At 32.7% G+C, this 285,792-nt stretch overlaps 27 protein-coding genes, 2 long non-coding RNA genes, 2 other non-coding genes and 2 pseudogenes across 54 annotated transcripts; 15 read left to right on the top strand and 18 right to left on the bottom strand.

Moving 5' to 3' along the window:
- Positions 1-2,755: 2,755 nt before the first annotated feature.
- Positions 2,756-7,384, bottom strand: LOC123924548 (E3 ubiquitin-protein ligase SINAT5-like). The gene is made up of 3 exons (XM_045977492.1): positions 6,648-7,384; positions 3,618-4,004; positions 2,756-3,313 (listed from the first exon to the last, which is right to left on the bottom strand). Exons 1-3 carry the CDS (start codon positions 6,894-6,896, stop codon positions 2,951-2,953), a joined length of 999 nt encoding a protein of 332 aa, XP_045833448.1. The 5' UTR covers positions 6,897-7,384; the 3' UTR covers positions 2,756-2,950.
- A 6,382-nt stretch (positions 7,385-13,766) lies between these two features.
- Positions 13,767-23,701, bottom strand: LOC123906430. 2 transcript variants are annotated; one of them, XM_045956338.1, is made up of 13 exons: positions 20,938-23,701; positions 20,709-20,839; positions 20,387-20,486; positions 20,165-20,297; positions 20,017-20,083; positions 18,239-18,896; positions 17,699-18,025; positions 16,392-17,114; positions 16,226-16,298; positions 16,067-16,152; positions 15,669-15,788; positions 15,116-15,188; positions 13,767-14,354 (listed from the first exon to the last, which is right to left on the bottom strand). In XM_045956338.1, exons 1-12 carry the CDS (start codon positions 23,446-23,448, stop codon positions 15,117-15,119), a joined length of 5,001 nt encoding a protein of 1,666 aa, XP_045812294.1. In that variant the 5' UTR covers positions 23,449-23,701; the 3' UTR covers positions 13,767-14,354; position 15,116. The 2 variants fall into 2 exon arrangements, with proteins under 2 accessions (XP_045812294.1, XP_045812290.1); XM_045956334.1 differs by having other exon boundaries at positions 13,767-14,341.
- A 7,950-nt stretch (positions 23,702-31,651) lies between these two features.
- On the bottom strand, positions 31,652-47,462 carry LOC123902938 (structural maintenance of chromosomes flexible hinge domain-containing protein GMI1). Of its 2 annotated transcripts, none has more exons than XM_045952776.1 (36): positions 47,327-47,462; positions 46,555-46,913; positions 46,408-46,440; positions 45,940-46,026; positions 45,796-45,851; positions 45,409-45,492; positions 44,425-44,497; positions 44,031-44,086; positions 43,815-43,920; positions 43,667-43,732; positions 43,338-43,424; positions 43,096-43,146; positions 42,295-42,412; positions 42,073-42,134; positions 41,860-41,988; positions 41,459-41,552; positions 41,337-41,371; positions 40,736-40,811; positions 40,450-40,641; positions 40,053-40,211; positions 39,432-39,453; positions 39,228-39,345; positions 39,033-39,143; positions 37,880-37,989; positions 37,493-37,673; positions 37,298-37,406; positions 37,111-37,205; positions 36,041-36,139; positions 35,798-35,864; positions 35,270-35,355; positions 34,902-35,183; positions 34,689-34,829; positions 34,025-34,332; positions 33,520-33,711; positions 33,025-33,348; positions 31,652-32,175 (listed from the first exon to the last, which is right to left on the bottom strand). In XM_045952776.1, exons 2-36 carry the CDS (start codon positions 46,909-46,911, stop codon positions 31,899-31,901), a joined length of 4,443 nt encoding a protein of 1,480 aa, XP_045808732.1. In that variant the 5' UTR covers positions 46,912-46,913; positions 47,327-47,462; the 3' UTR covers positions 31,652-31,898. The 2 variants fall into 2 exon arrangements, with proteins under 2 accessions (XP_045808732.1, XP_045808734.1); XM_045952778.1 differs by having other exon boundaries at positions 31,702-32,175; positions 40,450-40,638.
- An 11,851-nt stretch (positions 47,463-59,313) lies between these two features.
- LOC123902937 (protein IQ-DOMAIN 21) lies at positions 59,314-64,865 on the top strand. The gene is made up of 5 exons (XM_045952775.1): positions 59,314-59,570; positions 59,726-59,857; positions 60,873-61,166; positions 63,045-63,425; positions 64,065-64,865. Exons 2-5 carry the CDS (start codon positions 59,741-59,743, stop codon positions 64,713-64,715), a joined length of 1,443 nt encoding a protein of 480 aa, XP_045808731.1. The 5' UTR covers positions 59,314-59,570; positions 59,726-59,740; the 3' UTR covers positions 64,716-64,865.
- Positions 64,866-68,300: 3,435 nt separating this feature from the next.
- LOC123902936 (uncharacterized protein At4g00950-like) lies at positions 68,301-71,018 on the top strand. The gene is made up of 2 exons (XM_045952774.1): positions 68,301-69,042; positions 70,785-71,018. The coding sequence occupies exons 1-2, from the start codon at positions 68,446-68,448 to the stop codon at positions 70,872-70,874; spliced, it is 687 nt and encodes a 228-aa protein (XP_045808730.1). The 5' UTR covers positions 68,301-68,445; the 3' UTR covers positions 70,875-71,018.
- Positions 71,019-71,724: 706 nt separating this feature from the next.
- On the bottom strand, positions 71,725-71,798 carry TRNAV-AAC. Its single transcript has one exon. It is a non-coding gene; the product is annotated as a tRNA-Val (tRNA).
- Positions 71,799-76,628: 4,830 nt separating this feature from the next.
- LOC123902934 (cytochrome P450 89A2-like) lies at positions 76,629-78,302 on the top strand. Its single transcript, XM_045952773.1, has one exon. The coding sequence runs from the start codon at positions 76,772-76,774 to the stop codon at positions 78,299-78,301; it is 1,530 nt and encodes a 509-aa protein (XP_045808729.1). The 5' UTR covers positions 76,629-76,771; the 3' UTR covers position 78,302.
- Positions 78,303-80,613: 2,311 nt separating this feature from the next.
- LOC123902933 lies at positions 80,614-87,258 on the bottom strand. Of its 3 annotated transcripts, none has more exons than XM_045952770.1 (5): positions 87,104-87,258; positions 86,013-86,085; positions 85,719-85,774; positions 84,967-85,077; positions 80,614-80,881 (listed from the first exon to the last, which is right to left on the bottom strand). In XM_045952770.1, the coding sequence occupies exons 1-5, from the start codon at positions 87,163-87,165 to the stop codon at positions 80,776-80,778; spliced, it is 408 nt and encodes a 135-aa protein (XP_045808726.1). In that variant the 5' UTR covers positions 87,166-87,258; the 3' UTR covers positions 80,614-80,775. The 3 variants fall into 3 exon arrangements, with proteins under 3 accessions (XP_045808726.1, XP_045808727.1, XP_045808728.1); XM_045952771.1 differs by lacking the exon at positions 80,614-80,881 and adding an exon at positions 83,201-83,348 and having other exon boundaries at positions 87,104-87,254; XM_045952772.1 differs by lacking the exon at positions 80,614-80,881 and having other exon boundaries at positions 84,827-85,077; positions 87,104-87,247.
- LOC123902932 (protein ABIL2-like) lies at positions 80,768-84,550 on the top strand. 2 transcript variants are annotated; one of them, XM_045952768.1, is made up of 10 exons: positions 80,768-80,899; positions 82,032-82,106; positions 82,206-82,288; positions 82,393-82,543; positions 82,805-82,904; positions 83,160-83,252; positions 83,340-83,382; positions 83,480-83,568; positions 83,692-83,834; positions 84,015-84,550. In XM_045952768.1, the coding sequence occupies exons 2-10, from the start codon at positions 82,044-82,046 to the stop codon at positions 84,183-84,185; spliced, it is 936 nt and encodes a 311-aa protein (XP_045808724.1). In that variant the 5' UTR covers positions 80,768-80,899; positions 82,032-82,043; the 3' UTR covers positions 84,186-84,550. The 2 variants fall into 2 exon arrangements, with proteins under 2 accessions (XP_045808724.1, XP_045808725.1); XM_045952769.1 differs by having other exon boundaries at positions 80,871-81,072.
- An 852-nt stretch (positions 87,259-88,110) lies between the features above and the next one.
- Positions 88,111-90,001, top strand: LOC123902931. The gene is made up of 2 exons (XR_006807783.1): positions 88,111-88,284; positions 88,347-90,001. It is a non-coding gene; the product is annotated as an uncharacterized LOC123902931 (long non-coding RNA).
- Positions 89,699-95,526, bottom strand: LOC123902930 (putative aminoacrylate hydrolase RutD). Of its 3 annotated transcripts, none has more exons than XM_045952766.1 (11): positions 95,046-95,526; positions 94,726-94,915; positions 94,079-94,161; positions 93,866-93,966; positions 92,905-93,000; positions 92,531-92,584; positions 92,079-92,227; positions 91,782-91,899; positions 91,554-91,641; positions 90,132-90,359; positions 89,699-89,999 (listed from the first exon to the last, which is right to left on the bottom strand). In XM_045952766.1, the coding sequence occupies exons 1-10, from the start codon at positions 95,191-95,193 to the stop codon at positions 90,151-90,153; spliced, it is 1,236 nt and encodes a 411-aa protein (XP_045808722.1). In that variant the 5' UTR covers positions 95,194-95,526; the 3' UTR covers positions 89,699-89,999; positions 90,132-90,150. The 3 variants fall into 3 exon arrangements, 2 of the variants coding, with proteins under 2 accessions (XP_045808722.1, XP_045808723.1); XM_045952767.1 differs by having other exon boundaries at positions 89,699-90,009; positions 95,046-95,520; XR_006807782.1 differs by lacking the exon at positions 89,699-89,999 and adding an exon at positions 91,050-91,457 and having other exon boundaries at positions 90,232-90,359; positions 95,046-95,521.
- A 3,274-nt stretch (positions 95,527-98,800) lies between these two features.
- Positions 98,801-104,934, top strand: LOC123902929. Its single transcript, XR_006807781.1, has 2 exons — positions 98,801-99,149; positions 100,599-104,934. It is a non-coding gene; the product is annotated as an uncharacterized LOC123902929 (long non-coding RNA).
- A 1,077-nt stretch (positions 104,935-106,011) lies between these two features.
- LOC123902928 lies at positions 106,012-109,116 on the bottom strand. Of its 2 annotated transcripts, XM_045952764.1 has the most exons (4): positions 108,953-109,116; positions 108,770-108,816; positions 107,089-107,885; positions 106,012-106,664 (listed from the first exon to the last, which is right to left on the bottom strand). In XM_045952764.1, the coding sequence occupies exons 3-4, from the start codon at positions 107,841-107,843 to the stop codon at positions 106,211-106,213; spliced, it is 1,209 nt and encodes a 402-aa protein (XP_045808720.1). In that variant the 5' UTR covers positions 107,844-107,885; positions 108,770-108,816; positions 108,953-109,116; the 3' UTR covers positions 106,012-106,210. The 2 variants fall into 2 exon arrangements, with proteins under 2 accessions (XP_045808720.1, XP_045808721.1); XM_045952765.1 differs by having other exon boundaries at positions 107,089-108,816; positions 108,953-109,095.
- Positions 109,117-111,451: 2,335 nt separating this feature from the next.
- On the bottom strand, positions 111,452-114,479 carry LOC123902926 (calumenin-A). Its single transcript, XM_045952763.1, has 6 exons — positions 113,652-114,479; positions 112,739-112,841; positions 112,588-112,653; positions 112,323-112,481; positions 112,145-112,241; positions 111,452-111,839 (listed from the first exon to the last, which is right to left on the bottom strand). Exons 1-6 carry the CDS (start codon positions 114,178-114,180, stop codon positions 111,711-111,713), a joined length of 1,083 nt encoding a protein of 360 aa, XP_045808719.1. The 5' UTR covers positions 114,181-114,479; the 3' UTR covers positions 111,452-111,710.
- Positions 114,480-116,783: 2,304 nt separating this feature from the next.
- Positions 116,784-118,195, bottom strand: LOC123893453 (glucan endo-1,3-beta-glucosidase). Its single transcript, XM_045943247.1, has 2 exons — positions 118,087-118,195; positions 116,784-117,871 (listed from the first exon to the last, which is right to left on the bottom strand). Exons 1-2 carry the CDS (start codon positions 118,163-118,165, stop codon positions 116,784-116,786), a joined length of 1,167 nt encoding a protein of 388 aa, XP_045799203.1. The 5' UTR covers positions 118,166-118,195.
- Positions 118,196-128,872: 10,677 nt separating this feature from the next.
- Positions 128,873-133,557, top strand: LOC123902925 (3-oxoacyl-[acyl-carrier-protein] reductase FabG). Its single transcript, XM_045952762.1, has 4 exons — positions 128,873-129,284; positions 129,370-129,569; positions 130,678-130,907; positions 132,906-133,557. The coding sequence occupies exons 1-4, from the start codon at positions 129,193-129,195 to the stop codon at positions 133,182-133,184; spliced, it is 801 nt and encodes a 266-aa protein (XP_045808718.1). The 5' UTR covers positions 128,873-129,192; the 3' UTR covers positions 133,185-133,557.
- A 13,698-nt stretch (positions 133,558-147,255) lies between these two features.
- Positions 147,256-152,201, bottom strand: LOC123902924 (WD repeat-containing protein 44-like). Its single transcript, XM_045952761.1, has 8 exons — positions 152,000-152,201; positions 150,269-151,532; positions 150,059-150,149; positions 149,776-149,933; positions 149,643-149,694; positions 149,188-149,270; positions 148,995-149,088; positions 147,256-148,873 (listed from the first exon to the last, which is right to left on the bottom strand). The coding sequence occupies exons 2-8, from the start codon at positions 151,433-151,435 to the stop codon at positions 148,347-148,349; spliced, it is 2,172 nt and encodes a 723-aa protein (XP_045808717.1). The 5' UTR covers positions 151,436-151,532; positions 152,000-152,201; the 3' UTR covers positions 147,256-148,346.
- Positions 152,202-166,146: 13,945 nt separating this feature from the next.
- On the bottom strand, positions 166,147-266,685 carry LOC123902918 (annotated as a pseudogene).
- On the bottom strand, positions 172,239-175,427 carry LOC123902920 (histone-lysine N-methyltransferase ATXR6). Its single transcript, XM_045952755.1, has 6 exons — positions 175,154-175,427; positions 174,947-175,027; positions 174,132-174,361; positions 173,403-173,503; positions 173,107-173,319; positions 172,239-172,655 (listed from the first exon to the last, which is right to left on the bottom strand). Exons 1-6 carry the CDS (start codon positions 175,389-175,391, stop codon positions 172,496-172,498), a joined length of 1,023 nt encoding a protein of 340 aa, XP_045808711.1. The 5' UTR covers positions 175,392-175,427; the 3' UTR covers positions 172,239-172,495.
- On the top strand, positions 177,292-182,514 carry LOC123902916 (exonuclease mut-7 homolog). Its single transcript, XM_045952751.1, has 8 exons — positions 177,292-177,695; positions 177,775-177,906; positions 178,773-178,896; positions 179,952-180,397; positions 180,726-180,802; positions 180,936-181,059; positions 181,600-181,803; positions 182,129-182,514. The coding sequence occupies exons 1-8, from the start codon at positions 177,324-177,326 to the stop codon at positions 182,186-182,188; spliced, it is 1,539 nt and encodes a 512-aa protein (XP_045808707.1). The 5' UTR covers positions 177,292-177,323; the 3' UTR covers positions 182,189-182,514.
- On the bottom strand, positions 185,071-188,615 carry LOC123902921 (macro domain-containing protein VPA0103). Its single transcript, XM_045952757.1, has 7 exons — positions 188,333-188,615; positions 188,173-188,221; positions 187,587-187,689; positions 187,017-187,112; positions 186,797-186,871; positions 186,039-186,108; positions 185,071-185,423 (listed from the first exon to the last, which is right to left on the bottom strand). Exons 1-7 carry the CDS (start codon positions 188,570-188,572, stop codon positions 185,349-185,351), a joined length of 708 nt encoding a protein of 235 aa, XP_045808713.1. The 5' UTR covers positions 188,573-188,615; the 3' UTR covers positions 185,071-185,348.
- LOC123902917 lies at positions 188,705-197,164 on the top strand. Its single transcript, XM_045952752.1, has 13 exons — positions 188,705-188,892; positions 188,985-189,149; positions 190,166-190,264; positions 190,374-190,496; positions 190,602-190,670; positions 190,744-190,840; positions 190,918-191,020; positions 191,783-191,996; positions 192,843-192,956; positions 193,444-193,575; positions 195,802-195,882; positions 196,385-196,501; positions 196,769-197,164. Exons 1-13 carry the CDS (start codon positions 188,728-188,730, stop codon positions 196,844-196,846), a joined length of 1,557 nt encoding a protein of 518 aa, XP_045808708.1. The 5' UTR covers positions 188,705-188,727; the 3' UTR covers positions 196,847-197,164.
- LOC123902912 (pentatricopeptide repeat-containing protein At3g24000, mitochondrial) lies at positions 198,501-200,997 on the bottom strand. Its single transcript, XM_045952742.1, has one exon. It carries the CDS (start codon positions 200,900-200,902, stop codon positions 198,923-198,925), a length of 1,980 nt encoding a protein of 659 aa, XP_045808698.1. The 5' UTR covers positions 200,903-200,997; the 3' UTR covers positions 198,501-198,922.
- On the top strand, positions 202,081-205,140 carry LOC123902910 (pentatricopeptide repeat-containing protein At2g13600-like). Its single transcript, XM_045952740.1, has one exon. It carries the CDS (start codon positions 202,505-202,507, stop codon positions 205,010-205,012), a length of 2,508 nt encoding a protein of 835 aa, XP_045808696.1. The 5' UTR covers positions 202,081-202,504; the 3' UTR covers positions 205,013-205,140.
- Positions 205,918-210,152, top strand: LOC123902915 (rab GTPase-activating protein 22-like). Of its 6 annotated transcripts, none has more exons than XM_045952747.1 (6): positions 206,270-206,402; positions 207,377-207,527; positions 208,008-208,101; positions 208,204-208,253; positions 208,473-208,526; positions 208,677-210,152. In XM_045952747.1, the coding sequence occupies exons 2-6, from the start codon at positions 207,511-207,513 to the stop codon at positions 209,977-209,979; spliced, it is 1,518 nt and encodes a 505-aa protein (XP_045808703.1). In that variant the 5' UTR covers positions 206,270-206,402; positions 207,377-207,510; the 3' UTR covers positions 209,980-210,152. The 6 variants fall into 6 exon arrangements, with proteins under 6 accessions (XP_045808700.1, XP_045808701.1, XP_045808703.1 ...); XM_045952746.1 differs by having other exon boundaries at positions 208,008-208,113; XM_045952744.1 differs by lacking the exon at positions 207,377-207,527 and having other exon boundaries at positions 205,918-206,402; positions 208,008-208,113.
- Positions 223,191-228,276, top strand: LOC123902911 (metal-nicotianamine transporter YSL3-like). The gene is made up of 8 exons (XM_045952741.1): positions 223,191-223,479; positions 224,386-224,784; positions 225,088-225,260; positions 225,428-225,525; positions 225,622-225,756; positions 226,126-226,315; positions 226,425-226,539; positions 227,252-228,276. The coding sequence occupies exons 2-8, from the start codon at positions 224,412-224,414 to the stop codon at positions 228,187-228,189; spliced, it is 2,022 nt and encodes a 673-aa protein (XP_045808697.1). The 5' UTR covers positions 223,191-223,479; positions 224,386-224,411; the 3' UTR covers positions 228,190-228,276.
- LOC123902919 (protein PEP-RELATED DEVELOPMENT ARRESTED 1, chloroplastic) lies at positions 229,006-234,558 on the bottom strand. Its single transcript, XM_045952754.1, has 9 exons — positions 234,122-234,558; positions 231,770-231,928; positions 231,418-231,486; positions 231,158-231,328; positions 230,836-230,979; positions 230,517-230,663; positions 230,347-230,412; positions 230,059-230,118; positions 229,006-229,303 (listed from the first exon to the last, which is right to left on the bottom strand). Exons 1-9 carry the CDS (start codon positions 234,443-234,445, stop codon positions 229,256-229,258), a joined length of 1,188 nt encoding a protein of 395 aa, XP_045808710.1. The 5' UTR covers positions 234,446-234,558; the 3' UTR covers positions 229,006-229,255.
- On the top strand, positions 234,646-234,718 carry TRNAK-UUU. Its single transcript has one exon. It is a non-coding gene; the product is annotated as a tRNA-Lys (tRNA).
- LOC123902922 (54S ribosomal protein L24, mitochondrial) lies at positions 235,942-239,720 on the bottom strand. 2 transcript variants are annotated; one of them, XM_045952758.1, is made up of 3 exons: positions 239,421-239,720; positions 239,081-239,288; positions 235,942-236,739 (listed from the first exon to the last, which is right to left on the bottom strand). In XM_045952758.1, exons 2-3 carry the CDS (start codon positions 239,275-239,277, stop codon positions 236,253-236,255), a joined length of 684 nt encoding a protein of 227 aa, XP_045808714.1. In that variant the 5' UTR covers positions 239,278-239,288; positions 239,421-239,720; the 3' UTR covers positions 235,942-236,252. The 2 variants fall into 2 exon arrangements, with proteins under 2 accessions (XP_045808714.1, XP_045808715.1); XM_045952759.1 differs by having other exon boundaries at positions 239,081-239,282; positions 239,421-239,577.
- LOC123902913 lies at positions 242,784-248,663 on the top strand. The gene is made up of 7 exons (XM_045952743.1): positions 242,784-243,061; positions 243,146-243,248; positions 243,708-244,784; positions 245,071-245,133; positions 245,220-245,437; positions 246,113-246,231; positions 248,039-248,663. The coding sequence occupies exons 1-7, from the start codon at positions 243,002-243,004 to the stop codon at positions 248,142-248,144; spliced, it is 1,746 nt and encodes a 581-aa protein (XP_045808699.1). The 5' UTR covers positions 242,784-243,001; the 3' UTR covers positions 248,145-248,663.
- On the top strand, positions 250,834-262,226 carry LOC123902923. Of its 2 annotated transcripts, XR_006807780.1 has the most exons (4): positions 250,834-255,759; positions 256,050-258,112; positions 258,686-258,804; positions 261,200-262,226. XR_006807780.1 is itself a non-coding variant. In XM_045952760.1 (3 exons), the coding sequence occupies exons 1-3, from the start codon at positions 258,077-258,079 to the stop codon at positions 261,360-261,362; spliced, it is 318 nt and encodes a 105-aa protein (XP_045808716.1). In that variant the 5' UTR covers positions 257,911-258,076; the 3' UTR covers positions 261,363-262,226. The 2 variants fall into 2 exon arrangements, 1 of the variants encoding a protein (XP_045808716.1); XM_045952760.1 differs by lacking the exon at positions 250,834-255,759 and having other exon boundaries at positions 257,911-258,112.
- A 721-nt stretch (positions 266,686-267,406) lies between the features above and the next one.
- LOC123902909 (protein FAM135A-like) lies at positions 267,407-278,108 on the bottom strand. 9 transcript variants are annotated; one of them, XM_045952735.1, is made up of 16 exons: positions 277,990-278,108; positions 276,814-277,191; positions 276,641-276,726; positions 273,925-274,079; positions 272,142-272,206; positions 271,825-272,019; positions 271,618-271,672; positions 271,029-271,274; positions 270,791-270,924; positions 270,339-270,528; positions 270,155-270,214; positions 269,823-270,077; positions 268,814-269,072; positions 268,535-268,740; positions 268,201-268,248; positions 267,407-267,989 (listed from the first exon to the last, which is right to left on the bottom strand). In XM_045952735.1, exons 2-16 carry the CDS (start codon positions 276,915-276,917, stop codon positions 267,699-267,701), a joined length of 2,349 nt encoding a protein of 782 aa, XP_045808691.1. In that variant the 5' UTR covers positions 276,918-277,191; positions 277,990-278,108; the 3' UTR covers positions 267,407-267,698. The 9 variants fall into 9 exon arrangements, with proteins under 9 accessions (XP_045808691.1, XP_045808686.1, XP_045808689.1 ...); XM_045952730.1 differs by having other exon boundaries at positions 268,201-268,251; positions 277,990-278,107; XM_045952733.1 differs by having other exon boundaries at positions 268,201-268,251; positions 276,814-277,185; positions 277,990-278,100.
- Positions 278,109-278,953: 845 nt separating this feature from the next.
- On the bottom strand, positions 278,954-280,167 carry LOC123893437 (annotated as a pseudogene).
- Positions 280,168-285,792: the final 5,625 nt, after the last annotated feature.

Below are 285,792 nucleotides of genomic sequence, written 5' to 3'. Positions count from 1 at the left end.
ACCAGAGCTCTTGATACCACTGTAAGTAAATAACGTGGAAACTCCAAAACAAGAGGAAAAAAAATCACAATTGTTGACTAATCGACAACCAACGAATTATTACTATGTGAAAAATTTTACAACACATAATTAACCTTCTTTCACTCTCACCCCAGTACAATTATACTCTCACAAAGCAAATATTTAAACCAAGTCAAATACACGCTCAAAGTGTTAGTGACTGTGCATCTAAAAACAAAGCAATGTGGAAGTTCAATATATAGTTTTGGTCTTCTCCTGCTTCACCATACTAAGCAGTGTGGAAGTTCTCAAATAGCTAATTTTTTAACTTCATTCTTTATTTAAGAGATTGAACAATATGAGATTTAACAATTAACTCCAACAGAACCATCAACTTAAATATCACTGTCGGATTATATGGAGAGTTCAGGGGAATCATCCACATTTGGTCAAAAGCAACGATATAAGCAAACTTAGACACCACTTATCCAAAACTTTAATGTATTGAGTTTATAAAGGATCTAAATTGCATGCAGTCAGGACATGTCTGGTCGTCTAATCATGATTAGACGTTTCAGATTGAAAAAAGATTTTATCGAACTAAATGATTGCTTTAAATCTAGACCGTCTGATCATAATCGGATGGTCAGATCCATCATATCTACACATAGTTTTAACTGCATGCAATCTAAATCCGTTTATAGATACTATATGTTGTTCAACTTTCACTTTTTCAAATAATACATCTCACGATTACACAACACCTTACTTCTACTCTTTGTTGTAGAGCACGATTGTGCAATTGATCTTACTATTTTTGATGCCAAAACGCATAAATTTTGATTGCATTCAATGATTTTTTTAGTGAGTCATATTAGGAAGCATTAGATTGGTACATCTCTTGAAGTTGCTTGTATATTTTGTGCTTGCTCATCAGGAGGAATATACATGCGTTGCAAAAAATGTTAATTGTTAAGTGATGCTAAGTCAATCATAGATTTCAATGACACAATGACACACCATGTATGTGTTTCTAGACATGGCAATAAAACTCATATTCGTGGGTACCCGCCCAAACCCTACCCGCTTTAACGGGGAAAACCCGAGTTGACTGGGTTTGGGTTCGGGTTTGGATTTTCCCCGATTTCAAAAGATGGGTTTGGGGTGGATAATGGGTACATTGATACCCACCCCGAACACGTCCCCGTAGGGATGACAACGGGCGCCCATGAGTGCGGGTTTAACACTTACCAAACTCATACCCGAAATCATCACCCAAACCCAAACTCAAAGGTTGTTCGAGTGGCAAAACAACACCCACACCTATTGGGTTCGGGTTTTTTCCCCCCAAACCCGCAGCGCATTTGAAAATAATTTGCAAATTTAAGAAATTAAATTCCAACATAGACTTTGAATTAAATTACAACTAAAATTACAGTCTTCCAAGGAAATTCAAACATAGACTTTCAAGAAATTACATCATAGACTTTCAGAAATTAAATTACAAATAAAATTAAAGTCTTTCAAGGAAATTGAGGGAGACTATGAGGGTAATTAGGTAATTATAAAATATTTCGGGTGGGTGTATGAGTTTCGGGTGTGGGTTTGACTGATACCAAACTCACACCCATATTATCGGGTGTCACCCGAACCCAAACCCAAACTCAGTCAACTCGGGTTTCGCCCGTTGTCTTTGGTTTGAGTTCGAGTGAATCTCTCGGATTTAGATTTTTCTGTCATCTCTAATCTCTCAACATCATATTTAAAGCATCATAGATGAAAGAGAGAGATTGGTGTAGACACTTTGCGGATTTCTCTGTCGATCACTTTTGTATGATTTCCAAATATCTGTTACAATAAGATATTTGTATCTTATTTGATAGTATTTCTTTTGTCTCACAATGAATTATTTACGACAACAAAAATAATATGATATTTCTTTCAATTTTTATCGTGAAACTGGATTTGAATCGCTTAAGTAAGTTTATGAAACGATGCTGAAGTCGTAATACTTGGTGGTATTTAGATGTTAAATTGGTGGATAATGTATTTTGGTTGAAGTTAGTTTGAATCTATATGATGTTGATGTTTTTTTTTTCCTTGAAATTTATGATGTTGATGTTACTTAAAAGAGATGTGTTTCATTGTTGTGTTTTTTATGGTCTTATCTTTGCATAAAATATGGGCGATGTCATGTACTGAAAATATTCTTTGGGATTTTGATGGTAAAATACTCTAATTTTCTTATAAAAATGTTTATGCATACTATTATATTATAACTATAGAGCACGTTTAACATAATTTGGATTTCTCACTAAAGATCTTACTTAGAATATGTGTATCAACATTTTGATAGGTAAAATTGGATTTAAATGTTGCATTGTGATGTAGAATGCTTTATTGGATAGTTTATTTACTGCATTTTTAGGTGTTTTATACTTGTGTAAAATAAACTTGGAAGGATGTACTAGTAGTTAAAATTAGCTTAATCAACTCTTAAACTTAGGTAGCATAAATTGAAAGTTAATTGAATTTGACGGTGAACTATAGCTGTAAATTTTAACTAAGTGATTGGACTCAAATTGTTCGGGAGAACTTGTTCAATTTTTGTTAGGAATAATTTTTAGTTAAATTTTATTCATCTCACAGCCGAACTCTAGGTCTCTTCTCCTAGGAATTGGAGGGATAAAAAAATGTCTTGCTTAACATTATTATTTCATGCACCATGTTTTAATTACTAAAATAACCTTCTCTATAGGAGAAACCTCTTTAATCTCATAAAATTAAGACAAATCCCAGTTCCAAATCATGATTATTACACAACTTGAAAAAAGACTGAAAAATCCAAAGCCATCACATTAGTACCTTACTCTATTACAAGTTTACAACATACACAAAGTTGGTGTAGTAGTGTAGAGATATACATCACACACATGCAATAAAAACCACATCAGTTGCAAAGATTTGGTATGCACACTCCACCATCTGGATTCTGTTGTTCTTTCCATATTCTTCCTGTGACTCTTAGTTTCAGTTCCTTCCTATCACCACCAGAGAAAAAGAGGGCCATATTTCGTTGAATTATCAGACCATCGTGGCTATCTCGTACTTTACGGTGGCTATCACGGATACTCCGTGGTGTGCCCTCCCAAGTGAGTTTTCTTCCATTTGCTCCAACCTCGAGGCTATAAGTATAGTTCCGAGCTTCGTTCTCGTCTCCCATGAAACGAAGGAATGCCATGTAAACTGGAGCCATGCCTAGCTGGAAAGCTTCAAAGTGAAGGCAAAAGTATTGGCCAAAACAATGAAATACCTATCATAGAAATGCCAAAGAGAAGAATCAGGTAGTGATGACATAATCACGATTCACATAATCACGTATTTGACACAGTCATGCGATCTTCACTGTCGGATCAAGATTAAACGGCTCATGTTCAAACTTTAGTAAATTGAGTCCAAAATACAAAGTCTCACATTAGTAGTCCGGTTTTGATCTGGCAATTGTGTGATTGCGTGAATATAAGAAATACAAAATTCGTAGTAGCAGAATATTCCACTTCAAATATTTGAGGGAGGGTACAAATAATGTATAAAAATTATATTGCAAGATCACTTACAGTGAGCATCCAAGTAGCATTCTCTACTTCACGCGGATTTGACTTCACATACCGATGATTGAATGTGCATCCTGTGTGCATGTCCACCTTATGGTCATCCCTTAAATGTGCAACGAGGTAGGAAATATCGCCAACAGCAGAGCACTCTGATCCAGCATAAGGACAAGTGTATGGTCTAAAATTGCATATCAGCTCATGCTTAAGCTTGCTGTAGTAAGGAAAGATTTCTGGACATCCAAGAGAATAGTACTTGCATGGTAACTCAAGTGATTCGGCAACCTTCTCTAGTGCCAGACACCTAATATCTCCAAGCTCTTGTCTGCAAGTCGGACATCGATTGTGCACCCTTGTTTTACATGTGGAACATAATGTGTGACCATTGTGGCACTGCAAGAAAGCTATTTGTTACTTTTTATTTTTGCCGTTTTAGTTTTTCCAGCATGTATCAAGTTCCAACTAATATGCTTCAATCATGATATAATATCAACTTTGGAAGGTATCAAATGAGGAAGTAAATAGAGAATAGAAATGCGCAAGTAAATATCAAGTAACATTCAAATTTATTGGGGAAATTCATAAATCATAAGATAGGTTCCCAACCTAACCGACAAAAAGAGTAAAACAAGTTCAAAACTGATAGAAAAGTCAACATATCACAAGGTCCAAAATTACTAAAGAGTGAAGGATGGTGGGCCTGGGTTTCAACTCATCAGAATTGCGTTCATTGTAAAGTTGCAATGGGTTTGTTTTCTGGTTTGTGACTTCAGTTAGGTTGGTTTGTGACTCGATACAACACTGTTTGTCTCCTTTGCAAATGAGTTCACTTTGGAATGTCAGATGCATCTATAGAGTTGAGTTTACAACTGCTGAAGTTAATGGTTTGTGCACTATGGAGTCTTAATTGTGGTCCATCTCTAGCTGCCTTAATTTGGACTGTTAAGCTTCATGCTCATAAGGTTCTTCAGTATGTCATTGTTGATTCTCACTTGCTGATTCTCACAAACAACAGATAAACCAAAAGTAGCAGAAGCTTGAACCGGAAGTAGTCGCAACTTCAAACAAAACCAAAAATTATATTGGTCCAGCACTTACTGCAGCTGAAGTCCTAAATGAAGATGTAAAACCTCCAAACCAAATTAAAACAATATTGAGCAGAGCTAACCACCACAACTGAAGCCCCAACTAGGTGTAACATCTTCAAACTGAACTAAAACAATAGTGGACCAGAACTAACCGTGTGTGAAATCCTAGCAAAAAATTAAAACTGAGATCTGGAAATAATTCCAGCATAGCCGGACAGTTCAAAATCCTTGATTCATTGTTGGGTTGACCACATCTTCCACACTCTAGGCCCTTGGGCCTTAGCGTAAAGAGGGTGTGTTGGAAATTCCGGCTTAATTGCAGTCCTACCCTAGCCACCCCAATTGTGGCAAATTTGGGCTGCCTTCATGTGCGGGGTGGGTTTAGTCCCACATTGCTTAGAGGAAGCACAAAATTGACTTCAAAATCTCTAACAAGCCTACTCATGCAAGGCCCTTTGGAATTGAATAATGGAATATGGATAATGCACAGCCTCTTTTTACCACCATTTGCTATAAATTAAACTTTCAGTTAGAAGAAACGGATGAGATGACACTGATGGAACTACCGGAAACTTGGTGATGGAGACTTTGATATCATGTCAATAAATAATTGCCCTAAAAGCTTAAACCGTAGGTAAAGGCACTCAAAAATGATTTTGTATCTAGCATGTCCTCTCCTTTTGGCTACAAACAATGCACAGAATCACAGCCCAACAGAACATGTGAAATCAACTTCATTAATGAAACATTGAGAGCAACAAGGATTGTACTCCAAACCGTTTTGTCAAAAAGGCTTTAATACCATGCCAATAACCAACACTATTAAAATCATAAGTTGTTAGGTTAGGGTTCTAATGGTTTTATATCTTAAAGTTTTCAACCCAACCAAAACAATAGATCTAAAATGGCGCTGACGTGACATATGCTTAGTACATATGTCACAATTCACCGTATTAAAGACATGCTACAACCCTAAAGCATTTTAACAAGCTATACGGAACCGAGATTCACTACAACTTATGCACTTCATCTCAAGAGACCAGACAATATTTGTTAACTACTTGCCAAAATTTTAACACATGGTTCATTGCTTTAGAAGAAGAATGCATAAATAATCATACAACCTAAATATCAACTTATATATCTCGAATGTGCAATCTTTATGGAACTCGAAAGTAATAGCACTAAGCCAACCAATCGATTTTCAATTATTAAGCACAAAAGAAAACATTAAGCTGCAACAAGAATCTTTCCTTTGCCCAAATACTTCTTTATAAAACAAACACGAGATTAAACTTTGACACCAATGCAAATTTCTTGACTCCAATCCAAACCTAACCTTACTAGTAACTACCATTGCAAGCATTTTGGTAAGGCAGATTTTAACCAATACTTGGAAATAGATAATTTCAAAATTTAACTCATTAACCAAAACTCTAAGACCAGTAGTTAGCATATCAGAACCCTTTCTCTACTTCTATATACATCAAATCAGTTCCTTTAATTATGGCCAAACAAACTTAATCGATTACACAAAGGTGAACTCTCCGGTGCACATCTTATGTGCATATGTACCAGGACACCGTTAAGGTGGATAATTATGATAGGTCCAAAAATTAATAAACACTGTTTGTGAAACGATCAGAATTATCCAGAATTATCCACCTCAGCAGTAAAGTATATATCCAAATAAGATGTGTACCAAAGAATTCACCTTACACAAAATGCTTTTCGCAATGAAATGAAAACAAAATCTCCAAAACCAAATTTAAGACAACCACATCCTCATAAGCCCCAAAAGAACAAATCAACTAAATAACACTAAAAAGCAATAAAATTAACCAAACAAGTCACAATAAGCATAAAAATCAAAACCTAACATGCAATTACATATAACAAAAAACACAAACAAACTGAAAACTGAGTAAAAAAAAAGAAAGAAACAAACCTGATGAATTGGAGGATACATTGAATTAGTACAAACAGGACATTCCAACAACTCATGAACACTAGTTGCAGGAGCAATAGCTGTAGAACCAACAACATGATTATTATTATTTCCATTACGAGGTTTCAAGGAAGAAAACTCAGTGTGATGATGATGATGTGGATGAGGATGAAGAATTCGATGTTGGATCTCATCTTCATCCATTCCATCAGAAGATGAAACACACTCAATGCTATCCAAATCCATCATACATAAAATTAAACCAAATCAAAAAGAAATAAATACCCAGTTATCAAAATCCAAAATTTCACCGTTTTAATTATCTGGGTATCTCTCTCTCTCTCTCTAACCCTCTCTCTCTCTCTAAACCTTTCTCTCTGTCTTTTTTTCCCGGGAAAATTTTTATGAAGAAGAAAAGGAAAATAAGAGAAGGAAAATGGGGATGGTGATCATGGATCGATGATGAAAAGAGTGGATTTTGAAGAAGCAAACAGCATGATGAGGAAGAACAAGAACAGGTTCTTTTCTTCGTGTTCTTTCTCTTTCTCTCTCTTAGGTTGTCTCGTCGTGTGAAGTGGGAGAGAGAGAGAGAGAGGGTGAATGAGGGCCGTTGGATTGTAATGTTGAATGGGTGATTTAGTGATCTGACGGTGGATGGATTTAGTTGTAATAAAGAGTAATAATGAAAGTAAAAAGATGGAAAGTGACAAAAGTAAGTGTAGAGAAAATGAATTTGTAACGATTCTGGTATCATTTCAACTATAAGTGTACACGTGTTCATTATCATCATGATTTGATCAGAACAATAAATTTCATTTTAGTTACTGTAACTGCAGTTTACTTTTTTGGTTACCACTGTAGTAACAGTAATAATAACTATGCACTCCATTCGATCCTCAATATTAAAAAATAAATAAAAAATTGTTTTTTTTATGAATAATAATATGTAATGAATGTCCATTATTGTGTAGGTTTTCTTGTCCCTAAATGTGTCTTATAAATAGGATCATTTGTTACTATGTAATGCACATCTTGAATAGAATAATATAATACTCTATTCCTTTCTCCCCTTCATCTATTTTCTTCTATATTCTTTCATATTATTGTTCATGCTTAGAAATAGTTCATAACACGTTATCAGCATGATATAATTATAATTATAAATTAGGCAAATGCTAAATAGTGCCCCAGTGGCACTTGTTAAGGATTCAAATTTAGAAAGTTTTACTTGGAAATAGTGTAGTCAATACAACAAAAGTCTATATTTTGATGTTTTCCATGCACAACTTTTATTTTATTTCTTCTTTTGGTTCCTTAACTAGTGCCCCGGGGACACCGGTTAGCAAGACCCTTATAATTATAATTCGGTTAAAGTTTGCAAATATAAACTTATTTTAATTATTCAGCTACTTATTTAAATCAATTTATTGATTTAAATTCTAAATGCTACTATGGTTTCAAATAAAAATAAATAAAATTAAATGCAACTATTTTCTTATTCCGCTGAAATCAATATAAATATTTCTTCTAATTCTCATGCAAGTAAATTATTGCTATTCATGACAAATTAAAGATTATATTTTTTTTTTTGGAAGGAATTAAATTTTTATATTTGGTAGTACAAAAAAAAAATTATTGAAGGCTCCAGAAGAAACAATACATTTCTTATATATAAAAAAGGAACCAATATATTGTTATATCGAGAAACAAAGTTACACGTTGCCAAAAAAGGAACCAATATATTGTTATATCGGAGTATTGTATATTTTTATGTCTTTAAAGAAATTTTTTATGTTTGAAGGATGTTCGCATAAATGAATATCATATTATCAACCTTTGCCTCTAGTTTGGGGTATACTTATATATATTGGAGAATGTTAACTTGTGTTGTATTCAATTCTCTAAGCATTAAATTCTTTGTATCATTAAATGCTATATATTTCTATTTTTAGCTAGCATAACATGTGCCCTTAGGGCACAAGTTAACATGACCCATATATATTTGTGCAATTGAAACACATGTTCTTGTAAACCAGAAGTTTACAAATCATAATAAGTTTGTAATTGGCAAGATCAGTTAGGTCATCTCTGATCAATTATGATGCGAAAATTTCCTATGGATATGTATTGAATGACCAGAAGTTCATTCAATCTAATATTTTTTGTGTATTACTAGTTCCCAAAGAAAATTGATAAATTAAGTAAATGAGCATCTTTTGTTTTAGAATATACGAAAGGTGATATTTGTAAATCGATACATCGATCATGATCATGTGGACCAATTAGATTTTAATAATTTTAATTTATGCATCAACGAAATGGTCACATGTGTGTTTGTTGTCAACTCACAACCAGAAGTTTGTGAGATTATTTTATTTACTAATTTGGTTAAGAGCTCATTTAATATTTAATTTTCTAGAAAGTATTTGATAAGTATTGAATGTCAATTGAAATTGATATAGAATATCTTGTAGAATATTTTCATACAAACAAAAAATAATAATGGACTTGAAGATTCATTCTTTAAACGTCTAAAGTTAATTACATGATCGATACTTATGAGATCAATACTTCTAAGTTTTATTTTATCTTTTGGGAACATTTAAATATATATGTTGAGATATTGATTCGCTCAAACCAATACATTATTATACGAAAGTTTTCCCCTTAACTTCAATTAAGTTTAGTTTTATAATCTAATATTTTTCATATAAGCATTTTTGGATGTGTTGGTATGTTCTAATTGCTCCAATATAATGCAATACGATGAATTATTAAAGAATATTGGGAAAATATATTTGATACGACTTCTTCATCCCTTATAAATTATATTGAGCCAATAATTTGGGACTTGTTCCCAGAAGGATAATTTTCAAGTGATAATGAATTAGTTTTCCCAATATTAGGGGGAGGGAATAAGCAGCTGAAAAATATGAACCAGAAGATCAAATGAATCACTTGAAATAAATAGTTATTATATTTCTACCAAAAAAAATAGTTATTATTATCTCATCTTGATCCTCATATAAAATAGTTTGAACCAGATGTTCAAAAGATATATCATTTGCAAAGTTTATGAAATCAACTATCAGCTGCAAATGCTCCAATCAAAATGGATGTCCTTGTTGGACAATCTTATATTGCAAATGAATTTTAACCACCCTGTAACGTGGTAGGTAAGTCGGTTCCAAAGATAAAAATCCTCAAATAAGAAAATGAGCTAAAAAGAAAGATGACCCAAGTGAGGATATGAAACGATTATTTGACATAATTAATTTTCTAGTTCCATAAGAACTTATCAGGTACCTGAAATTTATGAAAATAAAGAGATTTCGACGAATTATGTCATGAATGGAATACGATGGAACTGAAAGAAAATCAACGTTGACGATGTTTATTTATATAATATAGCGCTATATATGATAAGAAATAATGAGGATCATAAATCAAAGTCTATTAAGGATTATAGACAATGAAATGATTGACTAAATAGATAGACGCAATTGATACAAAATTAAACTAGCTTTGCAAAGCGGAATGTTTTTGGACCAGTAGTCCATTCCATCTGCAGATGGAAATAATTCGATATGAATAAATTTTCAAGAGAAAAATAATGAAAATCAAATATTTAGAGTTTGAATTGTTATTCAAGTATATTGATAAATGTCTATCATTTATTTTCAAGAAGCATATTCACCTAAAGTGAATTCCAAAACTTATTTGTAATTAATTAAGTTGAGTAGCATATGAAATACTCAATTTATGTGAAATATGTGTTTTAACGTATTTGACTGGCTCACTTGATAATGATGATTATATGAAAATCCCAGAAGGATTTAATTTTCGTAAGACACATATATATTGAAGAGATGACTTAATAAACATGAATAAGTCTCCTTATATACTCGAGCAACATCTATATGCATGTTGTATAATATTCTTGTTGAATATTTCCAAGTGAGAAATATGAAAATGACAATTTGTTCATTTTAAGAAAATATTTGGCAATAAATTTGATATATTTAATATTTATGTCGATGATAAAAATATGATCAAGAGACTCCTGAAGAGCTTGAGATATTGCCATTTCTTACAAAATAAGTATTTGAAGAATGTTTCGTGAATCATGAACCTTATATAAAACATGATTCTATATGAAATTGTTGTAAGTTCATCAATAGTGAATTACTAATTGGTCCTGAAGTACCATATATCAAATGCTAATATATTTGTTGAGAAATATCATTTGCTATAGATATTATCAGAACTCCCGAAGAGATTTTGAAATTTGTAGATTAAAGAAATATGTTGGATGCGCAAAGTTTATTTGGAATCGCAAATTTATAATAAAATTATATAGCAAAAGTATTAAAACAGTTTGACATGGACAAATCTGTTGTGTACTAAAATGGTTGCGATGTCATTTGATCTGAGCAAAGATCGTGTAATGCCTCAAAAAAATGATGAACAATTTGAATTGGTCCTGAAGTATCATATCTTAATTCAATTGAGGACACTAATATATTTTACTCGTTATACATGTAGTATTTTATTTTAGTCTTTTCAGCCAACACAAATAGTGGAACAAAGTCAAGCATATTATTTACCTTAAAGAAACAACAATATCATCCAATCATATGAAGATTTTAGCACCACATCAAGCAAGTTGAGAATGCACTTTTGTCGAGGCCTGAGGCCTGTAATTCAACGCATACAAGAAACTTGTTGTTTTTATTACAAAAGGATGGTTCCCGCAACAATTCAATATGAAGATAACATAAGAATCACTGATAACTTAGAGAAGAGTATAATAAAGAAAATATGTCAAATCTTTCTACAAAATCAACTTCAAGCAAATCTTTTGAGGAACTAGCACCGAAAATTATTTGGTTTTGTCCCACTGGGTTTTCATGGTAAGGTTTTTAACGAGGCAGTTCACATATAAAGGATGATATGTACTCTTTTTCCTTCACTAGGATTTTTTTTCTAATGATTTTTTTTCTAGTAATTAAGGTTTTAACGAGGCATATCCTTAATGGACATTCAAGGGGAAGTGTTATGAATAATAATATGTAATGAATATCCATTATTGTGTAGGTTTTCTTGTCCCCTAAATGTGTCCTATAAATAGGATCCCTTTGTTACAATGTAATGAACAACTTGAATAGAATAATACAATACTCTATTCCTTTCTCCCCTTCATCTATTTTCTTCTCTATTCTTCCATATTGTTCATGCTTAGAAATAGTTCATAACATTTTTTAAATTTATTGAGTTTATAATGTATTTGGTCTATATTTAGGATGAGAAGGAGTATAAGATAGGATTATCTTTTCCATTTGATTAATAAATTTGACTATTTAATCAATATGTCACATTAGATCTCATTTGATTCAACAATAATAGAATTATTATAGTTTTACTACATGTTAAAAGAAGGCTTAACTATACATTTGGTCCCTTACGTTTATTTTAGGTTTCAATTTGGTCCCTTACGTTTAAAAAGTATCAATTTGGTCCCTTACGTTTATTTTAGGTTTCAAGTTAGTCCTTTCCGTCAATTTTGTCACATGTGGCAGTTAATTTGCATATGTGGACTGACACGTGGCACTTGGACACGCTGACACGTGTACTGTTCAAACGGTGTTAGTGACAAAACTAACGGAAAGGACTAACTTGAAACATAAAATAAACGTAAGGGACCAAATTGATACTTTTTAAACGTAAGGGACCAAATTGAAACCTAAAATAAACGTAAGGGACCAAATGTGTAGTTAAACCTTAAAAGAATTATATTACTTGTATCATAGTCTTGATCCGCCTAAAATTAATGTCTTAAATAGTTACTAGACTACTTGACAAAAAAAAATCAATATCTTAATTTTTTTGGCACAAAATGTGACATTACTCTACGTATACGTATGTACAAATGACAATGTCAATGTGACGTATCAATATCATGTGTAGACACAAAATGTGACGTATTTATCATTATATGTACAAATGAGTATCAATGTCGGTTTCAAAAAGAGAGGAAAAAAATGAAGAGAGAAAAGATAATATAAAAGTTAGAAATGGTATCGATATATTAAGGTGTTGGTGTAATTATATATGAGTAATGTTAATATGTACACCTTTTTATTTGGACAAAACAACTCAATTTCCCTTTATCATGTGATGCCTATGCACGCTAATGTTTTATAAAAAAAAAAAGAAGAGTAACTTTGTAATTTGAGATTTAATTTTATTTTTTAGCGTTACTTTTAATCCAACTCTTCTCCAAAAACATGATATTGCTTTTCATGTGTAGTTGAAGTGGGAGTGTTGTTTTACTTTTATTTTGAATTTGAATGAAGAGAAATGAGTTACTATGTTTTATCCAAAAACATGATAATACTTTTCATTTGATTCAAAGGATTAAATTGTGAAGAGAGGTGAAAATAGAAGAAGCAGATCTGATTTTTTTTTTACTTCCAGGTCAATGTTATTTTTTTTGGTAGAGCAATGTACATTTTTTATCCCAAATTACAAAGTTACCCTTTATCTTGCCTTGTTTTAGAAAAGGAGAAATTGGATTGTTTTGTCCAAACAAAAAGGTGTACAATGCTAACCCACACTTTCATAAAAGTTGGTGGGTGTGTATTATATATATGACGATATGTTACCAACTTTTGTAATTATATACTCTGTACATACTAAGTATAAGAGATACTTGAATCAACAAAAATGTATCTTGTTCAAAATTTGAACCAAATACATCAACTGTTATTAACTTGTTAAAAAAAATTATTAACTTAACTATCGCTTATATAATTAGAGGTAGTATTGAAGTTTTCCTTTTTCTCAGTTGATAAAATTGGCAGTAATTATCTTATAAAGTTTTATTATTAGTTTTCACCTGCTTATAAGTTGAATAATTTATATAAGCATACCTCACCGACAAATTTATGCTACAAGTAGATCATCTTGTCCATAAGATCTTCGGTAGTTTGTGATGCAAGTTAATTCGTACCTAGATAGCCATATCCTTCTTGACAATATACCAGATACTTTGGATAGTGTAGTATCTTCATTCGAAATCCGAATCAAAATCCCTATAACCGAAGATCAACTATTGGATGATGACCAGACGACTTTGTAAATCTTACTTCACCAGATCGAAAATACATGTCAAGACATAAACCGTCTAATTTTCATTGAACAACCGAGGTCTATGACCTTGCGATTGGGAAGAATCCAAATCCCCTAGAACGGCCTACATGGATTCAAAATCAGGGATTAGGATTTACAAAATGAAAGAAAAACGTCGAACAAGGTAAATCAGTCGGTCATACAAGAATCTAGCTAAAAATATTCAAACTGGCTAGAACTATTTTCCAACAACATCTTGAAACATTCAACTGGCTAGTTAGTACTTGGATTTGAAAGTTGATGCACACTGTTCTTCAAAAAATTCATGAGTACTTGGCATTACTCTACACATCTTGCCGGTCTCTAGTTGAACTTTGATGTAAAATTCAGCAGCAACCAACATTCAACTTGAACTTTGATGGAATTTCGAATGAGTTAAATGATACAGGCACATTTACAGGCTCTTTGCGAATGGTTAAAATCAAAATAAATAAAACCAACAGCAACAGCAAAATATTTGTCAAAAAGTTGTTGATGGGCGCGACTTCAGCTTCATCTGAAAACTGCAAGATTGCCCTAAATTAAAATAAATCAACTAAATATATAATTTATGCTATTGATTAATATAATAAAAAGATCATATCACAGTAACATACAATTTGACCTTTTTTAAAAATATGTGAATATAGGATCCATAAGGTAAGTTTACCTAAATCATTGGAAGAGTCAGAGGAGTATAGAACTGTTAGAAGCTAACTTGTATTCGGATCTAACGGTTCTACAGTCCGCTGCACCATGCAACGGTCACATACTCTGAAATTATCTTTCGAAAAAGTTTTTTTACCTCAAGTTTAGTATAGTGAGGCCTTTTTAGTTTTTGGGCCTGTTTGTTTCACCTTTAAAAAAATAGATTTTTTCTTTGTATTTTTGAAAATAGATTTTCTAAAACCATTTTTCAAAATATTACAAGTTTTTTTATATTCGTTTTTTCTAAATTGAAACACTAATTTTGACATCATATAACATAAACACACATTATTGAAGATCAAAACATAGTCAAAATCACAAGGGTTTGAAAAAGTTGTATTCAAAAATGATTTTTATGAAAATCTATTTGAAATAGCTTCAAAATTAAATGATTTTTCGAAATTTTGATATCCAAAAAAAGTTTCAACAAAATGATCAAATACCTAAAATAACATTTTAAGAATAACTATTCAAACCAAATTCTCATTTGAAACTTTTATAAAAAATTTCTTTGTAAATTTTTTTTACTCAAAATTATCTAACACTACAAGAATCTATTTTGAAAAAATCTATAACAAACAGGCCCAAACCTCATTTAGCTCCCAGGAGTTCAGTGGCTTCAGCAATAGCAACATCAGCAGCATAGAGTGCCATCTTCTTTATCTATGAACAAATAATATATGGAGTATAAGAAATACCTCTAGACTAGATACAGTGCATAAATAATGAATGCATCTTCACTATAATATTAAAAATTAAAAAAAGTAACTAACTAATGTATAGTAGATGGTATAAAAAAACTAACACAGCATGCAAATTATAACATCCTGTACTATCCTTGAAGCTACATAGAAAGAATGAAATATTTAACAAATTTGTGAAATGTGCGGCCAACAAATATATATATTTTTTTTTGGAGAAGCTAAATTAGCCCACTCAAATTGGCAACAGAGAGAATCGAACCTGAGACCTTAAAGAGGAGCACACTTCCAGGTCCCAAACCAATACCACCAGACCAACCCAAGTGGGTTGACCAACAAATATAAATAACCATTTCCATTTGTATTATTCATAAACAACAAATTGTCATATGAGTATTTCAAAATTTTAGGCCATAATGTGCTCCAGAATGATGTTATGTACCTCTAATTTATCTTCCTTAGATTTGTGGGTTTTTGGAAGTAAGCGAAATTCCTCTGTCAATCGAACACATTCCTGAACATTCTCAGGTGAAACGAAGTCCATAGCCACTTTTATGCAAGACTGGGAAAGAGAATAACTCAGTCAAATTATATAACACAAAATTAAAGATAAAAAAAGGTCTCGTCAGGGTGGAAATAGGCCTGAGCTAGGCCTGCAAACATTACACGATTATGAGATTAGTTTAGGCTATCTTGAAAAAACTATTTAGAGACCTAATTTGATGAGGTTTCTGTATATAAAATAAGTATTACCTCTTTTATTTGGTGCTAAAGATCAAGTACGAGATTGCAGGTAAAATGTTCTTTTAAGTTTTTCTTTGATTTTATTTCCTTATTTACCTTTCTATTTCTCACTTGATGTGGACATCCTGCAGGTATGAAAACAGCTTCTCCAAGATATTGCTCAAACGTCCACGGTTCAACACCTGGTATGAAAAAAAAGTTAATGGCTACAAAATCCACGTAAAAGGAATCACTGATTAAAGCATAATTTCATACCATATTCTAGCTTGAGTTGCTTTTTGTGCTTCTCATTTAAATAAAGGTGCTGGTCATGAATAGGATGAATCACCTGAAGCCAAAGATGAGAAAAGCATATCAATTTAGAAAGCAAAATAATCCAAATACAACAATAATCCAATGAAGGTAAGGCAACTGTACTTACATAACTCACTGGAAGACTAGTTACGTGGCGAAACTCTCTAAAGTGTTTATTTAGGTACTCCGTTAGTTTTGGTACGTCCTGCCTACGGAATATGTCCCACAATGCACTCCCATATTGAGTCTCCAAATGAACATCATTACCCGATATGTCATTTTCAACTGACTCTATTTTGTCAGTCTCAATATCCGAACTGGACTCATCTGAAGAATCTAATCCATTGACAGTTTCACAACAAGGTTGATTATCAATACCTGATGAAATTCCTTTACAAGATCCATCACCTGGTGGTGAACACCGTTGTTCCACATTATCACAATCATTTCCAGGAACCAGGAAACTGGAATCGTGACTATTGAGATCAAATTGCTGAAACCTTGGTGAATCAATGATTTCCTGTTCACTCACATTTAAATCTAATTTATTTTTGTTGGGTTCAGAGAATTCTTGAACACAAGCTTCTGCATCAAGTTTCTCTTCTTTTCCATGACTTCCAAGTAAGGTTGAGTCTCTACCCCTAATGTCTTCTTTTTCAGGGATTTTAGGATCCACGGCATTATCTACGCGACAATTTTTGCGTTTTCGTCCACGTGAACCAGCTGCCTTAATGTCTTGACCATAGAGCTCGCGCATATCTTCAGCTTCATACTTCTTCTTTAACTTTTTTATGATTCTGGATTGCCATGTTGGTACATTTACATCAGCTGTGTGTGTCAGAATATTGACCTGATCAATGCATAACGTAACTGCATTAGTGGAATTAGCACCCGGCGCATAACATGAGAAATGAAAAAACCTGTATGTTGACATGCGACACAAATCGTCACTAAATATTTAATTATTCTGATGAATCAGTGTAGTTTCCAATTTTACATGCAACTATTTATTTCTTGTCTAACAATCCAGCTCAAGTACTTTGGGATCCTTTGGAGAATTTATAAGCTGATCATTTAAACCGATAAAACTAGTTTCGGCTTTCAATGCCAGTAAATCTCAACATACTTGATCTTTTCACGAAATACAAGATATATATTTGATAAGCAGTGTTGTTTGGTTATTATTTTATATTCCAAGTGTAAACTACCACGACTTGGGTCATACCATTGGCAAAACACGAATTTGAGCAATATTGTTACCGGTTTTGTTAACTTAAAAAATCAGTTAGCTGATTTACGTGTTCCAACTTTAGAGTGTTTGAATAGGGGTGTATAAGTTAAGTAGAAATAGAACAACTTTACATAATAATGGTTGGCACTATTATTTGTGTATGATAAATTCAAGCAGAAGAAATCTCTAATTTAAGAACTTACTGCATCTGAAATGTCACAATGTAGTTTTGTCACAGAATCACCTCTACTCAACTCTTCTAAAGCTCCATAAGCAATGTATGTTTTAGGACCCAAATCTGGCTTCAAAAGGGCAGGGAGCTTTGTGGCAAGGTTTAAAACACCGGATTTGGGATGTGTATAATCACTAAAAGGAAGCATCGCTGTAAACTCAGCACCATGCCTTGGCAAACACTCTTCAAAAAAATTTGATGGTGGCCAATCCTTTAGCTTCAGCATCTCCGGCCATCCATCGGTGTAGCTACGCCCTGTCAAGTAGCCTTTGAAGAACTGAAAGGCGTTAACTTGTACCTGCATCACCATAAAGAACACATAATATTAAAAATTTCAAACCAAAAGGTGAAAAATAAGTGAGTTGATTATTGTTTGATGATCCAAATTGTTAAGAGACTTCTCAAGATAGTTTTTGTGTGACAACATATACAACTTTAGACAATTAATATGATTTTTTGCACGACTAATTTCATGTATAGGCAAATTCAATCTAGAAATCCAAACACAAACCTCGCACCAATCCAAGCAGTCGATGGCTTTAAAAGTAACTGCCTCCTCTTTTAATATTTTCTTTGCCCCCCTAAAAGCTCTCCACATCACCATTGGGTCCCAGCTAAGGCCAGTAGCCTTTTTATAAGCATTCCTTACAATAACAGGTTCGCCTCTCATCCAGTGTCTTTGGAAATGCTCAAATTCTGCGTCTCCAATTTCAACGGCATCTGGACAGTACAAAAAGTTGTCATGACCGGTTTCTCTGGAAGCTGCCTTCCTTGCAGAATCATGTGCTGCATCTTCCTCAAAAATATGGCATTCTGAACATCCTAGAGAAAGATCAACAATGGGTGGGTTATATTTGATTGTAAGTTCCTCTGCGCCTCTAGTCAGTTTGTCAATCCAATTATCTTTGAATAGGCGCCTCAGCGAAAGAATACCGGTACCACAACCTCCCCTAGCTTTTGGAGGGCAAGGAATGCTACCATTTGTCTCTGCTCTCCAAGCAATAGTTTCAGGTGGTGTATCAACCATTTCCTCATTACCACTAGCAGGAATATCTTCGCAATGAACTCCATTTCTCAGTTCCGTGCAACAAGTGAGACACAGATCGTACCGACAATAAGGATTGGTACAACTTCTGTGGAAATTGACAATGGATGTATTGCAGTTGTCACTGTGAAACAAGAAAATCAACAAATCTGAATCAGAAAATTAGTTAATCAAAGTATGTAAAATAAGATGAGTCAAATTTTGCAACATATTCCTTCAGTTTATAAAATGAGATATATGAGATAATTGGAGTTAAAGCTGAAATTAATTCAGATGAGTACCTATCTATGGTAATAAAATAAATTCCACAAATACCAGTGCCAAATAAGGAAAAGGAGAATCAACATTTTTCTGATCAACAATTTACTTACTCAAATATTAACTTCTCTTGTAGTAAGTTTTAACATAATATGACAAAAAGGAAAAACAAACAGGTTCAAGACAATCCTACTTAATAGAAACTGAGAGTGAGAGAAACTAAGGGAAATTCAATTATCAATATTATTGTATTGAATCATATGAATTGTTAACTTGCAATTACACTTCACTTTGGCATTTATACCGGAAATGTCTAACTGACACAAGTTTAGTTAGATAGTTAGTTAGTTAGTTAGTTACAAGGCTGTTAGTCTAGGTGCTGAGTCAGCACTTTCTGTTTCTGTAATTCTGTTACAGTTAGAAGCCTTCCAGGGCATAGCTTGCGCTACACGCTACAGTACTCTATTACTACTCATGTTTGTCCTTTTCAGGTCCAACAATGTTAGACTGATTCCAATCTAGCACCTAAGCCTTCACTTATAGTATTTTTGTCGGGGACGAGGCTCCTGCGAACTCTCCTCAAACTCCAACTCTACTATCTGTTATGGCCCGACCTTTTGAACTTGGTATTCCCATTTATCAAATCCACTCCTAACCCTTCTCCGTGTTATGTTATTTTGAGCTATCATCGCTTACCGCCTACATATTAGGTTGTCTTTATTCCTTGTCTTTTGTGCCTATTTTGTAAGATTACAGGGGAGGCATTGTCCAATCCTAGTAAGCAACAAGCTATGATTAATGAAATGTGTGCAGTTGGACATGAGTTCCTCTTCCATCAGGGAAGTTAGTTATCAGATGCAATGCAAGTGAATCTTTAAGCTTGCTAAAGGTTATATATACTTCAGAGCATACTAGAGCATAATCATAATGCAGTTAAGTAAAACGAATACTTAAACAAAAACATGCGAGAGTCCGTGATATAATACCAATAAACTCGATCATCATCATCAACTGTTGCCTGCAGAATATCCTCCTCTTCCACCATCAAGGAACCTGAGGAAACAGCACAATATTGTACATTTGAAATCATCGGTCCATCTACTTGATAACACTAACCAAATCAAATAAGAGTACCGTGTATGCTTGCTTCTACTTCCAATTCTGATTTCTGCTCCCGTTGGATATATTGGAGTAAGGGCAAAATATTTTTAAGCAAGAAAAGCAATTTTTGTAATTTAGCATCTCTATCTGCTTCACCATTTTCATCCTGTGGACAAATAATTCATTTCACACGAATTGCGAAGGCACAAAAATAATTCAAAGCATTATAGAATGCAAAAGAATGAAAGCACATACCATTGTGGATATAGTTTTCTTTAAGCACAGTCGGCAATTGCAATATTCAAGACAAAAGGGACACGCGGTCTCTATCTCCTCTCTAGTCTTATCTTGGTACCTATATTTTTCAAATTTAAATATCATAACAACATCAGAACTTATCTACAATCAGTAACTATAACATAATTTGAGTTATACAATATTAACTAATTTCTATAACGCTATAATATTTCAAAGTTAATAGAACTATATTTCTCCCATGAAACATTCTCATTGGATTAACCAAAGTGAAATTCATTGGAAAGTAGAACCCTGAGGAAAAAATTGCACTTAACATTACCATTTTGCTATGCACCCATAACAATATTTCTTTCTTTTGCACTTGGTACAAACGACGAGACCAGTCCTACTTTTCTTCCAGCACTGATGGCACCTTGAATTTCTACGCTCCTTTTTTATCTCTGAGTCACCCTACAAAGAGAATCAAATTCAATGTCAAAAGAGAAACAATCAATGCTAAGGTACTAATAAAAACTCTAAAGAATGTAACTTTAAAGCGCAACTTTCACCATCAAATCTGAAGATTCCAATTCATCATGGTTTATAGTTTCTTCCACCTCCATTTCAGAAAAATCTTCTTCCACTTCAACTTCTTGATAATTCTTGTGGTCAGTTGGCAATGTTCTTAGTCTTTCACTGCACCTCTTATGGACATTGCTGGATTCACTCATCAATCCTTTTGTCCTCTTTTCAATTCCGGGATACTTTGAACACTCTGAGACAAAATCTGACTTTTCTTCCTTATTTACTTGACCATCCGGCGGTGAAATGGACTCCTCATTCATATGCTTCTGTGGCATCATCGTACTCAAAAGACCATAAACACGAGTACTCTTCTGACTTTCAATCTGTGAAGCAAATCGAGACGCAGCCCGCTTTTGCTTTTTGCCTGAACCCTTTGGCCTACCACGCCTTTCAATCTTCGATTCCAATCGAACAACAATCTCCTTTTGCTTATTTCCAGAACCCTTTGGCCTACCACGCCCTTTCTTCTTATGTAACTCGTTTTGAGCTTCGCCAGCAATATTTTTCTTCCTATTTTTAGACCCCTTTGGTCGACCCATCTTTGGTTTAATATTTTGAACCTCATCTTGACCAAGGGTTTGGACAGACAATTCCTGGTCTTCTAGTTTTTTCTCCTTGTTCGCTGATCCCTTCGGTCGACCACGCTTAACAATTGGCTGTGCAATTATGTTTTCAATATGTTTGGTGGCTTCAGAAGGAATCCCTTCTTCCTGCTCATCACATAAAGGAGCCAATTTAGTAATCTCTAAACCACTTGGCAAAACATTTGTGGTTCCATCATCATCTTCAAGACAAACATCACTAGACCTTCCTGGATGCTCATGACCCTCAAATCCAATGCTTCTCAATTTATTCCTTGTACGCAATGCAGGACCAAGTTTATTAGTTAGGCTTGCAACCTCGTCTGCACCTTTTTGACATGGAACGCTCATCATTTTGGTTTCTAAACCTTTTGTTGCAATCTCATCTGCTCCTTCGTTTATCACATTCTTTGATCGACAAGGCTTCATAGCTACTGCAATCTCACCTTTAACAATAACTTTATTACTAACCTCAATGACAATCTTCTTTCGACAGTTATAACCCTTTGGTCGACCGCGCTTCTTCGGTCTCGCAATCTCACCATCACCGACATCCTCGTTACTAACGTCCATGACAATCTCCTTACGTTTCCGATTTTTTGGCCGACCACGCTTCTTTGGCCTAGCTATCTCAGCAGCAGTTTCACTACTAACCTCCACGACATTCTTCTCTTTGTTTACCGAATCCTTTGATCTTCTACGACGCTTTCTTGGTTCGTTAATGTCACCAACCCCAGCAACTTCATAACCAACCGCCAAAATAACCTCCCTTCCACGCTTCCAATCTTCCCATTGACCACACTTCTTTGTCCTTGCAATCTCATCCACAGCCACACCTTCCTGATCAGCCTTACCACAAAACACCAATTCTTCATTCTCTAAAGCTTCAACAGCGCTCGTCCCAATCGTTCCGGCATTACCACTTCCACAAACAGTTTCTCCATCCAAGGCTAAGTTATCCCTTTTCAAAACTTCACCTTTTGCCTCTTCATTGATAGAAACTCCACCACTTAATAACTCCTCCGTTCTCTCTTCCACGCCAATAGCTCCCATCTTGTTACTTGACTCGGTCCCCTCTAATATACTACCAACATTTTTTTCGCCTTCACATTTACCGCCACACTGAACTACATTTCCAACACCCCCACCAACCTCACCTCTAAAATCATTAGCACTTTCACCACCCAACCCTTGAAAACCAGTTCCATCAACAACTAAATTCACATCTTCATCACAAACCCTACCTTGACTAACAAAAGCTTGAAAACTACGATCATATAAATCCCCAAGACCAGTTTCACCACTAACCAACCCTCCAACTCTTTCAGAATGAAAACCAAGTGAATCATTTCCACAAACACCATCAACCCCATTTCCATGATCATCTTTACCAACACCAGAAACACCACCAGCATTTCCAAATACACCAACACCACTCCATGGCTGACCTAAACCACCATTAACCCTATTCCCATCCTCAACAAACCCACCTATAAACTCAACTCCATCACCAAGAAATTGACCTAATTTTCCACTCCCTTGTTCAAAAACCCCAACTTGTTGACCATCTTGTTGCCAAAGATTAAAACTTTCACAACCAACACTACCATTCACTTCATCACCTCCACCAAAAATCTCTCCAAAACCACCATCACCACCACCACCACCACCAAACAACCCATTACCACCATCATCAACACCAGCCCCATTTTGTAAACTCTCTTCACCTTTTCTTTTTGTACCTTTCTTTTCACCAGAACTACTTTCCTTCATCGTTTTGCTTCTCTCAATACTATACAAATGGTGCTTCTCACATTGGTTTTTTTCAGGTAAAGCTTTCTCTTTACACCTCCATCCATTAGACCCTTTTCTAATACACCTCTTAAACTCATCTTCAACACCAGTTTCATCCATTTAGAAACTAAAAATGAAATTATTTTTTTTGTTTCACTCTTTTGAACTATGATGATGAATTATGAATATTGAAATTTGGACAACAGAGTCATGATGATGAAGTTTAAAGACAGAGAAGGGTAAGTGTAAAAACACAGTGTTCAATGCAGAGAGAGAGAGAGAGAGAGTAACAATAACAACAGAGAGAGGAGAGAGAAAGTGTGTGTTTGGGACTCTCTTGGGAATCTAACGACGACAAAGTTTGGAAAAGTCGATGGTGCTGTGATAAGGACAAGTATCATTGTATTAATTTTCCAATTCCAACAAATAAATAAATAAAAAATACTATAGTTGGAGATGCATGAACGGTGTAAAATTTATCGTTTCCGTCAAATTACTTCGCTACAATCTATTCTAATGATATGAGGTAGAGAAATAATTAATTCATATTAAACATTTGTGTAAAAACTGCACTATGTTCAATTGTTGATTAAACTTTAATTAGAGTATTATTAATATTAATATTAGTATTATTGTGACAAGAATTAAGCATTTGATTGGGAAATGATCATTATTTACTTACTCTCTCTAGATATAACATTTCCTATTAAGTGTATTTTATATTTGCGATAATTTATTGAGATTAATTTGAATTTGAATGCTAAGAAAAATTAACCGTTATAAGAATGTGATGAATCATGATTAATTGACAGTAATTAAATTTTAATGCTATCAATTTGGTTAAACTAATATTCCCTCCTGTTTTTTTATAAGAAATATTTTGAAAAAATCACACAAAAAAATATATTGTAAATAGTTATTTTCATTTAATACTCTTATAAATTTAAATTTATTTCATGTATATATTTATTTAATTACTCTTAATTCAACTAATTTATTTAATATTTTTTTCATAATAAATAAGGGCATAAGTGAAATCAAACATTTAAATGATTTAAAAATTGGTAAAAGTTTTTTATAAAAATGATCAATTTTTTTCTCAAAGTATTCCTTATAAAAAGGACCGGAAGTAATAGTTACTTTTTTTTATTTTGTTTTACACAAGTTATTTTTTTAATTAAAAATTATCTATTTTTATCAACTGAGTCAAATTAGGTTGATGATAATTATTATTTTTAAGTCAAATTTCTATATATAAATTGAATCATAATTGATTTTCTTTATTGAAAATAATTAATTTTTACTAATTGAGTTAATGTACGAATACCACAATAGTAACCAAAAAAAATGTTCATTCACAATAAATAATTTTTTTATTATTATAAAAAGAGAAAATAATATTTTTATTTATTTATTTCTGTTTGAAACATTAGAAATTATATTTACTCAATAATAACATTTCCTTTTACGTTAAAAAAAACTTTTCTTTTTATTATACACCGTTCAATGTTTTTTTGAAAAAATACCACCTAAAATTTCATTAGTCGTCCCTATATGTACTATAACTTGAATTCTAAAAATTAAAGTATTATAATTTTTTGTTTTTTATTGAAGGAATTATATATATATTTTTTATAATCATGAGGGCCTAAGCTCAGAAGGAATTATAATTTTTGTTGACGCATAAAATATCGTATTCTTTTTTTGACAGAAAGTAGCATAACATTTTTTTTATACAATTTTGTACATCGATCAACATCTGAAAACTATTTGATAATGTCTCCGCACAAACTCTACATTAGAGTTTCTATAATAACTAAAGAAAATTAATTTATAATGATCAATAATAGCACCGAATTCGGTAAAATCTCTACTTGAAGAATGAAATCTATCAACCACTCTCTTTCAATCCAACTTCAAAATCTATTGGTCCTAAGTTGAGCTCGTGCACCCACTTGAGCGCAGACAACAGCCAAAGTGCTTCACAAACATGAACTTCATTTTTAGGAGCAAATCAGTCATATTTTGCTAAAATAAAAGTTCAATGTTCATCTGTGGTACATATACCAATACCAACTTTGTTAGAATTTTTCTGAAAGGAAACATCTACATTGCATTTTACCTGCCCAACCATCGATTTTCGCTAAATTATTGGCACCTTCAGCATGCGCTGCTAGACTTGATGTACATACAATAACACACACTGCTCTCCAGTCCCGTAGCATAGAAGCAGCACCAGAAATGACAAAGCTCTAAGCATCGATTACATTATTATTTTGTAGCACATTTATATTTTTATCTTGTACTTATTATATACGTCAATAATTTTTTTATTAAGTATCAATCGTTAGTTGATTCAATGATGATAGACGCTAAACGTGATAGGAGGACCTCAATTTAATCTCGCACAACTGCGATCAAAAGGGACTGAAACTACTTGATATCAGAATTGACTACCGAACCAAGTTAACCTAATGGTGAAAATAAAAAATAACAAATCTTATTAAGTACTACATCGATCAAATATTTGAGCGGTATTAAAAAAAAATGAGAACATTTAAGCGGTGAACAAGAAGGATTATTCTAATTTCTAACAAGTAACAAGTATTATGACGGTATTTTTAAAGAATTTATAAAATACAAATTCTAACTAGTGGTCTAAATATAGAAAAATATTTTAAAATTTGTGTAGTGACTTTTTTTTAACAAGTGTAGTGACTTTTAAAAAACTTAAAAATTAACTTCTTAATATAACATTTTTTTTGTTTTTTTAGTTAGTGCTTCAGTAATACTTAGTTAACATGTCCCTGAAAAAAAAAATGTCCCTAAAAAATAATTACATCATTTTTTATAAAAGTTACATTTTTTGTTTTTTTTATAGATCTTTTACTTTCTTGAATAATGTCTTAAGTATTTGTAAAAAAAAATGTATTAAGTACATGACGGTGGTTCTGCAAGTGCAGAGAATCGTTACCAAGTAATAAAATGATAAGTTTATCGTTCTCCACAGCGATTGTGCTAAAGTTACTAGTTTCGCTTAGGAATGATTTTGCATTCGCTTTGGTGTTTGAAAGGTATCTTTGCGGGTAATAGTAAATGACAGGAAATTAAAATGCAGAAAGTAAATGACATAAAAATAAATAGTGTGTGTGTGACCATACGGGGTGGTTAAGTGTGGTCGGATCCCTCTCTTACTCCTGCTTGGTGGTTATTTCTTGTTTCCCTTTATCAGGAATTAGACTATTAAAAATAGGTTCGAAAACAATTGTTTCCTATTTATATTACAAACTGTTCAGAGCCTACTTAGTGGTTACTCTTACTCTCTTTAAGTATCATCGCCCCAGATTCCACTTTTTTGTTAAAAACGTTGGTATCATTACCTTAGTGACTCCATGTGTCATAAGCCGTCACGTGTGCCTCTAACTAGTCTTAACTCTGCCTCAGGTAGAAATTATCGTGTTTTTTAATTTTATACTAAGACCTCATATACTAAATTTAATGGACTCATTTTGGCCATATCATATCGTCATTCGTTTGGGATTACTAGTTTCGTTTCCTATGTGATATCCACTAGGTCCTTAGATTTTATTCTAATGTGATCAATATTAAAATAAATATAAAACCGGACAATAAAAGAGTTTGCAATCATAAACAATTGAATTGATACCCAAATTGTACAAAATACAAAATCAAACATTCGTAAGGGAGTTCATCGACTCCACCTAATCTAGGAAAAATAAATTACAAAGACAGAAAGAAAAGAACCTTATTGGCCCTGGAGTTCCTTGGCCTCCTTGCCTCCTCCTTAGAGTTATCCTAACTCTATAGTGAATATTGAATATTCTCAATATTTTTTGGAATGAATAATAGTGAACGAGGAAATCTCCATTTATAGTTTTTCAGCTGGGTTTTGGGCTTTTCTATTCGTCCATCACACCATCGTGGCCACGATGGCGTGTATTTTCGCCTCATCATGGCCACGATGGATCATATCGTGGTACGATGGAAGATCTTCTCAAGATTTTCTGCGTTCTTTTCAAGTCATCATCGTGCCACGATGACAAGTCATCGTGGTACGATGAAAAAGATTTGTTGCAGATTTTCTTCAATTTAACCGCATTCTGATCGCGCCACGCTGGGATTCGTCGTGGGTATGATGGTTGCGCTGCTTTATTACATTTTTGCCCTTTTTTGCTGTTTTTTCCACTTTTCTTGTTTCTGGGCCAAGTAACTTCACTTTTTCGGGTATTTGCTTGCTTTTGAGCTTCAATTGCTATTAAAACTACCTAAATTACTACTAAAAACAACATATAATTGACTGTCATCAGTACGTTTGTTAATATTTTATAAGTTATTATAATACATGTCAACAACAGCGAAAAGTATTTTTTTGTCCTTCTTAATCTATTATAGAGGGGTGATTTAAAAAAAAAAGAAAAAAAAAGAGGTGATTCAAGGTCAATTTTGATCTGAAATCACTCCTCCAAATATTTTTTCTCTTTTTTATTATAATAAATAAGTGTAATTTTCATATATTTATTTGTTTTGATTTTTTGTCTTCGTACAGTGTATTTTGTTGTTTCGTCTTTGTGCAGTGTTTATTTGTTCCAGGTTTAAGTTTCGATCTAGTGAAAATTCAATCAATGTTGATTTTGGTGTCATCAACGCTACAAATCCGGAGAAATAAATATTCTAGACACTTCAATATAGTCATATTTAAATTTGTAGCCTTATGCAATTTGTCATTTTATGCTAACATGGATGTTGTGAGGTTGTTCGCATATTTATCAATTTTGTTTTTAGCGACTTTGAATTTGTTTTTATGCTATTAAGAATCATACAAAAAACCAATCGGTACTGGTTCATTGGTAATTGACGCTGAACTTGATAGAGAGGACCACGGTTCAATCCTCCGCAACTACGACCGGGAGGGGGCTGGAACCACTTGATGCCATAACTGACCCCCGAACCAGATTAAACTAGTGGTGAAAACAAAAAAATCATACAAAAAGTACCTAAAGAAATACACATAAGTTTTGTCCTAAATAAATATTAGGGTCTTACTAACGAGTGCCCCAGAGCACTCTTTTAAACATTCAATTTAAAAAAAATAATTTATTCAAAAAGTGAAACAGTTCAATTTTCAATGTGTTGACTTTACATATTTTCATAACATTTTTACAAAAACTGACTATTTATAAGTATAAGTATAAGTAGTACTCTCTCGGTCCCAAAATATAAGGAAAAATAAAAAACACACTTATTAAAAAAAACCCAAAACATAATATTTTTGAAATATGTTTTTTGGTATTTTTCTTGAAAATACTTGCTTTGAAAGATGTAAAAACAATTTCTTATTAGTTATTGATTATGAAAAAGATAAGAGAGAGTAAATTAAATGTAATTTGCATTTAATTTAATGAGAATAAACAAAAAATATTAAAAAAAGATAAATATTTGTGTTTTTCCTTTATAAATTTTGGGAAAAAAAGAGAGTTTTTTTTTTTAATCATACAAAAAAAAGAGTGTTTATCCCTTGTATTTTAGGAAGGAGGGAATATATTAATTAAATATAATAATGTAAACAACAAGAGGTGCTGAAAACAGAAAATACGTTGCCGGCTTGCTGCTTATAAATAAAGGGTCGTGCAAAAATAAGTCTTTGAACTTCTAAAATCATACATTAAACAAGTTTTCATATAAAATTCCTTCAAATTGTATACTAACAAATGGCATAAAATTATATGTTTTTTTTTTATATGAAGAGGGCAAAGCCCAAAAAAAAGAAGAAAAGCTACGGTGCTATGCGCACAATTCTAGGCATGCAAGCTCCCGAAATATAATCAAAGAGTATGCTTTGGAGCTCTCTAGGAGGAGTCTCCAACATCATTACATCAAAAGAGTTATGAGTAAAACTATGATTAGCTAACCAATCTGCGCTTAAATTTCCTTCTCGTCGTGTGTGCTTGAATTGAATTTGCAAATTCCTGCTAATGAGATCCTAAATACGACGAATCAAAATAGGTGTCGCCCCATTGAGATTGCAATTCCCTGTAACCATATCAATGAGTACCTTGGAATCACTTTCTACAATGAGTCGAGTGACTCCTTGTCTTTCCGCCAACTCCATTCCTACGTACATATACCCCACATTTCAGCATGTAAGGCGTCACAACTTCCAATCTTTTTGAGTATATCCTTGTATCCAACAACCAAATGAGTTTCGAAGTAAGCCGCCACACCCAACAACATCTTGAGCCTTTTTATAAGCTTCGTCACAATTAAGTTTGATCCATCTTCTGGTGGACTCTTCCAGCCTATATATATGGTGTCCCTCCTTCGCTAACCAATAGTAAGGTGCTCGTGTTCATACTTGTCAATATCTTTCGCCATCTTGAGGATCATATGAATAGGGTTTTCATATGGTCTTCCACCCATCTGTTTGCACTCCATACTCCTTGTTGCTGAGGTTCTTGAAGAACCAATCTCTGCCATTTAAAGAAAAGAATTTAGTAATATGATTGGAAGCTACTAACGTGATCCATATTTGGGTCGCATAAATGCAATCCCTCATGGTATGTATGATTGTTTCGTATCCATACCATTCCCACAAATGTGACAAACTGGTGAGATCCCCACCCCCATCTGCTCCTACGATAGTTAGTAAGAAGACGAACATGCGCCGCTAACCACGTAAAAGTTTGAATTTTGTGCGGGCTCTTCCAACTCCATATACTAGCCCAATCCCCTTATATTCGATTAACATTCTCCTGTTGCAAATTGTAGGCGCTCTGGACTATAAAATGACGAGTATTTGTGCCTCTCCATCCTACTAAATCCGGACCATCTATCTCTTTAGGAGCCGGGAGCGCCACCACTTGGTGCACGATACTTTGAGGTAAATTATTGTATAGGAAATTAAGGTCACATTTCCCCTCATGTGTAACCACGTCTTTCACTATAAGAGTTGGATCAATTAATTGATTGGTAGCTATCGGCATGAGGAGAGAACCATTAGGCACCCATCTATCCATCCAAAAGTTTGTACAATGGCCATCCCCTACTTGCCAAACCATATGCTGATGAAATTGATCCCAAATACCCATAAGAGCCTTCCATAAAAATATATGTTAACTTTTACTATAAATAAATGAGTGCCACCACTACTGCCACATGTATGAAAATGTTAGAAAGGGAGGGTGTCTCTTCTACGTACTGTACATCTTAATCCTATAATTTTTTTTATGCATCTTAATCCTATATGGTTAGTTAGGTTTTTAAAAAATCCCAACCATGCACAACCCTAGTGGGAGATGTTTTTGCATGGACATAAACCTAAATGTTTTATATTTAAATATATACACAAAAAGTTTAAAAAATTAATAGAAGTGACAGTGAAGTGATGTTTAATAAGATGATTAAATTATTCTATATTTAATTTTCTTAATTTATGTATATGTGCTTAAGTACTTTTTATTTGAATTTATGTCTATGTTATAATTTTTCTATCTACGGTTAAATTAGTTTAAATAAAGATAGGCAAATTAAAAATTAATATACCAACCATGCTAACAAAGTTTTATAAGCACAATGGTTAAAGTATTTATAGAAAATGTAACCAAAAATAAAAAGTATTTATAGAAAAAATAAGTAATTTGACTTAAGTATTTTATGAACTATTTTTTAGAATAAAATATTTGAAAAAATTTAAGTCTACTTCTAGATGGAAACAACTTTCATGTAGATTTGGTGTGGAGATGGAAGGAGGGAGGAAGTAGAAGGGAGGATTTGGAGGAGTGGTCTATGCTTTTTATTTTTATTTTTTAAATGTTAAATTTCACATCAACAAACACATAGAGATGCCACGTTATCAAAAATCAAAATTTACCACGTCACTATTTTTTGGTCAAATTTGGTCAAAATGTCCATGAGGGCTAGTAAGTGCAAAAAGAGATAGATTTGAAGAGTAAAAATCACACATTTTAAAAGTTAAAAGTGTATAATTGTGAAATTTTGAGGCAAAGAACACAATAAGCCTTTTTATTTTACTTTCACCATCAGTTTAAACTAATTCGGGAGTCAATTCTGTCATCAAGCGGTTCCAACCTTCTCCCAATCATAATTGCGAGGATCGAACCGCGATTCTCTCTACCAAGTTCAACGTCAATCACCACTGAACCAACTAACGATTGATACATTTTTTTTATAATAAAAATTGTTTGAGTGATAAATTTATCTAAAATATGTGTAATTATTATTAAATTATTGTATTCGTTAAATCTGATCAGTTCAATGTTAATTTTTCATATTGCAATTCAAATTAATAATATTAATAAATGATATATTAAAAAAAGGCAAACTTTTTAAAGAGTCTTATATATAACCAGAACAGAAAGAGAGATAGTGCATAAATTAATCCATGACAGTAACCAAAACCTATCGGTACCTCAAAAAGAAGCCTATTCAATTCCTTTGAAGTCATTGAACGCCAGCCACCGATAACAACACATGAAAAAACACTATCCAAAGCTCCAAGTTTAATGAACAAAATCATAGAAAACAAAAACACATCAATCACCTAAGTTTACCAAGGTTTCCCAATCAAACTCTGGTTTTGGTACTGGTACCTCGGACAAAGGCTGAACTGTTGTAGCAACAAGAATTTTATATTCCTTGTCCTTTTTCTGATATTTTTTTTTATTCTTCTGGATACACTTATTTGACTTTTTAAGGTATTCTTCAATATCCCGCAGCTCTTCTTTCTTTACTTTAATCTGACTCAAGATTTCCTTAGTTTGTGGAGAATTGTCCAACTCGTTAGCACAAGGAAAGTATATGGAAGGATTCCTACAATACAACAAAACAGAGTTAGATGAGTAATTTCTAATAAAAAACTTATACATAATACACATAAATCATCATAATAAAAGAAATGCGGATCTATCAAAATATGTCAAAAGTCAGACATTTAAAGGCAGATTTCGTAATGAATCTAAACTAATTTCTCTTTCAAATGCTTACATATTGTGTCTATGTCATGAGATAATGAGTTCCTACTAAGACCCCTAATTTCAATGAAATCCATACAAAATTGAGACTAAAGGCCCTTATGCAAAATAATTTCTACAAATAAATAAGTTTTTATGTATTATTTATAAGTATTTTAAGGTATTTTATGAAATAGTCTGAATTTCAATAGTCTGAATACATAACTACATTTTTTGAATTTTTATAAAAATTTGCGAAGTTGATCTACTCAATAAGATCTTTGAATTCAACGGTTGGATTGAATAAATATAATGCTGATATCGAGTTATTAAGCGGAGTAAGTCAATGGAGACTTAGTCCTGGAGTCAACGGATCCCTCCTCTATTTTAATAGCATATAACTTATTATTTTTTCTTCCAATTTTACCCCTATCATTTTACTTAACAAAATTAAATATTAATTAAACATATCTTTTTTATGTCATTTCATATTTATAAGCTAGTTCAACCACTAATTTTACTAAACACTACAAATTCAATCAGATAGCTTATTCGCTATAAGCTAGATTATAATCTATCCACTACAAGCTCATCCACAAACTAGCTTATCAGTTATCCACTATTTTTTACCGAACAAAGCCTCAATATGCACAAGCTAGAAGTCATCATTTGCTGACAGACAGAAAAAGAGAAAAAGATAGATAGATACCCATGACCAAGAGAAAGAGTTCCCATTTCTCTTATAATTCCACCATCTACGGATACCGCACCATCCTCCTCTATACATTGAAGAGCAGCCACCATACTATCTCTTGTTTCGTAAACTTGGAGCTTCTTGAACAGCCTAAATAGCACGGTCTGGCGAAGCCCGTAACCATATTTTGTGCTTGTCTGCAGGTGACGGGTATCCAGATCAATCATATTAACTGCATAACCCATAAAGCCGGCTGGCGTTCTCCCATTTTGTAACTTGGGATCAGGCAATGCTAGCTTCCTCTGAGAGTCATTTTTTTGTGGCAAATATTCGCATGGCCTGTCAAAAAATGAAGCACTATCTGCATTATATCTTCTCTATAGGAAACAAATTAAAAGCACCTAGCCATAAAGGTTTAGCCTATAATTTTCTCTTTAGAAAATATCCATAAAACTAATCATATTCATATATCAAAATTACGGCCATGGTGGCCCCGAAAGTACAAATTACCTTATATTTTCAAAGCACATAGTAAGAAAACGCTTGCTTATCGCTTTACCAAGATCAGCTGCTTCAGCATGCAAAGCACACACATAATCGATTTCTCCATTTTGTTTATATTTTTCAAGAGCAATTGCAGTCTCAACAGATCGACAAATAACACCCAGCATTTTATCTTCACCAAGAAATTCAGCTAACATTCTGTAAGATTCATTGTTTTATTGTTAGTGAACAAGTTGTACAGGGAATAAATCATTTGTTGAGGGGCATGTGGGATTTTGGAGGTAACGAGATGGAATATTATGTTCAGTTTCAAACATCAACAACGCTTATTAAAAAAAAACTGCATTGCAACCGCCACAATCATCATATAATTACATTGCCTACAATTACTATCACACTTTAAAATCAATAATTTTATTCTTTATCAATGAAACTGAAATGCGAGATTATTCTGAGTATTAGTTTGTACTTTTGGTGGGTAGGGATGGGAAAGGAGAAAAATATGACACACCTGCTAAGCTCAAGACTCTGAACGGAACCAAGGAGGGCAACAACCCCAATTATATCTTTCAAGAGAGGAGTCTGTTGATTAGAAAGACTACATAGGACAGAAGCTGCTGTGTTTTCCATGCTTTTGATTTTTGTAGTCATTTCCTCTTTGGTGTCGGTGAATAAGGAATCAATGTTGCCTAGATGAGAGAGAGAACCTTGCAGACTCAATATCTGTTTCTCGGTCTCAGTCTTTAGATTAAGATAACAATTATGATTTTCTTCTAAGCTTTTAATTTTCTCACCAAGTTGAAAAATATCTTGAAGTTTCTGCATAGAAGCACATCAAGAAAAAGTCAAAATGAGGCAAAAATATGAATTTATTGAAAAGACATTAGACATTAATAAACCACCGACAATTAGTTTGCTGTTAATCAAAATCAATTTCAATGCCACACGAATCGAAGAAATCACTTGAGCAATCACCTAACAAAGTTTCAACGTTCACAATCTCTTAAGTAAGAAGGCCTTTTAGAAAAACATTAATGTTAATCTCATTCTATCACCTAACAAGATCATGAATTTTAAAGCATAACGAAGACGAAACACAGCTGTACCTTATTCACTTCAAAACCATTTTTATTTGAGAACAATAAAAAAAATATAACATAATTCATGTCTGATACCTTGTTAGTACTATTTATGACAGACATCATTAAGTCATTTCCACAATTAAGTGGTGATAGTTCCTGCATTGGAAAAATATTCTTTTCCGGGGATAGAAATTGTGCATCATCTTTTGCATTTGGCATTTTGATGACTTGAACCTGCAGAAAAATCCAACCAATTATGATTCATAACTTGGCCAAACTTTGTTAAAGATAAAAGTAAAATATAACCTTTACAGCCAGACATAGATCTGTATATTTTGAATGTGAAGCTTCAAAGCAAAAAGTCCCCTCAATGTCTGGAACACGGATGTATGGAATTGTACAGCGTCCATGCTTGAAAGTGTACCGCATAGAGTTCTCTGCATTGAGAAGGTCTGACTTAATTGTGAGCATATGAAACTGGCCATATTGATCGTCCTGGTGAATCTTTGTATCTACTTCTCCATCAATATTTACAATTTCAAATTCAACGTTTTCTAGCTGACTACCAGCAGCACAACAACCAGGCACCTGAAATTGTACACAACACAGCAGTTAAATTATAAGAAAATACACTACAGTTCTACAATCTTTTTTTTTTTTGGACTAAAAATAACCTCTGATGCAATTCTCAAGCTTCTTTGCGCAATTGAAAACTCCTGCTTGAAAATTGTTATATTCTGAAAAATGACAGATATGGATGCTGCACCATGAAGCAAACAAATAAGGTGATATGGAAAGACGATATACGAATGTTGCAATCTGAAACCGCAAAGTAAATTTAAATAATGAGCTAGCCATGGTATTGGCTTGTTATGATTGTGTAGTTTTGGTTCTGAAAATCAACTTCACATGCTGCACAATTTCAAAAGTTGTTTTCCTTCAATTATTGGCATAACCGAAAACTACAAAAGAAGTTTGGTATTGAAAAAATGAAAATGAATATATATTTTTTTGCTGTGTAATTTTTTTATTTGACATGTTATTAACTTATTATTGATATATTATAAATGACACATGAGTAGTACATCAATATAGAACATTTTCAATTTATTCTATAATGGCAACTAACATGCAGAAAATATAGAGCAGTAGTCAAATTTAAAGTATAATGGTAACTAACATCATACTTAACAGCAACATACCATTTTCTCCATAACCTGCAGTTAACTTTAGCAGACCACTAAGATTAATTTTTCCTTTATCATCAACCTGCAGATCAAAATTTTCATTTAACAACATACGACGAAAACAAAACAGTGAAATAAAAGCTCATGCATATATTGATATGAGGATATACACATATACCTACCTATATGTTTGTCCTAGTACAACCATAAATGCAAAACATTTATCCCAATATACTAGAGTTTGTAAAAAACCATTACCTTGTATAAAGTACTGCAACGATTTAGTATTTCGAATCCAGCCAAAACAATATCAACCTCAATGCCTTCAGACACATGGTTTCCATATTTATCAAACATCTGGATTATAGAAATACAAGCAAATATGTCAACTAGAAATATATAGTTATGCAAATGCTATAGAAACCTAATTAGATAATGTTAGAAACACTAATATGTGGCTGTGAGTGTGTTCGTAATTTTAAATAGATATTGTCTTGTAAATGGCCATTCAAAGGGTTAAAAAAAACTATATGAACAATTTTATTAAGATCATCCAGATTGTTTTGCATGAATACATAATGATTAAAGAATGAATGCAAGTGAAAATGGAATAATTAACAATCAAATCTAAAATTATAACAGGAAATCTGTACTTACAAAATAGTAGTTTGTAATAAGGTTGGTGTTAATAAGTATTATAGATTAAAAAATTCCATAAATGGTGTACGTGTACCTAGACAACTTCAGATTTTTCTTATGTATATTAAGAACAACAAGTGAAAATTTGTGTAATCAACAACCGTAAATATTTCTACTCTAGAAGAGGCAAAAATAAACCCACAATAAATTAACAGTCATAAAACTTCAACCTACAAGATCGGCATTGCAGCATATATTGACAAAAACCATTGATCAATTTAAAAGCACAAATGTTCAATAACACCATTTAACCCATATACCACTATATAATTTAGTCTAGTTTTCACCATCTACCCATTTGATTAGATCCTTCCCAGAATTTCCACGATCCAATCTAGCATATAAAACTTGAAATATTTGGCTTTCCCATGTCCAATCACTTCTTTGTATCTTGGAACATTTGCAGAATTTTTGGTCAAAAAATACAAACATTTGCAGAATTCAGCAGCTGTATCATTGATCAATCATTTTAAACTTCTTTAAACTTTTTTATTTTGAAACTTACTTACCAAACACAACTCTCCCATATAATGTTGCTTTTTAGGTCACAGTACACATATAAGAATGAACTAAAGCAAATGAATCAGATAAAGACAAAATGTACATCAGCATATGCAATTTTGAGATACCTCCAACATTAACTCCTTGAAAATGAATCCTGGAAGTAGTTGGTCTTCTCTTATCTCAGGCTTTAGGTCAACATGTTTGAGAGAACTAGGAAAAACTGAAAAAATAAAATAGCAAGCATAAGAATAAACAACACTGGAAACTAATTTATTTCCAAATGAATAAAAGATAAACATCAATCAAAATCACCTCGACACGGAAAAGATAGTGACATTGGAACACTTTCTGAAGTAATCATCAAAGTAGTTCTATAGGTAGGACTTATCTTATCTAATTCATTACTTTTAACCATTGCATCCTGCGTCAATCATTCCAAGACATTGCAATAGTTATTAATTAATTTTTTTGAATCAATAAGACCGAAGAAGTACACAATATGCATACCATGATTTTTAAAGACATTTTGTCAACTGAAAGAGCAAAATTTCTTCCTCGCACATTGAAGTACAAGTCCTTTGCCGCCTGAAGTCGAATGGTCAGATCCTTCGGAATTTCTTGAAAAGGTGCTTGATTACCATGGATGTCATAACATGCAATGGCTAAGGTTGGAAAGGTAGAACCAACCCTGTACAATAAATCATTTGTTCAATGACATACCAAAGTACACATACTTGACCAGAAGTAGAAATACAAGTTAAGATTACATAATTTTCTAATAATTAAAACAGATATGTCTGAGCAATAAGCAAAGTAAACAATTAATAAAAGCGTTGGCAAGGAAATATATGTTAGTCTTACAGATTCATAAACAAATATCTATAGCAAGCATACCTCACATCAAGCTCTTGACATTGGTCATCAGTTAGAAGTTTGTACGCCACAGCACAATGAGAAGGTTTCGCTGTCACCCTTTTGTCAAAACTTCTACTGATTGAGTCCACCTAACAGAAAAAATCATCAAGGCACGATATTGCATTGCATGATGCTCAAAGAGACGAAACAATAATTTACAAAGGAAAACTACAACTTACAATATATAATAATTGAATCAAAAACTATAAACATGTAGCTCAGTTAGTAGCTACAGGGACATTATTAAATTGCCGTAACTACAACTTAAATTGCCGTAACTGTAGCTCAGTTAGTAGCTACAGGGACATTATTAAGGTGGCCGGGGTTTGAACCCCAAATTTCTCACTTCTCCACACTTAAAGTGTGAGTTTAGCCACTAAGCTATTAGACCAAAAAAAAAAGAGTAGAATTAAATTAAACAATACAGACTTGACTAGTGATAATAAGTTCAGGCAATTTATAGATTAATGAAGATTTTGAAAAGGTCCTTAAAAATTTAGTTGTTCAGTTTCTCATATTTTTTCCTTGGTTGAGTAAAAGTAGATGAAATCTTCAATGACTGTTGGGTCACGAGGGAGCAGCCGGGGGATCATCCACATTGGGTTAAGAGCAACAATACAAGTGAATTGGACACCACACTTTTACCCAAAACCTTACTTAAGACATTAGGTTTATAGATCCTCTCACTTATAAACCATTCAACCTCCACTTTTCTAAGCAATGTGGATCTTAACTCACCTCACACTTGCCACAACAATCTCCCCCTCAATTGTGAGTCATTCAATTCTCGTCGTTGCAACACACTAGACACCACACTTTTACCCAAAATCTTAAGACGTTAGGTTTATGGATCCTCTCACTTATAAACCACCCAACCTCCACTTTTCTAAGCAATGTGGGACTTAACTCACCTCACACTTACCACAACAACGACATGTACCACAGAAAAAAGAAATTCCCTTTTGATGCTCTTAAATTGAGATGTTTCAACTCTTCAGAAGACCCTTATTTGTAAGAGAAGAACGCTTTCATTCATGAATTTAACATAATTAATTATTCACGATACTGATACCAACATGCTAATTATAGATACTAAACCGGCTAAGTTACTATTTACAAATAATATACTTACCACATCAGCCTGCTTCCCTTTATAATGGTGTGGACTCGGAGTACAAGCAGGAGATTTCTGTTTTAACTTTTTAAGTCGATTTTCCCATTCAATAGTTTCAACAGGTACAAGCTGTTACATATTGCTTAGAAGTTAGAAATCATATAGCTTTTCCACGGTATAGAACAAATATACAACAAAATTTAATCACCAAACCTTTTCGTCGTAGATCACGGTCATAGGTAAAGACAAAGAGCTACCAATATCTAATACGGGATCTTCTTCATTACTCACATCAAGGGAGCATCCATTTTCTTCCGGGATACCGATTGGCCTTTAAAATCAAGCAAAGGAAAGTGAATATAGACAATTTAAAATGATTTTAGTAGGCAGAGCTTTGCAATAATATGTACAACGAACCTGCATAGGACCCGAGCATCTCCTATTAACAACAAAATATTTAAAGTAGTCAGCTTTAATTAAGTTTCTGATTAAAGCTTGTTTTTTTGTACTGTATTAAATTCTTGTTGACAGCATAATTTTCCCAAGCAACAAAAAGATGCATTGACTTCTTGTAAAGAAAAATACTAACATGTTGACTTTACCATTAAACTTAAAATCATTATTCCCAAAAAAAAAAAAAAAACTTAAAATCATTAAAATTTAAAGCAACTAACAAGAAACAAACCGCAGACCACAGATGAAGAAACTGCAAGTGAGTTCAAAATTCTATAAGCCATTATTAATAATGTAAAAACAAAGTCATTATTAATAAAAAAGGGTATAAAACTTTTGAGTATCATATAAAATCATTTTTATATAACAACCTTATAAGATTCAAAGCATATATAATGCTTAAAGATGTATAATCCTTCATGTTTTAATAACATGGATTTAATTTATATGGAAATCCATATTGAACGATATGATATGATAATAAATTCTACAATGTGGACTGTTTAAATATATTTCATTGCATTTCGTTCAATACTATACTTTTAATTTCCCTCTAGGCTAATGCTTTACAATCAGAAATCTTACCACCCGTCTCTCCTTCAAATTTTTCAATCAAAAAGTACTCTATGGTTGCATAAACATTGTTACTGTGACACCCTGAACATGCTCCCCTTAACACTTTAATTCTCTGTTCACGACTCCATGTCTTGTCCTTTCTCTTCAGAACCCGATGAACTCTGATGACTGCATATTAGTAAGAAAAATAGAATCACAAAAAGAAAGATTCAATTTAGTCCACTAGCAGCAAATATGTACATTTTAACTACAAAAGGACTAGTCTAGTGTAACTGTTTTAATATACATATAATAAATAATAAATTCACATATACATGGACATTTTCTTCAAAATGCTATGGATTGAATTTCCACTAGTAAAACATAAATAGAGAAGCAATTGCCATCAAAATTTTGATAGTCATACCATCATGAAAAAGGCCAAGTGCTTTCTTGTTCGGTGGATTGAGAAGTATAACCGGTTTATCCATACAGTCACCGGCATAAGCTCCTTCATCATAATCATTGTGCATACGTAATATCCAATCCTGGTACTCCTTTTCTAGCTGTAAAGGAGTTAACACTTTTGTATCCCTGGTAATCTCAACAGAAACATCTGCTGATTTAAAATAAAAGATAAGTTGAGTATTTTAATATATAATAAAGACAATAAACTTGAAACAGTGTCAAGAAAATTTATAAGCAGAAAATACCGGACTCTTTGTCTGAAATTTTACTGCCCAAGTTCTTTAAAGCAATGGTAAAAGGATTTTGGTGAGCTAAATCCGTCTGAAAAAAGAGAACAGACCCATTAGTTTCATATCCAACTTACTCTCCTATGGTTTCGTACTTCATAGTAGTATACATGTATCTATACATGTTGTGAGATTTTATATTGGGCTTAACTCATCCTTACAAAACCAGCTTGTATGGTGAGGGTTGCCCGCCATATCTCTAAGCAATGTGGGACTAAATCCACCCCTTCACACCCAACACAATGAAGGTGTTGGAGGCTGCAATGAAAGCAACCTAAATGCCACAATTAGGCAGGCTGGGGGAGGACCGCAATGATGGCAGAATTTCCAACTGTATACACAAATATGAAAAAAGCACAAATACTTGTATTTTCTTGGGAGGAACAATGGAACATACATGATGCATGATGCATCTTTTTATATGTACACCGTATAATATGTCACCAGTATGGCAACGTGATATTGTTAAGCTTGCAAATAATTACAAAACTATTCAACAGAAAAGGACACACATGTAGCACATTTATTTACAAATATTTTAAACATTTGCAAGCCTAACCTTTGACTGAGTAGGCTTAAAACCAGCATCAGTTTCTGCAAATTAGAAAGTCGGACTCAGATGATCAAGCAAATAAACATAATAAATATGAAAGTGCATGCTAACAAACGGTTACTACATACCAACATAGCATTTAACCCTCATGGAACATCTCTTCAATATCGCTGCCTTATAAGTCTCCCTTTTGTTCCTATAGTCCATAAAAGGAAGTAAAGTCTGGTCCAAAAGAATTGCTACTCATTAGTAATCTCTAAAAAATTGTTTTTGCTTGGTTAGGCGAAAAATATGTCAAAAAATATAAATAATAATTAGTTAATTGATTTAAAAAAACAATAGTTAATCGAATGAAACTTAGTTGAAAGTTTTAGCATTCATGACTGATATTGATGTTGATAAGAATAAAACTACATTAAAGAACATGTTAGTGAGATTTTTCTATAAAAATATATTTTATATTATTTATTTAAAAATAATATCTCTATAGAAATTTTAATGAAGTTCAGGGAAAAGGTTGGAAGTTTACCCAGCGAGCATCTGGAAGGAGACGACCAAGCCGCCTAACAGAAACGCGACTAAAGGTTTCAAAGCTTTCCCTTATCATATAACCGTCAGCAGTTAAATTTTCCAAAATCCTGTCAATACTCTCTTTTCCCTGTAATTATATACATATTCATTTGATTGGTCTTGATAATGAGATTCAATATAGACAAAGTCCAATACTGTAGACTTCTTTTACCTCTGTGAAAGGGAAATATACAAATCTAAGTCGTGCATTTGCTTCTTGGAATTCCCTTGAACCTAAAAATAGTTATTCAAATAGAACTGAACACTCACATTTCTTTACAGATAATCAGATGAAATGGATAAGCAGTAATATTAGAAACACTGATTAAAAAAATATCATTTATCATATCTCAAACTATATATTGCTTGAAAGAATTATAATTCATCAACATACCGTGGTCCTGTAAACGTTTCATATGAAGCTGCAGAACAAATTCAGGACCATTGCAAGAATGCAAATTGGTAGTTGCAATCTCCCCGCCTTGAACCTCTGTCAGATCAACACAGTTGACCTGAAAAGAACCAAATTTGTTACCATCTTATATATGCTGTTTCATGACATAAAGTAACCCTTTCATGGAACAAAAATTACAATTTTTCTTTAAAATATTGAATGAATGTGATATACTGATACATGATTCTTCAGCAAATCTTAGTTGGAACAGAGAAAATATGCTTTAATTTGAAAGCTTCTTCACTCATAAAATAATATTAATTAAAATATAAATTGAGAAAACGAAAAAGAATGATGAAAAAAAATTTGTTCATTGTGTGTATTAAATAATATTCATGCTGCCATTTTTCTCATTAAGGTTTGACACAGTAAAACTCAAGGAGTCTGCAGGCAGCCACCGAAAGAATAAAAGAATCCTCTGTCAAGATTCATAAATTAGATTACATACATGTCTTATTTTTTTCTCAGTATAGTCTGTTAAGCAACAAATCAAATCAAAATGTACAAAGCAATGATACTTGTAAAGAACAAGTTTCCGCAATACTTAACACTAATGCCAACTCTGCAATAACTAAACTAACTGAACACAAGTATAACCGAATTACATTATACAGCTAACATCAAAGAGTTGGCTGTAGTTCCGAGTTCTAATATTTATTGAGTACTTGAGATAAATATGCTACCAGATTAATCCGTAATAGTATCAATGAGCTAGTAAAGGTGTAGTAATAGAGAAAGAACCTGGAACTGAATTGGTGTAATAGTTTTCCCTTTGGCAGACAAGTCGTCATTCTGCATGAATGAAACAAATAAAAACACGTATGTTCAAGGCCGTGAAAACAATATTTTGCCAAGGAACAATAATGATTAATATTGATTTTTATGTTAAAATAAAAATGAACATATGAAGTAACAATCATACAAAAATTGACAAGATATAATTGAATCGGTTGCATTGATTGAATTCACTAGCATGTTCAAACCTGAATATAGGGGAAATATATATCTTTGAGGTGGCACCGGAGTTTGTTAATATCAACATCTTTTAGTTTTGGCTCAAAAATTTCAACCTGCAACAGTATCAAATCATGTGTTTAGTTTCATCCTTACATGTTATTCTAGTGTGTTACAAAACTACTTCATGAATTTCTTATGTTTCCTTTCCTTCCCCTCCACTTCAACCATAACATTTATGATTTTTATTTTCACTCCCCTAGCTTTCCTTCCCTCTATTAAATTCCTTCCTCTCCTATTCCACAATGCTGAAAACAGACGAGAAAAATAATAGGCCAAAGACAAGAAATGTATATACCTTTGTAAAGCTGCCTTGAGAATTATCGATTTCATTCCTTGAAGGTTCCCTTATGCCACCCGTCGCCTAAATTTGAAAAAAAAAAAGACATAAATAAGACAAAAACAAATGCATTAAAGTCATTGCATTGTTAAGGAAACATGAATACCTTCCATGTGGCTTCAGGGTTAGATTGTTTTATTAAATCCTCTCTGTCAAGATATAACTGGTAGACTTTCTTTACTTTTTTTGTTTTGGACGAAACACAAGTACGACTGTAATGTGAGAATAGCAAAAATAAGAGAGAGGGAGTGATAAAGAGATAAATTTTGGGATGCACTTAAACAGAAGAAGACAGAAGGAGATTTATCTTAAGAAAACATACTTCCCTAGATGCATAGATGCTACAGGTCCACCATATCCGAACATCCCAAAATAAGGCTGCATAGTACAAACAATATATAAACAAACAAAAAAAATTAAAACATGCAAAGGAGTTGTAAATCCCAATGTTTAACATTTTGATATTTCTTTAGGCATAAGTATCACATATAGCATATCTTCAAATATGATTTATGTAGGTAGGTATGTTCTGTTAACTTAAAATGCTTGTAATATTTGAGCATTTTACAATAAAGAATTGAAGATCTTCAGCAAAAATAAAAAATTGTTTAATGAAGAAATGCTATTCTAGCTTAAAGATACTTCTATTAGAGCATGTTAAAACAAGCATGTTCAACAAAGATTTAAGGGTGAAAGAGTGAAATTGTGAAGAATACCATTAAGTACGGGGGTTGTCCACCAATAGCATCTGATTTTGATAATCTGTGAAGTGAGGCACCCATCTTTCCCCTGAACAATAGATAAGAAGTCCATAATCAAGAGATGACGGTGAACATGAAAACAGATAAATCATAAAATGCATGGTACAATTAGATTGAAAGTCACTGAAAGTGTGAGTGTGATTTATTATTTTAAAATTTAAAAGTCTCTTGTGTTAAAGACAAATACTCATTTATTCAGAACAAAAGCTAGCAATGTTTGAAAACTGGGTGTAATTTAGAAAGAAAAAAAGTACTAGAATATTTTAGGACTTGTTTTTCTTTTGGAGAAAATGTTCATTTGGATTTGCTGATACTTATAAAGCAAAAATGGTTAAATTGAGAACACGGCAAAAAATATGAAAACAAAATGAACATAAGGTGGCATTCTTATAATTATATTGACAAAGCAGGAAAAAAAAAGTTTTCTAAAACCAACCAAAGTAGTACTTAGCACAAATAATAACCAAAATTTGCAAAACATAGTTAGACCGTTCCAGCTGAAAATTGCATCACCTATTGCTATCTATGAGCAGTACAATCAATTAATATCCCTCCTTCCATAATTTTTGAGGTACTAAGCTTGGTTAAATTGAAAAACCTAAAATGTTTTACTGAAACTTTATTCATGACACCTAACTTTGAATCTCTTAGCACATCAACATAGAAAGAGTTTAAATTGATCAGCTGTCAGAGATCATTAAGTAAGAAAGTTACATATTGTGATAGCAACTAAGGATGCACATGCAATGAAATTGAGTGAGAAAGAGAAAAAGTTGAATTCAGCTGACCAACAAATCTATAGCAAGTATCAAAGTTATAAATAATAAAAAGTTCAAAAGGCCTCAGAAAGTAAGTTTATTTTAACTCAAATAACATGTTATTAGAATGTGCCTCGCAACTTCAAAACGTTCATGAAATAAACTGCAATCAGATAGCTACCATTTTAATATGGAATTCTCATTGGAGTCATCCATTCCAGGACCATTGTCGAAAATTATAATCTTATTCTTGGTAACCTGTACACTGCAAAACAAAAAAAGTCAATGAACAAGTGATAATTGATTACACCGGTATAAGAAACCAAGGAAGCAGACGCAATAGACAGTAAAAATCAACTATGTATTTTTCAATACTTTTATAACAATCAGAAAAAGATGACAACAGTGTCAATATGTGCCAATTAATCATTAAAACATCAACAATTTAATTTCCATGAAAATTGGACACATTGAATATAAATAGTGTTTCCAACAATATATGGACTCTTTTGTCAAATAAAGGATAAAAATGAAATATCATTATCACATTGATGTCATGTGACCATACCAAACGAGCTTCCTATTATTTGTCTCATTTTGCCACACAGCCTGCAAAGCATTATCCTGATAAATGAATAACAGTGTTAGTGTTGATATGTGCAAAGTCTTTATAAGAAATTGAGTTTATAGTCTGTTTTGTTAATGAGCTCACAATCAAGTCAGCAATAGCCGCTTCAAAAGTATATTCTTCAGGAAGCTCCAGTAGCAACTGTGTATCCGGCGTCAAGTCCCACATATTCTGCATTTCAGGCATATGCACAATAATAGTATCAAAATCACAACATTCAATTGTTAAGAGAAAATTCCAATTTCATTTTCCCTCTCTTATTTAAGAATTCATTTTACCTGATAAATTTCTAAAATAATAAATACTAAATGTGCAATGTAAAATCACAATTTTTTAAGTTCATTCTTACATAAATTTTATCCAACTTCATTCCCTATTTCAAAAACATTTTACTAGTGTTTTTAGTCCCTCTATAAAACTGCAGGGACAGAGGCAGCGAAACTCGCACACACTAAGTGCTAAGAAGTGTGTGAATTTCGCCGTTAGGCCCTTTAGAACACAAAAGAAATTACATATAGCTGACAGAGGCAGAGAAACAATAGAAATTCTAACCTCAAAAGTTTCAACAACATTGGCACTCCCATCCTGATTGTGAAAAAATACAACAATAAAAACAAATATCAAACACAAAATTAGAGTAAAGAAACAGAAATAAAATAACACAAACAAAAGAAAGCAGAATCGGTATTTTATACTAACATTAAGGCGTAAAATGTGACGCTTGTAAGGCGTGAAATTATTTAAATCAATAACATTCCTAATCTTATTATCATTACGATCTTCAAGATACAAACCACTACTCTTCCAATTGATATCCCTTTTTTTCCTCATAGATTCACTTTTCTTCCAAACTTCCAAATACTTCTTTTGAACCAAATTAATAAAATCCCCAACAGACAATTTATTTTCATCATTAGGTACTGTCAAATCTACACTAGTTTCATTCGGCAACAAAATCTTAAACATTCTCCTTTTCCGAACTCCAGCATCATCATCGTCTCCGTCCCTTTCCCCCATTTTCCGCTTTTTAGGGTTGCCATTAACCCCCCTTTCCATGTCTGCAAAACAGAATAAAAAACACCATAGTTTCAATTTCAATACTACTTTTTCTTCAAACTAAGCAAATCAACAAACAGAAAACAAAAAATAAACTAAATACCTAAAAAAAATTATTAAAAAAATCAAAAAAATAATTTCAAAATCAGATATATCATCATATAACAAAGAAGAACCATAAATAAACTTAGTACATTTCAGAGCTTCAATGAAAGCTAAAGCTACTTCAGTTATTCAAATCTAAGCTTAAAAATACGAAAACTAATTGTGAAATACGCATTTATTAAACAAATGATACGAAACAGAAGTGGATTTACTCAAGAACACAAAAAAAAAACGAGTATGATTTTGGTGAGAATCTTAATGTTCCGTGCAGAGCAAGGAAATGAAATGAAAGTATGAAATAAGCTTATACCTTAAAAAAGTGATTATGAAACGCGGTTTCTGAAGAAATTGAAGCTTATGAGAAACGGAAGGAAAAGGAAAGGGTTTTGAATGGGTTTTTGGAAGTGAAAGAGATTGAAGAGAGTTTTTGCTACTTATAGTGAAAGAAGAAAAGAAGACCAAAAAGTACTTATGAGTAAAAATAGTGTGACTCTTGAGGAGAGAGATAATAAAGACAAATGATTAATTGATAAATTAATAAAGTGTCAGGATATCATAAATTCTATTGTAAAAAAAAAATAAAAAAAATCATAAATTCAGGAAATATATAAATTTAAGGAACAAATACGTTTTAGTAAAAAAATAAAATAAAGAGCATTTTACCAATTTTACCAAAAATATAAAGTAAATAAATACCTATTATAGGCCTAAAATGTATTTTTTAAATTTAAGTCGCTAGTTGTTTTCGTAATTTAATTTGGTCGCCGTTGACATTTAATTTAGTCGCTGATTTTTTAATTGTAATTTAATTCGGTCGTAGCTGCAATTAATTTAATCGTTGAATTTTTGCTGACAAAAATTATTACATTTCTTGTTTAACTTTTTCTTAAAGCGACTAATTTTGTCTTTGACTCGAATGTAATACAGACTAATCTATTTTAGTATTGTTTTTTTTGTCAATGATAAAACTGAATCGTAAAAAGATTGTGAGACCAAAATTATAAACTTTTTAATGTCTGAGTAGTTTGGTGATTAGATTCACATTATAAGTGTGGAGAAGTAGAAATCATCTGTCACTTTAATAATAGTTTTAGTGGCTAACAACTGAGTTACTTACGTTAAAAAAACTGAGTTACTTAGTACCAAGATATTGTGGCATAAATGATAGATACTTGAATCTCTTAGACTCTTAACCATTTGGTCCTGAGTTCAATCTTTGGTAAGTGCCTATGAAAATTAATCTTTGCAGTTGCGCGTGAATGATACATTTAATTTACCAAATAAAATTACTAATTTTTTTTTTGTTTACATAAAATTACTAATTTTAGTACAAAAGTAAATAAAGAAATTCTGCATAAAAAACAAACAAATACCCTCCTGTATAAGGAAAAAGTTGAGTAAAATAAGTAAAATGAATAAAGGATAAGCCTGTCTAAAATTTAATGTTAGAACATAGAACTTCTATTTTAACTATCCTAATTACTATAAGTTGAATGTTTCCTTTTCTTCTTCTTCTTCTTCTTTTTATTTTTATCTTTTAGTGCAGATGCAGAACTTATATTTTTACAAAAATGAGACTCTAATAATTTTAAATTCGGTCACCAATAAGTAAGTAAAATCTGTATAAATTATTCAATTTAAAAATTAATCTTGAGGAGTGTTTTTTTATTTTCTTTTATAAAATAAAAATTGTAAGAGGTGGAAAAAAAAAAGTTGTTGGAAATGAAACGTTTTGGGAGCATTGTACGGCCAGTAAACACGGAACACGTGGAATTGTGGAGAAGGGGGGGTGCATGATACTGTACGCAAAGTACAGTGCGGTTTCTGTGGCAATTTTTTTTGCGTGTGCTTTGTTGAAACTGGTAAAGGATGGTTGGACTACCGGTTCGTCATAAAATTCATACTGTATATTGATACGTTTAAAATATGAGAGCTTCTATGTACCAAAAAAATTTAAAAAATATGAGAGTTTCTACGATATATTCGAATAATTTGAATGTACCGGTACATTAGAGTGATAAATTGATAAATTAGTAATTATTTTTATAAATTAACCGATTATTTTATTTTAGAGATAATAATATCACAAGAAAAAACACAATTTTATTATTTATAGACATTACACTAAATTTTTAACATTTTTCATTAAAAAAATTCAATAATGATGATTATTAGGAATAAAATTAAAAAAATGTCAAATTTTATATTTTTAACAGTTTTGATAAATAATATTTAGTTATTATAATGTTTTTAATGATATAAAACATGATTTCTTTTAAAAAATATCCATTTATCTACTTATTTAAATATCTGATATACCGATACATTAGAAAGTATCAAATGTACCATAGAATTTCCCTTAAAATATTGACGATAATAAGAGCTCGTTTGTCCCAATTTTTTTTAGAGCTTATGTAAACAGTTTATGCGATTTATATATATTATTATAAGTTTGTCAAGATAGTTTATGATAAAATAATTTATAAAATTACAATTTTCACTAGTGTGAACTTATAAAATAACATAAAACTTAATTTATATTGTATAAACTGTTTGCATAAGCTCTAAAAAAAACTGGGTCAAACGGATCCTGAATATTATTTTTTAAATTTAGAGGCTGGGAGTTTTCATAATTTTTATAATTGAAAAAATAATTTAAATGACAACAGTGTGATTAAGACAACGAGAAATAAACATGCATTTGGTATTAAACAGTCACTATTAATCGGGTCATCGTAAGTTTTTATTTCATGAGAGTATCGCTGACAATTATTATTATAATTTATGATAATTTATCAAAATTAATCCACTTGGTTCATGTTAGCACTTTGTCCGATTTGTCTCAGTGAAGAGAATCCATTTGATTGTGAATAAGTTCCATACATACTAGTATTTGAGATTATAAATTAATGTGAGTGTGACGGACTGACGGTGGTTCAACAAATTGTAAAAAATTCTAATCATTATCGACGGTATTTTTTAAAAGTAAAAATTACAACTGTTTTTATCTTTACGGCTAAAATAGTAACAAGATTAACACCCTTTCAAAAAAAAAAAGTAACAAGATTGATACCAGTTTAATACGACATATATTTTTATTTTTTATTGTTTTCATCAAATCGGTATACTTTTTTTATTGATACAAAAAGAGGCCGAGCCCAAAAAAATAAGGAAATTAAATCGCTAAGCAAACACTTAAAGGCATGTAAGCTCCTAAAATGTCCTAAAAAAGAAGTTTTCAAAATATACAAATCAAGAGAAGTTTTCAAAATATACAAATCAAGAGATTCAAGGTTAGACTAAAATTAGCTAACCAATGACTTGATCTTTTCTCTCATGCCAAGTACGAGTTATTTTAACTTGTCAATCCATGTTCTTAAGAGTATGTATGAATGCGTTTAACCAAAGTATTCTTTCGTTTCAAAATATAAGCAAAATTTGGTCAACAAAAGTGACTATATTTGGTTTAAATTTTGAACTAAAAACATCAAGTTTGTTTGACTCATTTTTATCTTATATTTTGGGACGGAAAGAGTAGATATGTCTCCATTAATATTATAATTTCCGGTAACAATGTCAACTAGAGCCTTCAAGTCACTCTCGACATAGAGATGGGTGATCCCATTTCTTCGAGCCATGTTCATCCCCATATCTCAGCATAGAGTGTGTCACAAGAACCATTCTTACGAGCATAATATTCAAACAAATGACATTGCTATCCCAAAGTAGACCGCCATATCCCGAACTATTATTTTAGCTCTTACGTGCACCGTCACAATCAAGCTTTGCTCAACCCTTTGTCGACCTTTTCCAACTATTAAAAACAATGTCAATCTTATGTGGTCATCCAGTCAGGTGAGTCTTCTCACAATTATCAATCTCCATTGTCATATTCAGAATTACATGGGTAAGATTGTTGGGGCCATGAAACCCTTCTTCGAAATTACTCTTGTTCCTTGACGGATTTGGATCCTCCAATTTTTCCTCATGTTTTCTCTCATATTTCTTAATCTAAGGGTTGGTAAAAGAAGAGAAAACATCAAAGAGAGATCAACCATTGAATTAAACAAAATGAGAGAAAACATGAGAGAAAATTGGAGAGGATCCAAATCCTTCCTTGACATGCACAAGTGCCAATATGTAACCAAGAAAATTGTCCGCCACTTATATTGGTGAACTCTTGTCCTCTTGTTGGTTAGATTCTGAAAAATATAATCTCTGCGATTCAAAGAAAATAAATTATTAATTTAATTTGAATCTACTAACCTGACCCATATTTGAGTTGTTGGGCTACAATCCCTTAACGACAAAGATTCACCGTTGTTGGGACTTGGGATAACTAAAATCAGTTAAATTTTAAAAAAACATGTTTAATGACAAAAAATATATAAAAAGCAAATTCTCCTCTTTTTCACCCCAAATACCGGCTAATGCAGTAAGTTGAGTAAGAGAGTTATTACCGGAAGCAATAAAAAGAGTAAGTCGGAAAAGGAGATCAATCGGAGCAGCAGTCGTAAAGTGAGAAGTTGAGCAAAGTCCAACTCGCAGGAGAACATTAGTGAATGAAGTAAAGGACATTGTTGGATCAATTCAGTCATCAAAATCGAATGTAGCAATGAGGAGTGAACGGAGTGACAAACGCGTCATGATGAGGGAACTAGTAATATGAGACAACCGTAAGTGATAAGAATTAACGTGTCGCGGACCGGTAAGATTGTGGTAAAGTGTTAAATATGCAGTGATGTGCATGATGTCACGAAGTGATCAAGTTTACCTCGTGATGTCATACGGAAGCAGTAATAACAATTGGAGTAAACCCCGGATAAGGTGAAACGATGTGTGATAGTGTCCGGGAATTTGTAGACCTACGCTATAATGATGTAGTCAGGAGAATGACAGTAAGTAGTCGAAATCAGAGTGCGCAACAAGTGTTAGTTGAGTATGTAGCCAGCAGTTTGGTTTTTAGGCCAACATCCCTTTGAGAGAGGAGAGTTTTGTTCCGAGGGACTGGATGCAATTGTCCGTAAAATGATTGACGAAATGTGACGAGTAAGTTACGCATACGCCGACACTTAAACCTTGGATTATTAGTAACTAAGTACCCTTGAGAGAAGATATTGCGTTGGAAAACGGTTCAACTGAGAAGTTTAACGCGGCGAACTAGTAAGAACAACTATGCTCCAGTGATGATTTAGAAAGTACAAAAAGGGACTTTTGTGCCATGAACAATTGAATTAAGGAAAGATAACATAAAGGACTAATATAACATGAGGGGCACCTGAGAGTTGTAATATTGAACTAAAGTTGAGAGTTCAATAACATGAAAAGGAAGAGTGGAATTTTCGATGGTAACCTTAAACCTGCTAACGCAGTGAAAATGATGGATAGTAACCCTTTGAGAGACAAACCGTGATCGGTAAACAAGGGAAATTGAGGAAATTATACAGGAACGTGGGTGGTTTACCCTGGTGTTAAACGAAGAAGTTTTGGATTTCGAGGACGAAATTATTTTAAGGAGGGTAGAGTGTAACGACCCAACTCTAGTTAATAATAACATTATTATTTAGAGAACCCAATTATGAAGTTTTAGTGGCAAATTAAGTATTTACAACTAGTAAAGGGCACAAATTATAATATTGAAGCATGAGGGGCAATGTAGACTTTTGACCATTTAAAAAAATGAGTAATAAAAGAGACAAGTTATAGTGAAGAAATCACAATCTTCTTCATTCTTTCTCTGTCAAACCGAACCACTCCCTCCACCACCATAAAACTCCATTATTCAATTCCTCTAAATCCTTCAACAATCAAGCCTTGCATATACCTTTTTCTCTCCACCCATAATCACTTAGTACTACTTGATAAGAAAAAAAATCAAAATAGAAGAAGAAAATTGTTAAGGCCTACGAGTCCCATCCTTGCAACACCCTTGACACATTGATATGCATTGTTTAACTACGACTTTTCAGTAACCTTCAAGCTAAAACTTAACCTAACATTAAGTAATCACAGCAATTAGTAGCTTTAGTATTAGTCGCCTCTTTTACCGACTATATATAAATCAAATACATTAATTATACAATAAATTTTAAAAAAAATAAATTTTATTTGTATAATATCACAGGGGGAGTATATTTAAAAAAATCCATGGTACACTCATTTGAAGTTATTTGATGAAGTATAAAAATGTTTTAATATTTTGTTGAAAGTTTGAAAAATTGAGCAACTCAATAAGATTTTTTAATTTGACGGTTGAATCAGTGAAATTTAATGTTTATAATGAAGGTATCTATCCTTGCAAAGTCGGTGAGTGTTTCTGATGAACCTATGCAAAATTTCGAACCATGTACGAGAACCCGAGCGTGAGGCGGAGTTAGATGAACATCTGATTGTCCGAGATCCTAAACAAGTTTTAGAGTCTGGAGTGCTTTTGAACCTATACTATAGTTAGTTGCAGAAGCAAGAAAACATTTTTTATTTCCACAGCTGAATTAATAAAATTTAATGTTTATAAAGAATTATTAAGCGGAATAAAATTTTTTTAATTTTTTTCTCAAGAGAATAAATCATAAAAACTCAAATGATCAATACTCGTAGAAATATCATAACAAATATGAATCCAAATGAGGGTAACAAAAAGTTGACGTAAAAGAACTACTAATGGATGAGGATATCCACTTTATTGAAAATTTATTTTAAATATATATCTAAAATATGGGAGCTTCTATGGTGGATCTGAAAACTTTCAATGTACCGGTATATTAGATCAATTAATTAATATATTAACGATTATTTTTATAATTAAAAATCTATTTGTCGATTATTATTTTTCAGATATGATGATTTCATAAGAAAAAACACAAGTTCAATGTTTTATAAGCATTATACTAACTTTTTTACATTTTTTCATTAAAAAATCCAATAATGACTATTAATGATAAAAAATTCCAAAAAAAAAAAAAATTTTTTTTTTTACAATTTTGATAAATAGCATTTAGTTATTATAATATTTTGGCTTAACTACATATTTGGTCCCTTACGTTTATTTTAGGTTTCAATTTGGTCCCTTACGTTTAAAAAGTATCAATTTGGTCCCTTACGTTTATTTTAGGTTTCAAGTTAGTCTTTTCCGTTAGTTTTGTCACTTTCAACGTTTGAACAGTACATGTGTCACTGTGTCCAAGTGCCACGTGTCAGTCCACATATGCAAATTGACTGCCACATGTGACAAAATTGACGGAAAGGACTAACTTGAAACCTAAAATAAACGTAAGGGACCAAATTGATACTTTTTAAACGTAAGGGACCAAATTGAAACCTAAAATAAACGTAAGGGACCAAATGTGTAGTTAAGCCTAATATTTTAAATGATAGAAAAAATCTCTTCTTTCAAAAAAATATTCATTTACTTAATAATTTAATTTAATGATCTGATGTACAGGTACATTGAAATTTTTCTGATGTACCATAGAATTTTCCCTAAAAGATATACTTTTTTGATAAAAATATTTAATTTTTTTTTTTACAACAGAAAACTTAATTCATTTCATTTAACAAAAGGTTATCAATACAATGAGGAATCGACTCAAAAATACGGCGACGCGACTAGTCATATAGAATAGGTCGCTCTAGTTAGGGAGTGAGCAATCATATTCGCTTGTCGCTTTACAAACTTTACCTCAAAGTTAGGATTCAACACTAAAAGCGACTTAATATATGAAATCAGCATACTAAATTCAGAAATTCCTACTTGCCTAAAAGATATAGCATCAACTACAATTTTGGAGTCACTTTCAAATATGACATGAGAGAAGCCTCTTTATATCATTTCACTCATTGCTTCCTTGATGGCCATGGCTTCTCCCTCCAATGTATTGAGTTTTGCTTGCATGATATTGGTTCCCGCTAGTAAGAATCACCCTCTTTGGTCTCGAGCACATCATCCCCAACCTGTTGCCGCTTGTGTCTTGAAGAAGCTTGTGTCAACGTTACATTTCACATTGCCCAAAGGTGGTTGCTGCCACTGCTGTTCCGCTGATCTCTCATTCCTCCAAATATAAAAAATTAAAGCACTTATATATTATGGAAACCGTTCACTCGTGGTTGTATGACATGATTCAGCCCTATATGGTTCCAAGCTTCCATGCTTCCTACACAATCAAAAATATATTGAAATATAAAATTGTAACGTTATTGTTATTTTTATTTCTTTCTAAAAATAACAACGATATTCATATTCATTCCAACATCGCTAAAAATAAAAAGGATGAATCTGCGAACAAACTCACAACATCCAAGTTAATAACATTCAAGTTATAATATAGACCGGATACATTAAATATGCAATGAAACTAGAAAAATAATTTTTGCTTATATATTGTCACGGAGGGTGTATGTTAGAATAGAAAATATTATATTATTATTTGTTGAGAAAATATCTCTATAATTAGGTTTCTTTATTCTTAGCCCTATAATTACGAGATTTGATTTAGATTTAATTATATTCAATTGGTTACCAAGGTAGTCGTACTATTTTATTATGTAAAATATTGTAATTAGGTCATTGACATCTATCAATAATATTTTATGTTTCTTCTTGTTTTCTCCTATTATTTCACCTAAATACCAATATTTCAACATAGTATCAGAGCCATGATATCCGCCTTGAAACATAATTCCGCTGCAACTTCTTCTGAGAAAAATTAACTCTCGCTTATTCTTTGCTTTAGCTTTGTTTTCATATAAACCATTTTTTCATATAAACCCTAGCCGTCGTTAATATTTCTTTTTATTTTGTTCCAATGTGGTTCTTGTTTACTTGCTTTTTATTCTAACCTTTTTCATTTGTTACCCTGACACATGCAGCCACATGCCACTTTTCATGAATCCTTTATCTTTAACCACCGTTTTTTTCAAGATTGATCGTCAGTCTCTCTTGATCTTGTTTTGGTGGTCTAATTTCCCGTTTGTGATCCCTTAATCCGCGAGCATTCCCGTTTATGATACCTTAATCTGCGGGCTTCCCATTAGTGATACCTTAATCTGCGGGCATTCCCGTTTGTGATACCTTAATTTGCGGACTTCCCGTTTGTGATACATTAATCCGCGGGCATTCCCGTTTGTGATCCCTTAATCTGCGGACATCCCCGTTTGTGATACTTTAATCCACGGATATTTTTACTTAATTTGATATGAATTCATCTCTTGGGCCGTTGCTCTACTACTTCTTTGGTTGCTGCTCTTCGTTGACTTGCTATCAATGAATTTAATTTACTTTCAGGGTTAATTTTGTAACAAGCTTAAAGCTTAGTAAGCTTTAACTTGAGGTGAAGTGTTAGAAATTAGAATAGAAAATATTATATTATTATTTGTTGAGAAAATATCTCTATAATTAGGTTTCTTTATTCTTAGCCCTCTAATTACGGGATTTTGTTTAGATTTAATTATATTCACTTGGTTATAAATACCGAGGTAGTCGTACTATTTTATTATGTAAAATATTGTAATTATCAATAATATTTTATGTTTTTTCTTGTTTTCTCGTATTATTTCACCTAAATACCACAATTTCAACAACATACGATGACAAACTGCCTACAAATAACATGATAAATTTAAAGTCATCGGAATGTCCATGCTTCCAGATCTGCAACGATGATGCTCGATCAATGATTGAATCTGCAATTGATTGAAGTTGATCTTTCTATACGAACTAAACGAACATCGCAACAAGACGAGAAATCAAACGCCGTACCAATGACAACTAACAACACAACGCCGCACTCAGACGACGATATCACAACAAAAGAAAGAAAAACTAAAAGACTTAAGACTTAATCCATGTGAAAATCACTTATTTAGATTGAAAGCAAGAAAAAAAAGATATCGAGGGGGTGATTTTAGGCCAAAAATAACCTAAAATCACCCCTCACCGATGAAGAAAGAATAAAACTCAAAGAAAAGAGATTAGGGCCAGCAGTGTTTGAGCGAGCGTGTGCCTGTGTATAATTTGGGTTTTGTAACGTTATTGTTGTTATTTTTTGTTGGAAAATGAACTTTGATGAGTTCATTGTGATTGGGAATGAAAATGGGTGCACACATTGGATCTTTTAGGACTTTGAACTAAGAGGGGTGAATTGAGAAAAGTGGGAAAAAATCTCACATTGGTTAGAACACATTCTTTAGTAGTGTATATATATATATATCCCATTGTGACTAATATGGGCGTGCTCCAAGGATATCCAATTTTATAAATGATGGACTTCGCACACAATGTCGACTATCACACGCGCGTCGCCGCCGTTTGGCCAGCTCGGATCAGACTTGTGCTTAGGCACGAAATTAATTAATTTTTTATTAGTTAATTTAAAAGGAAAGCATGGTTAATGTTTTCAATGACTGCAGACAGCTATTTCCAATCAGCTCTGATTCTAAAACGATTCTCACTTATTCCAATTAAACCACCAATTCATTCTGTCCCCTACAGTAACAATTTCATTGTCTGTTCCGTTTTTGACTATATGAAAGTTTTTGGATATATGAAGAAAGTTGTCTTCTTCATTGTATACTTCAATACACAATTCTGAGATAAAAAAAATTCCACTAAATTCTTTTCCTCTCGTTTTTTCTTCATCGAACGAAAAAAAATATTTCTGCGTGTTTCGTTGGTTTTTTTGGCTGATATTGTAGTATCAGTTTTTCAATTGATATTGTTGTATCAATTCGAACTCGAACGATATTATTATATCATTCAAGAAGGTGTTTTCTTTCCCGATCGTTACAACGCAGTAGTTGATTGGTGCAGTTGAATTGGGCTGTTTCATCCTGGGGAGGACGCCTTGTATTATCTACTTTGCACGTCTTAAAGAGAGCGACCTAGTGATTACTGTATTATTTTCCATTCAAACTTCAACTTCTTTCTCAATTCTCATAAAAATTGAAGAGTTTAAACTAAAACGTTTATTGAGTTTAAAGAAATATGAATTGACTGTAAAAAGGTTTTATGTAATCTTTTTGTTGTTTTGTGTATTATCGTATCATAGTATGAAGTTTTAATGAAGACTTATCTCCTTCAGACTCACACGCGGGGTCGGGACAAGGGCAGCACGTCACATAAGTTCTCAGCTTAATCTTACTCACAGGCGGGGTCGGGGCAAAGGGCAGCACGTCACAGAAGTTCTCAACTTAATCTTACCAGCGCTATATCTTGGGTGCGCGATATGGTGGGATTGTCTAGTACAAAGACCCTCATCCCTGAGTTACATCAGCTAGCGGAGGCTACGCAAATCGGGGAACCGACAAGTTCTTCCGTAGAAGTCAGGCAGACCCGGCCCCAAGGGGGTTGCAAGGTGAGCAACGGCATCGGGCCTCCAAATTTTGGAGGTCTCAACTCAAAATTTTGAGGTCATATAATAATAGTGATATATTGTTAGTATTTATAAAATAGTAGTAGATATAGTCAATAGATTAATTTTAAGACCCTATAATAATAGTTATATATATTACCAATGTTAATATTTAGACCCTATAATACTTACAAGATTCTTGATTAGGAATTTTCTCACCTCCCAACCGAATTTTCTTCATAAGCATGAGCCATGGAATCGAATCCATGACCACGTGTTTAAGGGGAAAACTCTTACTATTTGAACCAATTCATTGTTGGATGTTTCTTATGTTACTTATAATTTAAATAAAGGATAATTCTTTTTAATTTTTTAACATTTTTTCATATAAGGTCCAGTTTTAATTTTAAACCGGGCCTCCAAATAGTCGGGACCCGCCCTGATCTCCATTGATGAATTTGTGGTATCAAATCCCTAACCAGGTTTTGTTAGTGAGTTAATTTTTGGAGAAGTAAGGGAGAACTTATTTTGTTTTTTTAAATTAAGAACACTATAAAATATATTTTTTAAATGTTCTACTTGTGATTGAAGTATTATGTGATCATTTATCATATTCTTCTTTAAATTATTTTAATAAGGAAAAACTAACATGTGCACTTTAAAGTATATTTGATCACTTAGACCAATTCATTATTGTTAATGTTTTATGGGATCTATATATTAATCATAATATATAGAAATTTATGGAGAAAATTTAGGAGTAACATTTCAAAGTAACACATAATGAAATGTGATTGGATGACTCTATAAGAACAAGTCCACACTAGTACATGCATAACATAAAACTGTAATTAATAATGATAAAAACTAGGTGAAATTGAAGGAAAAAAAAATCTTAAAACTCTTGATGAAAAATAAGCAATAAAAGTATTCAAGTGAAAAAGTAAAAATTAGTTATATGTATTTATTGATCCCAATACTATTACTACTCTATAAGGTCTAACATCCGTGAGTTAGATAAATAATACCAACAACACTTGCGCGGCTTGCACTAACTCTTCTCACACTCTTTTCTTTTCTCTCTCTCTCTCTCTCTAAATTCATCATCATCACATAATCACCAAACATATATCTTTCCTATGAATCTCAAAAACCATGCACAATATGTGAAGTTATATCCAAATTAAGCAGCTAACATTTCTTTACAAGGTTTGTGTTATGTCATTGTAACATGTTTATGTCATAGTTTTAATTAAATTGTTATTAATTATAAGGTTTTTGATATGGCTGAATATTGTTATTAATATACATGATTTGGTGATGATGGTGTTTGTGTTTGTGTTTGTGATGGCAATGAGAAACAGATCCTTCAATTGGTGATGGGAAGAAAAGGAGGAAGCTGGTTCTCTTCTGTTAAAAAAGTTTTTAAGTCATCATCGTCGTCTTCTAAAGACACGTCAGTGCCTGTCTCCACGCCCGTGCAGCCGGACAAAAAGGTCATCAATTCTCGATATAATCTAAATTTGTTCAATTCATCTATTTCTTGTATTCATTATATTACATTGTCGAGGAGTCTCTTGAGAGCACCATAACGTTTTGGTGAATAGTTAGTGGTGTTCTGATCTTTTGATAGTCTGACCGATTAGTTCGTTGTAGTTTTTGGTGCAATGTTCGCCGGATCCTCCATCATGAATTTTCATGTTTTATAGAACTTATGAAAAAACCTTAATCATGGATCAAGTCATTACTAATCACTAATTTAAGTCAAATTTCTTGAATCAGTCATGGACTTTCCTTCATCCTCAAACTCTAAAAGGAAAAGGAAATTGTATATCTATCTGAAGCATATATAGTCATAATTCATAAGCTATTTCTGCTCTTTGCATTAAAGGCTAAAACCAAATTTTTAAGGTAACTTAACAGCATATTAGTTGCATGCTGTAATGTTTGTCTTTTATATGTTGCAAGACTCTTTCTCTGTTCTTACATAGGACCATTGAACCATATACAGCATGTAATTATGTTGTATTGTACATGGTCCCCTATCATATTCAACACATGAATCAAACAAATTTTCTTGTTCATGTTTATGTGTCACATAGTTTTCATCCAGCCACACCTAACTCATCACATCGATCATTGAGCATGAATTCACTATGTTAGATCATCATCATAAAGCTCTTTAGTCGCAGTCGGATTTACAAAAAAATTTTATTCAAAATGTGTTTGATATAGTCTCATCGTGATTGCGTTGCAGAGACGCCAAAAAAATGTTACGTTGCAGTACAAATTACAGTCACATATAAAATTGATATATAATAATCTATTTTCTTTTATGGTTTTCGACCATCAGATTAAGATTAGACGATCCAAATTTCAGTGAAAATTTACATATTTATTTTAAAATCGAGATCGTCTGACTATATGTGATCCACTACCCCGTGACTGCACACAGCCAACGATCTATGCACTTAGATGTTGGAATTTGAATGATTTTGATTATTTTTTCAGAAGGAAAACAGAGAGAAATTGGGGCATGAAGCGGCAGAGGAGGTGTCGTTCGAGCATTTTCCTGCAGAAAGTTCACCTGATGATGTAACCAATGAAGAGAGTACGACATCAACACCTGCGAGGGACGATAGAAATCATGCCATTGCCGTTGCAGAAGCTACTGCAGCAGCTGCTGAAGCTGCTGTGGTAGCGGCTCAAGCAGCTGCAAGAGTTGTGAGATTGGCCGGTTATGGACGCCAATCTAAAGAAGATAGAGCAGCAACATTCATTCAATCATACTATAGAGGATACCTAGTAAGTCCTCATCTATCTTCTAGAATCCGTTTGTTTGGATTGAATTATTTGAATTTGTGTATCGGCATAAACATTTTTGACTTCTGAGACTATTTGAGCGAGTTTATGAAAATAACTTATGATATGTCCATATAAGTTGATTTCAGTTTATTTCCATAAACTCTCCCAAATAATTTATAACTTACATGAAAATGATTTGATTTGATTCTATTTTATATTATGTTATAGAAATATCTGATACATAAACACTTAATAAATATTATGCTATAAATGCTAAAGTCAAGTTTCCATATTAGTCTAACCTTGCATGATATCTTTACTAGTTTGTATAATACAAGATTCACAATTGTTTTTGTTTTGATTTTGCTTTTGGGTGGTTGAAATATCGTTTATCGCTTAAGATCATAAGTTAATATCTGAAGTCACTAGCTTATTATGGCTCTTTAATTTAGCACCAACTACCAAACTTGTACATTATGTCATGGTAATAGTGGAACGTACTTGTTAAGCAATATTGTGCCTTAATGTGGCCAATAAACTTGCAGCACTATTGGTACCTAATCCATATTTTAGACTTTGTGTTGATTATGTTTGAAGTTCAATCATCTACCCAACCACTTATTTTCTCCATAAAAAGTTCCACAATGGATAAAAAATAATTTGAATATGAGTTCATAAGTGATTGTGGTTTGAATATGGATTAAAAAGGAAAACAAATTATAGGCAATTATTGCGTTAACATAGTAATCATTTTTGACCGTCCGATCAGAAATGAACGGCTAAGATCGAAACTGTGTAAAACTGTAATGAATGAATCATAATCGTTTGATCACTTTTCAATACGGCCAAGATTAGCTACCGTGAAACTGTGTGTTGTTTTTACAACAAATTGTTATACATTTATAAGTGAGTGCAATATAGATCACCATACAAGGCAGTTTTGTAGTATTGAAATAGATTAAATCTGAAAATCTAAGATGATATAAGTTTGTGTGAAAAGTTTTATTTTTCAATTCCTAGTCAATGAATTGCTCAAAAATACAAAGCAGTTTTGTAGTGTTGAAATAGATCAAATCTGAAAATTTAAGATGATATAAGTTTGTGTGAAAAGTTTTATTTTTCAATTCCTAGATAATGAATTGCTCAAAAATAGAGCCTAAATAGGTGTATGGGCTAATAAAAGGAAATGTGTCCTATTTAGTACAGCTCCATGAAAGCTAACTATTGTTCATTGAATACTCACAATTTGTGTTTACCTGTCAATTGGTTACATTGACTTAACTCTATGCATATCCTTTATGGACTGATGATGATACAAATAAGTACTGTACTGTTCTTTATGGTATCCTTTATTTACTTTTATTAGGTTCTCTTGAGAAAATTATGACTCACATGTACTAGTTTATAAAAATAGCTTACTTTGCTCAAAAGAAAAAGAAACAAAAAAGCATACTAGCTTAAATGAATAATAGATTAACTATTTTACCTCTTTGATACTAAAAATAACTGAGAATTAACATTTACATCTTTTTACGGAAAGTTAAGCGGGTTGCGCTACTTGTGTTGGCTAGGGATTTTGGAGTATGCTCTTTTTTAAGGTTTCAGGCTCAATTTTTTCTGATGCCAATTTCGGTGGATTAGTCTGCACAAAGCAACAAAAGAAACTCTACCTTTAAATGGGCCTCTGCAAGTGGACCGTGAGATTGGACCATTGAGCAACAAAAGAATTTCTTTTTTTTTTTTTAAAGAAAAAGTTGCTTATCAAAATACAAGTAGTGTAATAAAATACTTTTTCTTTACACCAAATTTGAAGAGTGTAATTAACTTTTCTACACCATGATAGTTAATTTTATTTGTTGTTGTGTGATTTATAAATAGGCTCGACGTGCACTGCGCGCATTGAAAGGATTAGTGAGGCTACAAGCATTGGTGCGAGGACACAATGTGCGCAAGCAAGCGCAAATGACAATGCGATGTATGCAAGCATTAGTACGGGTGCAGGCACGAGTGCGAGCACGCCGGATTCAGTTGAGTCATGAGAATCTTGAGAAAGCAATGGAGGAAGAGCAAGAATTTTTGAGACAACAAGAGACTGTTACTAAGCCTATGAGTCCTATGAGGAGATCATCAGCCATTAATAATAATGGTTGGGATAACAAGAATCAAAGTGTGAATAAAGCTAAAGAAAATGATTTGAGAAAACATGAAGCTGCAATGAAGAGGGAAAGAGCTCTTGCATATGCTTTCAATTATCAGCAGGTAAGGTTACTCAAATCTACTATTATCTTCTTGTTTCAAAATTATTTATTTATTTTATCATTTTAAATACATGTCATTTTTATAAATTAGATTTATTATGCATACTTTCAACTTAATTTTAACAACTATTAATTTTTTTTACCTTGTCAAATAAAAACATAACTAATTTTTTTAATCCGTATAAGTAACTGATAGCTTAACTGACAATACTAAAATTATCAGGTCGAATATTTTTTCTAGTGTCCTGCCTGGATTGCCCAACTATTAATTTTATCATTTCTTTATTTTATCAAACAAGCCTATAAGCTAGTATAATAATTTCCAAGAAATTATACACTCAAACTTAACAAAAAAAATTAACAACTAATTTAGAAGAATATGAATTCCATGTAGTCAAAAAATGATGCAGTCATACAACATTATACACTCTTTGATTTTTATTTTTGTTACTTTTATACACTCTTGATTGAAATCAAATGATATAAATTTAACAATACAAAATATATTGGTCTGATCCAATGGTTAAGATTCAACTGAGTCATTAACCTTTGTTTAATTAATTCTTACACACAAATAGCAACATTAATAATAATAATCAATTAATCACATCATAAAAAAGAGTGAACATTTTGTTTGCAGCAACATCAAAAACAACATTTACATAGAAATTCAAATGGTGATGATGTTGACATGGGAACCTATTATCATCCAAATGATCAAGAAAAAGCTCAATGGGGTTGGAACTGGTTGGAGCATTGGATGTCATCACAACCCTACAATGTAAGACCCTTAGGCCCACGTGAGAGTTCTTACATGACACTTCCTTCAACAACATCAAACACAACAGACAACATGTCTGAAAAAACCGTTGAAATGGACATGGTTGCAACACCAAGTAGAAGCAACTACAATTTGGGCCTAATGGGCCAAGAGTTTCATGAAGCAAGCCCAAGATTCAGTAGGCAGTCTCAAAGACCACCTAGCCCAGGTAGGCCCAGTTATATGGCTCCAACTCAATCTGCAAAGGCTAAGGTTAGGGCTGAAGGTCCATTTAAGCAGAGGTTTCCATCTGGGGCTAACTGGCACTCGTCTACTAAGGGAGGATCGGTTATTGGATCGGGCTGTGATTCGTCTAGCTCGGGTGGTGGAACAGCGTCTGTTTACCAGTTTCCAAAAAGCCCAGGCCCAAATGTCAATGGTGTTCGTTCGGAGTCTAGACGGATTGTGGGTGGTAGTCAAGACTACACTGAGGATTGGGCCATTCCACTTGGAGCCCATGGTTGGGCTTAATTTGATTCTTTTGTTTTTTGAAAAATAATAAACAAAATGTTAATATCCTCTATGATTGGTCTTTGGTATGAATTTGGTATTTATGAACAGTTCAATAATGTTGTTGATGTGATGAAGTTTTTGATTGTAATTTAAGGATATTTAATATTATGTTTTGTGTGTAAGGTGGTATTTGCTTTCGTGTTTTTTTTTTCTAATGAAAAGATTGAAATAGTGTTTGATTTGATGGACAAATTTTATTGAATAAAAGCACCCGAACATTACGATAATAAGTCGTTTAGTTTATAAAGTCATATATTTAGAAAGAGAGATGCTATTCGCGTATCTTGAGAATGGAAAATAAAATAAAATTGTATGGTCATACTGTATTTATATATAGTCTAGTTGTGCAAAACGATTGTTTATATATCATTTCTCATTTAGAAAAAAAAAAAAACACACATATATATATATATATATATATATATATATATATATATATATATATATATATATATATGAATAGATACATGCATTAATATTTTTTTTTATTGTTAAATATTTTTTTAAAAAAAAATAATGTTACGAATCTATGATAGTTTATGTATTTGTGAACCAACATTACCTCATCATGTGGGGCCTACAGACTACAACCACCTTATAAGAATCCCTTCCTCTAAGAACCATACGATTAACACTAACAACATAAATTAGGAGCAAATATTCTTTACCACCAATACACACAAGTGGATGTGTGGTGTGTCAAAAGGATGAATCCACCATTGAATTGCATGTAGAATACACACAAAGTTTTCAACGTTCAATTCCTTGATTGACAATAAATATAACAATCAAACATGGGCTTCACCTGTGTGACGCAAGAAGGATGAGATTGGTGCCCAAACATAACACACATAAACTGCTTTAGGATAGCCTGCTTGTTCAACTTTTCCTTGGTGGCTACAAAAAGGTATATCAAACGTATATGCTACCTCTATACTAAAACATGAAAAAAGTAAAACAACATTGAAAAAAAGATAGAATTTAAACAAATCATGTTGAACAATGAGTCATTATATTGGTTCTTTTTTATATTTTAAAGATTTAATGTATATATCTACTCAAAAAGTTTGTTTTAGCATAATCGTGTACTACTAAATAACAAAGGGAGAAAAGGGATTTAAGAAATTGCGGCTTAATTGTTTTTCTTTTTCTTATCTTTTTACTTTTTTTTTTTTTTTCTATGTTCAAATTTTGTGAGGTGGATCATGGACTAACTTTCTATATTGTGTTGAGATAATGACTATATTGTGCATGTTCTTTATTTGTTGTTTGGAATATCATTTATAATGCTCAACTTTTTCATTGACTAGATTCATAATGCTGGTTTAATTTATTTAGTGATAATAAATTAAACAAATCTAAAAAATTTGCAATGGACTACAATAAGAATTTCAAAAATCATAAAGAGTTGGGCCGAGTCCTTGTATCGAAAGTCTTTCTTGAAAAGAAAGCTTCTACTTGAAGGCGAGCACGATAAATTGAATGACGAGAATTTGTTGTGACAAATGTGGGGTGAGTTAAGTCGCACATTACTTAGAAAAATGAAAGTTGAACATTTTATAAGTGAGATGACACATAAACCTAACGTCTTAAGGTTTTAGATTAAGATATGGTGTCTAACTCAGTTATATATTGTTATAAATTATAAACAAAATTTGGTTAAAGATAATTGACTTATTTTGTCCAAATTTAAACTCCAAATATATCAACTTTTTAATTCATTTTTGCTTATAAGATGGGGTATCTTATTAAAATTGCTCACCCTTTGTGCTTCCAACTCCATTATTAGTTCCCTCTCCCCTCAACATCACGTATAAGACAATCAGGTTTATAGTTGTGCTCTCCACCATCAATCACCGTCTGCTAATTAGTGTCATGACACGCAGTTAATTAAAAAATGAAATATGGTAAAAAAATTCTTGCAACTTAAGTATTCTATTTTTAAAAAAAAAAATTAAAAATAATATTTTCAATGCAAAACTTATTTTTTTGGTTTGCTTAACTAAGTGTCTCGGATCGAACACTAGTTATCATGATTTTTTATAATTATCATTTTGTTGTTTTTTATTGACAAGTAATTTTTTATTTTTTTTATTTTTACGGAGGTATAATTATTTTGTTCTATATGTAATTTAATAATTATTATTTGAGCTGATAACATAACATGGACTTCATCTTGATTATTAGTAAAATATACAAACATACATAAATTACCTATAGATCTATACCCTAACTGTTTAATCGGTTTTGACTTAATTTCAGTGACAATGCAATGTGTTATGTCCCTGCCTGACAACAATATTTACACATAAACTCATACTCTAAATTGGATAAATATTGTCTCAAGTGGCAAAAAAAACTTGAAAAATGTGAAGATTTAGAAGATTGAAATGTAAAGAGAGAATATTATTTGAAATTGAAAATAAAGGAGAAAAAGTAGGTTAAGAGTTGAAATGTGAAATTAAGAAAATATGAGAGAAATATTTTGAAAAGGATCTATTGTCATAAAAAAAGTCTTTAATATTTATGCATACATTGTGTATGGTCTTTCTCAAAGAACATAATTTAACTTTTATACACTTCAATATTTTTTTATTTGTCGACCTAATATAATTGTCTACTTCAACAATGTATTTTACATATTCAAATAAGATATGTACCACATGTTCACATTTTTTTTTTGGAGTAAATCATTGGATTTCTTTACGATAAGTTATAGTAATAGTCTAATAGATATCATATCACTTAAATAATTATTAGTAATATTTTTTTTTTGGTACAAATTATTAGTAATATTTTAAAGTGCAACATATTTTAATATTGTATATAGGGTTAAAAATGACACAAGGCAACTCGCGCATTGTTTCAGGCTCGATTCGATAATTAACTCGTTGAGCTTGGATCATGAACCAAATGAGTTAAACTTTAATTAAAAATTAAGTTCATTATCCATTTATGTCGGTCTAAATTCTGTGTTTATACATTATACACTAGGGATTTTTTTTTTTGATAAGCCATTATACACTAGGGATGATTTTTATCTTTTAAAAACAATACTAGTTTAAAAGGTTACATATTCAATTTTAAAAATTCGACCAACTCTACCAAAAAAAAGAATTTCAACCAAAATTTCAACTTTAAAATCATGTGATCACTTAACGAGATGAACATAACGAACCGAGCCGAATTATTCATAAACTTAAAACGAATCGAACTTCAACTAAAAAATAATTCGTAATAAACACAAATCGAGTTTCATACCAAATCAATTCTTAACAAGTTGAGTTCAGCTGATACGAATTCGACTCAATTCAACCTATCTACTGTATCTAAAATATGAAACCGTAGACGTAACATGTAATAGTACTCCGTAGTTTATTTATAACCCATTAATTACTCTTAAGACTCTTTAGTCATCATTACACAGTGACCGTTGATTGTCCTTATCTCCAATTTAGAAATAGTCAATGTGGGTCCCAATTCAAGGACTAATCCGTCAATCCATCATTTATTAATAATAAACGCGCATGTTCTCTCTTTCTCGTGAATCATAGGAGCCTCTCAAAATCCCACACTCTTCACTCTGTCCCTTTAAATACCCCCACAAACCCTCTATAAAATAAAAAACCACATCTCAAAACTCACATCCAAAATTCTGCTTTTATCGCTTCGATTTGTTTAAAACATTATGGGTTCAAAAATTAACAAAAAATTGGATTATGGTTACAATGATGAAATAATTAACCACTACAACACACCACACAAACTTTCTCTACCAACAACCAAACGGCCATGTTTTTCATCGGAGGCTCCAACACCGCCGCCACGATCGGCAGCTATATCGATACCGTTTAAGTGGGAGGAAGCACCAGGTAAGCCTAGACCTTGCCATAGAGAATTATCAGAGGCAAAAGAAAGAGAAGAAGTAGTTAACAACAACAACGTTGTTAGAGCTTTGGAACTTCCTCCGAGGTTGTTGTTGTCTTTGGAGAGTAATAATGGTAATAACAATAATGCGCCGTCGCCAACAACTGTTTTGGAAGGTCCTTACGTTGGAAGAGCCGTGTCTTTTACGACGTCGTATAGGGATAGTAATAAGGAGATTAGTAGTGGTGTGAATTTCGGGTCCAGTAGATGGGGTGGATTGAATTTGAAGGAAGATAATAGAATTGATCGTCAGGGTAGTTTTGACTTTTCAAGTTGGAGTGTTGATGGTGTTGATAAGGTCAAGATTACAAGAGTTAGGAGAAGGGGAAGTTTCTCACGTGGAACTTCACATTTTTGGGTATGTCTCCTTTCCTTTTTTATTTCATTTGAGATTTCCTCCTCTTATTTGATCAAATATACTCCCTTTACTATATAATTACGGTTCATTGAAAATGTGATGTATTTGACCATTCTTCCATATAATAATAGTGATCGAAAGAGTATAAGTTATTTAATAAAATTAAAAAATTACTTATAATGATTATCGAATGAGTATCTTATCTATTCATGTCTCACTATTTATGGGGATTGTTGTTGCATATGCTTTGGGATGGTTCTTTGAGAATTTTAGGTTGTGAGTTAAGTAGTTTTAGTTTTTTTTTTCGTCTAAATTAGTTTTGGGATGATTTTGCCCATTTTTATAATGTCTCATGCAATTTTGTGTGTGGGCATATATATCACTTAATTTAGTTCATGAAACATTAGTTTAATTCAATTTTGATTTATGAATTTTTTTATTAACAATGGAGTTGATACGTTGAATATTCCATTTATACTAGTTTTTTTTTTTTTTTGAAGGCTCTATTTATACTAGTTGTGACATAAAATTTTAGAATTTAGTTCTATGTAGTAAGGAATTTTTTGCATTCACATTAGTAAAATATTGATGGTTGTTGGATCAATATTAAAGGATTCAAACTAAAATTTGGTATTTCAAATTATAAAATCAAATTTGAAAATATGCAATTTTTGAACAATTTGATCTTTATTGAACGACCACAAATGGTTTAAGTATTTATTCTCGTAGTGCAAAGTTTATGGAATCCAATTTTTTTTTTGACAAAATATGGAATTCAAATTTAAAATTTTGTTGTGATGGTCATTTTTTTTTTCTAACTTTGTATAGGGTATGGCATGTACTAATCAAAATATGTAGTTATGGAAAATAAATGGCAAAATAAATTGCTTACATTAGTTTTCAAACTTGTCTTCTTTGTTAACTACTCTTTGGTAGAGTGGTAGTAATATTTTCAGAATCAAGTATAATGCTTAGCAAAGAAGGTATTTGGTAGATAAAGGTAACGTTCAACTGGAAATAAATGGGTCTTCCTATGAAATTTCACTAACATGTGGTCCATGTTTATTTTTGGTAAATCCAAAGGTATCATCCCCGCGCGACTGCAGAGTCTAATCCTCTCGAGTGACTGAGATTCATTTAAGGGGTTAGTAAAAAGATAAACTTTGATCTAGTAATAACTACTAGTAAAAAGATATTATTTGAACCAGAAGATTTTGGGTTTCAGTTAATGTCTTTAGAAACAAATGTAATTTTCTTTGTATTTTTAGAACTTTAAAGTTTTCCTATCTTAAACCGAAGTAGTAGTATTATTTTGAGACGGATTTGACCCTATATTCCCTTTATTAAAAAAATAAATAAATACCCCGCATGAAAATTTGCTTAGGAGGAGTTTTAGGAAAATATATTTTTCAACAAACTTTTTTTCTTGCTACACATATTTATGACTTTAAAGAGAATATTAGTAGCATTATTCATATTTTAGAGAGTCAAATTAAAAATTAACCACAAAGTTAAGGAATGCATAGATGAATGCAAAACTTTATGTTTTGATGATGTTTGGTAACACCAGCAAAAATGAACTTTCACTGGAATAGATAGATATAGATAACAAGAAAGTAATGCATTTTCTTTGCTATGACTTTTGGAGTTTGTTGCGTATTAAAATTATCATTTTAATTTTAAATTGGTTTGGTTATTGTATTAATACAGTATCTTATTAAGAAACAATTTTAAAATTTCAGGCAAGCATTTATGGAAGCTTTAAACAAGTGGTCCCATGGAAGCGCAAACAAGAAAAGCAACAAGGATCCAACAAAATTGACAACGTTTGATGATGTTTAACTAATGAAATGTTACAACCGTCTCTCTTACCCTTTTCTACTAAAAATAACACTACCACTTCTACCTGCAAATTGACGGTGAAATTGATCTCTTCAGATTAATCGGTTTTTAGGTTGGATATTAATTTTATTTTAATTTTATAAAAAAAAACATTACCACTTCTATTTGTATATTAGCAACAATATAAAGACATCAATGGTGTAGGTAATAATTTATCCACGGTTTTATAAACTGTGTCTTCATGATGAAGTACTATAGTATATCATAGTCTAAGATATTATATTTGAAATTCATTCCTATAGTTTTTATGAATGAATTTTAAATATCAGATTATAGTTATTTTTTTTTTTTTTTGAAAACAGATCATGGTTATGTTATGTGTTAACAAGACAAAAAAAAATGGGTCATGCTAACTAGTGCCCCCGGGACACTAGTTAAGGATACAAAAAAAGTAATTTTTGCATTAGAAATGACACTTTTTATACTTTACAAACATTGACTACACAAGTTTCAATGTAATTTTACTATAATTAGTATCCTTAACTAGTGTTCCGGGGGCACTAGTTAGTATTTTCCAAAAAAAATATTACGAGAGGAGCTTAATTACTGATTATTATATTGTGTTTATATGAAATAACTTGCTGATATTGCTCCTTTTAAAGCTTCACTACTTCAATTTTGTTTATGCCTTTTTAGTTTGTTATATGACACTTGTATTTTCTTTGATTGTGTCTAATACATTTATATAATTAACTTAATTTTAATGGCTTTTTTTTTTTGTTTAAAACTATAAATTAGAAGCGATAAAAGAAAATTTGGCACAAAAAGAAAGCAAAACTATGGCTTCGCCCGGACTCGAACCGGAGACCTTCAGTGTGTTAGACTGACGTGATAACCAACTACACTACGAAACCTTGATGAATGGACAAATTTGTATTTTGTATAAATTAATAAAATGGAACCACCAATCTCAATGTACAATTTCCATATATATTAAAAAAAGAACACAAGTCGATCTTAAATGAATTTATAGTAAATTACTATATATATATATATATATATATATATATATATATATATATATATATATATATATATATATATATATATATATATATATATATGAGTCAGGATCCGTTGACACCAACTAGTTTGACACCAAATGTTACACCTCTCAATAACGTTTTAACCGATATAAATTTTATAAAATCCACCGTTGGATTGAAAGTTTACATCATATAGATCATTTGTGTAAACTTTCAAATAAATCCAAAATCATTTGATATGTTATTGAGATACATCAAAATTAACGGTTTTTGTATTTTTTTAAATGCCGTTAATCTTTATGTGTCTCAATAGCATATCAAATGATTTTGGATTTGTCTGAAATTTTACACAAATGATCTATATGATGTAAACTTTCAATCCAACGGTGGATTTTATAAAATTTATATCGGTTAAAACGTTATTGAGAGGTGTAACATTTGGTGTCAAACTAGTTGGTGTCAACGGATCCTGACTCTATATATATATATATATATATATATATATATATATATATATATATATATATATAGGTCAAATAGTGTAGTGGCTTGAAAATCCACCTTAAAAGTGAATAAATGGAGTGTCCCAGATTCTTGCACATATAGTGCGATGTTCCTAACAATTGAGTTAAGTTTATTGGGACACTCGATCCTTTATATTATTAGAGCATATTTTTATTTTTTTACAACTTTTTTTTTTATAATGACAACATATTTTTTATTTATTTTTATATGATAAACGAATATAATTGTGTCAAGAAAATGATAATAAATATAATAAAGAGGATGATGTTTTCTCTCCCCACCCCCCGTGATTCTTTTATACCCCCTGAATTTCCAATTTTACCCTTGCAAAAAACTTCGGTTTATAGAAACCGAAGTTTTTTTTGCCTTGAAAACCGAAATTTACTTTGAATTAGTACTAGAAAAAATTCGGTTTCTGCGAACCGAAGTTTTTTGCAAGGGCAAAATCGGAATATTGGGGGTATAAAAGAATCACGGGGGGTGGGGAGAGAAAACATCAAAGAGGATACACTACTCATCTATGAGAATGAGAACTTTTTGTTTGGGTCAAAAAGAGCCCAAAGAGCACAACAGACAATGCAAGAGACAAAAAGGCCAACCTGCCCAAACTAGTGAACAAGAACGATGGAACAAGAACGATGTTTTCTCACCCGACCCCATGATTCTTTTATACCCTCCAATATTCCAATTTTGTCTCAGAAAAATTTGGTTTCTAGTGCAAATTTAGAGTAAATTTCGGTTTTTAGAAATCGAAATTTGTTTTCAAAACAAAAAAAAACTTCGGTTTCTACAAACCGAAGTTTTTTCAAGGGTTGAAATTGGAAATTCATGAGGTATAAAAGAAACACGGGGGGTTGGGAGAGAAAACATCAACAAGAACACTAGATTTATTTATTTTTTTAGTTTTTTTGGTTTACAAAAACACTAGACTTAAGAATAACTCCCACAAAAAAAAGAGATTACATTCATTCATAACACTTAAGATATTTATATTGATCAATCATAGAATTCATAGAATTCCACTTATCTATCAGTCTAATTAAGCTTCCTTCCTTTAAATTTGAAAGTCAAAGAAATGATTCAGTTCTAGAGAGAAAGATCGTAGTTTTCAAAACCGTTTACCTTCCGGTACACAATATCTATGCTAAAGTCACCAACCACCAAAGATAGAAACTTTTCTTCCATTTAAGTGGAAAATAGATTCTCTATCTTTGATGAAACAATAGATTAGTTCAAGTGGTAATAGATTTGGATCACTTAAAAAAGTAATTATGAGTTTGATCAATGACTCTTGCATTTGGAAACAAAAAAATTAGTTGAGAGAAGAACTTACTTTATGTGTTTCACAATTTTCCCGACATAAATTAGTCACGATAAACGATGGTAAAACTTTTGTACTTATATCATAATAACTTGAAAAAGAAAAACTCTCAACCTTTGTAGTTAGTAAGTAGTAACTTTGATAACTATAGTGTATTTAGAAGAGAGATCGATGGTTAAAATCAATTATTTGGATGAAAATGATTAATTAAGAGAGATAGAGTTAATTACCAAAGTAGAGGATTGAAAGGTAGACAATCTTGATCCCACTTATATGAGTTCACTCACTGTGTGTTTGAATTGATGGTTAATTTTGCAAAATAATAGTGATTAAAGCCCCAAAATATAGTTTTTGTCAAAATAGTGGTGGTTATTTGTGATTTTATTAATTTAATTATCAATTTTCAAATAGATTTGGATTCTCTCCAATTTTTTTCTCATGTTTTCTCTCCTTTTACTAATCTAATGATTGACAAATGATAAAGAAAAAAATAATATCTCTCATTTATCAACCATTAAATTAGGAAAAAGAGAGAAAATATAAAAGAAAAATTGAAAAGATCCAAATCCAATTCAAATATGTATTAAGTTGACAGGATTCTAGGGTGAGGGCTCAATTAAGTCTCTCACCTTAAAATTAAAATAAACATAGTACAAAGAAGTTGAGGGGACAAAAAATCTGACCCAACCAAACCACACAAAATTACAAAAGTGTAGTAACAACCCAGAAGGGAATAAAACAATACAATCCAACCAACTACAATGGTTAAAAGCGACCTTAAAAGGTATGAAACAAGAACCGACGCAAAAACACACCCACCACACACTACCTAGCGAATCCGCGCACGAACTCGAAACCAGAATAGCAAAAAAAGATGCTGAATGAGATTTTGCGTCTGTAAGATATGGACAATGAACGGATCTCCAGCACGAACACATCCAAGTACCAACAACCTTTGTGACAACAACAGGCGTCAAGACCCTTTCGAGCCATACAGTCTGAATTCAATCACGAAGCATTGAAACAGAAATAAAACCATCCCAAAATCCTCTAATGCGGAAGATATAAACCTGGAAGCACTGAGACCTGCAGATCTCAACAGATCTGGAAAAGAGCCAGGAAACAAAACCATCTAGATACACCAAACGAACACCAGAGAGATATATATGTGACTAACAAAACCTAGGCTGCAGTACCACGAGAGCCACTTCGGCAGTAACCACACACACAGTCACAACCACAGAAACAACCCGAAGGGTTAAAGGAGAACCAGATCCAGATCACAAAATCCAGATTTTAAAACAGAGCCATAGATCCCAAGTTGAGTCCATCAACGACCAACCCAAACCGAAACAAAAAAGCTCTGCCGAGGCTGAAGGCGAGGGAAAGGCAGTACATAAACAACGATAGCAGATCCACGACCAAAAGCTTGCTAACCCGGAGAGGAGAAAGCTACGACCATACGCCGGCAGAAAAGAACACGACGGCGCAACGTTAGTGACGACCCCAGAACGGCGGAAACGATTGCGCGGGGTTTGGAAAAGTGGTGATGCCTCAGATCGGCACACCACTTTTTAGAGATGCAAAAACATCTTTAAACGTAGTAAATATAAAAAACTTAAAATATATCGAATATGATAGAAACCAAAAGAGCAAATATATCTTTTGTAAATTTTTGTTTATAAAAAAATCCTTTATATATTTTATTTTACCTTTTTTTTTCGGCCAACACTTCAAATTGATTTTTTTTATCAACCAAAAGAACATGATGATAAATTTATGTACCAAAATCACCAGCAAATAGTCATGGCAATCTACCAACACTCTATATGCACTAACATCAGACAAATGATTATCAGCAAAATAATAAAAAATTAAAAATACTAAAATGAACAGAATATGTTTTATACTTAAGTTTCATTGTGTTGAGATGTATTTGCGCTTTTGAATAAGCATTAGGGATCAATAGACCTTTCAATATTTGTTTTGCAAGACTAATTTGCACAAAATATGGATCTATTTCAATTACCGAATGTAAAACACACAAAGGATTGGATAGGAAGTAGAAAGGGAATAAAATATAAATCACTTATAGAATGATAGATGATAAATAAATCTAAGTCATACTTATGGTATGTGAATACAAATGAGAAAAAGAGACATATGGAAGGATAAATGTGAATTCAATTAGCCTTATCTATGAGTAGGCATGTGAATGACTTTAACTAGGAGCTTAATTGAGTTTTGGTGAGAAATTGAAAGTGATGTTGCATGATAATGTCATATAATTGACTGATGTGTTTACGTGATAGTTTATGATTGGTTAATTAAGCTAATTAGAGTTAACTAAACGATTGCTTAACTTTCAAGAATTTATAATATATATACAAGGTGTATATAAATATAGATAAATCAAATATGTGATTTTTAGAAATCACGTGTTCTGTAAAAAGAAAAGTGATATGGGCACTTAGATTTATGATAGTAAACAAACAAAAAAGTAACTATTATTTTTTTAAAAAAAATCTCTAATTTTTTTTTAAACAAAACAATATATTTTAAGTTTAATAATAATAATAAAAAATTTAGATAGTATAGTAGTGGTCTTGGCTTCATTCCTAATGCTAACTCCGTAATTGATCATGAAACTCAAGTTGGGCAATGAAAAGCGACATATATTTATGCATTATAAATTAGGTTTTATGTTATTTTATAAGTTCACACTAGTGAAAATTGTAATTTTATAAGGTATTTTATCATAAAATACCTTGACAAACTTATAATAATATATAAAAATTGTATAAGTTATTTCCATAAGCTTTAAAAAAAATTGTGCAAAACAGCCCTTAATTGATTGCCAAACTCTTGTCTTGGTAATAAAGAGAAAGCTTGGTTGATAATCATTTGAATTAGAATTACCAAACTCTATCTCAATATATAAATATGACATGGGATCACCATTTGAATTAGAACTATAGTATAATAATTAAACACAATGGAGACATCTTGGTTGATAATTCTTCTATGTCTTTCAATGCTTATTATCATTATCATCACAAGAACAAGAATAAGATCCTCCATTAACCTCCCTCCCGGACCTCTCTACATTCCTTACATTACCGACATCCTCTTGCTACCAAAAATATCATTCTCACAACTCAAACCAATTCTTCACGACCTTCATGCCAAACACGGCCCTATAATCTCGTTCCACTTTTGGTCTACTCCTCATATTTTCATATTCGATCGTTTCCTTGCACACAAAGCCTTAATCCAAAATGCTTCGGTTTTTGCCAACCGTCCAAAATTCATAAACAATAATATCCAACTTAATATCTCATCCTCTTGCTACGGCTCCACATGGCGCGTTCTTCGCAATAACCTTGCATCCACCATGTTTCACCCATCACGATTCAAATTATTTTCCAATACTCGCAGGCGAGTATTGGAAAAACTTCTAAACGAATTAAAGTTTGAAGCGAAAGTGGTGAACAATTATGTTAAGCTCATCAACCACATTCAACACGCCATATTTTGCTTACTAGTTTTCATGTGTTTCGGTGAAAATGTTGACAATAAAAAAATTGAAAAAATAAAAAACATTCAGAAATGTTTGATTATGAGCTCCGGAAAATTTAGTGCACTAAATTTCTACCCAAAAATTGTATCTCGCATTTTATTCCGAAAACGTTGGCAAGAATTGTCGCAACTTCGGAAATTCCAAAATGATTTGTTGGTTGAACTAATACAGTCCAGAAAGAAAGTTATGGAAAATAATAACAATGATGATGGATGTTTTGTTTGTTACGTGGATACTTTGTTGAACTTGGAATTGCCTGAGGAGAAACGAAAGCTTGATGAGGGTGAACTTGTTGCGCTTTGTTCGGAGTTTCTCACTGCGGGAACAGATACAACTTCAACTACAATTGAATGGGTTATGGCAAATTTGGTGAAATACAAACACATGCAACAGAGGCTAGTAGACGAAATTGAAGATGTAGTTGGCGGCGATAGAAAGGAAAAAGAAGTAAGAGAGGAAGACTTAGAAAAATTACCATATTTGAAGGCTTTGATTTTGGAAGTGTTAAGGCGTCATCCTCCTTCTCACTATGCAATTCCACATGCAGTGACTGAGGATGTTATTTTGAATGGTTATTTTATACCTAAAAATGGGAGTGTGAATTTTATGGTGGCAGATATAGGATTAGATCCAACGGTTTGGAAGGATCCTATGGTGTTTAAGCCAGAGCGATTTTTAAGAGACAAAACAAATAGTAATGTATTAGAAGCATATGATATTAGTGGTAAAAAAGAGATAAAGATGATGCCATTTGGAGTTGGGAGGAGGATTTGCCCTGCTTATAAATTAGCAATGCTCCATTTAGAATACTTTGTTGCTAATTTGGTTTTGAACTTTGAGTGGAAGACGTTACTATCCATAAAAAATGTTGATTTGTCTGAAAAACAAGAATTCACTATGGTGATGAAACATCCACTACAAGCTCAAATTTCTCAAAGGAACTAGACTCATCAATATATAATTAATGGGTCTAGTATATATATTTAGATTTAAAATAAAATATTTTTGCTTAAATGAGGTGTTAAATCTCACTAATGTGAGACTTCATTATGCAATTTATTTATTTATTTTCGGTTACAATATATGTGTTACATATATGTGCTAAGTCTTTTGGGATAAAAGTTAGTTTTATAAAAAAAAAAAAAAAAATTAAAAAGGTTTGTGTGGCTGTTCACTGTGGGCAAGATTTTTCCTCACTAATTCATTGCCGAACCTGCTATGGTGTTTTGGTCGTCATCATCATGCTTGTTTTGCTTGTAGGCAATTCACTAACAATGAGGTTAGTTACTTATTTAGATTATTTTACTTTAGGATTTAAAATAAAACAAGCCCTTTTCGCAAAATTCCACCGCAAAGACTGATCAAGGTACATGTTAGTTTATCACATTAATTAATTAATGAATTAAGAAGCAGCAACCAAACATGGTTTATTTCTACTTAAAAACTATAAAGTTAAATTAAATATATATATTTACATGCTTTGTTCTTGTTTACTATAGAACTACATGCTTTTAGTCCTATAGAAATATAGATGGCTACCACGACGACTTTTTTTTGGTGAATAAAAGGGCTAAACGGTCGAAGCAGGAACACTAAAATCCACTAGGAAAATAGGTTAAGGCAACATTTGCTCTAATAGACAAAGATAAAAAGTAATGAACAACATCAAAACTACAGCCAACAACTATGTACACTCAGAAGATTTGTGGTCGTTGATTAAGATAAACGGTCCAGATTTCAAGATCAATTTAAAAAATATATTCTTAAAATTGGACCGTCTTATGTGGATTGGACAACCACAAATTTGCAGAACAACATGCGGTCAATCTTGACCCTACAACTACTTAGAAACAAAACATGATTAGAAGACAACTCCTTGATTAACCTCCCTATAAAAATGAGTACAAGAAAAATATGTATACACCTTCCGTCCCTAATTATAATTCTCTTTTGCAAAAAAAAAAAAAAAGTGTCCTAAATATAAGACCTTCTACAAATTTTCAGATGCATTTATTACTCTTTTTCGAAACATACCCCTTCATAATACTATCAATTTGTCTTGAAATATGAAAAGTTAACAATAAATATATTCATACACCAAATGTGATTTAGTCATGACTTCACAACTTTTTTAAAATACATTCATTCAAACTCCATATGCTTAGCTTATGAAATTTCTAACAAATAAATTATTTGACAAAAAAATTGAATTGCTCAGTAAAAGAAAAATATAGTACTAGTAATAATATAAAAAGAATAAAACATAAATATTTTAAGAGATGCAAAGACATCTTTAAAGAAGTCTATGATTCTGGTCGCTTGACTCCCCATACTAATGATTGAAAGGAAGTTCAAAACACCATATTTAAAGGTTAAAAGCAAACACTACTCATTCCCTTTTTCATAAATCAAAGCAGCCACTCACGGAATTGAGGAAGAAATAATTTAGAAAATGACAAGGATAAGATAAGAAAAAAAATCCACAAGAAGAAAATGATGACAAGTGACCACGAGGGCCTCCTTGTTATTATGGATTATAATCATAATCACCTTAATTTTTTGTGGTAAATAACCCTAACAAAGCAAATCCTCTTCATTAAATTGAAAGACAATGCATTAAAGAGGTTATTTTATCTCTAATAAAGAAGATTTTCTGACACGTCGTGGTTATTTACCATGTGTGTATTGTCACATTAATGTTTTATGTGAGCAAAAATATTTGATTTTTAAACGGGGGCAAAATATCATGGAACATGCAAAATAGGGAAATTGTAACAAAAAAAAATGCAAAATAGGGAAACTTAAAGAGCAATTAAATCAAAAACTTATAAGGAGCGGGTTATGGGTTCAATAATCACTAATTTTATAAAAAATTAGTTCAATAATAAATTCGTTAAAAATCAATTTTAAAAGTAAAAGTCTTGATTCTAGCTTCAAGCCTCAAGTTATAACTAACTCCAAATGCAAAATCAATTCTATTTCTAATACCAAATATTTCGAGTAGAAATCCTCTTAATTTCCTATAAAAAATGGACATTATAAATACTATAGTTTTAGTATATAAATATTCAAATGATGCTACTAATTCAAAAAAGACGTACATTTATATCATTTATTTACTTCAAAACTATCATAAATTCATAATTTATATCTCCATTTCTTTTGAATGGAGAGGATCCCTACTCAAATATTTCGAAATCAATTATACAATTTTCTTATCAATTTTTAAGTTCATTTAAAAGTAGAACCAATCATACACTAAGAAAAGAAAGCCAACATGCTTCAAACATAACTCACCAAATCTTCATCACTTTCTCAACTCTACACCTTTAGTTGTTGCCTTGTCACAAACAATTCCTTGGTGAGTGTGTGACTTTCCTCAAACGCAGTACCAAATCGTTGTAGTGCATTGATGGAGTCTAAAGTATGGTCCACAACAACGTGCTTTCTTTGACATTTTCTCCCACATTTGGTTTCAAAATGGACTTGTCTCTCTCATTGTGAAAAACAAGACCAAGAAACTCTCTGAAAAAATAGTCCAAGGTGTGTGTTACTATTTTTTCATTTTCCTTGCATGCCATGTTTGTTTGTTACATTCTATGTTCTTAAGTAAACAAATGGGTCACTAGTAATTTGGTTTTTGGAAGCTACTAGAATCAGAAGAAGGAAAAGTTACAATCTTTACATACTACTCCTTTTAAGTTGTTTGAATTGGGGTGAGTGAGAGTGTTGTTGAGCTTAATTTAGTAACAACATTATACAGCAGAAATTAATCTATCACTGTCTCCTTTAAAGATTCCTCATTGTTTTGTTTTAATGCTTGTTGAAACTTTTGCTATTTTTGATGTTATTAATGAAACTCTAGTACAATATGTGTGTGTTGGTGAAGTTTAGTTTTACACAAAATCTTTGGATTCTATTTTGTTTGATTTCTTGTCTAGCATGGATAGAGAACTCAAAAGTGTGTGTAAGTAAAAGTAAAGTTTTTTTTTTCTTTCTTAAATTGCGGTTTTTCAGTTACGGAGCTTGATATTGCAGCAAAATACGGGCATTGATGTAGGTGCAATTGTAGTGGTATATAAAATCTATATATTGCTGCAATTGCAGTTGCAGACTGTCGACTTTTTGTGTTTTATTTTTATTTTTATGATAGTAGTGTATGTTAGTTTGATGTTGTCTCATTTCCTTTAAATGACCTCTAAACTACAATGGTTACTAGTTGTTGTCATTAAATAGGGCTTATAGTAGCTTTTAATTTTGAACTATTTATGTCTAAGAAGTTTTTTATTTAAATTTTGAAATGTGATAATATGTCTCTCTTTGGGTCATGATTGTTTGCTGTGAAAAAAACATGTTGTTTTAAATCTTGATCGTTCCATTCTAATTAGATGGCTCAGATTACATATTAATAAAATTATTTCTAAGCAATCTCATACCTCGATTTTATATCATTTAGTTAGAAACAATAACCGTGTGATGCAGTTACTGCGTCTAATCCAGATCCGTTTCTCTTTTTCTTCATCAACTTTATCTTGTGTAGTGTTTACTTTTGTGTCTCTTCTAACTTGAATTTTCATGTACTTGGTCAATTTTATAGATATAACTTATAAGTAGTTGGTATTAGTAAAAACCTTCCATTTTACTTTTTTCATTCGTGGAAAATATTGCAACACAGCCTCTATCTCAAATGCCTTCCAATTATGATGAGGTTTTCATGCATCAAAGCTTGCTCTTTGATGATAGTCTACAGGTAACTTTGATCCAATAATTCATCCATTAAATTTATAATAAAGTTTTTAAGCGTCATTTATTAACTTTTTATTCTTTTTTTTGTCATCTATATTTCAAGGATTTGAAAAATCTTAGAACACAATTATACTCAGCAGCTGAATATTTTGAACTCTCATATACAAATGATGACCAAAAACAAATGTGAGTTAATTTTCTTAAGTTGGTTTGCATTAATGATGATACTATTGTATCCTTTATACTCTTCTTTAGTTTTCATTATCTCTTTTTTTCATAATTACTTGTAGATTGGTTGAAACATTGAAGGATTATGCCATCAAAGCTCTTATAAATACTGTGGATCATTTAGGTTCTGTGGCCTATAAGGTGAGTGACCTATTAGATGAGAAGGTCGGTGAAGTTTGTGGCGAAGAGCTGCGTTTATCGTGTATGGAACAGGTATATATGCTTAGACTTTGTTTAGATAAACCACTTAATTAAACGCCGCATATTATGTATAAACTATTTTTAGAACAAAAGTAAAATAAAGTCAAACTGTATAAGCTATAAGTTATACTGGCTGAAAAGTTTATGAAAATAAGCTGAAAACAACTTATGTCATAAGGTGTTTTCATAATCTCTGCGCTCAAACTTTCCTTTAAAAAACTCTTACATTTTGCTAAGATCATAAGATAATTTTTCCATAATGTTGTACATCAGAGAATAAGGACATGCCATGCTTTTATGGATCATGAGGGGCATACACAACAGTCTCTAGTGATCAGTACTCCAAAACATCACAAACGTTACATTTTGCCAGGTAAGTTTAGAAGACATTATTACTCTATCCGTGACAAAATATAAGTAAAATTCATCTATTTAAGTTCATTGCATAATTAATGTATCTGATCTATGATATAGGCTATATACATTAATTATGCATGAAATCTAAAAAGATGATTTTGCTTATATTTTGTCGAGGGAGTATTTTTTATATAACTGAGAACCTAAATTGGAGAAAGAGTGATACTTCTGTGATTTTTAATTATAACATTTCTCAAATTCACAAATTCAGTTGGAGAAACTTTGCATGGTACCAACATAACAAAATCAAAATATATAGGATGTCACCTAGATGATGAAGATGATTGGCATCACTTCAGAAATGGTATGGTATCTCATTTCATTCCACTTTTCTAGGACACAACCTTAGACACAAGATTATATATCCTCATTCCTGATTTGTATCTTGAAGCTGTTCGCGCTACAATAAGAGAAACGCCAACGTCTACTTCAAGGTACGTACAAATTCATCATACTTTTTAAGCACATCAGATTCTCAATTAAACTGCACAATTATTTTGATAAAAATTATCTTAAATCATGTTATTACAGTAAAGGAAATTCTCCATCACCTTCTTTGCAACCTCAGAAATCTGGAGATTTTTCATTCACTTCAACCAACATGACCAAAAAAGATTTAGGTACTATATACATAATACACATCCAATAATATGCTATATTTTAGTTCATTAACTTTACATTGGTCATTCATATTTACTAAAGATTAGATTCTGAATTGAAATCTTATGATGTATGTACAACAGAGAAAAGGACGGTTTCGCCACATAGATTTCCGCTTTCGCGTACCGGATCAATGTCAAGTAGAGATAGAACACCAAAGACTAATAGATCAACTACTCCAAATTCAAGCAACAGAACCACAAGTCCTTCCAATGCAAGAATAAGGGTAAGCAGAAAGATTATTATTTTTTTTTTTAATGTTGCGATGTGATGACATGAATCATGATTGTATTCTTTTTTATTTTTTGGTCAAGAATCATGATTGTATTCTAATCACATTGAAATATAAATATTTTGTTTTCTCTGACTGTGTTTCTACTTTCTGTTATGTTTTCCTTTCTTGTAGTATCCTTCGGAGCCGCGCAAATCAGCTTCAATGAGATTATCTTCTGATATAAACAACATCAAAGATATAGATCAACACCCTAGTAAAAGTAAACGTCTCCTTAAGGCCTTACTTAGCAGACACAAGTCTAAGAAGGATGACACGTTATACACTTACTTGGATGAATATTGATGATAGTTTAATACAATTTCCTATTGAATGCAACAGAGTGGTTATATTCTATCACTTCTGTTTTCTTCGATTATTACCGATATCTATATGTCAATGTTGTTGTGTCTGATGTCCGTGTTTGTGTTGATGTTTTATAGGTTTTGCTTTCCTGTTTTACCCATTTGATTGAATAGTTTGCACCTCTTTGTTTCTTCCTTCTTATTCTCTTCTTTTAATGTTCATTTCTTTATGATTTGAAATGAACATTTATGTGGTAATTTTGTTTTTGTTCTGGTTTTGCTTTTATACGATTTTATTTTGAGCTTACAATATTTATTGTGTGATGTCTTAATAAAGTTGTTCATCAACTTCATTTTATTTATTTTGAAAACTCAGTATTTGGCTCCAGGACTGACTAATTCGAGGGACTAATCCCACCACCGTCTACTAGCAGGGGCCCACTCGAAGTCAGAGCTGCCAGAGCAAAGCTCAACATGGACTGACCCAACACAGAAACTTACGCTAGGAGGATTCGAACCTGAGACCTAGAGAGGAGCACACTCTGAGGTCTCAAGCCTACACCACTAGGCCAACCCATGCGAGTTTATTTATTTATTTATTAGTCAGGATTAAATTAAATACTCCATAAATCTGACATACACTACAGCTTAAATCCTCCATCATATAAAAAGTGTCTCCCTTAAATATTCATACAAAAAGTAATAGTTTGTAGCACTAGTTATACACTTAAAGTACACTTAATAAACCAACAACTAATAGAGAAGCAGAACTCACAAGTCACAACTCCATTTCTTGACCAAACTCTTCAATTGTTTTTGTTGCTAGAGTAAGGACATCTACAAAAGCACTGAATGATGCTCTAAGAAATCTGGCTTCTGTTGCCTCAAAGTGCCTGAATGAAAAGGATTTCAATGAGAGAAGAAAAATTAAGCAAGACAAGACTACACATTCAACACTGCAACAATGTCCTTAAACCCAAATTAACTAATAAGAACAATATATTAATGACTAACAACATATTTCAGATTTTAGCCATTATCCTAACATCGATCAGGCTAGTCTATGGTGCACAAGTGAGATAAGTCTTACATCATACACAAGTTGATTTCTACTATTAGATTATAAGTTTCACTATTCGATCAAATGAGATATGATGAGACTTATTGATCCAATGGTGGAAAACAAATTTATGCAGGGTGCAAAACTATCTTAATTGTGCACTATAGAATAACCGTTAAACAAAACATGATGCAAGCTTCGCTTGGTACTGCGGCGTGTTTTGTAAAATTGCGGTAGAAATCCACGTTGAAGTGAAAGCTGCATATTATAGCTTCTTTGTTTTCACGTTGATAATGCTTTGGAACGTGGGAATTCCAACACAAACGCAGGTCCAAACATGCTAGCAGCACTTATATATTCAACTTAGCACCTCATACATAAAATTGATTACAAGGCAAACTCGTATAAAACATTGTATTTTAAAACTTAACCTTACGAACATACTCATTCGCAAAAAAAATCACCAATACTCACACTAATAGTTTTCCATCAGACACGGTCATGATTCGTTTTACTTTGTCAGGTTGCAACTGCAGAAGACATAAACATAAAGAAAAACTAGTTGAGATTGAGACTCTACTGCTAAAAGATTCATAGCCTATGTTTGGTATCACGGTGGATGTATCAGAATTACGATGACTCACCGTGATTTTGGAGAAGCCACACTTTATAGCTTTGAAAAATCATGATGAGTCACCGTGATTATGACATACTCACTGTGATACCAAACATACACTAATCATAAAGCTCATTATGTAAAGACTTCACCTCCTTATCAACTGCTAAAGTAGCATATACAATAGATGCATTCACTTCAGAACCAAAATCCACTTCAAGGTCACTGCAATTGTCATTCAATTATTGTTAATAACAATTTTCATTTGTCAATACTAATTTCAGTATACAATGCAAGCTTTTCTACTGTATTGAGTCTTTATAGTATTGCAAATCTTCACACAATTGTTGTACTCGCCAAATGAGGTAATTATTTTTGAGGTGTTGTTGGACACTAAATGTCAGCACCTCTCGTAGCGCCTGGATTCGAACCTTGGTTCCGCTAGACCAAACCTTGTTGGTATGTATTGTTACCATTTATTTACTAGAATATAATTCTTATGAAAATAATAAAAATGGTATTACTTTAGACTCAAATATTGAACTGGTTAATTAAAAACTTAATCATTTAATTTTCTTTATTTACCATAAAAAAATAATTAAGTCCTAAATTCTGTAATTTTCATTTGAAAGTCAAAGAACTAGTGGCCTTAGGTTAAAAAAATACCAACAATAATAAACCACCAAATTAGTCCCCGACTCTTTAGGACACCCTGAAATAGGTACATGTCTTTATGAATACTTCAAAAAGGTCCCTAACTCCTATTGAATTGTCAAGTTGATCTTGATACCTGTATTTAACCACTTACTATCAATTTGGCGTCTAAGTCTAAGTTTATCCATTTATTCTCAATTTAGTCCCTAAAATATTCTTTGGATAACAGAGTTAGGGATCTTTTGAAATATTCATAAAGTCAAGGATCAATTTGAGAGTGTCTTACAAAGTCAGGGACTGGTTTGGTGGTTTAAGCAACAATAATATGGGACAAAGACAAACACAAACCAAATTCAAATGTTTTACAAAACATCATTAGTTTTTCCGAAGGACATCATTGAGTGCTGTGTAAAAGTTACAGTAGTTGGATTTTTAATACTAAAAAGGAAAGAACATTATTCATACTGTATTAAACAATTAATCACTCTATGCAATGCTACATCAGAATTTAAAACTAAAAAAACAAGAAATATATAAAGAAAAATGAAAACTTAGTTGGATGATTATAGAAAAGAATAGAGAGAGTGACCTGGTAAAATCCCATTGAGATTGGGATTGGGATTGGGATTGTTGTTGTGGTGTGGCAGCCATGTGTGACTCACTCACTCTGCAACAACTTCAAGCGCCAAGGTCAAAAAAATGAGAAGAAAACGACCCGGTTGAGTTGAAACAGAAATAGGACGGATACCCGAACCGGTCCAGTTCTTGTGGATTGAGCTGGTTGACCCGCTTCATTTTAAGATAGTCCAAAAAGTTTAGCAAACAAACAAGTCCAATATTATGAGATCAACAAATTTCTATTAGAATTTATAATACTGTTTTTTCCATGAGCTATAATATATATGAAATAGTATTATAAAAAAATGAAATAGTAAATACATTATTTTTTAAACTAATAAATATTCTATAAAAATAAAACTATAAAATGTTAATATAAAATTATCATACTAAATATAACTATATAAGTATTAAAATTTTAATTTGATTTTTTTAAAGTGTTTTAACCCTTCTATTCTTAAAGAAAGAGGAACCCAAGATAATTTGTAATTTGACTAAGAGAAAAGTAAAATTTGGTATAAAAATTGTTTCTTCCAATTTTTTTTTATTTGATTACAAACAAATATTTTAAAATTGTTTATAAAACACGATATTCCTACTGGAGGTAAAATCATGGGAACAAAAATATAACATGTTCCCAAAAATATAAATGGGTTAACATGTCCCCACTGATAAGAAGAGTCTCTCTTTGTCCCGTGAGTTTAACTCAGTTGGTAGGAACATTACATTACATTATATATGTAGGAGCCGGAGTTTCAATCCCTGTCATCTTATTTATTAAATGGGAAATATATCGTGGCTTTGATACTTGACAAAAAAAATAAAAAAATGAGAGTCTCTTTTGTTTACCACAAGTGCCTAGGCCCGCCCCATGAGCATATTCCATCGGAATATTTTGTTTCCAAGTCGAAAAAGGTATATTATGTAGGATAACAAATATTCTTTCTGTCTCTTGCTTTCTTTCCTTCATATTAATTGTGTTGTGTCTTCTGAACTTGCATTTTTCCAAAGCTCTCCAACCCAACATGCATGAGTATTCTCATCAACCATGAAACCAAACCAAGTACCAGGTAGCCAGGTACGTTTACTTGCACTCTTTCGGATGAATGAATGAATAAAATCTTTGAAATACATGTATGTATAATTACAAAGGTATAGCTTCATAATTATTTTTTTCATCCATCTTTGAAATACATGTATGTATAATTACAAAGGCATAGCTTCATAATTATTTTTTTCATCCATCTTTGAAATACATGTATGTATAATTACAAAGGTATAGGAAATGAGAAACTATAGTTAGGACTTTGTCACACAAGTAAAATATATATAACTTTGATTCTTCATTGTTTCTGCTTTTATTTACCTTGTTCATTCTTTGTTGCTATGGATATATGTTGTTGCCTTTTCATCATTTACATGCTCAAGCTTTTAATTTATGTTTCCCTTTCACGTTTTAGGTGTTTATATCAATTAATGTCATTACTCATTAGTACACGTTAAGATCCATGTTTTATTCCATTAAGATTTGTAGTAATTTTGAGACATGCAAATGAAAAAACAAGCAAGTGAAGTCCATAATGATTTTCAGCAATTTTTGTTTGCTACTATGTTTTTGTTAACGTGAAATGGAGGTCCCAATTTTTACTTTCAGCTAACATTTTGTGATCCCAATTTGACATCCCAAAACCAAATCTGAAAATTAAGATCTTGCATGGTTTGTTTTTCAGTTTTAAGGTTGTTGTAATTGTAATATCATACCGTTACCAACAAATAAAATTGTATATCATACATTTCTTTATTGTTTTTTATATTATTTCTTTGTCACTATTAGAAATTGTATATCATAAATTTCTTTGATTACAAAAATTGTATATCATAAATTTTTATATTATTTTTTTATCTTACATAAATTTTACAATTTAGTTTGATAGCACATCACTATTATTTGGAAACATTTTTCACATTATTTTTTTATTTTTTTTATATTATTTCCTTGTCACTATCTAATCCATCTCAAACATAGCATAGAAATAATAAAACCATGTACGTCATTTGTATTCAACTGTCTTTGATTATCTAAAAAAAAAAAAAAATTCAACTGTCTTTTTTTTAGGCTATATTCAACTGTCTTGCAGCATTTGCCAAAAATACATTGCTAACATATCTGGTGTATATTATTGATTAATTGTTAAGTCATTGTATTTTAATTTTTGGTATAAGTTAAGTCATTCTATTGCCAAAATGTTGGTGTTTCAATGGTAGTTTTCATCAACATATTTCATGAAAATTAAAACGAGGGTTTTACTAAGGTGCCCAAGAATGTTTTCAGTTCTGTAATTCGGTAACATTGTGGTGTCTTTTTACTCTCCATCCCCACATTTAGGAATTTATGTAGTATCATCAGTTAAAGTGTTTTTTCAAGTGATTTGATTGACAATTTTTTATAAATTAATATTTAAAAACTAGAGTGAATCTATATGCTCAAATATGTTAAAAACAAGGTACACATATTCTATTTCTGTGGTCATGAATCATGACATTCATCATGTGGTATGGAGCAGAATTTGTATAAGTTTAAAATAATCTGACTAATGTACAACATTATATTATTACATAGTGTATCAAAGAAAAGTGGACCATTCACCCTCTTCTCTATCCCTTTGATGTATTGGCTATACATTCATCATGTCAATAAGGGTTATGTTGGATTCATAACTCATCCCTTTGGGAGAAATCTTGGTTTCCTATGAGAAAAAAATTGCCTTATACACGAGCCTCTTCTAGCTTAACCCCAAGCTTAACGCCATGAGAAAACAGAGTCAAAATCTTCCACTTGAGGGTTTGCTAAATTATATATTACCCACCTGCAATAAGCTAAATGATTAAAATAAATTATATATTATCAAGAGTGAAATATGATTGAATATTTGTATGAAAAAACTTACTCTGTTTAGTACAGAGTAATTAACTTCATAAAAAATATACTCATAGTTTACCTATTAAAAAAGAAGGGGTTTATGGACTTTCAATGTATGTGGCGGAAGTTCCAATTCGAACTGGCTTAAAGCTCCATACAAGCTTTCTTCCAAATTCAAGTATCATAATAAGGAGGCTAAAGAAGTATAGTATGCAGAGATGCAGTTTGTCTGTCAAGTAGCATTTCATGGAAACGTTGCTTCCATTCTGATTGGTTTTGATCAATGCCATCCTTTTTTCATTCCACCCTGCACAAGTATATAGAAAGACCTTATCATAAAAAAAGTCCGAATATTCAAACTAATATCTGTCTTCAATAATCCCTGTACGCTCATATACATTGCAACATGTTGCAGATATGATTAGTTAATTGATTACATTTCAACAAGGGATTCATGAAAACACAAGAGTTTTTGTAACTATGAGTCTATTACTCTATAAATCTAGGACTGGATTCATTAGAACATATTGCAGTTAGAATTAGTGTCTGTTTGGATTTAATTATTTGAGTTTATCTACTGACATATGCACTTGTGAGACTGTTTGGGAGAGCATATGGAAATAGTTTATGATATGTCATAAGTTTTAGCTTACTTTCATAAGCTCTCCATGATAGTTTATAGAAACAGCTTATATCTTATAAGAAAACAGTGAATTTATTTTATCTTTTGTTAAAGAAATAGCTTTTACATGCACTTATATGATAAACGTTTAAATAATGATGTAGTAATATTAGAGCTTTTGTTTGAGCTTATTGGGAGCCACTGACAGACCCAAAAACATTGGTTGGTAGTTAATACCCCAGTAGGGGAAAACCTTTTGGCCAATTTGCTCGGTAAATTAATTTCTAAAGTCAATTTTGCATGCAAGCAATCTTGATCTGACTATATTTTTCTTCTGGGTGTGCACTAGAGCTAGTTCATCATATAGGAATTCACCTGTAAGTCTACCTTGGAGCGGGTATGCACCGATGAAACAAAGCTCTGTGATGCGTGTCTATGGAGATTAAGGCTGTTGGGTGCTAATTAAATAATCTAACCAAGTAGGAAACCAACTAAAAGTTTAACAATCCGCAAAAGAATATTGGGTTTGCTGCCAAGAAGAGAGGAACTGGGTGAAGTTTTTATTTTTCGGTTACAAATTTGGGTGAAGTCTGAAAGAGAGGAAATGGCTATAGTTCTTAAAATTAGGATTCTAACCAAATCAAACTTGTATTAGGGGAAGACCTTCTTAGGTTAGTAGAATATTTTTGACCGCATACATGTGCCATTGTGCCCTAACCCACCAACCAGGTCAGTCTCCACTTGGAGGTCAAACATTACTCCACAGTTTGACAACCAACCAAGCTACAGAAAACAGTCGTGGCAAGTGTCATGTGTGAGCTCATGTCGGATTGAAAAGCGCAAGAAACATTATTTCCTGTAAAAGAATGTAATACTTACAAGATTGTGTATTTGACAAGTTAGTCCAATCATGTGGGATCATCTTCACTTCTGATGCCTTGATCAAGTCAAACAGTGCTTGATTAACCTGAATTTTGAAATGTTTTGGTTCATTTTTAATGTATCTTTAGAGACAAAGTACAATGTGCAAATTCTGCAATAAGTGTGCTATAACTTAATAGTTAAATTTATTAGGTACATACTTATTACATTACATGCAAATTATACCTCTTCAGGCCGCTCATGACTCACTAAATGACCTCCATGAAGATCTACCAGCCGAGCCATTGGATGAAACCTCTCAGCAAGTCTTCTTGCATAATATAGCTGAGCAATTATATCATCCCTGAATATGCAGCAATTTCAAGTTAAAACTATGAAGTAGACACTAATGTGTCTGTGATTCACGTGTGCAATATTTTCATACATAATTTGCCTAATGCGTGTGTGAATAATCTGTGCATGATTGAGTGTCAAGTTTCATTTATAAAGCACCACATTAATGTCTCCATACACAGTACACACCTGCCATGAATGACCGAAACAAGAAAACCTGCAGATTTGATCGCTTCGATCTCTGTTTGGGTCATTTTATGTTTCCAACATGCACTGAGTTGACCATCAAAGCCGTGGTTAGACTGCATTCCACTGTTTGATATGCCTTTAACATATTGCTGAAAAAGAAAGTGGCAATGAATTAGAAAAACTTTAAGCAAATAAAATAAAATACTACAACTCTAGCACAATGTGGAGTTTTAGTCATATGTTGCACCTTTGGGATTTGGATACTTTGATTGCGGCAAAAGTAGCAACTATCCGCATAAGTTTCAGTTTACTTTATAAATAAGTACTTTTTGTACATTGCTATTAGACTATAGAAACAAACACACCCAACGGTAGCACCAAAGTAATAAACTTCCAAGCATTTGAAACATCAGCAAAACTTAACCAAGATTATGCTCATTTAATATCTGTACCTGATACAATATCGCTCTCCTCTTCACGGTTCCAACATATTCCTCAAGATATTCCTGCACCATTATAGATAAAATTCGTTTTTGTTATTCATCCTAAAGACAAGTTAACATTTCTAGGCTGTTAGTAACTATAGTTCAAATTTCAGAGTTGACCCAAGACTAGAAGAACAAGATAACCTCCTTCAACTTAATGTTAATATTGATTACAAAATCCAGACTCTGATATATGATATATGAATACACCCTGAGTGATTCAATTTTTTAAAATCACTACTTTTATAGTAGAACTAGTTTTATATAGCTGGGGAGAGGGGTTAGGGAGACAACTTTTTATATGTTAGTAGATAATCAACAAAACCAAGAACGAGCTTTACTTGTGAATAGTGGGTGTCCAAGTCAACTTCAGCTCTTTGTTCAGGACTCTTTGCCTTCAAGAAACGGTAAGCAACCGAGAAGGTTCGTCGTTCAAACTGTAAAAATAAAACAAGAATCTCTTATAAGGACCCGAGGCAAATTTCAAACCAGTATAAAGGCATAGAATAGTTTATAGGAAACCATGTACACGTATCAGACAGATATAATTCCCACATTATTATATATCTAATTACAAATACATTCCTGTTAAATTTGTATTAAGCATCTGAGAAACTACAAACGGCTGAATCTATAGTTAAAGAATTACAATTACATGTTTTTCACTCCCAATGAATCCTTTCATTTTTTCTCTACTATTAAGTTTGAAGAAACTTTTCACGGTTAATCAACTCTTTTCCTTCAATTGTTATCGATGACAACTGATTAATGGTAGATGTGTTACATAAATGTAGCATACCATTAACAACACATCCAGCCAGAGATTAGGGGAAATTTCCCAATATGGATGATCCTAACTGCCAGAAAGTAATTCAAACAAGCTCAAAATTGTCTGACGTAGCATATGTCTGTTTGTTTTTTTTTTAAACGGTCGATCATGTGTTTTTAACCTTACTACCTAGCAAGTTATCTAACCAAACTAATTTGAAAGCAGACTAATGCATCAGGTTCCAAACTAAACATTATTTACACATCTAAACACTCAACGTTTAAATTTCAGCACCACAACATTCTCAACTAAATTCTCACTCAAAACCATAAAAAAGTAAATTCTCAACTAAACTCTAGATGTATACAAATCCACTCATCCTGAACTAGGTTTGTAATTAAAAAGTGTGTCCAGCAATCAATGTAGTTTAGATAACTAACACTAAATTGCACCATCAAGCTCTAATCACATAATGCCATAAAAACAAACGAAAACATTTCATAAATTTATAAAAGAGACACATAATACAATACCTTTGGAAGACATTGAAAACCCCCACCTGTTGCATTTAACAACGCCAATGAGAGAACTCTATCAGGAACCATTGCTGCTAATTTACAAGCTATCATGGATCCTATAATGAAACATAATTAAAATTAATCACAAATAAATAAACTAAACCTCACCAAATCCAATCCAATAGTAGTAATAAACCATTGAATTTTGACCAAATAGAAAATACTCACCCATTGAGTGCCCAAAAACATGTGCCTTTTTCCAACCTAAATGATCCAACAAAGTAATTGCATCCTTTGCCATGATCGTTGTTCTGCACCCAAACAATCATTCACATCATTCACCAATACTAAAAATTTCATTTTACTTTTCATAAATTAATTCACCGAAACTTCAAATTAAAGACATGTTTGGTATTCAATACATAGATCATCCTTGTTGGATACTGATATAACACCAACAAAGGGGCCAAAATTATTTCAGATGTGTATAATTGATTTTGATATATTTGGTTTCTCCAAAATAGAATTTATTTTTGGCCAGACATTACTTATCTCAAGGCAAAACTCTGAATTATTGGGGTCCCATTCCTTTGAGAAAAAATATAATTTATTTTGCCTCCACAATTGGATTCTAGAATTGATTTGTAAGCTAATTATTCAACTCACTTTTACAAACATAATTCACTCTCAATTTTTCAATTTTTTCATCGCAGAGCCAAGTAACTATAGTCCATGGCTTCCATTTTTCAAATTATTAGTATTAAATTAAGCAAAGATGAAGCCAAACAATAAATCACTCAAGTAAATAAGAAATTAAGAAGAAAAATTGGTGAACTATGTTATGAATGAAATGAAAAAGGTGTAATGTAACGTACGAATAATCGGATTTTCTAATTGGAATGGAGCTTCGACCGACGCCCCGATTATCAAAAGCGCAGACTTCAATACCACCGCCGGCCTCATTATCACCACCACTCCAAACGGCGTCGTCTTCGTCATTAGCTACGTCTGTTCCAGTTAATCCTTTGATTTGTGGACCCCACCCTTCATGTGTAGCAGCCAATCCTGACCGTTCAATTCAATAATTCAATCTCCACCATAATTTCAGCAACAAAAAATAATTGCCACTCCAAAAATAAAAATAATGATGAAGAAGAAGAAGATGGAGGAAGCGATGATTGAATGAAGGAAATACCTATGATGAGGAGGACTTTGGTGGGACCGCGACCGTAAGTTCTGTAGAAGATTTTGACGTCATTGTTGAGTTGAACATCGGCTGGTGCGACGGCGGATAAGGAGGTTGATGGGGGAGAAATCTGTGTACCAACGTCGCAATACGGCATCGTTGTGGTGGCGCGTGAGGTAGCTAGCGGGAATTTGAATTGAATTGAATTGAATGGAATAGAGGAGATTGAAGGAAATTGAAGGAGAGAGATGAAAAATTGTTTTGAATATTATTATTATAGAAGAGAGAGAGAGAGAGAGAGAGAGAGATGGCGGGTACAGGTGGCCGATAAGAAGTGGGTAATGCCACGTGGGACGGCGGTTGGATTCGGCTAAACGCGGAGAGAGTCAGCAAAGTCAAAATGGCAGGCAACTCCAAAATTGAATGAAGCTGAGGACGAGGATGCTACTCTGTGTGGTCGTGGGCACCCTGTAAAATAATCGGATCCATAAAAACGTGCTTATTTTATTTTATTTTTTGAAAACTTGGTATCCGGCGTTATGACCGACTAATCTAAGGGGACCAATCCCACCGTCCACTTGTGGGGCCCATTTAAAGCCAGAGTTTTTTTTTTTTGCTCTGTATGGACTTAGCCCACCGAAATTGGCTTCAGTGGGAATCGAACCTGAGAACTTGAGAGGAGCATACTCCAAGAGCCCAAGCCAACACCACTCGACCAACCCCAAGTGGGTTACGTGCTTATTTTATTAAGTTGTTATATTTATCATATCATATGCTGGAGACCTATATTTTTGCTTTTTTGTTGGTTTAAAAGAAGAGATTAAAAGATATAAGCACACAGACACATAGTAATAGAATGTTACACAAATAACCAATAATGTTTTATGTTTGAATGTTTCTTTCATATCACCCCACTTATATATGGTTATTTTAAAACTACTTATATGACATGGAAGCGTGATGGTTTCTTATCAGATATCTGTGTAAACTTTATTGATAGTTTATTACACCGACCGCCTACCATCTTTAAACTCACAAAGAACTACTTTGTTAATAGAATAATTTTTAAAAGTTACTTTTTATTTATTTATTGACTAGTGAGAGGGAGAATATTTAAAAATAATATTGTCAACCTATATATTTGGACTTGGAGGAGGTGGACTTGAAATTTAGTACCACTTGTGGTGGTGAATGGTGATTTTCTGTTCTTTTCTATTTGTATTTTCTAGAAGATCGTTGAAAATAAATGTTGGTTAAATAAACTGTTACGGTACTACTCCTTTTGGCCGGTTCATTCATTCTTTCTTTCTTTATCTTTAAAAATTGTTGTTGATTAAATAAACTGTTACGGTACTATAAGCTATATAACTATAATTCATCCATCAAGTTTTTAATTTGATAAATATTTTGTTGTTGACCTTATAGTCATCAACATCATGTTAATGTTAATAGAATAATTTTGCAGTTAATTGATGGGTTTCAGCCTGCTTCTTTTGAGGACTGGTTGTTGCAGCTCCCACTTGGATTGCCTTGTTGATTTTGGTTTTTCTGTAATGCCTCTGGGCCTTGATGTTTCATTGTAAGTTTCTAACCCTTGTAGCACTTCTTGTGCTTCAGGGCTTTATTAATAAATATTTTGCTTCTCTTAAAAAAAAAAAAAGGCATCAACACCATGTATATGAATATATTAGTATTTTTAGTAAAAAAAATGAATATATTAGTATTTTTTAGGCTAAAAGTTGAATATTTTTTAGTTCAAATTTTAAAATGATATAAGAGTTACAAGTATTTCGCTATTTCGATTTTGTTAGAGTCTAAAATTAAATAATAAATATGAAAAAACATTCAGTTTGATAAACTGACGAGAGGTTTGGGCAGTATGCATGAGATCATAAGTTCGATATCCGTTGTCAATATTGCAAACCAAGAAAAAATGGAATGAGACTCTCTACATTAGGATAAATTAAAAACCATTTGTCCATAAATTCTAGTTTAATTGGTAAAAAATACTAAAATTATTAAACAGATCGGGATTTCAATCCCAACATTTTCACCTGTGTATGAAAATAATTAAAAACCATTTCATAAATTAGCAAAATTATCAAACATAGGATGATAATTTTTTTTACAACTTACCAATTTTCTGACGCGCCCTACAAAATTATTAAAATACTCTTGTCCACTACTTAATATTAGAGGACTGAGTCTGCTACTTAACTATCAGACGTATAAAATTTGGAAAATCTCATGTGAGTGTTTTATTTCTTTAAATTTCTTATGTTTATAATGTCCGCTACTTAACTAGCGGACATGTCAAATTGTGAAAATCTCATGTTAAAATGTATTTTCTTTTGTCTTTTTTATAGGATGCCAAAAGAAGCTCTCCATACCCATATGAATCTATGATTATGTGAGTCATATTATAATCCAAATTCCAGAATCAGCTACTAACACCATGTAGGTGTGTGTTTGAAAGTGAGAGTGCACCTTTTTGTCCATTTGCTCAAATAAGTGTTCTAGTGTGAATGTGTGATTCCATCTCTTATATTGTTTCAACCATTTTCAACCACAAAAGTAAAACTTTGGCCTTATTGATTAACAAGTGTTGCTTGTGATTTAGATGAACGTGGCAAGCAACTCAATATCCACCTGTAAGATCAAAACATTTGTGTCTATAATTTTAACTGCTAAAGACGTTTTGTCTAAAAGATCTAGTCAAATTAATATTTTAAGTCACAAGGTTTGGTGGAATTTGGGTAGTATGTTATATGTTCTTGGTTCGATTTCCAATTAATTGTAATAAAAAATAAAAAATAAAAAATTAATCTTTTAACTCAAATAACCATTTGTTAGTTCTTTGACAAGTCCTTTTTTTTCATACACAAAACAATTTTCAACTGCCAGCATGCTCTCATCATAATTTTCATTTATTGGAACTTTTTGTACCAAATATAGCCTTCCTAGGCTTTCTTTACTTGTCTCAAATCAAATCTATCATTGAAAAAAAATTGAGTCATGAGCGAGCTCAGACCATCATCCACATTAGATATCATATATTTGAGTACAACTTTGCTCCTTTTCCTAGAGCTCATTTTCTTCCTTTTCCTTTAATTGATTGAGGACATGTGGCAAAAATGAATCTGATGGTTGGAATTTAATGACTTTAATTAAATAATTTAAAATTAAAAACATCTTCTTCCTCCTTCGTCACTTTGTCAACCTCAGCCACCGTCACTGCCACCCCCTTCCAGCCGTCATAGGGCAGTGGTTTTCCTCCCCTTTTCTCAATCGACCACCACGCACACGCACCACCTCAACATCTTGTCATTTCGCATTCGCCGCCGGCCCGTTTTGCCGCAATGACAGAACCCAACCATGTCGAAGCTGCTGCAGAGCAACCCAACGTCATTACTAATATTCATGATCAAGGTATTATTCCTTTTCAAAACTACACTCTTTTTTATTTTTGGTCCTCTTTGTTATTGCAAGTAGAGAAAAATTCAAATAGAATTAAGAATTGTGTTGTTACTGTGCTGCCATGTAATTTTCACTCATTTGCTTCATTTGAATCCATGAAAATTTCACTACTACATTTGAATTAAAACTGTAACATCCCAATTTTTATTATTAGAATATTTATTTATTGTGGCGCGTAACTTTCCTAATTGAATATTTTGGTATTCATGAGTTTATACTTAAGCTAGTAATTAGAGTAATTAATAGATGATAATTTTTTTAATGGGCCAAATTAGTTAATAGAAGAATAAAAATAAAATCATTTGGGCTTTACTCCAATTGGAGTCACTTGAGAGTAATGGAATAATGAAACAAATTGGTGTATGAGTAGTAACCTTAAGTGCCATATTTATAAGAATGAATAGTAGTGTGTTCTCCAAAATTGTTAGAACAGTAGCCGCCCTACTTCACCTACTTCACCCTTTCTCTGCATATTTTTCTTTTCTACCTAATATATAGTACCAATCCCAAACATTGTAAGGTTAATGAGAGAAAGCCTTGAAGGGAGAAAAGAAAGAAAGAAGAAAAGAACCAAGAGAAGGAAGTAGATGGGAAGAGGATGAGAACTCAAGCAAGCTAGGATTTCCTTTAATTAAGGTATGAGGGTAGTTTTATAATCTTTGAGATGAATTAATGGAGAGGAGAGAAGTATTCTTCTCTAGCCCAAACTCTTCTCATCTCTTTTTCATTTTTGGGTATGTTATGGGATTTTGGGAATGTGTAGATTTTGAATCTTTATGTTATAATAAGTGATTATGCATATTTGTTCATGATTTAGAAATGAGAAGCTGTGATAAAAATTAGTACTTTGTAAGTTGTTGTTGATTATTTGAAGGTTGTTGATAAATTCATGAAAATGATGAATAATTCATGAAAAATGATTATGTTTGAGTAATTTATGTTGATTTAAGTTGTTTTAAATAAGCTATAAGTGTAGTAATATTTAAATATGAATTCTAGACTGTTTTAAGTGATTATTAGCAGCTTATAAGTGCTTATTTGGACCAAAATCGAGTCAAAACGTGTTCTGCAGAATGAATAGTGCATTTGCGACGCACTTGGCCGACGCTAATCTGCAACTCTGTTCTGTTGACCAATCGTTGACTTTTGTTGACTTATTTAGCCGGAACCCATCTTGTCCAGTTTTTCGTGTAGATTCCGATTCCGGTGTCCATTTTCTGAGATTATGTTTGCATGATGATGTTGCTTATATTTTTGGCATTATTTTAGTTTAAATTAACTTTCGTATGCTTAATTAATTGAAATTGATGAACCCTTGAATGATGTGTGACTTTAGTGTCTTGTGAATGAATATGTTGTTGATTAATGATGATGGCTAGGTTGTTGATAGATGATGATAATCATGATGTTGATTATTGATGATGTATTATGATTATATTGATGAATTATTGATGAATAAATCTTATTGAAGATTAGTGTGATTATGTGATGATTTATGATGTTGAATTATTGATGATGATAAATGATGATTTATCATGAGTAAATGTATTCTAAAGACGATGATTTAGAATATTTGGATTATGCTATCCATATTATGTCGATGTTATAGTTGAGATAAAACCATATGTTTGGTATATGCACATTCATGCATTCATAAGTTGTGTCTATTGATGGGTATTCTAGAGACTATGATCTAGTTTACTGTTGTTTTAGAGACGATGATCTAAAACATTTGGAATGAGTTTTCCAAAATTATGATGATGGGTACCACATGCATATAGATACGTCTAGAGGACATTACATCTAATTGCATTAAGAATTATGTGATATTCTTACTTGATGAATGGTAATTGACATCGTTATGTTTACCTTTATATCTGATACTTGTCTGAACATATTTGTTATATGTCTGAGATGTCTGATACATATTGGTATGTGCTTATCATGTTGAATAATTGTATGAGATGAATTTATTCATTTGTTTGACTTTATTTAGGTTTCTGATATACCTTATGTTAGTCACTATTTATGGTTATATTATCTAACCCTCTGTTTTGTGTACTTGCTGAACCGTTGGGGGTTCAGGTTTCTCAGGTTATGAGTTTGTGGTCGAGTCGTCGGTGAAGCTCCGCTCTGATTATGACATGGGGAATGGTTTATTGAGTCTTGTACTTGTATTCTTATTTTATTGTAAATGTATTATTTTAGAAAACAATTTTTATTAAGCGAGGTTTATGCTAATTAGCAATGTTTTGAAGTATGTAATATCTAAAACCACTATTTTATATTTTATCTACGACTTCGAGTCGTTTTAATTTTATTATCCGCTGCGTATTTTGAAAAGAATTTTCTATAGTTAGATTTATTTAAATATTGGTATTGGGTGTTACAAAGTTGGTATCAGAGCCCCATTGTCTTCAGACTGTGTGGGTTATGTGTGTCACTCAGAGCAGGTCTGTGCAGTCAGACTTAGTGGGCATAGTGTCAGTCGTGTTTGTGTAATTGTTGTATTTACTTTGTGATTTAATTTTCGCAGTTACACTTGCACATTAGTCACTATTTAATTGTTTTGTGAATGTGTGACTAGTTTGGTGAATTTTGTTGGTAGTTCCTTGTTAGCATGTTGCTTTATTTGATTCTTGAAACTTATCTTTTTAAGTGAAATGAACTTTAACATTTATAATCCTTACTTCATGATTGAATATAAAATGATGATAGCTTAAGTATTTACTTGTCAATACTTGAATGTCTATGTGAAGTGTTATATTTTGTTTTTATGCAATTTTATATAGATGTTCATGTTTTGCATTTCGTAGTTTACCCCTTTCATATGACATGTGTGTAAATACTATTGATACCAATTTCTTTTATTTGAGCTAGTTAGAGGATTGTAGAAGCCTACAATTAGGTGTGAGAGTTTGGGTTTCAGTAGAAAGTTGTAGGTGAGTTTGAGACAAGTGGGGGAGAAGGTTATATTCCTCTGAGATGTTTAAGTGTAACAAAGCAAGATAGATAGAGATACCCAAGGGAGAGTATTCTTGTGTTAGTGATGTTTGCTTCAAAGTTGAGTGAACTGGAAGATGTGTTAGAAGAAGAAGTTTGTCGGATCGGTTATTTCACTGTGGAGAACGCCATTGTTGTTGAGTATGACGAAGTTGACAAATCATATTCTCGAAGAGAATAGAGAAGGTTGGAAGTTGGATTTAAATTTAATGGACTAATTGGTGCGAATCAGTCAAAGTAAAGAAGTGAATTTTCGAGTAGCTGAGAATGGAATTATGAGATTATAAGATAGAATGTGTTCTGAATTTACCCGAGTTCGAGAGCTCCTAGGAAGAAAGTTACTATCGAAAATCGGGACGAATGAGATCATTAGGTGCAAATGTATGTTTGAGAACTTCACGTGAGATTTTAGAAGATAAGATGGGGTTAAGTAAAAAGTTTCATTAACAGAGGAGTAGAATGAAGGAGTTAGTCTTTGGGAAGACATGTTAAGAATGAGTTAAGTAATTGTCTATCGGAAAAGATTGAGTATGGAAGAATCTGTGGAGATTAGCAAGATTAAATTCATCATACTAGGTGTAACGAAGAGCGGCGTAGCATAAGTGTAGTGCACGATGAGAAAGTAAAGAATCTTAGATATTGTAATCGTGGATAGTTTAACAATAGTTATTTGATGAGTAACCTAAGATATATTTTGGGTGTAAGTATCTCGATAGAAGAACTGACATTGGTAAATGTGACAAAAAAAAATGAACGTGAGTTGGAAATAAGGTAATTATATTGGAATTTGACGTAAGAAATTGAGATTGTGGTTCGGATAAAATTGGATGCGAACACTTACGGATTAAAAAAAAAAAAGTTTATGGAACTTGTGATATGGTGAAGTTCTTTACGGAGTATAATAGATTGGTAATACTTGTTGTGGATTGTTTCCTTAAGAATGTTTCGTGCTTAGAGAAGCACTATTGTGGTTTGGTAAAGATGGTTGATGCCACCATCATGATTGTTGTCTATCTATCGACAAATCGAGGAACTGGCCGTCCTTGATCTCTTGTTGATAGTGGACGAAATCGTGTTGACTGGATGAGACAAATTTTGTCAAACTTTAATAGTGTCTAGAGTTTTGGATATTTTGTTGGAGAGTTGGATGAAGGGGGTCTTATCCGGAGTTGTTTTAGTTTGGTAATTTTTGAGGGCGAAAAATCTGTAAGTGGGGGAGAGTTGTAACATCCCAATTTTTATTATTAGAATATTTATTTATTGTGGCGCGTAACTTTCGTAATTGAATATTTTGGTATTCATGAGTTTATACTTAAGCTAGTAATTAGAGTAATTAATAGATGATAATTTTTTTTAATGGGCCAAATTAGTTAATAGAGGAATAAAAATAAAATCATTTGGGCTTTACTCCAATTGGAGTCACTTGAGAGTAATGGAATAATGAAACAAATTGGTGTATGAGTAGTAACCTTAAGTGCCATATTTATAAGAATGAATAGTAGTGTGTTCTCCAAAATTGTCAGAACAGTAGCCGCCCTACTTCACCTACTTCACCCTTTCTCTGCATATTTTCCTTTTCTACCTAATATATAGTACCAATCCCAAACATTGTAAGGTTAATGAGAGAAAGCCTTGAAGGGAGAAAAGAAAGAAAGAAGAAAAGAACCAAGAGAAGGAAGTAGATGGGAAGAGGATGAGAACTCAAGCAAGCTAGGATTTCCTTTAATTAAGGTATGAGGGTAGTTTTATAATCTTTGAGATGAATTAATGGAGAGGAGAGAAGTATTCTTCTCTAGCCCAAACTCTTCTCATCTCTTTTTCATTTTTGGGTATGTTATGAGATTTTGGGAATGTGTAGATTTTGAATCTTTATGTTATAATAAGTGATTATGCATATTTGTTCATGATTTAGAAATGAGAAGCTGTGATAAAAATTAGTACTTTGTAAGTTGTTGTTGATTATTTGAAGGTTGTTGATAAATTCATGAAAATGATGAATAATTCATGAAAAATGATTATGTTTGAGTAATTTATGTTGATTTAAGTTGTTTTAAATAAGCTATAAGTGTAGTAATATTTAAATATGAATTCTAGACTGTTTTAAGTGATTATTAGCAGCTTATAAGTGCTTATTTGGACCAAAATCGAGTCAAAACGTGTTCTGCAGAATGAATAGTGCATTTGCGACGCACTTGGCCGACGCTAATCTGCAACTCTGTTCTGTTGACCAATTGTTGACTTTTGTTGACTTATTTAGCCGGAACCCATCTTGTCCAGTTTTTCGTGTAGATTCCGATTCCGGTGTCCATTTTCTGAGATTATGTTTGCATGATGATGTTGCTTATATTTTTGGCATTATTTTAGTTTAAATTAACTTTCGTATGCTTAATTAATTGAAATTGATGAACCCTTGAATGATGTGTGACTTTAGTGTCTTGTGAATGAATATGTTGTTGATTAATGATGATGGCTAGGTTGTTGATAGATGATGATAATCATGATGTTGATTATTGATGATGTATTATGATTATATTGATGAATTATTGATGAATAAATCTTATTGAAGATTAGTGTGATTATGTGATGATTTATGATGTTGAATTATTGATGATGATAAATGATGATTTATCATGAGTAAATGTATTCTAAAGACGATGATTTAGAATATTTGGATTATGCTATCCATATTATGTCGATGTTATAGTTGAGATAAAACCATATGTTTGGTATATGCACATTCATGCATTCATAAGTTGTGTCTATTGATGGGTATTCTAGAGACGATGATCTAGTTTACTGTTGTTTTAGAGACGATGATCTAAAACATTTGGAATGAGTTTTCCAAAATTATGATGATGGGTACCACATGCATATAGATACGTCTAGAGGACATTACATCTAATTGCATTAAGAATTATGTGATATTCTTACTTGATGAATGGTAATTGACATCGTTATGTTTACCTTTATATCTGATACTTGTCTGAACATATTTGTTATATGTCTGAGATGTCTGATACATATTGGTATGTGCTTATCATGTTGAATAATTGTATGAGATGAATTTATTCATTTGTTTGACTTTATTTAGGTTTCTGATATACCTTATGTTAGTCACTATTTATGGTTATATTATCTAACCCTCTGTTTTGTGTACTTGCTGAACCGTTGGGGGTTCAGATTTCTCAGGTTATGAGTTTGTGGTCGAGTCGTCGGTGAAGCTCCGCTCTGATTATGACATGGGGAATGGTTTATTGAGTCTTGTACTTGTATTCTTATTTTATTGTAAATGTATTATTTTAGAAAACAATTTTTATTAAGCGAGGTTTATGCTAATTAGCAATGTTTTGAAGTATGTAATATCTAAAACCACTATTTTATATTTTATCTACGACTTCGAGTCGTTTTAATTTTATTATCCGCTGCGTATTTTGAAAAGAATTTTCTATAGTTAGATTTATTTAAATATTGGTATTGAGTGTTACAAAAACAGTTGCTATAAGTGTAATGTTAGATCCTTTCTTTGAAATATGTTAAATTGACATTGACCCCTTCTTTAAAATACAGTGAGAAAATCCTTATATAAACAGTTTTAATTCAAATGCAGTGAGAAAATTCCCCAATTCATAGTTACAACAGATGTTTTAATTTAAATGGATTGAAAAATTATCTTTTTATATAATTAAAATTTGTCAAAATTCATCTTTGTTTCAACTCAAATGCAGTGAAAACAGCCAGAGTCGTGATGACGAGGTGGTGTGTGGAGAAGAATGGAGGAAGGACGCCGCTGTTGTGATGACTGCGAGCGGCGGCGAGGGGAAGATGAAACGATGATTGTACAGAGAAAGAAGAAGAAGAAGAAGCGGCGCATGTGTCGTTTCTGGGTTCCTTTTCTTATGCTTTTGTTAAAAGAATAATTAATTATAACCTTTAAATCTCAACCCTCTATTTTTAGTTTCCCACATGTCATTCATCTGTTCAATGGACAGGAATAAAAGAAGCTAGTAGAAATGGAGCATAGCTGCTACCCAAAATCTTAAAATATTAAGTTTACGAGATCTTTCACTTATAAAGTGTTTGACCTCCACTTTTCTAAGCAATGTGATCTTTTAAGTCACCTCACACTCGTCTCATATCAATGAACTTGACTTCTATACTTATCTATTAAAACACTTTTACTCTCTCAATAAGCCGAACCAAACTCTATTACCACTTATAACTCATTGGAGAGTCGGGAGTGCCAGAAGCAACAAGAAGATAAGTCTAATCGCAAGACATCACATCGGTTAACAACCGAAACTGAAGCTCCTCACGTACATGCACAATGTAGCCACGATTGTTTTTATTAGTTTTCAAAATCAAATAAATTTTTAATCAAGTAATTAGACTCAAGTGATTAATAAGATTAAATTGATCGGAAGTACTCGAGTTCAATCCCAGATTGAAACAGTCTTTTGTAGTATTAGTCACATCTAGGGAAAATTTAAGAAATTGGTTCACATCTAAAAAAATTTAAATATGATTAAATTTGGCAACTCCTATTTTACTAGTACAAAGTCTATCACAATCTAGTAATGTAAAGAATAGAAGCCTTTGTGCATATGTGCATATGTATCGGTGGTGCGAGTTGTTCTTGATAGCATTGTACAATTTCAGGGACTAAATTAGCGATTCACTCGAATAGATAGTCACATTCAAAAGGATGGAAACATGCATCCAAAGGTCCAACCAAGAAGCAAACCTGCACCAGCAAGAGCCAAACCAACAGCAAAAGCGAAAACACATTCTCCGATCCCTCGTCTTCTATTGTTAGTTTTTCGACGACTCTTCCTCTGATGTTTTCCGGCACCATAAGGAACGAGGTTATTCAGCAACGGCTGGTTTTTGTTACTTAATTGAAGACATAGATTCTCCAACTGCAAAACATGTAGCCATTGCTTGTAAGCAAATAGTTGTGAAGCCTGCTTGAAAAATAGAGATACTATATGTTCTTTCTCGTCGCAGGCTTCTTGTGCTGCCTTTTCAGCCTCTCTCGCCCGAGTTTGAGATCGACACAAGGCTTTCAGTAGCTCTGCCTTGGCCGTGCTCTCAGAATTCATGCGGCTATCGTTGTTGTTGCTTGAATAAGAGTCTTTGCTTTCGCTCGACCTGAACAATTTCATAAAGATTTCATAAAAATTAGTAAACTAAACATATAAAATTTCAAAATAAAAAAGAGCAATTTGAATACGCTGAAACCTAGAATGATAATCTATGAAGCACAGGACAGTCCTCAAATTAGGCGTGTCCCGGTGTCGGACACGTGTCGGTATCAGACACCAACACAACACCGACACTTATAATTATATCGAATTGTGTCATTTTCTCAAATTACTATCGGTGTCGACGTGTCAGTGTCCGTGTCGTGTGCGGTGTTTGTGTCTGAATCAGTGCTTCATTATAATTAACTTAAAATTTCCAAGAAAGTGTAGCATTGCATTAACATCAAATTTTAAGAAAGTGTGATCATTTATGTTAAATCTTCTCTAAATTTCAGTGTGATCTTAACTCACTAAACTAAGTATAGCATTACCTGGAAGAAGTTTTGTCTGAATCCTGAAATGAACAGCCAGAAGTCAAGGTTGTAGACGTATAAATCTCCGATTTCTGGTTTAAAGGCAATACAAGACTCTTTTCGTTGTCAATATCTCTTGGCGGAAGATTTGGTATTTTCCAAAAAGGCTTAGTATTCGGCTCTGGGAGATCACAGTTCTCAATATACTCAAACGATTTCTTGGCAACCAAGGAAGCCAAATCATCTTTTCCAGTAGTCCGCCACCAAGGCCGGGTTTTTTCAGCTCCCAACCAATGCGGTTCTAGATCAGATGACACACTTTTATATTGTTCCGAGACCAAGTAACTAGTAACATCATCATCTGAAAACCAGTACTCATCTTCATTTTTCATCTTATGTGTTATATACATGTCATTGTTCAATGCAGCCTCGATTTTCGCCATTCGAGTATCATTAGTTTTCTTCATACATTTAGGATAGACATTCCATTGCTGGTCTAGAGCAGCATCAAAGTTTTTGACAGATTGATCGCTCCCGATATTGACATTGAAAACATCGAGCTTAGACTCCAAGGTATTTAGATGTTGACATGTATAATCTGTGTCACCACCGATGTTGGTTTTCACATGTAGCCACCATTTCATGTCAGAATCAGTTGAATCACTAGTTGTAAAACCAGGTTCCATTTTCTTTGAAACCGTAGGGGGCATCATGAAATCTTGTGTGAAACAATGGTTAACTGCATAACCGGCTCTAGCTTCTGCAGATGCCATTACACTTTGGTCTGATTATGAGCTGTTTTATCGAGAATCCATCTGATGAATCAATAAGAAAGAAATTAGACGGACCGTCAGTAATGATAGCACGCAGTTACACGCAGTAATCAATCTCGGTCAAAGATCGGATGGCTGGAATTACAAATTCACTAAATCAAATTTTAAACAATGTCAACCAATGATATAAATAAGTTTATTGAACTGTGTAACATAAGTTACACAAGAATTTGGATTCCCCAGTGAGATGATCCCATTTACGCACCGGTACATTGAAAATACCGAATGGCCACCAATGTCCATACTGTGTGAATGAGGGGAATTTCCGACCGTAGGGGCGTCGGATCCCACCAAATTTTCTGTTTTCTCTTTTGTCAATCAATAAATTTAAGTAACTATTTCACCAGCAACTTTCTTTATCCCCAACATAACCCCACACAAAAGGCATAAAGATTATGAAATTCATCAAAGAGGGGTCAGTAACAGAATCATAGTGCATTTAGAATATAATAAAAAGCAAGATTCTTTGACTTTTATTCCCATAAAAATTTATAATAATTGACAAATTCATATTATGGACCAGATACATCAGTTATTCAATCAGATACATCAGTTATTCAATGAATCAGAGACTTTTTGCTTGTATGCGAGACTGGAAGGAGGATAACAAAAATAAGTTTTGTTTGAAACAATAACAAAAATAAGTTACACATAACCATCATGACTGGAATCAAAGTTTCAATAAAAGTTTTGATACCACAATTTGAGCTGCAACAAGATTTATATGTCTCCACAACTACAAACAATTGAGGTTGTATCAACCATTTTTAGATTAGACTTAAAAATTTGAATTAAATTTGATTATATTACAAAGTCAAAGCAAATAAGCCAGAATCAAATAATTCAAGTTTCATGATTTCTCTTACCAAAGAACAAGAATGATTTCTCTGCCCCAAATCCCAAGACAGACTTTCTGAAAAATAACATGCCCAAAAAACATGTTACAATAAGATATCAATAAGATCACAGAGAATTTTATCAAAAACAGAATAAGAACATACAAACAAAACACAAAGTGAGTTATTAGGAGAGAAAGAGAATTAGCTTACCTGGTTTTCCTTATGCAGAAAGAATCTATCTCTGAATTTAAGAGGGATCAAGTTTTAGTTTTACTTAACTTTCAAGATACCTTCAACCAAAGGTAGTACTCCTATATACTCAGACAAATTTTCCTTGATTATGTTTATGTGGGGTCGATGTTATCACATCCCATAACTATAATAAATTGGTTATTTTTGCTTTATTAAGTTTTATTTTTTTTTTTTTGACTAAATCAATATTTAGTTAGTCAGCCGGTAATTGCCGCTGGACTTAATAGAGCGACTATAGTTCAATTTCCTACAACTACGATTAAAAGGAGACTGAAACCATTTGATGTCAGAACAAACTCTTAATCAAACTAGACAGTCCGTGGTCCAGATATTGTTTTGAAAGAAAAAGAAAAAGTAATTTCGACTATACCCCTTTAAGCATAACTCAGTTAATAAAAATATTATATTTACTCCAATCTTTTTTATAAGTAATAATTGACTTTTTCGATTAATTGGATAACTGATATATTTAGTCTATAATATAAATTAAATACATCAATTGAATTATAGACATACATCAATTATTCAATAAATTTTAAAAAATTAATTGTTTCTTATGAAAATTAACAGAGAGATATATAATACTCCAACTTATTTAATTTAAAAGGTGGGTTACTTAAAAAAAGAAAAAATTGGACTCTAGTTTTGATAGGTTGTGAATCTCACTAAAATATCTAATTTTTGGTCTTCTGTTTCCAATTAGTAGTGTTGTGTTTTTATTCTGTTTTGTGTCTTTTTATGTGACTTTGGTGTCACAATTATGAGGAAGATTGAGTTTATCGTTTTGGGTATGTATGGTTTGTTTGAAAGTTTCAAGGAAAATTAAAGTTTTGGAAATGGGGGAAGCTAGCAAGCGGTGACAATAGTACGTGGGACCATATGTTTCTCACACGCTACACCTTGTTAACATGTCCACTTCATTTCATTTCATGATTTTTTTCCCTATTTTTATTTAGGGATTTGAATTTGGTATAGTTACGGCTTGACGCAGTAATTTATTAGATTTTTAGTGGTTGTTTTCTCTGTACATAAAAATTCAAAAAATATAGTTATGTGTTCAGACTATTGAAATTCAACAGTTTTTTTAAAAGTTTGTCGTACATTCAATTGAAGTTATCAGAAAAAGTATCAAACGGTTTTGAATTTTTATAAAAATTTATGGAGTTGATCTACTCAATAAAATCTTTGAATTCAACGGTTGGATTAAAGAAATATAATGCCGATATCGAGTTATTAAACGGAGTAAATCAATGTAGACTTACTCTTGGAGTCAACGGATCTCTCCTCTTGTTTTATTATAAGCTTACGGGTATGGGCTTAGTGACCTTTTTTGTCGGCCCATAACATTATGGGTCACTAATTTGTGAAAAAACATTTCAACTTGTTTTACAATGAAAATTGATATATACAGCATACCTAAACTGGTAAACTATTAATTAAATTGTTTAATTGATTCATGTTAAGAAGTTAACTCTCTTGAGTCTTGAGAATTCTAATTATGATAGCATACCTAAATTTTGTTGTTAATGCATGTTTGTACTTTAATTTGTCCACCAATCGTTAGTTGGTTCAGTGGTGATTGGCACTGAACTTGGTAGGGAGGACCGCGGTTTGATCCCCCGCAACTGCGATCGGGAGGAGACTGGAATCGCTCGATGCCAGAACTGACCCCCGAACCAGATTAAACTGGTGGTGAAAAACTTTAATTTGTCCATTGAGACAATTAATCTATGAGCTAATTCTGTTTTGGCATCATAAGCTTACTTTGCTGTTTCACGTAAGTTATTGGAGCTCCCACGCAACTTCCACCATTGTTATTGCACTATGATCCAAACCAACGTTGAAATTTTAAGTGTCTTATGTCAAATGTCAAAATGTATCATAATTACTATTTGAATATAGACTTTTTTTTTTTTTTTAAGAAGATGATTTGAATATAGACTATTCTAGTATTTGTTACAAAATCAATAATAACCATTTCATAATTATAAAAAATAATTTTCCAGAAATTAATTAATAGTAATAATATTGTCTGTGAGGTTAGTTAAGTTGGCATAGATATCACATAATATATCAGGAGCCGACCGAGATTCGAACCCCGACATCACACTTATTCACCTTTACAGGGCCGGCCCAAGCCTAAAGCTAGTGAAGCCCCAAGTTTTGGACTAAAAAATAGGCCTAACCTTTTAAAAAAAGGAAAATGTTAAACAGTGCCCCGAGCACTAGTTAAGAATACAAATATAGAACTTTTATCTCGTAAATTGTGCATTCAATATTTTAATGATGTGAAAAGTTATTCTCTCTCGTCATTAACTTTATCATTTGTTTTCTTTTTTAATATGCTTAACTAGTGCCGCTAGCATGACCCTTAAAAAAATAAGCCTCACCATTTTTAATAATTAATAGATACAATTGTTTCCAATTTTAAGCAGAAAATGATTACCAGTTAATGAATTTTAAGTAGGATTTCCATCATCTCTTATCTCATATTCAATAACTCAACTACCATTTCAAATGGGAGTGTACGTGTAGCAATGAAAATGAACTTAGGCTATTAAAATCTTAAATTATTCAACCATCGAGTTAAAGAGAAAGGTCAAAAATGTGTCCATTTAATTGGATTTGTTTGTGTTCTCTTTTTTTTTTTTATACAAAACCAAAATTTGGAAGAACTAGTTCACTACATTTATATACGTCAAAACTTGATTTCTAATCATAGCTCATCATGTTCATCATCATTTTCCTCATAACCATCACCATCTTCATGAACTGTGTTATAGAAAACAGATTCATGATTTAGCATCTCCTGGAGTGTCAATCGTTCATCTTCATCATCATCAGCCTGCATCAAATACAACCAACAATCACATATATAATCTCATCTTTCTTCCTCTTAATCATGACTTTAAATTGCAGTTGCAGACGCAGCGTTGCGAACTTTGATACTACAGTAAAGTCCAGATAAATTAGTTCGGATTGCCTACACTTGACAATCTTTCACATTCGTGCGGTAGACACATTGGTGGCCGTCGGATTCAGATTAGACGGTCTAAAACTGATGTGTCAATTGCATGAATCCAGATTGCCAACGGAAAACAATCTGAATTCTAAACGAATGTTGTCTTAATTGCAAATAATTGGACTTACCTCATTCATCAAGTAACTTGTGTAATATTTAGCATAAGCAATTTCTCCAGGGTAGAGGTAAGGTACTATAGGTAGCAATTCTTCAGGTGACAAGAATCTTTCAAGTACATAACACATAATAGAAAATTTTAATTAGCATGGGAAAAGAAAATTAACTCTAAGAAAAAAAAATACTTACTGGTCATTGTTCACATCAAGCTCAGCAAATTTATCCTTTGCATTAGGTACATCCCCTCCATTGGTTTCAAAGTCCATATAACTTTCATATGTGCTATATACATGTTCTTCAAACTCATTGAAATTTAATTTCCCATCAATTTCAAGATCATCCATGTGCCTATATCACAAACAAATTAAACAAAAAAAGTGATATAAAAAACAATATAAACATAATGTTTTTTGTGAGAATAAAAGTTCTAAAGAGGTTAATATATAAAGCTTACTTAAGTTTATCTCTAACCATCCATGTCAACATTTCATGATTTTGGCTATCTTCTGGGTGCAAAAAACTGTTCCAAACAAAATGTAAACAACAAAAGATATTAAAAATGAGAAAAATAAATAAAAGAGTTACAATAATTTATTATTAATTACTCTCTAAGCTCGGTGAAGTTAAGAATGCCATCGTGATCATAGTCTGCAATGTTAAATCTTTCCATCCACCACTCTGCTTCTCCTTGTGTCATATTATTTTTCTCTGTTTCAGCATAAACTTTATTGTCAATATATTCAACTATAAATAAAAGTTTTTTTGAACGTTATAAATAAAAGTTTAAGATATACATATTATGTAAATTTATATAAATTAATTTCTACCAAAAACAATTTTGTATAAATTAATTTGAATTTTTGGGTTGCACCCTCATATGATATTTATATAAATTAATTTCTACCTTTTTAAGAAACTTGATTGTATATGCTATGGTATGAAATTAAGTGTTATGTTAAAAACAATTTTGTATAAATTAATTTGGATTATTGGCTACTTTATTTTTAACATAACACTTAATTTCATACCATAGCATATACAATCAAGTTTCTTAAGTGTATTTTTGGACTCAAATTTAAGTTTATTTTGAGTACAAATTCACCACTTACATAATACTAATAGTCTTAAATAATAGAAGCTCTCTCAATTCCTCTCCCACACGAATTTGGATCATCTTTTGTTGTTTGTGTCCAACATTCTCTCATTTTTATAATCTAACGGTTGTTGATTCACGAAGGAAAAAAAGAATAGTGCAGAAGAGAAGAAAAAAAAATGAATGGATGGCTGAGATGGGGGCACTAAGCAGGATGAAGAGAAAGAGCTGGAGAAGATTCAATTCCCACACAATCACATTGTTGTTAACCTAAACTGTTCTATCTTGATTAGACGCCTATGAACAATTAATTAATAATTTTAACTTCTAATGAAATCATTTCACTAGGAAACCAATTGACATCAAAATCATATCATATAAGAAACTAATCAAGGAAAAAGAAAATTAACAAATAATTCAATCACCTTCATTTTTAGATATGTGAGGTAGATACTCCTTAAAAGACACAGCCAAATCACCATTCATATCCATAGAATCTAACTCAACTTGTGTATCATAATCTAATCTTTCCATAGCCCTTTGAATAATCCAACTTTCTAATTCATCAAAACCAATAAAACCATCTTTTGGTTTTCTATCCAACAAAGGAAACAAAATATATAACCTTAATGTTGTATTTAGTTCTCCACCCGATGTAAGATATTGATATGTCTCAGCTACCTCACTAACCGATGTTGTACTTCCCAAACCCGTACGACGAACAGCAACATTATTATCATCAAAATAATTATTGTTTTTTTGTTGTTTTCTTTGTTCCACCTCTCTCTCAATTGTTGTTACAATAGGGTCAAAAATCGGTGCTCTTTCTAATATTTTGTAACCGAACCTTCTATTAAGGTCACCCTTTTTTCCTTCAATGTTCGTTTGAGAACGAACAATGAAAAGAAATAATGTGGCGGTGGCTAATAACATATAAACCACCGCCTTTGACATTTTGTTGGGTGCCTTACTTCGAAGGTTCGGAAACAAATTGGAACTATTGAGAGGGAGGGGGAGAAAGAAAGAAAGAAAGTGAGGTTTTGTTAGAGAAGATGGAGGGAAAATCGGTCATTGATGGTTGAGATTTAATTAAGGGTACTTAGAATAATGGTTGAAATTTGATGGTTGAACACTTCAAATCTTACTTTACACAGAGACAATGTCTCCACATATTTTGTAAGATCATATTAAAATAGTTTCTCAAATAAAAAATATTTGAAAAATGCTAAAAAAATAGTAGGTAGATTTACTACTCATTCTTTCACTTCACGAGTCAAACTTCTTGTTTGTACTATCCTTTGAGTTTGAGGATCTCATCAACCAAAAATTGTGTGGTTTGTGTGTGGTGGTGGGAGACATGTGCTCTGCAGTAGAGATTATACTTTGAGTCACATGTTCTATTTTTTTTTTTTTTAATTACTTATTTTGGAAAATGCCTTCAATTTCTTAAAAAGGTTTTTATTTTTTTTTTGGTAGAATTTCTTAAAAAGGCATTAATTCTTAGCTAACTTTTTCAATTGTATATGTGAGTATATGTTGATTAATGTTATATTGTGGATAAAAATGTTAATTTCTTTATCACTTCACTATTTAATTTTATCTTTCACCTAAACCACCACGGTAACATTATTTTTTCTTTTACCTATTTTCTTAATGGTAACTAGCAGATCAGACATGTCTTATATTATGTGAATTTATTAATAAAAGATCTAAAAAAAAATATACATTATTAAAACATTTTTACTTTAACTATATGTTTGGTTTTTGTTGTTGGGCATGAATTAACCTTATTTTTTAGCTGCCATTCTATGACTATTGCAACTAAAAGTCCTTTCTATATTAAACTTTTTGAATCTGACCGTCAAATGTGTCAACAAAAAGCGTCTTCTCAAATCTCAACCACTTTAAACAACATGATTATTTCAGATATATTTTGTCAATATATATATAGGACCAAACTTGTCAACAAATTAAGGACTCAAATCATCTTCACATAGCAAGTTGTTAATTTGTTGAAGCCTACTTCCCTTTGTAATGTTTCTTGCTCAAATGAGTATTCCAATCACAGTTACAATTGACATCAATGTGTGTTGTTGACTGAGATGCTCATTTGAGCAAGCAGTGTTAGAAAGTGGGAGGTTGTTTGTGGCCAAATATTGCTTTTGATATTCACTCTCATTTTCTGATAAGTTTCCATTAATGTTTAGTACTTTTTACTTACTAGTATATTTTGATAGATTCATTTCTAATATAATGTATCATTTCTCATTGTCTGAATTGTCTAGGGGGCTCATTGATTGATTCATGTATGCAATATGTTGCGGAGTCTGGCTCAAAACCAACAACAGAATGTTCCGTAATCACTAGAGAGGAAGACATCATCTTCACCTAATAAAATTTTAAAACAATGTTTGGTAAATGAGTTATATGCATATCTTATATGTCAAACATTTTTGTTATTCATAGACAATGTCGAAATTTGGATGCGAAATAAATAATGTCTGACCAATAATTGTTTCCACCAGAAATCGAACTTGAATTCTCCCGAATAATTTGTTCTTATTATATAAAGAAAATATTAAATTGAAGAATTTAACAATAATAATTATGAGTTTTTTACATACTTATGTTTGCGTAAATTATAATTAATTTTATTCTTCACAGTTCCACTAAATCTCAAAACCTTTGAATCTTAGTTCATGTCTTGCAGGAAACTTCTATGAGATGCAATCATATGGAGATAAGCAAGTGGAGTTGAGATTCTTAGAGAAAAAAGTACAATGACACCAGTTTCTTTTCTAAGACATTGCTTCTAGTGCAACCTACTCAATTTCTGTATGCAAAATTTAAGCATGTTCATAAATTTAATTTTTGTTTCTTTTGTCCATGCTGATACTGAAAATTAGGCTTCTAATACCAAGTTGAACATTCTTATTTGATAGTACTTCAATTATCATCCGATCCATGGCACTCTTACTTTAATTACTCAATTCAATATGGCACTCTTACTTTAATTACTCATTACTCAATTCAATATGGCACTCTTACTTTAATTACTATTCGAGCATGATCAATTCTATAGTTTCTTGCTTTTGAATCAACTCATAACTTTGGTTGCACACATCAACTTCTTGGTTGATGAGCATGACTTACAATATTGGGCTTGCTGGGTTCAAAACCTGTGATCGGAATTCTCTAGGTTAGGGAATTCCACATTTTGCCACATTCAAAAAATCCGAATCTTCTTATCTTTGACCCGATTGTTCAAATCGCATGATTATGATCAATAGGATATTTGAGCGTAATTTTACACATCCACAAAGATTTTCGATTTGTCTGGAAGTACACAATAGGGCTGAGAAAAATTGTCTTTTATATGAATATTTATAATTTGAAATGATTTGGGGGTGAGAAAAGTTCCACACCAATTGAATTCATGATTGTTGTGAATCCAAATCCAATTGCACATATTTTGGGCTGCTAGAAATGTACAAATTAAGCCCACAAACCAATTAAGAAGCTCAAAGTTTTTATGAATGCCAATATTACTTTTTTTACTAAAATTTGTAGCTTTCCATTAATAAATATAGGATAATTACATATGAATGAAAGACAAACGGATAACAAGTTGCACCGCTAATTACTTTAGAATGATTGTTAGCAACAACCACATTGTTTCTCATTATCGAGACATCATAGACAAGAGTCATATTGGGCCAAAACAACCCAAAATTCCTCTCACATATTGGGCCGAGCTTTAGATTCTCATCAAACAAAGCGAAAATATAGGTATCAAAAGTCTGATTCGGCATGAGAGGAGTTCCAACTCCAGAAGTTACATGTCTTATAAGATTTCCATTATAGTCGGAAGCACTCTTCGGGTTAACACCAATTTGGGCCGAGTTGCCCATTGATGGCCAACCCGTTTCACCAATAACAATTGCAACATCCTCAAACCCCAAAAATTTCATTGCCGAATAAACGGCATCAAGTTGTGCATCAAACATATTGGTGTAAAGTAGTTTAGTGTTATCATCTAAAACCCCTGAATTTGCACGAAAAAGCGCAAAATCTAGGTTGCTTGAAGTGCAAGCAAAAAAAGCGTAAGGGTTGACCATGAAAGGTGAATTAGTATCTTTAAGAAACCTAAGCATTGGTTTCATTACATGTATGTCATAGCCTTGTCTAAACCTACCACTAGATGGTGGACTTGAATTTGACAAAATACCCAAAGAATGTGGTGTGGACACTTTTATAAGGTTGTCTAATGAGGCAGTTACAAGGGCAGTGTGTAAAGTTTGCATGGCAGGAACAAGGTTTATAATAAGAAGCTTGTTAGCTGTTGATAAGACTTCATTGCCTACTAGAATTCTTATGATGTTGGTTGAAGGGATAAAAGGTTGGACATATGTATTGATCCATTGTTGAGCTAAGGTTAGATTAGTTATGTTAGGGATTTGGTCATTAGGTATTGTTATGGTTATCTCTATTCCAGTATTAGCAAAAGCATGTAAGATTTCAGGGTTGGCATCAAAGATTCTCACCTTGTTAATTATGGTTGAGTGCAAGAGAAATTTTGCAACTTGATATGGTGGTGGAAGATTGTTAGCTATTGTGCCATAATTAACACCAATTCCTTGTACTACTGCAAAAGAAATTTTTTAATAATGTGATTATATAGTCATTCAAACTAATTAATATGGAACTACATATTTGAAATTAGAATGAAATTGTTAAATTGTTAAAAAGAAAATTCTAGATTACAACTTGGCACAATTTCTAAAGTGTATATATTGAATGACCAAAAAGGAATAATATATGCAATTGAATGATAAAAATGAAAAGGGTATCTAGGCTCACCTTGGAAAATAGTTAAAGCAAGAAGCACTAAAATTACATTTGCTCTTGAAGCTACACATATAACAAACGTTTTCTCCATGGCTATGGTATTGATAAAAAGGAGTATTGATGGTGGTGGTGAATTGAGGGAAGATGTGTCTATGAAGAAGTATCCTTGAGATATGCTTTACTTTGTGAGATGATGAGAGAATTTTTTGTGTTTGCTTGCTTAAGTTGGTTGGTCACATGAGCAATTTATTTTTAACTTACTCATTTTTTTAATCATCTGATTTCCGAGGGAATTAGCTTCGGTAATCCAGAGTTCGGCCACGAAATAAGTAAAATCTAACCAAAAACTGTTCTCACTAAGAATCGAACTCGATTTCTTCAGAACGATTCATTCAAATGATAAATTATTAACCACTTGAGTTCAATATCTTAATTAATTCTCTTTTTATTTTTAATGAATCGGGTATATTATTAAACTTAAATTGAAATACTAATAAAACTAACTTAAATTGAAATACTAATAAAAGTAGTAACGTTACGCCGATATTTTTTTAAGTTACACTTTACTAATTAAAATTAAGAAAATAAAATATTGCATTAAGACAGTCATTTGAAAAGAAAAAAACAGAAGACTTTCATTAATATTTAATTATTTATTTAATATATATAATATCAATTTTGAGATTTTTATAATTTTTTTTTGAACAAGGCAAAATGAGATATATATAAACAAAAAGTCTTCTTAGCACAAGACGTGCCAAGAACAACCAGATAAAGTTACACTAGAGTCAAAAAATACAACAACCAAAAGAAACTATACAAGACCCAGACAAAGCATAGGACTAGACCACCAACTATGACAGTTCAAAGCTAAAGTACTACTCGTCGCTTTCAACCACCTGTAGGAAAAAGTCTTGATCTTGTCCAACATATGATGCACTGAGTTTGTTGAGCCTCTGAACAATCTATGGTTTCTTTCGGTCCATACAACCCACACAACAGCAAGCCATATAAGCTACATGAAAGAACGTCGTGCTCGAAGACCCCCTACTGAACCTGTAAACTGAACAAAGTGATCGGAAAGAGTCTGAGAACCCGTATGCGAAGTCATTTGAAAAAAAAAACAGAAGACTTTCATTAATATTTAATTATTTATTTAGTATATATAATAGCAATTTTGAGATTTTTATAAGTTATAATTTCTCCCATATGCGAAAGCATTTTTTTTTTTTACCAATGTATATATTTTGTACTTATAAATAATTTTTTTCGTATTTAAATTAGTATCTTCTTTTGTCCCGCGTATGTTTTAATTAGGATATATGATAATTATTTTGAATTTTTTTTCAGTTATAATTTGTCCCGTATCTGATAGCATATTTTATCTAGTTTTTTTATTTTTTTTTTGGTACAACGGTGTTTGGTTTATTTAGTACATTATAATTATTTAAGTATAGATTAATGTAAATTTTTATATTAAAGTTATCCTGTATATGATAGTAGAGCTGTCAAATAGGCCGGCCCGGTCCGGCCTGGCCCGGCCTGGAGGGGCCCGGTCAAATAAAGGGGCCGGCCCAGCCCGACCCGTTAATTTCATGGTCCGGCCCGCTTAGTCCGGCCCGATAAGCAAAAGCCTACATGGCCCAATGGGCTGGCCCAGTAATTTTCATAGTATTTTTTTTTTGAAAAAAAAACATATTCTACTAATTTATATTATATTTATCAACTAAATCTTCAAGAAGGTAATTTGTATCCCTATATTTTCTCACATAATCTCCCAAATAACAATATCTTCCTCTTTATCCTCATCAAACAAACAAACAAATCTCTAACAAATAATCGCATTCTAATCCAATAAGTTTTTTGTCATATTATTATTATTACTACAAAAAAAAATTCCAAGTTTTATATCTTTCATTCATCCATTGTAATTTAAATAAAAAAAAAACAAAAATATAGAAAGAATATAAAATAAATACAATAAAAAAATGATAGGCTTAAACTAATCATATTCCAAGTTTTATATCCTTCGTTGTAATTGCACAAAAAAAAATTAAAAAAATATAAAAAAATGATATGCTTAAAAATAGGAATAAAACAAATTATAAATAGGAACAAAACACAAATAATAACAATAAAACAACAAAAATAATAAAAAAAATTATATATGAATTTATGCATAAAAATAGGACCAAAATATCCCACGGTTCCTAAAATCAGATACAGTTCCATAATAATAACCCAGAAAACAAGATCATAACAAAGACCAAATTAATATTTAACATGTTTCATCATTTTTTCATCTTCACTGTACCTTTTCTTTTTTTTTTTGAAAAGACAAATTTTATTGAGCTACTTCATAACAAGATGTACAAGAGCTAACGAAAAGCGAGGGAAATAAAAAACTCCCAAGGTAGGCCAAACTACCAAAATAACTAGAACATGAAGACCCCATACGTCCCCATACATAAACCAAAAAACAAAGGGACACTATAAACCACCTCCAACAAGGATACGAAGACAGAAACATCAACTACCCACACCCATCACCAAAACAACAAATACTACTAATCTAATATGCATTATTACTTCAAGAATCCCCAAGGGGTTTGTTAGGCCAAAACAAGCTAAATCTTAGTTCCTTTAATAGGAAAAAACTGATACTATAATACTAAGTGAACTTTCAGAAGTAAACCACTTAGAATTAGAAGTTTGCTCTAAGTCAAATGCGTTGAAGACAAAGAACAACTAAATAAACAGAGAAATAGGAAGCATGTGGAGATACTCATTGTAGAAGGTAATGAAGGAGTGAATATAATGAAGGAGTATGAAGGAGTGATTTTAGGTTTGGTGTTTGATTTTAGGAAGCTCAAAATGGAGGAGTCTAAGTGAGTGAGGTAATGAAGAAGTATGAAAGAGTGATTTTAGGTTTGGTGTCTGATTTTAGGAAGCTCAAAATGAAGGAGTCTAGTGAGGAGTGAATGAATATATAATGAAGGAGTATGAAGGAGTGATTTTTTATTTTCGCATGGCCCAGTGGTTGTTGTTGTTGATATTAGTTCTTCATTTTGTATCAGGTGCTAGGAGGGAGGTAGCCTGGTAATGGGGCTACGTGTCTTGATTTTCGAATATGGTACTCCTTCCTTCCATCCCAAAATAAATGATTTAGTTGACCACCGTCACGTTTTTTTGTTTTAACCACCAGTTTATTATCATATGAGGGTTTAGGGTTTAGGATTAGGGTTTAGGGTTTGGGGTTTGGGCTTTCTGGTTTGGGGTTTAGGGTTTGGGGTTTAGGTTTAGGGTTTGGGTTTAGGGTTTAGGGTTTCGAGTTTGGGGTTTAGGGTTTGGGGTTTGTGGTTTAGGGTTTGGGGTTTGGGGGTTAGGTTTAGGGTTTAGAGTTTCGGGTTTGGGGTTTAGGGTTTCGGGTTTGAGGTTTAGGTTTAGGGTTTGGGGTTTAGGGTTTGGGGTTTAGGGTTTTGGGTTAGGTTTGGGGTTTGGGGTTTAGGGTTTGGGGTTTGGGGTTTGGGGTTTAGGGTTTAGGGTTTAGGGTTTGGGGTTTGGGGTTTGGGGTTTAGGTTTAGGGTTTAAGGTTTAGGGTTTGGGTTTAGGGTTTAGGGTTTTGGGTTTAGGGTTTGGGGTTTGGGGATTAGGGTTTAGGGTTTGGGGTTTAGGTTTAGGGTTTGAGGGTTTAGGGTTTGGGGTTTGGGATTAGGGGTTTGGGGATTAGGGTTTGGGGTTTAGGGTTTAGGGTTTTGGGTTTAGGGTTTGTTAGTACTTCATACCCTAAACCCCAAACCCTAAACCCCAAAACCCTAATCCCCAAACCCTAAACCCCAAACTCTAAACCTAAACCCCAAACCCTAATCCCCAAACCCTAAACCCCAAACCCAAAACCCTAAACCCAAAACCAAACCCTAAACCCCAAACCCTAAACCCCAAACCCCAAACCCGAAACCCCAAACCCTAAACCCAAACCCTAAACCCTAAACCCAAACCCAAAACCTAAACCCTAAACCATGTGCTACTCCCTAAACCCTAAAACCCTCGTATGATAATAAACAGGTGGTTAAAACAAAAAAAACGTGACGGTGGTCAACTAAATCATTTATTTTGGGATGGAAGGAAGGAGTACCATATTTGAAAATCAAGACACGTAGCCCCATTACCAGGCTATCTCCCTCCTAGCACCTGATACAAAATATAGGAATACGAATTACCTTCTTGAAGATTTAGTTGATATGGAGTACAATCCCCTGAAGGTGAGCATGTTTTCTTGCTTAACTTGTTTAACAATTTTTTTGCTAACCTATTTCAATGATCAACAGAAAACATGCCCACCTTCATGGGATTGTACTCCATATAGGCCGTTCTGGTCATCATCGCGTAAGGACGGACTTCAGGATCCAGCTTGTCGTAACGATGGTTCATATCTATACAATATAAAAGATCCATATAAACATAATGTATGTACACATAAATACTAAAGGATAGCACTTTAACTTGCTATAAGTACAAGTAACTTATCAAAACCAACAACTCATTCATCTATGAATCTATCACAAAAGTTTCCACATATACTTATTTAAATAGATGGGTGATCAAGTTTTTTTGATTAATCACCAACAATACAATGTGTTAAAGATGCAAGTAAAGTTTATCAAGTCCAAGGATCACATCTTATTTAATATATCTTAGTGAGGATTAAAAAATGACCTATAAGTAATCTTACCAATCAATACAGTTGCTTGTTCTTGAGGGTTATATTCATTAATAATCAACAATGCAAGAGTTCAAATAGTTTTACTAAGTAGGTTGCAAGTAGACTACATGATTTCCACCCTAAACCCTAATATTTCAATTTATGATCAAATTTTAAGGATACACAAAACAGAAAGGAAACTAACAGAGACAATCTTGAAAAACAGAAGTTTCATAAGTATCAAGCTAAAAACAAATCAACTAAACTGAGTTGCCTATTAAGTTTGTTAGTGAGGATAATATAATTTCTATTACATGAATCCCACTTTAAACCTCAAAGTTAAATTGGTTTGTTATACCATGATAACAATCATAATCAAGGATATTGAACAGAAGATCATAAATCAAAAGCAAAGACAAATATAAAAGAAGTCAAAGGGTAGAAAACCTTTAGAAGGATTGCGATCACCAGCATCATCACCATGCGCACCACCATCTTGGGATCTACCAGTCAAGTAAGCAGCAAGAGGAGGTTTATAAAACACACAACAACTACTATATAGGATGCCTTGTCCATACAGAAGTTAAACATGACCAATTTACACACACACAATTCAAGAGGAGGCCACAAAATATTGTTGGGAGACATAGAGAGGCAAATAAGAGCCATCATTTAAAGGATAACTAAGAGTGGTTTGTATTCCTATCTGAGGATACACACAAACATACATCACAAAATTTCGGGTAGGTTCATTAACAGCAAAACGAATCCTATGGCCCTCTGCCAAGCCATGCTTCTTGCAGAAATCCATCCGGCGACCAAAAACCTTACAAGCCAGTTCGCCTTCAGAATCCACGCTAAACTGCATGCGACATGGATATCGACAACCAGTATGATCGACCAGCACCAACTCATTGAAAGTAAATGCGAAGGCGAATTCACCAAAGTCATACCAGGGTAAAACCTGTAGAAAATTAGAAGTCAGAACAAAAATGATTGATAATGCCATTATTTAAATTAAAAGTTATAAAGTATATACCAAAATTCCAGACTGGACATCATATGATGTCAATTTCTTAAGGTAAGTACGGACAAAAGATCTTGGCAGCACAAGACCATTAGAGGAAGTCCTGCGATTTGTGGATGTCCCAATCTTAGAATTAGTATCAGGGGTAGCCAACATATGCTTATGTGAAGGATCATGGAAAGGGTACTTAACATCAGTGTCCCATCTTGTTGTAAGGCTTATAATCAAGAGCTTGAGATTAACATATGTAAAACCAACCTAAGCTCCAAACCAGATATCATAAAAATCTCTTAGAGACAACCATCCTTGTTCAAAATACATCTCATTACACTTTTTCAAAACATGAACTTGGAACTCATTACGATTAGGGTCTTGAAGTATTACATTTGTGTCAATTAAGCTACCAAACTCGCGAACAAAACACTGAGGTAGTTTTCCCAAATTCTGCGTACACAACATATAAACAAAACATATATTATCTCATCGTAAAGAAAAAGTGTCAAGTGGTTTGGATGGTTATACAAGTCAGACCAGGTAGTATGATCATAAATAGAGGAAGGGATAAGTGATTAAATCTTATGATTGGTTGTGCTTCAATCCCAAACTGAAAACATGGTAATATGTAAGCAATAAACAATACTATGAACAATAAGAGCATCTATTAACATATACTTATGTGGAGGATCATGGAAATCCGGAACAATAATATTGCAATAAAAATTACCAGATAATTCCAAATGTATTGTCACAGATCTAAAATCCCAAATATGAATTCTTTTCTCAATTAACAAAAATAGGGGCATGATGATTTTTTTCGGTATTTTTTTTGCACTAATCATGAATCTTCTCCCCAAATAACAAAACTATGAACATGATACTTGTCAATCAAATAGCATACAATTCTGGAAAAAAATACAAACCATGATTTTTCCGTGCTATGCATGAATCTAATATCTTCCCCTAAATAGCTCAACTACAAAACAGAAACAATAACTTAAGCAGACATAAAAACAAAAAGAAAGAAAGAAAAACAACTTACACTATGAGGATCATATTCCATATGGAAGGTGTGTATCCTACTAAGTATTTTATGAACACATGAACCATGAGATTGATCAATGGCCTGGGCAGATTCGACATTCAGATAGGCTGCACAATCAATGAAACAGTGACTGATTAGAGACATACCAGGGGTTGGAGCGAACTTGTCTTGAATTAAAGCAAAAGAATGAACTTGGACTGGGTGATGACTTGGCTAGAAGATGAAATTTAATATGGTTTAATGAAATGAGAGAGGAAACATTTAATGAAGAGGGAGGACGAGTTTCATGGGTGAAGGAAAGTGAATACATTTGTTGGTAAACTGTGGATGCAGAGGAATAGAAAAAATTTGGCAATTTCCAAGGAAAGTGTGTAGCCAATGAGAGTGCTTGAACAACAATTATTACACAATGTGCTAGTTGAAATTGTGAAGCAAGTTTTAGCAATTTTCAAGAAGCATACAATGGATGTAGAATAGAAGAATGTATGTGAATTGATTGAATGGCAATGTATATACATACACGAGATGCTCCTTCATTGGGTATGGATATATGGATGTTATGATTATCATACATTTATATGGCCATGGACACTCAAACATACAAACCCTTCTAGCAATAAGCCACACGGTAAGATGGCTATTTGAATGCATCTAACCCTAGAATGAAAAGCAACATATATAAACCTAAAATGAAATGTAAACCTAGGTTGTCAACATTATATTGGATGGTACACAAAGATGTCAAATGCCAATTGGTTAAAATTTAGGGTTACAAATCACCAGAGATTTAGGGTTTGGAAAACAACCTTGCATTTAGTATAATAAGATAAGATAAGATAAGATAAGATAAGATAAGATAAGATAAGATAAGATAAGATTAGAATAAAACATTTGAATAAAAGGTTTGAATTAAAATATTCACCATTCTAATTAGAGCTGTCAAATGGGCCGGCCCGGTCCGGCTTGGAGGGGCCCGGTTAAATAAAGGGGTCGGCTCAGCCGACCCGTTAATTTCATGGTCCGGCCCGCTTAACCCGGCCCGATAAGCAAAAGCCTACATGGCCTGATGGGCCGGCCCACTAATTTTCATAGTATTTTTTTTTTTGAAAAAAAAATATTCTACTAATTTATGTTATATTTATCAACTAAATCTTCAAGAAGGTAATTTGTATCCCTATATTTTCTCACATAATCTCCCAAATAACAATATCTTCCTCTTTATCCTCATCAAACAAACAAACAAATCTCTAACAAATAATCACATTCTAATCCAATAAGTTTTTTGTCATATTATTATTATTACTACCCAAAAAAATTCCAAGTTTTATATCTTTCATTCATCCATCGTAATTTAAATAAAAAAAAACAAAAATATAGAAAGAATATAAAATAAATACAATAAAAAAATGATAGGCTTAAACTAATCATATTCCAAGTTTTATATCCTTCGTTGTAATTGCACAAAAAAAAATTAAAAAAAATGATATGCTTAAAAATAGGAATAAAACAAATTATAGATAGGAACAAAATACAAATAATAACAATAAAACCACAAAAATAATAAAAAAATTATATATGAATTTATGCATAAAAATAGGACCAAAATATAACAATAAAAATATTATAAAAAAATTTTAAGTAATTTTTTTAATTCTTTAAGAGGCCGGCCCAAAAGCCTGTGGGCCGGCCCATGACGGCCCATGAAAAAGCCTGGCCCGATAAGGTCCGGCCCCTTTTTATGAATCCCGGCCCGTGTAAAAGGATAGGGCTAATGGGTCGGCTCGATAGTCCGGCCCTTTTTGACAACTCTATATGATAATTAAAATTTATGTCAGTTATAACTTATCCCGTGTAAAATAGTTTTTTTTGAAAAAAATAATTTTTTGAAATTTTTATCAATGATAACTTGTCTCATATATCATGGTTATTTGAAAATTTATGTCTGTTATAAGTTATGACGTGTAAAATATTTTTTTTTTGAAATTTTCATTAGTTAAAGAGTTGGATATTATAAAGAATATATAATTCATGAAATTTGTTATTCAAATTTCAAATTGTTGTTTGGTGGAAAAATAAATAGTTGAATATGAGTATGACCCATTGGATAAGTTATAAGTGTATGACAAAGTTGAAAAGATGACAATGACATGTGACAATTGCATTTAATATTTGGCATAAAAAATGGCTCGGTTGACTTAGTTTCAAAAGCAACAAATTTGTTTCCATGTAACCATTGCTTGCCAAAAAAACAACTTTTTCTCTCACTAGTTTACAAAATGGATTTGTTGGCTCACAATATGACTCGGTTTGCAGCAATATTAGTTTAGTTACACAAATTTTGGACACTAAATACTCTTACTTTAGACACATGGCAATATTTGAAGCAATGTTATTTGTGAGTTTTTCAGAACAATCAATTTTCTTATATAGATATTATATAGATAGATCGATTGTTTGCTTCAACCAAACAATTCTATATTGTATACTAGATGATTTTCTATTTTTGGTAACTTATAATATGCTCAGATAACTCATGACTGAAACAAAAGTAAATAGAGAGAATGTTTAACTTTTACCTTTGGCAAATGGGAATAATCTTTTCTTCCTATGATGGAGAAGAAGGTTTGTTACATCATAGAAAGGCACTCCTATCAAGCAATCTCTGTCTCCTAACAAATATAATAATAAATAGATAAAAGGATGTGATGAAAGTTGTAACAAAAAAAAGGATGTGATGAAAGCTTGTTCTACACGAAATTAAAGTGTGTTTTTTGAGTTTATAATAAGAAAAATGTTAATTTTGAGATAGATCAAGATTAACGGTAATTTTAATAAAGTTACATTTATTAATATTCCTTGATTTTATTTTGATCTAGTGGCTATTAAGAGTCAATTATAGACTCACATGACTCTATTAATAAATTAAAAAATTTCCTTTGTTATTTTCTTACTTTCCTTATTTGCTATGCGTTTTTATGGGCGGTAATATCCACCACCAAATTCTGTCGGATGTTCCATTTGATACCAATCCCACAATGAAACTATTATGTGTTGAATGCCATATTCTTACTTTGCTCGAGACATTTGAAATTAAAAATGGGGTCTTTTTCTTACTTTGCTTGAGACATTTGAAATTAAAAATGGGTCTTTTGGTTTGTGTTAATTGTTAATTGTGCCTCGTGTTTAGATTTTATGATTAAAACTCTTTGAAGGATAGTTGCTAAAAGATCAATCAACAATGGGTTGAAAATTTTACATCTAAAATTTGCTTTATTCATGTTTTTATTGCACTGGAGTATTTGATTTCAAAAAAAAAAAATTTGCTCAAAGAAAAATCGGAATGCTGATGTCTTTAAATTATAAGAAATCATAAAGTTATATTAACATTCTAAAAGAGATTGCGGCAAATAAGGAAGGTAAGAAAATAATAAAGGAAATTTTTTAATTTACTAATAGAGTTATGTGAGTCTATAATTGACTCTTAACATCCACTAGATCAAAATAAAATTAAAGGATATTAACGACTATAACTTTATTAAAATGATACTGGTGTAATTTGATCTCTCCCTATATATATATATATATATATATATATATATATATATATATATATATCAAACAAATAGTCTCGTGAGCTTAACTAGAGACATTGCATTGTATATGCAAGGGTCGGGTTCAAACTTCTGTCATCCCACTTATCCATTCACAATGGAGAAATCCAATTTTGAGTACCTAAGTGGGTCTCGCGTGTACACATCATTTATTTATAATTTTTTAATAATAATATCTAATAAGTACTCAATCTCTCCAACCCAGCACCTCTTAAAAAATTCTAAACAGGTCTCACAAATAACTCCACATCTCATTAATAACTCTACATCTTTATAAATGGGTTCCTCAAATTCTATTAGGTACTATGAGAGACACAATACTTATTTAAGAAGTGATACCTATTTATTTAGTACTAAAATATGTTACGCTCCAATCTAATAAATACTGCCCTGCAGCATTGGAGATGTTCTAAGCCTGCCTAAAAAAACAAATAAATCTTCAATTTGTTAGTACATCTTTGAACGAAAAAATATAGTTCATAGCCAAACTCCTCTACCAAACTTAAACAATTTGTTAACAGTTCATAGCCAAACTCCTCTCCATTATTAGGCATCCATCGTCCTTCTTATACGACCGAACTTAAACAATTTGTTAACAGTTCATAGCCAAACTCCTCTACCAAAAAAATATATAGTTGCTGTAGCCAAACAAAAAAACGCGTTTCACGAAAATATAAAACGAACGCATTTCACGAACAACGCAAAGGAACATTGAACTCCATTAACGAACGAAAAAATGACGAATCCAAGCAAAACAGTATTACTCACCTCAAACGGCGACGATATTTCATACGGCATTGCATTCCATTTAGCTAAACAAGGATGCAGGTCAATTTCATAACTCTTCAATCAATCATCTTCGTTTTTTCACCGATTCAATCAATTATTAGTTTATTTAATTTTTAATTTTTAGGTTGGTTTTGATGGGAGATGCAACTAACTTAAAGAGTGTTGCAAGAAAAATAACGGATTCTGTTACTGATTCTGTTTTTGTGGAAGTGGTTGAATTGGATATGGAGAATGAAAATGAATCTGTTTTTCATCATGCGGTTGATAAAGCGTGTAAGATTTTGGGGAAATTGGATGCTTTTGTTAATTGTTATTCTTATGAAGGTAAAATCAATGCATTTATTTTATTTTGTGAATAAATTAATTTTATTTTTGTAAAATTTAGCATGAAGTGTTTAGGTTAGTTTGGATTGACTTATTAGAGCTTATTTACTGGCATAAGTACTACTCCTGCACTAGTGTGCTATCAAGCACCGACGCAAACACGACATGACACTGACCGGACATGTAGATACTAGTGAAAAATTGAATTAATTGAACGTAATCATATGTGTCTGATTACGTTCAATTAGAAGTGTTGGTTCTTCACAGCTAGTGAGAGTGTGAGACTATTTGGGAGAAGAGGAATACAACTTATGAGATGTTCATAAGAAGCTTAACCATAATAGCGTATATGATAAGCTGAAAATTAAGTTGTTTATCCAAATAGGGTCTAAGTTTGTTGGTGAAATTTAAGTTTTTATCATTTTTAGTCAATTTGAAGATTAAAGGCAATGGTGATTTTACTTAGGAAAACTCAACCGAGTTTGTAATAATAAAATTAAAACTTGTTTGGATTTGTGTAACCCTTCAAAATCACTTTCAATCCACTCTAACATGATTTGGCAAAAATTTAGATGTTGGTTACTATTGAATCAAAATTGACATTGTTTCCAAATTTTGACTATGAAGTGATAAAAATTAGTTTTTGCATTAGTTTGTTACTAAGTTTTAGGTCACACTTGATTTTAGAGAAAAAACATTCAGAATGAATCAGTTCAATTCAAATTCAATTATACAAAATTGAAAACGTTCTTTAGCAAATGCTCTTAGTCCTGTAAACATGTTAGGCAATTTATTAGTCCTCAATTAGTTATTATGAGGCTAGTTTAACTACATTCAGGACTGTTTTGATGAATAAAATGTTTAACTACATTCAAGAGGCTAATACCAAAATATTAGACCACTTAGAGACTAATTTGACCATTTATTCTCTCTTTCAGTGATGATATGATTTTCTATGTGGAGTGTGGTTTTTCTTTGGTTTCTTTCATGATCTGCTTGAGTATTGGTCTACTGTGTGTGTGTGTGTGTGTGTGTGTGTGTGTGTGTGTGTGTGTGTGTGTGTGAATCTATAAGCTGAATGAATTGGTGTTCTATTCGTTTGAAACAGGAAAGATGCAAGATCATCTCGAGTTATCTGAGAGTGAGTACAAAAAGATAGCTAAGATAAATTTTATGGCTCCATGGTTTTTGTTAAAGGCTGTTGGCCAAAGGATGCGGAAATTCAACACGGGAGGGTCCATTGTCTTTATGACGTCGATAATGGGTTCTGAAAGAGGGCTTTATCCAGGAGCTGCTGCATATGCCTCAGCCTTGGCTGGAGTTCAGCAGTTAGTTCGAGTAAGACAACTTCTATAAGAGAATATTGTTTTGAATTCATCTTTTTGTTCCGCACGCTGTCAATTCATTCATATGAAAATCAGATTGCCAAATTTGAATTCATCCTCTGAATAAGAGGATTTTCATGACTTGCTGATTGTTTTATATGATGCTGTCCTTGTGTAATTAATTTCTACTTTCTTGGTTTGTGCTACAAATTTTTGAGTTTCGTTGAAGATAAACTTTTTGTCCGAGAAAAGTTGTGTTTCAAATGCATTTTAAACTGGTTTAGCTCCGATGATTCATTTGTATGATTACTTAGGGCTCCAGTCATGGTCACCAAAATCCATTTTCTGCTTTGTTTGTGGTTAAAATGATTTCTGAGAATAAATAAAATGATAAACCTTTAAAAGGAACAGGTTAATATGTAAGGCAGCTGATTCCCTTCACAAGGACCAACTCTCCTTCAACCATCTCAGTTACTATACAATGAACACCTAAATCTATTATGAACTCTTCTTTCTTTTCATACTCATTACTGTCTCTAAGTCATAACCAACTGCTGTTATCTACAACCAACCAGTTAACCACCTAATTAACAACTCTATTCTCTGGATCTTCCTCCTCCTAGAGTGCACTATTTCTCCCTAAAACTATCGTCGTTGAAGTTTCATCGTTGTCCCGAAGTTTTAATTTTTGGAATTTGTTTTGAATAGCGATGGTATGGTATCCTCCCAATTGCCTTTCTTGCTCTCTACCCTGCCACTACATTAGAAGTTGATCCACCTGACCACTGCACTGATTTTGAGTGGTAATCCCCTGCTCTAATAGGAAATTGAGGCTCTTTTATAAGTATGCACTGTGAATTTCTTACCAAGGATATTTGGACGCCAATGTTGAAAAGCTAGTACAGAAGTCATTAACTCCTTCTCATAGACTGACTTTCTGAGTGAACCTTCTTATAAAACTTTGCTTAAGAATGCAATAGGCCTCTTGTCCTGTGATAGCACTACACCTACACCTATGCCCCTTCAGGTACACCACACTACGGAGAATGTCTGTCTGAAGTCTTATATAACATACACTGGAATGTCTGTGATAGCTCTCTGAAGCAGTTTGATAGTTGATCAGCTTGTTGACTCTATTGAAACTCCCCTGCTTCAATAAACCAGCGAGTAGTTTGGCGATTTGCCATCATTTTGCAAAAAGCATCGATATAGCCAGTGAGTCCAAGGAAACCCCACAAAGTTTTAACTATTTTTATCCATAGCAATTGAAATATTGCATCCACCTTGTTATTTTTCATAAAAAAATCCCCCTTTAGATATGATGCGATCCTAATACTTGATCCTCTTGCTTCTAAAGTTGCACATTTTTGGTTAGCATAAAACTTGGCTTACTTCAGAGTTGTTAATTCCTAATCAAGGCACCTCAAATTGCACTCCCTTGGTAAATAAGGATATCATAAAAAAACTAGGGCGTTTGTTAATCTAAAAGAGATGAATGCAAATTCAAAATACCTTTGATGTATCCTAAATGCCGTGCCTAGAAGAGACCTAAATGTTTGAAAAAATTGTGTTCCCTTGTGTCTTCACAGTTCGCCCCTTGGTGTTTGAATTCCATGGATGATGTCTTATTTATAAATATTCTGATTCCTTCCAAAGTTATCTTTCTTTCAACAGACGTATTTTATATATCAAATGCATTAATTATTATTTTTCAATCTGTTGGTAAATTGGGGTCTGCTATTATTATAAAACTTATCAAAATTATGTACATATTATGATATTAGTAATTGGTTTGGAAGATAAGGTTGCAATCAATTTAAAACTGAAAGTATGTGATTAGAATAGGAAGAAAGTTTTGATTTGGCTGAGGTGGTATGCACAAAGATGCAGTGCATATTTGATTTGAGTTAATCTTATTAGTTTTTCCATAAGCCCGTCCCTAATGCTATCTTCTATTCAAACATTATTTTTATTTATATAAGTTGAGTCTCTATCAATTTGTTTTGTTCAGGCATCAGCTATGGAGATAGGAAAGTACAAGATCAGAGTTAATGCTATTGCAAGAGGCCTTCACCTGGAAGATGAATTTCCGTTATCAGTGGGAAGGGAAAGGGCAGAGAAATTGGTGAAGGAGGCAGCACCACTTGAAAGATGGCTTGATGTTAAGAATGATCTTGCTTCTACAGTCATTTATCTAATCAGTGATGGATCATGTTACATGACAGGAACAACTATATATGTTGACGGAGCACAGTCTATAACTAGGCCCAGGATGCGTTCCTTTATGTGATTGTTTCCTCACAGCTGCCACTGTAAGGAACTTTTCAAGGGATGTTTGTTCATGCATCTGAGTTATTCTTGCACGCACAACACCGTTTATCACACTGTTAAAATTTGGGTTTGGTAGCAATGTTTTGCTATGCGGATAGATACGACACTATATAATTGTATGTAATCCGATGCTATAATGAATGAACCTTAATTATAGAACCCTGAATGAGGGGCACAAAGGGTCCATAGTGTGGAGAGTTTAAGATATGTAGAGAAGGACATAATGAGCAGAGAGCATTGGTTCTCTGAAAGAGATCAACTCTGGACAAATGAATTTTTATTCTATTGTATTTTCCTTTGATTTTCAGAAATAGTACACTATTTGTTTCCTATTATTGGTCTTTTTTCTTCCATTTACTGTTTCTGTAATTTGGATTAAGTCTGCACTGTATAAAAATGCTAATGCTATGAAGTTGTGCAAAACAAGGAAAGGAAAGAGATTTATATTGATTCTCACAAATAATTTTTTGGTTACATTCAAACCCTACACTTAGTAGAAAGGAGGAGAAAATGAAAGAATGCTGAAAGAAAAAAAAGAATAAGATATCAAAGAATGTAGGGAAAATAGAAAAATGAAAAAAAAATTATGGGAGATAGTGTTAAAAAAAGAATGCGAAATGACATAATGAAAAAAGAATGTTTGAAGAGATGAAAGATAGTGATTGATTAAATGACATAGAATGAAAGAATGAAAAAATAAGAGATGAAAGAATGATTGAAATGATGAAGGATAGTGATTAAACGAAGTAGAAGAAATGAAAGAATGAATATTAGTAGATAATATAGGAGGAAAATCTAAAAAAAAAAAATCCGTTCAAACTTCAAATTAAATAAAATTAGTAGGTTATTTGTGAGAGGTGTGATTTTGAACTAAATTGTCGAGAAATGAAAGTGAGTCATTTGGTTCACACATTTGAAGAAGTTTCAATTATTGAAGGTGGTGTTTTGTGATGGTGGATGTTGTGGTTGTTGCTAGAATGTTGCAGGTTGTGTGGGTGGGTGAACAAGGAGAATCAGAGGGCCTTGTTGCATTGACGGTTAGTGGCTTTAGCCTTACCTTTATCCTCTGGTTTGGGTGGCATGGCTAACATGAATCAATGATAACAGTAAATAAATAAATTTAAAATAAGGTGAATACTTCTCTACTCTCATATAAATTGAGGGCATATGCCCTATGCTGATGTGGCATGATGTAGCACCAACGAAATTCATCCACATGTATCTAAGTTTCACATAAATAATATTTTACCACAAAGTAATTTTAAGTACTTTTATTTTCAATTAATTATATTTTAAGTTACTAATTTTCTTTATTTATATTTTAGGCTATTTGTGTAAAGCATCACTTTATCATCAAATTTCATCACAAGCTTCAACCATAAATTTTACACGATCATCATTGTTTCTTTCTCCATTATTATCATTGGCAACCAAATCCTTCCTTCGCCGTCACCGCTTCTTCTCTTCTGCAATTGTCGTCGCCGTTGTCGTTTCTCCTCTTCTGCAATTGCCGCTTTTTCTTCTTTTTCCTTCAACCTTCAAATGCTCATTCACCTCTTCCGGAATTACTTCTCTATCATCTGCTACGTTTGTTCCATTCGTCTATGTAACATTGATTTTATTTTTTATTCTCTATTTGTTCCAGAATCGAATCGGAATCAATTCGCTCATTCAATTTTTTATTTTTTATTTGTTCCAAAATCGGAATCACTCTTTGTTGATTGATTTAATTCAATTGGCTGATTTGTAATTGCTATTTGAATCGTTAAAGTTATGTTAATGTGTTTGATATAAAGATTTACGGTGTTTCTTTTTCCTGCCGTTCAGTTTGTGTGATTGAATAATTGTTGAATGATTGAATAATATGAATTTTTGTATCTTCCTGATTTGCCTTTCTCTCCTGTCGTTTTTTTTTTCTTTCTGGCTATTGTTTATTTTGTGTACCATGTGATTCCTTGTCTCTAGCTAGGATCAGTTGTATCCAGGAGTGCTTGTTTCTTTTAGTACTTTTGATCTGTTGGCCTTAGCACTTCGTGTGTTTTGTGTGTGCCTTAATAAAATCTAATGCTTAAATCACTTAGTTAACCAATAACTACTAAAATTCATTCTTCTTTTTTTGTCTTCAAAACAAACTTATTAATATTATTTAACTTCTTTGTAAAGTGAAAGGAAAAAAAATCAAATATTGGGAGAAGATGAATTTAAAGTTTTTTTATGCACAGAAGAAAGTTGTGTTGGATACCGTAAAACGATTGGAAGAAGAAGCAAATAAATTAGAAGCAATTAGGACCAAAATGTAAATTTATAGAATATATAATACCTAAAATATAATTAATTTAAAAATAAAAGTAGTCAAAATTACTTTGTGGTAAAAAATTAATTATGTTTAACTTAAATACATGTGGATGAATTTCATTGGTATAACATCATGCCACATCAGCATAAGACATATGCCTCTATGTGAGGGTAGAGAAGTAAATTGTTCAACATATTATGTACGTCCTCCAACATATTATGTACGTGCTCCACTTTTTCAAGTGTGCATTAACATGTATTTAAGTGCTCAAAAAGAATAATATAATAACATCCATCATGGTAAATTGTTCAACATATTATGTACGTGCTCCCACTTTTTCAAGCGTGCATGAACATCAAACTCAATATTATTATATGACTATCGTTCATTTGATTAATTCAAATCCAATAGTCCTCCAATAAAACCAACTCTCTGTAAACATTTTATGACTTCTTTTGTGACTCTGAATCAATCTACTCATAATAGTTGTCAATGTTCTAAAAAAAATCAATGGTGTACACTTACTAATAAAATAGTAATTTACCACTAAATTGGTCCTAGTCTCTGTGTTACTTTTTTTTTTAAATAATTCTTTGACTTTTTTAATATATCAAATTAGTTTATGTCTTTACTGATGTTTTTCAATTTGGTCCCTTTAATTTGTTGACACTCATTTTCTAACACCCTTAAATACGTATATATGGAGTGTTACGTGTCACGCGGACAATAACACCATACAATTTAAGTGACATGTTGTTAATAGTCAATTTAAAACAATAATTATTTGATAAAAAAAAGTGATAAGTTGAAAATGTGAGGGACTATATCAATATAAAGTGGATAGAGTTTAATTGATATGCACTGACGGTGTAAAATAGTTTTGCATAATCGTTTAATAAACAAACATTATTTTGTCATGTCATATCAAGAAAGTGGGGTGGAGTGGGGTGATGTGGCGGAAAACATGGTTGGTATTGGTTGACAGTCTAAATTTATATATATATATATATATATATATATATATATATATATATATATATATATATATATATATATATATATATATATATATATATATATATATATATATATATATATATATAATAGAATAATTATATTTAAATGGAGGGCAAACGTGCAACAAACTCCGCCGCTATTTGAATGAAAGACAAATGTTCAACAAGTTCCGCCGCTAACCGGTAAGCATAACAAGACTAGTTTATTTTAGTTCAAAATTTTTTTAATGTCTTTAACAATTTTATGTGAACCTCGTTTAATTTAGTGATGATGATATATATATAGTAATAACGAATTTGATGTTATAAATTAAAATGTTATTCTTCTTCTTCTTTTCTGAAAATAAAATAAAATGTTATTCTTCTTAATCATATTATTACGCCCGCTTGCCACGAGTTCGGACACTAGTTAATTTGAATTCCACATTTTACACACTAATAAAAATAATATTAATTTAACATTATTAAATATATTTTATACTTTTTAATATGTTTTTTGGTTTTTTAATATTTATCTAGAACTAGAGTAAATAAAAAGTCACTGTGAGTTTGTTTTAGAAGCCCAATCCATAGTAAACCCTAAATTTTAGTATTTATATCTCTCTCAAATCTTGATGATAAACAAGAGCCTTTTTTGTGTTATCATCTTCAACATCAACTCTTCTTCTATCATATTTTTATTTCTTATTTGTCTTTGTAGTTTGTTAAAGGAACAAGAGATCTTGCTATTCTTTCAACCTCTCCATCTAGTATCAATATTCCACTCAAACCAACATTCACAATTTCTTTTTTTTTTTTTACAAAGTTGACAACCTGTTTTTAAGTTCAACAAAATATTTTTTACAAAGTTCACAATCTGTTTTTAAGTTCAACCAGATTATTTTGTGAAAATATGCAAATGATATGCATAATCCCTTTATTGACAAACATATATATAAATAATACTCCTATCTATCTAAAGGGAGTATAAACAAAAGCGAGGGGGGTTGATTTAGCTGAGTAAAAGTAAGTTGGGCTAAAAAGTGGGCCGGCTTGTGGTGGTGGCTGTACTTCGTTCTGTAGATACTTTGTTCTTCACAAATGAATATCAACTATGAAGCTATGTATATTAGAAAAAATACGAGGGTTATCATAGCTCAGTGATGTTGATAAAATATGTACTCTGCGGAACTACAAGAGTGCAATTGATGATATTGCCTATGTAGCTAACACTAAGTATTACATAATTTTTTTTATTTGTCAGATTTTTTTAACACGTATAATACCTTACTTTCTTTTCTTCTTTTCAGAAAACCACAATGTGGATTGGATGATAAATTACGAAGTTATACCGGCTCTTTTGATGCTTCTTTCTTCACCAAACGTGGAACTCATTCACTGGAGTATTTCAGCTCTCAAATATATACTTGTTGAGGTAATTTGAAATAGTTTTTTTTTTTTTTTGCAAACTGTGTAATTCAAAAATGATTTTTAAAAAGTTTAATGATAGAAACTACTACTAAACAAAGAAATTAAAATTGCCATATTATTTTATAATAATAGTCTAACATTTAAGTATCTATTTTTGTAAAATTTTCACGACTTTAACAAATCTCCATCACAAGTTAACTGACAATAATGTTGATGATAACTACAAAAGACATAGATATCTCTCTCAAATCTTGAAGATAAACAGGAGCCTTTTTTGTGTTATCATCTTCAACATCAACTCTTCTTCTATCATATTTTTATTTCTTATTTGTCTTTGTAGTTTGTTAAAGGAACAAGAGATCTTGCTATTCTTTCAACCTGTCCATCTAGTATCAATATTCCACTCAAACCAACATTCACAATTTCTTTTTTTTTTTTTTACAAAGTTGACAACCTGTTTTTAAGTTCAACAAAATATTTTTTACAAAGTTCACAATCTGTTTTTAAGTTCAACCAGATTATTTTGTGAAAATATGCAAATGATATGCATAATCCCTTTATTGACAAACATATATATAAATAATACTCCTATCTATCTAAAGGGAGTATAAACAAAAGCGAGGGGGGTTGATTTAGCTGAGTAAAAGTAAGTTGGGCTAAAAAGTGGGCCGGCTTGTGGTGGTGGCTGTACTTCGTTCTGTAGATACTTTGTTCTTCACAAATGAATATCAACTATGAAGCTATGTATATTAGAAAAAAATACGAGGGTTATCATAGCTCAGTGATGTTGATAAAATATGTACTCTGCGGAACTACAAGAGTGCAATTGATGATATTGCCTATGTAGCTAACACTAAGTATTACATAATTTTTTTTATTTGTCAGATTTTTTTAACACGTATAATACCTTACTTTCTTTTCTTCTTTTCAGAAAACCACAATGTGGATTGGATGATAAATTACGAAGTTATACCGGCTCTTTTGATGCTTCTTTCTTCACCAAACGTGGAACTCATTCACTGGAGTATTTCAGCTCTCAAATATATACTTGTTGAGGTAATTTGAAATAGTTTTTTTTTTTTTTTTTTTTTTTTGCAAACTGTGTAATTCAAAAATGATTTTTAAAAAGTTTAATGATAGAAACTACTACTAAACAAAGAAATTAAAATTGCCATATTATTTTATAATAATAGTCTAACATTTAAGTATCTATTTTTGTAAAATTTTCACGACTTTAACAAATATCATCTATTTTTTGTTGGTGAATACATTATACAACCACACATGGGCAGTTTTATCAACACCACTGTATCGTATCTTGGTGGTCTTTTAAACACTTATAAAGACCGACTAGAATGTGATGGATCAACTAAACTTTTATGTTCAGTCTTGGAGTTTATTGCAACTCTTGTAACTACTAAAGCAGAAAAAGGAGGGTTGATATCCAACATATGTTTTTTTACTTCGAACTTTTTTCTCTTGATTTGAATATTGTTTAAAATGCTTTTTATTACTAATTGAATTTTTTATGTAGGACTGCTTGTGGAATTCGACCTTTGTTTCAGCTGTTACAAGAAATACAATACGAGAGTTTGCAAAGATCATCTTTAAATTTACTTCAAGTTCTTTCTGAAGAAAGTTATCAGATTTGTATGAAGGTAGTGTTAGATAATAGTAATTATATTTTTTTATAAGGGTAGTGTGGTCTTTTCAAATCTTTAGTTTATATACGCTATTGTAACTATTGTGTTTCTAAGTTTTGTTCATTCTATTTGAAACGCTAAGTTCAAGGGTCTTTCTCTTTCTCTATGTTTCAATATGTTCAACCTTGTTAACATGGTATATAGAGCTTGTTTCGATATGTCTTGAATTTGTTTATTATTGTTCAGTTGTTGAGTTCCCAATGGTAAGTAATTTGTTCAATTTATGTTTTGAATGAATTGGTTGAATTTTGTGCTTCCGCCGCTATAAATAAACTATCGCATGTAAGGGTACTTGATTGGTTCTTTGGTTTGTACTGGGTACGTACCGGGTACTGGTACGCGTATGGTACTCCCACGGTACGTACCCTCAACGTGCCGAGTTTTTTTTTTTGTTTTTTCATGCGGGTACATGCGTGGTACTTCCGGGTTACACGCGTGGTACTCCCACGGTACACATGTGGTACATATTTCATCAAAAACTATTCTCATTTTTTTTTCAACACTTTTCAATCCTATTCTTTTTTTATTTGTTTATTTTTTTAATAAATATTCACTTTAGTTTAAAATTAGAATCGATTCAGTTTCCTTCCTTTTTTATTTATTTTTAAAAGTAGAGCCGCATAGTCTTACTACTACTCCTAATTTCCTAAATGTGTAAACCACAATATAACTATTTTTAAAGATTGCTATTTTTTATTTTTAATTATTTGTTTTAAGAATATAATTTTATTATTTTAACTATATAACTATATTAAAAAAAAGTATACAAGCATACCCGTACCTTAGTTTTTTTAAAAATGTCGTACCACGTACCGGTACCAATATCAGATACCGGTACCGTACCCGCACCTATATGAACAATATTCGGGGGGGGGGGGGGGGGTTGATTTAGATGAGTAATAGTAAGTTGGGCTAAAAAGTGGCTGGCCTGTTTCCATTGCGCCTTATTTGGAGAACATTACCGTTTATAAACCTTGCCCTTCTGAATACCGCGAATTAAGTTTCCAAGTTAAGCTCTGGTGGAATTATTCTCCTGCACGGCTTGAACCCTTTCTCTATCAAAGCTTTTCCCAGGTAGTTGCTGCTAGATTCGATCTTCTTGGTAGCCATTAATAGCTCATAAACCACCCTAGCTTCCTTATTTTGACAGGTTAGTGTCGGTGTTAGTTTTTTCCATTTGAGTATTTGTTTGATCATATGGGTCACATTTGAATCCCATAAATTTATGATTAGAAATGCACTTATGTGGTGGTGGTTGCACTTCGTTCTGTAGATACTTTGTTCGTCACAAATGAATATCAACTATGAAGCTATGTATAGCAGAAGAATTACGAGGGCTGTCTCATTGCTCAATGATAAGGTGGACTTATCAGAGCTCAGTGATGTTGATAAAATATGTACATTGCGGAACTACAAAAGTGCAATTGATGATATTGTCTATGTAGCTAACAGTAAGTATTATATAATTTTTTTTTGTTTGTCAGATTTTTTTAACACGTATCATACTTTACTTTTTTTCTTCTTTTCAGAAAACCACAATGTGGATTGTATGGTAAATTACGAAGTTATACCGGCTCTTTTGATGCTTCTTTCTTCACCAAACGTGGAACTCATTCACTGGAGTATTTCAGCTCTCAAATATATACTTGTTGAGGTAATTTGAAATTTTTTTTTTTTTTTTTGCAAACTGTGTTATTCAAAAATGATTTTAAAAAGTTTAATGATAGAAACTACTACTAAACAAAGAAATTAAAATTACCTTATATTTTATAATAATGGTCTAACATTTAAGTATCTATTTTTGTAAAATTTTCACGACTTTTAACAAATGTCATCTAAATTTCTGTTGGTGAATACATTATACAACCACACATGGGCAGTTTTATCAACACCACTGTATCGTATCTTGGTGGTCTTTTAAACACTTATAAAGACCGACTAGCATGTGATGGATCAACTAAACTTCTCTGTTCGGTTTTGGAGTTTATTGCAAGTCTTGTAACTACTAAAACAGAAAAAGGAGGGTTGATATCCAACATATGTTTTTTTTCTTCGAACTTTTTTCTCTTGATTTGAATATTGTTTAAAATGCTTTTTATTACTAATTGAATTTTTTATGTAGGACTGCTTGTGGAATTCGACCTTTGTTTCAGCTATTACAAGAAATACGATACGAGAGTTTGGAGTTTGCAAAGATCATCTTTAAATTTACTTCAAGTTCTTTCTGAAGAAAGTTATCAGATTTGTATGAAGGTAGTGTTAGATAATAGTAATTATATTATTTTATAAGGGTAGTGTGGTCTTTTCAAATCTTTAGTTTATATACGCTATTGTAACTATTGTGTTTCTATGTTTTATTCATTCTATTTGAAACCCTAAGTTCAAGGGTCTTTCTCTTTCTCTATGTTTCAATATGTTCAACCTTGTTAACATGGTATCTAGAGCTTGTTTCGATATGTCTTGAATTTGTTTGTTATTGTTCGGTTGTTGAGTTCCCAATGGTAAGTAATTTGTTCAATTTATGTTTTGAATGAATTGGTTGAATTTTGTGCTTCCGCCGCTTTAAATAAACTATCGCATATAAGCAGGGGGCGAATCTACCGTCCGGCATGCCCTGGCACGTGCCCGGGCTCGGCACCTATATTTTTTTTTTAAGGTTGTTACTTTAATCTGAAAATTCGAATGTTTGGGTAAGAATTAATAAAATTTTTGTGTATATTCATAATCCTCATGAAATTCTGAGTAAAATGGTATATTTACTTGTCCAATTTGGTGCAAGAATGAAAAATACAATTTTTGATTTTGGTTGTTCGGAGGTTGAAGATGATGAATAATAGTTTAAAGGTTATTTTAATAGTTATATATACTATATATTAATGAAGCATTAAGGGTCCGTTTGGTAAAAATAAGCTATAAGCTAGCTGATAGCTGATAAGCTAGCTGATAGCTGAAAAGCTAGCTTATAGCTGATAGCTGAAAAGCTAGCTTATTGAAATTAAAGTGTTTGGTAAAATTAGCTTTTAAAGTGGTTATTAAATATAAAATTACATAATTGATAGTGGGTAGTTTATTTTTTAGAGTGGGTAGTTATTAAATTAAAGGGTAAAAATGGAATAAAGTGTAAAAAGCTATAAGCTATAAGCTCAAATGCTACTTGAAATAGCATTTGAAAAAAAGCTATAAGCTAGTACAAAAAGCTTGTTACCAAACACCTCTAATTTTTTGAAACAAGCTTATAAGCTCATATAATAAGCTATAAGCTAGCTTATTTGTGTTACCAAACAGAGCCTAATTAACATAGGTCTGTGCGCTAGCTTAGTGGGTGGTTTATGAGTTTGTCACACAGGGGACCTGTGTTCAACTCTAGCGTTTCCTCAATTTTTCAAAACCTTTGTCTATTTTGGTTTGGTTTTCTTTTATTTGTTTACATATATTTTGGTTTGGTTTGTTTATTTCCTTTAAGTTAATTTTATGTTCTTTTCTTTATTTTTTTTTTTACCGTAATGTTCTTTTCTTTTCTTTATTTTATGATCTTTTCTTTATTAAAACAACTATTGCATATTGTATTGCATTTAGAACATACATAACACAGTCTTAATTAAACATAATAGGCACAATTGCATATTGTATTGCATTTAGAAAATTCATACACATATATAATAATACATTGTGGACATATACAAACCCAGTAACCATTATTCATAATTAAACATAGTGTACAACACAAAACCTAGTAATAGTAGGTAGTAACCATACATCATAATTAAACATTGTTTACACAATGCAACTTTTATAATTTTAAACCTTCATTTTTATTTTATTTTTGTTGACAGGATTTTAAATTAACCTTCATAGTAGCTGCTAAATATGTAGTAGTTATTATTCAGGTGGGAAGGACATTGTGCACAACGTGTGAAGAATTTGAAGACATTGATGTTGAAACCTTAAATGCAGACGTTGATTGGCGTGCATTTTACACAATGACAGATATTGATCATCAAGGGCAATGCCGTATGATTTGTTTTTATACTTTAACTTACTATTTAATAAATGATATTTAATAGATATTGACATATATTTATTTATTTGTTTTTATACTTAGCAGCATCATGCGTTGCACATAGTGTTATTTCAGCTGTGGAAGCAATAAAAAGATTGGAAACAGGAATATTGGAGAAGCTTTCGGTCCAAGAATTATTGGACCATGTTGAGATGGGTGATACAGAGGGAGCTTACAAATATATCATGGAAAGAGGTGTTTCGTTGCAAAAGGATTATCCCCTCTCCCAAGGTACTAATGCTGTGAAAACATTTATTGCCGGATACAAATATATCCCTACTGTTGCCAGAATTGCAGAAAAAGATGTTGAAGTCTGCAGTTTACCGTCAACCCATAGTTGTGGTCATCGTTGTTGGGGATGAATTTGAAAACTACAAAGCCGGCGATGGTATTTTTCAGACTGAGTCTGACCTTCATTCAGGAGGAGGTTTACACTATGTTTTAGTTATAGGTTTCGGTAAACTTCACGGAAAAAAATATTGGATAATTAGAAATTCTTATGGGACCGAGTGGGGGTATGAAGGCTATACTGGTTGTTAAAAATTAATTATATGGTAATCAACCAAGTTGCTCTGTTTTGTATTGCATATAATTATATGTTTAATTATATGGTAATCAACCAAGTTGTTAAAAAATGTGGAATTCCTCTGCAATGAGATTTCATCAAATTAAAACAACTATTGCATATTGTATTGCATTTAGAACATACATAACACAGTCTTAATTAAACATAATAGGCACAATTGCATATTGTATTGCATTTAGAACATTCATACACATATATAATAATACATTGTGAGCATTATACTGAACACATCTGAAGATTTAGTCAACTGCGTTCTATGAACACATAGATTACTAAGTCAATTTCACATATCAACTCAAACAACAATACAAAATTAAGAGAATACAATTTCGATTTTAAGAAGGAGGATATTAACCTTCAACCAGAATTTCAATATCTGATTCTATACCATCGTCACTAAACTTTGTTCCAAATTTGTCCTGCAAGAATATGATCATATATCTATTATCAATCTATCTAACTATTATTATTATAAAATGCTATTAAGTTATGCAACTTAATTTCGAAGACCAATTGCCAAACACTTATCTCCTTATGAAAACCTCTTATTTCCTTATGAAACCAATTGCCAAACACTTATCTTTTTCTATTAAATTTTAGGCAGTAAGATGGTGAGGATGAAGACAAATCCACTTAAGCCTACCTGTGTTATTGGAACAGAAGGAGCAGAATCAACCTGATACAATCTTGAAGCTCTGTTGGCCAATGTGTACAAGGCCGCAGCACCGTCCAATTCTTCCCCTAAGTCGGATGAGTCCAAAAGGTCAAGAAGTAACTGAAGACTTACATGGACATATACTTAGCTTCAAATAAAAGACAAAAGAATTTATACGTCCTTAATTAAACCCTTAAAATGCATTATTCTGAGAAACATTTACCAAAGTTATCAATAATTTTTTTTCTAAAATCAGCTAATGAACAGAAGTGAGCCCAAAATTCGTTTTCTAACAACTCTCTTTGTGTCTCTAAATAGATGAAGTAGTAGCTCGTTGACGACCTGCAAGAATAAAAACAATAAGTTTCCACATAAGACATGTTAATTACACAAAAATGAAAAACCAATGTGACTCATTATCTATTGAAGATTAATACAAAATTGGTGTAATTCTATTTTGTACAGTTGTGTGTACAACTAATTAGGACTCTGTAAATTAATTAGCAGTCTTTTTCTGTCATTCCTATATTTAAAACTAGGCATTTATAGTTAGAATATTTTTAAGCTAGACTTGTGATCTGGACTGTCCTATGTATTCTATATATACTTCTCTTGTATCATATTTCTGCATGGTATCAGAGCTAGATCTGAACCATCCCTAACCTAGCGCCGTCATATGTCTTCATAGGAATGGTAATTATACTTCAACAAGTTTGAAAATGCGAAGGTACATGAACTGCTTAAAATCTTATTTAGATTTTATACAAGCAGCTGCTATGTGATCAGGGATGTAAATCGGAGCAAGGCTTATGGTTTACAACAGATGGGGACTTCAGAAAATCACTCTAGGTAAATTTTCAATTGCCTGATATAATATTACAGACTATTGATTTTGTCATAATGGCATCAACTAAAAGGTCACGTATACATTGTCAACTCACAACCAGAAGTTTGTGAGGTTATTTTACAGTTAAAAACAGCTCTTAATTAAATCAGCTCTTAATTAACCGTAAAATTTCATATAAATCAGCTCTTGATAAACAACTAAAAATATGAACTTAAGTTCGAATGAAATTTTTTTAAATAAATTATTGTGTTTGCCTTTCTTAATAAGGGATAAGGATAAGAACAACACGAAGGATCCTTTATCTTTTAAAATGTTCACAATTTAATCGTTTATTCCATTTCTTTGATTTAAGAAATGCTGAAATAATTTTGTCAAAAAAGAAAAAAGAAATGTTGAAATAAATTTTCTTCGGTTCTTTTATTTTGGCAACAAAAATGTCCTTTGACCAATGTAGTGGAGTGACTTTCACTAAAATAATATGCAATAATTTGAATTTACTACTAATCAAAGAATGTTCAAATGCATTAACCAGAGAATCTAAATTATATAAAGGTTTGTCAACCAAAAAAATATTTAGATATCGAAGGTATGAATATCACTTTTAAGGAACAATTGTATATTATATATGATCATGATCAACATAACAAACACTTGTTCAACACAAAACCAAAAAAAAATTATCATGATCAACTTATATATCAGCAATTTCATAATAACCTCCAGAGTCCAGACCATGCCAGAGGGTTTTCAACATTCCATTATTCTTGCGCAGACAAACAACACTTTCAAGCAAAAAGTGTTTGTATATTCTTGCTTGGTTTAACAACCTTAGGGGAGGAAAGGATTTAGGGTTTGTCTTGTCACATCTCTGTGCATGAAGATCATGAAGATCAAGGATTTAGTGTTGGACACGCGACAGTGTTCAATATGACAAGACGCAAATACTTATAATTATATAGGATTATGTCATTTTTTAAAAATTATTATCAGTGTCGACATATTAACGTATATGTCATTACATGTCAAGTGTTTTTGTTTGTGTTCATGCTTCATAAGGTATTAAGTGGATACAAAATTGTAAATAACTATGTCAATTAAAATTTGATCAAGTAATTTTATTCTGTATGCCAAATATTATTATTGCCTTAATTTTTATTTTTATTTTGTAAAAAGAACGAAAGGGAGTACATCTTTTGGGTTATATTTCGCAATTTGATTACAAAGGAATGATTTATTTAATATTGAATTGGTTGACATGGTTGATTCTGTAGGAGACACTTGTTTAATTGTTGTTGATGTTTTTATTAGTTACCTTCATTTTATTTTTGAAGAAAGAGACTTATTGCATTTCATAATCAATCAAAGAAGCAAAACATGGAGTCTCATAAAAATTATGAGGGTTAGTATAATATATGATATGAATATTCATAAACGATTATGAGCAGACAAACAACACTTTCAAGCAAAAAGTGTTTTTACTCTTGTTAGCACAATTATTATTTTCACAAAAGGATAAAAAATCTTAACAAATTAAGTAAACAAAAGGATGTCACAAGTCTTAAATTAAGACCATATATATAGATATATACAGAACATTTGTTACCAATGCTAATATTAATGTCAGTACTGTAGCAGTAGTAGCCATTGGCTATATCAATCAGCCAAACTTGTTTTGTTGTATTTTTGGAGTAACAGAAAGCCAAAAATGCATCTGTTCAAGTAGAATTGACTATCCCAATCATCACTTCCAACCTCAGGCATATAAGGGACCTACCATGAGATAGCTTGAAAGATTAGCAGACAAAGAGATTCTAAATTGGTTAGCCCAACTCAATAATTAAATCCACTAACACCCCCCACCACCATTTTATCTCAGTAAACTTCAACCACTGATTCTTGAATGAATCTCTTCTTCTCTCACAACCTCTCTTATTTTAACCAAACAAGAGTCTTACAAAAGAATATCTTATGGGGCCTTTTACATGTCCCTGATATATGACTTTGCACCTCTTTTAAGGGCCAGCATATTCTTAGTGTGAGGTAAAGGCTATTTAGAATTGGTGCCAAGACAAGTAATACTTAACCACTTCTTCATTTTTCAGATGGATTATGTTAGAACCACCGTCGTGTCGCCATTTGTCATGAACAGATAAGTCATCTAAATCTCCTGAAATCCGAAAGTGGAAGATCAAAAAGTCCAAGTTTTTGAAATTATCTAAGTGTGTGTGTATGTTTGGACTGACGGTGAGTTTGACAAAATCACAATGACACCGTGATTTTGTAGAAACTCTAGTGTAGTTTTTGCTAAAATTACGGTGGCTTACTGTGATTCTGCTAGTGTCAAGGCGAATACAAACATGCACTAAACTGCAATCCTGTTTTGGGGTTTGACCTTTGACCGAGCCTGCTCGGTGAACATCGCTTTCGAGTCTTGAAGAACATTAGCAGCCTGTAATTTTCCAAAGACAAGATGCCGAAGCAAACCGATAATTGCAGAAAAGGCCACTTCATGAGTCTATTATCCATTCTATGAAAGGCCACTTTCATTTCAAACGAGAACAGGTAATCCGTAATTGTGGAATGATTTTATTCGCCCGTCCCAACCGGCAGTAACGATGACTAGACCCCATGCATGACAATTGGAAGTACTCTTGCATGAAGATTTCAAGAACTTGTATGCAGATTTGTGCATTGCAGAATTTTTACTCCTAGGACTTGAAGGAAGTTTCTCCTCGGGATAAGTTGCGGAACCTTTCGGAATAGAATCTAAGAAAAAATCTTGGCTTAGAGAAAAAGAAGACGGTGGCTCGAGGCATACAGCTTGAGGTGACCTCTTATTTAGGGCATCCAATTGTTTCAAGTTTTCGATGTTTGCAGATTTCAAACCACACCAAGGTACCGCCACAGATGCATTTGAATAAAAATGCTCGCATGACTTGATCTTCTTGACTTTCGTGGTGTGAAACTCGTCGTCACCAACATTCCACATATATACATTGGAGTCTTCACAGGCTGATAAAATGTGTTTTCCGTCCGAAGTAAACGATGCGGACATTAGGCTTCCTGTATTAAGGCCTGAAAACACAATATAGAAATCCTTAGAATTAAAACATGTAATGAACTAAAAGTTCAAATTAGATATATAGATAAATAGCATTGAACCAAAACCTTACAAAGTGGGAGCGAAACAAAATACCTTTGAATTTGCCAACGACATTAAGCCCTTCAATGATTCTGACTTGTGAATCAGCACAGGTAACCATAACTTTATTAAAATCTTGAGGAAGAAACTGAAACATAGAATCAGTTAATTAACTACAGAAAAAGAAGCTTATACGAAAAAGACAACAGAACTCCATTGGCGCAAAAGCAAGAAGAGAGAACAATACCTGAAATCCGGTTATTCCTCTCCCTGGAGGTTTCTTTTTACCAAGTAAGCATAGTTGTGATTGCATCTGTAGGTGATTATTATCTGATTCAACCAAAAACAAAAGCAAGCCCAACAAGTTATTATGCATCTTTTCACAAAACAAATTTGAAGCACTTGCACTAGAGCGGGATAAAGATCCACCAAATCACAACGAATTGGTGTAGCCTATGAAGCCACGGACACCGGACACGACACTGACACCAGTAATAATTCTAGAAAATGGAATAATTGAATGTAAATCACATATGTTGGTGGCAAACACTAGACACACTAGACACACATTCTTCACAAATTGGCCATTGTGGTTGTCGTAAAAATCCGCCACCACAATCCGACATGGCCAATATTTGACAACATCGGGTGCTACATATGTAGCTCAAGGAAAATATCGGTATATATGTTAAAAGAAGATACCTGATACATTGTAAAACCAACAATTGCCTGTCAAGGAGCCAATAATCCCTCCCTGTAAAGGTAGAAAATTTATCTCAAATTAATTTCTATAAAATCTTCATTTCTACAGAAGGAAATTGTTAAGAAACTATACCTGTCCATCGGGTCGATAACACACTGCAGTGACGATTTCCTTGACATCAGTCCAATCAACAACATGACAATCAGGAATCGCCCATATACGAACTTTTCCATCTATTGATCCGCTAATGAAATAATTATTATCCACGGGGTTGAATTGTATGCATGTCACTACAAAACATTAACATAAGAAACTATTTGTAAAGAAAATCCAAGTGATACCAACACAAGAAATTAAAGCTGAAAACTCTAATACATAACAAGAACAGAAAGGCGTTGAGGGCATCGAGGCATACCATAATTACTGTGTGAGAAAACTTTCAAGCAGCAGTCATGTCCCACTTGCCATAGGCGAACAGTTTTATCAACTGAAGATGACAGCAGATACTGCAAAATGAAGGCGGAAACAACTAATTAATCTCCAATTGGGTACAAAATAGAAGTTCTAATTCTAATATACAATAATTATTAACTCGGTAAATAACTGAATCATGAAATTCACTCACATTATTATTTGACCAAGAGAGATCCAAAATTTCGCCTTTATGACCATGGAACTCATGCAATGGTTTCTCCAATAACCGAAAAACCTTAGGAGGAAAAATGACGCACGCCGAATCTGATGTCTTTTTTAGATTCTTCACATTTCTGATTTTATCCTTATCCGTAAACAAGGGTGTCAATTCCGACAGATCATTCACCGTAAAGTAAATGCAGGATGTATCAACTTCTGGAATGTCAATTTCATTATGTCTCTCATCCTCAACCACTTGCCACAATCGCACGATTCCATCTTCGCCGGCACTAGCAAGATACTGTCCGTCAGGACTAAATTTCATTGTGAAAATTGGTCCTTCATGCGCTTTAATATCTTGTCCTATATAAAGAGCCGAAAGTTCCTTTCTTTGTTTCTTGCAATGACGGACTTTAACTCTCTGAATCCTACAACCTGATAATGGAACACCGCCTTCGTGCTTCTTGTTATCAAATTCTCCTTGGAGTTCCTCCATCTTGGATTTCATTGAATTCAATTTTCTTAACCAAGCCTTTTTAGCCCTCGTCTTCCACGAATTAAACCCACCTGTCTCCTCGGACTCCTTACCAATCTCGCGTTGGTAAGTTCGAGACACGTCGGCTGTTTTCTGGGATTCATCTGAAACCACCAACCGATCATTAATCTCCCTATGGTTCCCTACCTGGTCCTCATTAGTCCCTACTCCACTGTCCAAATTCCTATCTTGGCATGCTGATTCCTCCACCAAACCAACAAACTCCGAAGATTCCATGGAAGACGAACAAGACATTGATGACTTACTCGAAAAGAAATCATCAGTAAAACCGGAACTTTTGTTCACACTCCCAACACCATCTTTCATTTTGTTCACCTCATCTACATCTACCTGATCCTCATTAGACCCTACTCCACTGTCCAAATTCTCAATGTTTTTTTTATCCAAACTCAATTCCATCCACTTTATAAACTGACTCCTTCGATCTCGAACACTACCCGGACTCCGAGTCCACAAGTCATATCCAAAATCTTTCAACAAATCCATAGGAAAACCAGAATCAACTTCAGGTTTGTCAATAATACCCTTTACATCTGAGGTTAACATAATATCATCATCTTGTGCATCAAAAAATTGAACTTCTTCTTCAATGAACCTGGCCATTGTTCTTCTTCTTATTCAACCCATGAAACCACCTTCAAACAAGAGACATTTTTCAAGCAAGTGGGAATGCAGCAAAATCCTTATTTACACCCCCAAACTATATATACACAAAAACAAAACAAACAACACAGAAATCAATATATGCAAACATTAACATGAATTTTTTATTCATAATGATAAAAAAAGAATAAAACAGAAACCAAGAGATCCAACAGAGATCCCAATCCATACCCATTGAACCAAGTCTTACAATAAACAATAAATTCTCATTTTTTATTACAAAATCACAAGTAACAGATAATAAAAATATATAATTTTAAAAGAAAATTGAAATTGAAAAAACAACCCATGTTTTGAAACACAAAAAGGATCAAAATTTCAAAACCCATCAAGATATTTTTAAGAAAAAATCAAAAGGGTTGCATTAGAATTCAGAAATGAATTAGAAAAAGAGGAAAATTGAACAAGGGGTATGTGTTTGTAAAATTCGTTTTGAAAAAGAAAACAAAACAAAAAACATTGTTTTGGTTTTTTAAGGAAGGGGAAGAAAAATGGCATGCTTACATAGATTGTATGATTTGGTTTATTTTATGTGAAGAAGATTATGTCTTGAAAGTGAGGAAAACGCAGATCGAAGCAGCATCCATGAAAGATTGTAACATTCTCTCTCTGTTTATTTTTTTTTTTCTTTCTCTTTCTGTGTGTGTCTCTCTTTCTCTCTCACACACAAGAAGAAGAAAAGAAACAAATGGAACTAGGTGGAAGAGAAAAAACCATTATATATTTAATTATTTAATATGAAATTGTTTGTAAGGAAATAAACCGTAAGAAAAAAAAAATTATGTTTTTTAATTCACTTAGTAAAAAAATATGATAGGTTTGTGTAAAAAAAAATGATAGGTGGATATTATTCTTTTTTTTTTATAACAATAGGTGGATATTATTAATTAAGAAAAATACTCTACCAAAAAAAATTAATTAAGAAAATATACTTTTTTTTCAAGTAACGGCCGCTTAAAGTGAATAAATAAGAAAAGCATTCGATAATTTTCACTAACTAAATTAAATTCACAAGAATAATTTACAATTTTTTATAAAATACTAATGATAGTTGGACTGAGGTCTCTCTTGCATCTCAATTCTCACATCATAGTTTTCTCTATTAAAGATTGAAGGAACAATTTTCTATAAAATGCTAATGATAGTTGGATTCGGTCTCTATTAGATCTCAATTCTCACTATCCAAAGATCATAATTCACTATGAATCATTCATATGTGACACGATATACATACGATATCATATTGATACGGCGATACGAATTTTTTTTCAAAATTTCTTATACGATATGTTGGGATACGTTATTTAAAATTTAAATTTAAAATCAAATATATAAATGCACAATATATAAACATAACTAAAATTGATAATTATAAAAAATAAATTAACATTCAAATTACTCAAAATGAGCAATCATGTTTCAATTACATATATTAAGTTAACTACTACCCAAAAATGACAATTAGTACTATCCAAAAAAAAAAAACACCAGTACTATCTAAAAAAGACATAGTTGGTTATCCATAAAGAACATCATACTAGCATTCAATACTTAAGAGCAAACACGAATTGCATTAGTCTCTTCTCTCACGTTTTCATCATCAAAGAGCATTAATGGGCCGATACTTTTCCGATACGCATATCCGAGAAGTATCCGACACGTATCAGTTATCTTTTAAAAAAATAATATTAATTACCGATACTTCTCCGATAGGTGTATCGGAAAGTATCGGACGAGTATCGGTTTTGAGTACGTATCGGACACGATACTTCGTCATTTTTGGAGTATCGAGACTTCACAGCTTTCTCCATCAAAGATCGAAGGAGCAACCTTTGAAAAGTTCATCTTCACATGTTCTTATGAACGTTCAGTGAAATTTGGTGGGATATAAATTTATGTTTATACGACGACTATATAGTGTTATATGGAGAATAATCTCAAGTTATTGTTTTCTCGGTGCCGGGTCCAAGCTCTTGTTTTCTTCATCATGGCTATATAAATATCTCTGGTAGCTACCATTTGAGCTACACTTATGGGACAAATCTTAATAATATCTATTTTAAATATAAATATAAAAATATTTAAATCTAAAATCTTCAAAATATATTTAGACATATTATTTTCAACGTTTTTCTGCAAAATGAACGTGTGTGATATATATATATATATATATATATATATATATATATATATATATATATATATATATATATATATATATTGTAAATGTTTTCTCTCTCCATGTTTTGTGTGCAACTCTTTCATTTGAGCTTGGTGGTCAAAACTTTCAAGATCCAAATCATCAACATAGATTTAAAGGTTGAAATTTATATCTAAACATGGATAAAAGATCAAAATGATGTCGAAAAATAAAAACATAAATGACTAATGTTTAAGATGTTTTTTTATCTAAGTTTAAAGTAGTGATTACTGAAATTTATAATTATTTTCTATTTTTATCATAATATATACAGTATATAACTATATATTATGATAGATTCTATAAATACATGATATATAAATATAATAAGAGTTAAAATTTATAATTATTTTCTATTTCTATGATAATATATATATATATATATATATATATATATATATATATATATATATAATATTATCGCATGACATACATGAATCTAAAGAGTCATTTAGTTATATAAAGAAAATGAATTATTTAAAAAATATATTGATGATATTGTGCATGTAAATTAGTTGATAGTATTTTTTGTGATTGATATGCATGTCTCAAATAGTCATACTTTTTTTGAAGAATCAAATAGTCATACTTAATACACAATAATGAGAAGAAAAAAAGTATAAAGTATGATTTATTAATATAATATTTAAAATTTAATTTTTTTTTTTTTATTTAAACTTCATAATATATTGATGGTGGCCTACATGTAGTTGGTTGATGGTGTTCTTGGTGATTGACTATATGACTTAGAGTGATATTTAATACATGAGAATGACGAAAACCAATAGTGTATTATTTATCTAATATTATTTTTTTACAAAAAATTCAAACTTCATGATATATTATTTGTGTTTTCATTATTTTTTTAATTATCATTTGCGAAGCTCAACTTTCTAAATCAAACATAAAAAATTTCAATTTTAGTTTAAGTTAAAAATTTAATTCTCAATGAGAGAGAACAATAAGAGACATATTGTAATTTGAAGTTCAACCGAAATAAATATAAGTTTTTATAAAATAAAATTGAATATTCTCTATGAGTTTCACCTTAATTAAAGTTCATTCATCACTTGAAGTCAATCACATAGCTAATACATGATAACTTTTTTATATATATAAGTTAAGAGCATCTTATAAGCTTCAAGGATTGAGTAGGTGTCCCAATGACATTGGTACATCTAAACACTCCTATCTTATATCTATAGTTCATAATAATAATATCAATAAAAATAGAAAAAAAAATATGCACATGAGGGCTAGACCTTACCCCAAAAGGAACCAAAATAAAAGTAGTAAAAAATAACCACCCATGCAAAGGGAATTCGTAATGAGCTCTAGCAATGACACTACTCCCTCCCATTTCATAAGGGTGAATCCCTTTGAGGTGACATCCCTAGAACGAGTGTTATATGGCTGCCCCATGCTCCTAGCCGATTTGTTGTTCCTTTTTCTTTGACTTTTTATTAATAACCAGAGTGAAAGGCTTCTCACCTTTGTCCGTATCAGCCCAAGCTTGTTTAATCAATCGAAGTTCTGCTTGGACCTCTTCATCAAATTCCTCATTCGGTACTATCATAACATTTTGTGTTTTAGATATAGTATAACCGGAGTCGATACTAAGCGTTACCTAAAAAATAGTCTTATGTATGTATGTGTACTTGTCATGTGGATGAAAATGATATCTTTTCATTACCATTTTCCCTAAAGAAAGAGCAATACTTTTATTTATGAGAAGAAATAATTTTTATTTTCAAATCAAGCAAATAGCAATTAAGTTCATGATTAATAGTCAAGTATCAAGAGTTTGAGTTTATAATATTTAAAAAGATATATCTGAAGTTTAAATTCCTCAAAACTCCAAACATAATTAAAAAATGTTCATTAATATCACCTAATTAATCTTTTGAAGTCTATCTTAGTACACCTTTTACCGGTAAGACACCTTGATATTGGTTTTACTAATATATATCTCATTTTACTTTCTTTACTTTGCTTCATCGATTTTGTTTTTGAAGAGTCTCTCCATCGTCGAATTAATCATGACAAGTAGTTGTTGAAATAAATTATCAATCAAGTCATGTTTACTAATCTATGTCTATATTAACAATATGATTAACATTTAATGATTTGAGTTGCTATGGCCAAAAGAAATAATTAATATTTGTTCTTACTCACTTGGACTTTTTTTCTTTTTGTTTTTTTATCAGATATATTTTCACTTATTATCAATTCTTCAATCACTGTCACGATTAAGACATAACTAAATTATAATAATTGAGCTATAGACATTGGAGCGTGTTGCATGAGAAAAAAATAAAGACTAATGCTTAGTTTCCAATAAGTTTATTAAAAGTAACAAACTTTTTTCGTTTGGTAGGAGAGCATTTGCATGAACGAAAATAGAAAAAACAAATTATTATTTTGATTGGGGATATAGAAAATGAGGAAGAAAAATCTGATTTACCTAGTGACTAATACATACATATTCAAATAAAGACATAGAAAGAAAAGTGTCGAGTTTAACTCAGTTGACAGACATCACACTATATGTGCAACAGTCGGAATTCGAACTCCAGACATTTTACTTATTCATTGAATTTTCTAACCACCAAACTACTTGATAAAAAACAAAAGTGTTGAAACCTGAGATCGAACCTGAACACCTAAAAAAAACTCCATGACTACCAAATACCTATCTTGTAAGTTGTAACAATATGGACTAAGAAAATATCATGTAGCCTATACATTAGTCCTTAAATAAATTTATATTATAATTTATATTTTTAACTAATACGGAGTAAGTAATAAATAAATACTATCAATTAACTATCAAGTGTAAAAATTGAAAAATAATATCAATTTTTTATATGTATAAAAGGTTGCATAAAATAATAATATAGGAGCAAAACACAGCCTATAACTTGATTGGCCGTGCACATGTAATTTGTACATTTATAAATTTATGTATGAAATAACATTTACTTTTGTTTTTTCTTCTTCTCGATGCATGGTTGCCCATTTCATTTTTCTTCTTGTTTGTTTGTTATAAATAAATAAAAGAGTCGAGTTTAAACTTCATAGACTTCCGTAAATGTTTGTTCTTGAATATAAAATTAAATATGATATCTACATACATGTTCTAACAATAAAAAAGTAATAATAATAATTTATTTGTTCTAATTTTAAGCTACACAATTCGTTGGATTCAAAAAGTATCATACAGTATTTAGCAACTACTTCCACTTGTATGACAGATATTATATGCTTGCTGTAAATTAAATAGAATCAAATAAAAGACATAATTTGGTTGGAAATGAATTTATTTATTTAATTATCCCCCACGTACGACCGTCCAAAGTTGCTAATAATTTCAATATATACATAAAAAAATTGCTAATTTTACCATCAACAAAAAATGTTAGTAATTAATTGTATAATCTCGTGTAAAAATGCCGTCTTATAGGTTAGAGTTTTTATTTTGGATTTCATAATCTAAAATTCGACCATAAAATAAATAAATAATGGTTAAAAATAATGTTAATTATAAACTATAATGTACGTAAATTGTATTAGTGTGGTTCCGTAAACTTAGTTCAGTTGACATTGACATTGCATTATATATGCAAGGGGCCGAGGTTTGAACTCTGGTCATCTCACTTATTCATCTTAAGAATAAAATTTCTAACCACTAAACTATTTGACAAAATAAAAATTATACGAGTACATTTGGGGTAAAGATGGGAGAGTTTTTGAAGACTAAGGCCCTGTTTGGACTCGGACCTCCACTTAAAATCTTCCATAGAAGCTAATAATTTTTCTTTCAACTAGAGCATTGTCACATAGTTACAAGGTTAAATTGTAAATATATTATAACATTTAACTATAAGTATAACACATACAAATATAAGAAAAGTATAAAACTACAAAAAAATACAGTAAAACAACATCACCAAAATAAAAACAACATCATTGAAATTCAAACAAGGAACACTATTATCCTAGTCCAACTCCATCTCCTATAAAAAAACAAAACCCGAGCGGAACATGAACTAAAGCAAAACAAAACTATCTCTCACTGATAAGCACCCTTGCTAAACCAGACTCTTCTGGGCTAAAAGTAAACGACGTCAACCAAACAAGCTCCACATAAATTTCAGCAAATTAACTGCAACCTACCAAAGCTATCGGCTCAGTGAAGACCAGCGGAAACCTCTAGTTTAAACAAAAAATTTGCATTTACGATCAGATTGTGTGGCAGCCAGAGAAGACTCGGGAAGAAAACAGTTTCGACATAGAGAAACTATTCTAAAACCACCATAAAATTGTATCAAACACCACTGACAACAGATCTGCCGGAGCAACCAACACATGTTTTCCTTTTTTGGGTTCATAGACAAAGTCACAATTGTAACAAAAAACTCACATGTGAGGTTTTATGTTTAAATCGAGTCAATATATTTAACTTAATAATATTATTGATATTTACTAGTTGAGTTAGACATTAAGGATGAAAAATATCTACCTTATTATAGTGATTTGTGTTGTAGTATATTATCATATAGTACTTGATATACTTCATGATCGATCGACACGAGTGGGAGCATATAAACTATTCTAAAAGATGGCAGCCGACATTATATATATTAATTATAAATAAATACAGTGAACAATCTGGTGGAAGTTACTTACAAATTAAAGCCATATCATAGTAATGTTTGTTGATGTGTTTCTAGCCGACAAATCATGGAGTCCTTGTAGTTGTAAACATGATAATATGTAAGAATTGTTTCTCACTGAATTATTTTAAAAAAAATTATTATTGAAAGAAATTTTGATTATATATATATATATATTGAAATTTTGACATTAATTATTTAATAATTTTACTTCTTTGAATTGTTTTTTAAGATGGTTGATTCGATACATTGCACTGAATCCAAATGATTGAAATTATGCTTCAAAAAAATGATTGAAATTACTAAAATAAGAATAATTTACAATAGTATAATCAGGGACGGAACCAGAAGTTTTGAGTAGTGGGGTCATTATAAAATTGCATCATTAAATAAATATAACATTTCATTTTCAAAAGCATAAAAAATACATTTTAATTGTTCTCTAGGACGTTCCATATTTCTTTTTGTTTACAATGAGCTAAGGATCGAACCCAGGACCTATAACATACTACCCAAACTCCTCACCACTAGACCAAACCTAGTGGCTTTACGTTCCATATTTTGATAAAATTGAATAATTTTCTCTTTTTCAAGATCAAGAAAAATATCTCTCAATATAAGTAACTAAACAATTATTTAACCGGTCATCTCCCATAAATTTTTGGGTGTGGGCAACTAACTAAGTTTTGAACTGATTGTGTGTGGGCATGAGTGTGGACTACTATGAAATTTATCAACTAATTTATTTGTTATATATATATAATATATGTATAGTAGTATAAAAAAATTCACATCAAAGTGGGGGCATAGACCTACATAGTGGCCTTCCTGGGTCCGTCCCTGAGTATAATTTTCCCTTAAAAAAATTATATGTTGCTCATGAAATAAGAATATATATAATAGTATACAACATTATAAAGAATGAAATAGAGAGAACCACTTGCCTAAATAAATAATAAAAACTAGGAAACCAAAAACAATTAAACAAGATGGCAACGGCAAAATCATAGACAATGTTGAAAATCAAATAAAAATCCTCGATTTTTTGTATTAATCCATGTGTTGCGGTTTGGCCAAAACCAAATTGTTACATAGAGAGGAAGAAAAACGGTGAGTAATAAATATACAGTAGTAAAAAGGAATGAGTTGGAGAAGGGAAAAAATTAGAATAAAAAATCTAATTGTGGTCGTTTTAAACCGCCAAAAATATTAATTGAGTTAAAGAAAATTCAGTTTTGGCCATTTTTGGACACAAATATTTAACGAATTAAAATAAATAATTTTTTTAAGTGAATTAAAATATATAAATTGGTGTTTTTTTTATCAAGTAGCCTAACGGTTAGAGTCTCACACATTTAAATGTGAAGAAATGTGAAATTTAGGATTCGAACTTCGACCACTCCAATAATATCTGTTGTAACTACAATTTCAGCAACACTTATGGAAAGTTCATGGCAAACAATTTGTGATGGTTTTGACTGTCCAATTTCAAACTTTGTTCCGTCCAAAATATTTGTGTTGGCAGACACATAAAAAACAAATTAAGAAACTGCCACAAAAATTATTTGATGTTTGTGAGTCTTTTCGACCACAAAAATAACAAATGGTTTAAAAGTTTAACATTCGTGTTATTGTTGTAGTATTTTCCTAATAATTATGTAAATTTAAGATGGGAAACTTTTAACACTACGGTCATTCCCAACTTGAAAACCACAAAACTTTAACCTTACGGTACTACAAAGAAAGCGCTAATTAGCCACTGTCAAAACACTAGCTAAAAGTGACATTGGCCGTAGCTAATAAAGTTGACCACGTTAATTGAGAGTGGTTTGTTCCGGCGTTGCTAAATTTAGCCACGGCTAAATAATGCATGGTAACATTTTTTTTAACAACGGTTTTTGGCCAATTAGCCATGGTCCATCCATAAAATCTTTGAAGATCTGAAGCAGTGGATGAATGAAATCCAAAAAATCTGAGAATTTGGAAATTCTTTGAAGATTGACGAAATTGGCACGCAAAAAGTATTAGAATTTGAGAGGCCTATACTCAACCACAAAAGCTAGCTTGAGAGTTGAGGTTTGCACTACACTTATAAAAGCTATCTTTACCATATCTCTAGCCAATGTGGGACTTCTAACACACCCCCTCACATCCAGAACTGAACAAGTTGGAACGTGGGATCAACAACAATGGGTGGCCAAAATATTGGAGGTCACCATATTAGAATTTGAGAGACCTATACTCAACCACAAAAGCTAGCTTGAGAGTTGAGGTTTGCACTACATTTATAAAAGCTATCTTTACCATATCTCTAGCCAATATGGAACTTGTAACAAAAAGTGAAAGTAAAAGTAGAAAAAAGGAGCAAGAAAATGGCCACAACCACAACAACCGTGGCGATTAGACCGTGGGTAAACACCAAAATTTTTGTAGTGTTATTACTTTGGTGATATCAAATTGAGGCCTCCAACTGCGATCATAGTCTATTGAGAATTCATCAATAGGGATACCATTCCGTACTAAGACATTCATTCATTTATCCATCGCCCCTATTTCCTTGGAAGGTTCATTCTTAACATAACAGGAATAAGATAACTTTAATATACCAATTCATATGCTTTCTCAAAATTAATCTTAAAGGTGATAAAATCAAACATATTCTTCTCTGCCTCATTCACTACCTCGTTAATAATCACATGTCCATAAAGAATTTTGTCTACCTTTCAATAACTCCGATTGAGAACCTAATATGTGAATGATTAATATTTAAAATCTAAATTAATACAGATAAAATCAAAGAGTTATTATACAAAAATATTTAGACAATGTATATATGTAACACTATGAAACTCCATTTTTATCTTTTACTTACTTTTTATCTTACGCAAATTATGTTGGGAAAGATAACACAAAACACACCTAATACAAGGTCGGTGGATGATTGATTATCTCTGGATCAAATCTTTCCCACTATAATAATAATAACAATAACAATGGAATAACAAGAATTTCTTCTGTTTAATTGAATAATAATACAAACTGATTATTACAACTCTCACCATCAAATATGGTGGTTTACAATTCTCACCAACACAAATGGTGTTTTACACTCTCATTTGGTTTTTATCTCTCAAAAGGATTTCTTCACACTCCGATGATAGAAATGAAAACATGAAAATGAATTTATAGCCAGAGCATTCCAATAATAGGTGGCTATGAGAAGCAGAGACGGAACCACAAAGAATCCTCGAGGGTGGCGGAAATATAACACTTGATAAATAACATCAACCATAATTAACTTCTACTATTTAATAATTGCATGCACCTTAATTTAATGGAAAATAAAAAACATATATCCTAAAAAAGCATATAGATGCCAAAATATTATTATTTAATAAATATATACTAATATAAACCTTTATAAAAGATTGAGTTGAGTGGACCAAACAGAACGTGGGTGACAGACTATATATATTTTTTCAATAGCAAGGGTGACAATATATGTGTTACTTAGGATTATATACTAGTATTGTATATATGTAGGGGTGGCGGCTGCCCCTTTTCCACATAACCTAGTTCTGTCCCTAATGAGAAGTTTCCTCATTTTCATTCGCTACAAATTCTCTCATGCGTTAATTTCATTTTCTATAATTGATAGTGATTACTCATTCTTTCACTCTCCACATAAAGAGGAAATACTATAAATTATACAAATACACATGACACTGTATTTTTTCTCAATATATTGTGTGTATTTCTAAAAATCAAATTTATAATGGCGTCTCAATATCTTCACACAAATTCATCATTGAAATTCCTTTGGACAAATAGGACAAGTAAATACTGCTGATCTAGTTGGATCAAGATGTTTCACCCTTTTTCATATGATAAAGATAAAATAATAACTAATATAGCTCATATAGATTACATCATCACTTACTCAACCTTTTTCATTATATATTATTTTTCAATTTTCTTCGTCCTCTTTCTTATCATTTTTTGATATATGAATTGAACCGGGACCAACTAAATCTAATACAAGATTTTGGTGCAAGTCGTACATTCTTATTAATCATAACTTCGTACTAATTAATAATAACTATTCAAAAAGTTTGAGGATTGAAGTTACATAGTGCTATAGTAGAAAAGTCACATAATGGGTATAGTGCTTTTTATCATATATCCATCTACACATAAAGAGGTACATTGAATGTCAAATCAAATATGGAGTAGGAGTAGTACTTTACATGGTGAGAGAATTAGTGCATGCAGTTGACCCTATATTTAACACCTAAAACTATATAGTTGACTTTTATTAATGTATAAAATAATATTAAAAGACTTTGATAACCGTCCGTATCAATTTCGATAGTGTTTTTTGCCGTTTGAGAATTTCATCAAAGTGCATGTATAGGCCGGAATAGTATATACTAGTTCAATCTCTTTCAAAAATAGATTAGTTCAATCTTATATACACAACACAAATTTAACCAAGACATTTGTCAAGTATGAGCTCTCATAAGATAAATTGTTTAAAAAAATCTGAATTTAATTTTTAATGGAAATAATTTTTAATTGAATTTTATTTATTTTATGGTCGAATTTTAAATTACAAATTACCACCCTTCTCCTAGTTAATTAATACCATATATATATATATATATATATATATAGACACACGCAATTTAGTTATAAAAAATAAAAATACACAATTTTAAAAGGTGACAATTTCCCTATGCCCTTAAGTTAAGTTGAGTAAATATACAATAATCAATGCAATTATTTCAAATGGGGGAACTTTTTCATATTTAAATATTTTTTATGTAATTTAAATTTTAAACTAAATTTTTCTTATATATGTGTATATACTCGACTTTTTTGTAATGGCCAGTTCCTCCTTAAATAATTTCATACTAATTTACAAATAATTGTTTGTCAATATTTTTATAAAATTTATTCTAATTGTCAACATCTACCCAATGTGTCTGAGTCTGTCCCACAAATGTATTAGAAATAATACATTGGGATGAATGTAAAGCTAAGCAAATAGTTTCTGCCCCAAGAACACAGAACTGTGTACACGACCCATGTTCCTTGTGATTAACAGTTTAGAGTATTTTGCAACCTCATTCTATTGATTAACTCTAACCCTAAATAAAAATTGTTTAACACATACAAAAAAAATTAAAAAAGGAAGAGAAAAAACATATATGACTATTTGTTTTTATTATTTTTTTTGTATGTGCTTAAATATCTTTAAATTAGGGATGATGTGCTTAAATGTGTGTTTCATTTGTATTTGTTATGGATGTCTTTTCAAGCTCAAATCGAAATATAAATGTGGAGGGCCAAGTTAAAAAACTACCAAGTGGGGTATTTTTTTTTCTTTCTTTCTGTGGATGGGTGATTTGAAATATATGCATGTTTGGTGATGGGGCTCACAATCACATAAATCTAGACCCAAAAAGTACCATGTGTTAGATAATATGAATTACATGTTTTGTGAAAATGGAGAAAAAAAAGGGAGAAAAAGTATATATGTGCTGTGGTGATGTTGACAATTTTCCACCAAACAAGCTAGTATGGAGGAAAGTGTGGGGTTGGCATGGTTTATAACATGTATTAATTAATTTCCTCTTTTTTATTGTATATTTCATTCAAAAACATAAATATAAAAAAAAATGAAGCATTTCATGTTGACACCTACTACATTTATCATTCACACTATTCATTTACTAGTTTGAAAAAAATAAATGATCATTTTTTTTAATGAATTGTGGTGTCTTTTTTTTACAATTTTGTGAAGAAATATCATTACTAGTATATTATCTTCTCTTTTTTTTTTTATTAAAGACACTGCATTACAACTGGCAAGGTCCAATTCCTTAAAAAAAAAATGGCAAGGTCCAATAGAAATGTTCACATATTTTTGTGATTTAATTATTAAATACCTAGCTTTAGTTATACTTGTGGTTGATTTATTATTCAAAATAAGTTTTGTTCCAATTGTTTATGCTAAATAAAATTTAGTATTTTTTTCATCTCACAAATATCTAACAAATTCCTCCAAACACAACACATGATTTTCAGACATGTCAAGTTATTCCACCAAGTTACTTAAAAAAAAAAGGACCTATGACGACAATGACAAGAAGGGAGATATTTTTATACCAATGTACTAATGTAATAAATATGCTTTTTAGATTTGTTCATATATAGTAAATGTAGGCAATATTTGGTTTCAGGGTTTCATCCTAACTAATATGACTATTACATATGAAAAAATATTTGTTAAGAGAGACATATATAAATAGATCCGATTATTTTAAGATTAATTTTTGTAGATGCATTCAAATAATTCATTCTTTTAATTAACAAAAAAAAAATGGTAGAGTAATAAAAACATATGTAATATTAATTGCTATTTTAATTTATTTTATATATTAATTGATAAAACATTTCCTTGGGTTGGTTCATCGCGAACAACTTCTATCGGATTCTATGATTGGTTCAAAAGCAATTTTTAGGACTGATTGTCACTGCTTGTGTTGTTACTAGTTCTTATTCTAGATCAATTCCGTCGAATAGATTGTTTTCAGAATAATTGGCTAGAAATGACCGTTGTTGCTTGTTGTCAGATTGTTATAGTAAGTAGTTGGTGTGTAGCCATATCTCTGTGTTGACAGTCTGACTCACTCGCCAACGCCACTCTCATAATATGAATTTGATGATCTTTGCACCATTGTTGATTTCATATTGTTTTTAATCTTTGACATTCTTCGGTTTAACATTTGACTGATTGACTCGAAAATGTCATTGATTGTTTGTTGTTGGTGTTGCATGAAGATGAAGTTATATTGGTTTTTAGACTCGTTTTATGTTGACGCTCGGTGGATCTATGAGTTGTTATACCTCTCATCGGTGTTAGGTTGAAATAGAGATTATTTATGAGTGTTTGTTCATGCGGTAATTAAATATTAAAAGGCAAAGACAACATGAGATATTGTCATATAATATGGTTAGCCACTACATGGAGCACTTGGCGTATGCGTAATAACATTATATTTAGAGGAGACTGCGTCAATGTATATTCTTTAGTGAACCAAATTATGTACATTTCTTAATTTTGGTTTATAGGTCGAGTAGGGAGCAATGCTAATTTAGTCTTTTCTGATTGGTGTAAAAATCCTTTAGTGTGCTTTCAATGCATATAAGGAGATATCTTTAAATTGTAAGGATTGAGTACTCTTATACTCCTTATAATTCAAAATTTTGCTTATCAAAAAAAAATATTAGCTAATTCAGTTATGCAAACAAAATTCACCGACACAGTTGGTTTTCTTTGTATAATGCATGAATTTTACATCATGAGATAATTTACAAGTTGTTCTCCCCATTGTATTATTTAACCAGAAAAACTATTCTAATGTTAGGTTTTTCTTACCTAATAAAATGATACAGTTTTATGTGTTGGATTAGTTTGGATAAAATTTTCCCCAAGTAGTTATTGAAAAAATTAAATTAAGGTTACAGTACTCATACAACTAGTATCCTCCTAGCTCTATACTCTATAGTCCTACTTAGTTTCTCTTAAATTAAAATTAATTTCTACACCAATTTTTTTAGTTTAAGCCAACATGAAAGAATAAAAGCCTAAAAGGTCTTAGAATTGAGTATTGGGCTTAACTCATTCTTATAAAACTGATTTGTAAGGTGGTGATTGCCTCTAGTAGATAAACACTTAGTCAAACCATCTCTTAATCAACGTGAGACTCTTAACACACCTCCTCACGCCCAATACTATTGGGTTTGGTGTGTGGATATAAACAGTGGGTGACCCGATAGCGGAAACCTGATAACAGGTGGCCTAGCGGTGTGGAGAGGCTCTGATACCATCTTAGAATTGGGTATTGAGTATAACTCATCCTTACAAAACCGACTTGTAAGTTAAGGATTGCCTCCAGTATATAAACACTTATTCAAACAATCTCTCAACCGATGTGAGACTCTTAACAAAAGGATAATCAAAATACTACGTCTAATATCTCTATTATTATTATTATTATTATTATTATTATTATTATTATTTTCTTTGTATCCTTTATACTTCTTTTTATTTATTTTTCATTTTAGGTTGAAATTTTGTCGATAATTTGAAGAGATAGATATGGGCTTTTATGGGCCCAATGTCGGATTGTTTTTCAGTGGCATGTATATGATCCGAAAATAACAATTGTATGTCAGGCAGTGATCAGTCTGATTTCATCGAATCACGTGAATTTTTATGACACGTTTGGATACCTCATTGATTCTCAATATTCATAATCATATGAAGATATAATACTGTAAAAAAAAAAAACACTACAAACCATCAAGATTTGAGCATAATGTCTCATGGACAATTCAGTTGATGTTGTATACTCTTACAAATTTGCAAATTAATGTTTAAATTTTTTTTAGATAATAATTAATGTTTAAATTTTAGCTAGCAAGGACATTCATATTTAACATTTGATATGATTATCTCTAAAGAAAAGTAAGGAGCAGTTGGAAACATAAACCAAACATAAAATGAAGCTGATGATAATATTAGTTATCTTGGTAGTATCACCATTCTTTTTTCTTCTTTTTTTTTTATCAAAGGTAGTATCACCATTCTAAGCCACCCAATACTTAAAACTTGATTCTCAAAATAGTAAAAGTTATTCAAGTAGAGATAATAGAGAAACGGATTGCACGCACTAATGGTGTGCCACTATCAATTACGGTCATTTGATCGTGAATTAACGGTAAAGATTATTTCATATAGATTTTATAAAGGTGTTATAACAACTGTCCGATCTTAAATCAATGGTTCAAATTCGTTGCGTGAAACCATGACATGTTTACAACAGGAGATTCTGGTCTAATAGTTTGTTTTTTTTTTGACGTATATATTATATAGTTCATCTTCTTATAAATTAGTGTTTTACAAAGAGAAAATAAGAAAGTATTTTGAAAATAAATGAATGAATAAAGGAAAAAGGGAAGAGTTTGGTATTCATTTCACGTCAATAATTTTATTTTTTCATTGGACTCTAAAGTATTTTGTTCGAGTCTTAATTATATGTTTTGGGTTCTTATTTTTTAGTATGATTTCGTTTTCTAATTGACAAATTCGATATTTTTTATTAATGGAGTTTGCATAAAACTGCTAGATAATAGTCTATTAGACTCATGTTGTAGGATATTTTTTTAATTAGTAGAGTCTAATCCTATTTGACCAAAACAAAAAAGTCTAATCCTATTATCTTTTACTATATATTCTTTTTCCAATCCTGATTTTTTATAAACAAAACCGAGTTATAAATATATCAAGGCCTACTCAACTCTTATGATTCATAAATCATTATTAGATGCTTTGTAAACAATCTAATGGATTGTTACACCAATCAACAAAGTCATAGAAAGTATTAATCTCAATTCTACCTAGAAACCAAAACCACAAAATAAACATAATTTGTTCAACAATAGCAAATTCGGCATAACGCTCCTAAACATAATATTATTCTGAAGCCGCCAAAGGCATCACGTTGTAGTGATTCCACCAAGGTACCAGACAAATTAAAGTGATTCCACATGTTTTTCTTTCAAAAATGATGGCATCCACCTACATCCAAGAGACGATCTTCCTCACACTTGCTGTGAAAATTGGCAACCGAAGAGCACATGGTTAAGACATTCAATATCACATAAACAAAAAACGCAACAGAGCTCGAGAGGGGGGTGTTGTAATGACTCTACGACTAGCTAACGCCACTTGTGTTGTCAATTATGCTAATAACAACTTCCAACCAAATATGCCTACCTTAAATGGTACAACATTCAACCACATCCTTTGCAAAGCTAAAGTAACATCGGTTCAATACCTGACGTGATAGTACCAAATTAATTAAAGTCACGCGACCTCCACTCCAATGGATAAATTGCGACCTTTCATCCCACTAAAGTCTGCTTCTCATTGACTCCACGAGCATTTCTTCTTTGATGAGCGCCAACAGGTACTCCTATGAACTAGAAAGGAATTGAGTCCACTTTGCAATGTAAAAAAGCAGGAGTTGCCAACGAAAAACTATCATCTAGATTAATGCCATACAATTTGTTTTTTTCTTAAAAAATGAAACTGTCAGAAAAATAGAAATGTATTTTTTTAAGCAAATAAAAATATTTAAAATAAGAGAGTTTAAAATCTAATTTGAAGTCAAAATAACCCTAGCAAGATTTTTTATTTTTTTTTACTAAAGTTAACCTTAGAAAGATTGTTTTCAACCAATTGTGATAAGATACTTGAATTTTCCCATGAGATTTCTAGGTATCTCACAATTTCCATTATTTTCCGTTCAATTTTTTTAGGGTTAACATCGCAATATGGGGAAAAATCTGTCCAAAGTTTTGAGAGATTAACCATTCAAACATTGATAGATTTAACCGTTACAATTTTCGAAGAATTAACCCCTAAAAATGACAGTTTTTTCAACGGGTCGGCTCCGTCGGGAAAAAAAAAGGCTTGGAATGAGTTGTTTTTTTAGCTTGGTCTTGCTTAGTCACACTAACTTTTCCACACATTTAAAAGTGTCTTTTGTGGATATCAAATTATGATTTTAAATAGTAATTTGAGCTTTATAAAAGATTTTGAAGTCTCTCAACAATATTGTACTACTGTTGGGCATAATCTATAAGTAAATCTTAACACACCTGCAACATTAGCCACAATTTAATATCATGAACAAATTTTAGTATAAAAACTCTGCATACTGAGCTACACTATTTGAATCTGAACATATATAATTAACATTCTTCTGGCTGCTTGGAAATATAAATTCAAATTCAAACCATTGGTTATTAAATCTATAAATCTTGTGCCAAACATAAAAATTAATATTGCAGCTACAAAAAAAATAAAAATGAATGAGATTACTTCACATCAAAAGTTCACTTGTCTATGAGTTCTGTAATGGTCCCAAAATCACTTAAATCTCTATAAAGCCCCACTTTACATAGGGATCAGAGTTCTGAATAATCTGAAATGTAAAGTATATTGGCAGTTGATACAAAACAACCTCTGTTGTCCAAACCTAATAACACCTTTAGCAAAATACACACTGCTTCTGGCACATAGTTCACACTCACTTTTCACAATTTAGGACCACATTTATTGTTGGGTGGATCTGGCCCAAAATCAAAAGTTTCATTAGTCACAATTGTAACATGGCTCACATCATGCAACTAATTTTTTATATTGAGTCTAACTCATCATTATAAAATTAACTTGCATTGTAAGATGAAGGATAAAATCGTGAGGGTTCATACAAAGTCCAAAGCAGAAATATCTTGGAAATAGTATTGTGGAATTGTGGTCAGAAATTAGTGCACTGGGTAGGGGTCGAACATATGCCACACTCGAGGGATGACAGACCCTTTAGCCATTGACTATGTTTGGAAAATCACGATGGATTGTAGAGATTCTGACATATCCACCGTGATACCAAACACACAGCCTTGACTGGAGGCTACTTTTCTGATACACACCTTTTACAAAGGAAAAAACTGTGACGATTCATACACAAGACTCAAAGCGAACAATACTTCAAAAACGCAGCGTTGTGAACTTGAAATCAAAACAATGTCTATTTTCGATAGAAGACATAAATAAGAGAAAAGTATAGAATACGAACTACCGTATGTTTCATTTAACAACAGAAATCGTGACTGTAACGAATCCAAATCTGTAATAACTTAAGTCACAAGAGTAATTGGGACCAGTCTCCAAGTTTAGTAATGTTTCTGATTAATGACTGCGGTTTGCTTGATTGGACACAGATCAGACAGTGATCCTTGCCTGTGTGTCTGAAACTTTTTGGTTTTTGCCAGCTGCTCTAGTTAATTGGTTATGGTACAACCTAAATAAGGGAATGGACCATGCTATTAAGTACTAGAGTTTATGTTTGGAAGCATAGTATTGATAGTGTGGTCCTAAAATGAGAGGATCAATAATCATATGGTGTGAGGAAAGTGTGTTTGTTTCTTCCTTGTTTGTCAGTGTCATTGCTGCATTTTGTACTACATAGGAGTATTAGTAGTATTTTAGTCATAAATAAAAATGTGCATACAGCATTGTGAATTTGGTATATGTTGGTGTGTCCAAATATCAATTGGAAGAGGGGACACCACGTTGACAAATAATCCTCCACCCTTTATCTCTTTTTTTTCTTCTTTAATTTTATGTAGAATGTGCTATTGTTAGGTTGAGTTTGTTTGCGCACATGTTCGTGTTCTTATCTGTTTTATTTGAGTTAGGTATCATTTACGTGAAACTGTAGAAACTAATTTCTTGAATGGGATACAATCACATTAGACAACAAACTCACATGCTAAAAGTTTTAGTTGTACTACATTTTCACTGATTGAAAAAATGAGTAGAATTTTAAAGAGAATTAATAGTAAAAAAAACATTATGTTTAATGTACAATTAAGAGATGGGGTCCTTGTTTGTACCAAAAAACTGAAAAAGAATGAAAGATGGGGTACTTGAGCAGTTTCCTCAATACTAACTAGGGTAGGGTTGCAAAGTTCTAAAGTAACCAGCTCAGTTTGTTCACCGATGTGAGTGGAAAATTTCTATTCCCCCCCACCCACATTTCTTTTCTTCGCCCTCAAATTCCATTTTTTTCCCTTGCGTAAAATTTTTGAAACACATCTTCTGAATTTTATTTGCCGTTAAAAATAATATCTGAACTAGGAAAACTTCGGAAAACACGTTCCAAAGTTTTTTCGCAAAGGTGAAAATGGAATTTTAGGGGGAAGAAAAGAAACGTGGGAGGGGGAAGAGAATTTTTCATGTGAGTGTTATTGATCAAAAGCCCAACTTTGGCCCAGAGAGAGAAGTTCATCAAAAGCCTGAATATGTTTGATTGGGCTCTTCCCCCTCTGTGATTTGCACCCCCACATCCCCTTCTCTTTTGAGTGGGATTTTGCTAGTTCTTAATAAATCATGTTATTATGTTAAAAAATAAATCATTTGTTCACTAAGAAATGATTTGTGGTCAATAAAATAATTACATAAAAGATTTTAAAAAATGAGATTTCAAAATAAAAATAAATCATTAGTTCACTGTACTATAGGAGATTTGGTTTTCTTCAACCTTTGATTTCTGGCAACGACACATAAAAGTTTAGTCGTGCAGACGATAGCTTGACACACTAATCAACAAAGTGCATTGCAGCTTTGTTGATGACCAAAACCAACCTCATAAGATTTTTGGTTTTCTTGAACACAATGACGAGGATAGTTTTGCGAGAAATGGTGGAAGCACTTTTGCACATAGAATACTACCAAGAAACTCAAACTTTTCATTATTCTCTTGATCAACTCTGATTTAGGAACATTGCTCTAGTGCCAATATGCCCATAAATCTAAAAATAGTGTTTATTAGATAGAACATTGCTATCTAATAAACAAGCATTACCATGGAGGAATGCCAGCCAGCCAAGGTAGTGTTTAGTCTGGGATATAGATGTCATCACACAATGCTTGGAGCAACTTCAATTCTAGATACAACAGTCATATTTTGTAAAGCAGCTGGACCAGCAGGATCAAGGTTTGTAAGTATATGCAGTAGGAGTAAAGGAGCAGCTTGCAGCCATATTTTATTTGCTTAAACACTACTTTGATATACTGCATTAGTGACAGTAATATTTTTCTTGTATCCATAGAAGGTATCTAACAAGGCATAAACCTGGAGTATCAAAACAAAACAATACATATACACGAGGTATCTAACAAGGCAACAAATAAACAAAACCATTTTAAAGTTTAAATTCTTTCTACTGTCAATGCAAAGGGTAACCTGCCCAACATTTATAAATATTCATTTGTTCATAGAAGACATAAACCAGAAGTATCAAAACAAAACAACCTTTTTGAAGTTTAATTTCTTCCTAGCTGTCAATGCCAAAGGTACAAGTTGAATCAACTAATAGATTAAGAGATGAAAAAAAATCGGGTTAACATTTAACAATTCCCTGTTAATGTTATTTCCTTACAAAGTTACAATAAGCTCTGGATCCTTGACAGGCTCTACACAATTAGACAAAATGTTCAGTTGGATATTCATGTTCTAATCCATTGTAGTCGTAGTACAACCTTTCCCCCTTTGCTATATCTCTATTGGCAATTAAAAGAACCCGACATTCACCATCAACATTAAATCTCACGCATTTCAAGTTCTGCTTCTTTTTACCTTCACTGCATGAAAACAAGAAACTTCATAAGTACTAGTAGTTAGTTAAACGAAATAAATTAAAAGATAATGTTAAACTTGACATGAGCTGCGATGATCATGCAGAGTCTCAAAGAGTTTTTAGTTGAAAGTACTCCTCTTAGCATTACATGAAAAGGCCAAGCGAATATTACTGATATTCAAATTAAATCCACAAGTGAGTCAATTTGAACTAAACATAAGTTAAACAGGTTGTAGGGTAACAATGCTGTCATTATCAATCGCCTACGATTGATTAGAGACGTTTCCCTTTCTAAAACATCCAAGATAGGAGACAGTGTCTCTTTGAAAGTGTGTACATAATGAAAACATTCTTTGAGATCAAGTTGCCAATGTCTCTCACTATATTATACTATTTAAGGTTACTACCATCATATCATATGCAGAGAATAAAATTTGAAAATAGAAGAAACATACGGTGTGTGATTGTTGATTCCATTAATGAAGCGTGCTATGTTGCTACGTTTATCTGGGCAGATGACCAGCGATTGTGAAGGATTAGAAGCAGTAAGAAGTGTCATAATGCTATCCCCATCATCATATTCCCGATTCTTTAAATAGTCTACATCTCCAACGTATTCTGTTATTATTGTCAAATCTTTTATGGATTTATCAGCTTCTACAGTGAACCTGCAAAAGAAGAAATTTAAAGTCAGGAATAGAGTGCAAAAGGAGAAAAAGTTGGTGCCAGTTTTTGTTGCATAAGCACTTACCCTTCCAGAGGATCATAAACAACCATGAGGGGCGGACATTCTCCCCTTTCCATCATAGTTCTGCACATGTTTAGTGTCTCTGTGTCTTCTTTTGATAATACCTGAAAAAAAAAAATTCAAACTTACATCAAATCTAAATGCATATAACTACAATAGGAAGAAAAAATTAACCCTAATGCCAATCACACATACACATTTGCACCATTCTCAAGTCTATAATAAGCTTGAGATTTATGAACTACTTTATAGTTATAAACATATGTGCCCTGATAATCAGATTAAGTGGTGGACATAACACAACCAAAGGAATTCCAAACTAGTTTGTAGATAATCACTTAACCTCATAAGTCAGTAATCTAATCAGTAACAGCTCCGCAAAAACAAAAAAAAAATATGAATTGAATTTTGAGAGACCCATAATCATTTTCTCTTGTTTACGTCGAAACAGCAACAATCAAGTCAATGTTTTAGGCTCGTTGCCGCAAGGACAAAGAGGCAACATGTGTAATTCTTAAAGCTTCAAACAATTTTCAAGTAGTAACAATCAACAATAGACTAATACTGTCAAAATAATCAACACTACAACTTGCCAATAAACTATTCCACATACAGAACATAACTCTTAACCAAACAATCAACATTCACGCTGAGATGCTTGCTTATTAACCAAAAGAAGCCTAACAAAAATACAAAACCTAATTAACAAACCCAAATAAGCTAATAAATTACCTGCATTCCTCCACGTTCAAGAGCAGGATCATTAGCACGCCTTGGTGCCATTCCAGCCATATAGACAAGCTTATTACGGAACTCCGTTTTAGTCGCAGTCAACGCCGTTGCCAACGACGCCATCTGTTCTAATCTCCTCTGAGAATCATCACTCGGAACAAACGCCAGCAACCTCCTTTTCTTTTTTGAAACCACCAAACTACTCCCCCTCTTTCTCTTCTTCTTAGCATCTAATAAAAATCACAAAATTCAAAACACAAACTTTAATCACCAAAAACCAAGGGCTTATTTATATTGGCTTATTTGAGCTTATCTACAGACATAAAATAGCTAATGACAATTTTCATAAGTTTTTTTTTTTTCAACTTATTTTCATAAGTTCTCCATTATAGCTTATGAAAATGAAAATAGTTTGTAGGATATATAAAAACCATTTATATTTATTTTGAGTCCGTTTGGATTAGCTTATTTTTGAACTCATGCAAACGGCTTATGCAATATAAATTAGATTTTATGCTATTTTATAAGTTCCCACTAGTGAAAATTGTATTTTTATAAGCTATTTTATCATAAACTAGCCTAACAAACTTATAATAATACATACAAATTTATTTATTTGTGTAAGCTGTTTTGCATAAGCTCAAAAATAAGCTAATCCAAACATTTTCTCTATAAAAAAATAGCTTATGTAAGCTTATCATCATAAGCACCAAATACGTTGAGTATCCAAACAAACCACAAATCAATCCATGCAATCACATTCTCTAAACATTAACATCACAATTTATCATCAATTGAATAAAAATCCAGCTTACCTTGATTCGGAATCTGAGCCACCTCAAATGTTCGTTGGATTTTGAAAAAATCAATAATTTTCGTCTGTACAAGAGGAAAAGCTGCATTTCCAAACAGCATAATATTAATAAACATAAGAAATGAAAAAAATAAAAAAACCTAATTAAAAAAAAATGACAACATTGTAAATCTAATTAGGTTAATCGAAACCCTAATTGAATGCATACATTTGGGGTTTTGGGGATTGTGAGAGCAAGAGGGACAAAACCAAGAGGATTTGGGAACGGAAGGGAGAATGGGTGTGAGGCAGAAGATATGGTAGCCATTATCGCATTTGTCGCAGAGAAGCAACTTGGATGGGGATTTTCCGGAGTTACATTTTTGGCAAACGACGTCGTCGAAGTTGGGAGCTGGAATTGGAGCTTGTGTTCTTCTACGACTTAGTGTTGTTGTTGGTGAAGCCATGGAAATGAGATTTAGGATTTGAGAAATGGGTGCATGAGAAATGAGAAGAAAAAGAAGAAGAGGGTTATTATTTATAATTTATTTATTGTTTATTTATTTATTTATTAATTATTATTAATTAATTAATTGGAATTGGTGAGTGATGACGTATTTTCGCGGGGTTATTTTGGTTTGGTTTCGCGGGAACTGTTTTCGTGTGGCGCCATTTGTTTTTTTCTTTCTTCTTTTCTTTTTGTTTAGTGGTATTGTCTTTTTTGGCATTTTGGGTGTTGGTGGTATTTGTTTTTCTAATTTTTTTAGTGGGTTTGGGGTTTAACACACAATTATATGTTGAATGAATTTATTTGTTAGATGCTTAATTTTTTGAATGTTTTTAGCATAATCCATATTTTAAAAGATTCTTTCACTTCGATAAATTGTATGCAGGCTAGTTTTTCAAATACTAATATGTTAGAGATTAGATTATGAATTAATGGATAAATTTAATGACTAAAATGATTGTAAGTTGTAAAATATCGGGACTTAATTGATAGTAAGTGGTTAAATATAGGGGTTAAATTGACAATTTAGTAGAATTTGTGCCCTTTTTTAAAGAATCTTACAAAGTAAGGGACTATTTTGATAATTTACTCGCTAGATTTTATATAGGAAGAAATATTTTTAACTTGATATATATTATTCAAGTCAATGTTTTTTTTAACAATTATATCTAAGTAAACGTTAGTAATTATCATTTACTAAAAATATCATGCATCTTTGAAGGGGTCATACAAAAATATGTAGAATTTTTAATAGTCAAAATACATTTAGGAAATATTAATTTAAAAAGGAAGTTATTTTTCATGAAAAAACACATGTTTCTAAAATTTGGTCCCTTGATTTCATTTATTTGCTAGTTGCACTTTTGATTTTTTTTATAAATAAAATGGATGGTGGATACAGCAACCGGACCTCTTCCAGTTAATACTCCACTGGAGATGATCCATCCTCGCCGGCCAAGTACCAATATATCATAGAGTTTTATTAGTTTTTGGTAAAAAAATGTCTCTAATTGATATATTATTTACCTGTATGTATCAGATTGTAGCGGAAGATAGTCGAGGCGGTAGAGTGAGCTCCTTTCTCCCATGTTTCACTAGTGGGTAAGCCATGAACTATTCCTTCATCATTCGGGTACACGAGCCGGTGAATCTGTTGTCGGTGCAATAAAAGAAAAACGTGCAAGCAGATCGACTCATCAATTTTTCCCGTTAAAATAGGTTCCACAAAAGAAAAAGCACTTGCCATTCGTTGGTTATTAGGACCATCCCAGAAACATCCCCGAGTCCATCACGATACACAGTCCCTCAAGCACAAAACTCAATATACGGTGAAATGCTTGCAAGGCGAGTTCGTCATGATACACAACCACAAACACATAGTCTAATATAGGATGGAACAAAACATTGATGCTAGAAGGAGTGAACAAACGATACATATCCTTTAGCCCCTTAGCCTCAAATGAGAGACAACAGTTTTCGAAACACCTAAAAGTCTCATATCGTCTTAGAATCAAGGAAAAAAGTAATTTATATACAACAATTATACTCCTTAACTAACAGAGATGCCTTGCACAAAAGATAAAATTGTGATAGCTCAAACGCGATCGAAAATGAACAATACCTCACAGTATAGTGCAGTGCAGTTGAGAATGGATCGTAACAATTACAATTCAAGATAAAAATTAATTTTGAAAAAGACAACACTGAGGAATTTTTTAAAGGAAGAATAAGGCTGTAGTACTTACTGTACAACTGCTTCAAAAAATAAAAATAAAATAAGGCTGTACAAACAAGTAAATATTTGGGGGCAAAATAGTAATTCCATCTCTTTTCCCGTAATTAACTACCAAAACCAAAACCAAAACCTTCATTCTTCTCTTTTCTCTTCAACATGGATCCACCGAACAAAAAACCTCTCGAAATCCACCTAGTCACCACCACCGACTCACCCGAGTTCAATCACCTAACTCGTTCATTAACTCAAACCTCCCTCGTCGGACTCGACGCCGAGTGGAAACCCGTCCGAACTCACCAAACCTCATTCCCCACCGTTTCACTACTCCAAATCGCGTGCCAACTTGGTGACGACTCGGTCGTTTTCCTTCTCGACCTTCTCTCCCTTCCTCTCTCTTCACTATGGGAGTCGCTCAAAGAAATGCTTGTTTCTCCAGATATTTTGAAGCTAGGTTTCAGATTCAAGCAAGATTTGGTTTACTTGTCTTCCACTTTTTGTTCTCAGGGATGCAATCCCGGTTTTGATAAGGTCAGAATTAAATTCAATTAAATTCAATTCGATTCAATTCGATTTGGTTTTTGATTTGTTTGTGATGATTTGTGGATAGGTTGAACCGTATTTGGATATTACGAGTGTGTACAATCATATGCAGTATAAGAAAAATGGAAGGAATGTTTCGAAGCAAAATAAGAGTTTGTCAACTATATGTGGAGAAATGTTGGGGATTTCATTATCTAAGGTTTGTTTGTTTAACTAGCTACTTAATTTTTCAATATGTGTATACTTTGTTTCTATATTTGTGATTAATCTAGATGAATCATTGTATGAAATTATCTGTTGTTGTTAATCAAATGAGTTCTCTATTACCATTTGGGGAATTTTTAAAAAATAATAATTTTTTTTATGTTGTGTACCAACAATGGATTGGTCCAAGTGGTAAGGGACGCGAGCTCGTTAAGCTAGTGGTAAAGGGTTCGACCCCTGACTTAGGTGTATGGAAAAAATTCCGTTGGGGGGAGAACCCATTTTGTGTGCCCATAGATTTCTCTACGGAGATTAATCACCACTAGACAACAGTGGAAACTTCTTGTTGTCGTCAATGTATCAATATAAGAGCATATATGTTACCAATATGTGGACTGGTTTAAATTCTATGAGAACTTAATCTTTTGGAGGATGTCTTCGGTTAGACCTTAGAAGTGATAGGTCCATCATAAAATATGCTTTTAAATTGTCATTTATATGCTTTATAATAATAAAAACATGTTATGTCATATTCGCATGCAGGATTATATCAATCAGAATGTCTTAGCTTTGCAAAGTGATTTTGAAAATATTTGTTTGATCATGAACCAGATTTTGAAAATATTTTTGTGTTTAAAAAAGGAATAACAGGATTGAGCTGAATATAACAGAAATATTAGGGCTGTTTATATCATTGTATGCTAATACTTAAAAACTGCATGTCTATAATAGGACATAAAGGGGAACCTCTTATACGCTGAAGGATGTGTTTTGCTCCCTTGAAATTTCAGGTTCCAAAGACACAGCCAATTGGCATTTTCAGTTGCTATAAGGTGTTAACTGAATTTGTATTTGCTTTAGGAGCTCCAATGTAGTGATTGGTCACAACGTCCTCTTACAGAAGAGCAGATAACATATGCAGCTATGGATGCTCATTGCTTGCTCGGAATATTTAAGGTCTTTCAGGCAAAGGTTGCCAAAGAAGGTTTTTACTTAAAGTTTCATACCACAATCTATGGACAAACTATAAACCTCTCATTGTGTTATATTTGTTTTCAACATTTTGAATTTTGTTGCATTGCTTGATCAGATTTTTTCCCTCTAGTTTAAAAAAGTTGTTGCTATACTGTATACTGAGTTTCGGTCGCAACATTTCCAGCATTCTATTATACAAGTTGGATCAATTTAATTTTAACTGGTCACCGATCATAAACCCCTCAGAAGGTATATGCCAATATGGCACTGGGAAAAGACGACAATGGCAACTTACTATGATGCAGAAAAGACAGTGCATAGTTAATTTTTTATAACTGGAACTTAAGTGTTTTGCTACATGACAATCCACTTATGTTCCATGTCTAAAAAAAGTGGCTATTTGCCAATTTTAGCCTTATTTCATCATAACAGCAAGTTAACACTTTCTTGGTTCGAACAAAATACAATTTCCCATGGTTCATGCAAAATACAGTTTCCTAAATCCATGTGTTGTTTACCCTATTTATCTAATTGAACCTCCTCTAACTGATTAATTACCCAAGTGTTCAAAGTACTGTAGCATCCTTGGAATTTTCCATTTGTGGCTGTCTTGATTTGTCATTAACCTTTTTGAAGTTTGTATATTTGAAAGGAATAAAAACTGTTGTTAAAATAAAATGGTGGAGAAATACCCATAAGAAAAAATATAAATTGATTTCTTGCAAGATAGTTTGCCAACTATACATCTTAGTATTTGCATCACTTGTAATGATAATGTATTCAAAATGTCGATCAATCTTCATAATATGATTTAACTCGTATGTAGTTCTATTAAATCCCTCAACTCCATTCAGCTGTTTTCATTGTTCAGCTTTCATCCTCAACATTTCACACTTGAATGTTAGCATGCATGTGTATAATCTTACTTTCTGATCGCAGTGGATATTCATTCATTCCCTATCTATATTGTTTCAAATTAAAAATTGATATTTTCTCCATCCATTCACTTGGGATGTATACATGGAATTTTTCGGTAATTGGATTTTATTAATTTCTTAACTGCAGGAGAGTTGGTTCTCAAGACCAATGAATTGTCCATTCCTAGTGCAAATCTTGGGTTGAAAGAGCTCTTCAGGAAGCACGATATGAATGATAAAGTTCTTAGTACACAATTTTGTGAAGCTTTAGCAATTGTGCAAGCCACTACCTGTTCTGATGTTGTTCAGGTGATACCTTCAGCAGGGGGAGTGATTAAAAAGTCATCATGTTCGGTTTCTAACCCAATGGATGCGTTTTTGTTGAAAATTGTCAAAAAACATGGTGATAGGATTTTGCTAAAGGAATCGGACAGAGAGCCCAAGACCTCAAAAAAGAAACGAAAGAAGCAGTTGCCAATTAATGGGATTCCTAGAGAAAAAAATTTAGAGAACTTTGATGAGTGGCAAGGTACCGCACCTTGGGATCCATTAGTTGGGGGAGATGGATATCCAAAGTTCCTCTGCGATGTTATGGTAACCATCTCAATTTAATTATGAAAATATGGTGTCCCCTTCAATTTTTATGAACATGTGATTTACCCTTTCAGTAATATTTAGAGGTTAAGCAGCAGGTTTATAGCAGATATAGTTAAATTCCAATCACTCTTTAGCACATAATATATGAGGCCATTTTTAATTTTTTATTATTATCAGTGTCGATATTTTGACTTCTGTTTTTTATGAATATTTATTGAAATGTGTAATCCAAAAAGAAAAGGATTTTATTGTAATGAATGATTTGAATAGTTGTGGATATATAAAATTAAAACGTGAGCATGAATTGGGTAAGGAATTTACTCAGGTTGAAGGCTTGGCAAAACATTTACGTTGTGTTGGGATAGATGCTGCAGTTCCCAATTCAAAGAAGCCTGAACCAAGGTAATAGAGTGTACTTCTGTTCTTATTATTTTCTAATCGTTTATTCTTGTATAAGTATCATTATTATTTGTGTGGCAGCTGATTTTATTATATTTTTTTTTCCTGTCGGTTGAAATTATTTTCATCATTTCAGGGAGTTAATAACGCAAGCACAAAAAGAGAAAAGGGTGCTTTTAACACGGGATGCAAAATTGCTAAGACATGACTATCAAATATATAAAGTGAAGAGTCTTCTAAAAAATGAACAGCTACTTGAGGTATGGTTGCTTTAGTTATCTACCTAGAAATTAGATAGATTGTAAGATATTTGGACCAAAAAGAAATTGTTAATATATACATATCTATGAAAGTAAAGTTAAATAGTATAACATATCTATCTAACTATCTTTGATAATTAATCAATCCGCCCACGAGTATTGCTCAAATATGTCAAAATACACTACCGGAAGCGTGCTTCGGCCTTCGGGTAACAAGGGGGCAAATTCAGAAATTATCTCTATCTTTTAAGGAACTCTTGTCTAGTAGGTTTAGAATGTGAACTTTTATGGGTAATGTGAATGTGCTCACTGCTCATAAAGGGCTAGAGTTGAACCCATGGATTTTGAAGTTAAATCCATATTTAACCTGGAATGTTTGTCTTTGCTGAGTTGGGACAGTATATTTCTTAGATTTCAAGTAAAAAAGTTCCATTTCTCCTGTGTTCAATGTTTACATAGTGAATAGAAAAATTGTTAACCATATGTCGCATGAGAAACGATGACATAGTGTCACAAAGCTAAAATTGAGGTGTTTTTCAGATTATTGAAACCTTTCAACTAAATATTAGTGAGGATCAGCTAATGTCAAGATGCACAAAATGCAATGGAAGGTTTATTCAGAAGCCACTATCAACTGAAGAAGCTATTGAAGCTGCAAAGGGTTTCCAAAAAATACCAAATTGCTTATTTAACAAGAACTTAGAGTTTTGGCAGTGTATGGACTGTCACCAACTTTATTGGGAGGTAGTGCTTACAAGTTCAATTTGTTTGCAAGTTGCTATTTTATCATCGCCTTATCATGTATCTTATATAAGTGTTTATGTCATAAGATAAATTCAAATAAGCTTCCTTAATCTAACGGAAACCAATTATTATAGTTGTTTTTCCTTCCAGTAAGCCAATCAAATTCTCCCTTTTCATTTATGGTTGACCTCTTATATGTTTCAAAATTATTTGTTTGACTGCAAAAGAGGAAAAGAGAAAAATAAATTTCTTCTACTCTGATTTATTATTATGGCATTCTAGATTTTCTAACATATGAACATGTTGTGCCCGTCCTATATTCCAGGGAACCCAGTACCATAATGCAGTACAGAAGTTCGTTGATATTTGCAAGTTGAGTGATTAATTTAAACTTCCTTGAGCTTGTGTACTAGTAATGGTGACATTGGATACAGTTTTCTTTGAAGAATAATGTTGTCTGCGGTTGAATGTAATTGTGCAATTGATCTATGCAAAATTAGTTTATACTTTATGCAAGTTGGCTATCACGCCTTCTCGCAACTCTTGTTGTATAATCTACTGATGACTGAACTATTTAATTTCAATGGAAGTGTTTTATACCACAGAAGGAATTCGTAAAAAATGCTACCAAATGTATTCTGTTCGTAGTGTAGAAAATCTGTCTGAATCATAAATGTCATATAAATGCATTTTGGTTAATTTGTTCTCTAATTGGAGAAAATGTCACTTAGCCTAGCCATTGTTAGAGGATTAAATTGACAAATTTCAAAAGGCATTCATGCATCAAATACTTAATTTAGGAGGATTGTAAATGAGGTCGTACTTTTTGACCTCCTTCGTGATAGTTTTGTAAACGGGGTCATACTTTTCGACCTCTTCATTGGCCTCTTTGTCTTCCTCTTTCGCCTCCTCTAGTCCTTTCCTTCTTCTCTTCAAGGCAGCATCAATTGTGTTCGTGGACCGGTCAGGGGCAGCCACCTCCATGACCTTCTCGTTTTCACCAAGACTATGCGAAAGGAAGATGATATGGATTGAACCTAATTACACTTCAAAACCATGGTTCAAATGTGATGATTGTCCAATCATATATAAACTCTCACACCGGGTTCATGATTTCCGATGGAGGACTCTAAGTTGGGTTCATGAAGTCCAACTTGTACATAGAAATCGGTAACAGTCTATAGAAGAAAAGCTGATGCAAAATAGGTGTGACATGGGATTGTTAGATGTCGTCTTTAAGGAGATGGAGAGTGATGGCATATGATTGTATTTGAGCATGTCGTAAATAATGTATTTGAGTTAAGATCCGTTGACACAAGGAGTCAAAGTTTAGTTTGACACCGTATCTCAACCATATATTTTACCGTGTATAAAAACACTTAGTTATTATATTCTTTACTTTGTTTTTCGAAATTACGTTATAGGTTTTTCGAAATAATGTTATAAAAAGTATGCAGTTTTAGAGGAAGCAAACGACATCGATAAGGAAGAAGCAAGCAAGATAGGTCATGCTACATAGCACACAAGGGAATTTGTTAGTATACAAAAAAACAAAATTAAAGAGTAAATTAATAAACGTAAATTTCTACACTTTTTAAGGCATTTATGCACAAATTTTAAGAAGATATTTTCATATTAATATGCGTATTAATAAGTGTCTGGAGCACAAGAATATAATGCTTATTACCTTTAGTATTTGTAGTTAAGATAGTCTAAATAAGATATAGTAGTTTGAGCTACCAAACGAAATATGAGTTTTTGAAGAGCATGACCTAAATACTATTAAGTACTAATGATGTTAACCAAACCAAACACATCACTATAATACCTCCGATAATGACATTGTTAAAATAAAAATCCGACGGTTTGGTTTTGGATAGAAACAGGAAATAATTGTAACATCGTCATCAAGTATGTCGTCGATTGTAGACAACAAAATGTGATGAAATAGTTTTTGCACTTCTTCGAATCACTATAAGGAAATTTTTTTTTTGAACCAATATTATAAGCAAATTTAATTCTAAAAAGACACTAAATATTTTTTAGTAATACATATAATATGTATAGTTATTGGGTGGACATAAATTTATTTTAATAGTATTGTAAATTGTTAGAGGATACTCCATCCGGTCACTATTATAAACAAATTTGATATTTTTGGTACACTGAAAAAATGATGTATCTGACATATAAAATCTAGACCAGAAATATCACTTCTCAATTTACTAAAAAAGTCAATTTACTTTGTTTATAATAGTGACCATAGGGAATAGATATTTTTGTATTTTTACTAGCGATGTACTTTGTAAGTTTGCACAATTGTGTTTTATTTTTATGAATGTATGCAAAAAATATGAAAGAAAGGAGAAAAATATCAAAAGAAATCAGAAATCAAATAAATAATGATGCATGTAGTATTATGAAAAATTAAGGAGAAACTGAATTCTCATATATTTATAGTGTTATACATGTAATAATTGATTGTGAGTATTTTTTATGATTGATATGCGTACATATATTTACTACATGAGAATAAGAGAATTGTGTATAATTTAGTTGGTGATATTCTTAATGATTGATATGTATGATTTCAAGAATCATTTAGGGTGCGTTTGATTTGCCAAAAAACAGGGGACTGGACAGGACAATTTTTGTTGTACTCTGTTTGATTTGAAATTGGTTATGGGACTGGACAAATTAGGTAGCAAGAGACAGGACAAAAACAAGATTTTTTGTCACTCACTAAACCACGGGACAACTTTTTGTCCACAGTACAACTATAAAAAATACGAAAATACCCATTTTATTTTCGAATATAAAAATATTGTCGTCCTATATCTTTTTGGTACATGTTTGTCCTGTCCTGTATTATCTTGTTTTGTCCTGTACTGTTCTGTCCAGTCCTTATTATTTTACGAATCAAACGCATCCTTAACGTGAAAACGAGAAAAAACAAATTGTGTGCTATTTATTTAATATTCAAAAACATAAATAGAAAGTTATGATATATTATTTTTGTTTTCTTCATTTCTTTAATTAAAATTTCATTTCTTTGACGCTAAAAATAAATGAAAATCAGTAGCGTGGCAAAATTAAATCTCGCAGTGCCACCATTTTTTTTTTGGACAAACAACACATTTGGCTGAGTCTATATAAATCCACTTGCCTCATCCCAATGCTCCATCACCATGTAATTGACTAGCAGTGTAAACAAGAGTTGCATAATTTGAAGTAAAAAAAAAAAGAGTTGCATAATAACTTTCAAAATTGAAGGACTAATCCGATACCATAGAATAACTTCAAAAACTGCAGAAATAATTGTCATTTACAGTCTCTTTTTTTTTGGTACATTTCCAGTCTCATATTTATAGCATAAAATACTAAATCCCTCTAACATTCAAGAGAAGAATATAACATCTAGTAAAGTGTAATTTAGCTTACATATTTTCCTTACAAAAGAACCATATGAAATGTTGTAATTAATTTCTTGCACGAGTCTAAACGACTTAGGTCTTCAATTCTGTGGACTGATTTCTGAGGGGACACTAACCTTTCAACAATTCATCCGACTTATTTAACCAAATGTCATAAATATCAGACGCGAAGAGAACAAAGTGGACCTGAAACAAATATATAAATGTAATTAAGTATTCTATAAACTTCAGCTATAGAAAGATAATCTTATTAGGTACAAACCTGGTCAATTCTATAAATCCTTTATAAAAAAATTTGAGTCATCACTCTAGAAAGCAAATTTACCCATGCGGTACTCTCATTTTTATAGTCATGTTTCTTTTTCATTTCGTGACCCTTTTTTGAATTTTTATCTTACACGAAATTATATAAATTTAGCTTTAATAAGTTGTTCAATGAAAGGACATCTTTACTCCCCATAATTTCTTTCATTGAATATTTAGTCAAATTAGGCCTAATGAAATATTTGCAATTCATAGGAAATACGATCATCGATCAATTAAACCAACTTTTGACATTTTCCAAATTGAGCAAATATTTGAAAGTTAAGAAACCCAATGGCAAAATAGCGCTCACGAAAAGTATAAATGGTATGGATTTGACTCCTTTAGAGTGTGTAATGCGTAACAAACTCATGATTTATCAACCTTTGATCTTTGCACTAATGATTAGGATATCTAACTTCTAAAGTTTAAAGGAGCCAAATCCATATTATATACTATTCAAATAGAGAAAATGGAGTAAATGGAATGTAATACTACCTCCTTAAAGTCATTTTGGAACTCTTTGATGGTAGAAATTGCTACAGTAGCAGCTTCATCGTAAGGGTATCTGAAAAATGCAGAGCATTAAACATTTGGGAAGAGAGACTTAGTTATTATAATATCAAATCAAAGGGAAAACTATATTTGCAAGCCTGAAGATAGAATTTGTTAGGTTTGGGAACAAATTGGTCATCAGAATAAAAATCACGTTCACCTAACAACTTAAGCGATAGTCGGTCTCTATGATCAAATGGTCTACAGTTCAACACTTGTAGCTAGCTCTATTCTTCATAATAGCTAAAATTCCACATAAGGTTGAGTAGGCTTGTTCATTGTCCATTGCATCAGGGTGTGTTAGACATAAACAGCATTCATGTTCTTTCATCTAACTTAACACTTTTGATATAATTAGTTCATGACACACAGCATCTTGAATGGTATGCTATTGCATTATAAATTTTTTAACTGTGTTTTCCCCTAATGATTTGAATAGTCAGAGTGGGGTTTTCATTAATCATAAATTATCACCGTCTTTTTGGCAGATCCTTAAATATAATTCTCTCAAAAGGCAAAAAGCAAAACAGAAGCCCAACCGCATGTTATATCTAGGGAAATGTGAAAGAGAATTACATCTCAAGCCATGGGACCAACCTAAAGTTTCACACCAGTATAACCATGTAAATATGTGATCATTATTCATTACCAATGAACAGAACACGGGGAATGAATAGAAGAATTTGTTAGCATGAACTTACCCATAGACACCACATGATATAGCTGGGAATGCTATGTATTGAATGTTGTTCTCTTTTGCGACCCTCAAACTATTTCTGAAAAATCAATTTGATAATACAAAATGTCAGTCCTGTAATAATGACTATGAACCAAAATACAAAATGGAATGAACTTTTAATAGTTCAAAGATGACGAAGGTTGAAGAATAGCTTCTGAATCACAACATTACAAAAAAGCTACCTGTAAGCACTTGCCAGAGATGCAGCAGGATTACTATCAACATCATAGATTGGGCCAACAGTATGAATAACATGAGAAGCAGGCAGCAGGAAACCTCTGCACACCAAACAAGTAAAAGGTCTATATAAGACAAGATTCTGCCGTTCTGCGAAGGCTATGTTCACAAGTTTCAATTTTTATCCTTATGAAGAAAATAACACCAAAACAACTTATATTCAATAAGCTTTCCAAGATGATTATACTTTAAGTGAATTACCTAATTTAGCCCCTGAAATTGTAAAAGAGCTGAAATTAAAAAATTTTATAATTATCCATGAAATTGAAAATCTTTGATAACATTAGTCTCTTCGAGACAATTGGATTAAGCGACACAAAAGGACTAGTGCAATCAAATACTTTCAATTTCAGAGAATACTTTGGAATTTCGTTAATTTTAGGAAACAAGTTGCCTGAACCCCATAGAGACTAATCTGGTGATTCACTTTTCATCGAAGTGCTTATCCAACTGAAAGATAACCATAAAACAAGCGCATCAAAAAAGTTCCTATATGTAAAATTATAAGAACTCACGGTGTGATCCTTGCTTCCCCCGTTGGGCAGCGAACTCCAGGCCTGACTTCTGGTACATTCCGGCATGCTCTAACAAGATCTGGACCAGCTGCCCTATGTATAGCTGAAATCACCATAAAAGGCCATCACTCAACGATCATTTTTACTACCCCATATAACTATATAACACCATATACTGATATACTATTTATAAATTTTTCTACTTAAAATTAAATTAAGAACTAATGAGTAGAACTGTATCAACTTAATTTCACACATTATCAATATTCCAAAATGATCTCTGAGATAAAAAAACATAAATTGAGTTCGTTCTTCCATTGGTAATTGTAGAATGATGCATTTGATAGCAAGTTTTGAAATGTTAATGACGTGGGAACCTATGAAGCACAAACACATACACATACACCAAACACGACATGGACACTGAGAAACGACACAGATAATAATTTGAGAAAATAAAATAGTTTAATGTAGTCACATGTATCGGTGTCTGACACATGCGCTCTTCTGACACCGACACATATGACTAAATTGACTATTAACTCAAAAAAATTTCAATTATATATAGAAATTAGAAATGATTTACCTCCATCTGCACCACCACCTCCAAGCATTCTCTCATTTGCAGGATTTACCTGCATGTGTTCACATTCATATACAGTTATACATATAAATTTATAAAATTCTAGATTTTTTCTATATAAATTGTAAGAAAAATATCAAACAGTAGAGCAAATTTTACATACGATTGCATCGGTGGAACCATCAATGGACCATTTCGTGATATCTCCTTTCTGAATGATCAAAGCATTCGATGAAGATAACGGGAAACGAACAGCACCGCCGCTACCGTTACTGGAAACCCTAGCTGAAGTATTCATTCCTGATGGACGGAAACTTCTTCTTAGGTTAACGGCGTTTGAACGCGAAGTGAATTTCAGTGTATTTAGCAGAAAACGAGAACTTGAGAAAATGGTTGCCATCATCGTCGTCGCTGAAAGGGAAAGTTTACGTTACGGTGTGGTCACAGTCTTACGTGGAAAGATCTGAGTCGTTCAATTGATTAATCAATTTTTTGAGAACCCAAATATAAATGACGTGGCATTAATTTTTTGACTTTGGGAACTAGTTGCAAATTGCAATGCTAAGAAAAAATAAAAAATTGTTGTTCTTCCTCTCGTCTCCGATCGGAAAACAGAAACGCGCGATGGGGAGGAATCGATTTGATGCGTTTGTCTCCGTTTTTGTTACGGTGCACCCGCACGAATCCTCTGCTCTTCTTCATTCATTCTTCTGTTTCTTCTTTGTGAGTTTCTCATCTCAATGTTACTTTCACAATGTTCTTCTTCTTCCGTTTAATTATTAATTAATTTTTCGATTTTTTTTTTGCTGTTGCAGATTTTGAGTGCGTATTTTGTAGTTTTACCTTTGCGTGATGAAGGTGCAATTTCATTGGGACTATCGAATCTACCTGGTTTATTTATAGGTTCATTGTTGCTCACTGTCGTTGCTGCACCGTTTTCATCACTCGTCTTCTCTCTCCCTAATCTCTCTAAAAACAAGGTTGAGTTTTATTTTATCACAATTTTTTATTTTTTCTTCAATTCAATTTTCATCATTCATATTCATATAAGAACACCGGACGCTAACACGTAGACACGGATAATAATTTGAGAATTTGAAGTGAATAGTGACTGAATGTAATTATATATTTATTATATGTATCAGTATCGGACACCGATATGTGTCAAATAGCTACATGTTTCGGATATGACATGACACAAGGGAGATACTAGACATGTCTTCAATTTGAAGTGTCTAGTACATACTCCGGTCCTTTTTTATAAGAAACAATTATCTGGTATACATCAGTTATTCAATGGACTTAAAAAGGTCAACTGTTTCTTATAAAAATGGTCGGAGTAGTATCATATGAAACTAGTATGTACAATGCAAGGTTCTTAAACACTCTTAGCTAGGGATCAAATGCTAAATTCTTATGAATTTAGGGGAGTTACTTTTGGACCTAAAAGATACTTCAAATTAGTTAGAGATTTAAACTATCTTGTAGTTACTCGACTAGACATCTCATTTATAGTCAGAGTGCTAAGTCAATTCCTTAATTCACTTTGCGGAGACATCGATGTACAATCATATACATCATAAGAGTTGGTAAAGGAGCTCCAGGGAAAGACCATATCTATGAAAATAATGGTCACACTTGGTATTTGACGGGTTCCATAAAATGTCCATTTTTATGTACTTTGTATTTGTTGCAGACAATTTAAAAACATCAAGAAATAAGAATCAAAATGCGGTTGCATGTTCAAGGGCTGAAAGCCTTGAACAAAATACCAGGCTTTTCAAAAAGCAACCATTTGGATGTAATATTTTGGGATTTGAATCATTGTAATAATATATTGTTTTAATAAGAGAAAATCAAATTATGTTAAGATGCATTCATATTTAACTATTTAGTCAGTTTTGTCATGAAAAATGAATTTGAAAATGATATATAATGGTTATTAGTTGATGTTTACTTGCATGTCATACTGTAATAAAGCCTTTTGAAATTCCAGGCTTTGGTTTTCATACACAGGTTCTTCAGTGTATCACTCATAGTGTTCTTTATTTTATGGCACTACTCATCAGCTGGATCTTCGACCTCCAATTTGATTGTAAGACAATAATATAACTGGAAGTTTTTTGTTGCAGTCTTGATATTCTGCTCAGTATATCATTTGTGTTAAGATCGTGTTAAAATGGGTTTTCTGTTCCTACACCTAGGGGTCCACGGCTTTGACCTCAAAAGAAGGGAAACTTAGTGATCAAGGTAGTCTTGCATCGTCATCTGGCTGGGATAACCATGGATGGTTTTATATCTCTGTCCGTATAGGATTGTTTCTTTGGGTATGGCTTATAATGGTTTTGTTCTTCTCCACTTTTCATTCTCCTGCTAGCTTGCTTCCAAAGATACTTTTGTGATATATTTATATTTTTCTTTTTTGTGCCAAGGTTGCTTTGCTTAATCTAATTACAATTTCTTCAACTTGGGCAAGGGTAATTGACGTAATGGACAATGAGGTTTGTTTATTGATACATAATTTTTGTTTTGATTTTGGTTGTCTGGGACCAACTTAACATTCTTTGGGTTCAGTCAGGTTCAAGATTATTTGGGTTTATTGGTGCTGGTGCCACCCTTGGACAACTTTGTGGATCATTGTTTGCCACAGGAATGGCTTTTGTTGGTCCATGTAAGTTTGCACATCCTTATATCATCCTTTCTTGCTTGGTTTCACTTTGTTTAACATTGGAATCGTTTCTTTTGCAGTCTTACTTCTGTTTGCTGCTTTGTTGATGGAACTTGCGGCTCAGACATCAAGAGGGATAAATTGTGATACATCTCATGTTGAAGAAGAATTGTCTCCCATTAGGTTATTCCCATATTTTTTATCTTCATAGTTATATGAAAGAAAATTGAGATGCATTAGAGATGGTACGTAACTCATTTTTCATTCAGAGGCAAAATTTAACCATTAAGGAAAACTTAACGCATGTAGAACTAGGCGTCACATCTTACATATCTAACTATCCCAGACTACAAGTTTCAACTAACTGATTGGGTAACTACTTGGGTGGATTTATTTAGGCGAACTCTAATTCAAGTTAATAGCAGCAGATCGTAATAAAAACAACTAAGCCTTTTTCCACCAAGTGTGGTTAGCTGATTCTGAACATGGGATTGAAAACAGAGCATTATTGATAAAATCTCTGCAAATTTATTAACAGGATACAGGCTCTAAGATAAAGCGATTGAAACAAAGATGGTAATAAAGAAGTGTTCTCTCACACCAGGACATTTCAGTGTCTTGTCTGTCCCTCTCTTTCACTCCTCACAAATCACACCTATCTCCTCCTAACTAACTACCTCCAGCCCCTTTTATTTCTCATTACATGTGGCCATCTTGACCGTCTATTAGACAATTACTACTCACTATTAGTGGCAGCCTTGCGTATCAATCCCTACTATGGATTGATATGCAAGGCTATTGAGATTGAGATAGTTAATTATGGACATCATGGACTGCATGCATCTCATTTAACAGTTTGTTTGTTAAAAAATATCAGAAAATGTATTGTGCAACACAATAGGAGGGATATTATCATAATTATTTGTTTATTTATTTTGAATTTAGAGAATCTGATTCCAACCACAAGAATGTAGCTGGTGAGATTGATAGGACTGAACCCACTCCAATAGGTTCCCCAAAGTCATCCACTTCTTTAGTGAAGCATAAAGTTTGGCCCATACTGGAAGGACTCTGGCTTATACTGTCATCAACTTACCTGTTGCATATATCATTGTTCATCTGGCTGAGCGCAGTTGTCTCTTCATTCTTCTATTTCCAGGTTAGGTAATCTTCTGTCCTGCAATACATCTTTGGTTTTCATTATCCGCATTTCTGTTCTTAGAAAATAATATAGCATATAGAAAATTATGTATTTACATAAAGCTCTATTGCTTCCTCAAAATCTGCTGTCATATTGCTCTTCCTATGATTCCCAGTCTAATCCAGATTACTTTTTATTGTTGATTGGAATCTCCCCGTGATTTTCTTTTTGATTCCATCCTGTCCTGCACAACATAATTCTGCTTATGATCTGTGTATACATAGGCCACTACTAGTACATACTGAATTAATGAATAGCAATTATGATTCACGGTTTCATTTCCTTTTCAGTATTCAAAGTTTTGTTTTAGTGGGGTTCATGTTTCAGAAGTGTAGAGGGGCTAAAAACCTTTTATTGCACTTGTACTTGTGTTTTAGTTTTTAATTTTCAATGTTTTCCACTAGAGTGGGCTGTCTGGCCATTTACCTCTGGATTTGCTTCTATTTTGCTGTTTTTGCTATGTTTTGTGGCTAGTTGCTGTGGGTTGTAATCAATTGGTCTTATTCCTGTATTGATTGCTTGGTTTGATGGTTAGGCTAGGATAGGCAGTGTTTAGTTCGGTTTACCATTTGGCCTGGTTTATTGCTTGGTTTGATGGTTAGGCTAGGATAGTCAATTAGCCCTTTGATTACATCCTTTGATTTATTGGGATCAAGCTATAAATAGGAATATTCTCTGTTTGTCTTTGGATGATTAATCTCTGAAGTGGTCTTCATTACCATTCTATGTGTGTTAAGATGACTTTTTGAACCTGTATACATCTCTAAAGGGTATTTCTTCTGAAGTTTTCCAATCTGATTGCAGAAGGTGAGTGTTATTGCCAGCACAGTTACTAGCTCTATTGGTAGGAGAAAACTATTTGCCGAGATAAATAGCTTTATTGCTGTTTTTATTCTTATTGGACAACTATCCTTAACGGTAAGCGTTTCAAAAAATTACTTTTTCTGCTTGGAATTGAACATTATTTTAGAGTTGTGTTTGGACCTTAGATACACTTGAAAAAGTTAAAAAATTTGATACTGGTTTGAATTTGCTTTTGTACTCATCAGATTGTGCTAACATGATTTATAGGAACTAAAGTGTACCAAGAGTTTTGGGTGAATAGACTACTACAATAAGTACACAATTTGATAATTGGCTTTTATTTTGCGTAAATGGACTGCTATAATAAGGATGTAAATTGATAATTGGATTTTTGCGTAAATGGACTGCTCCCCAAACCCTTTTTTATTTCAAATGCTACATTACTCATTTCCAGCAAGTAAAGTAATATTCTCAATCTCAGCAATAATAGTAATTAAATATATCCTTGTGGTAGTTTTTCTTATTTGTTGTTAGTATTGTAGTTGCATAATTCCAATGTAATCACTTCATCTCTTCGTTAATTTTTATTTATCTAGTGCAGGGGCGCATTCTTACTGTTGCTGGGGTGACTACAGCTATATGCTCAGCTCCTTTCGTTGGCTTCTTAAATTTAGCCGCTCTAGCTGTTTGGCCAGATTGGATGGTGGTGGCTATTTGTGAGACAATGAGAAAGGTTGTCCTCTACGACTTGCAAACATTTCTTACTTCTTCAATTTCTTGCTTCTTCAATAGAAATATACAATAATTAAAAATGCTTCATATTAGAAATATGTAATATCAATAATGTATATAGATATTTGCTTCTTTAGATACTTCTTCCCCTTTATAGATATTTTTTGCATAGAGATATGATATGATAAAACATTATGGCGCCGTTTGATCTGTGTAGCTGACCCCACTTAGTGGGATAAGGCTTGGTTGTTGCTATTCCCTTTTATAGATATTTGTTCAATTCTTTGTTATTTGAGCTCTCTCGTCGATGTGATCCCTCTATTTTGCCTCAGCTGTCCTTTCAGTTTGGGGCTTCAGCTCCTGTGATCACTGGCCCATCGTGAGTAGTCGTCTAGTGTCAGAGGCGACACTTCAACCCATCTCAAAACCCGCCAACTGGCTTCCCCTTCATGTATTGTTGCCAGAAGGTTCACAGACTGCTTTCCTGTCACTACCAGACCTCGCCGCTGGTGTCAACTTGGTTGTCAGCACTCCCTGGTTCTGCTTTGCCTCAGTTTGATTGTTACAGCCTGCAGGTGTTTGCCTGGATGTATTGTTACCTAATTGGTCTGTTTCGGGTCTGCTTGGGAGTTTAGGTGCGGAGGAGGAAAGGGCTTTAAGGGGTTCATTTTTCATGATACAAAACCTCGTAAATTGGGGAAACTCAAAAATTGTATTGGAGGAGGATTTTGGAGGGTTTTATGGATTCTTCAAATTTAATCTATGTTGTATAATATTCTCAAAATAAAAAATATATTAATCATAAGCATTCCTACAAAAACACTCAAAATATGTGGAAGATTTCTCTATTTTTCCCTCTGCTCCACTCCCACTCAAGCCCTCCCCTCCAAACTCACAAACAAAGCCTTATGGTTTGGTTTAGCTTCTCTGGTTTTCTGTTTTTCAGACTTGTGTTTACTTTCTCATGGATGAATATCCCAAGACTGGATTTTTTTTTTTGGCACAAGGCTGCAATGTATAGACTAAGGATCGTAAATTCTAGTAATGGCTATACAAAAATTAAATAAAATCTGTACAAATAATTCCCCATAATATAACAGCTGGTTACTCCAATGGTTGAATCCTCAGAAAGGAATTTGATTTTCTTTACTGTTTTGGGTTTTCTTACCATCACCACCAAAGAGTTGAATGGAAAGAACGGCTTTGATCAAGGTACTGTTGAACTTTGGTTCTGAGGCCAGGGTCTTTTTGAGTATCTCGGATAAGTTATATTTGTAATAAGCTTGATCTATACGCCTTAACTTGAAGGGAAATATAAAAAAAGAGCATATTACTATACAGGTTTGTTGTATGATATATAGTAATGATTTAGGAATTTGTATTTTTAGTTATAAATATTGTGTTCTTGCATTCATTTTTCAGAATATGTTTCTCTTTCCTGGCTTTTAGAGGTGGGAATAGGCTAGGCCGAGCTAGGCTTTGCCAAGCCTGAGCCTGGCCTGTCAAAAAATCGAAGGTCTGAGCCTGGCCTGTGGCCTATCATAGGCTTAAATTCTAGGCCTGAGCCTGGCCTTTTGAAAGTCTGATGTGGCCTGTTAGCCTGTTTAAAAGCCTATTTCATATGAACATATTTAAATAAATAATTATATTTATTTTGAAATATACTTATGAACTAATAAAATAATGTTCCATTTGATATTTTAGAGAATTTGACTATATATGTCATCATATTTCAATTCTAGTTTATAATAATACATTTATATATGTTAAAAACTAATGTAGATTAATAAACTTAAATTACTTAAAAAGTTAATAGATTTATAATTTAATCAAAGTATAAATTTTAATATATAAATAATAATCGTAATAAAAATATTATTCATGTTAACTTAAATAGGCCGGCCTAGTAGGCCTCAAAGGCTTTTTTAATGGCCTGCGGCCTGGCCTTTTTAGCTAAATAGGCTTATAAAAAAGCATTGGCCTGCTCTATTTAAAGAAATAGGCTGGCCTGGCCTGAGCCTATGTAGGCTAGGCCTTAAGGCCATGTAGGCCGGCCTGGCCTGTTCCCACCTCTACTGGCTTTGAACAGTTTTCTGATCAATTATCTTCATCTTTTGAAGATATTAATAACTCTAACCCTGTGTATTATAAAACAGCACGTTGTTGATTAAATTAACTATTGTTTATATTTTGTGTGTATTCATATTCATGTTCTAAAATGTTGCAGGTTGTTACATATGTCGTTACAAGGCCTGGAAGAGAACTTCTATTTGTTGTTGTTTCAGAGGATGAAAAGTATAAAGCTAAAGTATGACCATCATTTTCTTTGTGCTTTCTTTCCGTACTAAAGGTTAAATGTAGTAGTGGTTGTAGATCTTGGGAATGTAGAAGCATATAGATCCTTTTCCAAATGACAATTTAGTTCCTTAAAGTAAAGAACATTAGTTAATTTAGTCCCGTTTCCGAATTTGCCAACACAATTTAAAAGTTGTATGTTTGTCTTGATGAGGCAAGAAAGTACTACTCAAGGCAAAGTTCTTTCATTGTCTTGACAGAGGTATTTTGGTGAAGATACTAAATTGACTGATGTTTTATAATTTTAAGAGACTAAATTTCTATTTTGCAAATTTAAGGGACTAAATTGTTTGACTCTCACAACTTAGATGATTAAAATGTGAGTTACTCTTACAGCCGTGTCCCGTTTTCATTTTGGAGCCAACCAAGGACTTAACTGCCATAACATTTTAATATGCTATATTTTTAGCGAATTTCCTCATAAGTACATTAAACGAACATACATGCTGATGCAGATATGCATAGATGTGCTGGTTCAAAGACTTGGAGATGCTGCAGCAGCTGGAATATATAAAATGCTTTTTGGCACCCAAAACGGCAGTCCATCAACTTCTGCCCTTTATGGCCTTCCCGTACGTGTGAACTTATTCTATCCATCTCCCTCTCAAATAGCAGTGTTGGTTAATAAAAGAAAAGAAGTGTAGAAAAAAAAGAAATGGATTGTTAGTATATCATCAAAAACTAGTATAATTATTAGCTCACATAGTCATAGTTATTCCTCATTATTTTGACTTTCCTGGTACATTGATGCTTTAGACTGATAATATTTTTCCACACTTTTTTTAATACATTGTATGTTCAATGCTAACGGTATGCATCTTTTTATTGCTTCATACCAGGTTTGTCTGTTGTGGATAGTCACAGCATTCTTTTTGGGTCGTAGGCAAGCGCAACTTTCAAAAGAAAATTTGAAATAAAGTGTACATTGAGTGAATTATAATACGTGATAGTTCAAATGACAAATGCATGAGGAGGAGTGTGTTTGGAGAAAGTCGAGCTTCTGAGATAAAAGCTAACAAACATGTATGTTCTCCCAATTTTTTCAAGCATTCCTTCTGTGCCGGGTAATTGGAGGAATTTTGATGTAAAGTTATACACCATGTAATAACATAAATTAATATATGATGCTGGATTATTTTAAATATTGTTCAAGAAATTTTGAGAGTATAGTTTGGTGATAATGAATTAATGTTCAGGCCTGTATTTAAGTATAGAGCTGTTATTTTGACTCAAAATTGGACAACTAATTCAACAACAATTGCATTCCTCCAGTCTACGTTGGCCATGAAACCACCTCCAATCTTTTCATCTCTTTGCGGTCAACTACCACTTCTATTTTTAGATTTTCAATGAAGAAGTTTATGTTGCACCACCACCACCACTTTCACGACCATTTTCCGGCAACCATAGGTTGTCATCGACGAAACCGAGTTGAGATACATAACCCCATAATATCTGCGACAAAACCCCTAAATTTATTTCATGGATGAAGCATCTTTACTGATGACCACCATCTCTGTCGTGGATTAAGATTTGGTCACCACCAAACTGTACGATGAGTTTGTTGTTATGCTGGTGTGAGTGGTTTCTGATTTCCAGCTTAATCATTATGATTTTTTTTAGAAAACCATCACCATTATGCACATGATAAGTTCTCCCCCTCTCTGCTTAATTTTTTCCACACGCATGAACCAAAGATAACAGAGTTTCAAATTCCTTTGAACCAAAGTGTCAAATCCCTCATCACATTCCTGTGAACAAAAGTTTCAAATCCCTCATCACTCGGAGCAATTTTGGTATTTTTTTTTTTTACCACCAGTTTAATCTGGTTCGGGGGTCAGTTCTAGCATCAAGTGATTCCAGCTCCCTCCCGATCGCAGTTTTGGGGATCGAACCGTGGTCCTCCCTAATAAGTTCAGCGTAAATCACCATTGAACCCAACTAACGATTGGTATAAATGTTTACTTTTAAAATGATCATTTCACAAATATGGACTATTCCAAATATGTATTTTCTGCAAAAACAACTTTAAAAAATGAACTTTTCATTGCTCTTCCAAAAAAATAATAACTTCTCTTATTTATTTTATTTTTTTGTTGACAATTTGAAAATATCTTCTATAACAACAACTTTTCTTGAAAACAAATTTTCTCCTGAGCTTTTTTTTTCTTCCCTTATCACACATTTTCCATCATCAAGTTCATGGAAACACCAAGAATGATTATACATTACCACTATTTTCATAGTTGGAGTAAAAAGTTAGCAGCAGTGCTCTTAAATTTGATGTGGCATTGTAGAGTACACTAGAAAGGGTTAAGAAATGGTCCATTGGAGATGCTCTAAGGTCATGAACAAAAGGGTTGCCTTAGTTACAAAAAAAAAAAGAAAGTGTTGGCCGTATCTTTTTTTCCTTCCTTCCTTTGCATTTTCCTGCAAGAGATACGATTTCCGCACTCAAAGATCCAACGTTTTTCCCCCACTCATTTTTGGGTGTAAACCAAACGGGGAAAATTAATTTTTCCAACTATCTACTTATTTTCCAGTCATCCACAGTCATGCAAAAAATCAAATGAAACAATGAAGAGACTTTTATATATAATATCTGCAATCTGCAATATTTCAGCAGATGGCAACAAACACTGAAAGAATAGGGGAAATTTATAGCTGAAAAAGAAAAGGAAAACTAAAATAATTCCATACAAGAATGTATCTAACATATAATATGTATATCTAAAAAATAACAAAAGACCTTTTGCCTAAAAAAATATGTTAGGCACATCTCAATAGCTCATGCATTTGTTTGAGTTGACTTAAACTGTGGCCACTATCATGACTTATATTTACATAAACCTTCGAGGTTAATTTAATTTACCTTCATGCAGATGGATATTGTAAGATCACATAATAAGAAGAGAGTTCTGCAAAATCAACCAATTAGTTGATAAAAATTGGCACTACTAATAGTCCCTACAAGAGCATGAGCCAAATTGGCACTACCAGTAGTCCCTACAAGAGCATGAGCCATTGCGGAAATGATGGAACCGATTGGTGTCTCTAACAATGATTTCCCTCTTCACAACCAAAGACACATATTTTATTGCTGAGTGGCAATCACCACAAACTCTGATATTCTTCATTATGCGTATAGTGGATCCTGGTGAAGTATTTAGAAGTGCAAAAGCAAGAGCCAACTTCTCACTATGATACTGCAAATTCAATTCCTTCTCTTGTTGATCTACATAGAGATGCACATGACTTGTATCAGGAACATAACCAATCTCTTTAATTTTCTGATTTAGATTCTCCCACATTTCATAAACCTTGTCTTTCTGTGGATGAGAAAAGTCATTTGCCACAAATACATGGACAGAATTCTCAATCTCAACCCAACTACAAGCCGGTTCCTTCTTCAACTTACTATCCTTCATCATCTTTCTCACTTTTGCAACATCCTGCCACTTACCAGCAGAGGCATAAATATTGGAAAGCAATGTATGTGTTCCTGAATAAGAAGGGTCAAGCTCTAAAACCTTTTGAGCAGCGTAAGCACCCATTTCCGTGTTTTTATGCATTTTAGACGCACCAAGCAAAGCTCCCCAGATAGTTGCAGTTGGTTCAATTGGTATTTCTTCTATGAAACTCTTAGCCCGATCAAGAAGACCAGCTCGACCAAGAAGATCAACAACCGTCGTGTAGTGCGAGACTTTTGGTTCAAGGCCATGCTTCTTCATCAACTCAAAATAATATTTACCCTCATCCAAAAGTCCGGCATGGCTACAAGCCGTAAGAACAGAAAGGAACGTTATATCATTGGGTTTAATCCCATCCCACAGCATCATCTCTTCAAAAAGGTCTACAGCTTCCTTTCCAAACCCATGCTGAGCATAGCCTATCAACATCGAATTGCAAGAAATAACATCAACCTTAACCAACCGATCAAAAACCTTCTTCGCATCCCAAATGTTCCCCGACTTTGCATACATGTGAAGAAGCGTATTCCCCACGTAACCAGCTAACTTCCTTCCCGATTTCATCATATGTGCATGGAGCCATTTCCCTTGCTCCAAAGATCCCATGCTCGACGAAGAACACAAAAGAGCCGAATAAGTAAAATCCGTTGCTCCATAATCCTCCCTTTGCATCTTCACAAATAAAGCCAAAGCCTCCTCTCCATCACCTTTCCTAGCATAACCAGATATCAAAGAATTCCAAGAAACCTCATTCTTACTCTCAAGCTCATCAAAAACCAACTGCGCTTCCCTTAAGTATCCACACTTCGCATACATATCCACAAGAGAACTCCCCACAAACACATTTGATTGAAACCCATACTTCCAACAACACCCATGAATTTGCTCCCCATCAACATAACTCCCTAAAACCCCACAACACTTCACCAAACTCGACAACGTAAACTCATTCGGTCTCGCCCCATCACGAATCATCTCAGGAAACAAAACAAGTGCACTACTAGCACACTCATTCTGCGAATAGCCAGTAATCATGGAAGTCCAAGTCACCATATCTTTGACAGGCATTTCATCAAACACTTGGCGGGCAATTTCTAAACTACCACATTTCGCATACATAAACAAAATCGAATTTTGAATGATTAAATCATTCTTAAACTGAGAATTAAGTATATGGGTATGCACTAATTTTCCTTGTTTGAGTTTCCCTAACATTGTGCATCTTTTTAAGAGGTTGTTGTAAATGGTTCGGTTCGGTTCGAGTGAACCATTGTCGATGAGGTCTAGAATGTGAAGACTGGAGTTTGAGATGAGACTTGGACGAAGGAGGTTTTTGTCGTCTATGATGTAATGTGAGATGATGTTGTTGTTCCATTTGTTGTTGTTGGTATCGTCTGATACGTCGGAATATGGAGGTGTAGATGGAGTTGCGGATTGGTAGAGTGTGCGGAAGATTCTAGAAACTGCAGCAATGAGTGAGGAATTTCTTTTGCATTGGATCATTACAGCAATGGCAACGAAAGCTAGATTGAGTTAAGAGAGTGTGATGTTGCGGTTTTGTTTCGGCAGTACACTGTTAATCTCATTCCGTTAGCGACAGTTGGGAAACATAATCCTTGGAATAAATATTATTCGGGAGCTTCTACGGTACATCAGAATAATTCGAATCTATCAGTACATTAAGTCGTTAAATTTATAAATTAACGATTATTTTCATGAATTAAGCTGATTATTGTATTTTAGAGATAATAATATTACAAGAAAAATCACAATTTCACTGTTTATAAGCAATTCACTAATTTTTTTTTAAGTTTTTGATTAAAAAAATACAATATTGACTAATATTAGGAATAAAAATTCAAAAAATATCAAATTTTATATTTTTGACAATTTCGATAAATAATATTTGGTTATTATAATGTTTTTAATGATAGAAAAAAATTATTTTAAAAAAGATTCATTTACCTATCATTTTAATGGTCTGGTGTACCATAGAATTTCCCATATTATTCCATTGAATATTATTACGTGAATATTATTCCTATCAATTATAAATTTAATTAAAAGTTTAAAATATTAAATTAAAAAAATGAGTTAAAAATAATGGGGAGTAAAAAGTTATGAGTAGTTACCTTTTATTCTCGTGGGAATATAAGATGCACATCCTTTAACATGAGAATAGAAAGTGAAAAACTCGTGTCTAAATTATATTCTTAAGAATAAAAAGTTCATATGCATAATTTATAAAAACTTGAAACAAGCATGAGAATGAAAAATTCTCGGAGTCACATTCCTTGGATAGAAGTTCATAAGAAAGCCAATAAGGCTAATCTCCATCAAGACAACAAAGAAGTAGAACACCAATAAGGCTAATCACTATAGCAGAACGTAAGAAGAATTAAAACATCAAACATGTGACTTGAACAATACTCAGACACTGAGCTGTAACCAAATACTTCAATTTCTTCACACCTAAGCTTCAAACATGTCAATGAGCAACCAACATAGAGATACTCTCATTGACTTTCAAGCCAAACCAAACAGGTCTTCAATCTCTCTAATAGATCATCACATGCCAAACAAGCTAAACAGCCAAACTAAACAACCAATGCACCAAAGGAATAAAATAAAAGCCTTGCTGAATCCACTTCAACAAGCAACCACAAAAGTGATGACACAAAATGTAACAAAATCTTTTGGTTGGCATATACTCTCTCCATAACACTTTATACCTAAAAATGCACTTTCAAAATTCATTGTATATTTAATGTATCTGATCTATATTATGGACTAGATACATTAAATATACAATGAACCTAAAAAGTCGTCAATTTTATCTTATAAAGTGTTACAAAGTAAGCACATAAGTAACTTCCAAAATGAATTAACACAGTAGCATTAGTGGCAGCTTGTGCACCAATTAAGAGAAGAGTGTAACCAGAATCTTTTTCACTAATAGAATAATATTCTATCACTTATATTTCTCATCCAAAACAAAATCTAAACTTTTTCCCTCCAATAAGCAATAAAAATCTTAACTCCTTTTGCAGTTGCTTCCCTATTCCTTTTGTATACTGTCTTTAACTCTACTATCATCTTAACAACATGCATACCTTGCTTTCAAAACCCCTCACACTTCAATCACAACCAAACACACCAATTCCCCAAAACCAAACAAAACCACTCAATTTATCCCTTCTTTACACCCACCCACTTACTTCCAGCACCTACTCAACCATTCTCCAATATTCCAACTCCCTCACTTTAGGAAAACAACTTCATGCCCACTCCATCAAAACTGGCTTTCACAATCACCACTTTGTTCAAACCAAGTTACTCCAAATGTATTCAATTAACTCCTTTTTCCAAGATGCATGCCACCTGTTCGACATAATGCCTGTTAAAAGCTTGCATTCTTGGATTGCACTTATACGTCTTTACCTTAATATGGGGTTGTTTGAAAAAGGTGTTATGCTTTTTGAACAACTGTTATGTGATGATGGGGTGGGAGAAAAATTGGATTTTTTTGTGTTTCCTGTTGTTTTGAACATTTGTTGTGGTCTTCGTGATTTGGAATTAGGTAGACAACTTCATGGGATGATTTTGAAACATGGGTTTGTTACTAATGTTTATGTGGGGAATGCTTTGATTGATATGTATGGTAAATGTGGGAGTTTGGGTGAGGCTAAGAAAGTTTTAGAAGCAATGCCGCTAAAGGATCGTGTCTCTTGGAATTCTATTATAACTGCGTGTGCTTTTAATGGGATGGTGCATGAAGCGTTGGATCTCTTGCAAAATATGTTGATGAGTGAGTTGGAACCCAATGTTGTTACTTGGAGTGCAGTTATTGGAGGATTCTCGAGTAATGGTTATGATGTTGAGTCGGTTGAATTGTTAGCTAGAATGGTAGGAGCAGGGGTGGCGCCAAATGCTCGGACGCTGGCGAGCGTTCTACCTGCTTGTGCTAGGATGAAAAGGCTTTGCCTTGGGAAAGTATTGCATGGCTATATTGTTAGACGTGGGTTGTTCTCTAATGGTTTTGTTGTGAATGCATTAGTGGATATGTATAGAAGGTGTGGTGATATGAAAAGTGCCTTCGAAGTGTTTTCCAAATATGTGAGGAAATGTGCAGCGTCTTACAATACAATGATAGTTGGTTATTCGGAACACGGGAACATTATAAGGGCAAAGGAATTATTTGATCAGATGGAACAAGAAGGTGTGGAGAGGAAGAGGAATAGAATATCATGGAATTGTATGATATCCGGGTATGTGAATAATTTCATGCTTAATGAAGCTCTCATATTGTTTCGAGATTTACTGATCAACGGAATTGAACCTGATTCATTCACTCTTGGAAGTGTCCTTACTGGCTGTGCTGATATGGCTTCTATTCGACGAGGGAAAGAGATACATTCCATTGCAATTGTCAAAGGTCTGCAGTCCAACAGTTTTGTCGGCGGAGCTTTGGTAGAAATGTACTGTAAATGCAATGACATTATAGCTGCTCAAATGGCATTTGATGAAATAAGTGAAAGAGATACATCAACATGGAATGCATTGATATCTGGCTACGCTCGGTCTAATCAAATTGAAAAGATCAGAGAACTTCTTGAGAGAATGAAAAGGGATGGTTTTGAGCCAAATGTGTATACATGGAATAGTATTTTAGCTGGCCTTGTGGAAAATAAACAATATGATCCAGCAATGCAATTGTTCAATGAAATGCAGGTTTCAAATTTGAGGCCTGACATATACACAGTTGGAATAATCTTAGCAGCATGCTCCAAGTTGGCAACAATTCACCGAGGAAAGCAGGTCCATGCATATTCCGTAAGAGCCGGGTACGACTCTGATGTTCATATTGGAGCCACCTTAGTAGACATGTATGCAAAATGTGGCGGTATTAAACACTGCTATCAAGTTTATAACAAGATATCAAATCCTAATTTGGTGTGCCACAATGCTATGCTCACTGCTTATGCTATGCACGGACATGGAGAAGAAGGAATTGCTATTTTCCGCAGAATGTTGGCTGACAAAGTTAGACCGGACCATATAACTTTCCTATCAGTTCTTTCTTCATGTGTTCATGCAGGATCCATTGAGATTGGTTATGAATGCTTTTATTTAATGAAAAAATTCAACATCACACCCACATTAAAACATTATACGTGTATGGTCGACCTCTTGAGTCGTGCAGGGAAGCTCGATGAAGCATTTCAACTCATCAAAAACATGCCAATGGAAGCTGATTCAGTGACTTGGAGTGCTTTGCTTGGAGGTTGTTTTATTCACAAGGAAGTTTCCTTAGGTGAAATTGCAGCAGAAAAACTCATAGAATTGGAGCCGGGTAACACCGGAAACTATGTTATGTTAGCAAACTTGTATGCTTCTGCAGGGCGATGGCATGATCTTGCTAAAATTAGAGAGTTGATGAATGATAGGGGAATGCAAAAGAGCCCAGGATGTAGTTGGATAGAAGATAGAGATGGGGTTCATGTTTTTCTTGCTAGTGATAAAACTCACCAAAGAGCAGAAGAGATATATTATATGCTGGATAATTTGACCAAGTTTATTAGAATAAAAGAACATAAATCATTTATAACATGAGCAAAGAGTTGTACAATATTAATAGGAGTAGACATTGTAAGAAAATATACATGTACATATTTCAGAAGATGACTACTCAAGAATATACATACAACGATGGCCTCCATATCGTCATGAAATTGAAACCACGCTGCTAGTGATAACTTTTTTTTTTTAAGACTCCGTATCTGGCCCAAGGATGCTATTAGTGATAGTGATAGTTGTTATATTATACCCCTCATAAAATTTGTATGCAACATTGAATGAAGAATTAAAACAGACAAAAATGGCATGAAAAATTAATTGCGAGATAGTAATAGTTGTTTTTGGTTGCGTTTGCAGCAAGATTACAACATGTCTCGGTTCTTGAAGCAGAGAGCTATGGGGAAGTGAATATTACATGGCGTTAAGTTGGTTTGTGAGAGAGGATTTCACAAGATTATAATTTATTCAGACTCTTTGGTGATGATAAGTTACTCAACGATGGGTACCCCCTTATGCATCCTCATTGCACTCTTATAGAGAATATTTACCAGGTTCATCAAAATGCGAATTCGATTAAATGGATACATGTTTTTAGAGAAGCTAATCAAGCGACAAATCAATTTTAAGAATTCGTCCCTTGTTAATTTTAAGATTTTTAATCTTGTTCCAAATTTTATTTATTTACCTTGTGATAATGGTGCTTGTACCAGTTTTTCTTGTTTCTAAATTCACACATCATCATAAGTGAATGAGCTAAAGTTCAAACTTTAGTCGCAAGCATAACATATTCCACATTTAATGTCAAAAAAAACATATTCCACATTTATTTTTGCTAGTAAATTACTATTTGTGGACAAATATTTTTGTTTGTTTTAATTTTGTTTTGACAAAAAATATTATTTGTATTTGTTATATATTGCACAAAATTGGATAAGTAAGTTATGTCCCTCTCTCTCAAGTGGAACAAACAAAACAAATCTCAAATAATAATATTAGTAAACAGAAAAAACTACGAATCTTAACAAAAAAAACCTAACATTGCTAACTTTCTTCTTCTAGGCGTGCGTAATAATCATCACGAACGAACCCTTCTTTTCTTCTTCTTCTTCTTCCAATTCCTATACACGAACAAAATACAGAAATACCTTCGAAGGTGAACGAAATGGTAGCGCTTAGCGTAGAAAACAAAAGGGCAGTATTGTAATTTCAATTTGTCATCCTCCATGAGATGAGATGAGATGAACACATCCGCTCACTTACACACCGACACAACTGCCATTCTATCTGTTGCCGCCGGTACCAAAACCGGCCGTAAGGGAAGATTATCTCTCATGGCCGCCGCTCAAGCCAACTCTACTCCCGCTGTTGTTTTCACCGCTCTCGCTGGTGTTGCTATTGTCGCTGTCATTTTCTACGGTGCCAGCAGGTAAATTAATCATCGCATCACATAATCTTCCAAAAACCCTAACAACACTTTTTCAACTTTTTTTTTGTTGATCGATTCATTGATTTCAGCTAGATCTCTATTTTTGTACTTGAATCGCTTTATTCATCATGTGATTCATCAAGTTGTGGATAAGATCTTCATTGTTGTTGTTAACTTCTATTTTAACTGTATAATATCTTGTTTAAATCAATTGGATTTCGTCGGATTTTATTTATTGCTTCATTATGTTTTATTCCATGATGATGATGATGATGATGATGGTGATGATTCACATTCATATCCAAAAATATGTCGTCATAGTGTTGTTTCCATTCGATGGATTGATTGGCTAGGGACCTTGGAGTGAGTGTGTTCCTCTTAAAGTCTCAGGGTCAAGTCCCGGTGCCACTAGTGGGCAGTGGTTTGGTGTCCCTCGGATTAGTCAGTCCTTGAGACAGATACCGGGTCTTCAAGAAGAAGGAATGCTGTAACGACAGATTTTTGGATATATTTAGAGCTTTTATTTTACTAAAGATATATTTAGAGCTTAAAAAGAAAGATTTGTGTTAGTATATATTTTGAGCTTGCATAATGTTATTTGGGCACTTAAGAGTTAAGAATGATATTCTCCAGGCCTGATTAAATTTAGGACAAAACTTACCTGCAATGCTATAGACACTGTTCAACCTATTCCTGTTACAAAAAAACAGTTAGTTTCATGAAAAGATATAAAGATTTACGTGGTAATATATATTTTACTATATTTTCAATGAGGAACAGAAAAAGCTAGATCAACATGTAAGTTTTTTCCTTAAAATTATTGCGTGTAAATGGTCTATGCTATAGAACTGATGCATCTGGTACTTATTTTAGGGTGGAAACTATGTAGTATACTTGATTTTGTAAATAACTAAGAAATGCTGAATTATAGTATTAAACCATATAATTTTTATCATTTCGTTTAATAAATATAGGGTAATTACATATGAATGAAAGACAAACGGGCAACAAGCTGCGCCGCTATAAATGTTTTCCTTGGAGAACATAGGTTCTTTCAACTCTTGGAATGGGAAAAGTGACGTAATTGTAGTAGTAAATAGAGCTGCTAATGTATCATATGTTGAGGTTAGTATTTTTTTTGAGAAATACAGTGGTTTGTCCTTACGGTGTGCTGAAAAGTGCACAACTGGCAGGAGCTCCAATCATAAATTTAGACTAGTAAAGACCCCGTGTAAGATTGTAAGGATTTGAGAGGGAATGGCTGGACACATAGCTGTAAAAGGCCGTCACATGTTAATAGCATGTGACTTTTCTTAAAATAGTTAGTTAGATAAATAGAAGCAGGTAGCTCTAACACAATAATAACTGTTAAAATATTTGGATAGTTTTGTATGAAGTGTCTCGACTCGCTCAAAAATTACAAACACTAGTAGAATAGAATGTAAGTAATCTATGATAAGACTTTTTCAATGGGGGAAAACCATAAAGTGCTTGATATTGTTCCCCCATTGTGCTAGAGCACTGTTGTTTACTTTTTTTAAAAGCAGTACCAAATAATTTTTTCTCATGTTTTATTGGTCAACTTAAATCACTGTGATCATGCAGGAAAAGAAAACACGCCCTTTCACCTCAGTATTGGAAAAGCTTGTTTACAGAAGATGGTAGACTTCGTGATGGTGGAATTAAGCTCCTGAAAAAAGTGCGCAGTGGAGTGAGTTTACCAGTTCATTCACCTGTACTTTAAATTTGTGTAGCTTTCGTTTCTTTGTGGAATTGATCGCATTATAAATATCTGATGCAGGGTGTTCATCCTAGAATAAGGGATGAAGTTTGGCCATTTCTACTTGGAGTGTAAGCATGCCATTCTTTTTATTTCATTTGTAGATAGTCATAGTCTTCACTCTTGCATAATTACAATGAATCTTATCTTAGTCATCTTTTAGTTAATATACAATTATGCATTAGGAAAGGGTATGGATTACCTTGTACTTTCTTTATATTAGACTGTTAGATTGTGTTTTACTTTTTTCTTTTATACAGTTACTGATTACACTTGTATGACTTAGACAGGTATGACTTTAACAGCACCAAAGATGAAAGAGATGCTGTAAGAACTCAAAATAGGTTGGCATACAAGTTTCATTCCCAATTTATTATATATCTTTGTGCATGATCAATAATTTAAATTTATATTCTTTACACTTTTTATTTATGTTGAGATGGACGGGGTGTTAACATCAGATTGATCTTGTGGCAAATTTTTATTATACACAGAAAGAAGTATGAAGGACTCCGTAGAAAATGCAGGAAACTCATCAAGCAAAGCAGTGAAAGAAGCAAGTTAAATGATCTTGGTGAAATCAGCAATGAAGGAGGTGATGGAAGTCTTCAAGATTCTGGTTCTTCTAGTTCCGATGATGCTGCCAGTTCCAGGGAATTCCTTTCTAGTCAGGACATAACTCCAGACGCTGAATATTCAGATTATCCATCCACCGTCTCATTGGAAGATGATTATGTTAATGTTGACAATGCTGATGCATCTATACTGGATACAGATTCCACTGAAGCTCCTGAAGTAATTCAAACAGTTCCTCCCATTGATGTTCCGGAAGATAACAACCCCATTAAAACTACCAAGGATTCTGCTGAAGGTTCTGAAGTAATTCAAACAGCTCCTCCTGATGATGTTCCAGAAGATAACAACCCCGTGAAAACTTCCAAGGAAGTCTCATCTCCCTTACAAAAAAAAGTTCCACCGAAGCTACCAACTAATGAAGACTTCTCCACCTGGCAACGAATTATCCGACTCGATGCAATACGTGCCAATGCAGAATGGATGGAACACTATCCCTCTCAAGCTGCCATATCAGACAATATAGCACGTCGTACTGCTGAGGATGTTGGCTTGGAGGATTATGGTCACCTAGAGGCTGGCAGAATCTTACATGCTGCCCGACTAGTTGCTATTCTTGAAGCATATGCACTATATGACTCTGAAATTGGCTACTGCCAGGGTATGAGTGACCTGCTATCTCCTATAATTAGTATTATATCAGAGGATCATGAGGCTTTCTGGTGTTTCGTTGGATTCATGAAGAAGGCACGACAAAATTTTAGGCTTGATGAGGTGGGTATAAAGAGGCAACTAGAATTAGTTGCAAAAATAATCAAGTATAAGGATGCCCATCTATTTAAGCATTTGGAGAAACTTCAAGCTGAAGATTGCTTTTTTGTGTATAGGATGGTGGTGGTATTGTTTCGAAGGGAATTGACATTTGAACAGACTCTTTGCCTTTGGGAAGTAATGTGGGCAGATCAAGCTGCAATCAGAGCAGGTATTGGTGGGATTTCTGCATGGAACAAAGTCAGAAAGCGTGCACCACCGACAGATGATCTTTTGCTTTACGCAATAGCAGCTTCGGTATTACAGAGGAGGAAACTGATCATTGAAACGTATAGCAGCATGGATGAGATCATTAGGGAATGCAATAGCATGTCAGGACAGCTTGATGTTTTGAAATTGCTAGATGATGCACATAGCTTAGTGGTCGCTCTTCATGACAAAATAGAGACATGATTCTGATCAATGCACTAAGCAAATGTAGTTTATAATTTTTAGTGTACAAAATTGCTTATATTTCAGACTTGCAGATTCTCTTCTGCATTTAAAATAAGCATCGGAGTTGCGCTGCACGGGTTATTGCTTATTACTCCCAAATATAGACGCCGTTCTATTTATTTTCTTCTTTAGCTCTTTTTCCTTTAATGAATTTTGATTTGACACACCAGTCCTAGGACTCTGGAGCACCCTCTGGGAAGAGGTGGCAGTGGCGTATAACTGTTACAAAATGTTAAATTGTTATCTACAATTAAGAATGTCTATTTTTCTTTCTTCTCTAGAATAGGGTATTTTCCAGTTTAGCTCTGCTAATTTTATGTCATTTATTTGTCCTTTTGAATCAGCCATCGCTTAACTAGGATGCTTGTTTCTCGAGCAGTAGGTGAAGATATCAGTTTCTAAAAGTTTGTTTATCATTTTGTTATGTTTTATGACCAGAGCAATGCTAATTGTTAGCAAGGAAATTGAATACAAAACGTAACAATACAACTGTGATGTATGTATGTATTCTTGTCTTTTGTGCAAAGAGATCTTTTGCCGCCCTTCATATTTCTCGTGCGCCCTACGCGTTTTCATTTTTACCCTTCCACTCCTTAAGTAACTAACGTTATAAAAATGAAAAATGTTTGAAAATGTCTTCATTTTTATCCTTCCACTACTTAAGTAATGAACGTTATAAAAATTAGAAATGTTTGAAAATGTCATCCGCTACTTAAGTAGCGGACGTTATAGATGTAAGATTTTTTTTTTCGGGGGGGGGGGGGGGGGGGGGGGGGGGGGGGGTGGGAGGGGTCTGCTACCTAAATAGTAGATGAAGGTATTTTTGTAAATTTGTAGAACGCACGAGAAAATGGGTTGGATGACAAAAGAAATTATCTTGTAGACATTCTTCATTACTCATTCAACCCATGATTTCTACCAAATACACGCATAAAACTCATTCTCTTTTATTTGCACAAATTCAAATTGTAGGTGATGGAAGTATGACTAATATGTTTTAAAGTTTCAAACAAATATTTTTCTATGTTAAATTAGTCATTTATTTTTAAAAATATGTATAACTTGACCCAACTTCATTTTTAGTTCACGTCTATTACAATTTTGTCCACCTGATAATTGAATGCTATATACTACTATAAAGAATGTTTATCACGAGCATTTCTATGATGGCCACAACACCAAATCTTTTATGAGAATGTTAACATGTGCCCTTAAGACACATGTTAAGGAAGCAAAAATAAAAATTATTAAATATTAATTTGTGCATTTTGACTTTTGAAACATTAAATTTCTTGTATCATTAAATGTTAAAATTCTATTTTGATATATCTTAACATGTGCCCTAACAAGACCCTTAGTATTAGAATATGTGTGTAGATAGATATGTAATGGAAAGAAGTAAAGAGGTGAGCAGGTGGCTATGAAATAGTATACTCCCTTCGTACCGTAATATAAGCAAAAAAAATTATCTTCATACTTATTAAGAAAAGTAAAATATGATAATTTCAAGAATGACTTTTTGTGTTTTTGTTGAAATAAGTTTCATGGGAAGATTTAAAAAAAGTTTTTATTGGTTATTGATTATGGGGAAAAGAAGAGAGAGTAAATTAAGTAAAAGTCTATCTTGAAAATGATAAAAGTTTATTTTTTTTCTTATAATTTGGGACATGAAAATGTGATTTTTTTTCTTATACTCCCTTCAGTCTTTATTATAACAGAAGTTTTACTTGTTAGGTTCATTGTAAAACTAATGTATCTAGAACTAATGTATCTAAAAGTTTTACTTTTTAGGTTCATTGTTTTACTTTTACATGTTAACAAGACCCTTATTTTTATATGGTTACATACGCAAATATAATTTTTTTAGTCACACTCACAAAATTTTAATTTCTCATTTTAATTATGTAAGTCTTACAAAAAAAAGTATTATATAAGTATGTCTTCATGAAACTTTTGCTCATAAAGTAGTGTGAGTGTAAGTACACTACACGAGTACTTATGGTGACATTGTGGTTACCATGCAATTTTTTTTTGACAAACAACTAAAGCTTACTATATAATACATTAATACTACATGTTAATCAAGTTTCCCTCCTATTTTGTCCGCCTAAATGAATGACATAACTGTAATTTTACTCCTATTTTCATATAATTACTTTCTTAATTAGCGACTAATTAATTTGAACAACATCTTTCTAAACCTATCCGTTACCAATGCTTCATTTATTCTACATAAATTACATTACATTACATGCTTCCTATTTGGATTAACTCTTCATATTCCCACAGAGAGTGACAAATGAGAAGCTGAACAACTATGTTGTCTTTTGAAGACATGTGAAAGCTGAAGAATATCGAGTGAGTTAACTACACCTGCGTCACCAAATAGCACCACCTACGGGCTATTCAAATGGACTTAACATAATATTTGTTCAAAAATATGACTTAACATGTCTCTCCTAGAAAGTAAAACTTCTCTTATAATAAGGACTAGAGGGAGTATTATAGTTTAGATTTTATTTGTAATAAAAATAAGATAGAGGTTGCATAATTTTTTAATACAAGATGTTGGATTAACCTGACTACATGACATGAAAATAATGACATTTTTAAAAAAATTTGGTATTCGTTTTAAAGGACCGGCTAGTTCAAAAGACCAATTTCATCACATATTTGAGGGTCATATTTAAAGTCAAAATTGTTTTTGCCCCGTATAACTCTCCAAAATTGACACAATCAAATATGTGACCTTGAGAGGAACACACTCCAAAATTCCAAGTCAACACCACTAAACTAACCCAAGTGGATTCTCAATTTGCTTAAAGGAAAGTCGAATAAATTTTTATAAAAATATATACATTTATTTTCAATTTCTTAGTAAAGAACCAGTTGATTATTTGTCCTCGTGCATCGCACGGATAGACATACTAGTCATTTATGTATAGACACACATATAAAAAATAAAAAGTAAATCATAAATAATTTAGTCATATCAATTGATATTGACTATTTCATTTATCCTTTAATTTTATTTGAATTTTGTATGTGTGTTCAAACTTAAAAAGTTTGTGTTTGTGTCCATAGAAGTGCTCCTCATCTTATCACTCAACATTACAATTAGGCTTTTGTTGAAAATGAGATCACAATCTTAAACAAATACTACTAAAAAATGTCTCGACCAAAAATATAAATTTAAAAAGTCGTGTCAATTTGGATTTTTGATAGAGTAATGCTTTTGAAGGCTGGGGAGTTGATTGTCTCCCGTGATATTAATGAAAAATGAAATCCTGCCTTTGAGTTATATTTAGTAGATGGAATTTTAATTTAAAAAAAAAAATGAACAGGTGATTTTGGCATTGAAGAGAATCACAGGGAAGGATCCATCCTCAGAAGACTGAGCATCACAAATCTCACGAAATAAAACGCATACAATTTTTTAACTTGAATCCTGAATCTCCTGCTCCTTAACCCTTAGTTCAACTAGTTTAACCAGTTGAGCTACCCACCTCAGTACCGTATACAACTTAATTTTTATTCAACAAAACTTAAATTATAGAGTAATTAAAGCATCACATAAAGAATTTGCAAATCAGGTTTAAACTGGATTGCGAGTTACGTTCTTACTACACCTATAGATATCCATATTCTTCATATTCTACTGCCAGGTTGTATTAGTCTTCTATGGTAGGATACTGCCGGTGTTCGCTTAACAGCCTCCTTTATAGCAAAAAAAATAAAATAAATTAGTCTAAATATGTAGAGCTTATAGAGGAGCAATACGATTCCAACTCTAAATAACATACTCTTATAAAGAGGAAAGAATAATTTTAAGCTGTGAAATAAGTATTTGGATAATAAATTAGTCTCATAGTCATAGCCGATCGAAAAGTGCAAAATTTGTAGAGGTACTAGTCACTGAAATTTCAATGACACTATTTAGTGTCATATTTTAATTTCTTTAGGTTTAACTAAATTAAGTAAATATATAACTTTTTTTTTATAGAATATAACTTTTTTTTTTTTGATAAAATATAACTTTTTATTTGTATAAAGTAAAAGTCAAAATTCGTTTCGAACATGGCTGATCCAACATAGTTAGATAGACCTGAGCAACAGTCGGGTTCGGGTTGAAAATCACCAAACCGAAAAAAACCGCAATAATTTAATTTAGACTCAATTCTAACTGTCAATATCTTCGGTTTGAACGAGCCGATTATTACGGGTTAGATTGAAACTTTGCTTACATCTAAAACTCTTCCATTATCCAAAAATTTATAATTTTTAAATAGTTCAATACCTCGTACACAATGCAACAAAAGATAGACGAACTAAATTAAAAAAACAAAGAAGATGAGAAACAGTTACTTTGTTTCAAATATGTAGATCTAAAGACAATAAAATATCGAGGAGAAGTGAAGTAGAATTAAAATAGATCTAGAATATATATTAGAATATCATTCACACTTCCTTCATCAACGTATTATAAATTATAAAATATAACAATTCTCTCTTATATCAAAGATGATAAAAACAACAAAGAGAAGAGTATATGAGATTGAGAAGGAGAAGGGAAAAAATTAATTTGCATCTTAATGGTTGTTCGGTCGATTTCGGTTATGGAGCGATAGAATTTTAGAGACCCGCACCTGCATGCAACTGTTCATGGCCGATTTTTGCAATTGTTGGCCCGAGACCTGACCCGCACCTGATCGAGTGTTTCAATGTGTTTTCGGTTATATCGGTTTCAAGTCAGGTCTCGGGTTAATGCTGCTCAACCCTATAATTAGAGACCTAAAGTAAGTTTTATTGTGAGGCATTATAAAATAAAAAATTACACGACTTTATGAAAAATGAATAAGAAAATCAAAACATCGCTAAGGTCAAGGATTGAACTTATGTTTGGAATAGTTTGGGGCCTTTAATTTTACTAATTGAATTAAAAAAATACATGAAATTTAATTGTCCTTTTATATATTTATAATCAACTGAAGAAAAACAAATTAAGGCAATTTTTTAGCCCAAAATTTTGAGACCTAAAACCCTTGTTTGGGTCGTTTGGTCCTTGGGCCGGCCCTAGTTTTGAATGGAATCTAGGTTTTAACTATCGGTTTTGCTTTTCTAGTTGTATAGATCTCATCACCACCTTGAACCCTAGAATTGCAAGCAAACCTCGTTTGGAGTGAGAGCGCCGCATTTGAGAAGACTTAGAAATCAATGGCTGATTCAAATGAGAAGGTTAGAAATTCTATACCCGATGACCTTATGTTCTCTATTATGTCAAAACTACCTCCAAAATCGTTGAATCGATTTAAATGTGTACGCAAATCATGGGCTCTCTTTTTTAAAAACTCTTATTTCATGAACATGTATCGAAAAAACTTCATCTCGAATAACCCCTATTATGATGAAACATATCTTCTCTTAATGCAAACTCTTGTAGTTTTTGAACAAAATTCTTGGTTGTATTTATTATCTGGTGATGCCCGTGAGGGGTTTACCAAAAAGGTCAAATTAGATTGGCCGCTTCCATTTCAAGAGTATGACCATGATATTAATATTCTGGGTTCTGAAATTAATGGTAATCTTTGTCTCTACGCCGATGATGATAATTCAAAAGTTGTAGTGTGGAACCCAAGTTTTGAGGAATTCAAGGTCATTCCTCCCAACCTAGATGTGTTTGTACTACCTCATATTGTAATGGTTGCGTCTCAACTACATGGATTTGGTTATGATTACATTGGAGACGACTATAAGTTGATTCGATATGTAGAATTTTATCCAAATCACAATTATGTTTTAGATGGTCAGATAAATGTGCCAAGGTTAATGTCACTTTTAAAAACTATATACGACTATCCTTCATGGGAGATATATAGCTTCAAAAGTAGTCATTGGAAGAAACTTGATTTAGATATGCCAACCTATAATGAGACTCGTGTAGGTGTTCTAGAGCAAGTGTACACAAAAGGGATGTGTCACTGGGTGTCCGAAGGGGAAAATATTGACAATTCATATTTGGTGTCATTTGATTTGAATAATGAAGTGTTCTCTCTAACATCCATACCTTCGCTTATGGACAAATTGGAGGATATTCATTTAATGTTGTTAAACGAGTTCATTGCTTTGATGTATAAAGATGAAGAAACGACTACTTTTCACATATCAATTCTATGTGAAATTGGTGTGAAGGAATCGTGGATGAAACTCTTCATTGTTGAATCACTACCTTGTCTTGGGCACCCTATTGGTGTAGGGAAGAATGGCAACAACATATTCTTTCTAAATGAAGATGAAGAACTACTCATGTGTGATTTAAGTACCCACACAGTTCAAGAGCTTGGCGTTAAAGGAGCATTCACTTGTCAGATAGTAACTTATAAGAAAAGCCTTCTTTCAATTGCAGACTAAATAGTTTATTTTTCATTTCTCTCCATTGAGAGTGGAGATAGTTCACCTAGCGCTGACTAGGTTCAATTCACCTATTTGTTGTTTTGGTTTGTGTTCTATTGTTGTTTCTAAGTTGTTTTGGTTTACTTTTTGGTACTTCTTCGTTTCTACAGTCTCGGATTTCTCCCCATGGCCATCGTCGATTTAGGCCGTGGCAAATAACATGGCTTTTGAGGCTGAACTTCAAACATGCTATGGAGATGTTGCTGTTAGAGAAAGTATTGATTTTCTAGTGTTTAGTTTAGATCTAAATATGTTGTTGTTTAATTTGTTGGTTTTACTTTGAACATTCTTATAGCTTGTCAAGTTTATTGTGATCAAGTAGATGTATAAGTCAAGATCAAATCCAATAGTTAAGGTTGTATCTTTTTTATTATGCATCAATTTTGTACTTTACCCCAACAGTGGGTGTAATCTTTGGCTATTTTAAGAGCAACAATATCGCTAGTGCCTAGTGGTCTAAGTCCCAAGTTTCTAATAGCTAGCCAACGTTTCTAATAGCCAACGTGTGTAAATTTGTAATAATAACCTGCAATGTTAGTGTGTGAGGTGGCAGAGTTGGTGCACTAACTTTACTTCACATGCTCTAACTAGCATACCTAAACTAACTCTCTTCTCACGTGTAAAAAATAATTTGTTATTCGATCAAAACTCATGCATTGTAATAACCATTTGAACAAAAATAATTATAAATAAAAAAGTATAAATATGTGGGGTCAAGTTCTAGTTCTTTATAAGCAATTACCATCAAAGTAAAGGGTCTTGCTAACGTGTATCCTAAGGGCACATGTTAAGGAACTCAAAAGTAGAAGTTTTGTATTGAAAAATACAACACTTTGAATCAGGGCCGGAGCCGAAAATTTGGAGGCCCGGGACAAATAATAAAAACAAATACTTGATAAAAATCTTTTTTTTTCAAAAAAAGAACATAATCTGTTTAGAAATTAATTTTTTTTATAGAGTAGAAATTAATTATTCATTTTCAAAGAAACAATAAAATGCATTTTTTTAAAAAAAAATAAATAAAGTAGTCGAGTTATTTATAAGTTTTAAAGTTTTGTTTTTGTGACAGTTATAAAGTTTTTTTTTTATTTCTTTTTATGCAAAGAATATTTAATTTATAGAATATAAACAATAATTGTGTAAATTCATTATAAAAGTCTTAAATAAAAGAAAACAAAATAAAATTGTGCTAGGAGGGAAACGAACTCACAACAAGGCACTACAATTTTTGGACTAGAGCGCATGCCACCAAGCCAATGAATCTATTATGTTTATTTGTCTCCTAAATAATATATTACCAATATCTTTAATGTTGAGCCTAAAAAAAAAAAGAGACCCTTAAATGTTTGGGGCCTTGGGCTGGAGGTCTGGTTGCCTTGGCCCAAAACCGGTCCTGCTTTGAATTTTGAAAAGTGAAATACACAACTTTTGAGAATAATTTTCTATATTAAGATGTTTATAATGTGCCTTAGGGCACATTACAACTCAAATCAACTATGAATTTTTTAAATCCTACAAATAACTTTGGACCCACAAAAAATAATTTAGTTTACCCACTTAGTCCACTACCACTAAAGATTGCTCATTGAATGAATGAAATATCTTATCTTCGGAGAGAGAAAAAAATTGCTATTGTGGTTATTAATGTCAGACAAATCAAGATACCATTGGATATTTGGATATTATGAATCAAAAAATTTATTTTGAAGATTTATTCTCTTTTTATTGGCAAATAATGTGATTTTTTTTTTCAATTACATGTAATCTTGTCTTTATTGGATGATGACTTTAATTTTGTCTAGAAATAGCGGTAAAATATGGAATTATAAATTACAATATATAATAGCAATAATATAAGGTATATGAAAATTTTTGAGTAACATTAAACGATAGTTCAACAATAATTTTGGATAAATATTCATACAAATGAAGGTATATTACGGAAGACTTCCTTATAGACCACATTTGAAGTCTTAGTCGTATCTTCGCCATCATCGTCGATGATCAATATTTTTAATCCTTCTCTAGAATTAACTCTTGAAATCGCAACATACAGTTGACCATGTGAAAACACTGGCGACGGGAGATATATCCCAACATGCTTTAAAGATTGTCCCGGGCTCTTATTAATAGTCATCGCAAAAAAAAAATCATTAAAGGAAATTGTCTCGGTTGAAATTTAAAAGAAATTCTTACGTCAGATGGTATTAGAGAAAATCTAGGTATGAAAACTTGATCACCAATATTACTTCATGAAATAATTTTTCCTTCAAGAACATGTTTTCCGAATCTTGTAATAATAATTTTTGTTCCATTGCATAATCATAATTTTTTATTCAAATGTTACACCGGTGTAATTTGATCCCTCCTCTATAACTTTTTATTTATATATAGCAAAAGCCAAAATTCATTTTGAACCGGGCTGATCCAACATAGTTATAGACCTAAAATAAGTTTTATTGTGAGGCCTTATAAAATAAAAAATTACATGACTTTATGAAAAATGAATAAGAAAATATAAACATTTGCTAAGGTCAAATATTGAACTTGTGACAATAAGAATTTGGGGGCTTTAATTTTACTAAGTGAACCAAAAAAAAATACAAAATTTAATTGTCCTATTATATATTTATAACCAACCGAAGAAAAAAAAAATTAAGGCATTTTTTTAGCCCAAAGTTTTGAGACCTAAAACTCTTGCTTGGGTCATTTGGTCCTTGGGCCGGCCTTGATTTTGAAATGAATTGTGGTTTTTACTATCGAAAGTATTGGTGAGTTTGCATTTCCTGTTGTATAAATCTCATTACCACCTTGAACCCTAAAATTGCAAGCAAACCTCGTTTGGAGTGAGAGCGCCGCGGTTGAGAAGACTTCAAAATCAATGGCTCATTCAAATGAGAAGGTTAGAAAATCTATACCTAACGATCTTATGTTCTCTATTATGTCAAAATTGCCTCCAAAATCGTTAAATCGATTTAAATGTGTACGCAAATCATGGGCTCTATTTTTTGAAAACTCTTTTTTCATGAACATGTATCGGAAAAGTTTCATCTCTAATCATTCATATTATGATGATACATGTCTCCTCTTAAAGCAAACTCCTCTAGGTTTTGATCAACATTCGTTGTTGTATTTATTTTCTGGTGAGGGGTTTACCAATAAGGTCAAATTAAATTGGCCGCTTCCATTTCAAGAGGATGGCCGTGATATTAAAATTATGGGTTCTGAAATTAATGGTAATCTTTGTCTCTATGTTAAAAATGATAATTCAAAAGTTGTAGTGTGGAACCCAAGTATTAAGGAATTCAAGGTCATTCCTCCTAGCATACATGTGTCTGTACCACCTCATGTAAGAGTTGAGTCTCAACTTCATGCATTTGGTTATGATTACAATGGAGACGACTATAAGTTGATTCGATATGTACAATTTTATCCAAATCTAAATTTGTTAGATGCTCAGTTAAATGTGTCACTTTCAATGGCACTTATAAAGATGTTATGCGGCTACCCTTTTTGGGAGATATATAGCCTCAAAAGTAGTTCTTGGAAGAAACTTAATTTAGATATGCCAACTTATAATCGGAGTCGTGGAGGTGTTCTAGAGCAAGTGTACACAAAAGGGATGTGTCACTGGTTGTGCAAAAGGGAAAATATTGACAATTCATATTTGGTGTCATTTGATTTGGATAATGAAGGGTTCTCTCTAACATCTGTACCTTCGCTTATGGAAAGTTTGGAGAATATTCATTTAATGTTGTTAAACGAGTTCATTGCTTTGATGTATATAGATGCACAAAGGACTAGTTTTCACATATCAATTCTTGGTGAAATTGGTGTGAAGGAATCGTGGATGATACTCTTCATTGTTGAATCATTACCTTGTTTTGGGCATCCTATTGGTGTAGGGAAGAACAACAATATATTCTTTGCAACAGAAGATGAAGAGCTAGCCATGTGTGATTTAAGTACCCAAACAGTTCAAGAGCTTGGCATTGAAGGATCATCATTCACTTGTCAGATAGTAACTTATAAGAAAAGCCTTCTTTCAATTGCAGAACAAATAATTGATTAGTTTATTTTGCAACTAAGTGTTTTTCTCTCAGTAAGAATCTCAACTAGTTTCTCAACGTCCTCTTTTAGATCTTTCATTATGTCTTGAGGTTTTTGTTCATCATTTGTTTCTCAACATCTTCTCAATTGCTTATGGTTTGTTCTTGCTTGTTGTTGGGTTTCAAGTGTGAGTGTTTAAGTCTCACATTGACTATGTGTGGGAAGAATGTTAGATTTATAAGAGAGGTGACCCATTAACCTAACACCTTAAGATTTTGGGTTGGGATGTGGCGTCTCCTTCTCTTGTGTGGTCCTGGAGCATTGACTCATTATTTCTTCTGAGCTCCTCCGGACTCCCCAACACTTGTTTCATCATTTCCCATCCCCCTCTTTTAATTTTAGTTGTTGTGTTCATCTTTTGTTATGTCTCATCTCCCTCTGTTTGTTGACCACCCACTCCTCCACCTTGGATTGTTGTTTTGGTTCGTGTTCTATTGTTGTTTTCAAGTTGTTTTGATTTACTTTTTGGTACCTTCGTTTCTATGGTCTTGGATTTGTCCCCAACGCCGTCGGTTTAGGTCGTGGCAGTAGTTGGTTTTACTTTGTTCATTTTTAGCTTGAGAAGTAGATGTATAAGTCAAGAGTAAATCTAGTGTTTAAGGTTGTATCTTTTTGATTATGCATTAATTTTGTACTTTACCCCAATAATGGGTTGTGATCTGGTGTAATCTTCGACTATTTTAGCTTATTAAATAACTGAAATATCTTATCTTCAAAAAAAAAAAAGGTTTGTTATATAGATTTTACGTTTAATGGTTATAAGGATTTTACCTTGTATGCAAAGGAGTTGACAATTATGCATATCATAACTATTATTAGTGTATAAAAAACTAAGATACCATTGGACATTATGAATCTAAAAATTTATTTTGAAGATTTATACTCTTTTTATTTGTAAATAATGTGATTTTTATTTCAATTACATCAATAATCTTGTCTTTATTGGGTTATGACTTTAATTTTGCCTAGAAATAGCTTATATTTGAAAAATTAGGGGATTATGAGTGTCCAACATTATTCTCTCTTTAAAGGAGGAGGCTCACATCTTCAAACCATGAAAGAGTTGAGTCATAGTGAAGCTTTTGGAAAGAAATATGGTTAACATACATCCATTATCTCATAGTTAGAGATTGGGCCAATTTTAATCTCCCAATTTGAATAAGTAAATTCTTAATTTTGTTTAAAAGCTTTCATCCAACAGCACCCCCTTCTTTATTCATTTGAATGCTACACATCAGCACTGATGAATTCAAATGAACTTCCAGCTTTAAGACGTCTTGATTTCTAGCCGAAAATAATTATTTTATTTACGTTAATTCCACTTTAATAATCTTTTACTTACACATTTTTCTTATTCAGTGTAAATTGTTCAACTAAATTATTTATTTTAAAATAGAGGGAGTTTTCTATATCATATAAAAGAAATTATTAATAAAAATATCTAAAAGGGATTCTTTCAAAGTTTTTTTTTTGTTACAAGAGAGAAAGACAAAAACAAAAGGGAAACTACTTTCTAACAAAAGTCACACCCCATGCATCAGCAGAGAGATGGGGAGACAACTCAGAAGGAGGCTCAACAAGCTTCACAAGGGGAGAGATAGTGTTAGCTCCCATTTTAGCCAGCATATCAGTGCACGCATTCCCTTCCCGAAGCGTTGGTTCATTATGAATTAAAGTTTGGTTTTGGAAGGTTGGTTGGATTGTTTTGCCGAACTTTAGTCTTTGGGTTCTTGAGAGGGATATTTCTGACCATTATGTGAGTCTTGGGGTAGATTGGTATTGTTGAATTTGATTTTGAGTGTTATTCCTATTTTCTTCTTATCCTTCATGAAAATGTCGATTAAGGTGTGGAATGAAGTGATCAAAATCCAAAGAAAAAATTTGTGGGGAGAAGTAAGTGGAAAGAAGAGGATGAATTGGGTCAAGTGGGAGCCAGTATGCCTTTCTAAGAAAGATGGGGGGTTAGGAGTCCGGGATTTGTACACGGTTAATGTTAGTCTCTTGACAAAGTGGCGATGGAGACTTCTCCAAAATAAAGATGCAATGTGAATTCAAGTCTTGTGTAGAAAATACATAACATCCATTTTTTTTTTTCCAACCAGTTGTTGGAGGAGGAGGAACCAAACCGTTGTGACTCACTTTGGTGGAAGGATGTAAAAAAATTATGACCAGTCGACAATTTACAAGTCTCTCTCCATTCATATGATCACATTCGTTACTCATTTATACTAAATTTAATGTTTAATCCACATGTCAAACACCTAATTTAGCGAAAGAGATTAATTTCTCATAACAACTAACATTCATTGGAAAAAATGTCGTCATTAACGATTACTACATCTATCTCCTCCGATGAACCTATGAGAAGCAAAAACAAACACACCCCAAATATATTCTGTCTCTTTCATATAGTCAAAAAAAACAAGTTTTTAACTCCGAATCCAAAGGGAAACGTTGTACAAATTTGTAATCATTTTGTTAGATTTTTCTTAAAATAAAATAAAATAAATCGGTTTGTTTGGTAGTGTAGTACAAATGTACCATTTTCTTTTGAAGCACGTGTAGTACAAATAATAAAAAAGCATTTATTGTTTTAATCTTATATATATAAATATAAAAAATTTCCTTTTTACACTTTTTGTAGTACGACACAACTACCTTAATACTACAATCTATCTGTACGACATTTGACACCGCAAGAGACAACAGTGTACCTATGTGTTGTTGTTGGATTTTGCAATGTACTTTTGTTTTTCTTTTCCAATGTACTACAAATCTTGATTTGAGATTGATTGATATATTTGATAAAAGTTTGGTGGGTTTTTGAGGTTCTTATTATCTCACTCATCTTCTTTGAGTTTCATCAATCTCTTGTCTTGTTCATTGCTGCAAATTAAGGTATGGTGATATTTAGTATTTAATAATTTTTTATATTTTAACATTTTTTTTTTTGTTCTCTTTATGTCTCCTATTATAATGTGAATTTTATTTGAAAGTTTTGTGACACTAATTGTGAACATCTCTCTACATCAAAATTTTGATGGGTTTTAGTTTTAGTTTTATTTTTCAATATTTTTTTGTTTGTTCATAAGCTACTTTTCTCATGATATTGGAATCAATCTTATTTGAGACATGCAAGACATTAATTGTGGACATCTCTCATAATCAAAATTCAAAAGTGATGATATTTGATGGATTTCATCTTTTAACAAAAGAAATTCACAAGTCTCTTACTATTGGATTGAATTATGTTTGAATAGTCATCAATCATCAAACACTAACAATTGTCTCAATAGAGATTTCAATGGTTATAATATTTTGACAAATCGCTATTACTTTGCAATACACTATTTAAGATTGTTTAGATAAACAACTTGTTTGCAGCTTATATTATCAGTGTTTATCATAATAAGCACTTATATGTAAGCTTACATAAGCAATTTTTATAGCAAAAGATCAATTGTTTTTATATATGCTACAAACTATGTTCATAAGCTATATTGGAGATAAGCTATATTGGAGAACTTATGAAAATAAGCTGAAAAACACTTGTGAAAATTGTCATAAGTTGTTTCATTAAGTTTTCTCAAACAGTTTCACAAAACTTATGTCAGTAGATAAGCTCAAATAAATCAATCCAATTAGGGTCTTAGTATAAATTGTTGTCAAATAGCAGCTATAGTGGCACTATATAGCACTGTTGCATAGCAGAAGTTGAACAAACCACTATTTTCTATGACCCGCAATTGATAAGACTGCTACTAACAATGTCGTTTTTCGTGTTTTACTTTGCTTTCTATGAAGATTGATTCACTTATTAGATAATTCCAATGGGCAATATAAGCAATGAAGAACAAGAACTCGAAGAGATTGAGAATTTAGAGAGAGAAGACATAGAAAAAGTTGGAGTTGATGTAGAAGATACAAGTGGAATAGCACCATGGACAAAACAGATCACAATTAGGGGACTAATTGCTAGCATCCTTCTTGGCATAGTTTATAGTATCATTGTTATGAAGCTGAACCTCACAACTGGTTTAGTCCCTAATCTCAATGTTTCTGTTGCACTTCTTGGCTTTGTGTTCATTAAACTTTGGACTAAGATTCTTGAGAAAGCAAATATTGTTTCAATACCTTTCACTAGACAGGAAAATACCTTAATTCAGACTTGTGCTGTTGCATGCTACAGTGCATCTTTTGGCGGTGAGTTTTTTGTTTTGTTTTTAATTCAATATCTCTATTTACATTTTAAAATAAATTATTCTCTTTTTTTAAAAAATTGTGGGCCCTGGTAATCCGGAGTTCGGCCAAGAGGTAAGTAAAGTATGGTCAAAGATTGTTCTAGTCAGTGTTCGCACTCAGTTACTACCGGTCGATTATACCTTCAGTGATGTTCATTAACCACTTGCTTAATGATCATTATTTACTTTGTATTTAGTTTGTAAATTTGAAGAGATGAAAGATTATGTATTTGTAGTTTTCTAAATTTTACTTGTTTATTTATAGGTGGTTTCGGATCTCATCTGTTGGGTTTGAATAGGGCGACATATGAGCGAGTTGGGGGGGCTAGTACACCAGGGAATACTCCTGACACCAAGGAGCCTGCCATTGGCTGGATGACCAGCTTTCTCTTTGTTACTTACTTTGTTGGGCTAACAGCACTAATTCCCTTTAGAAAGGTATTTGATTCTGTAGGTCAAATTGTGTCGTCAAATAGAAGCTATAGCAGCTCTATAACGCTAAAGCATAATGAAATTTGAACAAATTGTTATTGTTCTGTGATACCCTATTTACTATGAATCGGATTTAGAATAACTTGAATGCTGTTTGCTATGTTATTTAACAGATGATGATAATTGACTCTAAATTACCTTATCCAAGCGGAACAGCTACAGGTGTTCTTATTAATGGATTCCATACTCCTAAAGGAAATGTCATGGCCAAGTATGATTACGAGACCAATTATGTTTGTGTTATTTGTCTTCTATGTTTGTAATTTCAAGATGAAAACATATAAAACTAGTTTGGTATCTTTCTCAGGAAGCAGGTTAAGGGTTTCACGCAATTCTTCTCACTCAGTTTGCTTTGGTCTTTCTTCCAATGGTTCTATGCTGGTGGAGACCAATGCGGATTTGGTCAGTTTCCTACTTTCGGGTTGAAAGCGTGGAAAAACACGTGTGTGCTTTGATTCTATCTCTCTTTTTTTTAATAGGCAAATGTTAGTATATTACAATGTTGTTAAATAGCCGCTATCGCGGAACTATACCGCTATAGCCTAGCGGGATTTGGATAAATCGCTATTGTTCCGTGACACACTATTTGATATAAAATGTTATCAAATAGCCGCTATAGTGGAACTATAGCACTATTGCATAGCGGAATTTTAACAATCCGCTATCTGCAATTGGCAACAGTGGTATATTAGTCGTTATGTTGGTATTTTCTCTCTTTGTCAGGGTTTGAATAATCCTCTGACTTCAACTGCTTAGAACCATGAAACATTTGTCAATTGTAATTGATTCGAACGTTTGATTTTTTTTGCAGATTTTACTTTGATTTCAGCATGACTTATGTTGGAGCAGGAATGATCTGTTCTCATCTTGTCAATTTATCATTGCTTTTCGGTGCTGTGGTTTCATGGGGCATTATGTGGCCATTGATCAGAGTACTTAAAGGAAGTTGGTTCCCTGAAAATTTACCGGAGAGTAGCATGAAGAGTCTTACTGGTTATAAGGTCTTTGAATGAACAAAAATTGAAGGACACACTATTAGAACTAACATGATTTCAGTTTTGATTTTTTTTCCATTTTAAGCCTTAACTTTCCTTTATTTTCATGATGCAGGTTTTTATTTCCATTGCATTAATCCTTGGTGATGGACTCTACAATTTTATCAAAATTATATATTTTAGTGCCTTGAATTTTCAGGCCTGCATGAAAAAGAGGAATCACAATGCAGGTAAATAAATGGCATTTTATCACTTTTTGTAGTTCATGGGTTATATAATTTTCAAGGTTAGGCAGTGTTGTCACGCATCGACCATGGAGGGTTGCGGTGACAGACTTTTTGGCAACCATCATGGCCAATTCGTGAATGATGACAGTGCCATGGTGTTTTTATAGTGGCGTTTTGGCTTTCTGCCATCCGCAATCGATAACACTAAGTTTAAGTTTTAATATGCTTACTTGTCTTACTAATTACCGCTCTATAAGGCTATCTTCCCATGTTGTAAATACATAGGAATATAGGAAGATACTGCCATATCAATAAAGAAAGTAATTGAGTTACATGAAAAGGTTTTGGATGGTTGGATTGTGATCAACTGGGATTTCTGCAGTCACGCTGTCGTGGATTTCTCAGCCAATAGATGAAGTCCAGATGGCTTATATTCCGAGATATATTTTTAAAGCTGATTTGGTACAGTCAGAATATGAGTTGTCTTGTCTTCATCCAATGGTTGAGATTCCCTGACTGTGTAACTGCATGCTTTCTTTGACTGCGGAGAATTCGAGTCTGGATTATGATATGTTGCTTTCCTTTTTGGGGGAATTTTCAGTCTTAATATAGGGCTTCCTCTGCTTGTAAGAAGCTTAGTCTTACTATTCTACTCTAATTCCTAGTTTATATCAATCTAATGAATCTAATATATATATACTTTTCTTCATTGCAGCTCCATTTACAGATAATAACCAGGACCAGACTCTAGACGATCTTACACGCGATGAATTCTTTCTAAAAGAAAGCATTCCAATATGGGTAGCATGTGTAGGATATGCAGTACTCACCATAATTTCAATCATTGTTATCCCTCTCATATTCCCACAAGTGAAGTGGTACTTTGTGGTGGTAGCTTATCTCCTAGCACCAATTCTCGGCTTCTGCAATGCTTATGGTTCTGGTTTAACTGACCAGAACATGGCTTATAATTATGGAAAAGTAGCACTTTTCATTCTTGCAGCCTTAGGAGGAAAAAATAATGGTGTTGTTGCTGGACTTGTAGCATGTGGACTAATAAAATCACTTGCTTCAACTTCATCTGACTTAATGCAAGATTTCAAAACTAGTTATTTAACTCTAACTTCACCGCGATCAATGCTTGTAGCACAAGCAATTGGTACAGCAACAGGTTGTGTTGTGGCACCACTCACATTCTTTATTTTCTACAGTACAAACAATGTTGGTGACCCTAATGGTCCATTCAAAGCACCTTATGCTATCATATACAGAAACATGGCAATTCTTGGTGTTGAAGGCTTTTCAGCACTTCCAAACCATTGCTTGCAATTCTGTTTTGGGTTTTTTGCATTTGCTTTGTTGGCTAACTTATTGAGAGATTTGAATCCAAAAAATATTGGGAAATGGGTCCCACTTCCAATGGCAATGGCTGTACCTTTTATTGTTGGTGCTTACTTTGCAGTTGATATGTGTGTTGGGAGTTTGATAGTTTTTGTTTGGACTTGGATGAAAAGAAAAGAAGCAGGTTTGATGGTTCCAGCTGTTGCTTCTGGTTTGATTTGTGGAGATGGGATATGGGTTCTTCCTTCAGCTCTTCTTGCTTGGTTTAAGATTCATCCACCAATGTGTATGAGCTTTTCTGCATATAAGTAGAATCTTGCAGAACTTTAGAGGAAATAGGTGTAGTAAAATCTTGTTATGACTGTTATTAGTTAGTACATGGTTCATAGATATCTTTTTTTTTTTCTCCTTTTTTGAGTAGTTTATTAAGATCTTAATCAAAGAAGAATTTATATCTTATTAAAAAGGTTTATAGGGACAATAAGTGTGAAAATGTTTTTGACAATCGAGAGTGAATTGGTGTAAATAGTTCGTTTGCAATTTTATTGATCTTAGAAGCTGAAAACCATTTCCATAACTTTGTGAAATTTAACAATCCCATTGTGTTTGTGTGTGTGTGTTTTGTTTAATATGGCAAGATGATTTTCTTTGAAATTCATTCTTTTTTTATAATACAACTTGAATAGGAATCTGATTCTCGTCTCCATTTATAAGTTAACATTGATAATACTATTTTTGTCTCTAAATATAAGATCGAACATTTACTAAATTACAAAAATTAAGAAAGTTTGTAATGATATTTTGAAAGAAAACCTTTGACCTTTGTTGTGTCTTCCCATGGCTAGAGCTAAGTATTTGGGGCAGAGCCTCTTCAATGGATGTTATAAATATGATTCTTAAATATAATAATGAATTTTTATGTTAAAGCATCTGCCACATGTAAGGATTGAACCCGTAGTAGAACATGTTCTTAATTTTATTGTGTTTGTCTCTCCCCCACGACTATCATTGGAGATGCTCTCAAGACCTATGACCTTGTTTAACCCGCAATCCACGCATGTTAGGGCCATATAAAGTACTAGCCCCATTAAATGTAGAATTTCGCCCTCATCTCTGCGCCTGGCCTTGTAGTAAAATCCCAAATTTCTCATATCTACTATTCTTCACCATATGTAGTAAATTTACATTATTCACTTTGTAAAGGTTCAAAAATTTGATATTATCTGCAAAGCTATCCCTATAAAAAGCCTACCATGTCTTTTATGCAGTACAAAGAGTAACCATATTGAGCCATTCTTCACCATAAAAAAAAATAAAAAAAAAAAAAAAAAAAAAAAAAAAGGATTATAGGAAGTGAAATAGAGAGAAAGAGATTGAACTAGTTAAATGCTATCTCCTGAAGGACTTGAAGTGTCTTTTGATGAACCTGCAAGCAAAGGAAAGGAACAAAAGACACAAGTCATTCAGCAGATCATGGAAAAGATTATATGACTGGTCACTTTAGATGATTCAATCTGCAAAGCTATGCACAAATTGGCATTGCGACACCATCATTGCTTATAGCAGCGCAAAATCTCTTTAGCAACAACACTTTAGTATTTAATTATTCTTTAGGCATGGTCAAACCAGTTTAAAATATGGCGAGTGTATGCTCAAACACTAAACTTAGTTTTGCATTTGAATTAGTCAAACCTGCATCTTCCTCTAGGTACATGTGGTACTTGTGGAACATGGTTTAAAAATCATAAGAAATGCCAAATATGGCACGAAGAAACAAATGAAATAAATAGATTTCAGTTTTCTTATAAAATCTTTCAAGTTTATGAACCTTGTCTGTAGATACTCTGTAGATAGACTCTCCACTTTGAGAACCCTTTTAACAGTTACATGGAAAATCAAATGTATAAAAATAATAAAGTAAAATACATAATTTTCAGAAAATAAAAAATAACTTTAGTTGCTCTTGGTAGCTGATTTACTTCAAGATCGATTAATGAAATTCCAAATGGAAAATACAGAGATAGCATGACAAATTTTAAAGGATGGCACATATATTTATGATAAGAAATAGATATTTATGATAAAAAGGATGGCACATATATTTCCAACAGACTAATGTACAGGCGGCACACTTTGCAAATAGAAATGTTTATGAAATTGGTAAGGTGAGAAAGAATTTACCCATTCTAGATGTTGTGCTGTGATACCAGAGTCAGATCCAGCATATATACCAGACAAGACCTAGCAAAAATAGAAAAATATCAATTGAAAAGTGCAAACACGGGCAAAGAAGGTCATTCAAATCTACCGTTTAATAAAGCAATAATCAGAATGTATATCAAGAACTGAGTATGGGAAACAATATCAAAGTATTTTCAACTGAACCAAGTATTTTGCAATTCCATGTAATTCTCAGGCTACATTGCTTCAAAAATAACCATTCAACATAAAAATATGGTATAGCCTTACCTTAGAGACTGTTTCGAGAAACATGCCCGGGCGTACTGGATGTGGCTTTCTTCCTGTCACACTTGCCTGGATATCATGACAGACAAGTTAAATATGCTGTTGAATATAAATTGAATGCACGTAAAACATGTTCACATGTTAAATAATACATGTCATCCTATTCAACTCACCCTTCCAGCAATTCCAGTTGAAACCCTGTCATCATCGTCATTGCCAGAGATGTCTGCGCCTTCATCTTTTCCAAGCATCACATTTCTTATCATATCCAGCACAACTTTCCCAGGTTTTAAGGCCACCAATTTAGTTAAGAAGTTCACCTGCACTCCCAACAGTTTTAATGATGCCAAAAGCATATTTTTGACGGTGAATAACCGTCGAGTTTAGTTTTAAATCTATACAGATCTACTGGAAATTTCCAAGCTCTTTTAACACATACAATAAAGTCGTGTGAAACTGAAAATCAAATATGGAAACTTGACATCAACGTACCTCAGACTGAGGGAGAGTAGAAAATCCACGGTCATTCCGTTCATCCAAAATCCCCCCTCCCATCATATCACGGGCTTCTTCTCTGATCAAAACAAGTCTTGCAAGCAGTTTCCGATCAGGCACAACAGGACGAGTCTCCATTGTCTGCAAACAATTAACCAAACAGTGTCTAGAATTCATGTGGTTTCCTTTGTCAAGATTTCAGATAGAGTTAATACTTATCACTCAACTGAAAGAGTAAAAAGTAAAACGATATTTTAGAAAGCTTCTGATAGAATGAGCAAAACGAGAAAGATATTGCTCTTGAAGTTTCTATCAATACCTCTAATAAATCATCAGCTTGATTAGCTATGTCATTTAGATTTGCCCCTGGGATGTGAATCTTCAAGCCATTCTCTCCTTTAAATGAACCACCACCAGCTGCAACTCGGCGTAACAATTCATATCTGCTGTCCTTTTTTGGAGTTCGACACAGAAGACCAACTACTTGAACCTAAAAGATGAAGGGAGAAGTGCACATTGGTATACAACTTGGAATCAATCAGAAAAGTGTTCAATAAGTGGCTCAAAGAAGCTCCTTACCTGGGGTGGGCATTTTTTAGTTAGATGCGATAATACTGTTTCTTTGATAACTTCCAGCAGTGACTTGCGCTGCATATATATGTGATCAGTTAATTCCCGGCTACAACTTTATGACAGTATGTTTGCTTAACAAGATATAAAATCATGGCATAATGACATCATTTAAAGGATACTTTTTTCTTAACGGCATTCAAGTAAAAAATTAAGGGACGGGGAGAAGTGGAGCAGCAACCATAGGTACATATATCCTTCCCTTAATATCATATAATAGGAAGGACAAATAACTTTGTGTGCTTGTATATGAGTTCAAATAAATTGCAGCAAGTCAACAACTTTAGTCTGAAAATCACACCTTATCATCCTCGTCCTTCTCAGCAAGCTGGATCATGTAATCAAGGGCCATCATGAAATCAGATTCCATCTGATCAACTCTCTTACCAATAACTCCTTGCGCAGCCAACTCCACTGCTACTTTTTCAGATTCTTCATCCATATCCACCATATCTTTCAACTGAAGCAATAACAAATTTATACATCTAATAGGGGCTAGCAACAAAATACCACATTAAAATTCAAGCTCAACAACTTAGCATACAAATGCTGAAAAAAACAATACAACGGCATGATGAACAACGAGCAATGTTTGCATAGGAAAAATTGCACACTATATTCACGTAATCATGCAATTGTGGATCTAAATCATCATATAAAGACAGGACAACTTGCATTCTGATTTTATATTTTGGACTCAATTTACTAAAATTGGAACGTGGAGCGTCAAATCTTGATTGAACGGTCCAGATCGTGTGACTGTATTAAATGCGTAATTCTCCTTCAGCAGTGAATGCAGAACCCATATCTTAACCATGAAAATACGTGCATGGAATTCGTGCTTTCACTCGTGCAGTTTAAAAAAAAACAAAAGAAATTTAAAAGATGGTCCGCCATCATTAATACGGCGAGTTCTAGGGTAGACCATCATGATAGATGGTCCACCATGGACCCAATACATACAGATCGTCTAAAACTCCAACATTATCCCCCAGAAGTATGTTCACGGTCTTTCTTATTGTAAAATTTGAGAGTTGAGACAAATCCTATCAGTGTCAATTTGATAAAACAAAAGAAAACATATATAGGCGTCTCAAAACCCAACTCATATAACACTGATTAAGTCACCACGTCAGTCACGAGGAAGAAGAGGCCAGTGAACTTCTACTTCTAGAGGGCAGTGTTTGTCATTGTTGGTCTTCCGGACAATTTTCAGGTGCCTGTCGACAGTCTGTAGAACTTGTCTCATTAATAGTAATTGAAAGTTTTCAGCCATACAAAATGCACAAAAATTTGTTAATAGTACCTTTAAAATATTGAATCAATAGTATTTCAACAATAAACAAACAACAGAAGAGACTATCATTACTAGTCAATTCTCATCACAACATTAAAATAGTAACACACTAAGAGCACCTCCAATGGTGCAACCCATCATGGGCGGTCTAAGTGGACTCCATTGTACCACATCACTTTAAACTTATTATTCTTTGCTCCAATAGTACAAAATCCAACAACTTACTAACCCAACATATTGTTATAAACAAGTTGTTTCGCCAAGCAAGATGTCATTTCAATTTTCTCCAACAGTGGAACTTGCTAAGGACATGCTTTCTAAACTTAAGAAATCTCTAAGGATTAGAATCCTGTTTGGTTAAACCGTTTAATTAACATGTTATCATTTAAGTATTTGTGTACAAAGCTATTTCTATAACAGAAGATAAAAGAAAGCCAAAAACATTCATATAAGCTCTATTTGGTACAAAATAGCAGATAGCTAATAAGTTAGCTAATTCAATTTGTAGTGATTGGTAAAATTTGCAGTTGAAGTAGCTTATCAAAAAAAGTTATAAGGTACTCGAATTCTCGAAAAGAAGTTATACACAAGTAAAAATAAGCCATAAGCTCATAAGAAAATGACAGTTACCAAACAAGCTTTTTTTAGTCATATGAGCTTATACGCTATAAGCTAGTTTATAGTGCTTGCCAAATAGACACATAGGTTCCGTTTGGCAAAAAACATAGCGGATAGTTGATAAACTAACTTATAGCGGATAAGCTATAAGCTCAAAATTTGGCATTGCCAAACAGAGTCATAATCTGTAAGTTGTTTTCATAAGCCATCCTATAGAGCTTATGATCATGTCATAAATTGAAGTAGCTTATCAAAAAAAGTTATAAGGTACTTGAAAAGAAGTTATATGCCAGTAAAAATAAGCTATAAGCTCGTAAGAAAATGACAGTTACCGAACGGGCTTTTTTAGTCATATGAGCTATAAGTTAGCTTATAGTGCTTGCCAAATAGACACATAGGCTCTGTTTGGCAAAAAAAAAAAATAGCGGAAACTGATAAGCTAACTTATAGCGGATAAGCTATAAGCTCAAAAATTGGCATTGCCAAACATATTTATTATCTAAATGTTGTTTTCATAAGCTATCCTAGAGAACTTATGAACATGTCATAAATTGTTTCTATAAAGTTTTCTCAAACCGTCTCACAAGTGCTTACATCAGCAACAAATAAGCTCAAATAAGTCAATCCAAACCATTTCTATATTTGGGGACACTCAAACACATTCTAGCAACATATAAAATCAATAGAAATAAAAATTCAAAAAACATAACTCATTGATAATCCTAAGAAACAACTTACAAGAGTAATCATTTCTTGAAGAACAGAGATAACTTGGTCACCTCCTTTAAGAAGTGCTTCACGTTGAGCAGATGTATCAGTATCAGAATTTTTACTTTCCCCTTCATTTCGGTTTAGAAGTTCGTCGACTGGAAATCCACCGCCAACTTCATAACTCGTATCGTTACTACTGCTTAAAACGATTAATCGATTATTTTTCACTTTTAGTAGCTGCTTCTGCTTCAACTTAAAATGCTTTTGTTGGTGAGTGGAAGTTAAGTTTGAAAAATATGACGAATAAAAAATTTGTGTGGGAAGCGGGTATAAGATGGAAGCGCCAAGCATTTTACTGAATTTTCAGTTCATAATAAAAATGATAAATTTGAATTGTTCTTTGTTATTGGGTGGGGTTCTATCTGGGTTTAAGCTAACACTCACAACTGAAACTGAGTAGAATTGGAACGATAGATAGATAGATAGATAGATATAGTAGTCGAAAGATGCCTTGGATATATATTGCTGTAAAACAATTATCATACAAGTGAGCCGTCTTAGCTCAGCTGGTAGAGCGCGTGGCTTTTAACCACGTGGTCGTGGGTTCGATTCCCACAGACGGCGGCTTTTTTTCTTTTTCTGCAATTTTAACGTTTTTTGAAGCAAAAAAACGTTAATTTGTCTAACACCCATTTTAGGGACAGTTAATGAGGTAGCTTCATTCGAGCCTCGATGCAAATGCATTTTTAATGGATGAGTGTATTTAGTTATTTTTTCAACGAATTTAAAAAGTATTTTTTTTGCTTATAATTGTGTTCGGAGGAAGTGGTTAATTTCCCCACTTAAAAAATGATAGGATTTACATACTTACGGGTGACCCAAGCACCCAACTTTAATCCTACCCAACCATGTGTAAAATAAATATTTTCTTTTTTTTCTCAACCATTACTTCAATCTCATTTTTCTTTGAATCTATAAGACATGCATGTTTCTGAATCTTATCTCCCAAGTTCCACGCATAACATCCAGGCAAATTCCCGACGGACTGCAATATCATATAAGCAAAACATATCAATGGGAAGTTGACATATGAACACACGTTTATCTCTAGGATGAAGTATGTATCAATCATGTAGTAGCGGTATGTTACGTAGTAATTGTATGTTGACATCAACTCCTTTGAATGCAATGTACTTGTTGTGTTACCAACTGTGTCTGTATGTTTGATTGCGCGACTGCACCTCCAAACACACATTTACCCTTGCTCCATCGTGAAATCTGAGACGCTACAATATCAAGTTTTTGTGTTGCCGTGATTTTTCACCGCAATTTTTTTGTGTGTGTAGTAGGTAGGAGGATGTTTTACTCTTGGTGTGGGATCGATGGTAGACAATAGGCATTCTTTATCGACGGGTCAAATGTATTCCTAATACATCTTGTTATGTGGTCAAGAGCGAGACCCTTTGTTTTCTTTGGAAGAGTTTTGCACCTTCAAATGTGAATTTTTTTTTTCTTTTGTCAGTTATTGTGACCAGTTGTTATTGTTATTTCATAAACTTTCTGATACTGTGTAGTTTTTGGAGAACGTAAGATAATTATATTTCATGAATAATGATAGTAATTTAGTTGGTTATGCGATGCTGCATTACACAAAAATTAGGAGTATATTTAATTATTTATTCATAAACAAATAAATAAATAAACTATTGTATTGTCCTATTTGAGGACACTGAGGGTACTGCTGGATTTAAATGTCTTTATCTTTCCTCTTTGAAAAATGCATTTATGAAGGATTTAACAGTAACCTAAAACAAACCAGAAGTTATTTGCCTCATAAAGAAAAAATATGACAGGAAAAAAAGTCAACAATAGTTTGTATCTTAAGATATTAGTCGCGGGCTCCCGACCAGGACATACCCTAGGCGCAACAAAAAATTAACAATATGAAAACCATACTAACTGTTAGAATACCTTTAAGATTTACTAAGGGTACATCAGGAAATTTGATCCTGCTACAAGAAGAAATAAACTATTATTTTGGCACAATAAATTATGCTTTTGACTACATAAAGTTTAAAGCAGGATGAACCAAAGAACCAAGACTTTCATACTCGACGAGCTAAGACACCTTACACCACCATTGTCAGCTGACATAAAATCAATTAGAAATATACTCTCCAACTTTGAGTTTGTCAGGAGCTATCACATATGAGACAGGAGCCAATCGCTTTGATGAATCGTGTGAGATTTCTCCCTCGATTTTAGCAGCTCCCTCGTCACTAGATTGACCATCTTGCTTGTTCATCCCAACATGCATTATTTTTCTGACTTCTTTACGTGCTTCCCTTTCAGCTAATCTCAAATCTTTAAAGCCCTGTTCGAACTTCGCTTCATCCTCCGGTGAAAAGAATACAACCTCCTTCGTCCCAAGCTCTTCATACAACTTCTCAATCTTTGCCTTCCACAAGAGGCCTACTTCTGTGTCCATCTTCTGATAAGGAGTCTTCAGCAAGTATTCATCAATTCCACCTGCCTTGTCTATGCAACGAAGGGCATGAGTGGTGACTTTAACACGAATATGACGATCTAGGATATAACTAAAGAGCCTCTTGTCCTGAACATTAGGTTTCCAAGTTCTCCTTGTCCTATCATGGTCATTAGAAAAAGAAAAAGAAACAAATTTGCATCAATAATGTAGTCTTCTTTCTCTTAAAGTATCCCAAACATACAATAAAAGGCAAAGGAAGTTCTTAACACAAAATTGAGCAACCAAAAGATAACATTGAAGTTCTAAATTGAGTTATGGTTGCTAAACCAGCAAAGAGGTTCATTCTTGAAATTACCGCACAATTACTGTAATGTGACAGACAAGGTCGTGCAGGATATCACAATATTATTACAAGTAGCACTGTTGAAATCCATGTCAAGTATAACAAATATAGGCAAAAATCAACAGGATATATACTTCCAAATATTAGTACTAGTCAGCCATCAAGAAACTACTATTCTTATTATCAAACATCCAAGACTAATGAATTGAGAAGACCAATTTTATAACAATGATAGTAGATATAAACCACGAAAAAATGTGGTCAATAGTAAAGTTTAGAACTCAATCAGGATTACAACCACTATCACAGAGGGTTCACAAGAAAATTTATCCAACATCATCACCACTTGGATACTCCAAAAAATGGACAGTTTAAGTGAGTGATTGAAACCTGCCTTCATCTAAAGTAGAATTTCATGATTCAAAATGCACTGGATTCCAGTCACGGGTCACCCAATAACTGAAGAGACGACTGGCAAATCAATCATATCTATTCAACAATCCTATGTATAGGTATAGAGATGGACAGTGATATTATTTAATCTTTGCCTAGTGGATTGAAAAATGTTCAGTTCCTTGAATCTTCTAATTTTAAATTTGGAACATTAATCCTTAACCTTACACTCTTGAGAATAAGAATATTGAGATAAATTGAGTTATGTAACAAAAGATCATACTGAAATTTCAATAAACTTTGATCAGATTAAAATGAAATGTATTGTAACTTGGAATGTATTTCAGCATTTACATTCTGAGACAAATAAAGATTACTATTAACTGAATTACTCAAATATGAACAACTACTAACAGTACTGGGGTCCGGAGCAAATCAAATCTACCATATTTATATTTATTGAAAAATGACTGTTATTTATCAATCAACCGAATTAAAAATCATGGTTCTTCTTTTATAATAATTAGAAATGATGTCTACAAAGAGACTTGTACAAACTATTCAGAATATGTTTAGTATAACACCAATTAATGTAAGCACAAGACAAGTAAGAAAAATGATGAAGGCTGCCCATGCAAATGGGAGATGATAGAGAAAAAGAAAGGCAAAAACAATGAAAGAACCAAAAACAGAAAGCTGGTATCCGCTGCTGATAAAGCCATGAAAACAAGCAAAGTACTGTTGCAAGCAATAAAAATTGTAAGTAACGACAATGACCATTCACTTACGAACGACATGTAAACAGTTCTGTGTTTCACACTCCATAATCATAGGCATCTTACGATTGACAAGATGCTTATCACGAGGATGTAAATAATCTAACAAGATTGACAAGATTTGCCCACGGCAGCTACTTACGGATTGGTACACACTTTTTAATGATTCAAAGGAAACTTCAGTCGGCCCATGAAGCATGGAGCAATTTTTATTGTTCAAGTTTATAAGATTTGTCAGGAAGAAGTAGAGCAAAATGATATTCAATGTACTTTATAAGTGGACGTGTGGTGCTCTAATCAGAGAGAAAATCTTGGTTCTTTTAGGAAAAATCATTGCCTAGGGACATTCAGGTTCTTGTGGCTAACTGGCTATGCTCTGTCGCTCTTTATGACAACACCTTTCCTTGTTAGAAAGACAAAGGGAATGAAAGACATTAGAAAGCTGCATTCGTATTAATCTTTTAGTTATTTTTGTTTCCTATTTTACATAATTAGGATACCTTATCTTCTTCCCTATGCAGCACCGACTACCTAAGTAAAACCGACACTTCAAATTAAAGGTATGTCTGGTGTCCATCACTGACACATTTGGTTACGTTCAATAATTCTATTTTCTAAAATTATCGTTAGTGTCGGCGTGCTAGTGTCAGTGTTTTGTCTGTGTCAGTGCTTCATAGGTGCCGACAGTTTATATTGAAGGCATGTTTGAGTGTCCAACATAGGAGCTATCCTATCCGGCACTAATGTGACACGATCACTTGTGATTACATAAAATCACTTCTATTTTCTCAAATTAATATCGGTGTCAATGTGTCTGTGTCTATGATTCATAACTTCTTCCCTTTAAATTAAGCTACTCTTTTATCCAGAATTTGTAAATCCAAATACAACCCTATGAGCTAAAACATGAAAAATTCCAACCTAGTTAACAAATTAAAAGCAGCAATTTTACCAAAATAAAACTGATCAAAGAAGTGATTACAAACCTATTGCCACCATCTTCACTAACACTATTGCCAAATTGAATGTGTTTCCCAGCAAAAAGACCTCGTTTTGCACGACCCATCACAACTTTCGATTTGGGAAGACATTTCTCTAACGATTGCTTCGCTTTTGGAGTCAAATTCTTCTCTCCAACTTTCTTCAGAACTCTCTTCATCATCTCTTTTCCTCTAAACGCCATTTTCCCTATCACTTCACAAAAACAAAAACAAAAATATCAAAAAATGGAAAATAAATAAATAGGAAAGCGAGTGGGAGAGAATCTGTTATCAATCGCGCCGCAAATGGCATTGGAATTGCATCTGATAAGGTTAAGAAAGAAACCTGGACGATTTTATCACTGTTTCTGGCGGCCGGGGAGTAACTCCGGCGGCGTTTTCCGGGAAGTTGAGTAGAGATCAGTGGTGCGACTGTAACTTTACAAGGGCAGCGGCTGCATTCTGTTTTGTTTTTTATGAAGAACCTCAGTTTTGTTTTGTTTTTTAATTTTTTTTTTACACTATTTTTGTGTTAATTTAATTTTGCAAACAAAATGTAAATAAAAGTTTTTCCACAGACTTTTTATGGAGACTTTTTCCTTTCGGGGCACAGACTTTTTAAAAATTAAATTGAATGGTTCCGCCTGGGTCACAGACTTTTCCATCACAGACCTTTAACAAACCTCTCCTTCAATCGAATTCTTGTTAGTAAGCACCAATGAAGCCCTGATACGCGACACGATACCGATACGATACGACACCGATACGGCGATACGGGAAAGTTTTCAAAATTCCCGATACGATACGTCTGAGATACGTTATTTAAAATTAAATTTAAAATTAAATCTATAAATACACAATATATAAACATAACTAACATCGATAATGATAAAAATTAACATTCAAATTACTCAAAATAAGAAAACAAGTTACAATTACATATTAATTAAGTTAAGTACTACCCAAAAAGGTGGTGGGTTGGGTATCTCAACTGGTTAAGCGAGTTGAGCTAAGCGTTAAGGAGTTGAAGGTTCAGAGTTCAAGTCATGACAAGGAGAAACACTAATAAAGACACAATTGGTAACATCATACTATAACATTCAATACTTAAGAGAAAATACGAATTGCTTGATACTTTTTCGATCGATACGCGTATCGGAGAAGTATCCGACAAATATTGGTTATATTTTATTTTAAAAAATAATATTAATTGCTGATACTTCTCCGATACGTGTATCGGAAAGTATCGGACGAGTATCGATATCGAGTACGTATCAAACACAATACTTTGCCATTTTTAGAGTATTAGGGCTTCACAAGTAAGCACTCTCTACAAATGCGCCATAATGTACAAATGTTTTGCTTTCGGCAGTGCTTGCACTTTCCATAGCCATTTCCAATCATTATTTTCTGACCTTGATGCAGCACGAGGTTTTAAAAATTGCGACCGCAATATTGCTGATGCGGTAAGCTTAGCAATTGCAGTGTAATTTTAATTCACGTGTACGACCGCATCAAGAGCCGCATCAGACTATTTTGGCTATGTTCGTTCGATTATTTACACCAAAAAATAAAATTTATGAAACTCAAATTCTAATTTGTGTTAAATCTAATGAAAAATTTTACTTTTAACAATCTCTTAACCACATATTTTAAGCACATTTGAATTAAAAGTTTATGAAATAAACTAAATCTTTGCAATGGTGGATAAATAGCGTAGTGACATAGTAATGATATTCTATATAGTTTGTGAAATTTCAAAATGTCTATATAGTTTGTGAAAATTCAAAATAATTTCACACCGCAACAACTGTAATGCGCGCTGCATCAACCAAAATGAGTTCGGGTTACTATCAAGATGGACATCAAAAGAGAGGAGTTGAGAAAGTATCTCACCTTGTACACTTTGGCCACAAGAGTATTTGGCTTCATTATGAAGTTCCAACTTTGCTGTGCTAGTTGCTACCATTGCTGAAGAGATGTAAATTTTGAAATCCCAATCCTCCAACCTCTTTTGGAAGTTGTCATTCTATCTCATGTCAACCATTTAAGTCCCTATTATTTGTTCCTCTTCCCTATGAAAAAAATTGACCATCCTCTCAATTTTCTTAATGGTTGTTTCTCGCATAAGGTACAAACTCATAACATATGATTATAATTATAATTAAAATTAATAAATAGAATGTCATGTTAAGAGATTTTTTATGTGAACCCAAGTGGGTTGGTGTATTGGTATTGACTTAGGATCTGGGAGTGTGCTCCTCTTGAGGTCTAAGGTTCGATTCTCTCTGGCGCCAATTTGGGTGGGCTAATTTAGCTTCTTAAAAAAAAAGAGATTTTTTATGTGATAAATGTTAATAAATACTCCCTCCCTCGACCATGGTTCAATTTCCCGCGATTGCAATCAAGAAGAGGATACTTGATGTCAAAATTGACCCCCGAACCAGATTAAACTGAGTGATGAAAGCAGAAAAAAAAATACTCCCTCCCTCGGTTCCTTTTAACATGTTTTTCTTTTAACGCAAAAAACTAATGAATTTTGTTGCACTTAATACTATTTTTTTAAAAAAAAAAATATATAATACCCTTAATAATTTATCACCACATTTCAATTATTTATCTATCTATAATAAATATCAAATGCTAGCTATTATCAAATTAATAATTAATGTTGTATGACCAAGTAATTAGACTCAAATAGTTAATAACGAGTTTTTTTCGATAGAAATCGTTCGTGATAATTTAAGTTGAATTTCTATTGAAAATAATGCTTGGGTAAAGTTTATTTACCTAAACTTTGAACGGCTAGGAATTGTTTTGGCTTTCTAGCACTAGGGGTCGTGAATCTCCTGTCCAAAGGGTGATGCATAATAATATTGTGTTTTCTAGGTCAATGAATTGTGGTTTTTAGAATGATTGATTTTGCCATCCAAAAAATTTAGTGGTGCAACTTGTTATCAACTTACCTTTCATCCATGTGTGATTATCTTGACTAGGATTCCATTTTCCTAAAAATTAAGGGGCTAATATTAATAAAATAAATAAGTTAATGTTGCATTGAATTTTTTTTTTAAAAAAACGAATAAATAAAAACAAAAATTTTCTCTGACGAATAAAAAGAAACGATCAAAGTGATGTTTTTTTGAACATATCAAGAGTGATGTTAAAACTGAATTATAATTAATACTCACTATTAAATTTTGTAAACTATATTTTTAATGCTCAAATATTAAACTAAAAAATACGAAGGAATTGTTTATCTTTTGGCAAATTTCTCAAAATCACGATGATTTACTATGATACCAAATATAAATTTAAAATGATCAAATATGTTCCGACTCTGATTGTCGACAAAAGTAACTCATTGTCAAGTTTTATCTAGTTTTCACCCGAACTCCGAATAATCATTATCCATTTCATTTGTTTATCTTTTGATAAATTTATCAAAATCATGATAATTCATAGTAATACCAAATATACACTTAATGATCAAATACGATACAATATTTCAAATTCATTCCTCAATAAAAACAACTTTTTATCATTTTTTTTATCTATGTCACAACTGAATTCCAAATAATCATTATCAATGTTGAGTCATGAGTCTAACCAAAGCAACAAAGTTTAGTTTAAAAAAAAAATAAAAAATCACTATATAATTTGAAGTGAAGTTTGAATAAATTTGAAAAAAACCTCGTTTTCCTTGTCTAATGGATCTGTCTCTCGTGACAAAATAATAAAGGCAACATTTTAAAGCGCGCCCACTATTTTCCTTTTTCCCTTAAAATTCAATTTTCAATTTCAAATTTTCCTCTCTCTTCAACACTTCACTCGCTCTTAAACAGAGATCCCAAAAACCCTAATTCACCAAAATTCAACTTTTTCTCTTTCCCTCTTTTCCCAATTTCATCTCAAACACCATCTTGTATGGACGAAGAATGCAATTCATCTCAGCAATCGATTTTGACTGTCCAATCTGCTCCAAAGGTAAGTTCTTTCTACGTTTTTTTTTTTGCTATTGTTATTCGGAAAACAAAAATCTGATTTTTTTTGTTTTTCTTTGTGTTTTAGATTATGAATGAGAAACGAGTTAATACCCACTTGGGTGATAAGCATGAGCCCTCTCGAAAACGTGTCAAAATGAGAGATCTTGAATCACTGGTTCACTCTACAGGTAATTTCATAATTGTATTAATTGGATTGGATTTTTAATTTACATGCATATGTTTGAATAATTCAATCCTGTATGTGTCAAATTCAATCTTGTATTGTTTGTTTTTTCAAAATTTTATGTTAGTATTATTTTGGGGTGTAATCTGGGTATTCTCCACTCGCAATTGCAAAGATTAATCTCTCGAGCATGTGGGACCCAAATGGGTGGCAAATTCTACCTATAAGAGTTTTAATTTTACTTTAGTATTTATTATGTAAATGATGATATTTCATATTTAGTTTGATTGAATTTGCAATTTCACTTACAATAATACTGATGTGAATTATTATTATAAACCTTATTATATTATTATTGTAGTATTGTATTGTATATTGTTAATTTGTTGTATGCATTTTGGACATTCTTTTGGGGTTTAGTTTAGTGTCAAACATATAACTTGCTATTGTAATTATGATGCAGAAAAGGCAATTGGGAAAGAAAACATTGTCCAATCGTCGTGTGGTGATAATGAGATGTCACAAATCACAAAGGTGCCATTGACAGTGGACATGAATGTTTCAAAAGAAGAGCAAGATGGAAGGAACACATCGGGTAGCCCCAGGATTTTGGATCTAAACACTGAAGTTTGTGGTACCAGACAAAGTGGTGGATTTGGTGAAAAACTCGGTAATGATAAGGAATCTTTCTCTGAGATGAAGGAGAGAGAAGACCAAGGCGGTGATGCTGTGAACACGAAAGGAATTAATGTGGATCTCAACGCAGAAGATGATACTAGCTCTGTGAATGTGGAACCAGCGAGTTTTCAGAGAGAACATGGTCATTTCCAGTCAAAGGATGTGTCCGAGAGTGGGAGTAGTGCTGGACCTCCAAAGGAGAAAGATTCAATGAGAATATGGATGGAGATGAAGCGTAACGGTTTTATTTCATCCGTTCATGGAGGCATTCCGGTGCCGAAGAAACGCGGGAGGAAAAGTAAGACTGAGATTCTTGAGCAAAAAATGGAGCTTGCAAAGAGAGAACAAATCAACAGGTTTACAAAGATTGCAGCTCCAAGTGGACTACTGAATGATTTAAACCCTGGGATTATTAATCATGTAAGAAATAAAAAACAGGTCCATTCAATTATTGAGGCTCTTGTAACTGAAAAACATGAAAATAGGAGCAAGCGAGAAGCACATCGAATGAGTGGAGGTATAGACTTCAACAAGAGAGACCTAGAATGTGTGAAAGATCCGAGCAAGCATCAGCCTACTTTTTCTCATGAAGAAGGGACCTTTTATGGCTCTACAGTTGGTAGACAAGCACGAAAGAGTCACGCAACAAAGAACGATTCCTCATGGATATTGGAGGATAAAGGTTGTGACCGTGACGCATACAGTGTAGAGAAAGCTGGCCTTAAAAATTGTGTATCAAATGCAAGTCATGTCACGGAAGACAACGCTTTATCGCTGAAATTGTCATCTTCAATGAAGGCATCAATGAGTTCCACCAGTTTGTCGAATGAAGAATCATCAGTTTCATCGCTTTCTCTTAAAGGTTCGTAGCCATTTTCCTCTTGCTTATGTTTGTCTTTAAATTACTTCATATAATAATTCATAATAAATGGAAGGGATTGATTCTTTTATATTGTTTGGCTTGAAAGGTAGGGATGGACCGATGTATTGGAAAATTAATCTTTACATTAAGCTAGTATAGATGTCATGTTTTTGGAAAATTTCTCTTGTCAAAATATGTACTGGATGAACTGGGCTGTAATTTTTTTTTTGCTTTATATAGAAGCTTATTGAGCTTTTGCTGATACAGATGTTTCTATGTTTTACAGCTGCTACTGTTGCTTCTCAATGGTTGGAGCTTCTACATCAAGATATCAAAGGGCGTCTTGCGAGTAATGCCATGTTTATTTCTTTTAAATAAGTATTGGATAGTGAAAATGCGTACACGTGGTTAATGTATTTTTCTCTACATTTGCAGCTTTGCGTCGCAGTAGGCGGAGAGTTCGATCAGTAATCACTACTGAGTTGCCTTTCCAAATGTCGAAGGAGTTTGGAGATAACCCAAATTTCGATCCTTGTGGTATGAAATTTCCTGAAGGACTTTCAACCAGCAAAATAGCAGAATTGCATCAGGCAAGATGGACTGCTTTGTTTGATCATATGGATGAAGCACTTTCAGAAGAGGAAAAACAACTTGTGAGTGCAAAAATGCATAATTGTTTTGTCACGGTCTTAAGCGTTATTTTAGTCTTCCTTTATGTCAATCTATGCTGTGATGTACAATCTGACACAAGGTCAACATACAAAAATAATAAGGCTGTTGTCGGTTTGTTTTCTATGTTCGTTGCGTTTTCAGTTTGTATGTTGTAAAACATAGTTACATAGCGTCACTTTGTTTTTTTATTCTGTTTCCTGTTTTTGATGTTTTACGAAGCAAATGATGAAATTTTTTCTTGTTTTCACCTTTTCCCTTAGAAACATTTAAGGAAATAGAATCAAAACTAAGTAACATTTGTAAGTATTAATGGCAACATGTCAACTGAATACAAACAAAAAATCAAGTTGAACGCCCCCTACTAATGCTGGTCGAAATAGTCATATGTCTTTATAGGAATGGTAATTATACTTCAACAAGTTTGAAAATGCCAAGGTACATGGACTGATTGAATTCTTTCTTATTTAGATTTTATAGAACCATCTCCTTCCTTTTGTAAGGGTGGATACTAGAGGTGTCCGTGGTGGTATTGGATACCAAGGAAGATTTCAATTTACCTGGCTCATTACAGTGATTTGGGATATACAATTACTAAGAACAAAGTTTGTGCCCTTTCTCTTTGTCTAAATCTGGATTTGTCTGGTTCATGATTTCAGGAAAGTTGGTTGAATCAAATAAAAGAAAAGCAATTGCTCTGTGATCAGGGCCTACAACATGTAAATTGGAGCAAGGCTTATGGTTTACAACAGTTGGGGAGTTCGGAAAATCATTCCAGGTAAACTTTCAATTGCTCTATTGATGTTGTGATCTTGGTAATGTTGGCTAGAGTTGAAGTCTTTAATGTTGTGATCTTGGTAATGTTGGCTAGAGTTGAAGTCTTTAAATTTGAACAGTTACATATATATTATCAAGACAATCACTTAATGTGAATTTATCAGTATTCAGATTTTAGGAGATCAAAATTTGCTCAATTAAAAGCCATTTAATTCTTAGATGGTCATATATTTACAATATAACGACTGTCAAACTGTAACAGTGTCTCCTGGAATAAAAAGAAAATGGGAGTACTTAGCAGCCTTAAATTGTCAGAGAAGACAGACTGATGCATAGAAGTCTCCTGGAATTTAATTTAACTAATCAATCCAATATTAGAGGGATTTACAGCAGATTGTTCTGTCACAATAAGTGATGAAGTTATGTACCCTTTAGGTCTGTGAACTTGGACAAGTGATAGAGCAATATTGAAGGGATAAAAACCATACATGGTTTTTTGTTGATTTTACAAAAAGGCGTATAATAAGGAGTGCCAAGAGAGGTTTTATAGAAAGCCCCGGATATGAAAGGTGTTCAGGGATTGCCTTTCGGACTGCATCACATGATGCAGCCGCAATATTAAGGTTACGGTAATGTCATCAACCGCATCTAGCAGCGACTGTGCTGTGATCGTAAATCACTGTAAAACCGACATTGTAACGCCGTAACGAAGTGGGCACAACAGCTGCATTGCACCACATCAGGACGCAACAGGCTATGTAGTGCTCATAAAAATTATTTTTTTAGCTTCCTTTTTCTTCTGATCATAGATTTAGGGGGTATTTGAAAAGGATTAGAGATATTTTAAAGTGATAAAGAGTTGATAATGAAAGAAATCTGAGATATTAGAGTGAAAATAAGACATGTGAGTTATAAGATAAGCAATACATTATAATATTTTATGCTAGTAAAAGATAAATTTACACTGCAGCAACCACATTAGGCATTACAACAGTCGCAATGCCCGCAATCGCCATGGCTGCAACCACAATTTAAAACCATGATCCATGATTTCAACTATCAGGGATATGTAGGATGGGTCCACAACTAATGTGGGAATGTAGGGTGGGACCTATAAGGTTTCTCAACTATTGGACTACATCAAAAGTCAACTCTAAGTTCCTATCTTTATACCTGTGTCTGGGATGTACTTCTTATGGAACACATGAATGAGCCAGCACTGCGATACATGCTCTTTCGAAGTGCTATAGTTGTACATGTAGAGTTAAGAGAAGGAAATCAATGGGAGCAGAGGATAGAGACTTGGAGACAAAATTTAGAAGCATAGAACTTTCGTTTGAGTAGAAGTGAGACATTTCATTTGCGATGGAAGTTATTAAAAGTAGAAGCATTACTAGCTTAAATGTGAAAATTGGAGACCATCATACCGTAGCTCAGATTCAATATCACAGATTCACTGTCCAAAGTGAGGCAGAAATAGTCGGAGATGTAATCCATATAATTTAAGCGGGGTGATTGAAATGGTGCAGGGCCTCATGTTTTATCTAATCCATACACTGTTGTCGGTTGATATATAATCATTAAATTCTTGAAAATATGTCTCTTCAAAACTTAAAGATGTCTCCAAATTAATACTTTCTCAAAGTTTGAAAGCATTAACCCTTAAACAGATTGGATTTGTTTCCTTATATAATTAGGGAGTGCTTTATAAATTGCATAGAATTTTCTTCCAATATATAAAATGTTATTTCTGCTGTGTGAAGCCTTAGTCACAATTTTGACAAATTTTGATAATCTTTAATGTGCAGACCATCACAATTAGACAACTCGGAGAAAGAGTTAGCCGTTAATGCAGCAGCAGCTTCCATATACTCAACATGCAATTTTCTACTGTCAGAGTTAAGTTGCATCTGACATTGAATCATACAGTGTTGCCAATTGCTTATCGCGGAAAATAACAGTTTGTTCAAATTGTACTATGCTGTACTACTATAGCACTGCTATGTCCATTACTTGGAAACACTTTGTACTAAATAGCATATTGCGGAACAATAACGATTTGTTCAGATTCCGCTACGCTATAGCGCTATAATGTTGCTATAGCTGCTATTTCATCACACTAGTCATACACTTGTCTATTATGTTGGTTGTCTATTTTTCCCCGCTCTCCTCGATGAGTAGAGATTACTTTAGCAATTGCCATTGGCATGTAGAAAAACTGTAGTTTAGGTTGGCATATGGGCAAGATTTTATACTTGTTGTGATTGTAACCCTAGCTGTTGGATATTGTATTTGCCAGTTTTTTTTTTTTGCTGAACTTTTCTATAGAAGATGTATGTCTACATTTTCTACAGAAAATTAATCAATAATCATTACAAAAAAACCAATATCATTGGATTCTTTCTTATTGTGTAATATTTTTACACTTCTACACTTGGTCCTCTTGCTTCAAATACATTTGATCTTCGTAGATAGTTACTTCTATTTGTATAATTGGAGAAAACATTGAGTAGACTAGTTGAAATTTGACTGAATCAAAAGTTAAAATGAGAGATAAGTTGAAGTGAATCATTGGCCTCTTCCTTGCATAACTCTGCCAAACTCACCAAATATTTTTGAACTAGTCTAGTACATATGGATACAAATCTGTCACAACAATGCACCATATCAGGTCATTTTTGTTGAACAAATGAAAACTCTACCTTATTGAACGATGAAATTCCTCTAATGAATCCCGTCGTAGTATCTTTACACTTGATTGCCGTGTGCGGATAGTAGAACCAACTTGGAGGAGACTTCTTTGAATGAGAGAAAGTCATAATGTTTATTTTTCAACCGACAATGAGCCAAGCCAATATTTCTAATATCGAGGACTCATGCATGGACATGGAGGAGCGTAGTAGATGAGCCAAGCATACATGGATTTTAAAATTTAGCTCAAAGTTAATAAACCACACCCACCCTTTTGATACAGGCAAATGTAATGTAGGGTGTTGGGGAAGTTGTGAGAAATATATGCGTAGTATTTTCTTGAAAACTCCTCCTAAATAGGATGGCAACTGAATTGAATCTATTTTTTTTTTGGATCAACAATAGTTTATATCATTTCATTATTCAATAAAGTAGTAATACAAAGTGGTAGAGATTCAAAATGACAGCGGCGAGGCCAAGAAATGGCCGCTCGAGCAAGAGAATGAGCAACCATATTCGCTTGCCGCTTAATAAACTTAACCATGAAGTTTGGGTTACAAATCAAAACATTTTTGATGTGATTAATAAGTAAACTAAACTCAGAACTGCCGGCGCGTAAATGATGAGTTGCATCGACCACACTTTTGGAATCCGACTCAATAATAACATGAGAAAATCCTCTTTGCCCCAAAGCCTCTAAAGCATTGAGTACTGCTATTGATTCACCTTCCAAGATAGACAAATTCCCTTCCATCCAAGTAGTCTCCGCCATGACAAAACGACCCATATGATTTTGATTTAACCACGTATTTTTGGTGTGTTAGAAGGGGAATTGAAAGAACATCTTTTTTATGAATGCAATTTTGGATGGTTGGTACAATATCAACACCTCAAAGTAAAATATTACTAGTATTCAAAATTGCAATGAAGAACAAACATAAACAATTGTTTCATTAAAAATTTTATCAGAAAAATTTAATGGAGGATAAAACCTGACGAATGAAACAAGGGTGCAGTGCATATAAAGAAAAATAGCTTAATGGACCTAACTAAAGTTTAGAAAGGAGAGAGAAGTTAAAAGTTGAAGGTTATTTTATTAAAAAAAGGTATGCTAAACAGTGTCTCCGGGGCACTTGTTAAGCATACTTAAAAAGGAAATAAAAAATAAAATTTATATTGAAAAAACAATTTTTTGTACTTTTGAAGCATTGAATGCACGCATTTCGAGACAAAATTTCTATTTTAACATGCTTAACCAGTGCCCCGGGGCACTGTTTAACATTTTCCTTAAAAAAATAATTTTTGTTTACAATAAACAAACTATACAATCTTTAAAAGCTATAATAATCTCCGTTTCAATGAGCTATATATGCAGGGGGGCTGGAGTTCAAACCTAAGTCATTCCACTTATCCATAGTTAGAACTGTAAAAACGAGTCGGGATATCGGGTCAGCCCATTAGTCCTGTGTTTTTACACATACCGGGCTTCAAAAAAGGGGGCCGGAACTTATCGGACTAGGTTAGGCGGGCCGGACCATGAAGTTTAACGGGCCGGACCGGGTCAACCCCTTTATATGACCTGACCCCCCAGGCCGCCCCTTTGACATCTTTATCCACAGTAAGGTGAAATTTATAACCACTAGGCTATTTGACAAAAAAATAAAGTAATCTCTAAATTATTATTTGTGAAAAAAATAATTCTAAATTACTACTATTAAATATAAAAAATGACTGTGTCAAAAAAAATTACTGTTTTTTAACTAGTAACAACCCTAAAATATGCGGCCCGTTAAGCAAAGGGATTATTATTATTTTATTTGTGAAATATATATATACGCGTGCGTGCTTCAATCTTACGCTACTTCAAGAAAACAATATAAAAACTCATTCTTTCTTCTTCAAGACAAGAAAAGAGTGAAACAAGAAATTCCACACGCACACATTGTGGAATTAATTATTGGTGTTGGGTGGGTCGCTCAAGGATCAATATACTGCTTTGCTATGCTCGATCTCTTTCGATGTTTGCAACGGTAATTTTTTCAACTTTCTTTCCACACATATTTGCAGCATGTTGATTCAGATTAAGATACCCATTTTCTCATTCTTCATTGTTAACGCAACATTCAATCTTCTGCTTCATAAAAACAAAACAAAAGAAACCTTAATTGAGGAAAGTTGTTCTTTTTATCACATGACCCTTTTCTTTGTTTGGTATTGGTAATTGGTACCAATGTTTTCAAAGATTAACTTTTTTGTTTGCTAACGGTAATTTTGCAACTTTCATTCAAATACCCATTTGTTCATTTTTTTTATTTAGTCAAGAATATTCAATTTTCTGCATGAAAAAATTACAACTTTACCCATTTTTATCATTCAAGAACATTCAATCTTCTGCTTGAGAAAAACAAAACAACTTAATTCTGCAAATGGTATTCTGTTCTGTCGCAAAAGAATCTTAAAAGACAGTTTTTTTGTTTTTCTCATATTCAATCTTCTGCTTGAGAAAAACAAAACAACTTAATTCTGCAAATGGTGTTCTGTTCTGTCGCAAAAGAATCTTAAAAGACAGTTTTTTTGTTTTTCTCATATTCAATCTTCTGCTTGAGAAAAACAAAACAACTTAATTCTGCAAATGGTGTTCTGTTCTGTCCCAAAAGAATCTTAAAAGACAGTTTTTTTTTGTTTTTCTCATTCTTGATCATTCAAGAATATTCAATCTTCTGCTTGAGAAAAACAAAACAACTTAATAGTGCAAACCATGTTCTGTTCTGTCCCAAAAGAATCTTAAAAGAGAGTGTTTTTGTTTTTCTCATTCTTGATCACTCAAGAATATTCAATCTTCTGCTTGAGAAAAACAAAACAACTTAATTGTGCAAACGGTGTTCTGTTCTGTCCCAAAAGAATCTTAAAAGACAGTTTTTTTTTTGTTTTTCTCATTCTTGATCATTCAAGAATATTCAATCTTCTGCTTGAGAAAAACAAAACAACTTAATTGTGCAAACCATGTTCTGTTCTGTCCCAAAAGAATCTTAAAAGACAGTTTTTTTGTTTTTCTCATTCTTGATCATTCAAGAATATTCAATCTTCTGCTTGAGAAAAACAAAACAACTTAATTGTGCAAACCATGTTCTGTTCTGTTCTGTCCCAAAAGAATCTTAAAAGACAGTTTTTTTTGTTTTTCTCATATTCAATCTTCTGCTTGAGAAAAACAAAACAACTTAATTCTGCAAATGGTGTTCTGTTCTGTCCCAAAAGAATCTTAAAAGACAGTTTTTTTTTGTTTTTCTCATTCTTGATCATTCAAGAATATTCAATCTTCTGCTTGAGAAAAACAAAACAACTTAATTGTGCAAACGGTGTTCTGTTCTGTCCCAAAAGAATCTTAAAAGACAGTTTTTTGTTTGTCACGATTAGCGAGTTTCACCTGTTTTTGCAATTTTCATTCTAACATATTTGCTCCATCCGGTTTATAATCGATACATGTTGGGTTTCCAATTTAAAAGGGTAGAAAAGACTATGAATGATTGTGTGACGAAATCTCTTTTCATTATCTGAAAAAGGGTGGAGTATATTGCCCTAGTAACCCTAAATTTGACCATTGGAATCGATGTTTGTAACGGATGGATCATAGATGCCTCAATGACCATAGGGTAAAATGTTGGATGAACTTATTGTCCCTAGTCCCTGAATGTGAAAGCTAGTTGTTGCCTTAATTGTTACACAAGCAATTGTCTCTATTGGTGTATGCTTTTCTATTAAAAAAATTATGAATTTTTATGCATAATCATGCATGATTGGATTTATATTCTGCTTTGATGACCCTTAGTCCCTAAATTCCATCTTGCAACTGCAATTAGAAGTGATTTTGCTTTATCAACTTAATGACCCTTGTCCCTAATGTTTCATAAGTTTTGTAACGGATGGATGCTTCAATGACCCCTGAGGAAAATGCATTATGAATTCTTTATTCATAATGAAAAAGTTGGATGGTGGCTTTTCAAAGCAAAGCAATTTTAATATGAAATTTTATTCAAAATGTGGATGATGTCTGTTATCTTTTTATGACCCTAATTGTGAAACTGTCACTCGTGGTATGGTATACATGAACTCACTAACTCCAAATTCCACAATAAGATGGATATACGTTGTTTCATGATTTTCGTAAGGGATTGTCTTGGTGGCCAAAAAATGCTGGATGATGCTTGAACGTGAAAGCTAGTTGTTGCCTTAAAATGAAAATTTAATATAAAATTTCATTCATAATATAAGGCATGAATATTATCTATTGTGCTTTCATGACCCTAGTCCCTTAATGCAATTTTGCAACTACAATATGATGAATTGATTTTTCAATAAAATTCAATCTTCTGCTCGAGAAATAGAAAACCTTTTATTGTTGAACATTGCGGTGTTCAGGTTCAGCGGTGATTTGGAAACCGAAATCTCATGGAACTGTTAGTGGAGGACTGTAACTGAAATTGAAAGCATGCTGGTGGGTAAAGGGAAGGTTGATGGTTCAGGTGTTGGTGTTGATGTGGCTTCGTGCAAGAATCAGAGCCACTTTTTATCCCAAATTTGAAAAGGAAAAGTCAGATCAAGAGGTATATGATTCTCGACTCAGTTTTTTATGTTTTGATTTCATGAGTGGAGGTTATATTGTTGAATTTTGTCATGTATCAATTTTCCTTGTTTATATATATTTTTCTTCGTAATAATTGTTTGAGTCTCAGCCTCATGGGATATTAGATAATCAAACACAATTTTTTGAACGACATTCAAAAGAAACTGATATGCTATGTGCCGAGACCCTGAGGTTGAAAGATAAACATTTGCTGCAATTTTCATCGAAATATCCTTTTTTTCATTGTTTTATTTAGTCAAGAACATTCAATCTTCTGCTTGAAAAAAGTACAACTTTACCCATTGTTCTCATTCTTGATCATTCAAGAACATTCAATCTTCTCCTTGAAAAAAAGAAAACAACCTTAATTGTGCAAAAGGTGTTCTGTTCTGTCCCAAAAGAACCTTAAAAGACAGTTTTTTGTTTGTCACGATAAGCGAGTTTCACCCGTTTTTGCAATTTTCATTCTAACATATTTGCCCCTTCCGGTTTATAATCGATACATGTTGGGAACGATGGTGGATTTCCAATTTAAAAGGGTATAAAAACCCTATAAGACCGTGAATCATTATGTGATGGAATCTCTTTTCATTATCTGAAAAAGGGGTGGAGTATATTGCCTTAGTAACCCTAAATTTGACCGTTGGAGTTGATGTTTGTAACGGATGGATCATAGATGCCTCAATTACGACGATAGAGTAAAATGTTGGATGTACTTAATGTCCCTAGTTCCTGAATGTGAAAGCTAATTGTTGCCTTAATTGCTACACAAGCAATGGTCTCTATTGGTGTCTGCTTTTCTATTGAAAAAAATTATGAATTTTTATTCATAATAATGCATGATAGATATATATTCTGCTTTGATGACCCTTAGTCCCTAAATTCAATTTTGCAACTGCAATTAGAAGTGATTTTGCATTATTAACTTAACGACCCTTGTTCCTAATGTTTAATAAGTTTTGTAACGGACGGATGCTTCCATGACCTTTGAGGAAAATGCATTATGAATTCTTTATTAATATGAAAATTTATTCAAAATGTGGATGGTGTCAATTGTCTTTTTATGACCCTAATTGTGAAACTGTCACTAGTGGTATGGTATACATGAACTCACTAACTCCAAATTCGACAATAAGATGGATATACTTTGTTCCATGATTTTTGTAAGGGATTGTCTTGGTGGCCCAAAACGGTGGATGATGCCTTAATGTGAAAGCTAGTTGTTGCCTTAAATGCAATTTTTATATAAAGCATGGATATTATCTATTGTGCTTTGATGACCCTAGTCCCTAAATGCAATTTTGTAACTACAATATAAAGTGATTTTGCAAATGCAAAAGGAAGCGCTTCCTTGTATTTGATTGATGATAGCCTATTGACGAGGGTTTCATAGGAATTCTCTAAGGAAGAAACGAATCAATTGAAGCAAAGTACAAAGAAACCAATTCTTTGGAGTCAACTATTTCTTATAACATCTATTTGGTATATGGCATTATGCAGACAACTTATGCCATATAAGGATGCTTGTATTGCAATCAATGGAGGAAACCGTAATGAGGTTGTATCTGCTAGTTTATTTTATTGCAGACCTATTGTGAAATATGATGAAATTTGGTGGGTGCTGCTGCTGGTATAAGAATCAGATAGCTTTATATGATGAAATTTGTATCTGTTGATAGTTATCAATGTAAGTCTTGGATTTAGTAACTGAAAAAGGTAGAACCTTACCCATTTTTATCACTACGATATGCTGCTGTTGCTAATGACAGCAGTTAACAGCTGTCAAAAATGTTTGCTGCTGCTGTTGCTTCATAGATGAAGTGTTTACGTGTCAGTAGTGTCACTTTCTCAAATTATGATTGGTGTTGACGTGTCAGTAGTGTCGGTGTGTCGTGCTTCATAGACGAAGTGTTTACGTGCTTGTTCATCGGTTTTGCGCAGTTTATTTCATTCTATTTTGATGTGATTTTCTGTTTTTGAAATTGTGGTTTCAAATTGATGGAGAAGCTGTATGGTGAAAGTTTACGGAATTGTGTATTTATGACAGGTTCTTGAGATTTTGAGTCACGTGAACAAGAGAATGAAGCTTCAGTCTGATGTTGGTTTGCCTTTGAGTGAGTTGTGGAAATTTTATTTGGAATCTGGTGCTGCTCCGATGATAAGGAATATTTTTGCATTGTCTATATAGAGATGGCTTTTCAACGTGTTAATGCAAAGGTTTCTTAATCATTATTTAAGTGCTTGTTTGTTTTGTTATTAATATATTACTATTTAGCGGTTATAGTGCAATATTTGATACTCATAATTCCTGTTTAAGCACTTGGCTAATAATTGATAGTAGAGCTGAGACTTTTTTTTTTGACGCAATGCTGAGACTTGTTTAGAAATTTATTTTCCTGTTTTAATAAACCAAGTTTGCGCGCACAAACAGACACATTCACTTTCTGCTATTGAATGCTTAACATGGAGGTTGTGGAGACAATCTAATGCGCATGCATTTTGGTTAGGTAAAGGAAGATTTGGCACCTGATATCTTGATGAACATCTCAAAACTTCCTCTTCAACACCAGGAAACTTCTTAAAACTTTCTGAATATTTTTGTTGTTATATATATAACTAAATGTTCCATACGACTTCCTTTGATACTGAATACTTATTATTTTGAGTTTTTGTAAGTCGGACACCGAGGACAAAGTCTGGTATTGACTTTGGCCATTTCATTCCTCCATTTGGTCAATGGTTTTATCATTTCATTTATTTATCTATATTTCTATATATTATGTTTCGTCATAAACTACGAATGATTTACATGCTCCTTCTCTTTGATGCACAACATATTTTTGACTGTTGTTAACTGTTGTCATTAGCAACAGCAGCCTATCGTAAGATACAATACAATAAGCAGGTGTTCATACAAGTTATCTGATATATATGTCTGCTTTGATGCCCAAAAAATGCTGGATAATTTACTTAATGACCCTAGTCCCTGAATGTGAAAGCTGGTTGTTGCCTTAATTGCTAAGCAATTGGTGTCTGATTTCTATTAAAAAAAATTATGAATTTTTATTCATAATAACGCATGAATGGATATATATTCTGCTTTGAGGACCCTTAGTCCCTAAATTCAATTAGAAATGATTTTGCATTATGAACTTAATGACTCGTGTCCCTAATGTTAAGTTTTGTAACGGATGGATGCTTCAATGAGGAAAATGCGTTATGAATTCTTTATTCATAATAGAAAAGTTGGATGGTGGCTTTTCAAAGCAAATCAACTTTAATATGAAATTTTATTCAAAATGGGGATGGTGTCTATTATCTTTTTATGATCCTAATTGTGAAACTGTCACTAGTGGTATGTGGTATACATGAACTCACTCTCTCCAAATTCGACAATAAGATGGATATACTTTGTTCCATGACTTTTGTAAGGGATTGTCTTGGTGGCCCAAAAATGTTGGATGATGCCTTAACGTGAAACCTAGTTGTTGCCTTAATTAAATGCAATTTTAATATAAAATTCATTCATAATATAAGGGATTGTCTTGGTGGCCCAAAATTGTTGGATATTATCTATTGTGCTTTGGTGACGCTTAGTCCCTAAATGCAATTTTGCAACTACAATATGAAGTGATTATGCAAATGCAAAAGGAAGTGCTTCCTTGTGTTGGATTGATTAGCCTATTGATACATGTTGTTATACCCATTTTTTATTTAGTCAAGAACATGCGATCTTTTGCTTGAAATTCAATCATCTGCTTGAGAAAAAAGAAAGAACCTTGTTAATTGAGCAAAAAGTATTTTGTCCCAAGATCCTGTTTGATCCCACTATTTTGAAAGATTAACTTTTTCCTTTGCTATACTGTAATTTTGGAACTTCCATTCTAATATATTTGCATTGATTCTTGTTGGGATACACATTTTTTCAATTTTGACTAGTCAAGAATATTCAATCTTCTGCTTGAAAACAAGAAACCTTGATTGAGGAAACATGTTATGTCCTAAGAATCTTCAATCTTCTGCTGCTTATTGGAAATTTCATTCCAACATATTTGCCCCATTTGGTTTATAATTGATACATGTCGGGAACAATGATGGGCTGCCGATTTTATCATTCTTGATTATTCAAAAACCTTTAATCTTTACATATATAAATGGAAGGGATCTGTTCTTTTATATTGTTTGGCTCGAAAGCTAGGGATGGACTGATGTATTAGGCTAGTAATAGATAGATGTCATGTATTGGAAAATTTCTCTTGTCAAAATATGTATTTTTCTCTATACTTGCAGCTTTGCGTCGTAGTAGGCGGAAAGTTCGATCTGTAATCACTACTGAGTTGCTTTTCCAAAAGCTTTGCGTCGCAGTAGGCGGAAAGTTCGATCTGTAATCACTACTGAGTTGCTTTTCCAAATGTCATAGGAGTTTGGAGATAACCAAAATTACGATCCTTGTGGTATGAAATTTCCTGCAGGACTTTCAACTAGCAAAATAGCAGAATTGCATTAGGCAAGATGGACTGCTTTGATTGATCATATGGATGAAGCACTTTCAGAAGAAGAAAAACAACTTGTGAGTGCAAAAACGCATAAGGCTGTGTTTGGTTTGTTTTCTATGTTCGTTGCGTTTTCAGATTGTATGTTGTAAAACATAGTTACATAGCGTCACTTTGTGTTTTCATTCTGATTCTTGTTTTTGATTGTTTACGAAGCAAAGGATGAAAACTTTTCTTGTTTTCACCATTAGAAAAATTAAGGAAATAGAATCAAAACTAAGTAACATATTTGTAAGTATTAATGGCAACATGTCAACAGAAAACAAAAACAAAAAATCAAGTTGAACGTCCCCTACTAATGCTGGTTGAAATAGTCATATGTCTTCATAGGAATGGTAATTATACTACAACAAGTTTGAAAATGCCAAGGTACATGCATTGATTAAAATCTTGCTTATTTAGATTTTATAGAACTATCTCCTTCCTTTGGTAAGGGTGGATACTAGTGATGTTCATGGTGGTATTGGCTACCGAGGAAGATTCAAATTTACGTGGCTCATTTCAGTGATTTGGGATATACAATTACCAAGAACAAAGTTGGTTCCCTTTCTCTTCGTCTAAATCTGGATTTGTCTGGTTCATAATTTCAGGAAAGTTGGCTGAATCAAATAAAACAAAAGCAACTGCTCTGTGATCAGGGCCTACAACATGTAAATTGGAGCAAGGCTTATGGTTTACAACAGTTGGGGACTTCAGAAAATCATTCCAGGTAGACTTTCAATTGCGTGATATGATATTACATACTATTGATGTTGTGATCTTGGTAATGTTGGCCAGATTTGAAGTGTTTAAATTAGAACAGTTACTTATACAGTATATTATTAAGACAATCACTTAATGTGAATTTATCAGTATTCAGATTTTAGGAGATCAAAATTTGCTCAATTAAAAGCCATTTATTTCTTAGATGGTCATATATATTTACAATATAACGACTGTCAAATTGTAACAGTATTATATTTTAAAGGAATAAAAAGAAAATGGGAGTACTTAGCAGCCTTAAATTGTCAGAGAAGACAGACTGATGTATAGAAGTCTCCTTGAATTTATTTTAACCAATCAATCCAATATTAGAGGGATTTACAGCAGATTGTTCTGTCACAGTAAGCGATAAAGGTCTGTGAACTTGGACAAGTGATAGAGCAATATTGAAGGGATAAAAACCATACATGTTTTTTCCGTTGATTTTACAAAAAGGCGTATAATAAGGAGAGTGCCAAGAGAGGTTTTATCGAAAGCCCTGGATATGAAAGGTGTTTGGATTGCCTTGTGGACTGCATCACGTGATGCAGCGACAATATTAAGATTGCGGCAGTGTCTGCAACTGTGCTGTGATCGTAAATCACAGTAAAACCCACATTGTAACTCAGTAACGTAGTGGGCACAACAGCCGCATTACACCACATCAGGATGCAACAGGCTACATAGTGCTCACACAAATTATTTTTCTAGCTTCCTTTTTCTTCTGATCATAGATTTTAGGGGGTGTTTAAAAAGGATTAGAGATATTTTAAAGTGATGGAGAGTTGATAATGTAAGAAATGCCCTCAATCACAGTGGCTGCAACCACAATTTACAACTATGATTCATGATATTAAGGATATGTAGGATGGGACTACAACTAATGTGGGAATGTAGGGTGGGAACTATAAGGTTTCTCAACAACTATAGGACTATGCCAAGAGTCAACTCTAAGTTCCTATCTTTCTACCCGTGTCTGGGATGTACTTCTTATGGAACGCATTCATGAGCCAGCACTGCGATACTTGCTTTTTTCGAAGTGCTATCGTTGTACATGTAGAGTTGAGAGAAGAAATCAATGGGAGGATAGAGACTTGGGGACAAAATTTAGAAGCATATGACTTTCATTTGAGTAGAAGTCAGACAGTTCATATGGGATGGAAGTTATCAAAAGTAGAAGCGTTGCTAGCTTAAATGTGAAAATTCGAGACAATATCACACCGTAGATACAACTTCTGCTAGAAAAAAGGTACAACATTACCCATTTTTCTCATTCTTGATCATTCAAGAACATTCAATCTTCTGCTTGAGAAAAATAAAACAACCTTAATTGTGCAAAAGGTGTTCTGTTCTGTCCCAAAAGAACCTTAAAAGACAGTTTTTTTTGTTTGTCACGATAACTGAGTTTCACTCGTTTTTTTGCAATTTTCATGTTAACATATTTGCGCCATCCGGTTTATAATCGATACATGTTGGGAACGATAGTGGGTTTCCAATTTAAAAGGGTATAAAAACCCTATAAGACTGAATAATTGTGTGACGGAATCTCTTTTCATTATCTAAAAAAGGGGTGGAGTATATTGCCCTAGTAACCCAAAATTTGACTGTTGGAACCGATGTTTGTACCGAAGTAGAAGTGAGTAAAATGTTGGATGAACTTAATGTCCCTAGTCCCTGAATGGGAAAGCTAGTTGTTGCCATAATTGCTACACAATAAAAGAAATTATGAATTTTTATTCATAATAATACATGAATGGATATATATTAGGCTTTGTTGACCCTTAGTCCCTAAATTCAATTTTGCAACTGCAATTAGAAGTGATTTTGCATTATCAACTGAATGACCTTTGTCCCTAATGTTTCATAAGTTTTGTAACGGATTGTTGCTTCAATGACCGACCTTTCAGGAAAATGCATTATGAATTCTTTATTCATAATGGAAAAGTTGGATGGTGGCTTTTCAAAGATGAGCAATTTTAATATGACACTTTATTCAAAATGTGGATGCTGTCTATTGTCTTTATACGACCCTAATTGTGAAATTATCATTAGTGATGGTATACATGAATTCACTAACTCTAAATTTGACAATAAGATGGATATACTTTGTTCCATGATTGTCTTGATAACCCAAAAGTGTTGGATGATGCCTTAATATGAAAGCTAGTTGTTGCCTTAAATGCAAATTAAATATAAAATTTCATTCACAATATAAGGCATGGATATTATCTATTGTGCTTTGATGACCCTAGTCCCTAAATGCAATTTTGCAACTACAATATGATGAAGTGATTTTTCAATAAAATCCAATCTTCTGCTTGAGAAATAGAAAACCTTTTATTTGTGAACATTGCGGTGTTCAGGTTCAGCGGTGATTTGGAAACCGAAATCTCATGGAATTGTTTGTGGAGGACTGTAACTAAAGTTGAAAGCATGTTGGTGGATAAAAGGAACGTTGATGGTTCAAGTGTTGGTGTTGATGTGGCTTCATACACGAATCAGAGCAACTTTCTATTCCAAATTTGAAAATGAAAAGTCAGATCAAGAGGTATATGATTCCTGACTCAGTTTTTTATGTTTTGATTTCATGAGTGGAGGTTATATTGTTGAATTTTGTCATGTATCAATTTTCATAGTTTATATATATTTTTCTTCGTAATAATTGTTTGAGTCTTAGCCTTATGGGATATTAGACAATCAAACACAATTTTTTCAAGAATATTCAAAAGAAACTGATATGCTATCTATGTGCCGAGACCCCGAGGTTGAAAGATAAACATTGTTTGCTATGGTAATTTTTTATTCTCATTTCACATATTTGCATTGATGCATGTTCAAATACTCATTTTCTCATTCTTGATTATTCAACAACGTTCAATCTACTGCTTGATAAAGACAAAATAACGTAATTATGGGATTTTCATTCCATTATATCGGTTTACGATTTATACCTGTTGTGATGCCAATTTTTAATTCTTGATAATTCAAGAACATTCAATCTTCTGCTTTGCGTCAACAAAAAATCTTCTGTTTGAAAACAAGAAACCTTAATTGAGAAAACGTGTTCCGTCCCACGAATCTTCAATCTTCTGCTTGTTGGAAATTTCATTACAACATATTTGCCCCATCTGGTTTATAATTGATACATGTTGGGAACGATGATGTGCTGCCGATTTTAACATTCTTGATTATTCAAAAACCTTTGATCTTTTGCTTCGGTAAAAAGTGAACTTTCAAATTTTGTAAGGGATTGGATGTCTTGATGCCGAAAGAATGCTGGATAAATTACTTATATGATCCGAGTCACTGAATGTGAAAGCTAATTGTTGCCTTAATTACGACTCAAGCAATTGTCTCTATCGATGTACTCTTTTCTGTCAAAAATAATTTATGAACTTTTTTATTCATAATGCATCATGCAATTAGAAGTGATTTTGTAATCTCAACTTAAAAGTTGGATGGTGGCCTTTAAAGAAATTTTAATATGAACGTGTATGGTCTCTTGTCTTTTTATGACCCTAATTGTAAAACTGTCATGATTTGTTGTTTTTGGTTTCATTATCTACAAACAGGCCCGGTTTTGGGCCCAGGCAACCAGGCCCACAGCCCAGGGCCTCCAAAAAATTGGGGCCTCAAATTTTTTTTTTCAAGTCCATAATATGAAACATAGATTGAGCGCCATGTGATCCAAGGGTTTAATGTAAGGTTGTGAGTTCAAAACTCACCTGTGGCAATTTTTTAATTTTATTTTAAGAAATGAATTCATAATAAATGTAGTTGATTTTAATTTAATCTCTTTTTCTCTTTACAATATCTAGGTACTTCTTACAAATTAGAAATTGCTTATAAGCCAAACTTTTGTTGATTTTTTTTTCTTTCTTTGATCATAGAAAGGGCAAAGCTTCATCCATAACAACATTTACATTGTTGTGAAAATGTTATTTTTATCTATTAATTATCTCTTCATTTTATTGGTTTAATTTCAACGTTGTGGAATGATTTTTTTTTTTTTATGTTAGTTACACCGATAAATAATTATTGTTGATAAATACTATTTATAATTTAAATAAATGATTTTTTTTGTAAAAAAATATTATATTTTTTTATTAAAATCCATTTTCATTATTTGTCCCCGGGCCTCCAAAATCTCGGAACCGGCCCTGTCTACAAAGGGTGGTATGGTGTATACATGATCATGTAGTTGGTGCAGCCTCTTTGGTATGCAGCCTACAAACTTGTTGTGGTGACTGATGACAGACAATATAATGTAACAAGTATGCTCTTTGATATTCTTTTCCATTTGCCACGGTAATTTTTTGAAATCTATTTCCACATATTTGCATTCATGCATGTTGAGATATCCGTTTTCTCATTCTTGATTATTTAAAAATATTCAATCTTCGTCTTTATAAAAACAAAAGAAACTTAATAATTGAGCAAATGTCTTTTGTCCAAGACCCTGTTTGGTACCGATACTTTTAAAGATTAACTTTACTCTTTTTGTTTGCTTAGGTTATTTTGGAACTTTAATTTCAATATATTCGCATTGGTACATGTTAAGATACTCATTGTTTTTGTCATTTTTGATTTAGTTAAGAACATTCAATCTTCTACTTGAAAAAACGTAGACCCTTATCCATTTTTCTCATTCTTGATTATTCAAGAACATTCAATCTTCCGCTTGAGAAAAAAAGTGAACCTTCAATTTAGTAAATAAAAATTTAGAAGCGTATAAAAACCCTATAAGATTGTGAATCATTATCTGACGGGATCGTTTTTCATTATCTGACAAAGGGGTGGAGTATATTACCGTAGTAACCCCAAATTTGACCGTTGGAATTGATGAATATACTTTGTTTTATAAGTTTTGTAACAAATGTATCATAGATGCCTCCATGACCATAGAGTAAAAAAATGCTGGATGAACTTAATGACCATAGTCCCATAATGTGAACGCTAGTTGCCACTCAAACAATTGTCTCTATCGGCGTCCTCTTTTATGTCAAAAAATATATATGAATTTTTATTCATAATGCATGAATAAATATCTATTATGCTGTGATGACCGTCCCTAAATTCAATTTTGCAACTGCAATTAGAAGTGATTTTGCATTATGATCTTAATGACCCTATTGTTTCATAAGTTTTGTAAGGAATGGATTGCCTCAATGAGACAATGACCTTAGAGTATAATGCAGTATGACCCTAATCGTAGATGGTATTTATTTCTTTATGCAATTAACACTTACATTCAATTACCTATGTGTCGTGCAATTTTCGATGTTGCTATATTACTAAAGCTATGTAATTAGCTCACATTTTTTACTATGTTATGTATTTGGGAGATTTGGTGCTTAATGCAGTCTATTTTTGTTTTTGAGAACTTATTTAGCCTATAAGATATGGTTTTTTGCCGTAAAAAAAAGATATATTTTTTTTAAGGAAGCTTATAAGATATGTTGCTTTTCCACAATTTGTGGTGGAGTTTAGATTTATTTTTTTAACGTATTAACCATCTGGTTTCCAAGGGAAGGGGTCCTAGTAATCCAAAGTTCTGTCACAAGGTAAGTAAAATTTGACAAAAAATTGTTCCCACTTAAAGCCAATGTCATGACTTAGAGTCTAGATTTTATGCTTATTAACTAAATAATAAACATTATAACATTGGATTATTTTGAACATATACTTGATGCTTTTACACAATTTCTGTTTGTAAGGACACAATGTAAGTATCATGGCTAACATGAGAATTTCTTGAGTTAAAGGTCTATTTCAATGATTACATATTATGATGTTCACTGTATGACGAGAAGTTCTATTATAATATCATTTGATCAATTACATGAAAATAAGTAGTAGAGAATGTTTTATGTCAACATATAAGTATATGAATAATTAGTTGCCTTGAAATTGTGATAATACTACCTAAAAATATACCAAGAGCTATTGAATATCAAACTCTTAAATCTGATTGAGATTAAGTTAAGTATAGATTTTTCTCCAAATAGATATCCTATATTGCTTGATTCTCTAATAAGCTAAATGGTAGTATGATCTCACCTCAACAATTATAAAATTGAGTCTTGGTGTACAATGTGAAGGCTATGGCAATTATTGGTCGAAAATATTATTCTTGTTTTGAGCCTACAAGTGGTAATACTGGATAGGATTGACATTCATAGCAGCCAACATTGAGGGGCATATACTTAATAATTAGTGACTATGCCATCAAAGTAGTTGATGGAGTTCTTCAAAAGAAGGAAGAGATAATAGCCAAAATGTCAAAAAAATTATTTTTTATACCGTTCGCTACTTAAGTAACGGAAAGACACAGTTAGAAACTAGCAGGGCGCATGAGAAAAGAAACTTACTTTAGCAAATTTCGTCCCTAATAATTTTCGTCACAACTTTTGGTTCATGCTTTTAAATCAACTCACGTATATCATTCGAAATTTAAAAGACTATTTCTACTTGAAAAGAAATATCATTCTTACAATTGAAATACAAATCAAATTATTTGCAAGTAAAAAGAGAGTAAATCTTCAAAATAAATTTGTTTATTCATATTATCTAATGACATCTTAAATGACAAGTCCTTTGTAAACAAAGGTAAAATTCCTTAAAACCACAATCATAAACCTAAGCAAGAACAGTAATCAATTACCTATTCTTCAATTGAAAGAAGATTTTTCTTATAGATTACGATCTGACTACAAAAAAACATACTTTTAATGCCAAGCTCCTGAACTGTGTTGGTAGTTAAATCACACCTGGCTAGTTCTTCATCTTCTTTTGCGAAGAATATATCACCATTCTTCCCTACTCCAATAGGATCCCCAAGACAAGGAAACGGTCCAACAATGAAGAGTTTAGCCCATGATTCCTTGATGCCGATTTCACCAAGAATTGATATGTGAAAAGTAGTTGTTTCTGCATCCTTATATATCAAAGCAATGGACTCATTCAACAGCAATAAATGAGTGTTCACCAATCCAAAATCGATAATATTGTCCATAATTGAGGGTATGGATGTCAGTAAGAACACTTCATTACCCAGATCGAATGACACCAAATATAAATTATCAATATCTGTTTCACTTTTTCCCAACCAATGACACACTCCATTCAGGTACACTTGCTCTACAACACCTACAGGACTCTGATAAATTTTTTTCCTATCCAAATCAAGTTTCTTCCAAGAATTGCTTTTAAGGCTATATATCTCCCATATAGGGTCAAGTAATACCTTTGACGCGGACATGTTTATCCGAGCGTCTAAAAAATAACATAGACTTGTGAAAAATTCTACATATCTAACCACCTTATAGTCATTTCGAACGCAATCATAACCAAATCCATGATGTTGACTCGCAACCCTTACATAAGGTGGTACGAACACAGCTGGGTTGGGAGAAATGACCTTGAATTCTTGAATAGCAGGGTTCCACACTACAAGTTTTGAATTAATGCCATTGACGTAGAGACAAAGAACGCCATTAATTCCAGAACCCAAAATATTAATACCACGATCATCCTCTTCAATTGGAGGCGGCCAATCTAATTTGACCTTATTATCAAAATTCTCACTAGAAAATAAATACAACGATGAATGCTTTTCAGAATTTAGCAGAGTCTGCTTTAGGAGGAGACATGTATCGTTGTCATAGGAATTATTAGAGATAAGACTTTTCCTATACATGTTCATGAAATACGGGTTTTCAAATAAGGGGACCCACGATTTGCGTACGCATTTAAACCGATTCAAAGCTTTTAGTGGCAATTTTGACATAATAGAGAGGGCAAGATCATCCGTTATACATTTACTAACCTTCTCATTTGAAAGAGCCATCGCTTTCTAAGTCTTCTTAAACGCGACGCTCTTGCCGGAATTAGGTTTTGCTTGCAATTGTTGTGAACAAGGGGGGTATATATACACATTGTTGCCTTAGGTATCCTATAATTTTTTAATATATTTTTAATTATAAAATGTATTTTTCACTATATATTATTGCCTTAGTTATCCATTGTTTTAAATAATATGCTCTTTTTAAGTAGGAAAAAACAAGTGGCATAAGATATAATTTTCCTTATTAACTAAGGAAATTAAAGAGCAACATCTACAATGAATTTAAAATAATAAAAAATTGTCAAAGTTTTTTTTATATATATATTTTTAAATTTTGTAGTCAAAGTTTATTAATGTCATATTATATCTTAATTAATTTTGAAAATAAATCTAAATAAATTAAGATCATAAAGTATTTTAATATTCAATTATGTACTTTTTATTTAAAAGTTTTTAAATCTCATTCTATCATAATAAATAATTTTGTTGACTCAATAAATAAACTTAAATATCAGCACGTTGTATATTAATATTAATATAAAAATAATTCACTAAGCTAGCGTGGCTGATAACATCGTGGTTTTCAAGTTCCACGCGTCACACGTTCATAGGGGATTACTTTCCCCAAAGCCGCGTAACACACTCTGATTGGTTGCATGACGCAGTGGGAAAGGCGTGGAGTAGCGAGCTTATACTCGCCACGAGAAAATGGAAAATTTCAATCAGTATAAATAACCATTTCTTCAACCTTTGTATAAAACTTTTGGTGACTCACATTAACATTAATCTACCTAACCTAAAATAATTACATCATGACAAATATTTCTTTCAACCATTCCTAAAGCTATGTAAAAATGTGTTCCAAATAAACATCTTGAAGCCAATTTAATATGCAGCTAAGATGTCTAAATGAACCTACCATCTTACACATACCTAGGAAAATGTCAACATTTGACTAAAATCTGAGTTATATCTGAATGCCTTGGTGAATCTGAGTGCAAAGAAGACATGAAATTCTATCGAAATAGTTCTGGAAATGACCACATTATGAACCTTGCGAAAATGTCAGACTCCAGAAACTCGATATGAGCAGCCCGGCCAATTAGAGAGTCTAAATTCTTGCCATAGGCAGTGGCATCAAAATTGACATCACAACGCATAAATACTCTACGTTCAGAGGGATTGGCACGAATTTGGTCCAAACAATCATTCAACATCTCTAGGAACACTCTACTCTTCTTTGAATTGTCACGTGAAGCAGCCTGGCATGATTCTATTCTAGCAGAATGGTATGGCACATAACCATCCTGAAAAAACATTATCATACAAACTTCAAATCAGAAAGGTTTAGTTTGTGAAAAATAAAATCCATTATACACTAGTATTACATTATCTAATAGAAGAATCCATCAATAAGTTTCACATGCATTAGTATATCGATAGAAGAATCCATCAATTAAGTTTCAATTTTAAAGACCCATATTAAAGACCAGCCACTAACAAACAGTCATTGCTAACCTGAGGGGAAGATAGCAAAATTATATGCCTAAAATTATCCAAGGTCTTCTGCTGTAAAAAGGAAGAAATGAAAATAACCATATTAGAACCTCATAAAATTTATTAAATTCCACATAAAAGTATGAATAATCAATGCCTTTTGGACTTTGGTAAAATGAACTCTCATCCTAAACTTTCAATTTAAAAAATTGGTATGCAAGATAAAGCACAATAAATGGTACTAACAGTGTAGTATGCAAGAACAGTCACACATAGAAAATGAGTTATTCAATTAATTGAAGTCTTTGAGTTTAGTGTCCATTTTATCCCAATCTTTGTAGAACACCTTCCTTACCTTACAAAGTTTATAGAGAAATGTATTTTGAATATCTGGATCATCTGTGAAGGTGAGTTGATGAATGCATTGTGTGCCTTTTAGTTTCTTGAAAAGCCATAGCCCAGAATTAAAGAGTGAGTTTGAACTATAAAGATACCCCAAGTGCGGACCAGACAACGAGACATATGTATGTAAGTATCTTAGAAATGGCTCCATCGTGCTCTCTGCAATGTTGGAATAAAGTTAGCACAGAATGTCAAATGGATGAACACGTTTAATTCTAAGAGTTTGACCTACCAGCTATTGCTGTTCTTATAATGAGGTTCCCAATAGAATGTCCAACGAAACTGAGTCTAATATCTCCCAAATTTCCATATTTTGATGCTTTATCCATTTTCTTTTTAACAAAGGAAATCACTTCCTGCGATAGCCTTTGTCCCATTTCTCTGAAGTCGCCTGATGTTTTATCTTCATTAGCCTGTGACATCAGAACTTCTACCTTCGGATCTATCAAAAGCCATTGATTTCGAATAAGTCGTAGATCCAGATGATGCCCCTACAATATTTTCAGACACTGAGAATAAGCATTCAACCAACTTTCAACAATAAGATGATTTGCGAGCGCGCATGTGTGTGTGAGAGTGAGAGAGAGAGAGAGAGAGAGTGTTAATATTTCTATATTTTTCTTTGTAGTAATTCTCTAGTAGCCCTCCCCAAGCCTAGATATAAGAGCAGAGTCGTGTTTGGCAGTTACCTTTTTAATCTTCATGACATGGACAATGTGATTTTGTTAATAATAGATTGAGATCTGTAAGGGGTAATTTGGGAGTTGGGAGGAGAGGGGTTTGAGGGAAAAGTGAGGAGGAAAGGGCAAGGAAGGACGGTCCTGCACCTTGCGCCGGGTTTATTTGGCTCCATGGGATGGGGCTAAAATAACCCAATCTGGGGGAACTCAAAAAAATGAATTGGGAGATGATTTTGGAGGGCTTGAAAGATTCCCCAAAAACATTTCCTCTATAAACAACATTCTCAAAACAAAGAAAATGTTGGTCATAAGCCTTCCTCCACTCTCTTTCCCTCCCCCAAATCCGTTCCCTCCTAATTCCAAAACAAAACCTAAGTAATATGTCTTATGGCTTGAGTACGAAGTCAAATTTGGAAGAGCTACTGCGAAGATTGAGACATGACCGTATGACTAGTTTCTGTGGGCTTGTTGAAATAGAATAGGTCCCTTTGGGTGCTATCACATAGCCCACACAAAAAGCATGATATTGTATATACAAAATTTCGTGTGTGCAGAACTTGCCTGAAACCCATGTACAAAGACAACAATCTTCAACACACGAGCATTGCTTTGTGGGTTAGATTCTTTGTTTGCAGTGTCTGAGACTGAGTTGAGCCCATCTTGAAAATTATGTGAATTTGGAAGTATGACATTTCTCAGGTATGAATTTTCACTGATCGTGCGCCGTGGTGCATTCATCACACGTTCAACAATCACAATTGGTATACGCAAAGGATCTCCAAACATTTGCATGTCTTGAATTGATTGGTTGTTAATCTGAAAAATGTACTCGATTAATAGGCCATACGTAAATGTAAAACAGGAGCTTGTTGTTCACATGAATTGACAACTACCCTCATTTGTGCAATGCTCTTTCGATGAACTTCAGCACGCGTAGCTGCAGTCTGAAGAGGCTGTGTAATTTAAGAATAAAAGTAATTCAGTTGTTAATAATATGTATATAAAAGACTTCCTCAAGCTCATTCTCCAAGCAACATGCCTGACAATAAAAATATGGAAGAACATATAAGAACTCACCTCATCAGATGACTTCAACAAACTGGAAACTCTTCTGTGCACCCCACGATAGGAAAACTCATCATTCCAACTGTTTATATAATGATGAGGCATCTCTACCTTAGAATATACCATCCATATTGACCATTCTGTTTTCCTATCCATAGCCCAAGCATCACGCAAAAATTCTAGAATCTTTGTTTTGTTATCTCTAGAAACAAATATAGATCAGCTGATTAAACATGATAAGGTAAATGATTTTTGATACACACTCATGTACAATGAAAGGGGTCACAAATTATAGTGTTCCAGTTAACTGACTGACAAATACACTCATTTTTATGAAAGTAAGTATAGAAAGATGCTTGATGATATCATTTAGCTGCCCCACAAAAGGGCTATTCTCAATATTGTTAAAACTATTGGAAGCAAAAGAAGAAACATTGAATCAGGTTTGGACGTAAAAGAAGCACCTGTGGAATTTTAGAAATGTGTTCCACAAATACAACAATTGGTCTCCCACTGAATGGCAACAGTCCAACAGCTCACTCTTTGACAAGGATCGAAGCTTTTCAGCAATCAGAAGATCCAGAGCATCATTTCCTCTCTGTACAAGACAAGAAAAATGAATAAATAAATAAAAATAGAAAGAAAAAAATATAAATAGAGACACAAAATAGGAATACTCTGCAGCATGTATAAAGTAAGGACCTTTAGACCATTTTGTGGATTTCCTTGTGCTAAAATTTCAACATCTGTTGCAAACCGATTTGCTTGCACAACAAATTTTAATATTTTATCATTGTTCAACTTTGACTGAAACTCTGAAATCTCAATAGTCTGATTAACTGCTTTGCTAAGTTTTTGTAATTCTTCAAGTAATATATCACGAGCCATTAATAATGTCTTAAGAAGCATTACATTTTCCAAATCTACAGAGGCAACTTCTTCCAAGCCCTGGTTAGTCGCATAAAGCATGAGTTAATTCCAAAAGAAACGTCTAAACAAATATAAAAATAAGAATATAAGCTGCGGTTACCCGAATACCAAAACAAAACATTTACAAACTCTCCACCTTTGACCATGCAAACTTGGATCCAATAAGACAACACTAGCAGAAAATATGCATGATCATCATGCAAAATACAAGATTTCTAGAAACCTCTTTGTGTAATAAAGCGAAGAACACAAACATGAAATAATTCAAAGAAACATTTGTTGTAAATATTTTGAACAAAGCCAAAATGATCAGCACTTTAATTGTGATTCCCAGAAAGAAACAATCAATGTTAGAGCATACGTGGTTCAATGTGTCATAACTTTTATCTACGACGACTTCAGAATTGTGAGAATTGCTGAAACGGAGAATATAAACATGTTACTCTATGTAATCAAAAGATGCATAGATGAAGTTGCAAACAAATCTGTTCTACTGAACATTTAAAAAGTAATAAAGATAGCAAAATGAAGATCTAATTGATTCACACTGAAAATTAGATGGACAAACCTGGGTACCTTCAATGCAGATGGATAAGGGGGAGCTCTCAGTAAACTGACATGTACACTGACATCAACAAGAGCAGCATGTAAAGCATCAAAATGTACAGGACAATATGAATGCAGTCCTAAAAGAGCTTTAGGAGGAATTCGGAATTCATGGACAGAAGCAGGGTAAGGATCCAGAGCATCTTGCAATTCAGTACTGTAGATGGTGAACTTCACTCAGTCAGATTTCACTAAGGATATATCAATCAGAAAGAACAAACATGTGTTTTGGGATCCATACTAATATGCCAATAAGTATATAGAACTTGAATCACTCACCCATTTTCAACCGGGGGAGCATACATAAGCTCGAACTTCAAAATAACAGCAGTAGTAGGTAAACCCTGAAGTTTAGAATCGTGTAACATAGTTAAATATTTGGAAAAGAGTATCCGAAAGAAAGTGACAGAAAGTAGAATGAGAGAAAGAACAAAAGAATTTTCTGAAAACTGAATCTGTTATTATCAGTATTGTCAATAGTGCACTATAGCGTAGTGGAGCAGCCCCTGGCCACTACAATACATGCAGTAGCAAAGCAGTTTAGTGCAGTGGCAGCTATAGTTACCAAAACAGTGGCTGCCGCTATAGCACTGCACCTCATAATATGATCGAAAATTCCAAAAAGCCCTTAAAATTCAAATGTTGGTGCTTTTTAATCTGGGTATTTTAGGAATTTTGAAATTAAAAAACATTATAACATTTCTCACTTTGCCCCACTCATGTCATCATATTTCACCCTCTCACTAGTCGTCACAGCTAGTTGTTGAGTTTTTATCTATTTCCTCTGATCTCAGATATAAGCAAAAAGATACTCATATTTGGTGGTCTTGTAAGCAACTTTAACTACTTTCACTCTATTCAAAGACGTCATTCCTAAAATACCCCAAAATGAATATAGGTTTTAGGCTTAAAAGCAGCTTTGGTCCCTCTATTTTGACAAAACCTGCAATTTGTTCCCTCCATTTCTACTTGTGCAATTTTTGTACCCCAATTCACAACTTTTTACCAACCGGTAATTTTGACCACCCAACTTGTTGTCGTGGCAATACATTAGGTGACCTTACATGAAAACAGAGGGTCTAATAGCTGAGAGTCTTAAAAAATGCGGTGTTAAAATGAATCGTGATCATTGTTATTAGAATCTTTTGCATTTTTATAAGGCTTGTTTCCCTTATTAATTAGATGGCTTGTTTTGATATATAAGGATTGGCTTGCATTTGGTAGGTTAGAGGCCTTTGCTTTGTTAACAAGCCTTTACACAATAATAATAAAAGTCACGTGTATTATGCATTTTGAAATTGAAAATATTTAAATGTCTGTTGCAATTGTGAATTTATCTCACGAGGCCTTATCAAATTTAGAGAGATCTCTATTTACGAGTAGATTTTCTGAGGTTAAGTTAGGCACCAAGCTTATATTATAACATGGTATCAAAGTCTCTCCTATACCTGTTATTGGACAAAGATCTCTATTATTCCACCCGCATTTGTCCATGTTTCAATATGGCCAATCTTGAGTACGTAGGGCGTGTATTGGTTGAGATCACTGTTATTCTAACTAGATAGTGCTCATAAGGATTGGACAATAGTCACCTTACTAGCCAGTTTTGTGGAGTTGAATTGAGCCCTAAGCCCAAAATATAATGTGTGCCAGGAGAACTGTTTTTATACAAATGTTATTGTTGTATTTATTATATTTGGCCCTTTTAGCTCAGCCCAGCTGTAGGCGCTGCTCTCAGCAGTAGTCTAACAACAACTAAGTCATATCCCACTAGGTGGGATCGACAAAACAGATCAAACAACTTCATAATTGAACATTATACAGTTATTGTAAAAAATAAAAATCTAAATTTGTATGTGGTAAGAGTATGCTAGAGAGTGTAAACTAAACAATTTTTAGGAATATATTATAGATGCCAGCCTCGTCAGTCCGGTATCTGACCTAGAGGTCTTCCTACCAGATAACTTAGCACCTAATATACAATTACCATAATACCATCTCATAATATTTCCTTTCCCCTCAGTACCCCGTAAAATAATAAGAAAATAAGAGAGATTATCACCTGATATCTACTAAGAGATAAATTAAACGAGACCATCATACATAAATGAACATCCTGCCTGGCATATTTTATCCGAAAAGGCTGTGTTGAGAAACTGTTGTCTGTATCATCGATTCTCCAAATACCATGTAAACTGCCAGGACCTAGATCAGGATCTGTAGAACATAAAAATTTCTACCACATCAGGTATATTAGGTGAACCAAAAAAATGCATCAAGTAAAGAAGGCCGTTTCATGATAGACAAACAACAAGATACCACAATCTCATGCATTGAATAAAAGATCCTCGGAAAATCGTAATGCAATCCACATTTATGGTGTAAACAGTCACAGGTTAAATAGCTCCCTAATCCGCTTTTTGAACTATTTAGGGATTCAAGTTTCAAATTTCATTATACAAAAGGATATATTTAGTTTATCTGTGATATCTTGGGTTAATAACACTTCAAAGTTGAAACTCTGAAGTGTTTTAAAATGCTTGAGAGAAATTCTGCCATTCCCCGTTAATTTATGCGGTGAGATCTCACAGAAACTAGTGATATGGCCAACATAGTCCTAATAAGGGTTGTAATCCTCATACATTGTGCTAGATTTTGTTGTTGAGTTAGGCCTAACCCAAATTCTAAGATAGTACTAGAGCTCTCAACATGGTAGGCTCTGCTTCCGAATCAAAATCTTACCCACCTTTGTTGTGACCAACCCTAGATTGCCTTTAGTGTCCCATCAGAGCCTATCATTGAACTGTTACCGGGACACCCGTTCATGTCCAGTCTTGTATATCTCCAGTCGTCCAATCTTGTGTGTGATGATGGTGTTTTGAAATCTTGTATCAACTAGTGATATGACCAAAGTAATCTTATAAAACATGGACAATTCTCATCCCTCACGCCAAGTTTTGGGGTTTAGTTGGGCCTAGCTGAAATTCTAAGATATTGAAAGTATTGAAAAATCAGATCACTTAGTTTCTTTGGATTTCCTAAACTTAGGGATAAATGTATCTGTAGACAAAGAACAAGGTAAATTCACATTAATCAACACTCCTTTTACATGTAAGTTACCCTAGTAGCCCGAAGATTTATTTGAGGTATTTGAAGTACAAAACAAAACTAGCAGATTTCCCTAAAGGGAATCTTTTCTTGAATAAAATGGCACTCAATCTCTATTTTAGGTTTACTGATGAAAGACTTGATACAAGACAATAAGTGTTAACAGTTTCACTAGATAGTGATATAGTCTGAATAGTGGTTATAAGTGGAGGATAACTCTCACCCTATGAGCTTATTTTTTGATTGAGTTAGGCCCAAGCCCAAATTATAATATGGTATCAGATCAACAGTCAAAAAACCTAGTTGTCTAGTCTTTCTCGCCGCCAAAGGGGAGACCGTAGTTTTTATTTTGTTGTAGGGTGTCCAATAGGGCACCGCCATTTGAATCAGGGGTCACCAGTCGACCGTCCTCCCGATGTCGAAGAATGAATCACGTGCTCTCACGAGCAATTTTGTGCAGTGGTTTTGCCAGTGCATGGGGTACATGTGCCACTGTCCAGTAGAAAGTTTACTGCACTGCCAGTTCTATTCAACTCACCAACCTCTTCTAGTTTGCTTGAGATTCCTGCCAACTTGTGGTTCATTTTGGATTACAATTTCTTTGGTTTTTTGGTCCCTGTCATCAATACTTGTTATTGCATTCCAGGTTTAGTTGGTTAAATTTCCAAGGTGTGTTATTCCTCCTCGTGTGCAACTGTTGCTTTTTGGTTTATTCATCCAGTAACCCCTGGATTTGTTTCTCAGATAGAGTCTAGTCTTGTGTGTAAACTGCAAGAGTCTTAGTATGAAACAATCCCCTCAAGATAGGTTTGGTCGACTCAGAAGGGTTTTACAGCAATTTGGGATGACCTGATGTGAATCAAACTGCTCAATTTTCCTTAAACCTTCACGGTTTAACAAATATATCTTATCATGTGATTGAGACACTTAACACAGAAGTTGCATTTTTGCGAGGATAGTCTTATGGAACTAGCATGTGATAACCAGTCAGTGTTGCTTCTTTCATCTAATCTAGTCTTTTAGAATAATATTAATTATTTCATATGTATAAAATATTTTAGAATAGCAATCATTCTATGCGCTACATCGCTGAAGTGTTTTTGGGGTCAGCTGCTATGCACCGTTACCAGGGATTGACAGCTGCGATTTTGATATGTAAAACACTTCAGTTCCTCCCATTTCATTCCATTGTGATTCTGAGAGGAAAAAAAATTACACATTTGCAGAGAATAGAGAGGGAAAAACGTTCCTTTCCTATATAATTTTAAACTTCCAAAATCCAAATATAGGAACTAGTTTCCCTTCCCCTCTTTGCCTTCCATTTCCCTATTCAAATGTAATCCAAACGGGGTAAAGTGTTTAAATTGCATGATGGAAATCCTCTCAATGGTCATGAATGATAATATTCGAAGTATTGCAAAATCATATACCTCAAATTTACGAATTTCCTAAACTACAGAACATGCTTTTCCAAAATAATGATTGTGTAGATGAAAGCTTAAGCCTAAATGACAGAAACAAAATATACATAGAAATCCAAATAATACTGTACAACATTAAACATAGTGATGTCAAAGATTCTATTGAAAGCAATAACCACAGAAAAATAAAATATCTTACCCAGTTTCCTCAACAACCTGAGTATATTGAACATAATCATGAAAAATTACCTTCATATTGAACAACTCTAGCTGGAATTCCAAAAAATATATTTTCACTGTCCTCCCATCTCATAGTAACTTTAATCTGATACCATCTAGATAAAACAAGATATGCATGTCAGTTGAGTTAACCATGACTTCACAAAAAAAATGGAAAGAAGAAAATAGAAATGGATAAGTACCCCTGACTGAAAAGGTCCAGATTGTGAAACCTATGAATGTAGATTGCAATCTCCTGCACAGCTTCAAACATGCCAACCAGCCTGACCTTAGAAGAGTGTGGCATTACATCAGATAGCCACACTACTTCCCAAATTGTCTTGTTTACTTATTGCAGAATTATATCAAACAATAACCGATCAAAATACGCTTTTCTCCTGTCTCTTAAGTCTTAATAAGCACCAAATCCAAGTCCCTTTCAGACTTTCAGTTCAGATCTTATCAAACCTATCAAGGGCTGCTAATTATTTATCTAATTAACCATCTGCATAAATGAAACACTAGATTGTAAATTCTAACATTCACTCTCAGCACTTTCCACGGTCACCTGCAGGCTGCAGCTACAAATAAGGATAATAATAGCACACGATCAAATGCGAAATTGTAAAGAACAATACTTGATCAAAGGCATTGACAATAGCCAACTTTTGAAAGAATCAATTGCATCGCATGAACATGCATGCATAATACATGTCATATACAATTGGATGCAGAAACAATATTATTTTTTTAGGTTACTAATGTTATAGGTACGAAGTTTCCACCATTTTTTAGCGGTGACTAATCTCCATTTGAGAACCTACGGGGTACAAAAGGTGGGTTCTATTCTATTCTCTCAACCGAACTTTTTCTATACACAAGAACCACGGATGGAATCCATGGTCGCTTAACGGGCCCAGTTCCTTTACCACTTGGACCAATTCATTGTTGGTAATGTAAAAACAATATTTAGTGACATTAATTCATACTAAGATACATACAAATATAATACTTGTTGAATCCACAAACGTTTCTATAATGTAGAAATCAAAACTGCAATTACTTGTTTTTGTTTCTTTGTCAGAATTATGGAACTGAGTACAATTTACATAATTTATAAAGCAGATAAAATGAGGTCAATTTTAAGGTGAAAAGGTTTTGCAACCTACCCTATCAATAAGTAATTCAAGATTATGAATTTAAGCTAAAAAAAATATCATAAACAAGTTGAATTATGATTAACTAATTGGAGCACAATTTTGTGTACACAAAATGGAATAACAAAACGAATTTGCATGAAAATTTTGAATTTTGGCAACAAAAGTTGAATAGAAACGATAAAAAAATGAAAGAATTTAAAGAGGAATGGAAAATGAAACCTGAAATTGGGAAAAGGGAATGCGCGGTAATTGCTTGCTAGGGTTTATGGTTACGTGAATTCGGCTGCTAAGAAAATGATAATAAGAAAAGAAAACAAATGTAATTATTTTGATAATTTAATTTAATTTTTTGTGTTACTCCTAGATAAATATAATTCGTTTAATAATTGCTTCTTTCCAAAATTAAAAATTGCGACACATTGTTTAACATTTACTAATTTATTTATTTACCTGCCAGTTTAATTTTAGATATCAGTTCTGACATCAATCAAGTGATTTGAGCTCTCTCCTGATCGTAAATGTGAAGATTCGAACCGTTGTTTTCCCTATCAATTTCAGCGTCAATCACCACTAAACCATCTAATGATTGGTAACAAAAAGTCTACACATGAGTTTATAAGTAGAAATAGTCAACACCTTACAAATCGATTTTGTAAAGTTGGGTTAAGTCCGATCCAAAATTCTAAGCTGGTATCAAAGTTTATTCCTAAATTTGTTTGAGATATAAGCATGAATGGAGGGAGGGTCATTAAATAAAATAAAATTTAAATATGAGTTTAAGTATGGACAACTCTCCCCTATTACATAGTGCAAAATACATAACAAAGGAAACTAGAAAGAAAAAAAATGTGGAAGTTCTATGATAGTTGCATATTTTTCTCAAAGGTTGATACATCAAGACAATTATACATCTACATGACATGATAGTTAAAAGCAAATTATACATACATGTGATCCAATAAAGGTATAAGATCAGTCATATAAATTGAAATGGAAACAATATATCAACTCAAAAATTAGAATGGAGTAAAACCTTTAAAATAAATTTGTTACAAGAAGATTCATATTATCAAATAGTTTCTTGATATGTCATGTGTACATGATAATATTCATAATATGCAGACCTGAAAATCCACTTTGTAAACAAGGTAAAATTATAATAACCACAAGTAACAATAATTAATCATTTAATCTTCCAATGTGAAAGAAGATTTCTTTTATAAATTGCTACTTTACAATGAGCCATTTGTCCTTTCAAATTAAGCTCCTCAGACTCAAGTATTTTGGCATTCAAATTAAACCAGGATAGTCCTTCACCTTCTCTTTTTCTTTCGAAGAATATAATGTCCTTCTTCTTTGGTTCGATAGGACGTTCAACAGAAGGTAAGATATCAACAGTAAACAGTTTAGTCCATGATTCTTTTACACTAAATTCTCCCAAAATTGATATATGAAAAGCAGTTGATTCTGCGTAATTAGAGATGAAAGCAACAGATCCATTTAACACAATCAAGTGCACCAATTCAAAATAAGGATTGTTGTTCTTGCAATACGAGGGTATGAGAGTTGTAATGAATACCTCATTTACAAAGTCAAATGACACCAGAGATTCTGTAATCATAGTTGCTTCATTTGCACCATACCAATGACACATTCCATCCATGTATAGTCGAGGACAATGTATTTTCAAAACATAACGAGGTAATTTGACATCAAGTTTTTTCCAACAATTACTTCTCATACTGTATATCTCCCAATAGGGGGCATTCCATGGTTGTTCCACACCAAGATGATCAAAAAGAGACTCAATTAGAGGAAAATAATATACAATTTTCCGAATTAATTTATAGTCATCTCTAACATGGTCATACCCAAATCCATGTATATCCCATAAAAGATCTAAATAAGATGGCTCAAACTCAATAGGGCTAGGTGGAATGACCTTGAATTCCTCAGTGATTGGGTTCCATAATACAAATTTGCTTTCCTGTTTGAGACAAAGAGTCCCATTGACACTAACCGAGCCTAAAATATGAATATCATGATGATCCTCATAAAATGGAGGCGGTAAATCTATTTTGACTATGTTCTCAAATTTCTCACCAGAAAGCAAATACATCACAGGATGTTCACGAAAATAAGGCGGCTCTTGTAGAAGGAGAAAAGTATCATCACAGTAAGAATTGCTATTAATAATAAAATTGTTGCGATATATGTTCATAAAATGAGGATTTTCAAATAAAAGGGCCCAAGATTTGCACACACACATCCAAAACGCTTTAAAGATTTCACAGATAATTTTGATAGAACAAAGAAGGCAAGATCGATAGGTATATGTTTGTTAACCTTTTCATTTGTCGCAACCACCAAATTCTCCATATTCGACTCCAATGACATGTTAGGTCTTCAAACTTATCCAGCAGCGCCAAGGATGAGATCAATTCAAGCAAAACCCTAACAAGTGTGAAAAAATGCTCTCGTGTTTGGATTTATAAAGGCTTAAATATCACTTTATAAGGCCGGCCCAAGAGTAAGACAACCCAAACTAGCTTTAGGCCCCAAAAACCGAAAAAGAAAAATTATCAAGGAGACAACAAATTTGCAACTCTTATAGCACTCAAATATACATAGTTTTAATAGTATTTTAAATAAACTAGTCACCGACCCGTGCTATCACACTGGTTTTGTACACCATCATATATGATGTTAAAAAAATATATAATAATAATATTCAGTACAACGATAAATATAGATAAATAATTTACAAATTAACTACTAAATATTATGGAAAACTTCTTTGTAAACCACATTTTCAGTTTCGTCCGTGTCTTCCCCTTTTTCATCGGTTATCAATATTTTCAAGTCTTTCCTTGAAGTTACTCTTGACACTGCAGCATATAGTTGGCCATGGGAGAAAATTGACCGTGGAAGATAAACACCAACATGTTTAAGAGACTAGCCCTGACTCTTATTGATAGTCATAGCAAATGAAACAACCATTGGAAATTGTCGGCGTTTAAACTTAAAAGGCATTCTTTTAACTGAAGGAGTCAATGATAATCTAGGAATAAAAAATTTATCACCAATATTGTTGTCGGTTATCATTCTCCTTTCAATGACATATGTTCCCATTTTTGTAATTATCAACCGAGTACCATTGCATAACCCTAAGGATTGTTCAATGTTTCTGAGCAACATTACAGGTACTCCCACTTTTAATCTTAGTTTGTGATTCGGAATTCCAAAAGATTTGATGGTGTTCAAGAATTCAGGGGGTATGAATATCATCTGGTGTGTCAACATTTGAGTTGGCATGACACGGAGAATCACAACTCAAATAAGCTTTTTCTTCTGAATGAATTAAAGAAAACACGTGAAACTTCATTTATATATAGATGAAAGGTACATGATTTAAGACTATATATTGATGTGTTTTTAATTGATGATTTTTATTTAATAAAAAATGAATATGAATAAAACGGGAAAAAAACTCGAATTTTCTATAAAAAAGGTTAAAAAACGCAGTAACATATTTGATGTTGTAGATGGGAAAAAAAAAGAGGTTTTTGTTTTTATAAAGAAAAATAAAACATGTTAAGTTTAAAAAGTGTGCATTTAAATGATGTTGATTTGTTGGTTACAAAATTATTTCAACATAATTGATATGGCTTAGTGGTAAGTATATAAAGAAATATAATTAAAAAGTTATGAGTTCGAATCCTGGTGGTTATTTTTTAACATTTTAATATGAATTATTAGGGTTAAATTAGGTTTAACTGGGAGACTTAGTAACTTTTATATAGATAAAGATTAATTAAGCTTTTATTAAGTTTATTATAACTATTTAGTTGTTTTTGTTTATTTTGAAATTTTAGAACTTAATACTTGGAATATGAAGAAATAAGTGAAATTGTTTCATTTTATGGAGTTTTAGTGACTAAGATTTGTTTTATGGTAGTGGAAGATCTTTCTTATTAAAGAGAATGTGTAAAATCTAAGAAAAAAAAAAGTAAAAATAGAGATAGATGAGAGAGTATAAGAAAAGAGAAATACGCGAGAGATATAATAAATTTGACGTGTTAATTGGTATAAAATAAAGATAAAAGAAATATAGAAGAAATAAGTGTTTCTTGTTTTCAAAAGTACTGGAATGTCCTAAACCCTAAAAGAACATTTTGAAAAAGACAAAAAAGACAATAATAAAAATTGATTGAAAATTTAACGTTTTCTCCTCTTTATTCTCATTTGTGGGATGATTGAAAAAGTGGATAGGACCCACCAAATGCTATTCTTTCTTCTCAATTTCTCTCCTTATCAAATAATTAGTGTATGTTTGGTTTCAATTCTGGAGTAGCCAGAATTGATTCTAGACCTGTAGAATTGATTTTGGCTTGTTTGGTTTCTCAAAAGTAGAATTGATTATACCTCTAGAATTAATTCTACTTGAAGCTAGAAATTGTAGTTTCTCATTCTATAATTGATTTTTACACTCAAATTCTTTGTTCAACTCACTTTTGTATGAATATACCCAAACATAAATTAATTCTGTCAAACTCAATTCTATCAAAATCAATTATGTTAAACTTAATACTGTCAAAATTAATTTTGTTTACCGCAGAACCAAACATATACTAAGAGAAATAAATGTCCAACTTCTTTTCTCTTTCTCTCTTCTCTATTTCTCTCGAACCGATCAAAACCTTTAAGAATCACATTTTTTCACTCTTTGATGTATTACAAAAATATTTTAGTTGATGAGTCACAATCTAAGTGGACCATTTTTCCACCTACCATGCTTCAAAATTGAAAGGTTCGATAGATAGTCCAACATCTTTATAAAACATTGAAGATGTTGCCATCTTTGACGAATATATACTGTTACATGAGGCTACTCGAAGAAGGAGAGGACAAGAGAATTTAATTAAGGACCACACTATAGTGATTTTTTAAATTGGTAAATTAATTCAAACAAGACAAGTTATAAATATTTCATGCATGTGACAAGATAAGCTAAATTGTAGAAACTAGACAGAGTAGATAGTGATGTAACAATGTTTGTTGTATTATTTTTTTGTGTATTTTGGATTTGGATGATACCATTGTTATTGTTGATATATTTGCATATTATTTGTTTTAAGATTTTGAATGGATAACTATGTACACTTAGAATAAAATGATAACTATTACTAGGGGAAGGATAGACGTTTATCCTACTTTTTCTATAGTAACGTTATATTCCGTTACATCATTCGACTTCACTCTCTCTATTTTGAAAATATAATTGGAAAAATAAACTATTTTAATATTTTTTTTTGACAAAATAAACTATTTTAATTAAATACTTACAAAGTTAATTTATATTGACATTGTATATTCATTAAAGTCGTATTTCATTGTTGAATATATGCTTTACTTTAATTACTTTTTTCTAGTTTGTCATATTAATGTTATATATTTTTTAAGCTAAAAAGAAATTTATTCAAGAAAAAAAGGAAAAATAATAATTGGGAGGACATAAACTTAACTATAAAAAACAGAAGCTAATTGAGAATTGAGTTAGTAAGGTAAATCCGTCCAGAAAAAAATACCCAACTAAAAATTAACTTCGAACAATTTTATCAAATAGCTTAGTGATTAAATCCACACAATATAATTGTGAAAAAGTGAGAAATTTGGGGTTCATTCTCAATCCGTCTAATAATATCGTAGTTATTCTTACAGGACTGAAATTGCTTTTTTATTTTTTGTACAATGACTGAAATTGACTTTATATAGCGGTATATTTTTTTTCTTATGCTCACTTGGAATTTATATTTCACGCACTAATCTCAATAGTTCATTATAAACAAATTGATCAATCTCAAATGGATTGATTACCTGAAATCAAATGTGCAATTGCGTATTTTACAATAGATAATATGAATCTCACTTAATGAGGTCATAGGACGATTTAGTAAGGCTTTCGATAATAATTTAGTTTGTACAAAGATGAGACTCATCTTTTACAAAGCAAGTTAAAATTATTTTTTCTTTATAAAAAAAAAAGCGTCATTTAAAATTCATACACATAAAGACATCTCAATCTCAAGTTTTTACCAAAATAAAACATTTTAGTCAAACTATTTTTAAAACAAATTCTATTCTTCTGAAAATCTTTTTTTTTTTAGTCCATTTCTTCTGAAAATCTTATTAGCAAATAATTATATATCTTTGAGTCTTGATATATGTAACTCTAAAAGTCCTTGAAATTAATTAAACTCACTTACTTTTAGATATGTAAAAAAGAGCAGTTGAAATACAGGTGATCTGATGTTTGACACATGAATTTATTTAAATGATTTGAACTACATACAAACAAACAAACAAACAAATTTTATCCTTATTATTAATTGAAGTCAATATGTATACGGTATTCACTATAGTCGGTAGTGTGAACTTATGCTATTATTGTTGCAACTTGCAAAAGATACTATACTAAAGTCTAAAGGAGAAAAAATGATACATAATTAAACATAGAAAACATATAACTTTATTTGAATTGCCAGAAAAATTAAAGATGAAAAATGATTCTTTACTCTATCTTTTTAACAATTTTTTTGATCTTTTATAGTGTGTCCTTTAGTTAAAATTCATGCATGTTCCACATTTCCTAAAGAGTGTGTACAACTTTTAGTACTAAAAGGAAGATAGACTATAGAAAGAGGAAAAAATAATATTAATATTAATAATGTGATAAAAATAGAAAATATTTAGATATAAATAAAGAGGTTAAGAAAAAATTCGACAATTATTCTACTTGTGTACAAGTTGATGTTAACCCAACAAAGCACACCTCAATAATAGAGAGAAAAAAACTGAGGAATAAAGGTCAACGTTTACGACTCTGTGCAACGAAAATTTGAAGGGATGACATATGCTAAGCTAACAATAATTAGAAGAAAATAATTAACGTACATTTTCAATTAATTTTTCTAAGGTTTGTCTCACCTTTATTTAATGACTTTTTTCTTGACAATACAGTTTTTATGACTTTTAAATTAAATATGATGTTTCCCATTAGCTTAGCTTAGTAGTGATATTACATTATATATGAAGGGGTCGGAATTCGAACCCAAATATTTCACTTATTCATTTTAAGAGTGAAATTTCTAGCTATTTTATTACTTGGCCCAAATAAAAATTAAATTAAATATGATGTAAGACAAATTATTTTAATGATTGAACAGTTATAATTTATTTATTTTTTTGACAAAGTTATAATTAATTAAAGTGTAAAAAAAATTATGGTGTTGGAGAAATAAAAAAAATCATGTGGAGGATTTTATACGACCTGTTAGTCCATTACATCAGGTCCTGGCAGCAGTAAAAGATATTGGCATAATTTTCTTAAGTTCATGGTGTGTGCTCGTGATAGAGGGAGGGAGGATACAAAACAAGTTGTGTGAGAGTTGGGTATTGAATACGGGTGGGGTTTGTAAGGGTGGTGGATTTGCCGGTTGTGATGGTGTGATTAGAGGTAATCATGGAGAGTGGATTCGAGGTTTTGCTAAACGCTCTGGGGCGTGTAGTCCTTACGGGAAGCTTCTTCTTGTTTTAATTTTTTTGTTTATAATGAGCCGGAGATCGAACCCAGACCTATAGCGTACCATCCAAATCCCCCATTACTAGACTAAACATAGTGACTTAGCTTTTTCTGATTTCTTCTTTACACAAAACTTTTTTATTTTTTATTTTTCTTTTACACTCAAACTATATATATTTTTTTTAATGTTTGGAGGAAAGTTTGGCAAAAAAATTATAATGTTTCGGGGGGAAGTTTGCCGTTAACTTTTGTTATTGAATTTTGATTATTTAATTTTGATGCAACATCTAAAAAGCGTGCCCAGAAGAATTTTCAAGGATAGTTAACAATTGTTGCCAAAGAAATAATAGAATAACGCTCTAAAAGCGTCCCCAGGAGTAGTTTAGGGGACAATTATGAGAGGTTGCGAAGACGTTGTCAGCAACCTATAAATCGTTGCC

This window comes from Trifolium pratense, linkage group LG1 (assembly GCF_020283565.1).
Source record: "Trifolium pratense cultivar HEN17-A07 linkage group LG1, ARS_RC_1.1, whole genome shotgun sequence".
Lineage (NCBI taxonomy): Eukaryota > Viridiplantae > Streptophyta > Magnoliopsida > Fabales > Fabaceae > Trifolium > Trifolium pratense.
The sequence above is the reverse complement of the archived record's forward strand: the minus strand, read 5'-3'. Positions and strand labels throughout refer to the sequence as shown.

What these genes read in the sequence shown, in the direction of transcription:
- LOC123902909 (XM_045952730.1), bottom strand. Translation starts at nt 276,917, where the DNA reads ATGCCACACTCTTCTAAGGTCAGGCTGGTTGGCATGTTTGAAGCTGTG. An exon ending in TGTTGAAGTCATCTGATGAG is followed by an intron (nt 270,215 to 270,338) that starts GTGAGTTCTTAT and finishes TAAATTACACAG; the next exon opens with CCTCTTCAGACTGCAGCTAC. An exon ending in TATAAGAACAGCAATAGCTG is followed by an intron (nt 268,741 to 268,813) that starts GTAGGTCAAACT and finishes CCAACATTGCAG; the next exon opens with AGAGCACGATGGAGCCATTT.
- LOC123902913 (XM_045952743.1), top strand. Translation starts at nt 243,002, where the DNA reads ATGGACGAAGAATGCAATTCATCTCAGCAATCGATTTTGACTGTCCAA. An exon ending in CTGTCCAATCTGCTCCAAAG is followed by an intron (nt 243,062 to 243,145) that starts GTAAGTTCTTTC and finishes TTTGTGTTTTAG; the next exon opens with ATTATGAATGAGAAACGAGT. An exon ending in TATCAAAGGGCGTCTTGCGA is followed by an intron (nt 245,134 to 245,219) that starts GTAATGCCATGT and finishes CTACATTTGCAG; the next exon opens with CTTTGCGTCGCAGTAGGCGG.
- LOC123902926 (XM_045952763.1), bottom strand. Translation starts at nt 114,180, where the DNA reads ATGTCAAAGGCGGTGGTTTATATGTTATTAGCCACCGCCACATTATTT. An exon ending in AACTTCACCGAGCTTAGAGA is followed by an intron (nt 112,654 to 112,738) that starts GTAATTAATAAT and finishes TGTTTGGAACAG; the next exon opens with TTTTTTGCACCCAGAAGATA. An exon ending in CAAGTTACTTGATGAATGAG is followed by an intron (nt 111,840 to 112,144) that starts GTAAGTCCAATT and finishes TATTTGATGCAG; the next exon opens with GCTGATGATGATGAAGATGA.
- LOC123902912 (XM_045952742.1), bottom strand. Translation starts at nt 200,902, where the DNA reads ATGATCCAATGCAAAAGAAATTCCTCACTCATTGCTGCAGTTTCTAGA.
- LOC123902919 (XM_045952754.1), bottom strand. Translation starts at nt 234,445, where the DNA reads ATGCTTGGCGCTTCCATCTTATACCCGCTTCCCACACAAATTTTTTAT. An exon ending in TTCAAGAAATGATTACTCTT is followed by an intron (nt 231,929 to 234,121) that starts GTAAGTTGTTTC and finishes TTATTGCTTCAG; the next exon opens with TTGAAAGATATGGTGGATAT. An exon ending in TTCTCGAAACAGTCTCTAAG is followed by an intron (nt 230,119 to 230,346) that starts GTAAGGCTATAC and finishes TATTTTTGCTAG; the next exon opens with GTCTTGTCTGGTATATATGC.
- LOC123902928 (XM_045952764.1), bottom strand. Translation starts at nt 107,843, where the DNA reads ATGGCATCTGCAGAAGCTAGAGCCGGTTATGCAGTTAACCATTGTTTC. An exon ending in TCAGACAAAACTTCTTCCAG is followed by an intron (nt 106,665 to 107,088) that starts GTAATGCTATAC and finishes GAAATTGTTCAG; the next exon opens with GTCGAGCGAAAGCAAAGACT.
- LOC123902936 (XM_045952774.1), top strand. Translation starts at nt 68,446, where the DNA reads ATGGGTTCAAAAATTAACAAAAAATTGGATTATGGTTACAATGATGAA. An exon ending in GTGGAACTTCACATTTTTGG is followed by an intron (nt 69,043 to 70,784) that starts GTATGTCTCCTT and finishes TTAAAATTTCAG; the next exon opens with GCAAGCATTTATGGAAGCTT.
- LOC123902923 (XM_045952760.1), top strand. Translation starts at nt 258,077, where the DNA reads ATGGATGAAGCACTTTCAGAAGAAGAAAAACAACTT. An exon ending in CAGAAGAAGAAAAACAACTT is followed by an intron (nt 258,113 to 258,685) that starts GTGAGTGCAAAA and finishes TCATAATTTCAG; the next exon opens with GAAAGTTGGCTGAATCAAAT. An exon ending in ACTTCAGAAAATCATTCCAG is followed by an intron (nt 258,805 to 261,199) that starts GTAGACTTTCAA and finishes TGCGGTGTTCAG; the next exon opens with GTTCAGCGGTGATTTGGAAA.
- LOC123924548 (XM_045977492.1), bottom strand. Translation starts at nt 6,896, where the DNA reads ATGATGGATTTGGATAGCATTGAGTGTGTTTCATCTTCTGATGGAATG. An exon ending in TGTATCCTCCAATTCATCAG is followed by an intron (nt 4,005 to 6,647) that starts GTTTGTTTCTTT and finishes GCTTTCTTGCAG; the next exon opens with TGCCACAATGGTCACACATT. An exon ending in ATGCTACTTGGATGCTCACT is followed by an intron (nt 3,314 to 3,617) that starts GTAAGTGATCTT and finishes TTTCTATGATAG; the next exon opens with GTATTTCATTGTTTTGGCCA.
- LOC123893453 (XM_045943247.1), bottom strand. Translation starts at nt 118,165, where the DNA reads ATGGAGAAAACGTTTGTTATATGTGTAGCTTCAAGAGCAAATGTAATT. An exon ending in TGCTTTAACTATTTTCCAAG is followed by an intron (nt 117,872 to 118,086) that starts GTGAGCCTAGAT and finishes TTTCTTTTGCAG; the next exon opens with TAGTACAAGGAATTGGTGTT.
- LOC123902932 (XM_045952768.1), top strand. Translation starts at nt 82,044, where the DNA reads ATGCCTTCCAATTATGATGAGGTTTTCATGCATCAAAGCTTGCTCTTT. An exon ending in CATGACCAAAAAAGATTTAG is followed by an intron (nt 83,569 to 83,691) that starts GTACTATATACA and finishes TATGTACAACAG; the next exon opens with AGAAAAGGACGGTTTCGCCA. An exon ending in CTTCCAATGCAAGAATAAGG is followed by an intron (nt 83,835 to 84,014) that starts GTAAGCAGAAAG and finishes CCTTTCTTGTAG; the next exon opens with TATCCTTCGGAGCCGCGCAA.
- LOC123902930 (XM_045952766.1), bottom strand. Translation starts at nt 95,193, where the DNA reads ATGCCGTATTGCGACGTTGGTACACAGATTTCTCCCCCATCAACCTCC. An exon ending in CAAAGTCCTCCTCATCATAG is followed by an intron (nt 94,916 to 95,045) that starts GTATTTCCTTCA and finishes TTGAACGGTCAG; the next exon opens with GATTGGCTGCTACACATGAA. An exon ending in GTTTCGGTCATTCATGGCAG is followed by an intron (nt 91,900 to 92,078) that starts GTGTGTACTGTG and finishes CTGCATATTCAG; the next exon opens with GGATGATATAATTGCTCAGC.
- LOC123902915 (XM_045952744.1), top strand. Translation starts at nt 206,215, where the DNA reads ATGAACACATCCGCTCACTTACACACCGACACAACTGCCATTCTATCT. An exon ending in TGAAAAAAGTGCGCAGTGGA is followed by an intron (nt 208,114 to 208,203) that starts GTGAGTTTACCA and finishes TATCTGATGCAG; the next exon opens with GGTGTTCATCCTAGAATAAG. An exon ending in TGGCCATTTCTACTTGGAGT is followed by an intron (nt 208,254 to 208,472) that starts GTAAGCATGCCA and finishes TGACTTAGACAG; the next exon opens with GTATGACTTTAACAGCACCA.
- LOC123902920 (XM_045952755.1), bottom strand. Translation starts at nt 175,391, where the DNA reads ATGGCTTCACCAACAACAACACTAAGTCGTAGAAGAACACAAGCTCCA. An exon ending in CAATCCCCAAAACCCCAAAT is followed by an intron (nt 175,028 to 175,153) that starts GTATGCATTCAA and finishes TTGGAAATGCAG; the next exon opens with CTTTTCCTCTTGTACAGACG. An exon ending in GGAATCAACAATCACACACC is followed by an intron (nt 172,656 to 173,106) that starts GTATGTTTCTTC and finishes GTTTTCATGCAG; the next exon opens with TGAAGGTAAAAAGAAGCAGA.
- LOC123902938 (XM_045952776.1), bottom strand. Translation starts at nt 46,911, where the DNA reads ATGGAAAGGGGGGTTAATGGCAACCCTAAAAAGCGGAAAATGGGGGAA. An exon ending in AAGGGAAGCAGGCTGATGTG is followed by an intron (nt 37,990 to 39,032) that starts GTAAGTATATTA and finishes TTTTTCTGTTAG; the next exon opens with GTGGACTCAATCAGTAGAAG. An exon ending in TCATAAATAGTACTAACAAG is followed by an intron (nt 34,333 to 34,688) that starts GTATCAGACATG and finishes GCTTCTATGCAG; the next exon opens with AAACTTCAAGATATTTTTCA.
- LOC123902910 (XM_045952740.1), top strand. Translation starts at nt 202,505, where the DNA reads ATGCATACCTTGCTTTCAAAACCCCTCACACTTCAATCACAACCAAAC.
- LOC123902937 (XM_045952775.1), top strand. Translation starts at nt 59,741, where the DNA reads ATGGGAAGAAAAGGAGGAAGCTGGTTCTCTTCTGTTAAAAAAGTTTTT. An exon ending in CCGTGCAGCCGGACAAAAAG is followed by an intron (nt 59,858 to 60,872) that starts GTCATCAATTCT and finishes TTATTTTTTCAG; the next exon opens with AAGGAAAACAGAGAGAAATT. An exon ending in CATACTATAGAGGATACCTA is followed by an intron (nt 61,167 to 63,044) that starts GTAAGTCCTCAT and finishes ATTTATAAATAG; the next exon opens with GCTCGACGTGCACTGCGCGC.
- LOC123902925 (XM_045952762.1), top strand. Translation starts at nt 129,193, where the DNA reads ATGACGAATCCAAGCAAAACAGTATTACTCACCTCAAACGGCGACGAT. An exon ending in TAATTGTTATTCTTATGAAG is followed by an intron (nt 129,570 to 130,677) that starts GTAAAATCAATG and finishes CGTTTGAAACAG; the next exon opens with GAAAGATGCAAGATCATCTC. An exon ending in GAGTTCAGCAGTTAGTTCGA is followed by an intron (nt 130,908 to 132,905) that starts GTAAGACAACTT and finishes TGTTTTGTTCAG; the next exon opens with GCATCAGCTATGGAGATAGG.
- LOC123902911 (XM_045952741.1), top strand. Translation starts at nt 224,412, where the DNA reads ATGGGCAATATAAGCAATGAAGAACAAGAACTCGAAGAGATTGAGAAT. An exon ending in TTGAAAGCGTGGAAAAACAC is followed by an intron (nt 225,757 to 226,125) that starts GTGTGTGCTTTG and finishes TTTTTTTTGCAG; the next exon opens with ATTTTACTTTGATTTCAGCA. An exon ending in AGAGTCTTACTGGTTATAAG is followed by an intron (nt 226,316 to 226,424) that starts GTCTTTGAATGA and finishes TTCATGATGCAG; the next exon opens with GTTTTTATTTCCATTGCATT.
- LOC123902917 (XM_045952752.1), top strand. Translation starts at nt 188,728, where the DNA reads ATGCTAAGAAAAAATAAAAAATTGTTGTTCTTCCTCTCGTCTCCGATC. An exon ending in CTAATCTCTCTAAAAACAAG is followed by an intron (nt 189,150 to 190,165) that starts GTTGAGTTTTAT and finishes TTGAAATTCCAG; the next exon opens with GCTTTGGTTTTCATACACAG. An exon ending in ATGAAAAGTATAAAGCTAAA is followed by an intron (nt 195,883 to 196,384) that starts GTATGACCATCA and finishes ATGCTGATGCAG; the next exon opens with ATATGCATAGATGTGCTGGT.
- LOC123902934 (XM_045952773.1), top strand. Translation starts at nt 76,772, where the DNA reads ATGGAGACATCTTGGTTGATAATTCTTCTATGTCTTTCAATGCTTATT.
- LOC123902921 (XM_045952757.1), bottom strand. Translation starts at nt 188,572, where the DNA reads ATGATGGCAACCATTTTCTCAAGTTCTCGTTTTCTGCTAAATACACTG. An exon ending in AGGTGGTGGTGCAGATGGAG is followed by an intron (nt 187,690 to 188,172) that starts GTAAATCATTTC and finishes TGGTGATTTCAG; the next exon opens with CTATACATAGGGCAGCTGGT. An exon ending in TCTCTGGCAAGTGCTTACAG is followed by an intron (nt 186,872 to 187,016) that starts GTAGCTTTTTTG and finishes TTGATTTTTCAG; the next exon opens with AAATAGTTTGAGGGTCGCAA.
- LOC123902916 (XM_045952751.1), top strand. Translation starts at nt 177,324, where the DNA reads ATGGATCCACCGAACAAAAAACCTCTCGAAATCCACCTAGTCACCACC. An exon ending in AGTTCCTCTGCGATGTTATG is followed by an intron (nt 180,398 to 180,725) that starts GTAACCATCTCA and finishes GAATTTACTCAG; the next exon opens with GTTGAAGGCTTGGCAAAACA. An exon ending in AAAATGAACAGCTACTTGAG is followed by an intron (nt 181,060 to 181,599) that starts GTATGGTTGCTT and finishes GGTGTTTTTCAG; the next exon opens with ATTATTGAAACCTTTCAACT.
- LOC123902922 (XM_045952758.1), bottom strand. Translation starts at nt 239,277, where the DNA reads ATGGCGTTTAGAGGAAAAGAGATGATGAAGAGAGTTCTGAAGAAAGTT. An exon ending in AGTGAAGATGGTGGCAATAG is followed by an intron (nt 236,740 to 239,080) that starts GTTTGTAATCAC and finishes TGACCATGATAG; the next exon opens with GACAAGGAGAACTTGGAAAC.
- LOC123906430 (XM_045956338.1), bottom strand. Translation starts at nt 23,448, where the DNA reads ATGGATGAAACTGGTGTTGAAGATGAGTTTAAGAGGTGTATTAGAAAA. An exon ending in ATTGTGACATTTCAGATGCA is followed by an intron (nt 17,115 to 17,698) that starts GTAAGTTCTTAA and finishes TGCATTGATCAG; the next exon opens with GTCAATATTCTGACACACAC. An exon ending in GCAACTCAAGCTAGAATATG is followed by an intron (nt 16,153 to 16,225) that starts GTATGAAATTAT and finishes TTTTCATACCAG; the next exon opens with GTGTTGAACCGTGGACGTTT.
- LOC123902924 (XM_045952761.1), bottom strand. Translation starts at nt 151,435, where the DNA reads ATGGCCAGGTTCATTGAAGAAGAAGTTCAATTTTTTGATGCACAAGAT. An exon ending in GTTATCGACCCGATGGACAG is followed by an intron (nt 149,695 to 149,775) that starts GTATAGTTTCTT and finishes CTACCTTTACAG; the next exon opens with GGAGGGATTATTGGCTCCTT. An exon ending in TTGGTTTTACAATGTATCAG is followed by an intron (nt 149,271 to 149,642) that starts GTATCTTCTTTT and finishes TGGTTGAATCAG; the next exon opens with ATAATAATCACCTACAGATG.
- LOC123902933 (XM_045952770.1), bottom strand. Translation starts at nt 87,165, where the DNA reads ATGGCTGCCACACCACAACAACAATCCCAATCCCAATCCCAATCTCAA. An exon ending in TCTCAATGGGATTTTACCAG is followed by an intron (nt 86,086 to 87,103) that starts GTCACTCTCTCT and finishes TGACAATTGCAG; the next exon opens with TGACCTTGAAGTGGATTTTG. An exon ending in CTTTAGCAGTTGATAAGGAG is followed by an intron (nt 85,775 to 86,012) that starts GTGAAGTCTTTA and finishes TGTCTTCTGCAG; the next exon opens with TTGCAACCTGACAAAGTAAA.